At 39.2% G+C, this 288,358-nt stretch overlaps 1 protein-coding gene and 1 pseudogene across 2 annotated transcripts; one reads left to right on the top strand and one right to left on the bottom strand.

Moving 5' to 3' along the window:
• Positions 1 to 35,774: 35,774 nt before the first annotated feature.
• On the top strand, positions 35,775 to 35,892 carry LOC126207436 (5S ribosomal RNA; annotated as a pseudogene).
• Positions 35,893 to 76,280: 40,388 nt separating this feature from the next.
• Positions 76,281 to 279,033, bottom strand: LOC126253385 (transcription initiation factor TFIID subunit 4). Of its 2 annotated transcripts, XM_049954690.1 has the most exons (13): positions 277,770 to 279,033; positions 269,084 to 269,278; positions 232,216 to 232,305; positions 190,485 to 190,697; positions 184,248 to 184,373; positions 162,254 to 162,388; positions 158,100 to 158,452; positions 157,816 to 157,982; positions 157,567 to 157,700; positions 157,300 to 157,482; positions 149,082 to 149,204; positions 128,344 to 128,394; positions 76,281 to 80,066 (listed from the first exon to the last, which is right to left on the bottom strand). In XM_049954690.1, the coding sequence occupies exons 1-13, from the start codon at positions 278,832 to 278,834 to the stop codon at positions 79,953 to 79,955; spliced, it is 2,949 nt and encodes a 982-aa protein (XP_049810647.1). In that variant the 5' UTR covers positions 278,835 to 279,033; the 3' UTR covers positions 76,281 to 79,952. The 2 variants fall into 2 exon arrangements, with proteins under 2 accessions (XP_049810647.1, XP_049810639.1); XM_049954682.1 differs by lacking the exon at positions 190,485 to 190,697 and having other exon boundaries at positions 277,770 to 278,954.
• Positions 279,034 to 288,358: the final 9,325 nt, after the last annotated feature.

Here is a 288,358-nt window from a genome sequence, read left to right as displayed (position 1 = left end):
TCGCTCCCTCGTTATTTCGTGAGGTTCGGACCTTGTAAACTAATGTGTTGAGCAACGCCTATTTTGTTGTCCAAATTTTTCGCCTTCCTGCTATGATGTTCCGAAAGCTACAACGATTATCGGGCAAGATTATATAGTGAAACTCTCTTTTCTGGTGCGCTGTCAGATTATGGCGAGACCACTGCTGATGGGAGGTTTGGGCCTCCCTGATGTTTGGACGAAGGCTTCTCGTTTATTTCTTCGACGCACTGTTTTAAATTGTGTCTTCGCGTCCCCTAGTCACTTACAGCTCGCCATTTTGTCTGTCTCCGACCTGCGAGCTTAACCCCTCCAGCAGATGTTGATAGAGTAAATAATAAATTAAGGCATATTGGTGAATATTTTCTTGATGTCAGTTATTTGGGGTTTGATATTCTTCCCCAGTCGTATTTCTCTGTCAAAATGCTGTTACGTCGCTGGACGTTTCCAAATCGCGCTTCTTCTGTCGAGTCCCTATCGCTAGAGACAAACTGGAAGGTTGTTTGGTTCCATGTCAGCCTGCCTATTTTTCCGATGGAAGTGACTTCCTCGTGGTACGAAGTCGTTCATAACCTTGTCCCCACCAATGTTCGGCTTGTTCGCATTGGCCTTACTGAAACAGGTCGATGACATAATGTCATCGATTGGTCGCCTGTGGACAGAGACATTGGAGTTGGCTCCACCGACAATTGGTCTTACTTGTCAGGACGACGGAAGTAGCAATTTCCAGCGAGATTCTCCTGCGTCCCTATTCGACCTTCTTTCCCAGGACAGACAACAATATGGTTACGTGGCATGACGACCATTATCCTCATTACGTGGTGAGGAGCAGGTACGACCCGGACCCTTGTGCCTTGCCCCACTATATGGTTACTGCCCATTGGACATGACAAATGATACCACGATATCGTGAGCTTTTTGCGAATATGCTGTACCTGGCATTCAATCGTCAAGGAGTTGGATAAAGAGTGGAGTTCCTTTTCGGTTTGAATGTTTCATTCTTGTTACCTTGCCTTTGGTAAACTGGACAAACAAAAGAAGTTAGATGTTGAATTAACTGGTCCTCTTGGTATTTTCGTCATGGTCCCTTTCCAGGTGTATTGTTAGAGGGTTTATTTCATTTGTGTGGCCCTGTTTATCTTGTTTCTTTTGTTTCATTAATTTAAAAAACAAACAAAAATTGTTGTAGGCAAAACAGGAAGTGACTATTTTTTCTTTTTTCAATGGCAGAGACGATGTAGGATTCAGTCCCATTTTGTTTGCCGGCCGTTGTGGCCAAGAGGTTCTAGGCATTTAACTTCGGAACCGCGCTTCTGCTACGGTCGCAGGTTCGAATCCTGCCTCGGGCATGGATGTGTGTGGTGTCCTTAGGTTAGTTAGTTTAAGTAGTTCTAAGTCTAAGGGGCTGATGACCTCAGATATTAAGTCGCATAGTGCTTGGAGCCATTTGAACCATTTTGAACTGATTTTGTTTCTTTCCCTTTTGAGTACCAAGTTGTTAGATTTCAACACAAAAAAAAAAAAAATAAATGAAAATAAAATACAAGAAAAAAGGCCAGTACCATGCGACAGGCTTGGGGGAGGCATCGTGGCCAGGCCGCTGGATTCGACCCTTGCCCACCTAGTCTCCACCCAGCCTGAAGCTGACTGCGTCCGTCCTTTCCTGGCCCTTTTTAAATAATAAAAAAATAGGAGTCAAAGCAACCGCTCGCGTCAAGCGGAATATCTGGGTTCGAGTCCCGGCCCGGCACAAATTTTCATTGTGACCAGTGCTTAGAGCAGCCAAAGTTTTGCCACATTTGCAAATGCGAATATGGTTCTCGTATTTCACTGTATGCCATAGTGTTAATAACTGGTCGAGGTGCGCGTTGGTTGGGGGTCGTCCGCTGTGGAGATTGTAAGGTGCCTCTTACGCGAGGAAGACATTTTTACCAGTTTTAATAAATTATTGTCTCTGATTGATGTATTCACGATAGTTAGGAAGTGCTGTAGTCCGTAGCCGGCCATGAGACGGAGAGCATTTCCCACGCTGGCTGGCTAGGTGACGAAGCGACCATATGTCGCGCGTAGTGGGGGCTCGGCTCTGGACCTTAGCAACAAGCGTCAGCCTGGGAAATATACATGACGGGAAGTACAGCCATCTTGGCGCCAAAGTCACCGATTTTGTTTATTTATGTGTAATAATGAAAGTCATTTATGACAACATGAATACTAGGAGGGGCCTCTGGATGTTTAAAACTATTTATCATAATTTTGCATCGTTGAAATTCACACCCGTTCATCAACAAATGCATATCTTAGTAAGTACGAACTTGATCGGAAATCCACGAACTATGACGAAACTAGTAAGAGGTACGGACTGCGCGCCAAAGTCGGCAGTCGGCGTTAAGAGCTCTTCCTGTCTTGTTGGATGGTAGCCATGCTCTCGGTTACGAGTAGATTGTGACACGAGTGTTTCATTATTGATCTAATAGGAATAAAAGTAATATTAAGGCATTCTGAATGTTAGTTTCGAGTAAATAGATGCCCCAAAGTTGATCGACAGCAATTTCAGATAATTAGCTTCCTCCGACAGAGACATCCAATGCGCCAATGAAGAATCTGCACGGGGCGACATTTACGAGAGCTGCACCGCGCACAGGTCGGAGGAAATCCGACGGCACGACCCACCAAGGCGGATCAAGGAAGGTCCGACTTACACTCGCAAATTCCGGGTGGAAATGCTGACCAGTCATACTGTACGTCACATATACCACCTTTTTACGGACTCGCGGCTAAGCTGAGTAATAACAGTATCAGTTTAGAAGCGAGGGGATCTTGTAAGTTCGGCCGCCCATTGCAAGTTTTTTATCGACGCCACTTTGGCGCCTTGTGCGCCGATGATGAAATGACAAAGACAATACACACACCAAATCCCCAGCAGAGGAAATTCTCGACGTGTTCGAGAATCTAACCCGTCGAGAGTCAGGTACGTTAACCACAAGACCACAAGCTGCTGACATAGTTTCAGATAGCTACTTTAAAAACATTTCTGTTATTCGGATCTTGAACCACTCGGACTGAGACTACACCGAATTTGACCAAATTTGTGAGGTTTCGTTGTTTTTACTTATCTGCTCTACGCAATAGTTTTTCCTTGCTACGTGACGGAGCTAATGTTGAATAACGCTTATTGCGTTGGCCAAGTACTAGTCTAAAACCAAAGCGCAAAGAATCTGTTAGTGATTAAATTAGTGAAATAACATTTTCTTACACGTTACCTCGACACAGTATATGAAGAAAAGTAATTTGTTTAAAAATATGAATGCATATTGCTCAGTAGGTACCCCGCGCGAACTTCAACCGGCCCTGAGCTCGAGGTACGTAGAAATTTTGCACCTAGGCTGCGCAAGAAGGGCTGAATGTTATGGTTCTGTTCTCTCAGTACTAAACCCTTTGATAATGATGCGACTTCCACTTCCATTTACCATTGTTTCCCCAATTCTTACAAGGTGGACTCGCGGATTGTACGCCAAGTGCGTACATTCTAGCAGCGAGATTTCAAACAGCAGGCGAGTGTTATAGACAAGCAACGGAAATTCTGAGCGGGTATGTCAGAGCCACGAACGACTTTTCAGACAGAACTGGGAGGGAAAAAAGCATTGTTTTCGCGAGTTGTGGCGGCGCCCGTATGCTTGTGGCACTTTCCTAATTAAGGCACATGAGCGTACGTGACGAGCGCCGGAATTCAAGGGCAGCGCTGCCAGGAAACAACGCGAAACAGGCGGAATTGTACGCCGGCATCGTAACGCACGCCTAATGCGGCAGTCCGCTCATGCAGCCCGAATCCCGCGCGGTTAATTAAAAAAAAAAAAAAGGTTGAGCCAAGCACGGCGCAGGGGCTCTCTGTCCGCTTCTCTTCCCGCGTCGCTGCCACCTGCTGTTGCTCTGCACAGCGCGCGTCGAAACTTGGCGCCAAATTTCCGCAACACGCTCTCAGATCTGACTTGCAGCTCGTAACACACTGCCGCACTACCACCTGGGAAACTGAAATGTATCTCTCTTGCATAGGTGGAGTGCCGGATAGACGAAAAGCAGAAGGTCGCAAACTGAACCACAGGAATAAGGCTACACAAACTCACAGCTGGCGCGGATCCAAGTTTCACCCAGGGTAGTCCTGCCATTATTTAAATTGCCGATCCCTGACAAAGAATTCGAAGGTCCCGGGCATCAGGATCAAATCGGATTATTTTCACGGTCACATACAGTCTGTCGACGGTAGGGTGGCCACGTTCTTCTGCTTGGGCACCACAGCCTCAATAAATTTGGAGAACGACGTTTTTCCACCAGACTGTGTACAACTCTTTATTTTTCACACTAGCGGCACCTTGCATTGCCAATACCCAAGGATTCTGAAAACACAGCAAAACATCGAAGGAAAAAAAAACCAGCTAAACACAAGTCATGTAATTAACTGGTCGTACCATTACACAAAGATGATATTTACCTCTAGTAACAGATATGGCTACATCTACTGTTATTATTTTCTCAATTGTTCTGTGATTGGGCACAGTTATTTATGAGACCTAAGAAGTTTGTTTTGCCCACAACTGTATGCTAACGTCGTTTCTCCATGTTTCTCACATGCTATATTTGAACACTTTGGTTTACACAATTTTTTTTTCTTTGTTGTTATTCCATCCCCTACCCCCACCCCCACCCCCATATGTACAGGGTGTGGGCTGTCAGCGGATACAATTTGCCGCTATTGAGCTACATGGGAGGGAAAAAAACATAATATTAAAACTGGACATGGTGTCTGACAAAAATTAACGTTTTGTACAATGAAAAGACAGATCGCCAGCTTCATTAGTTAAAATATAAAACGTTGATTCGATGATTAATTAAAATATAGACACGGATGAATGGAAAATGAGTGTCGCACACAAAGATATTAAAACAGATAGTTGCATAAAGTAAAATGGAAAGGCCAATGCGTGACTTACTAAAAGCGATACAGGAATGAGTGAAGGGATGATTGGAAATATACTTCCAGAAAGAAGGGTATCTGGGGAACGTAGCATTTAAAGGTGGTGCGTAGGAGGAGGATTGTAGGTGGATGTTTGGAGAAGAAGCGGAGGGAAGAATGGAGAAGTATACGGTTCTGAACCAAGGCTTAGGAAGTGAGTGGAACAGGACTTAAGGGGACCCGAGCCCTGACGAGCTGTGGGTGGTAAGGGATCTCCAAGATCTGGTAGGACGGGTATATACGAGGGTGGTTTGAAATGTTCTCGGAACGAAATAGGAAAAAAAGTACATACATAACTGAAACTTTTTTTTTATTTTTCAATGTAACCTCCTTGTAGGTTAATGCACTTGGTACAACGGTGTTCCAGTACCTTCATCCCATCTCGAAAATAAGTTTTCTTCAGGCATACAAAATAGTTGTCAACTGCGACTATCAGTTCTTCGTTTGAAGTGAATCTTCGTCCACGAATAAAAATTTTCAGTTTTGAGAAGAGATGGAAGACTGACGGAGCCATTTCAAGTGAATAAGGCGGTGTGGCAACAATTCATGCCTTAGTTCGTGTAATTTTGCCGTGGCGACGGCATGCGTTTTTGATCCAGCGTCAAGAGTCGCGGCACTCATCTTGCAGATAATTTTTTCATTTCCAATTTTTCAGTTAAAATGTGTTACAGCCTTTCAGATGACATCTGGCAAGCATGAGCAGATGACATCTGGCAAGCATGAGCAATTTCACGCACTTTCAATCGGCGATCCTCCATGACCATTTTGTGCACTTTTGCAATGCTTTCTGGAGTAGTGACACATCTTGGCCGACCACTGCGCGGATCATCATCTAAGCTCTCCCGACCAAATTGAAATTCATTTGTCCACTTGGCAACAGTTGAATATGAAGGAACAGTCCCCCAGTGTATTCTGGAAGTCGGCATGAATGTCCTTTGCTTTCATACCCTTCTTTACGAAGTACCTAGTGACTGCTCGATCTCGAATTTTTCCATCTTCGCAAATCACTACGCGGGAACAACAACAGAACCACGTCACCGCCACAGCTCTCTTCGAAGACCACTGACGTGGCACGTGTCTACAGGCAACAATCCAATGAATATCACAACTCGTTGCTAGCGCTGACCTCTCATGGCGATTCCGAGAACGTTTCAAACCACCCTCGTATCAGCGTGGATTTCAAGATAGGGTAAGGGAAGGCGATTAAAGTTTCGTTGGGAGAGCATGTGGAGGGTATGAAGGTGTAGTGTTGGGGAATTTGTTTACACTAAACATGCGGACATATTTTCATACTTTACATGCTAATTCATTTGAGATTCGACATTATATTACATCGATTGACAAAATTATGCTCGATATACACAGAAACGCCTAAGAAACTGGTATAGGCATGCGTATTCAAATACAGAGATGTGCAGACTGGCAGAATACGGCGCTGCGGTCGACAACGGCTATATAAGACAACAAGTGCCTGGCGCAGTTGTTAGATACGTTACAGCTGTTACAGTACCATGTTCTCAAGTTTTAAGTGAGTTTGAATGTGGTGTTGTAGTCGACGCACAAGCGATGGGACACGGCATTTCCGAGGTATCGATGAAGTGGAAATTTTCCCGTACGACCATATCATGAGTGTACCGTGAATATCAGGAATCCGGTAAAACATCAAATCCCCAACATCGCCGCGGCCGGAAAAAGATCCTGCAAGAACGAGACCAACGACGACTGAAGAGAATCGTTCAACGTGACAGAAGTGCAACTCTCCCGCAAATTGCTGTAGATTTCAATGCTGGGCCATCAACAAGTGTCAGCATGAGAACCTTTAAACGAAACATCATCGATATGGGCTTTCGGAGCCGAAGGCTCAATCGTGTACCATTGATGACTGCACGACACGAATCTTTACGCCTAGGGTTGCCATAATCTCGGAATCCAAAACCAGGACAAAACTTACGGTCACCGTAGCCGATCGAAGGAAATAAGAGGAATAAGGAGTCCTCATGCCCATAAGCTAAGGGAAATGCGCATTTAATTAATGATCCAGAGTTTAGGAAGGACTGCTTCATTAAGAAAGCATTTATTACAAAAAGTAAGAATATGCATTACATTATTCAGTACACGAAGTTCTATTGTCATCATTTCAACTTTTCTTATACCAATCGTATTTCTCAGAACCTTGAATAGATGAAAGGAACTTAATCTGGTTCTCAATCAGTTTATGAAATTCACTGCAACTTACATTTTTCATATTGTACTGTATTTGCATCATTGCATGAACTGATTTTACTGTTAACCTATTCCTTTCTTCTGTCCACTCCTTCTTCCTTTCTTCTGTGCTTGACACAGTGAAATGCAAATGTAGCTTCTGCTGCAACTACTTTATTACCATCTGTCTGTGTTTTGAAAAAGCTGGTGAGCTGTTTGGAAGATGATGAACCCACTGCCATCTTATGCTTTTTCGATTGCACGTGGTCTTTAATATCACGTCTACCTCCATTACTGATTGAAATGTAGGAACTGTGAAGAGGAAAAACGTATAATAGAATAATTTTTCTAGGAAAACAACGATTTCAGTGGGTCTGTGTATAATCGTAATGTTATTCACCCGCAAATTTTGCAGAAAGCTTCGTATTCAGTTCTTCCTCGCTTTATACTTGGAAACTGTTCAGTATATTCCTCCCTGTACTTAACCTTCCGTCTAGCCGACATTATTAAACCACCAGGTAAATAATAACAACTATTTAATACAATATACCACAACGAAATCCCAAGTACAACAAACCATGCGAACATTCAACAAGCTAATCAAAGAGGATAATACTCTTCATTGCCAGAGATGACTGACCGCCCACTGTATCGACAACTCGCAATCTCGCAAATCAAAGAGGATGTACCGTACGCCTGAGCCTGACTGCCCATTGTTGCCATATCTCGAAAGCTGTTCGGTTCTGTTCTGTTTGGATTTTATATAATGTGAAGGCAAAGAGATAACATATTGATGCTTCTTTGACAGCAATTTTTGAAATTACCGGAAGTTGACTTCAAATCCAGCAAATATCGCGGACATTTGCCTTTTCGGCCCGGACGTTTTCATTTACCCTAAAATCGCGGACTGTCCGTGAAATCCGTGGCGTATGGCAACCCTATTTACGCCTCGCCTGGGCCCGTCAACACCGACATTGGACTGTTGATGACTGGAAACATGTTGCCTGGTCGGCGAGTCTCGTTCCAAATTGTATCGAGCGGATGGACGTGTACGAGTATGGAGAGACCACCTCATGAATCCATGGATCCGGCATATCATTTGCTGGAGGTGGGGCGTGTGCAGTTGGAGTGATATGGGACCCCTGATACACGACACTGACAGGTGACATGTATGGAAGCATCCTGTCTGATCACTTGCATCCGTTCATGTCCATTGTGCATTCAGAAGGACTTGGACAATTCTAGCAGGACAGTGCGACACCACACACGTCCAGAATTGTTACACATTGGCTCCAGAAACTGAGTTTAATGACTTCCGCTGGCCACCAAACTGCCCAGAAATTAACATTATTCAGCTTTTTTTGCCTTGCAACGTGCTGTTCAGAGGAAATCTCCACCCTTTCGTAGTCTTACGAATTTATGGACAGCCCTGCACGATTCATGGAGTCAATTCCCTCCAGCACTACGTCAGACATTAGTCGAGTCCATGCCACGTCGTGTTGCGGCACTTCTGAGTGCTCGCAGGGGCTTTGTACGATATTTTGCAGGTGTACCAGTTTCTTTGGCTTTTCAGTGTAAAAACAGATAGCTGCATAAAGTAACACGGGAAGGCCTATGTGTGACTTATTAAAAGAGATACAGGGACGAGTGAAAAGATCATTGGAAATAAGACTTCCAGAGAGAAGGGTATCAGGGGAACGTAACATTTAAAGGTAGTGCGTTAGAGGAGGATTGTAGGTGGATGTTTGGAGAAGAAATTGGGGGAAGAGTGGAGAGGGATACGGTTCTGAACCAAGGCTTAGGAAGTGAGTGGAACAGGACTTAAGGGGAATCGAGCCCTGACGAGCTGTGTGTGGTAGCGATCTCCTAGATCTGGTAGGACGGGTATATATTAGTGCGGATTTCAAGGTAGGGTAAGGGTAGGCGATTAAAGTTTTTTTGGGAGAGGATGTGGGCGGTATGAAGGTGTAGAGTTGGAGATTTGGTTTACACGAAATATGTGGACATATTTTCATATTTTACGTACTAAGATACTACTGCACATTTGAGATACAACATTATATTTCATCGATTAACAATATAATGCTTAATATATACGATGTAAATAGTTTTTGTTCATTCTCAACATACGCACTAAAGGTTTTGTAATTATCCTTATGTGAGAAACCGATTCATTTATATAATACGTTTTTCACATAACTATTACTAAGAGACAGAGATATTTTTGAAGTGATATCGATAATTGTAAGATTCTTGCATTTTTATTCTCTGACAGACGGTTCAACATTTACATCACACAAATCACACAGGTGACAGTTTGTTGAGTGAATGTATAAGGGTGTTTCGTAGGAAATATTGCAAGATATGTTTTCTTAGTGCTTCTAAGAGGACGTGAAATTTAAATAACGTGGTAATACTTTTGTTGTCATAAGAGGTTTCATGTCATGCACCTTTATATTTTAGATGAGGACCTTTGACCCGTGTGCATGGTCCACGGTTTATAATTAATGACAACGATGTAGTCGCATCTTTCCTTAGAGATAAATATCATCTTTGTGTGTTGGTACATCCAATTAATTACATGATTCGTGTTTAGCTGTGTTTTTGCTATGGCATGTTGGCATGGTTTCAGACGCACTTGAGAATGGGCAATGTCCGAAACCGGTAAGATGACGAAAAATTAAAATAAAAAATTTGTACATAGTCTGGTGAAAAAATGTCGTTCTTCACAGATAGGTTGGCCAACTCACATTTCTTCTGTAGTTCCATGACCCATTTCAGTGAAGTATGCTGCTCACCTCAGTCACGCCCTACCACAATCCTCATATGCTTGTTCCATTTCATATTACTCTGCAACATTCCACCAAGATATTTAAAAAACATGACTGTGACAAGCAGGGCACTACTAATGATGTATGCAAACATTATGGGTCTGCTTTTCCTACTCATCCACATAAACTTTCATTTTTCTTCATTTAGAACCAGCTGCCATTCATCACATCAACTAGAAATTTTGTCTAAGACATTTTGTATTATTATAATAGAGGGAAACATTCCACGTAGGAAAAATATATCCAAAAACAAAGATGATGTGACTTACCAAATGAAAGTGCTGGCAGGTCGACAGACACACAAACAAACACAAACATACACACAAAATTCAAGCTTTTGCAACAAACTGTTGCCTCATCAGGAAAGAGGGAAGGAGGGAAAGACGAAAGGATGTAGGTTTTAGGGAGAGGGTAAGGTGTCATTCCAATCCCGGGAGTGGAAAGACTTACCTTAGGGGAAAAAAGGACGGGTATACACTCGCACACACACACATATCCATCCACACATACACTCCTGGAAATTGAAATAAGAACACCGTGAATTCATTGTCCCAGGAAGGGGAAACTTTATTGACACATTCCTGGGGTCAGATACATCACATGATCACACTGACAGAACCACAGGCACATAGACACAGGCAACAGAGCATGCACAATGTCGGCACTAGTACAGTGTATATCCACCTTTCGCAGCAATGCAGGCTGCTATTCTCCCATGGAGACGATCGTAGAGATGCTGGATGTAGTCCTGTGGAACGGCTTGCCATGCCATTTCCACCTGGCGCCTCAGTTGGACCAGCGTTCGTGCTGGACGTGCAGACCGCGTGAGACGACGCTTCATCCAGTCCCAAACATGCTCAATGGGGGACAGATCCAGAGATCTTGCTGGCCAGGGTAGTTGACTTACACCTTCTAGAGCACGTTGGGTGGCACGGGATACATGCGGACGTGCATTGTCCTGTTGGAACAGCAAGTTCCCTTGCTGGTCTAGGAATGGTAGAACGATGGGTTCGATGACGGTTTGGATGTACCGTGCACTATTCAGTGTCCCCTCGACGATCACCAGTGGTGTACGGCCAGTGTAGGAGATCGCTCCCCACACCATGATGCCGGGTGTTGGCCCTGTGTGCCTCGGTCGTATGCAGTCCTGATTGTGGCGCTCACCTGCATGGCGCCAAACACGCATACGACCATCATTGGCACCAAGGCAGAAGCGACTCTCATCGCTGAAGACGACACGTCTCCATTCATCCCTCCATTCACGCCTGTCGCGACACCACTGGAGGCGGGCTGCACGATGTTGGGGCGTGAGTGGAAGACGGCCTAACGGTGTGCGGGACCGTAGCCCAGCTCCATGGAGACGGTTGCGAATGGTCCTCGCCGATACCCCAGGAGCAACAGTGCCCTAATTTGCTGGGAAGTGGCGGTGCGGTCCCCTACGGCACTGCTTAGCATCCTACGGTCTTGGCGTGCATCCGTGCGTCGCTGCGGTCCGGTCCCAGGTCGACGGGCACGTGCACCTTCCGCCGACCACTGGCGACAACATCGATGTACTGTGGAGACCTCACGCCCCACGTGTTGAGCAATTCGGCGGTACGTCCACCCGGCCTCCCGCATGCCCACTATACGCCCTCGCTCAAAGTCCGTCAACCGCACATACGGTTCACGTCCACGCTGTCGCGGCATGCTACCAGTGTTAAAGACTGCGATGGAGCTCCGTATGCCACGGCAAACTGGCTGACACTGACGGCGGCGGTGCACAAATGCTGCGCAGCTAGCGCCATTCGACGGCCAACACCGCGGTTCCTGGTGTGTCCGCTGTGCCGTGCGTGTGATCATTGCTTGTACAGCCCTCTCGCAGTGTCCGGAGCAAGTATGGTGGGTCTGACACACCGGTGTCAATGTGTTCTTTTTTCCATTTCCAGGAGTGTATACAGACACAAGCAGACATATTTAAAGACCAACATCCTTTCGTCTTTCCCTCTCCTTCCCTCTTTCCTGATGAGGCAACAGTTTGTTGCGAAAGCTTGAATTTTGTGTGTATGTTTGTGTTTGTTTGTGTGTCTGTCGACCTGCCAGCACTTTCATTTGGTAAGTCACATTTTGTATTATCCTACAGCAACTCATCTTCAACACTTTCCTGTGCCCCACCACATCATCGGCAAACAACAGCAGATTTCTGTACATACCATTATGTATATAGAAAATAAATACATAACAGCAGTCCTATCAAACTTCCCTGGGAGCATTCGTGATGATACCCTTGTCTCTAATGAATACTTGCCGTTGAGAACAACATTCTGGGTTGCATTACTTAAGAAGTCTTCAAGCCACTCACATGCCTGGAAACCTGTTCTGTGTGCTTGTACTTTCATTAACAGTCTACAGCTCTTTCCAGAAGTAACATTACTGAAATTTCACCATGATGCACAATGGGTCTCTTGTACCATCTGGTACTGGAGTTTTTTTTTTTAACAACTCTGTAATGCACTCATGATAACTAAATGAGCTGGTAATGAAATTCACCACTCTTTGTTCAATCTTCACTCTCTCTCTCTCTCTCTCTCTCTCTCTCTCTCTCTCTCTCTCCTGCCAATCAAGGCTTCCAGACTCATGAGCAATACTCAAGAATCACTCAAACAAGTATTTGTAAGCCACTTCTTTCATGAAAGAGTTACATTTTCTGAAGATTCTTCCAGTGAATCTCAGCCTGGTACCTGCTTTTTGTACAATTTGTTTTATGTAGTCACTCCACTTTAGGTCCACTGATTTGTTGCCAAGATTGCAATTGTTTAGTAGAGGAAGGCGAAAATTGAATTTATTTACATTCAGAACCAGCTGCCAGACCCTACACCAGCTACTGATCCTCTTCAGGTCTTTCTGAAATTTCTTGTCACATTGTTGACTTCCTATATACAACTGCATCATCTGTGACTAGACTGGGGATGAACTGCAGGAAAACATCTTTGACAGTGACCTTAGTATCAGCACTAGGCAGGTAGCAAGCCATCATAAGTTAAGACAGATGAGGATGTGGCACATTCTCCACAACAGCTGCCACTATCCACATCACTAACAACACATGCAGGACTTTTTGCCCTCAGATTTGCCTCTGCAGCAATGGTTTTGCCATTGGTTTATCACACAGACCACAAAGGTGTTGGAGTTTCTGTCATCCATCCCATTCACTAATGAGGCTATCTTCACAAGGGGCAATATCATCGATCTTTACAACGCCCATCTGTGGATTGCAATGAATCCCCAGAGAATGGTGGCAGGTTCAGCGTCAATGGCGATTATTGGCAGCCATCTCATGGGCCCAGTCATCCTTCTGCAGTCCCTCAAAGACAAGGAATATCTGCTCTTCCTGAAGGTGACCCTGCCTCCTCTGCTGGTAGACGTGGCTTTGATGGTATGAAGGACCGCTACATGATGGTGCCCCAGTTCATTGCCCTCTTAAATGTGGAGCTGAAATATAACTACAGACAGAACATTCCCACTTCCTGGTGTGTTCTCATGTTTTCAGTCATTAAAACCTACACTGCCAAAAATCTTTTATATCCACCTTCAAGTAGGTGTATTTTCCTTGGAACACATTTCAGACCATATGTCTATACTATCTTTTTAGCTACTTATCCTCTCAGGGATCATTTCCTGTAGTTTGCCCACTTAGCAAAATCACTCTGCATATAAAGCTGATAATAGACTGTGTAAAGTAAATGCTTAGATTGAAGTGTTAAATAAAAATGGCAGTTGAGTACCCAGAATAGAAAAAGCAATATTTTTTCCTTAAAATAGCTTTTCCTCTCTTATTGTTATATATACATATAAAAAGTAATCTAGAAGTAATTTCCACAATGGGTAGATTAGCGCTATTCGTAATTTGTTGTTAGTCAGTAGTCAGTGGTGGTTGCAGAAGCAGTGTGTAACTTAACTTGTTTCACATCACTGAAGGTGGGATTTGTGGAATATAATGTGTGAATGAATTAATGAACTTTCTCAGTATAGAATCTTCATGGAAACTAAAATGAGCAGTTGTTGAAAGGTTATTCCCACAAAAGGGCTTCAATATCCTGTTGTAAGCTACCTCCACAAAAAATTTGAGAATGTGAGAAGGAGGGAGATAGTTATATGATTAAAGGTCATTTGCTTACCAATACTTTTATAAATGAGATTTACTGCTGCATATTTCATTCTATCAAGAAATACAACTGTACTCATTGACTGTATCTTGAGATAAAAACTACAAAGCCAGCTTAAAATTTTAGCACTTTCACTGAAATTCCATCATAACCAGAAGAATTACTGCTTTTCATTGATCTAATGATTTTCATAATTGCTTTAACAGTTGACGTGGCAAAACTGATGTCTAGTGTGCAGTGTATAGTCAGTACAGTTAAGTCTAACAGAACTGCTTCCAACAGTGCATTTTCTAGCATGTTTTTTTTTACAGTTAACATTAGGAAGAATTCATTGAATTCAGTGTGTAATGGTTTGAATTTATTGTCATCTCTCCTGCCACTAATGTAATCTGGAAGTTGAACTTCATTTGCCTTACTGAGTTTGTTGATTTCCTCCCAAATAATGCTCCAAACTGCATTTGTCTGGTTCTTGGAAATTTTGTGTATAATACACAATTTTTGCCATGTTGATGACACAGTGAAAAATTTCACAATAATGCCTGTAGTGCCCCTTTAAGTCTTGATTTGATCCATTCCTTTGCATTGAATGAAGTTTTCTCTTCTTAGAACTAGATACTTCATTCCCAGGTGTTAGTCTTCCTTTTTCTCAGTTTCCACTGTAACTTTCCCTGAAAAATCGTAGAGCAAAACTGGCTTCGTGTTGTTGTAAGAATATTTTTAGGAAACATTTTTTATTTACTATGTGCCCTTGGTAATTTTTTTCTCATTGTCCATTCTATAAATTCTTCCTGGATAGTATAAATAAGTCAGCATTTATAGTTCTCTTAAAGTGAACTTGGCAACAAAGTAAAATTTTGGCAACAGAGTAAAATTTTAGAAATCTTCTCCTGGTAACACAAGAAGTGAGAAAAGCAGCTCAGTATGCAACAGCCAAGCAGAATAACAACAGGGAAAGACTGCTGATGTTGCATGTAATATGGCTACAACACAGAGTTCATTGTTACAAACAGTAACAGCTGGATGTCTAAAGTACCAGTGTAATATAATGAGATCATAGAGAGAGGAGGCTGCTATCATTGTGTTGACCATGCAGAATGGAGTAAGAAGGTGTCAGTTGGATTCAAGAGTAGCTATTTAGTACATGGACTCTGCGAAATACATCTGCCACTGCTCCTGAAAGGCAAATCAGAGACATCTCTCAGCTGCAACCAGGGTGACAAGACAAGAAAAGCAGGACAGGTGATGTCATGGCCACGTCACAGAGCAAAGCTCATTGGACAGCTCTGTATAAATATTACTCCTGTTGCAGTGAAAGTATACTAGTCTATAGCCATCCAGTTCAGAGGAGGGACCTATGTTATTCTAACCTTTGTTCATCAGTAGCATCGTCAGTTCTGATGGAACATCAAGTGCTGCCTGGAGGACATTGCCACTGCAAGCCACAATGCTGCCATTTGCGTCAAGACTGATGGGGAGCTGTGGGTGACATCAACCAACAGGCCTTCTGCTGGCCTAGCCAGTGGGTCCAGGAAGTGGTCAACAATTGTCATTTGTGTGTGTGTGTGTGTGTGTGTGTGTGTGTGTGTGTGTGTGTGTGTGTGGTTTTGTGTCATAGCAATCTCCTCCTTTCCATTCCTTCAATGCTGTGGATTTACTCCTGTCAGAGGCCACAGTGTGACTCAGCCCATTTGAACATTCTGTGCAGAGTCAGTGAGTGCTTCCTGGAGTGGTATCCAAGATGCAGGGGACAGTGCTCTGGTTACCCTTTTGCCTAAACTGTTAGCACCAGAGGCAGCATGCACGACACCAGCCGAGCTGCAGACAGAAACCCATGATGTCATTGGATGTTGAGTTCATGCCTCCACCACTGCAGCAACTGAGATGGTGCGGTGAACAGCAGAGGTTGCAACACTGACTACTACAGAACTTTTTGTATTTTACCTAAACTTGAGTGATGTGGATGCTTTATTGGTGCTATTTGACCAACATTGTCAGATAAACCTTTTACAGTGGGCTAATGGATGAAACACAACTGCATTTAGGAATAAATTATAAATCAGTGTTATGCTATACACTTTTATTCTTGCGAGAGCACTGCTGTGGGGAACTAACGCAAGCTGAACACCACTAACTGTAGGTGCCCTTGATTGGTACTACCCAACATGAAATCAGTATTGAAATCACTCTATGTAACATCCCACTCCTTTAACAGGACCTGATGCAACTCCATTTGAGTAAGACTAATATTTACTTCTTGTTGTTTCATTCTATTTGAACTCTCCAGCTACTGCACCAATATAGGTGGCTGTGTTGTGTAGTGAGCATACTGAGCAGCAAATGTTTTTAAAGGAGAGTGTAAACTTTACTGGAAAGCAAGTAAAAATTATTTAGCTGCACTTGACTGAAAATACTTACAAAGTAATTTAATGTTGAAATCATTTAATTTCAATTTCATTGATAGCACAAAATCCACAGATCCAATGTACTGCAGTGAGGGCTCTGTTAAACACAACTGTTGGTTGTCTAAACAACATAGTAATCAACAACTACATTACAACAAATTTCATGCAAATTTCTAACCAGATTTCCTAGCACCTCCCTCTTTTTAAAGGAAGATGAACCCACAAACGAATAAATAACTAATAAATGTAATGAAGTAATGTTGTAGATATAGCAATACATAATCAATGGAATTTTTTAGAATTTTATCAATCAGAACAAAGTATACTAACGCTGTATGACATAACACACTACACTATGCACTGCATCATAAGCCTGAGTACTGTAGGCAACTCCTACAAGGGCAGTTATAGAACTCAATATTTTAGATCTGATGTACCATCCATCTACTTTCCACAGTGTAAATGAGATGCTGGATCCAGGCTGGTAATGGCAACAGTCTTGTTGAAATACTCTGTCATTGTCTGGATGATGTCTCTAAATGTTGTTTTGTACATCCCTGCTTAAGTATGGGTGTTTTTTTCCCATCATTCTTCTGACTGGTTTGATGCAGCCCACCATGAATTCCTCTCCTGTGCTAACCTCTTCATCTCAGAGTAGCATTTGCAACTTACGTCCTCAATTATTTGCTGGACATATTCCAACCTCTGTCTTCCTTTGCTGTTTTTGCCCTCTACAGCTCCCTCTAGTACCATGGAAGACATTCCCTCATGTCGTAACAGATGTCCTATCATCCTGTCCCTTCTCCTTATCAGTGTTTTCCACATATTCCTTTCCTCTCCGATTCTGCGCAGAACCTCCTCATTCCTTACCTTATCAGTCCACCTAATTTTCAACATTCGTCTGTAGCACCATATCTCAAATGCTTCAATTCTCTGCTGTTCTGGTTTTCCCACAGTCCGTGTATTCCAGACGTACATTCTCAGAAATTTCTTCCACAAATTAAGGCCGATATTTGATATTAGTAGGCTTCTCTTGGCGAGGAATGTCCTTTTTGCCATTGCTAGTCTGCTTTTGATGTCCTCCTTGCTCCATCCATCATTGGTTATTTTACTGCCTAGGTAGCAGAATTCCTTAACTTCATCTACTTCATGACCTTCAATCCTGATAAGTTTCTTGCTGATCTTATATCTACTTCTTCTCATTACCTTTGTCTTTCTTTGATTTACTCTCAATCCATACTCTGTTCATTCTGTTCATCACATCATGTAATTTTTCTTCACTTTCACTCAGGATAGGAATGCCATCCGCAAATCGTTTCATTTCTTTCCTTTCACCTTGATTTTTAATTCTACTCCTGAACCTTTCTTTTATTTCCATCATTGCTTCCTTGATGTACAAATTGAAGAGTAGGGGTAACAGGCTACATCCTTGTCTTACACCTTTTTTAATACGAGCGCTTTGTTCTTGGTCATCCACTCTTATTATTCCCTCTTGGCTGTTGTACGTATTGTATATGACCCATCTCTCCCTATAGCTTGCCCCTATTTTTTTCAGAATTTCGAACATCTTGCACCATTTTACATAGTCAAAAGCTTTTTACAGGTTGACAAATCCTATGAATGTGTCTTGATTTTTCTTTAGTCTTGTTTCCATTATTAACCAGAATGTCAAAATTGCCTCTCTCGTGCCTTTACCTTTCCTAAAGCCAAACTGATCGTCATCTAGCATATCCTCAATTTTCTTTTCCATTCTTCTGTATATTATTCCTGTAAGCAACTTGGATGCACGAGCTGTTAAGCTGAATGTGCGATAATTCTCACATTTCTCAGCTCTTGCCATCTTCGGAATTGTGTGGATGATGCTTATCCGAAAGTCAGATGGTATGTCGCCAGACTTATACATTCTACACAACAATGTGAATAGTCATTTTATTGCCACTTCCCCCAATGATTTTAGAAATTCTGATGGAATATTATATATCCCTTCTGCCTTATTTGATCTTAAGTCCTCCAAAGCTCTTTTAAATTCTGATTCTAATACTGGGTCCCCTATCTCTTCTAAATAGACTCCTGTTTCTTCTTCTATCACTTCAGACAAATCTTCCCCCTCTATCTTCAATGTATTCTTTCTACCTATCCACTCTCTCCTCCGCATTTAACAGTGGGATTGCTGTTGCACTCTCAATGTTATAATCCTTGCTTTTAATGTATGCTGATCTGCCCTTCCAACAAGAATTTCTTTATTGATGTCTTCACATTTTTCCTGCAGCCATTTCGTCTTAGCTTCCCTGCAAGTCCTATTATTTCATTCCTCAGCAACTTGTATTTCTGTATTCCTGAGATTCCAGGAACATTTTTATACTTCCCCCTTTCATCGATCAATTGAAGTATTTCTTCTGTTACCCATGGTTTCTTCACAGTTACCTTCTTTGTACCCATTTTCTCCTTCCCAACTTCTGTGATGACCCTTTTTAGAGATGTCCATTTCTCTTTAACTGTACTGCCTACTGAGCTATTCTTTATTGCTGTATCTACAGCCTTAGAGAACTTCAAGTGTATCTCATCATTCCTTAGTACTTCCGTATCCCACTTCTTTGCATATTGATTCTTCCTGACTAATGTCTTAAACTTCAGCCTACTCTTCATCACTACTATATTGTGACCTGAGTCTATATCTGTTCCTGGGTACATCTTACAATCCAGTATCTGATTTCAGAATCTCTGCCTGACCATGACGTAATCTAACTGAAATCTTCCCATATTACCCAGCCTTTTCCAAGTATACTTCCTCCTCTTGTGATTCTTGAAGAGAGTATTCGCTATTACTAGCTGAAACTTGTTACAGAACTCAATTAGTCTCATTCCTTGTCTCAAGCCCATATTCCCCTGTAACCTTTCCTTCTATTCCTTCCCCTACAACTGCATTCCAGCCCCCATGACTAGTAGATTTTCATCCCCCTTTACATACTGTATCACCCTTTCAATATCCTCATACACTTTCTCTATCTCTTCATCTTCAGCTTGCAACATCGGAATGTATACCTGAACTATCATTGTTGGTGTTGATTTGCTGTCAATTCTGATAAGAAAAACCCTGTCTCTGGACTGTTCACAGTAACATACTCTCTGTCCTACCTTCCTATTCATAATGAATCCTACTCCTGTTATACCATTTTCTGCTGTCGTTGATATTACCCTACACTTATCACACCAGAAATCCTCGTTTTCTTTCCACTTCACTTCACTGACTCCTACTATATCTAGATTTAGCCTTTGCATTTCCCTTTTCAAATTTTCTAGTTTCCCTACCATGTTCAAGATTCTGACATTCCATGCCCCGACTCACAGAACATTATCCTCTTGTTGATTATTCAATCTTTTTCTCATGGTAACCTCCCTCTTGGCTGTCCCCTCCTGGAGATCCAAATGGGGGACTGTTCCGGAATCTTTTTCCAATGGAGATATCATCATGACACTTCTTCAATTATAGGCCACATGTCCTGTGGATAACATTACATGTCTTTAACGCAGTGGTTTCCATTGTCTTCTGCATCCTCATGCTGTTGATCATTGCTGATTCTTCAGCCTTTAGGAGCAGTTTCCTACCCCAAGGACAAGAGAGAGCTCTTTCTGCTCCTCCGCCCTCTTTGACAAGGTTGTTGGCAGAATGATGGTGACTTCTTATGCCAGAAGTCTTCAGCCACCAGTGCTAATTATTAATTAAAATTTAAGTAGCGGCGGGATTCGAACCCGGGGTCAAAGACATTTTGATTATGAATAAAAGATGCTACCCCTTTTTTTCCCCCTTCATTTTGTTTGTCGTTGATCGTTGTGTTTGGACGTTGTGGACTTCATATGACATCCGCTCAGGTTTTTTTGTTAATCCTTCTACTCAGTTTTTTTTTATTACAGAGGCCATCCAGCCCTCTGACCGAACACGCTGAGCTACTGTGCTGGCACCCCTAGGCCACGGGTACAGGTGTGGTTACAGCTGTTATACATAGCCTACTATATTTTCACAAACACATCTGATGGCTCCCCATTTTTGCTGAGCTGCTGGTACAATCGATTAGTCCAAGAACTGCCTAGACAGCCTCTTCTTGCAATCTTTAATAATTTGACAGGCTTTTGACCTCACGACTTACAGTTAAAATTTGAATCTTCACACCACAGGACTCTTGCTCCTGATATCTGAGCAGTACTTCTCACTTCCCCAGGAAATAATCTGTCTTTGTAAGCAACATGAAGACAGTGAAACGGATACATCAGCATCATGCTGACAGTGACTATCAACAGGAATAGATGTATCACATCACACCACATACTTGATCCACCCATCCCTGGTCATTGTTGTGGTGTATGGCATCAAATTAGTTCCTCTAAGCATCCAGTTTTGGGCCTTTCTTCCTGGTACTGACTGATTTCCTAGGTATATCCGGAGTAGATGTTGGTCACCAGATTGCATTTTGTTGACCACTTACCATTGAGAAGAGTGTGCTAAAGCAGCAGAGCATACAGAGAGATCTGCAGAGTAGAATGGATTCATATTAATGCTGAAGTTCATGCATTGTTCCATATTCTTAAGGCACTGAGCTTCTAAATATTCAAGGCTCTCAACCCTGAGGTTCCTGGGGCAGATGCTATGTTCTGTAGTATGTTTTGTGCATTAAAGCTGTCACAGAGGAAGAATGGGTGGAAGAGCTTTGTAGTGAGTTCAATAAGAGTCATTAGAGACTGAGTTTAAGCTTGGATGGGACAATGATCAGGGTGAATCAGCCATTTCAATTTCAAAGGAATTGTCACAGCATTTGCCATGACTGATTTAGAGAAATCATAGAAAACTGTAAGTGGGTTGCCAAGACAGAGATTTGAACTCCACTCCTCTCAAATAAAGTTCCATTGCCTTAACAAGTGTATCATTTTTCTCAGTCATTAGTCACTGTTGCAAAAGCATTGTTACAGAAACTACTTGCTAGCTAGTCAAAACATAGGTTTTGATCATACATTTTTGACTGTACTTTTTTGTCTGTTTGCATTTTAAATATCTTTTTCAGTGGATTTAGTGGTTCTTATGTTGAAGGTTTAACTTACACTGAATTTCTAATAGTTATTACCTGGGCCTGATTTTTCTTCTTCTGGGCCAACAGTTATAATGAACTGTGCACATTTTGTTGGGTATTTATACACACCTTTAGCCACACTAGTGTTTTTTTCTTGTCACACAAGGGAAGATTTGGCATCTCTGTATTACTTTTAGGAAATATCAATGTTGTTTTGAATTTCTGTTAAATGCAACTTCTGTCTAACATTTTGTTTACATTCATCTAACGTTACTGAACTCACACTCATTGAGTGCTTGACACATTATTGGAGTTTACACTCTTTATAGTCAAATCAGTGCAATACATCTCAGAATATTATTTAAGTTTCACATATTTAAAGTTTTTTCCTTTGCTGTATATATTTTGTTTAAGCAAGAGTGGAAACTGTGCGACTTGCCTATGGAAAGTAAGTAGAGAGATGCATTTTTTGGAGCTATAACAAATACATGATGACTAACTGAAACCCTCAGCTGCCGACAGGTGTTGTTGATATACCTCGATGTGGACAGCTGAAAATGTGTGCCCCGACCGGGACTCGAACCCGGGTTCTCCTGCTTACATGGCAGACGCTCTATCCATCTGAGCCACCGAGGACACAGACGAATAGCGCAACTGCAGGGACTTAACCCTTGCATGCTTCCCGTGAGACTCACATTCCCAACTGTCCACAATTCTACATATGTAATATACCTCATAGACATTTGCCCATCCACTCATTACTCGCGCACGCTTTGGCGGTTCCCGTAAGAGTGTGGGCAACCTGTGCGCATTCGCACAGGCGAAGTGGACAGTTGGGAATGTGAGTCTCACGGGAAGCGTGCAAGGGATAAGTCCCTGCAGTCGCGCTATTCGTCTGTGTCCTCGGTGGCTCAGATGGATAGAGCGTCTGCCATGTAAGCAGGAGATCCCGGGTTCGAGTCCCAGTCAGGGCACACATTTTCAGCTGTCCACATCGAGGTATATCAACAACACCTGTCGGCAGCTGAGGGTTTCAGTTAGTCATCATGTATTCCAGGGAATAGCTGTACGGTCATCAACAGTATTCTGTTCTTTCGAGAACAGGTACTGTCTTCATATCTATAACAAATAGTTTTACTGGGGGTGGGGGGGGGGGGTAGTGAGGAGAGCTCTGTGGACATCACAGAGACCCTGTCTTGGTACTGTAGAGTATGCAGCAGGATAAGATTAACAGAGGAGCAAGCAAGGAAGATCTCTTGCCTTCGGGCACATTTCAATAGAGCTAGTGAGAAAGTGAGGATTAAGGAAGGTAGTACTGGGGAGGGGGAGGGGGAGGGGAGGCAGGGTTGAGAAGTTGAATTTGGAAAGAAGGCTAAAAGGAGGAAATGGGCTGATACTTTCGTTGTGTCTACCAGCAACAGATCCCATTGCTGGACAGGAGGAGACAGGAGCCTTGAGAAGGTGTAGAAGTAGGAAATGAACAGCAGACTCAGCCCATCACTAGGAAGAATAGGAAAAACACAAATGTTAGGAATAAGAGAGTACTGCTGCTAGGCAGCACTCAGGGCAGAGGTGTAGGTCTTCAATTACAGGAGAAGTTAGGGAAGGTGTATCAGGTTACCAGCTTTTTCAAGACAAGTTCTGGGCTTAACAAGGTGATTAGGGGTTTAGGACCTTTGTGTAAGGATTTCACAAAAAATGATCAATTATTGATAGTGTGTAGGCCAGGGAACAGCTTGGATAGGGACAAACCATACAACATAGGCAGTGACCTGAGTAAGAGAGCTTCTCTAACTGGTAGCATCAATATGAGTGTGGTTGAGCTGTTCTGGTGGCACGATCAGCTGCATCTTGGCACTGCTGTATGGCGATTCAGTGTCGAACTGGAGATGGCACTGATGACTACTGACTGTGTGTGCATTGCACTGGCACCAGTGGGGACTACCAGGAGATGGAGTACACTAAGCATGGCCTGTACTTCAACAGAACTGGGAAAGGGAGGTTGGTGGAGATAATTAGTGAATGTATAGCAGTGGGGTGGGGGGGGGGGGGGGGGGCACACATGGTCAAACACATTTTGATGGGTCGACTAGGTGTTTTATTAGAATATATCATGACAACAGGTTCCCCTCTCTTCAAAATATCTCAGACAGTTTAGAGATTTTTTCAGTGTGTACACATAAGACAGAATGTACCACACTGGAGCACACAAACACCACAGAAATTTGCTCAGAATTATCCATTCTTCATCAAAATGTGCATCTATTAAAAATAAAGTGCATCAGCTTGAAGTTGAATTACAGTGTTTGAACAACAAGTTGGCGTTCATTACAATGTGTTGGTGTAGAGACAGTGAAGTACAGCATATAATGCTATCGTCATAATAACATGCAATTTGCTGCAGCAAAATTTCCTTAACAAAGGAAAATTTAAAGTCTTGCCTGTACCGCATATCAGCCCAGTGGTGACCAGATTAAAACTTTGCTCAAATGTGGCTTGGATCACCAGTGTCCCAATAGCCACTGTCACTTCATCCCAGAGATGTTTGCTGAGCTGCCTATAGCAAAGGGTACATTTTGCTGTGTATGCTGCTGCAGTAGTGAACAGCTAGAAATTACCCCAAAACTCCAGCCACCACTCTCTGCCCCTCTCCCTGTACATTTTTGCCGTTCTGCTTTATTTGGTACAGACACATTTTACAGGAAAAAAATACAAAACAATCTTTTACATAAACTTTACACTGGAATCTTAAAAAGTCATTCTTGGTTTTATTGTCTCTTGGTTTTTTTTTATTTTTGATGGGAATTTTACCTTACTACTTCATTTGCAAAGCACAGAAATGAATTACGCAAACAATATAAAAAATACTTATTAACATAACCTTTGCACTGTTTAAACAATGTAGTTTTAAAAAGTCATATCTGGATGTGTTTTTCATGGAAACAATTGATGCACATTTTAGGCTGTCCTGGGTAGTCATTCCATAAGGGTGTAATTTTCTTGTTTTTGTTGTGCTTTTTTGCCTTTCTGAAAAAACTCATACATGCAGTGTCGCTAAAATTTTCTTGCCGATCTCTCAATTTTTTTCTAACGTATAGACTTTCTTTCTTGATGGAGATTTGGCACAGGCAGCATACTAAAATAAATGCAAGACAATGAACACTTTGGAAATTCTTCTCCATAAGCTACTTTTTTTACAATTCAGAACCCAAGCATTTACTAAAGAGGTCCCTCATAGGAGTTCCATTGCAACTTTTCTCCACGATTTCACCTTGTTTCTCAATAGTGAATAATACAAAGATATTTGGTCACTGAGATCAATGCCTTTTTTATCTACTTGTACTCTGGCAACACCTTTGGTTTTATTGTAACTATTCCTTTTCTGTTCTTTTTCCCGGTATCCTTTAAACCAGAGTTTTTCAATCTTTTTGAATATGCAACCCCTTTCCAAGTAAAAATATTCTGGTGACCCCAGAACCATAATAAAAGTATGTCAGTGATTTCAAAGGCAACGTATTTAATTTTTTTTTCTATTGACATTATACTGATCAAGAAATCAAGTGCATGGTGAAAAGAGGTCACAGTGTTCTGTGGGCAGAGATATATTCTTTGTCATGACAGAGGTGTGGGGTGGGAAGCGGTCAGCTGGGTCATAGTTGTATGTTTTTGGTCACTACAATCAGTTGTCTGAATATGCCAGCAAGTACAGATGTGTAAATTGTTTTCGTGCTTCATGCTGAGCGAGCATAAAATGGACAAGTTTCTTAAAAGATCTGTGCAGTCCTCCACGTCTGGTACAAGTGGCAGGGGCGGAAGTGAAGCAAAATTGAAAGAAAAAAAAAATAGACTATATGACGACTGTTATCTGAAATATCGTTTTACTGTCATGAACGATAAACTTCAATGTGTAATGTGCGGCGAAGTATTGTCACGTGAGAGTATGAAACCATCAAAGTTTCCATCCTGGAAGTTGATGTGGTCCTTTTCCTCTCCCTGCAAACCTCTCAGAAGTAAATACTATCTGTACAAGACTTAGTGACTCTCGCCACCCTAGTTCCATTCTGCAGAAGTGGGAAGGGATTGAAAGATATCGTGTTGCTTCTCACTGCTGCAAATGTTTGCATATTTGTACTCTTCAACAGGTTTAAATTAAATTCATATTGATTAGATCTGAACGTTAGCGAATTTGCAAGGTGTTTCACAAAACCTTGTCACTTCTGTGTGACATTTATACCATAGCAGGTGATAGTCTTGAAACATATGTTACCAGCCATGCTGCAACTGCTTTCTCCTGTGATCATGAGCCTGTGAGCAAGGCTTTGCAACCCCCCAGGGGGTCATGACCCACAGGTTGAAAACCACTGCTCGAAACCATCAGTATGTCCATGAAGTGATGAAATGATTATTGTCCATTTACCCATCCAGTTATTGTTCTCTACTCCACCTGCTTCTCCCTTTTTAAGCTTTGTCTCCACTATATCCTTGGGAAGTCCTGCTCTATTTGGATGAATTGTTCCATAGAGAAGCATAATTTTATCTAATAACTTATCTGCTAGAGAAATGCTTGTATAAAAATTGTTGGCATAGAGAATGTGACCTTCGTCAAAAAGAGGCTCACACATTCTCATAGTGATAGCCTCTGCATGACCTCCACCTTGTATTTCATCATCTTTCCCTTGATAGACATCCAAGGCAAAAGTGTAGCCTTCCTCTGTACAAATTTTGTACAGTTTTACACCACACTTGTGAGACTTACTTAGGATATACTGCCTAAAAATCAATCTTCCTCTCCAAAGAATCATAGATTCATCAATTACCACATCTTTCCCAGGGATTCCTCTCCAGCTGTTCAACTAACACCTGTACTTTGTATGTTCTGTCATTTGTGTTTCTAGGGACATCATTATCATCAAAGTGCCAGTAAGACAAAAATGCTAGAAATCAGTCACAAGGTATAGTGACTTTTATAACTTAAATCATTTAACCTCATAACTATCATTATGCCAATAAACTACCCTATTTCCTTCTCAGAAGTGTCAACCAAAATGGCTAGATGAGATGTTTTTTTGTTTGGAATTTTGGACAGTTTCTCTGCTGCGTGTCTGTTTGTTTCCAATGCCTTATTGTTAAATGTGTCTTATGTAACCAATATTTTATAACCATGAGAAGTGACATCAAAATGAGTGGAAATATTTTTAAGTCCTGAATCCTACTGAAAATAACTCTTTATACACTCCTGGAAATGGAAAAAAGAACACATTGACACCGGTGTGTCAGACCCACCATACTTGCTCTGGACACTGCAAGAGGGCTGTACATGCAATGATCACACGCACGGCACAGCGGACACACCAGGAACCGCAGTGTTGGCCGTCGAATGGCGCTAGCTGCGCAGCATTTGTGCACCGCCGCCGTCAGTGTCAGCCAGTTTGCCGTGGCATACGGAGCTCCATCGCAGTCTTTAACACTGGTAGCATGCCGCGACAGCGTGGACGTGAACCGTATGTGCAGCTGACGGACTTTGAGCGAGGGCGTATAGTGGGCATGCGGGAGGCCTGGTGGACGTACCGCCGAATTGCTCAACACGTGGGGCGTGAGGTCTCCACAGTACATCGATGTTGTCGCCAGTGGTCGGCGGAAGGTGCACGTGCCCGTCGACCTGGGACCGGACCGCAGCGACGCACGGATGCACGCCAAGACCGTAGGATCCTACGCAGTGCCGTAGGGGACCGCACCGCCACTTCCCAGCAAATTAGGGACACTGTTGCTCCTGGGGTATCGGCGAGGACCATTCGCAACCGTCTCCATGGAGCTGGGCTACGGTCCCGCACACCGTTAGGCCGTCTTCTGCTCACGCCCCAACATCGTGCAGCCCGCCTCCAGTGGTGTCGCGACAGGCGTGAATGGAGGGACGAATGGAGACGTGTCGTCTTCAGCGATGAGAGTCGCTTCTACCTTGGTGCCAATGATGGTCGTATGCGTGTTTGGCGCCATGCAGGTGAACGCCACAATCAGGACTGCATACGACCGAGGCACACAGGGCCAACACCCGGCATCATGGTGTGGGGAGCGATCACCTACACTGGCCGTACACCACTGGTGATCATCGAGGGGACACTGAATAGTGCACGGTACATCCAAACCGTCATCAAACCCATCGTTCTACCATTCCTAGACCGGCAAGGGAACTTGCTGTTCCAACAGGACAACGCACGTCCGCATGTATCCCGTGCCACCCAACGTGCTCTAGAAGGTGTAAGTCAACTACCCTGGCCAGCAAGATCTCCGGATCTGTCGCCCATTGAGCATGTTTGGGACTGGATGAAGCGTCATCTCACGCGGTCTGCACGTCCAGCACGAACGCTGGTCCAACTGAGGCGCCAGGTGGAAATGGCATGGCAAGCCATTCCACAGGACTACATCCAGCATCTCTATGATCATCTCCATGGGAGAATAGCAGCCTGCATTGCTGCGAAAGGTGGATATACACTGTACTAGTGCCGACATTGTGCATGCTCTGTTGCCTGTGTCTATGTGCCTGTGGTTCTGTCAGTGTGATCATGTGATGTATCTGACCCCAGGAATGTGTCAATAAAGTTTCCCCTTCCTGGGACAATGAATTCACGGTGTTCTTATTTCAATTTCCAGGAGTGTATTTTGTTCAATTGGTTTCCAAATTGGCTTATAATTTTCATCAGTGCCATTACCATTATCAGAGTTACATATGCTATCATGAACCTCATCAGAACAGGAGGCATCACCACCCACATTTAAGCCCAAAGAGAATCTTTAATCTTGAGGATTGGAAGCTGGATAATTGTCAGATGCATGAGAGAAGTCATAGCCACTGGAGTCACTTGATTTAATAGTATGTTCAGAGAGTAGCATAGTCCCTCTTAATTTAATTGTGTACTACATTTTTGTTTGCTTTTTACATACACCTCAGAAGTAGATGGATCCATTCCTAGCTAGACATAAAGAAAAAGTGATTAGAACTGGTGCCCAACCATAATTATTACAGTAGATAAACTGTCATCTCATAACTGTAAACAAAATTTTGCTACGTATCTTAAAGCAGCTATTCTTGCCTACTAGCAGTAACAAATGACAGTGTGTGTATTTTAATGTCCAAAAATAGGTGATTTGTTTTCTGCAGCATTTCACACTAAAAGAGGGCAGCACCACAATCAGGACACAGTGTGACCCCGACAACTGAAAACCAATACAAAGAGGTGCAGAGCTAAACAGAAGCAATAACATATCTGAATTATTTATCTCCAAGCTGAATAAATGTATACCTTTGAGCCTCTTACAGATTATAATTTGATATAATAATCATTTCTGCAATTTTTGGAAGTCACCAAAATTCATGCCGATAGGGAGGAAAGAATTACGTTGGGACACATGGTGGGCTGAAGTACAGAGAACACTATAAAGAAGGAGTGCCCAACCTGCACCCAGTGGGCCATATGCAGCCCAAAGCAAGTATCAAAGCAGCCCTGGAGGTGATCATCTATCACAAAATAAGTAAAGGAAAAAAAATCCATAAAATTCCGTTTATGTACTTATCATAAAGCAAATATTTTCAATATGGAAGTCCCATCACATGGCAGAAACGTGAATGTTAACACAGGTGTTGCAGGTAAAATTAGTAATAGCTACCTAAATATGTTTAACACTTCTTGTGTGGCACAAATGGTAAACACCGTTACTAGCATACCTGGAAGTTTAGCATCAGTCTTGCTTACACATATCAAAAGGGAAATTTGCAAAGTATTTATAAGATTTCTTGGCTTTTCCGATCATTAATGTCATACAATAAAGATAAAGACAGGCCTGATAAAACCCACAAATCTGCAAATCTACAGAAGGATCTTCTTGGGACATAAAATAAATACCTTTTTCTAGGGGACTGGCAAATCAAATGTGGGATGAAGTGTATATGGAAAACAATGTAGATGTTAAGTTCTCCAAATTCTGAACCACACTGTTTAAATTAATTTCAGAGGAGACCTTTTCAAGAGTAGGCACTTCAGCAGCGGCAGCTAAGTGAAACATATAACTGCACAGCTTAGAAAGTCCTTCCAGACATTTAAATTTTTCAGTTGTTTACTAAAGCATTACACTAATCCTCAGCTGTTAGGTTACTATCACAGGTATTAGAAATATACAGGAGGGTACTGCCTGCTGCAAAACATTCATTCTGTGATAAAATAATATATAATACAGAAAACAAAACAAAAATACATAATGCAGAAAACAAGAGCAAAGTAGGGTGTGATATCATAAAACATGAAACCAGAAATAGCAGACATAAGTATAACAACATATAGATCAAGGTGAGAGTAAAGTGACAGAATATCCCCATGAACTTACAAATTTTGTAAAAGACTGTTTCACTGATACTTCAGCAGTGTTAAATTAAATCTCCCTAAAACGTGTTTTAGCACCCAGAATAACTTATGCAGCAAGCACATTGATGTTGTTTCCCACAATAGAACTTGAAGTCAGGAAAAAAGAAGTCAGCAGACATGGATGAGTTTCCAGTCTATGTTCTGAAAGCATGAATAGAGTGTATACAAGCCCCTTAAAAATATGTTATTGAATCCTTTAGTTCAAGTATTTCACAGAGTACCTAACATATGAACAAGCTGTGCTTTACTAAAGAAAGGTAATGCAGAGAGTATTGAAAACTATAGAGCATTTCCACTTCTGTTTGAATTCTCAAAAGTAATAGAATCAATCATGAAAGATAGACTGATGAATTAAAACAAACGAACACTGTCCAAACAGGCCTTGAAGGCCCAATGGTACCGACCAGCCGCCATATAATCCTCAGCCCTTAGGCATCACCGGATGTGGATACAGACGGAAATGTGGTCAGCACACCACTCTCCCAGCCGTTGTCAGTTTTCATGACTGGTGCCATTACTTCTCAGTCGAGTAGCTCCTCAACTGGCCTCACAAGGGCTGAGTGCACCCTGTTTGCCAACAGCTCTTGGCAGACCTGGAATTGACCCACCCAAGTGCTAGCCAATCTGACAGCACTTACCTTCAATGATCTGATGGGAAATGGTGTTACCACTGCAGCAAGGCTGTTACATGAATAAATACGATCATATAACAAAGCACAGTTTGGTTTCCAAAGTGGGAGACATACCATATCACCTGTTACAGTGTTCACAGAAGTGATACATGAACGTCTTGAAAAGGATGACTGTGTTACAGGCATATCCTTAGATTTGTCCAAGGCTTTTGGCACTGTTGACCACAAAATACTACTAAACAAGCTAGAAGCACTAGCTGTAAGAGGAATAGTAAACAAGTGATTCCAGACTTACCTGGAAAAAAAGGGTACAAGAGGTAGAAAAGGGTACAAGAGGCAGAGATAATTCATACATCTACTGATGATTAACGTTTGGTAAAACAAATGTCAGACAAGACACATATAAATACAGGTGTTCCTCAGAGTAGTGTATTGAGTCCTATTCTGTCCCTTTAACATGTCAGTGATATAAGGGGAATAGGTTTTCTTACGAATGGGAACGTAGGGTAGAGAGTAACCTACTGTGAACAGTTCTCCACAGATTCAATAGCAAACCAACATCGACAGTGATATTTCAAGAATACAAACCAACCTAATTGTTTGTTTGTTTACGAACGATTACATTTGATGAAATGAGAATATTATCCCATGCATCCACTTACTGGGATTTCGTCATCAAACAAGCCATTCAAATCAGAATGTATAACAACAAATTTAACTGGGATATGGGCTACTTGCTTAGTGGTGCCTGTAAATGGTTCCTTGATACTGGAAGGTAACAGAGAAATGATGTGAGTCTTTCATCATCTGACAAAATCAGTATTGCCAGCAATGCTCTTCAGTCATAGACTTCAATATGAACTCTGGTAGCACATGGAAGTTCCATGACTTTGTGTCACCCCCATGACATAATTTGGCCAACTAAAGTATTTAACAGCCTCCTAAAATCTAATCTCCTGATGATGACAATGGAGGCAGTTGGCAAAAGCTCAACATTGACAAATCTAACGTGGCAGGAACTCAGTGAAGCATTTATTCAAGAATTTTACTGCAAAAAACTATGATCTCATGCCAGAACTGCTATTATAGAATGCAAATGAAACCCTCAGGGATGTTTTCTATTGGTACGTGCTGTGCAGATTGTCATTCAACCATTAGAACCTGTGTGTACTTAATATGATGGAAGCAGACTACACAAAAACTCCCTCAAACAATTAACATTAGCTTTATTTGTCAAGCCACAGGCTTGTTCGATCATCCTGAGCTTGCAATTAAAAATTACTTAACATGCAGGGAACAAACATCAGAATTATTCCGTAACTATGCATGAACTAACTACATACATGGGAGATACAAAAATATAAAAAGCTTAATCAAAGAATAACAAAAGAAATACACAGCAGCCTTGGTGGTTGGCCTGAAATGTTTGATGGTGTGATTGTTTTTAAACATATACACACAGCATGTGTGATACAACACTATGTAACAGTACAATGTTGCTACATTAGCCCCCATGATGAAAGTAGTATGGTATTCCAAATAGCAAGCTGGAAAGTGGATGCGACTACCGGATCTTGAGGTATGTGTTGGCAGGTCTGCTGATGGTGTAGTCTGTGCTGGTGGCTGTGAAGGCATTGATGAGCCAGTTGGTGGGTCAGTCCATAGACTTGTAAGTTCTGACATTGTTGCTTCTTGGAACATATAAGCCGGTTTAACACCATCTATAGAAACAGTGGTCAATTATTGTTAGTTGGAATGTCAATTGTCTTGTCTCCCCTCGTGACTACATGGTAGTGTCTTCAATATGGTGGCTGCAATGACAGTTTGGTGCCTTCTGTGCATAACATGACATGTGAACAAATTTTCAATTATTGACACATGAAGGTGGTAGCTCTACCGTATCTATGAGGCTGGTGTGGGTGGATTCAGATCATGTGTTCTTGCAGTTGTTGAAGAATTCTGTTTGATCACCCATTGGTTGTGACAGAGTGTTTGTTTTTATGAACTCTCCCGGAAGCCTCAACATCTCGCCATAGACCAGTTCTGTGGAAGAAGTGCCTAGATCTGATTTGAACGTGTTTCTGAGGCCTAGTAGTACAATGGGAAGGGCCTTAGTCCACTCAGTGTTGTGGCAGACTAGTGCTGCCTTAAGTGAGCAGTGCCATCTCTCAATCACCCTGTTACTGGCCGGGTGATGGTTGGTCATCTTGTGGAGAGCTGTGCCACAAACTCTGCAATTTGTCTAAATAGGTGGTATTCAAATTTCCATCCTCCATCTGTTGTGACATGCAATGGAAGCCAAAGAATGACGCCCAATAAAATACGAAAGTGAAAGCTAGAGTTTCTACTGTAACGTTGCCCACCGGTGCAGTTTCCAGCCAGTGGGTGTAATGATCTATCATTGTAAGTATGCAACATTGACCGTCAGACGATGACAATGGACTGACAAAGTCAATGTGGACAAGACTGAAATGAGCCGACATAATTGGAAAGTTACCTATTGGTGCTTGCATGTGGCAGTATGTCTTCCTGCATTGACATTTAAGACAATACCTCACCAATTCATGGTAGTCTTTCTGTAGTCCCAGCCACACATAACCATTCATCATTAGGCAGTTTGTTGATCAAATTCTAGGGTGACTCAATTCGTGTAGCATAATAAAGATGTTCCTTCTGATGGCAATAGGTATGAATGGCTTGACATACTCCCCGTGATTTGGATAAGTTGGATATCCAATGCCAATGTTCCTGCTGATAAAAGTCCTTGTAGTTCTTGATGTGATAGTTGAGTGGCAGCGAGTTTGGCATAATCGATCGTACTAGTAATGCTTCCAACCAGAGACAAACAATCGGCCACCACATTGTCAATGCCGGAGATGTGTTGGACAACTATGCTGAATTGCAAGATGAACATTAGCTGACTGTGTTGCCTAGGTGAACAGTTCATATTGTTCTGATGAAAGGTGTTAGTTAGCGGTTTGTGGTCAGTGTAGATAACAAAGTCTCTGCTTGCACGTGAGGCCTGAAGTACTTGACAGACTCATAAACAACCTGAAGTTCTCTGTCATATGCACTCCATAGCTTTTGTGGGGGTGGTAGTTTGCTGCTGTTATCCTATGCCCTAGGAAATCCACTTGGAGCTGGCCAAAGAAACATCTAGCATTGTTTAGGATGATGCCAACCGCTTAAACACGTCTGTTATATGCTGCCAATGTTGCTCTGCTGATGATAAAAAACTAAAATTTCGTCCAGGTAAGCAAAAGAAAAAGTTAGGCCCTGTAGCACTGAGTCAATGAAGCACTTCCATGTTTGAGTGTCATTCCTGAGTCCAAAAGTCATAAATTTGCTCTCAAAAAAATCAAAAGCAGTGTTGACTGCTATCTGCGATTGTCTCGTTCAGCTATCAGGATATGTGTGTGTGCTTTCATGCAGTCCAGGATGCTAAAAATAACACCACCACTCAACACATATTTGTAGTCATGTAACAACTGCACTAGACATCTGACAGGCATTGTTCTGGCATTCAGGGCTCTGTAATCATCAGAAGCCTACCATGCACCATCCTGTTTCGGTACCAGATGTAGTGTTGAGGACTATGGGCTGTTGGAAGGTCACATTACACCTTCACAAACCATACTGTCAAACTCTGCTTTCACAGTTGCAAGAGAAGCTGGTGCCAAACGTTATGGACTGCAAGACGTGGTGGGACCATCGGTCATCTATGTATAGTGGACAGTGTCATGCCTTGCCTCCTCAGGCGCCCAAAGGGGTCATGTCAAAGACAGAAATCCATGCAGCAACTCCATGACTCACTGTCAGCCACCTGTATTATAGTGGAACCTGCCAAAATCTGGACACTGCTAAGCCTGTGGTCTAGTTCCAAGTGCAGAGTGCTGCACATTGTTATGAGCAAATTGTTCACAGTGGTCAGACACAATATATGCATGGTCGCTTCCTGTGCAACATATCTGTGGGTAAATGGACAAATTGGATCCAGTTTCTATAACATATTTCCAGCTGGATTGCCTATAACTAACAAACAGGCATGGAGACACTGATCGGCAATCAGACGAGGCACCTACTTCTGACTGTCGCTGCCATTTGGGTATGTGCAGGAGGTTGTGTATCTGCATTTTTGCTCCCTGAATTTTTGGTGATACCAGAAGGCACATTTCTGCTCAGGCTCAGTTGCAGAAGAGGTCATCAATGTTCTGCTGCACAAGTGTCGGCAGTATTGATTCCAGCTTCTGTCATTGCTCAGGTCACATTGAGATAACAATTCGCCAATCTTTTGCATTAATAGATCTACCTTGAGTGCTAAGGTATCATAATCTGCATGTGAGACAGTTGGCATCACGCTATGACACTGTGCAGTAATTGTGCTCACTGCAGCTGTTGTCATCACATCCTTGATTTTATTTACCAACTCTGCTACTACATCCAATGGCGTGTCAGACTGGAACACTATAACTGCTTTGACAGGAAGTGGCAAACAACAGCTCCATGTTGTGGGCAGCAAGCCATCTGGAATGGCTTCTATGTCTACTCTGCTCATTAGGTCCCACAAGTACTGTGAAGGTTTTCTGTTGCCAATAGCTTACTGAGTGAGAACCTCTTGGAATCGCTCTTCCTGCAATGCTAACACTTGCCAAATGAATTCTGCTTTAAGACAGTCATAATAGTTAGCCTCTGGTTGTGAGGTAATTATATCTTGCACTTCTGCAGCATACTGGTGATCTAATTGGCATTCACTAAAATTTCAGAATAGAAAAAACTGGCCTCCACCTGTGCAAACCACAAAGCTGGATTATGTGGCCTGAAAGGTGGTAGTCTTACAGCCAATCATGACACGGTGGGATTCACATAAGCCATTTTGCAAATCTCTTCCATAAGTTCTCGGTAATCCAATGAGACTGCACAAATAAATCACGTCCGGGTCATTACTTTGTCAGTACAAATTGTGCAGACTATTGTTCGACCAGTAGAACCTGTGTGTACTTAATACAGCAGAGCTAGACTACACAAAAACTCCCTCAAACAATTAATGTTAGCTTTATTTAACACAGTCAATGGCCTTGCTGCAGTGGTAACACCGGTTCCCGTCAGATCACCAAAGTTAAACGCTGTCGGGCTGGGCTAGCACTTGGATGGGTGACCATCCGTTCTGCCAAGCGCTGTTGGCAAGCGGGGTGCGCCCAGCCCTTGTAAGGCAAACTGAGGAGCTACTTGATTGAGAAGTAGTGGCTCTGGTCTCGGAAACTGACATACAGCTGGGAGAGCGGTGTGCTGACCACATACCCCTCCATATCCTCATCCAGTGACGCCTATGGGCTGAGGATGACACGGCGGCCAGTCGATACCGTTGGGCCTTCATGGCCTGTTTAGGAGGAGGAGTTGTTGTTGTTGTTGTTGTTGTTTGTTTTTTTAAACACAGTCACAGGAGATGGCCAAAAAATACACAGCTTGTTCGATCGTTCCGAGCTTGCGATTGTAAATAACTTAAGATGCAGGCAACAAACATCAGATGTGTCTCATTACTATGCATGGACTAACTACATGTATGGAAGATAGAAAAATATAAAAAGTATAAGCAAAGAATAACAAAACCAAAACACACTTATATAAAACACAGCACCTCTGGTGGCTGGTGCGAAATGTTTAACGGTGCAGTTGTTTGTAAACACATGCGCACAGTATGTGCAACACAACTCTATGTAAAGCTAACTTATCAAAATAATGAGCAGCTCCTAACAACCAAATCAAACTTCAGGACACTCCAATATGGTGTGCCTCAAGGAAGCATACTAGGGCCTTTTCTGTTCCTTGTATATGTAAATAACTTATTTGAACCCCAAAATTGCATGGTTGTAAGCTATGCCAATGACATATCCTTCATCAGCTGTGGCAGTGACATGCAGTCTGCAGCTAACGCTACTGAGATCAGTTTCAATACTCTGTCTGCATACCTTACAGCAAACAAGCTTCTTGTAAATAAAGACAAAATGGTAATAATGAAGTTCATCCATAGTTATAATGCTGCCATAACTGATACTGTATTTACATCCCCATTGGGTCTTGCATATGCAAATTCACATAAATTTTTGGGCATTGTTGTTGATGGACATTATCATGGAAAGAACATGTAGATAATATTTGCAAGAAAATCAGTAGAAATGTGTATCTACTGAAATGGGTCTCAGCCTTCTTGGACCATGATACTTTAAGGCAAATATATTTTGGGTTAATTCATCTGCACCTTCAGTATGGTATTGAGATATGGGGTGGGGCATCAGCAGTTCATATAGATAGACTTTTTAGATTACAAAAAAAGGCAGTAAGAATGGTAGCCAAGGTAAAGAAGAGAGAGCCTTGTAGAGACATCTTTAGAAAATATAAAATTCTTACGGTGTACTCCATGTATATACTGCAGACAGTCATGTTCGTGAAACAAAATCCTGAATTTAATATGAGAAACAGTAATGTACACAACTATGATACATGGGGAAGGGAAAATTTTCATAGAATTGTGACCAATAAAAAGGCAACGGACCACAGCCCACACAGAATGGGAGCAATTTTCTACAATGCACTACCCTGTGAACTCAAGAAAGTAAATCTAAATATGCTAAAGAGCAGACTGAAGCAATTATTAATAGAGAAGTGTTGTTACTCTATAGATGACTTTAAATTGTAGTGTCATCTTGGAAAACAGAGTATATAGACAATGTCTCCGATCTATCAATGGTATGAAAGAATGTAATTATACACTGTATTATGTGTACTGTACTATTATAAATATAAGCTAAATTGTGTTACACTATAGAGGAATCTACTTGTAGTGCCCTTTTGAAAAATAATGTGTACAGACATGTGTCTGATCCATATGTTGTTATGAAAGAATGTAAATATTTTACTGTATATGTGTAATGTAATCTAAATTTTCCTGACAATGTCTGAAAACTTTTTGTTATATGGACAGAAAATAAATAAATAAATAAATAAATGTAACTGCATGGTGTCACCACATTTACAATTGGTCCGTATGTAATAGATTAACATTGAACATAAATTAAAAAAAAAAAAAAAAACAGTAAGTACTTCAGCATAAAGAGGGAAAATAATTTTGTTGCTTTAAGCAGAGATGATAAATGTATAGTTTTTGTAACAAACTTGAAGTTTTAGGGATGAATATTAATTGTCAATTAACATGGAACGAACACATAAAGATGTTGCCAAAAAGAATGCCATTTTTTGTAGCAGCCAATATCGTCTGGCGGCATACTGTTCCTACATACACGCAGTTCTTAGCTACAGGATTATTTTCTGGGGATCGAAGATGCAAAACATGGACACAATTTTTAAGCTGCAGAAAAATGCTGTGAGAAGAATAATTAGAAGTAGTTGTACGTTCATTCCTATGAACTGTTTAAAAAACTGGGCAACCTTACTGCACCAAGTGAGTGCATTTACTAATGTACTTCACCAATAGTTCCACACATAATCTTGGAACAAGAGCCAGTTTCAAATTGTATTTACCAAGAAAAAATAAACAAAAACTCAAAACAACATTTTTTATCAGGGAATAAAATTTTATAATAAATTGCCTAAGCAGATGGCAAAAGATTACTAAAATACATCTGTTTAAAAAGGCAGGCCAACTATTCTTCATAAGTAATGCATACTACACTATCAAATATTACTTATAGAACTCAGAGTATTGGTTAATAATGTTAGGGGATAACATAATACTTTTTCACATTTCAATGCTTTTGCAATAAAATCATGTGGCAAGATATCTGGTGCTTGATACAAATGCCTTGTCATTCTCACTCATCACTGGAGATGGAGGAGGGGGATACTGACTCAGTTTTTCAGGTGGACTGAGGGGAAGACATAAGGCATGTACAGGACATAGCGTTATGTTTACAGGCTTGTAGTCATTTTTCCAAATGAAATGGAGTTAGCTCAAGAGTTATAGCACTCGTCTGTGATTCAGGAGTCACCAGTGGGCATCATTGATGCGTGCAGCATGAAGAGCAAAACTGTAAGTTACCTGGAGCAAATTGTGTGTATAACAAAGTATACATGTGCGTGTGTGCGAGTGTATACCTGTCCTTTTTTCCCCCTAAGGTAAGTCTTTCCGCTCCCGGGATTGGAATGACTCCTTACCCTCTCCCTTAAATCCCACATCCTTTCGTCTTTCCCTCTCCTTCCCTCTTTCCTGATGAGACAACAGTTTGTTGCGAAAGCTTGAATTTTGTGTGTATGTTTGTGTTCGTTTGTGTCTCTGTCGACCTGCCAGCACTTTCATTTGGTAAGTCACATCATCTTTGTTTTTAGATATATAACAAAGTACTTTGTATGACAGGTTCCAACTGAATGAGGTTGTGCTGTTGTTAAGACACTGACCTCATATTTGAAAGGATAAAGTTTCTATCCGGTCATCCTGATTTACATTTTCTGTGTTTTAGTAAATAATTTCAGGCAAATACCAGGATTGTCCCTTCATCAGTGCAATGGTGAACTACCTGTCCAATCCTCATAAAAGTATACTCATATATTCTTTGTGTGTATATATTTCTGAGCTATTTATTTCCATTGATAAATCCTATATCATTGTCAGATGATCTCTGAATGAATGAATAAATAAATAAAATTAATAAAGCTGGGAATGTCAGGAATAGATGACGTGTGATGTATTTCAGAAATGGAAATGAGAACATCACCTCTGGTCTCCTCCCTCCTCCTCCCCTACATACTTAATTTCCTTTGGTGGCAGGAGCAGGTAAAAAAAAAAAAAAATTACTGCAGAGAAAAGTGAAAGACACTATGAACATATCATATGCATAGCTAGTGCCAATGATTCAAAAAAATGAGGCACAAAATTACTTTAAAAGTCTGAAAAAATTCTTAGAAGGTAATAAATATTGAAACACAATCGAAACAGCTCAACTTCATAGGTACAACCAAATGTACAATTTGTGTCAGTAAGGAGATACGAAAAACAAACATTAAAATGAAACTGATGTGTGCTTCATTTTAAAAATGTAGAATAGTAGATATACGCAAAATGGACAGATGTTTATATACTAAACATAGAATGCAACAAAATTACAAAGGAAAAAAAATCTTCTGTGTGACAGGATAAACAAAATTCTTCATGAAAAAGGCAATAGATATATATTTTTAGAGTAAAGGGTAGAAAATTAACCACTACAAGTGATTGTGTTACTTTAGGAAACAAATTTAAAATAACTTACCAGAATGTTCAGTGTACAGGGTGGTCAGAAAATGTGTGAAACGCTTGTAGTGATGTTGTAGGGAAAGTTGTACTGAGACATAAATGTTACGAAAAAAATTTGATACGTTGCGCCGTTTCTGAATTATTTAGCATTGAAGTTAGCCAATCAGATCGTCGCACGCGTAAATTCAAGTTTCAGGTAATGAGTCAAAGCACTCATTGGTCGAACATCGCCCCTGGCAGGCCGCTTGAATGTGAGCGCGCGACGCCCCGATTGGCTAAATTCTATGCTAAATAACTCGGAAATGGAGCAACATATCGAATTTCTTTCTTAACATTTATGTCTCAGTACAATCTGCCCTACAACATCATGACAACTGTTTCAGACATTTTCTGACCACCCTGTATAATAAATAAAGCAGAGCATTAGGGCAATACCTAAATGAACCTTAACCACATTTCTTCATAATGAGTGGATTCGGCTGCAAAGAAGATGAATCATACGGACATATAAATAACTACAAACTGATAAACTCATTCTATAGAAAGATACAGAAATCTACATATGTACTCTGCAAATCACTGTGAAGTATATGGCAGTATTGTACCAGTTATTAGGGCTTTCTCCTGTTCCACTCACATATGGATCACAGGAAGAATGATTGCTTAAATCTTTCTGATTTGTCTTGTCTTTCACAATTCCTATCGAAGCAATAGGCAACTGTAATATATTCATAGTTTCATCACTTATAGTTGGGTCAAGAAACTTACCAAATAGGTTTTCACAGGATAGTTTATGCCTATCTTCAAGTACCGTCATTGCAGTTCTTTCAGCGTCTTAGTGTCAATATCCCGTGGGTCAAACAAGCCTGTGATCAGTCATGCTGCCCTTTTCTGTATCCATTCAGTATCCCGTGCTAGTCCTATTTGGTATAGGTCCCACACTTGAGCAGTATTCTGGGATGGGTCACATAAGTGTCTTGTATGTATTGTGAAACTGGGTGATTTTGGACACTGGGGAGATTTTGAACAGTCTGTTTTATTTGCTCTTTCCTGCTGCATAGCAACAAATTGCCCCTAATTTTCACTCCTACATGCCACTTATCAGAACCAAAATACATTAATATAGGGGTTCTGCAAGGTAGCATATTAAGAACAATACTAATCCTGATATACATCAATGACTTTCCCAGTAGTGTTGCTCATGGTGAAAAAACTCTATTCGCTGATGACAGCAACATTATAGTCACTGAGGAAACAAGAGAACTACTTGCAGAGAAAGCAAATGAAGCTCTCAAGGAAGTTTACAGTTGGTCAATAAGTTATAAAGTGACATTGAACATAAAGAAAACTAATGCCATGAATTTCAGTTTGAAAAGGGAAAATTACAATGTTAAATTAAATGTAGATGGCATCTCTATAGACTGTGTAACAAATGCAAAATTTCTAGGAATGAATATTGATTCTCAATTGAAGTGGTGTGAACACACAAAGGTACCGGTACTTGCAAACAGAATGTCATCAGCATGTTATGCCCTTAGAATCCTATCATCATTATGTAACATGCAGTGTCTTTTTGTTACATACTATACACTCAATTCTTAGCTATGGCATTCTTTTTTGGGGATCAAATGCACAAAATATGAACACAATTTTCAAACTCCAGAAAAGAGCCGAGAGAACCATAACCAAAAATGGCAGCTGAGCTCATTGAAAAGATCTGTTCAAAACACTGGGGATTTTAACTGCTCTGTGTGAATACATTTACCAGTCAGTTGTACACATCAAAAATAACATTGGTAATTACTACACAAACAGTTCTGTCCATGACTATCTAACAAGAGCTAGAGCCAACTTACATTTGCCAAGAAAAAATAGACATAAAATTCAAAACAACATTTTATACCAAGGAATAAAACTGTACAATAAATTACCAAAATAGATAAAAGAAATTGCAAAAGTAAACTTATTTAAAAAGGCAGCTAAAAAGTACCTGTTATGCAATACATTTTATACATTGAAGGATTACTTACATAAAATAGAGTAGGGGTTTGGTAAAAAAATGTTATACGAATAAATAATAACAATGATTATAAAACATCCAACATTCCACGTAACTTCCACATAACACTTTCACATTATGTTTTTTCCTTCTTTTTTTCCTTTTCTAGGAAAACTTACCACCAAGCTATGTATTGCAGTATTGCACAATACTAACACCTCTTCCTCTTTCTGAGCTCAACATCTCGCTCATTATAGAGGGATGCTGACTCAGTTTTTGAGGATAGCAAATGGGAAGTTGTGGTACAGAAAATGGCCCAGAGGTCACCGGTGTGTGGTGTGTGTGTGTGTGTGTGTGTGTGTGTGTGTGTGTGTGTGTGTGAAGTGAGTGAAGTGTTATGGAACAATGTGTGTATAGTGTGTGCAGTGACTGATAGTGAGATATGAGTGAACAGTGTGGCATTACATTATGTAATAAGTTATTTGTAAAAAAAGTATTCTATACCAGGAGTAACTCTAATGATTGTCTCTAACTAGAAGTCTGTAAATCTGCTTGTGTCTGTGTATGTGCGGATGGATATGTGTGTGTGTGCGAGTGTATACCTGTCCTTTTTTCCCCCTAAGGTAAGTCTTTCCACTCCTGGGATTGGAATGACTCCTTACCCTCCACCTTAAAACCCACATCCTTTCGTCTTTCCCTCTCCTTCCCTCTTTCCTGATGAGGCAACAGTTTGTTGCGAAAGCTTGAATTTTGTGTGTATGTTTGTGTTTGTTTGTGTGTCTATCGACCTGCCAGCACTTTTCGTTCGGTAAGTCACTTCATCTGTGTTTTTAGATATATTTTTCCCACGTGGAATGTTTCCCTCTATTATATTCAATCATTAATTTGTATATGAATTAGCTTATTTTAAAATTGGTCTAAAATTGTAAATACTTTGACATGTCCTATATCCTTGTAAAAAGAGATCTCTACTACTACTACTACTACTACTACCACTACCACTACTAGAATTATTTTAAGTGTGAGACTATATTTCCTGTGTTCCATAACTTTTATTTTGTATCAAATGAGTCTCATTGCTGAAAGTTCACTCAGTATCATCAAGGGGAAAATTTCTATTGTTGAGACCAGCAAAAAAATATTATAACTGCAGTTGTCAACGAGATCAGTAGACTATGAGATTGAGACAATTGCTGTCCAAGCTTGTCAAGTTTTTCGTGTAAAATTATAAAATACCAATAGTTTTTACAAAATTTTGTACTGCCTAGGGTGATTTTGGACAATGTCAAAAATGTATAAAAGCAAGAAAGGTGCTAAAATACAGTGTGATTATGATCCGGAACTAATAGATAAAGCAGCCATGATATTTAGTACAGAAAATTATCATATAGAAAAATGAGTGACTTGTGTGGCATACCTAGATTGACTCTACAAAATAAAGTATGGGAAATACATCCGAAAAAATTGGGAAAACAGCCAGTACTAAATGGGGATAAAGAAGAAATTTAGAACCAAAATATCTTGAGGGGTGTACATTGAGGATTTCCTTTCACTATACTTGATATTAGATATTTAGCAAAAGACTACCTTCATAACTGTGGCTGAAAAGAGAAGAAATTTTCTAGCAGTTTACCAGAAGAAGAAGGGTGCATTTATTCCTTGAGCAACCTTCAGAAGATATCTCCATTCACCTAAGTGAAAATATTAAAAGAGCTCACAGCAAAGAGAGCAAAGTTACAGTTAAAATGTGTTTCTCCAATATAAAGCCAACTCTGGGTGGCAAGAAGATGGTTCATAGGAAACCTATTTCAATAGGAGTAAGAGTGGATGGTTTGATCTACTGATATTTGAAGACTAGTTCTTTACACAGTCAGTTTGCCCTATTTGAAGAAGCAAAATGGGCCAACAATGATGATTAGAGACAACTTATCCAGTCACATGTCTTTAAGTGTTATTGAAGAGTGTGAGTGGAATGATATTTCATACCTTCTTCTTCCCTGTAATAATACCCACCTTCTCCAGTTGTTGGATGTAGGCTTCTTGAGACCAATGAAAACTGCATGGCAAGCTGTATTAATTAGAAAAAATACTCTCATGGGATCATTTCCAAGGATGGTTTCCCATCTCTTCTGAAGCACACACTAAGATTTCAGTAAACTCTACTGAAAACATAAAAAGTGTGTGTCGCACCATTTGATAAAGGTCTTGTCTTACAGAAACTGCCTAATGATAAGGAGGGCTGGCAAAGTAATGCAGAGGCATGAACTTCCAGGTTTGAAGAAGTACTCAAAGAAATTTGATATCCTCCAAATATGCTTGCTAGTTCTCATGGCTGCAAATTAGACATTCCTCCTGGGAAAACAGTTAGGGGCCATGACTTCCAGGAATATGAAAACAGTGTGAAAACAAGTGATAGTGCTTCTAGCAGCAGTGAAAGTGAAAATGGCCCATCAGACAATGAAGTTTCATTGATGAAAGAAGAGGCTTGTCTTGTTGCAGACTATAAATACACATACGTGAACAAGGAGTGTACGAAGCAGTATGTTGGAGTGGCCACAAATGTTGGTTCATGGGAAGTATGTATGAAATTCTTGTACACACACAACAACAGAAATGTTTTTGTGTTTCCCAGTGTCCCTGATTAGGACACAATACCAAAAGAACAAGTTTTGTGAGTATTTCCTGCAACAGCTGAGAAGAGAATGATGTTTATTTTTAGAGAAGATATGTTTTAGACTTATAGGTCATCCTAACTTTATGGCCAATGATTGAAGTGTTTGAAAATTAATTTTGAATGTTGAGTAAGAAAACTGACTTTGATCTTTTAGTAGAATTTCTTTGCTTTGTTTCTATTCTTAATATTTCAATTTAGAACTTTAAAAGTTTGCAATTTAACTTGTTAGAAAATAATAATTGACCTTTAATATATAAAATTCGTTACCACAATCCTTGTCACTTATTTGTAGTGATGGACATTCTTAAAATGTGTTAAAAGTCACTAAACTCAAATGGAAGAATGCAGATTTTTTTTTCTTAGGAAACCTCAAATTACATCTGATTTCCATCCCATATACATTGTAACTTTGGATAAAGATTCAAGAAATGCATGTACATACAATCATCCCAATCCATGGGATGATTTTGGCCACTGTATTTGTCTGTCTCAGGCAAATGTAGGTACACACAGTAGTTACAGCAGCTGCCAGGATAATAGCTCACCCTCTTTGCTCAATAATTAATAAATCACTCAAAGAAGGCCACTTTCTAGATGTCCTAAGGTATACAGAGATAAACCTTTGTTTAAAAAAAGCTCAAGAGAAGATATGGGGAACTACAGCACAATCTCTATTCTCCCAATTCTTTCCAAAATATTTGAAAAAGAGGTGTCACACAAATTAAAAAAAATATAGAGAAATAAAACATAATTTCAGTTAATCAATATGGCTTTCAAAAACACAAGTGTACAATAGAGGCCATAAATGATTTTGTGAAAAAAATCACTTCTGCCTTAAACAAGTCAGGAAAAGTTGGAGGATTATTCTGTGACCTTATGGAAACATTTGACTGTGTCAGCCATCATTTGCTCATGTATATAGAAAGATCTAAAATTGAATATTGGGAAAACACATTTGATGCTGTTTAAAACTAAAAATTCTATGGTAAAAGAATTCCACATTAGTCGTAGAAACCAAGAACTGAAAGAAGCGGACTGTGTTAAATTTTTAGGCATGCATTTGGACCAAAATCTATCCTGGTCTTCACACATAAAGTATTTAGCAAGTAAATTAAACAGCCTGACATTTGCAATGAAGATTCTGTCATATTCAACTAGCATGGAGACAAGAAAAATAGTTTGCCACAGCTACTTTGAATCAGTTATAAGGTTTTTTGGGGCAGGCACAAGCAAAATTACTAGAATCATAAAATTACAAAAATCAATTTGCTACAAATATAGCTAATGCAAAACTGAAAGTATCCTGTCAGCCACTGTTAAGAAATTTAAAAGTATTAAATGCTCCATGTTTATACATTTATGATCTGATTATTTTTGTATACAGTAACACCAAGTTATTCATAGACAATAGCTTTAAACATCAATACAGTACTAGGAACAAGGAGAATTTCATGCTTCCCACTCAAAGATTAAAGCTGTTTGCACAAACACCAGAATACATGGGCATTAAAATTTACAACATTCTAAAAAAGAAAAAAATCCTCAGCATGGAGATGGGGCAAATAAAGCAAAAACTATGACAATTGTTAGTACACAAATGTTATTATTCCTTAGAAGAAATTCTTAATGATAATCAGACAATCTGAGCAAGAAAGCTAGTGTTTTGTCAATTACTAATTATTCTCTCTTTTTCCAGTAATACTGTTGTTAGGCTACACACAGTCTCTATAAATTATAAATTAATAATTATTGTTTCTGTAATACACATATATTGTAATTGCATTATTGACGAGTCCCTTGTACATTACATCTTGTGATTTAACTCTGTATGTAATAGGACAATAAAAATTCTGATTCTGATTCTGACTTTCTGTTTTTAGCATATTTTATTCACTACACAAATGCCTCACCCCTTCTTTAACAAACAATGCTATATAACATAATCTATGCATGTTATGGTGAAAATAACCTCAAAATTATGTGAAATCACCCCATTTGATGGTAGTCTCCTTTATAACTGATGAAATTTCCCTAGCATTTCACCACTGAACCACATCTGTCACCTGCTTTACATACGACTGAGACAATGTGATCATTCCATTTCATATCCCTACAAATTGCTACATCCAAGTTTTTGCATGAGTTGACTAATTTCAATTGTGTCTTATTTATGTTATAGTCACAGGAAACTAAGTTGTCAATATTCGCACCACTTTGAAATCTTATCAAGATCTGACTGAATATTTGTGCAGCTTCTTTCAGAGGGTACCTCTTTACAGATAACTGCATCATCTGTGAAAAGTTTGAGGTAACTGTTAATATCGTCTGCAAAGTTATTAAAATACAACATGGTGGGGCAGACAGCTATAGCAGAAGTAACACAGAATGTGAAAAAGTGAAATTAATTGATGACCTGAGTACCAAAATGGCACTTGCAGTTGTAGCAATAAACTTAAAACTAGGGAAAAACAGCCTTGTTATAGCAACCCTTTATAGGTTTCCTGAAAGCAGTACTGAAGGATTTTTAATTGACTAGAGAACTTACTGGAGAAGGCATTAGCAAACAAAAAATGCACGTTGTTTGCTGAAAACATCAATACAGACACATAAATAATAATGTTAATTATCTGTGTTATGATGATTTATTATAGTGTTATAATTATAATCACATAAACTTAGCTTCCATAAGAATTACTATAGGTATGGTACAAAAAAATGCACTGATTAAGTTCTCATGGACATGGGAGGTTAGATTAGATTAGATTAGTACTTGTTCCATAGATAATGAATACGACACTTTGTAATGATGTGGAACGTGTTAGAGAAAGTACATTTAACCTTAAAAAACTACAAATCTGACTACTGATACCTTACCAAGGAAATTGATGTAGGGAATGCAGACATCATAAAAACTGACATGTTTATATACAAAATAAAATTCAATTATAATTGATCAAAGAGAGTATTAGAGAATGAAAAATGGAACCAGTATACAATGCAACTAATATTAATGAGAAATGTGAAAGTCCTATAACCTATTCAATAAAACTTTAAACTAAATGTGTGCTGCAGTAAAAGAACTAAATAAAGTTATAAATCATGAAACTGAGAAGTTCCCTCCTGAAATCATTGAACTGAAAGAGGACATGAAAGATTGTTTTGTATGATTAAGAAATACTAACACGTTTTAACAAAATGCAAACTATTCAGGAAAAAATAGACACACTCATTGACTAACCTGAAAGCAAAGTGTTAGTAAAACAGCCTGGGAAATAATCTATTAATAGTGTGGAAGAAGGCATATCATGAACACAAATGCATTAAGTTAAAAGAAAACAATGATGTAACAAATTACCCAAAAGAAGTGTGTGAGTAATTCATACCAAAGCTCAGTACAATTGAAATGTGTGACTGGGCTTCCAGTTTTAATATTAAAAACACTTGCCAATCATTTTTTCATCCATTGTATTACACAGATGGATCTCCAAGCTGTCATTTCAAAACTTTGAGTTAAAATGTCTTGCAGATGGGATGATATTTAATCTAAGTTAGTAAAGTACTGCGCGAAGAAAATTAGTTAAGTTGTGACACACCTAAAAAATACCTCCCTCTACCACACAGAATTCCATGGGGGACAGTTACTGAGATGATAGGAAATCTCACTGCACCATCTTTGATGGCCAAGCTATGCGTGCGCTTGTCAACAATTGCCTTCTTTTTCTGTAATTTCAAACACTTATTGTCACCACCTAAAGAAGAAATTCCATGACACAAAAGCAATTTTGCTGAAGGAACTGACAGGAATATATATCACAAGAATAACTGTCAACGACAGAACACAGTCCTTCAAATTTTTTTGTTTAACAGAATGTAGTACTGATGTTATTCTCAGATGGAACTTCTTGCAGGCATCACAAGCAATCATAGACTGTGGAAGATCAGAGCCCCAGACTGACAAAGCTGGTCTAATAACATACATAACAAAGATTGCTCTGAGCAGTTGTTGGCCATTGAAGTTGTTGTTATCTCACCATCATCAGTGAGATGAGTCCCAGTTGTCACACAAAATGCTTATTTAAACTGTGAAGCTTCAGTCAGTTGTGTGAAGCAACTCAGCCTCGCAAAATAAATCTGTATGCCAGAGACAATCATAAGCACTGAAGCTGATCAAGAACAATATTTTGCCCCACTAATTGTCATGAGCAGCCACACCCCACTCCTAAAAATGTGTGCATAGGGACAGCCAAATTAGTACAGAAAGTACAGTTTAGTTTCATTTCTGAAGAATCGTGCTCTGCTGTCACTAAAGACAATGCAGGGGAGCAAGTTACAATTGAACTGCCAACAGGATCTGTCATGCCTGAAGAATAATGCTGGCAAGTGTTAGCATCCAGCACTAATTTTTGGATGGTTTCAGATCTGCAGTGGAGAGGAAACAGACAAAGCAGCCTATGGTAAAACATCTTATCAACACTGGGGATCATCCACCAATTCACCAGTGCTCATGTCGGCTGTGCCAAAACTACTGCATGTAGATGCCAAATTTTTCTGGAACAAGGTGCAAGAAAGATCTTTCCATGTCCTTAAGGAGATGCTGATATCTTCTCTAGTCCTAGCATCACATGATGAGAATGCTGAGATTGTACGTCACATCAGTTATAGCAGTTATGGGATAGGTGCAATTCTAGTGCAAATTCAGGAAGGTGCTTAAAGTGTGATAGCTTATGGTTCCAGGATGCTCCCCTAGTCTGTGAGGAACTACTCTAAAGCTGAGAAGGACTGCCTGGCAATAGTTTGGGCCATCAACAAGTTCCGGCCATATTTATTTGGCAAATTATTCACTGTTGACTCAAGGATGCTGACTGCCTTCCAAAGAATCCTCTAACAGAACACAGCAGTGTGGGTGATATTTCAGTAATCACAGCATTAAATGACAATGTTGATTAACAGAGGGAAGGTCCAGCATGGCTGAAAACCGCAGAAGCCTTGAAGGAGGAGGAACTAACACAGGAGAATTTCAATTAATAAATGGGATGTTGTATAAGAGAACATATGATACAATGAGGTGGAAGTGGTTGCTCATCATCCCAGTTCATCTATGAGTAGCTATCCTGAAGTGTGTCCATGGCTCCAACATATTGTCACCAGAGATTCATGAAGACTCTATACAGAACCAGATGCAGGTGTCATTGGCCAGGTCTTCACTGATCCATTAGACACTATGTGAGCCCTGTAAGAAATGCCACCAAGAGATGCATCACCTGTGGAATGTCCAGTATCAATTCCACCTGCTGCAGAAACATTCCACAAAACTGGAATAAACTTCTTGGGGAAGTTCCTGAATTCGGCAAATGGGTTATGGATGGATAATAGTTTATACTGACTACCTTGCCCACTATGCTGTCACAGAAGCTATGCCAAATGCTGAAGCTCCAGAAGTTGCAAATTCCTTGTAGAATGTGTCAGTTCAGAGAGATGAACCTGTTATGTAATTATTTCTGATCACAGAATCATTTTCATCATCATTGACACACAAATCGCCGAAGTGGCATCAACTAAAGAGACTTGCAATACAGTGGCTAAACCCTGAAGGAGATATCCCGGCCAATGAAAGCCATATGATCATTTCATTTCCCTTTTGATCAAGGAAAAGTTTTTCTGTTGAGGCTAGTATCAAAGGTAATTTCATGTTGTGATGTCAGCCACAGGATGACAACTACCTATCACCCATAGACAAGTGGCCTCACAAAATGCTTTAATAAGAGATTGGCAGATATGCTCTCATTGTACAATGATGTCAAACAGAGATATTAAGATACAATACTGCCTGTAGTGACATTCGTATAGAACTTTTTGCAGATAAGTGGTGCGGCCTTCTCATTCAGGAAACTGAACACCTCCTCAATGATCATGAAGCTTTGTTCAGAGGGAGTAACCTTTGATGCTCATCATGGTGAAGAGGATGTGATAAGATGACCATAACAGAATTCACGGAATTTTTCTCCAGTCAGAAGATCAAAACAACAATAGATACACTATTTCCATTTCAACTGGATGATGTTACTCATCACCAGGACCAAAGAAGCAAGACAGCTGGCTCACATATGGACCCTGGCTGCCCTTGAGGAAGATCGTGTGTGCTATAACGCCAATCACTGGCCCGTGAGATACAGCCTGGGAGATCTGGTATCTATTTTTATGCCTATGCAGAACGTGGGCCTATTGGAAAAGTTACTACACCACTGCTTTGGGTTGTCTCAAATCCTTCACTGCTTATCATACATCATGTATTAAGCTGAGGATTATGACTCTTCATCAAGAAAACAAAATCACAAAGACACCGTCCATGCTCTCTGTGTGAAGCCCTACCATAAACATGAGATGCAGATAAGTGGTGCGGATGAATTATGACTCTTCATCAAGAAAACAAAATCACAAAGACATCATCCATGCTCTCTGTATGAAGCCCTACCATAATCATGAGATGCAGATAAGTGGTGCGGCCTTCTCATTCAGGAAACTGAACACCTCCTCAATGATCATGAAGCTTTGTTCAGAGGGAGTAACCTTTGATGCTCATCATGGTGAAGAGGATGTGACAAGATGACCATAACATGATGATCTGCCAACACAGCCATTCAAAGGATTATTTACAAGGTCTAGGTCCAGGTTGCTATAGTCAGTTTCAATAATAACTTCTAGAACAGCAGGTTGCCGTTTCACCAAGAAAGAGAGAAATGTCAAGAGCTGTGGTTTGTGCAGCATGGCATAGTGGTTAGCTGCAGATTGTGAATTTGAACTGCCCCACCAGTATTATTTATTATTTAGTATTTATAATTTCTCAAATATTCTCAAAATACATTTGCTATCTATACTTATATATAAAAGGGCAATATTATTAGAAAAATATCAAAAATTTCTTGACTAATTTACTTTGAATTTTTACATGATACTTTAATATATGTTTGGATGGACATAGGGTATATATTTTTTTAACAACAATGTACAGGCTTTCACTTAAAACTGACTTTAAGTAAATATTGCATACACAACAATGCACAGTTTTATTTTCTTCCTCACAATTTGTTTTCACAGAGAACTGGAATATTAGGAAAGTTGTATTTACAGCTTATCAACTTATGATTAGAATGCTACTATGCAATCTGAATCATCCAAAACTTTGTAATACTACTCATTCACTGATTAAAACTATGTGAAATAATATCATTGAAGCTACTATCCTCACAGATCCAGCAGTTGGAAATGTTTTCTCATAGCACACGTACCAATAATCCCAGCTGATTTACCCATTCAGTTTAAGTGACTCAAGGTTTTATTTGTAGTAACAGTAAAGAAGACTCAAGGTCAGACATTCAAATACACTGTAACTGATTTATGATCAGAATGTTTCTCATGTTGTCAGTTGTGTGTGTCCTTTCACGAACTGGTAGTTCAGAAAACCTGTTCGTACTCTTACCACACAGAAGGCAAAAAACAAAAAGTTGTGTATTCTGAGATTTTGTAATTGTATTACATATAAAAAATTAAAAACCTTAAAAACAAAAAACAAAAACAAACACATCTTTTTCATTTGTATTCTTTACTATTAATTATAGTATCAAATTCCATTCCTTCAAAGTGGGCAAAGCTGCAGTGAGGAGCTGAAATTTGCATTCTGACACAATTCCCAGGGATACCCCAGATTAGAAAATATATCCAATTCCAATACATATTTAGCAACTGCAAAGCATAACTGGGTTCACTAGTGCTTGTATATTTTGGAATACTCAATGTTTGTATAAATAGCAGTCCTCTCTGTAAAGGAGTTCATTTCGTCAAATATAATCTAGTCAACAAGCTACATATTGTTTCAGGAAAGTTATGTCCACTACAAAAGGAACAGAAAACTTTATACATGAAATACAAGACTACCCAAATAGCGAAAATGTTAACATAATTTAAAACAATAAAAAGTGCATACCTGGGTTATGTCTCAAGAAACATCAATATATTATTCTGCAACTGATAATAGAAGGGAAGATCCAGGATCAAAGAAGAAAAGGGTGAAGGAGAATAACTTGGTTGGATAACATAAACCAGTAGACAGGATTACAAAGTGCAGACCAACTACTACATAATACAGTTTTTAGAATAAACATGTGTCATGTGGGCACCAATGTCCACTATGGATAGACAGAAGAAGATACAAGAAATAACACACAAACTGGATAAAGGAGAAAAAAATAACAGGTATTTTCTTGGATATGAGTAAAGCTTTTGATGCTGTGAATAATGTCATTTTATTGCATAAATTACAAAGCTATAGGATGAGAGGAGTAGCCCTAAAACTATTTACCTTCTATTTAAAACACAGGAGACAGTATGTTGAGACATCTTATAATAGGACTAAACAAATTAAATCAGCCTATGTGATATTTCAATGTGAAATCCCTCAGGGAAGTCTATTAAGGCCTTTTCTGTTTCTTGTGAATGTTAATAATTAATTCAACCCGAAAACTGCAAGATCATAAGCCATGTGGGTGGACATCCTTTGTCAGCTGGAGCAGTGACACGAAAACTGCTGTCAACAATAATGAAATCAGCTACAATATTCTGTCAACTTACCTTGCTGTAGATAAGCTACTAGTAAATAAAGTGAAGGCAGTGACAATACAGTTTCTGCTTCACCATAATCTAAATGTAAACGGTATTCCATTTACACCTTCACTGGCACTCAGATATAGAAATAAACATTACATTTTATGAATAACTGTCAACGAACAGCTGTTGTAGTAGGAACATATAGATCATGTCTGCAAGAAAGTCTCTACAAATATGTATTTAGTATAATGGGTCTCAGCCTTCTTGAACCATGATATTTTAAGGTAAATATATTCCAAACTGGTAGATCACATTTGCAATATGGTATCAACACCTAAGGTGTGACACCTGCAATCTAATCAGCTGGGCTTTTTAGACTACAAAGAAAGGCAATACAAGTGGTAGATAAGGTAAACAAGGGAGAGCCTTATAGAGCAATTTTCAGGAGATATAAAATACTTGCCATATACTCTATGTAAATCCTGCAAGAATCATGTCTGTGAAAATCCAGAACTTAATGCAATGAATAATGATGTACAGAACTACAACACATGGAGAAGGGAAAACTTTTGCAGATTTACAAGTTATAAAAAGGCTTCAGACAGACATTATTTTTAATAGGTTACCATATGATTTTAAGACCGATAAATATTTAAGAATAAACTGAAGCACTTGTAAATAGAGAAGGGCTGATATTCAACAGAGGATTTTAAATTGCAACTTCTCTTTGTTAAAACTGTTAGTGAATATAGCAGTGCCACATTTTTGTAACAGAAAACTGATAATTCCTGCTTCTCACTTTTTTATATCAATGTATTACAGCTGAACCCTGGGTTAGTGGGGTGGTTTCAGTGCAGTATGACTGGCAGCAGATGACTGTGGAGGGGTTGCTGGCTGGAGGTGGGAGAAACATGGCTATCAAAGTAAACACTTTATTTCATGCAGACATTTGCACTCTCCCAACACAGAGCAGTGAACATGCTCCTCTCAGCAAGTGGTGAGGATTGCATGGCCGGCAAGGTGACAGTGCTCAGACGGCTCGCTGACGTACGCGTGCCCAGGACTGCTGACGCCAGTGTCCAGTATGTGGCATGCAACCCGGTTACATGAGGTGTGCTACAAGCAAACAGCATCAGTGGTGCTTGAAGGCACCCAGAATTCTTGCAATGGTTGCTGGCTCCCAGGTGGGGGGCTGTGTCCCATTGGGTGATGTTGTGGCGTGGCAGTGCCTGCACCGGTGGCAGTGGATGCTGGTTGCCTTGCCTGGGAGTCAACCCAGTGCTCCCTGAACAGGAGTACAGCTCACTAATGGAATGGGGCTGGGATAGCCTTGCCACACTGTGGCACCAAGTCTGGAAGATAGACTTAGGACAGGAAGCTGATAACATGACAGAAGCCCGAACTCATGACTGCTAATGGTAGCGACATGTCATCCATTCATCAGGCACAGCCTCCCCATCCTAAGGGTACTGCTTGGCTGCGAATGAATCTGCTACAAAATGGCCGCTATTTATATCCAGATAGCATCACACTTCTTATGCCAGTGCACAGCTTCTAGTCATTTTTGATAATACCACAAAAGCCTGTCAATAGAGAAATACCCTTGCCTGTATTGTAAGAATTGTGTCTTACCACTGTGCTGGCAGGTTTTGCAGAGCGAAGCCTGGCTCATCTCACAATGAATAAATGGCCCTTTTACTATTAATGTAATGCCAATACCCCACACTTGCCAGTTGCCAGCATCTGCTGCCATGATTTACCACTATACTCCCACAGACTTGCTCACAAAGTAGGAGTGGCAGTACACAACCTCCTTCTACTGGAAGATTCCCCCCCCCCCCCCCCCCCCCGTTTTTTTCTCCACTTAAAACCAGTCTACACAGGTTCCCAAGCAGACTGAACATCATATCATATTGGCTCAAATGGCTCTGAGCACTATGGGACTCAACTGCTGTGGTCATCAGTCCCCTAGAACTTAGAACTACTTAAACCTAACTAACCTAAGGACATCACACACATCCATGCCCGAGGCAGGGTTCGAACCTGCGACCGTAGCAGTCTACATCTACATCTACATCTACATTCATACTCCGCAAGCCACCCAACGGTGTGTGGCGGAGGGCACTTTAGGTGCCACTGTCATTACCTCCCTTTCCTGTTCCAGTTGCGTATGGTTCGCGGGAAGAACGACTGTCTGAAAGCCTCCGTGCGCGCTCTAATCTCTCTAATTTTACATTCGTGATCTCCTCGGGAGGTATAAGTAGGGGGAAGCAATATACTCGATACCTCATCCAGAAACGCACCCTCTCGAAACCTGGACAGCAAGCTACACCGCGATGCAGAGCGCCTCTCTTCCAGAGTCTGCCACTTGAGTTTGCTAAACATCTCCGTAACGCTATCACGGTTACCAAATAACCCTGTGACGAAACGCGCAGCTCTTCTTTGGATCTTCTCTATCTCCTCCGTCAACCCGATCTGGTACGGATCCCACACTGATGAGCAATACTCAAGTATAGGTCGAACGAGTGTTTTGTAAGCCACCTCCTTTGTTGATGGACTACATTTTCTAAGCACTCTCCCAATGAATCTCAATCTGGCACCCGCCTTACCAACAATTAATTTTATATGATCATTCCACTTCAAATCGTTCCGCACGCATACTCCCAGATATTTTACAGAAGTAACTGCTACCAGTGTTTGTTCCGCTATCATATAATCATACAATAAAGGATCCTTCTTTCTATGTATTCGCAATACATTACATTTGTCTATGTTAAGGGACAGTTGCCACTCCCTGCACCAAGTGCCTATCCGCTGCAGATCTTCCTGCATTTCGCTACAATTTTCTAATGCTGCAACTTCTCTGTATACTACAGCATCATCCGTGAAAAGCCGCATGGAACTTCCGACACTATCTACTAGGTCATTTATATATATTGTGAAAAGCAATGGTCCCATAACACTCCCCTGTGGCACGCCAGAGGTTATTTTAACGTCTGTAGATGTCGCACGGTTCCGGACTGCGTGCCTAGAACCGTGAGACCACCGCGGCCGGCATCGTATCATATTTATGGAACCAGTTTCCACTAATGGAGTGTTCAGTGACCAGTGACTTAAATCACACAGTTGAGAGGCTGCATTTAACCTACGAAGCTTACTCACTAGACCTCCTCTTAAGCTACTTATTTACTACTCCACCCAGTAGTCCATAATTTTGTTATCAGCTGTTGTGAGTTGAGAACTTATTTGAATATAGAAGATCTACGAAAACCATGTTTTGTGATTTCATAGTGAGTTGTTTAAATGTAGAACCTCTCTTATACCCCTCGCCTCTCTGGAATTGGAAAATAAGTCAACAATTAAATACATGGCACTGCATAACAGGAGCACATCACCAAGAGAAAACAAGATGGTGACTGGGAAATTTGGAAAAGAAGGTAACTGTTATTACAGGGAATGAGTAAAGTCTTGGCATTTCACAATATATCAATCACTTAAAATCAACTCACAACAAGAAAAACACCTCAAGGGAGGAGTCAAATCATCTGGGTTATGAAGTAGTTATTGAAATCAAGCATTTTATGGTGAGCTATATGTTGTGCCACTGGGTGGTCCACTTTGCTCTTGGCCACAGTTTGGTGGTGGCCCTTTATCCTGGTAGACAAATGGTTGGTAGTCATACCAATATAAAAAGCTGTGCAATGATTGCAGCAGAGCTGGATAACACATGGGTTCTTTTACAGGTGATACGGCCTCTGATGGGACAGGATAAGCCTGTGACACTTTCTATTCCAGTCCTGCCACAGGTATATTGTATCCTAGCAGAGACCTGAATACCTGTGCTGTGTCATATACCAGTTCTGCTGCAGTCATTGCATGGCTTTTTATATTGGTGTGATTACCAACCAGCCGTCCACTAGGATGAATGGCCACCATCAAACTGTGGCCAAGAGCAAAGTGAACCACCCTGTGGCACAACATGCAACTGAACATAACATGCTCGATTGCAACAGCTGCTTCACAACCCAGACCATCTGGGCCCTCTTCTCCACCACCAGCTTTTCAGAACTGCGTAGATGGGAATTATCCTTGCGACACACTCTGCTCCAGAAATCATCCCGGCCTTAACCTATGGTCAGCTTCTGTCCCCATACACTCCACCCAACATTTTTTGCCCGTCTGTGCTATCACCTTCTCCCAATTAACATCCGTTTGCCCTCATTGTGCACTGCTCTCTCCCAACCCACTTACTGGTCTTTTCTGCATCTCTGCTCCTCTCCTTTTCTGCTTCCCATTCCCTCCCCCTCCCTCCCCCACACCATCATGATGTTGCACCTGGCAGCCTTGTCTTGTCATCATCCAGTCCCTGTACATTCAGCCAGGCAGCATTCACTTCTCTCCCTCCCAAACACACCCCTATTTCAAGAAGGTAAAGTAAGGATTTCTGAAGTTACTACATGTGTTACAGAGTTCTTTGTGACATGCGCAGAGTTAAGATAGAAAGTTCAAATTTGGTAAAAACATTTAATTTGGCATATAAAATACTTTCACTGTGAGTATTCTTTTTTGTTTGCATTTCGGAATGAGTAAAGTCACAAGGATCAAGTGATATGTAGAGATCTGTGTAGATTAATTTCCTTTTGATACAGACTTACAATTTTGAAATTCTAATATGACAAAGAGTCATGAAATTAGCAATATGGTGTGTCTTCTGACTGTTGGAGGTGAAATATTTTAGTCACAATCCACCTCTGAAGAGTTCTCTCAGAGGAATCAGATTTTTCCATCAGGTCTTTAAAAATTTGTATTTGTTTTATCTTGCTGTATAAGGTGATACTGGGGTTCACTATGGGAGGGATCCTCTATCAGTAAAAAATTATTTGATCTGCAGTTATAATGATTACAAGATGTGCAGTTTACTAGCGGCAACTGTGGGCATGAGTTATTCAGAGCAGGAATAGGGTGGTTGAACATCTCCTGTATGAACTGCAGTGACTGATTGTGTGTGATGTAGGGTGTATGGGGCTGTGCTTTATAATGGAAAAGCACAATGCCTTCACTCAGCAGTCCATATATCTTGTTTCAAAAGCACTTTGTGGATTACACAATGTTTTATAGCACCAATCAGCATGAAACCTTGATCTGGCTGATCCCATTGCAGTCTTATAACATAATGCATGTGACTTTTTAACAGAGATTATTTGCTTCAACATACTTGGTGAAAATCAAGCCATCAGATGATAACAGCATATAGCAATGAGGATGAGGTTTGGGGGAATTGACCAGTGTGTTCCAAAAGTATGAACTGCTGATTCTGGGAAATTGGTTGCCACAATCTTTCCATCAGCTCTGGCAACATCAGGTGTGGTTGGCCACTACAGTCTTCTCATCAGGCATATTAGTTAGGATTTCAATGAATTGTCTGCACCATCATCTGACTGTTGCTCATAATGCTGGATCCATCTTTAGGGTGCACATGGCAATGGGTATCTGCTAGAGTTTGCTTCTGAAAGTGCAGAAATGTGACAAGTGCAAGCAGCTCACAATTGCAGGAGACAACATTAGTGCTGCCATTTTCTCCTAATACTGGAAATTATTCCTACCACAACACTGAAATAACACCACATTATTGCCTCAGAAGTCACCTCAACTAAAATGGGTGTGCAGTCTGGTGTGACAATTCATGTCATCTCTGAATGTGATCAGAACTTACTTTCTAGATAATCCTTGCACATGTATGTCATGATGTGTTTTCGTTGGATAGACAGATAAACAAATCCATAGGTGCAGCAAATTTGTACATTCTAAAAATGCAAGACTAAATCAAATTATTTACTGCTGAGTCATTTGTTCTAGTATGATTCAAAGCATGGAAAAACAAAGAGTGTTTAATTTCATTCAATACAACTGTTTTTGAATCAGTATTTTTTTTTCTTTTTGGACTTACAGCAAAACTGAATGTAATAAGTGTTTGTTAATAGCACTAATATCAGAGAGATGATAAAATAATGTAAAGTGAATTGAATTACAATATGATGAGTATGGTGTGATAACATAACGTGGTGACGGAGTGCCAGCAACAGTTCCATCAGACAGACACAGAAGTTACGGCAGGAAAGTAAGGGTGAATCTCAAAATTTCTACAGCAATCAAGTACACCCATTACATGTCTGCATATGACTGATTTTTCAACCACATCTAGTTCATGTTGTGCTTTGAATGTTCACTGCAGTCAGAGGGTTAAAAACAGCATGTTCAACAAATTTATTCTGAGGTGAATGATGCACATCAATGCATTTATACATGACTTTAAAGGTACACGGTCAGAGCAGAGACTGAGACAAAGAAAAATGCTCATGCTATTAATCAGGTGGAAGGAAAAGCATAAAATTGAGGAACATGATTAAAAAAGGAGTGGATGTGATATTCTGAATTCAAAACTGCTTTCTTGGTGAAATACAGGACAAAAATTAATGGGATGGAATTCCACACTTTGTTTGCTGCCATCTGTGTAACTTAAATTTTAGTAGAGTATTTACCAAATTCCTAGGAAATCAAAAGGAAAGGAACCACTATAAAGAAATTGTATATAAAGAGTGGAATGCTGTACAATGGGAAGTACATGGACAGACATCTGATTAAAAGGCAAATTAATAAGCACAACAACTGAGGCTACAAATCAAGTGAAGCAAGTATTTTCACACAGATAAAATGTGAAGAGAAATGACTGTTCTCATCATGAAGAAGAGCAGAACAATGATATAAAGGCATTGCTACCCTGTCCAATAGTATACAGAATAGAACATAATACATGAGTACTAGTAAGAGCATGGCATAATGAATACAGAAAAGTGATATGTATTTTGGTCAGTTACACTGGAATGCCTTTTGAATGACTAACACTACAACAAATATTAGCAATTCAAACCAACAATTTAGAGAAAAACAACAAGAACTGATAAGGGCAGAAGAAGTCAATAAGCATCAGGTGGTCACTATAGTCATAGAAAGAAAAATAAAGAAGTAAAGGGCAAAATATGGTAGATTCCAGCAGTGAGCTATGCACAGTCAAAATGGAAGCCAATTATCATGTGCTGTGCGAGGCAGATATTGAAGATAATGTGCGGTAGTGACTGACTTTGTTGGAAGAAGTTACAATGGACACAACATACGGCACAGACGTATTTTGCAAATGTAAAGTTAACTTTTGTGAAACAAAAGTTGTGTACAGAATTTTGTATGTAGCTCATTCACAACACATTGCACTCAACCATAATGCACTTGTACCACTTTTAATGCTTCCCTTTATTTTATTTATTTATTTTATTTACACATCAAATTCCATAGGACCAAATTCAGGAGCAAACCTCCAAGGTCATGGAAAGTGTCAATACATGAAATTACAACATGAAAGTAACAACAGATAAAAATAAATGTTCATGAACCAGAAAAAAGTCAGTCCATAAGTTTAAGTAAACACTATCAGCAATACAATAAGAATCAGCTTAATTTTTCAAGGAACTCCTCGACAGAATAGAAGGAGTGATCCGTGAGGAAATTCTTCAGTTTCAATTTGAAAGTGCATGGATTATTGCTAAGATTTTTGAATTCGAGTGGCAGCTTATTGAAAATGGATGCAGCAGTATACTGCACATCTTTTTGCACTATAGTTAAGGAAGCCCAATCCAAATGCAGGTTTGATTTCTGCCAAGTATTAACTGATTGCCTGAACCGCCCATTTCTGGGCCAAAAATATTCTTCTAGAATGGGAACAGTTACCCCAAAATACACTGCTGGTCATTAAAATTGCTACACCAAGAAGAAATGCAGATGATAAACGGGTATTGGTTGGACAGATATATTATACTAGAACTGACATGTGATAATTACATTTTCATGCAGTTTGGGTGCATAGATCCTGAGAAATCAGTACCCAGAACAACCAACTGCGGCTGTAATAATGGCCTTGATACGCCTGGGCATTGAGTCAAACAGAGCTTGGATGACGTGTACAGGTACAGCTGCCCATGCAGCTTCAACACGATACCACAGTTCATCAAGAGTAGTGACTGGTGTTTTGTGATGAGACAGTTGCTCGGCCACCATTGACCAGACATTTTTAATTGGTGAGAGGTCTGGAGAATGTGCTGGCCAGGGCAGCAGTCGAACATTTTCTACATCCAGAAAGGCCCATACAGGACCTGCAACATGTAGTCATGCATTATCCTGCTGAAATGCACCGTTTTGCAGGGATCGAATGAAAGGTAGAGCCAAGGGTCATAACACATCTGAAATGTAATGTCCACTTTTCAAAGTGCCGTCAATGCGAACAAGAGATGACCGAGACGTGTAACCAATGGCACCCCATACCATCACGCTGGGTGATATGCCAGTATGGCGATGACGAATACATGCTTCCAATGTGCGTTCACCGCGATGTCGCCAAACATGGATGCGACCAACATGATGCTGAAAACAGAACCTAGATTCATCCAAAAAAATGACGTTTTGCCATTCATGCACCCAGGTTCATCACTGAATTTACACTGAATAGTACAACTTAAATGTGCTCTCATGACCTATCGAAGTTGATTGCTGTATCTTGATTGATTGCTGTATCTTGATACTCATGTGTGTGAGTGTGCTCTCACCGTGCACGTGTGTTTGAATTGGTCGCCAATTTATCAGCATGGGCTGCCTCTCTCCTGATGGGTGAGCTTTATAAATACACTTGTGTACCACCCATCTGAACTCAGATGAGGAAATGACATAATTTGTACAGAAATTTGAGTAAGAAAATAACATGTTAGACGATTTGCACAGAAACTTGATGAAGGAACTATTTTCCAAGATACCGTGGTCCTCTTGAAGCATTTACAGTCATCCATTAAGAGAAGAAAAAGGGCATATCAAGTTGCTAAATATTTGGAGCAGTACATTACATGAAGAATATGAATGGCCAATAACATTCACAGATCTCAATCTAATAAGCATGCATGAGACATCCAGCTAACCCACTGCCTGCCTTACAGATACCCTGCAGGACTTTTAAAAACTTGATAGAAAATGAATGTACAGTATGCACTCAAGTTCTGAGAGTGAACTTATTACTGGCATACATGCAACATCAGTGTAGTAACTGTGGTGGCAGCTGGAACTAACCACATATCTGCAATTAACCAGTCAATTGTGAGCAGGCAATGGTAAGCAGTGGAGGTGCGACCAAAGCATGTCAAGTTGTGCCTCACAAACTGCAATGGAGCAACAGCTCTAATTCAGGCGTTCAAGAATTTTTGAACAAGAGGAAAGGGTGTGCAAAGTCTGTCCCACACATCACGACTCCCGAACAAACGTGAGTATATGTAAATGCCTGTCGCGTTATAACGATACAGTCTCCCACAAGATTAATATGAAGTGTCTGATACCACCTTTTTATATGCATCCGGGTTGTTATCGGATGATTAAGTGCTTCCTAAGGCCTTGTATGTGTACCTTTATTGGTATGAATTAATCTAATTTGCTAAAGCGCTGAATATTTTTGTGAAAACATATAGAATATTCTGGAAGGACGCATACTGTTGTAATTGTCAATAGATTGTTGTCATTATGTACAAATGCTAAATCAAATATCTAATTGAGAAACTGAAGTAATAAAAATATAGTGACAAATGTTAAGAGGCTGTGGAAATGTTGTCATAAATAACTAACACCTCTAATTACCATGAAATGTAATGATCATATGGAATTACCATAATTGCACTTGATTAATGAGTTAACACAGAAAACATCATTATCTTGAGAAACAGCTTAAAAGTTATTACCAAGCAATGTATTTCCATTTGTTATCTATTTTTATGTCCTTCTTAGTAATTAATGTTCTTTGTAATTACATTTCTAATTAACTCTCCAGTTGTTTGCATCAAAAAACTTTTCAATTTCCAGAATTTGAGGCCTTATTTGTGAATTCTACATATGTAATTGGATAGAGCACGAGTTCTGTACTGTCACTGAATGTTAGTAACCAAATCCAAACTGTAATTAATTACATAACTAAAATAATATAAGAGATATTATTGTAATTAAAGTTCAGATTGATTTTCTTATGGAAAACTACAGATAATACTACAAAAATTATGTCATTCGATATTGCATTTTATACCTCATTCGGCTGTAACACCAGTTTCCTTACATTTTGTAAATTTTAATTGTAACATCAAATTTTCACAAAATTAATAATGTGTTATTTTGAAATTTATTGTTAAAATTCTGTATAAAGGGACGCAGTGATGCTGCAAAAGGTCGGTCAGAGTCAGTCAGTGTTTTGTTTACGTGTGGAGTGTGTAGTTCGTTTGTCAACTAATGTAAATAAATTTTGTGAAGCTTGGAACTTTTGTTTTCAATCATTAATGAATCCCAGGCAAATGAAATCTAAGTTAAGTGTTAACAATCCAAGGAGAATGTTACATTTGGTGGAGTTGAGCTGGGATTGATGTTTGAAACATGGAACTATGTTAAACAAGTGACTGTTTCAGGTGAACGTAAGACGACTGCCAAGCAAAACTCATTTTGAAAAATGTATATTATGGATGTACAGAACGAATGAATGGTACCACATTGGTGTGGATAAAAAGGACCAAATTCTTGGACAGCACCGTCAACCATCAAATGAGTAACAGTTTATTTTTTTAAATAGTTTTGTGACAGTGACAAACATTTGTGTGGGAAGTTTTTATATTTTGTAATTTACTATGGGTGATGACGAAAATATAAAAATTAGTGAGGAAAAACGTGTAGGCTGTGAATTTGTAGAAAACACTTCGGACCTAGGATCAAGTATCAGTGAACTATCGTCCAGCAGTAATCCAACAGTAGATTGAAGTTCTCGTGGAGATGGTTCCAGTGAAAATGTCGCCACGAGTACTCCAATCACAAAAGGAAGAGTAGGCGGAGATGATTTGTTAATGTTATTAATGCAGCATATGAAAGAAGCGAAGGAACAGATGGGGCAAATTAGGCAGGATACTAGACAGATAAGGGAAATCCAGGAGGGTTTGGCAGCACTAAAAATTACTGTTGAGACAGAGCAGGGTGAACTCAATACTCATGTAGAAGCACTGGAAGAACGTGTTGATGTATTAAAAATTAATTTCACACAAGAGTTGTCAAAAAACGAGGAGAGATTCGAAAAACTAGACAAATGTGTAGAAGCAGAAAATTCAAACTTAAAGTAGAGGTAGTTCAGACTAGGAGAATTTTAGAAGGAAAAGTAGAAGCTACAAAAGGAACTCTGAGCTAAAACTTACAGACATTTCCAATCAAATACTGTAAGTAATGTAGAACTGAAGTGTAATGAAAAAATAGATTTGTGTAAAAATAATGTTGTAGATTTAAGTAAGAAAGTTTTAGAATTACAAGAGGGTGTAGCTCAAAGAAATTTTGTTAGCAATATTAATTGTGTATGGGGTGGCATACCTTTAAAATGCTTTCCAGGAGATGGGAAACTGCATCATGTTGATTTTTACAGCACTGTCGGGATAATTTTAGTAATGACACGACAGACAATGTTAAAATTAAATTTGTTAAGCGATTTTTGGATGGAGAAGCAATCACATGGGCCAATCAGAATGTAAATTGTCATTACAAGATGGTGTGATGAGGAACAGTCTGTGAGTTTGTTTGATATGATAAATAGTTAAATGAGATCTGGGGGACAAATATAGTGTATAGAGGAATAAACTGAAATATTAATCAAAAAGAAAGGATACATATATAATTTATTTTTGTTCTTTAACTTTAATCTGTACATGGCTAAATCTTTACAGTTTAGTGTGTTTATCTTTGTGTGATTCTGTTTATAAGTATGCTAATAGTATAGGATAATACGTGAATGATTTTGACATATTTATACCTGAAGAAACTGCAAAAAGGTGGGACTTTAAGGAGATGGGACCTGGATAAACTGAAAGAACCAGAGGTTGTACAGAGTTTCAGGGAGAGCATAAGGGAACAATTCACAGGAATGGGGGAAAGAAATACAGTAGAAGAAGAATGGGTAGCTTTGAGGGATGAAATAGTGAAGGCAGCAGAGGATCAAATAGGTAAAAAGACGAGGGCTAGTAGAAACCCTTGGGTAACACAAGAAATAATGAATTTAATTGATGAAAGGAGAAAATATAAAAATGCAGTAAATGAAGCAGGCAAAAAGGAATACAAACATCTCAAAAATGGTATCGACAGGAAGTGCAAAATGGCTAAGCAGGGATGGATAGAGGACAAATGTAAGGATGTAGAGGCTTATCTCACTAGGGGTCAGATAGATACTGCCTACAGGAAAATTAAAAAGACCTTTGGAGAAAGGAGAACCACTTGCATGAATATCAAGAGCTTTGATGGAAACCCAGTTCTAAGCAAAGAAGGGAAAGCAGAAAAGTGGAAGGAGTATATAGAGGGTCTATACAAGGGCAATGTACTTGAGGACAATACTATGGAAATGAAAGAGGATGTAGATGAAGATGAAATGGGAGATATGATACTGCGTGAAGAGTCTGACAGAGCACTGAAAGATCTGAGTCGAAACAAGGCCCCCGGAGTAGACAACATTCCATTAGAACTACTGACAGCCTTGGGAAGGCCAGTCCTGACAAAACTCTACCATCTGGTGAGCAAGATGTATGAGACAGGCGAAATACCCTCAGACTTCAAGAAGAATATGATAATTCCGATCCCAAAGAAAGCAGGTGCTGACAGATGTGGAAATTACCGAACAATCAGTTTAATAAGTCGCGGATGCAAAATACTAATGCGTATTCTCTACAGACGAATGGAAAAACTGGCAGAAGCTGACCTCGGGGAAGATCAGTTTGGATTCCATAGAAATATAGGAACACGTGAGGCAATACTGACCCTACGACTTATCTTAGAAGCTAGATTAAGGAAAGGCAAACCTACGTTTCTAGCATTTGCAGACATAGAGAAAGCTTTTGACAATGTTGAGTGGAATACTCTCTTTCAAATTCTGAAGGTGGCAGGGGTAAAATACAGGGAGCGAAAGTCTATTTACAATTTGTACAGAAACCAGATGGCAGTTATAAGAGTCGAGGGACATGAAAGGGAAGCAGTGGCTGGGAAGGGAGTGAGACAGGGTTGTAGCCTCTCCCCGATGTTATTCAATCTGTATATTGAGCAAGCAGTAAAAGAAACAAAAGAAAAATTCGGAGTAGGTATTAAAATCCAGGGAGAAGAAATAGAAACTTTGAGGTTCGCCGATGACATTGTAATTCTGTCAGAGACAGCAAAGGACTTGGAAGAGCAGTTGAACGGAATGTACAGTGTCTTGAAAGGAGGGTATAAGATGAACATCAACAAAAGCAAAACGAGGATAATGAATGTAGTCGAATTATGTCGGATGATACTGAGGGAATTAGATTAGGAAATGAGACACTTAAAGTAGTAAAGGAGTTTTGCTATTTGGGGAGCAAAATAACTGATGATGTTCGAAGTAGAGAGGATATAAAATGTAGACTGGCAATGGCAAGGAAACCGTTTCTGAAGAAGAAAAATTTGTTAACATCGAGTATAGATTTAAATGTCAGGAAGTCGTTTCTGAAAGTATTTGTATGGAGTGTAGCCATGTATGGAAGTGAAACGTGGACGATAAATATTTTAGACAAGAAGAGAATATGTGGTGCTACAGAAGAATGCTGAAGATTAGATGGGTAGATCACATAACTAATGAGGAGGTATTGAATAGAATTGGGGAGAAGAGGAGCTTGTGGCACAACTTAACTAGAAGAAGGGATCGGTTGGTAGGACATGTTCTGAGACATCGAGAGATGACCAATTTAGTATTTGGGGGCAGCGTGGTGGGTAAAAATCATAGAGGGAGACCAAGAGATGAATACACTAAGCAGATTCAGAAGGATGTAGGCTGCAGTAAGTACTGGGAGATGAAGAATCTTGCACAGGATAGAGTAGCATGGAGAGCTGCATCAAACGTCTCAGGACTGAAGACCACAACAACAACAACAACATACCTGATGTGACCTTAATTATAACCTACACGAGTACCTTGAGTAATGAGTTCATCCCTGTTCCTACCTAGAGAACCATATACAAGATTCTTACCTGACCTGGAAGTAAATAAATTAAAAAATTGTAAAACTAATAGTGGACTTTGCTATTGCAGCATAGGGACTGCCAGAAAAAGAGGGGTTGCAGACACAACATGGACAGCACAAAAGGACTGATGATCGTGAGCTGCCAATTCCTTAAGATATGCATTTTGAACCAGTGACTGGAGTGACAGCTAAGAAAAAAAATTCCATTTTTTTCTATAAAAATATAAATGTACCGGATGGTATATATGTATTTAGTAGCCATTCATACAAGTAATACTTGAAAGAGTGGCTGGGGGAGTGGGGGTGTATAACGATACAGCCTCCCCCAAGATTAATATGAAGTGTCTGATACCACTTTTTTATATGCATCTGGGGTGTTATCGCACGATTAAGTGCTTCCTAAGGCCTTGTATGTGTACCTTTATAAGTATGAATTAATCCAATTTGCTAAAATACTGAATATTTTTGTGGAAACACATAGAATATTCTGGAAGAATGCATATTGTCGTAATTGTCAATAGATTGTTATCATTAGCAAAATTATGTACAAATGCTAAATCAGATATCTAATAGAGAAATTGAAGTAATAATATATAGCAACAAATATTAAGAGGCTGTGGAAATGTTGGCATAAATAACTAACACCTCTAATTACCTTAATTGCACTTGATTAATGAGTTAACACAGAAAACATCATTATCTTGAGAAACAGCTTAAAAGTTATTACCAGGTGATGTATTTTCATTTGTTATCTATTTTTATGTCCTTCTTAGTAATTAATATTCTTTGTAATTACATTTCTAATTAACCCTCCAGTTGTTTGCATCAAAAAACTTTTCAATTTCCAGAATTTGAGGCCTTATTTGTGAATTCTACATATGTAATTGAATAGAGCACGAGTTCTGTACTGTCACTGAATGTTAGTAACCAAACCCAAACTGTAATTAATTACATAACTAAAATAATATAAGAGATATTGTAATTAAAGTTCAGATTGATTTTCTTATGGAAAACTACAGATAATACTACAAAAATTATGTCATTCGATATTGCATTTTATACCTTATTCACCTGTAACATCAGTTTCCTTATGTTTTGTAAATTTTAATTGTAACATAAAATTTGCACAAAATTAATAATGTGTTATTTTGAAATTTATTGTTAAAATTCTATGTAAAGCGACGCAGTGATACTTCGAGAGGCTGGTTGGTTAGTCAGTGTTTTGCTTACTTGTGGAGTGTGTAGTTCAGTTATCAACTAATGTAAATAAATTTTGTGAAGCTTGAAACTTTTGTTTTCAATCATTAATGAATCCCAGGCAAACGGAATTTAAGTTAAGTGTTAACGATCCAAGGAGATCGTTACTGCGTGATGATTGATGTGCAAAATCAGATAATTCTTTTCTGTAAACAGCTATCGTGGGGACAAGACCTGGTGTTATCAGTACGGACCACTACAAAACTATCAAGTGCAGAAATTTGAATGAAGGATCTACGCTCTGACCACAAATCCGACATCCAAGCCAATATGAAGTGGGTGCGTAACAACATACCAAAGAAGGACTTATCTGCCAGTTTCAGATGGTAGTATGAACAATCTGTGTGTTGTACTCAAGCGAAGGGTGACTACATAGAACACCTGGAGCATTAAAATCACCACGTTAATGTTTCTCTAGTTTTTTGTTAATCCACTTACAAAACTATTTGGACTGATGGGATAGGTGATGTTAAGCCTTGAATTATTGTTTGATGTGATAGGATACATTACCAGAACAAGGCTGCAGCCTTGTACTTCTCTCTTTGTACCGGCATCCCACATCGGTGCCATGCTCAGATCTTATAATTCAAGGTAGTTGCATAAGTTTTAGGACATCATACTCAGAACTCCAGCCATCTTCACACAGTGGTCGAAGCCTTGACCTGCAAAGCCTTTTACAGCACTGAAGAGATTAAATTAGAGCTCTTAAGTGATATACAGCCACGGCCTGAAGCCATGTCTGATGGTCCCCAGCAACATAGGCATGGAGTAACACCGCTGTTCCTCTCCAAAACATTGGAAAACTGAGACCTCTCCTCAGGTAACTGCTATACTCACTGGTTATAGTGCACAACCACAATTAATCACTGAAAACAATGTGACGCCTTTCATCAGCAGTCCATGCTTCCTGGTCATGACAACAATCCAAACACAGCAGTTTTTGTAGTGGTGTTAATGGCAGGCTACACGTGAGTCAGTAATTCCAAGACCAGCTGCTGCTAGTGGGGCGTGATGACACAGAATATTGCAGAATGTCCACTACTTGTTAGTAGATGATATGTACAGATATGAAGGGGTTACAATGTGCTTACCGCAAAGTACAGCAATCTTCCCTCAAAGTGGTCCGAAGTGGTCAAACGGAACCTTGATAATGAGTATGCCTGCCATCCCATTCCCATGCAGTCCAATACTGGGTCACTACTGCATCCAAATGCCCCACAAATCTGGATACAGCACAATTCAACCAGCCAGTCAAATGAAGACTCACAATAAGGCTCCTTTAAGTCTTGGTCAAGTGCTGAAAATGGTGTCTCACAAGAGTACAAGGCATCCCCCATCCTTCACAGTGATCGGTCAATGACTGACACTGTTTATGTCTCTTATACCCAGATCAGCCAGAACATTATGACCACCTGCCTAATAGCTAGTATGTCCACCATCAGGATTATAACTGCGGCGATGTGTCATGGCATGCAAGGCCTTGGTAAGTCCGTGGAGGGAGCTGGCACCACATCTGCACACACAAGTCACCTAGTTCCCATAAAGTCAAGGGAGGGGGCAATGAGCTCCAACAGCATGTTCAATCACATCCCAGATGTGTTTGATTGCATCAAGATCTGGTGAGTTGGCAGAACAGCATAACTGGAACTCGCCATAGTGTTCCTTGAACCACACCATCACACTCCTGGCCATTTGATACAGCACGTTATCTTGTTGAATAATGCCACTATCATCGGGAAACTGATCGTCATGAGGGGGTGTACATGGTCTGCAACCAGTTTACAATACTCCTTGGCATAATGGTGCCTTCTGCGAGCTCCACTGGACCTCTGGATGCCCACGTGAATATTCCTCAGAGCATAATGGAGCCGCAGCCAGCTTGTCTCCACCCTGCAGTGCAAGTGTCAAGGAGCTGTCCCCTGGAAGAAAACGGATTCACACTCTCCCAGTGGCACGATGAGGAAGGTATCTGGATTTATCAGACCATTCAAAACCCTGCCATTGCACAACGTCCAGTGCCAATGGTCACATGCCCATCTCAATAGTAGTTGTCGGATAATGTGGTATTAACATTGGCACATGCATAGGTCGTCAGTTGCAGAGGCTCTTGGAGTGTTCGGTGTACTGCTTGTTCGGACACACTTGTACTCTGCCCAGCATTTAAGTCCAATATTACTTCCGCCACAGTTCACCACCTGTCCTGTTTCACCAGTCTGCCCAGCCTATGATATCTGACATCTGTAATGAGGGGTGGTCACCCAAGCCCACATCATCTGGACATGGTTTCACCACCTGCTGAAGACACTCATAACAGTGTTCATCAAATGCCCGACAAGTTGTGCAGTTTCTGTAAAGCTTGTGCCAAGCCTTCAGGCCAAAGGTCAGACTCAGATAGATTGAGCACCTCCCCCATTCTACACACGGACAGCACGCTCACCGATACTACATGCACTATGCATGTGTCTGACTAGCTTTCATTCCTTGCCAGGTGACAATGTTATCAGTTGGATGGGTTTGTACTGTTAGTAGGTCAGTGGTCATTATGTTTTTGCTGATTGGTGTAAAGCCTTTAATGGTCATTAATACTTAATACAGTGCTAAGAACCAGTTTCTGACAACTATTTCTCTCTATTACTGTACATCGTGTGTAGTTCCACACCCCTGGCAGTTTTGCTTCACGTCTATCAAACGTAATGAACGAATGGCATGTGGAAAGGCGCTGACATATTTTTCACAGCGAGGACCATCCTCATTTGTATCAATGAGCAGCATGATGCATTTCATAAAACATGGACTGGTCTTCGGAATGCACGTGTGCAAGTAAAATAAAAGTAAAAATTCTACAAGAGGGAGGGGTGCGAGGTGGGGCATTTTCTTCAGTTGAGATGGCTCAGTAGAGTGCCAGTCTTAATTTGTGAAAATACTAGGTTTTGGGAGGCCAAAACAGACTCCATTTTGATCACAGCTTTGGCCCTTCTGAATATTGTGGGCCACCCTGAGTGGTATATCTTTTCCTACTTTTCAAATTTCTCATGTCATCTACTTATTCATAATTTTAATAAAATATTGTCTGTCACCAAACTGCTGCAACCAAAATATTTGTTTTCTTAGTTTCCCATTTAACCTGTTCAAAACTTATTGCTTATTTTGGAATATTCCAGGTGGCAGAGGCAGTGGTGGCAGTAGTAGTAATGATGAGATAATTGCATAACACACTGCAAAATAACAGTACTATCACACACACACTTTATCTTCTAGGACTTATACACAGTGACGGGTCAGGGATTTCGTTATGAATTATAATGTATATAGCCCTACGACTCATTTTGAATTCTGCAGCACATTCATGGACAAAGATGATTCTGTTGTCCTGGATTCACTAGTTGGTGTCTTTTGTTTGCACATTCACTTCTCTTCCACTCTGCTGATAGTGTCTTCTATTTCATAATCTTCCCAACTCTATTCTGTTACGGAACAATTGTCTTCACACTGAACAATCGTTATCCTGCCAATTTTGGACAAGATTACCCATTCTGGTAACAATAATTAATACTTCTTCCTCTTGAGTGCTGTACAGAAGTATACTTCCCAATTACTTGGACACCTTTTAATCGATTTTTATGAAACAATTGTTGGTTCCATAACACTGTATTTAGTTTTGTGTGAAAATCCTTTCAATTTATAATGAAGTTCCTGTTGTTTAATGGTGTATTTTCTTAAAAACAGATGTCTTGTAGGAGGCATACTTGTTGTAGATGATAGATTTACTGAGGCATTTCATCATCAGTGACTTGGTCTCTCTTTATACCTCCATCTCCTTTGCAATACTGCTCCACTCATATTTCTCCTTTCTCACGTCTATCTCTCTGCATTTCAACAAAAGCTTATTTTATGATGAAGACTTTTTTCTCTTCTAGCCTTGTGATGTGAAATGCCGTGTCATTCTTTCTCCCGTAACTTACTTTTACCACTTCCCTGTTGGAATCAAAACTGTGCACTTTATGGGAAGAATGTCTGTTTTAATGACACTGATGACAGATATATCACATGACATCAGTTTCCGGGTATTGATGGAATTTTTGTAAGTAACTATGAGAGAAGTTGGGTAATATGAAATATGTTTATAAAAATTGATGTTTTGTACAATAATAATTGACCTTGATAGGAAATGTTAATTATACAATGCTTTATACCTAGCATTAAAAATAATATAAATATTGGTGTTTAAGATAAATTAAAATGATGTGTACACACTTTTAAATGATCAGAACAAATAAGCATGATAAATCTATTAATTGATCAACATGGTAACAATGAATACTAGCATTTTACTAACGTACATAACAAATAATGGTCTTTAGATGACCTTATCGAATGTTTGCACCAATTAACATTATTTTAATTTACATTTCAAAGGGAACAAAAAAAAAAAAGTACTGCCACTGAAAAGTGCAGAATAGCCTTCAATAAAGCAATAAACTGGCATCAGTAGGGCCAATAGCTTTAAATAACAGCTCAAAGATCACAGTTGCAAGTTAACTTTTTCTTGGGCAAAAGTATAAAATCTCAGTAACAGACATATTTACATTTGGACATTGACAGTAGTTCTGTGACTCAATTTCCACAACCATTGTTGCAACTAAGCCCCCAAAAATATACACGTGAAACCTGAATTGCTTCATAACCGTGAAAGCAGTAGACAGACACATGCATTATAAGAGAGTAAAGCAATAACTGGGAGAACAAGAAACCACCAAATATAAATGTCTGTCGGCCTCAGATATTAGTGTAATGTACCTGAGGACAGTAACAAGAAGTGTTTCCTTTGCAACATGTAGGAGTAGGTTTAAAGTAGGAAGTACTATTAAGGTTACTGAGAGTAAAAACAGTAAGAAAGTGCACTTAGTCAAAAACATGCGAACCCCATATCCACAAATGTGAAAAACTGCAGATGATTTTGCATCACATTTGTCTTTTCTCCAGCCAATCAATGGCACTAAATTTCACATTAATAATGGTTTCTTATATTCTTTTCAGAGGTATTTTACCACCGATAGCTACTTACCTTCTGTGTTAACAAAGTAATTCATTACTCTTTCACGATAGAAAGAAAGAAATGTAGCATGGTCATTTGGAAGGAGGTATTCTGCACCTTACATGCAATAGTTTCATCTAATTTCCTCTCTATGATAGCTGTTTCAGCATTTCACATACAATGTGTATCATTCTTTCATGGTAGATTCATAACAACTGGTTAGCCTGTCACACATTTCAAATAAGTTGTTTACCATTTTATTTATGTTATGTCATGCAAATGCCACCCAATTATACTAGCCTTCTATTCTTCTTCTTCTTTTATTCTGTTAATGTGTAAGAACAGATGATGTCATGAATTTCACTTACACAATGCCTGGAAAGTACAGAGCCTATTATAGCTTGAATTCGTTTGATATGCCAACTTACTGAGATAATTTGTTTCCTTGATCCACAGAGAAAACTGAGTTCTTCAGTTTCATATTATCCAAAGCTACATAAATGTACATTATTTGAACTCTTCTTCAGTACTTTCACAATTTCTCTTGTTTATTCAAATCTTGTATATTTGCTACTAACCTTCCCCTGTAGGTTTCCTGTACCCAGCACTGCTACACTATTGCATAAAACACTGTGAAATCACAGAAATGCTTGAATATTGCATTGATTTCTCCCAGTCTTTACATCATAATATAATGACTATAATCATAGCGTACTTAATGACAAAGTTCCAGGAAGAGTACAACAGGATAGCAAACACAATTAATTAAAATGAAAGTCTTGCTATGTGAGACATGTACACTACAAGAGACAGGAATAATATGTAAGGAACCTCAAAATGACAACTGTAAATGGAAAAATTCACGTGGCAATGAAATACAGGATCAATTTTTCACTGTTAATTGTGTATGTGTGTGATACAGCATAAAAGAACTATATAGCCATAAAGACAGGCAAAAGTACCATTGAAGGTAAAGTATTACATCACACTATGCACCACATGTCGGAGTCCTATAGACATGGACATCTCTAAACAGTTGCTCAGTGGGAAGTTATGCCGGACTTTTTAAACAAAAAATTATTTTTTAACTGATGACCAAAAGTACAAGATGGATATAGCCCATTATTATAAATAAGAAACTGTATTACACCTATACAGAATGAAGGGCACCTGTATCAGAAAGAAATATAAAATTTAAGAACAATCCAGAGCATTACAAAAGAAAAAGTTACATTTTTGGATCTTCCCCTTTACACTCTTTCTGGCTTTAGATTAACTGAAAGGCTCAAGCATTTATCTCATAGTATTTCATAAGGTATAAGGTCTTATATACCCTGTGTAAAGTAGAGATTCCTGCAGTAGTTATTTTGTTTCTGTTTCATAATAGCAAGACTACCATTCCCAATCTTCCCCACTGCACATTTAAAACACAATACATTTTTAATTGTACATCACGATAGGCAAAGAGCGGTTGAGCATTTTAACATATCAACATTTCATGTTGAAACTGAACTCCAAGAAATGCTGTGTTTGTTTAGATTCCTTGAATGGCAAGGGAATAAAACAATGTTAAATGATTGTCTTGTGTATACAGTCAATACATGGAAAAAGACATTTCACACAATTAAATCTGTCATCAATCCAAACGTTAGTTTGGATTCAAGATTGCCACATGACTCACAGTTCTGTTGGAATTGGAGTGCCCTCACTTTCCTCTGACCTGAGAACCAGTGCACCCAACCAGTTACTTTGGGATCTACTATCGAGAAATCTCAACCAGAATGTGACTTCTTGTATCCATATACACCAAGAATTTTCAGTGATAAAAAAAAGCATGTTAACAGGCAGAAAACATACTAGGGTAAAGCATGAACCTTTGTCTTCATATGCTTATCTGCATACCAGCCATACCAACAGCAAAATATTCCACAATTTCTCCTTTAGAAGAACGAACATACGGAAGAAACACAGCATGAGTCTATACATTCAAAATGTTGCCGAAAAATGATGGTTCACTTATAACATAAATCAATCTACCTACTGATTATCAATCTGCAGCTTTGGAATTCTTTATCCAGTTGTCATTTTACAAACTGCAAGATGATACAAAATTTTGATCTATGACAGGTAATTAGTTTGAGTTTCAATACACACTCTTGTTTCATATCACGGAAAACTTCTGTTATGAATAATGTGCAGCCCCTCTCTTTCATTTTTTTTTCCAGGCAACAACATAAAGACATACAGAAAACGAAGTACAAATTTTTCTGTTGTTCACTCCTTCCCACCAAGAACCAGCAGTTGTTATCCCTGTGTTTCCAGTGCAATGATAATCCACCTTCTTGGAACTATGTATGCACAGAGAACCACTATATTAGTGGAGATTCATCATTTCTCTGAAAACTAACTTCTTTACTGTGTGCTTAACAGTATCTGTTCAACAATGATCTATAAAAATATTCTTTTATCAACACCAACAACGTATAAACTTTTCTTGAGATGAATGACAATGTGCACTGTTAAACTTGAAATATTAACGGGGAAAAAAATAGGAAACATGTAACACATGTAAAGGAAAAATATTTAGTATGCAATAAGGACATCTTTTAAAACTTTCATTACGAAATTTACTTTTTTCCTTTGTAACTCTGTTAGATATATATATATATGTATATATTTATATAAATTTACTATATATAAACTCAATATGAGCCCTAATAGTTGCCATGATTATGAGCTTCACTGAAGTAGGAAACAACAAATGTTCTAAACATATGCACTTATTACATATGTCTTAGGCATAACAAACAAAGTAGCAACTTCATCCCTTGACAAAATTATATGTTCACATTTAATTACATCATTTAAAATGAACAAATCACTAAAACTATCTAGCACTGTCACTGTACTGGGATGTAAAAATGTTAAATAGTATGTACATATATCCTCAGATCCTCTCTAGATTAAAAACTCAGAAAAACAAATCAACATTAATACTGACAATGAGATGTGTTGCACAAGTGCAAACATTCGTAAGGTGTCTCAGTCGTTTGGTACCGGATAAATTACATACGACATAAGCAAATAATGTAACTTCACACAAAGAAGCAATTTTACAAAGAAAAGTATTTTGCCGTTATTAAAACAACCTATTCTCACAAAATGGCCCCATGAAATATAGAAAATAACAACTGTTCTATTGTTAATTAATTACTAATACGCAGTTCAATTATTTACATGTTTATGTACAACATACTAGACTTCTATTTATTTACATGAAAACTGCTGAACTGAACGTGCAATCTGTTCTTTATATCCACAGAGTTAGAAACTGTGAACAGTCACTGCAGATGCACCACATATTCAGTTTATGAAAACTATAAATATAGTTCTAGCATACCTTCATTACAAACTTTTTGGACTTGATAAACAACAAAACAGAGTTCACTTATTTCATAACATTTTTTTTCTCTCTGTTCAGTTCACAAAGCACCACAGTGGCACTATCAAGCCATGAAAGATGACAACTGTGAGCCAAATCCATAGGCACTTACAGGTAACAATCAAAATTCACACACACACACACACACACACACACACACACACAAATATATATATTTACACTACGTAGCACAGCACAAAGTTCTCCTTGAAATTTTACAGGCTGAAACAGCCTAGGCACAATTGCACTTAGGAGGCATTACCAGTGATACAGCTCTTGTACAGCTGACATTTAAGTGTCTCAAGCAAGTGATGAACATTGCATATTTCTGAGAGGAACAATATCTGTAAATAGCATAAGCAAATGTCTACCACAATTTCAGAACAGAGTCAGCATCTGAAAGAGTGGCTAGTGGGTCAGCGGCTGTTATTTTCAGTATGCGCTGTTATAGAAGTATACAGAAACAGCACTTTTATTTTATCATTTGTGTGCTTTATGGTGTCCAGTGCAAGGATATTTCTTGTTCTACTAATCAACTTATTAGAGGAAGAAACCAACTGTGGAACAGGCTGATGCTACACTTATTCTGACACTACTCAGTTCAAATATAAAAATATAACTGACAATGAAAGAAACAACTGCTTCTTTTGTATAAAAACATTGTTACAAACTTTTCATAATTACATGAGGGAATAACAATCCTAAGCGTGTGTGATAAAGCCTCCATCATCAAAAATATATTGTGAGTTACATAAGACTGGAATTTATTTTAGGGTTTAAGAATTCCGGCGGAGATCTTATTCAGCAAAAAAACACGTATTCACACCAAATAAATAAGATGATTGAGTAATAGAGTAAGATACGAAAAACTTTTTCATTCAATTAATTTCCTTATGTGATGACTACTGAGACTGTAGACTCTTCAGTAACTGTGCTGACACAAGAACATAAACACTAATAATCGGAACACATGAGAATAGCAGATTGTTTGGAAATAATTTGCAAGATAGGGTTTCTTGAATTTAAAGGCTTCCGCAAATCACAAAAACCACTTGCATCGAAGTTTCTTATTCCTGCAGCACACAGAACCTCTTGGGTGGACAGTGAAAGTAATTCAGCAAAGTATTACTGTTATTGCAGCAGCACTCTCTCTCTTGAACCTCTATGTCATGATACAAGCAAAATTATATGAAGAAAGTTAATTGAAGTATTGTTTCTGTTATGTCAGAGAGGATACTATTCTGGCTAAGGCTCATCTGCACTGAAAGGAAACTTCTGACTACCTCAAAGAAATAATAACATTCTGAAATTCCAAAAAATAGCTAGTAAATAACTGCAAATTTGCATAATAAGTGTTGTTATATCACTGACAATTATTATTCATTCAGTAATATAAAATGCATGGTTATAAGGAAGATGTCCATTACTTGCATAAAAGCCTTAAATGTCAAATGTACAGTAACTCACGTTAAAGAAAATTACAACAGTGCCAATCTGAACACAATTTTGTCAAATAATCTCTCTTAGCAAATAGGATTTACAATTTTTCTATACTCCCAGGCGTGTTTCTGTATACGTGCATCAGCAATAACACACATGAATTAAGCAAAGAGCCAGATCTATAAAAAACAGTAACAAATAACATTTTAAATGCTTCAGGTACAGTGAAATTATCTGGCTCTTAAATTTAATCACAATAAACACTGCACATTTTTGTAAGACAGATGAGTCATCGGCACAAGATTAAAAAATCTGTATAAATCTAATTACTGATCAATCCATGGAAATTTAAAACAAAAAATTAAAAATATTTAACACATACGAGTGTTAAGCCAGTTTTGATGCAATATTAAAAGTAGGGTAGCCATATTGAACTGATTAGCTTAATTTGGGCAATCAGTTAAAGTTAACATACCACATATAATTTCACTATCAATTTACAGTAATCTCAACAACAAATAAAAAATAATAATAATACATGGTAACTTAAGGGTAAGACTTAGATTCCTCTGTAGAACAGACTATCCTATACTTTACAGAAACAACACATACATATGACTCATTTTCCCCTATTTCGTTTTTTTTCTTTTTCATTTTTTTTGTTTCAATAAGACACTGGACTTACTACACTAGTCTCAAGTCATTTAAAATTGTACATCAATTATAAAACAGGCAAATCAGTAAGATACAAGACTGTAAAAGAAACAGGAGCTTCAATCTATTGTGCACTATTGTTTGAGGCAATGTCTTTAACAATATAAAAATACAAAATTTAATGTATTAGCAATATTCTGCTACAAATCTGGAAGATTTTCAGTATCTTAAATGACAGTATAGTACACCAAGTTTCACATTAGCACATTACTAAAGAGCAGTGCACTAGTCAATTTAAAGCAATAAATTTAACAAGAAAAGTATTTTTTTCTGAACACAGAAAAAAAGATATGAAAATTTTGGTGTTTAAGGCTGCCTTTGTACTGAAAGTAACAATTAGACTTCATGTAAAAGTTAGTACATTCATTCATCAGTTTAAAGGAAGATTTCATTACACATTAAGTTCGCCTGGGAGTGGGATGCCGTGCACTTTGTCACTTTTATCATAAGATACTCAACAAATAACCCATCCATGACTCTTCTTACGTTTATTTACACAAAGTATAAGTTCAGCATTTCACGCTTAGTAAGAAAGACTTGCCTGTTTTAAATCAAGACATTTGATTTCACCCAACATTGCACACTTTTTTCACAGTGTCATTATCTCATAAAAGCTCTGAGAAGAATAGGGATCAGGACACCAGTAGAAGTTTTAGATTCACAGCACTTACGCCAATGACAATCATGGCTATCGCAACACTCAAGAAGTGAGAACAACAATCACTTGAGGAAAGATTTATACAGAAGAGTACTTCGGCAAGTCTCCTTCTCCTGTTCCAGCAGGAAAAGCAGGTCTCTGAGGTTCACCCGTTTCAACCTTGGCCTCATTGGTAGCTGAAACATTAGCATCAATATACATATATTACACACTCAAAAAATTTGAAGTAAATGATTTCATATTAATGTACATGAGTACAATGAGACACGAGGTAAAATGAGAATAACTATGATTCACAAGTACTACAAAGCTCTCTCACAGGAAAATATGAGACAGTTAATAATGACATCACGATTGTCACAATTGTTACCTCCACATTTCCCTCAATTAACAAACTGTTCCTTCACATCTCAGAATGTGTATATCAAACAATCCCTCCTTCTAGTCAAGTTACATCTTTGAAATAGTCTCCATTCACAGTGATACCACGTGAAACACCAATATTTGAGAACCACTTCTGAATAATTAAACAAACTGATAAACAAGTTCTTCATAGAAAACTTTTCAAAAGCAGGTTATGTTGGTTTGTGGCAGGTTACAAAGAAACAAATCAACTTACATTTCTAAAGCAAAATTATAGGTGGAAAACAGGGTGGGTCAGTTGAGGAGGAGGATAAGGGACTATTATCTGTGAATATAGATGCATCCATAATTTTTGTATGACACTGTACATCAATGTAATCAGGGTTAAATGCGAAGTCACTTTTCTCTTACACAATTCTTTAATATGAAGCATAAAATTCTGTAGTCATATTTATGCACATTATCACTGTATGATGTATGATGTATGTGTGGTGAGCAGTTTTATTGAGAGGAGAGAACAGGTTTTCAAAATTTCTGTTTTAGTTATTTTTCATGTGACAAACGGTACTGCCTCTTTGGTAAGACAGTGGCTGAGCCTAGGTCGGCACAGTACTGGATGTTTGCGCAATGAGCATTGTCCCATGGTAATACTACTGAATAAGAATGCTATGTTGAGTACCGCTGATGGAGGGATACCCACTGAAGCACCCTCTGCCCACCAATAAGAGTAATGGGTGGCAGCCACGTGGGGTACGCTGGACAGGTTGGTGAGAGTGCATCTGTACTCAGAATGCTCTCTTGCCTGCCAGCCCAGTCTGCGGCTGGACATGTCTGCTAGTTCTTCCCTTTAGGGGTGCAATATCTCTCAATTTAACTGTGCCAGCCTCCTGTTACTGTAGCAAGTTTGAGTAGTGTATCCCTTAGGCATAGACTTCTGGAGAAATAAAATGTCCACTTGTGAATGGAAACATCTTTTCTTCCAAAGGTTTTCTCCTGACACCATTCATTTTCACATCCTGACCAAGTTCAGCAGATACAGTAAAACACTTGTACAGGGGAGGAAAATAAAACTGTATTATGAAAACACACATATAAACTCCTATGTTGAGGATGCTTTTTGAAGCATGCTTTCCTGTAATATTTTGTGGGCTAAGATTTTTACTCTGTACTTAGGTGGCTATCTAATAAACATCTTTCATATACTCTTTGTCTTTGCAATAATCTCCTAATACTATAAACTAGTAATCAGCAAGGTACTTCATATTTTTGTTGTTTTACAAAGTTTATAATAGTGATCCAGCTGTCTTTTCTCATTTTCATTATTGTTAATATCCACAGTTAGTTCAAAGTTACAATAAATTTAGGCATAAAGTTTTCTGCAATTACTTCTGTAACTACACTCTTGACATATACTGCTACAACAAAGGAGAAAAAAACCGAAAGTCAAATTGGTTTCAATGGTAATTTCAGCAGATACTCCATTTTTTTGTGTATAAAGCCTCTGCAGTCAAAAAGTGTGATACATTAGCCCGCATGAATGGATATTTAGCTTATTTCCTATGCCTCTTTACACAAATACCACGGAAGTCAGATTTTGGTAATAAAAAATCAAAATTTTTAATTAACGGCAATGAAAGCAAGCTTTCAACAATCAATCTGTTACTAACTGACTTCTAAAACAGCTTCTGCAGCTACATATACATACACCATAAGGCACTGTACAGTGTATAGCAGATGGTACTTTGTACCAGTGTTAGCCATTCACATACTATTCCATTTTCAAATGAATCAAGGTGGGAAAATGACTGTGTGTATCTCTTTATGTATTAATCTCTCTTTTTCCATTTAAGTACTCTGGAGATATCTTCACAATTTCCAATGTGCTATAGAAACCTGTTATGATCCTAGCAGTGGTCTTCAAACTGCTTCAATGTCTGTTGTTAGATCTACTTTACAAGACTTAAAAACTGGAGAAGTACTCAGGTATAGTGTGTACTAGCATCTTGTATGCACTTTCCCTGAATCCTCCCAAAAATCCTGTCTTCCATGCACCTGGTCCATTAATTAGTGGTTTCACTTTTCCACTCAATTTCATACTTTAGTTTCGTTATTTACATGTTCCATGGATCATAACAGTGACCTTGCGCTATGATGTGACCCCCCTCCTCCATCTCTCTCTCTCTGTAGTATTACTCCAAGGTATTTAAACAATGTGAGGCTGTAAGTCAATTACGTTTCCCTGTAGCTATACAGCAACAATACTCTATTGCAAGGAACAACATTCTGTATTCCACCTTTGTGCCTGCTGTAAACACCAGACTGATTAACAAGAGACAGGATGGAAGGTTTGGGTCTGTTCATTAATTATACATAGGATGAGCACTTCCTATGATGTTCTGATATATCTACTGACATGATATAAATTAAAATGGTTACATGTTTTGTATTGTAGTGCTTCGAGAATTTTCACATAAATTCTGGAACCACTCGACCTTCTGACGCCTCGAACACGTGTATTTTAAAGATAAGTATTAGAGAAAGACTATTTACTGCGCAACACGTCGGTGTGTGCAAGATTGACGTTTATCATGGGAAGACAGGAGCTGCATCAGACGAGCGGAACTGACAAGTGTTTGCCACAAGTGCCACAGGCGCTGTAGGAGTGGACACGGAGTAATTAAATGCTACTCTTTGCTGTGTTAGTGAATGAGATTGTTGAAAAAAAAAACATAAAAGAAAAATGAACATTTGAATATAGAGTTTTAACTTACTTCATATCTTAGCTCTGAACGATGCGAGATGCAGGGGACGTCTATAAATTATTTGGTTGTTAAAACCAAGCAATTGTGATTTAAGTTTAATTGTATCTAATGGGTGTCGTCGTAGTTGACTTACAAGAATTTGTATGTTTATGTGAAACTTGTGGAGATGAAAATACACCTGAACTGAAGTGAAAGTATGAGGTTACCGAGTTATTTCTAGTGAGAGAGTGAGTGAGTGAGAGAGAGAGAGAGAGAGAGAGAGAGAGAGAGAATTTGTTAGTTCCTCTAACCAGCATTATTTCTTCGGAGAACAAGTTTTGGAGATCGACGTATAGCCAGAGAAGAGGGTCAGCTAAAAGTTTCATGTAAGTCAAGTGTAGTAAGAGAAGTGTGAAGTTCGCAATCCATCTTTGCACCATTTCTCTTGTTGCCGATACCGTTAAGAGTATGTAGCCCTTTTTTATGGATGTGAGCACTACTTGTTGAGTCCATGCCACACTGAGTTTCTGCACTACACTGGGCAAAATGAGCTCCAACACAATACTAGGAGGTATCCCATGACTTTATGAGTACATGCCACATTGCGTTGCATTACGCCAGGCAAAATGAGCTCTGATATAATGCTAGGAGGTATCCCATGACTTTTGTCATCTTAGTGTATGTGCAATTAATTTAAAATTAATTGCTTAGTGTTCAGATAAAAATGCATCAGTCAGAATGCAGCTCCACAGACAATGCTCTACTTGGGCACAGAATGATTTAATTATTTAATTGCTCTTCATAACCAGCTGGAAATCCCTGACTGCTGTCAGGTGACTGGAAGCTTCTTCAAATGGGTGTGTTGGGCAAAATACAGAGAGAGAGAGAGAGAGAGAGAGAGAGAGAGAGAGAGAGAGAAATACCAGTGTGCCTCAAGTACCATCCTCTCCTACAGACACTTCTCATCTGTATAAAGTACATAATCTACCACCACTTGGCCATTTGACTGTGAACACTGCGCCAGTAGTAGGACTAGGGAAACTGTGAAGGGAGGCAGGGATCAGGGAAAGCAGAGGATATTACATCCAGCCCCCTCACCAACAAGTTTGATGTGCTGTCTTCCATTGAACCTGAGCCAGTGAGGCTTATTTCACCTGTTGGAAACTTTGCTGTGACATGTGTCAAGAGAAAGCAAATGTAAAAGGGCAGGGGCCTGCTAATCATTGGTAGTTCAAAGATTTGGTAATCGAAGGCTGACTAAACAAATTTAAGAGGCTGTTCTCGTTGCCATTAAGTGAATAAGAAGCATCCAAGTGCAGATTGTGGTGTACACTGGAATAAATGATGAAACTGGTCCAAGTTCACATTTGGAAAATTCCAGCAACTGGAAAAAAGGGTTGATATAACCAGATTTGCACATGGAGTTTCACAGAAGCTCATCATCTGCAGCAATGCCTCTAGATTGGGGCTCCCCTGGTTCTGGGACAAGTAGAAGGCTTGAAAAAAAGAATCTGAAGGTTCCACGAAAAGCTAGGCTGTGACTTCCTAAATGTATGCTATAGGGTTATGATTTGTTGAGTACCCTTACGTGGGTCAGGGTTGCACTAAAAATCAGAGGATGTTAGTCAGGTGGCCGATTGTGTGTGGCATGTGCAAAAGACTTTTAAAGATTAAAATTGTAAGGAGTACTTGGCAAGCGAAAGCTCAGAGTTTGAAGCAATCCTAAAAGGCAGTGGAGCTTACATAAATACTGGGCACCGAAAGCAAGCTAAAACCTGATATTGAAAGCAGTGATATTTTGTGATAAATTAAAGTGTATATTAAAAGGATAGGGTAATGGGAAATGGATGCGGAGTATCTATTGCAGTAGTAGACAAGACACTCGAATCTACCAAGATAAAAATTGAAGCTACATGTGAGATTGCTCGCATAACACACAGTATCAACATCAAGCATAAAAGTGTAATTGGATCAGTACACTGATCACCAGACTTAACACAAATGTAACGGTAAACAGTAGAGAAAACCAAGGTTTGTCAGTAGGTATGTGCTCCAGTCACACTGTAACACTGCAAAAGACTTTACTCATTCAATAACTGATTGGGTTAATTACAGTTTTGCAAGTTGTGGACATGACAATACATCATGTGAAACATCCCTCAGTGCCTTTTTAGCTCACTCATAAGAGAGATATATTAGACTTACTGTCAACAAATAGACCTGACTTATTTGAGGATGACCATCCTGAAACTGGTACCGGTGACTATGATGTAATTTATCAACAATGATTACTAAAGTACAAAGGGTAGTTAGAACACATTGGCAGATTTACATGTTCAATATGCTAGGTAAAGAGGCAAATCTGGAAGAATAGTTGACTGTGCACTGATAGACATGTATCTAAAAGAACAGTTCACGATGGAAGGGAACATCCATGGAAAGCAGCTAGCGTAAAGAAATGTCTAAAGCATACGGCTACAGAGAGAGATGTTGAATGGAATGATTCTGACTTTCGAGACGGCAACAACTGAAGACTTTGATTACTCTTGCAGTAGAATCTTATCGAAAGATTTCTCTCAAAAACTCAAAAAAATTCCAATCATATATAAAGGTGGCACCAAAGTTAGTTTTGGTACATTCATGGATGACAGGAACTGAATTTTCAAGCAGCAAAACAAAAGTAGGTATGCTGAATTTCATTTAAAAATGTTCATCTACAAAGGAAGATATAGAAGTACCGCCTATATTACTACTCGCACTACTTTGAAAATGAACGATATAGGAAAAAATAAAAATCATTTAATTAAACAAGGCTCCAGTGCCCCATGAAATCCCTGTCACACTCTACAGGATGCTCCAAGAGGAATGGTCAATATTCAGGTACACAAAAGGAACGCTCATTTGAAGCACAAAAGGAACGCTCATTTGAAGCACAAAAGGAACACTCATTTGAAACAATTAACTTCATATGGACATATGCTCTATTCTGAATGGTTTCCAAGATAGAACACAGCTGCTTCTAGACTAGTGGCACACACATACGTCTTTTACCCACCCAACCTCTTTGACATATTATTGTAGCACCTCCTACCTCATTGCTTTCAACCTCTTTGCTCAGGATGTATTTCTGCCATTAAATTACCCCATTCAATGTGCAGTTGCCCATGGCAGATTATGAGTGTAGTACTGCTGGGATTGAGAGTGTATCAGAAGCATCACTTAACTGTGTCTGTGCAAGTGCTGGCTGAAATGCCACACGCATGTACACTAATGAAGAATATGCATATGTGGGGGATGTTTACACCTTAAGTGAAGGTAGTGCTCCTGCCGCTGTTGAAGAATAATGTTGGGCTTTCCGACATGTCGAACTACTGATTGTTGAGGTTTTCCAGTTTTCAGCACATGTCTGAAATAGGTATTCTTCCAATTTCCCATTTTTCTTCTGAAAGATAATCCAACAACCTGTGCAGGAAAAGCACCACATTGCTGAAATGTGTGCAGCGTAGTCCCACTACCAGCATACAGCTACTTTCTGCACATATCAATGTCCCACAAATATGTGTATGGTGAACATTACACTTGGAAAACTTGTACCCATTACACATGTGTGTCCACGATCTCCATGTTGGCGACAATGCCATGTGACTTGAATTTTGTCACTGGTTAAAACTATTGTCATTTGCTTCCATTAACACTATTCATGGATGAAGCCACATTTACATGGAATGGAATCAACAAGATACATAATAATCATTTGTGAGTACAGAAAAATTCATGACTGGTAAGGTTGATAGGTCCAGTCATTTTAGAAGAGCACATAAAGGGACAGAATTACTTAAATTTTTTGGCAAATTCGTTTGTTGAATTCTTCAAGGACATTCCTTTGGCCATGCAGGCTGCAATGTACTTCCAGCTGCTCCACATTTTATCAGACATTTGAAGGAATATCTCGACCGCTCTTCGCCTAATCACTGGATTGGTCATGGTAGTATCTAACACCACTGGATTTTTTTGAATGAAGTCTGACGGGTACAAATGAAAGTTGAATATGTGAAATGAACTGCTTGGTCACATTACTGACATTGCTGCCCTCATTACGGACTGTGCAGAGCCTCTCAGACAAGCAACACAATATATTCTCCCACGAGTGCCCAAGTGCACTGAAGTTGATTGTGGGATATTCGAATTTGTATGTGAAATGTTCAACAGCTGTAATGTGACGTGGATGATACTGCTTACTGAATATGTTACAAATGTGAATTTTTCAATTGATATTTTCTAAACTGCATACGGTAATACTGACTAACTGTTGTACCTGTGTAAAACTGACACTGTACTGAATAATAAAGAAAATAAACAACAACAACAATGTACATTATGTTGTTCTATCTTGGAAACCATTTGGAATAGGCCACATGCCCATATGAAATTTTTTGCTTCAAATGAATGTTCCCATCATATCCCTGAATGGTGACCATTCCCCTTGAGACATCCTGTATACATTCTCAGCATGTGTTGGATCCCATTTTAATAACAATATACTGCAGATTCCTTTAACAAGAAAACCGTCTCCAGTGGTTGGAAAGCACAGGCCACACCCTAGTAAAGAAGGGTATAAAAACATGTTCCATCTGTTGTAGAATCCTAGACCATATTCTGAACTTGTACATAATTACATCTTTCATGCCATCCAGCATGAATTCTGAAAATACTGATCAAGTGAAACTCAATTTGTGCTTTTCTCATGTTGCATCCTGAAAGAATATGGTGGATGCTGTACTTCTTGACTTCTGAAAAGCATTAACAAAGCTGTTAACAAAAGGACAATTGTATGAGACATCAAACACAATTTGTGACTGGATTGAGGGTTTCTTGGTGTAGAGGATGCAGCAGTTACTTTGGATGGAGAGTCACTGATAGAAATTAGTTGGGACCCTTGTGGTTCATATTGTACATTAATGATGTGACAGACAATAGCAACCTCAGATTTTTACAGATGTGTCATGAATTACTATCTGACAAAGCTGCATCACCATCCAGCCAAAACTTTATAAGCATAGATAAAGAAGGTGGCAGACTTCATTTCATTGGCAGGACACTGGGAAAATGTAGTTGTCTACAATGAACACTGTTTAAAAATCACTTGTTTGTCCATCTTAGAATATTACTCAACATAAAATAGAGTTAATGAGGAAGACATTCAGATAGATGGACAGCAAAAATGGTCACAGGTCTGTTTGACTTGCAGGAGTGCCATGGAAATACTGAAAAACGTGAATTGGTATATGCTTTAAGACAGACACCAATTACCATGCAAATGGTTACTTGCATAGTTTCAAGCATCAATATTAAGTAAAAAATCTAATGATATTCTTCATCGCTCTACACATCAGTCCTGTAGGGATCATGAAGATGACATCAGACTAATTACAGAACACACAGAGCAATTTAAGCAGTTATTTTTCCCACACTCCATTCATTATTAATACAGGAAGAAACCCTAACATGTGATGCCATGCACTTCACAATAGTTTAGGTATGTCTGTGGATGTAGATGTAGTAGCTCCTCACAGGGCTGAGTGCATTCTATCTCAAGCATCCTACCACTCTTCTTCTAAACTCTGCAAGCCTCCTTTCGGTGTTCATGGGAAGAACAACTGTCAGCAAACCTCCATAGGAGCTGTAATTTCTCTGATTTTCTCACTGTCACTTCATGAGGCATATATGGGAGGAAGTAATATGTTTCTTGTCTCTTCTACCAACAAACATTCCAGAGATGTAGTAGTAAACTTAACACAATGCCTCCCTACTACTGTTGACACTTGCAGTTTCCTGGGCATCTCCATATGCTCTCACAGTTATTGAATTATTGCATGATAAAAAGTTTCTCTTTGTTGGCTCTTATCTATTAACACAATCTGGTAGGGGTCCCAGATTGATAAATAATACAAAAGAACCAGTATAACAAGTGTTTTGTGAGCCACTTCTTTTGTGGATGATGTCCATTTCCTTCACACTTTTCCAAAGATCTCAGGTAGGTACCTGCTCTTTATAATGGGATTTTATCCAGGCAATCATGGAGCATTGTAGTTGGTGACACAGCCACAAATCAATTGCATATTGCGATACAACATCTATTCCTGTTATATTTCGCAACTTTGAGAACGCATATTTTTTCTATGTGAAATCATTGGATAAAATTCATGTCTGGGGACCTATACTTTTTATGTCATGTTATTTTCTATCTTCTATTTTGAAAAAAAAATTCAAATACTGATTACTCAAACCAAAGAAAATGTAAATATATTTCAATGCACTTATTGGTGTGAATCATACTCCGTGAGCTGTCATCTGTGGTTTATGTTTACACTGCTGCAGGCAGTAACAGTGGAGAGTCAGTGTTATGCTGTGGAAGACTGTAATCGAAACGTAACCTGTCTCCACTGTAGCAAAGTGGGATATATTGCTAATGTACCAAGAAATGCCGAAAAGTTATTTTTTGACTAGTTGAAAGAGAAGAATACTTATTTTAACCAGGTGTTTCATTTTGAAGAAATAACATTTAATACTTTTTTACGTTATTTTGGGAGCACAGCAACTTTGTGTATAGAAGAAGAGTAATATACTATCATTAAACACTTACAATACCCAGGTAACCTTTTGGCAAGATTATAACCCAATTAAATAAAAGAACAATGAGCTACAATAACAACAACAGTAACTGCAGCATCACACAAAAAGGTGAATATTGTTTTAATTATGAACACTTTGTGATGAATGGTGTTAACAAAATTTGTTCTAAGTTCCTCGTTCAGCAACCAACTGAAACAATTCAATGTCAAGTAAACTCTCCCAGACATAATTGTAACTGAACTTTATTTTGTCAGTTATTTAACAATACATGGATTACAGGTGGACAGGGTCCCATTAGATCTTCCAACTTTTATGAAGTCATTGCACTTTAGGTCACTCTGGGCAGTTACTTTTAGCAATTTTACAGTTGTTACCCAAATAATTGGGGTGAAAGGAAAGGAAACAGGATGGGAAAGAGGTGGGAAGGAAATAATGACTTCCAGTTGCACAATGTATCACAGCAATGCGATGGCAAGAATTGAAAATTTGTGCTGGACCAGAACTACAACCTGAATGCTCCTGTTCTCTGGAACAGTTTGACCTTGGCCATCCAGACACATTTTCCAGCAGACCAAAAATTCCAGCTCCTTTCTCGACATACTGCAAAGACCCCTGCCCATTAACCCACCTCTCGCAGGTTTCTTATTCCCGTCGGGGTTTGGACATTGGTTGTGCATCCACAACGAAACTTTTTCATGAAACAGCTACTGTGCCCAGTGACTTTTCATCAGCAATGTAATCAAACTGAAATGGATCCAGCCCCCCCCCCATCCAAAACACACACACACACACACACACACACACACACACACACACACACTACTCAGCTAGGGAGGCTAACCTTGATACGCAAAAATAAGAAACTTTCACTTAGGACAGGTCCCATTTGCCCCCTCACAATATTTCCCCAATTCTGGTGGTTATTAGCCCTTTCTCCAACACTTATGGTGATGAATGCTAGAACATGGACTCAATACTGCCAATACACACACACACACAAATGTACATACAGTATATTTGCTTTCAGAACTTTTAGTTCCAAAAGCTAGGAAAGCGTACATATTGACATTCTCCTGAAAGTAAGTGCTGGCCAATAAGTTTAAGATTATGTTTATCCCTTGTTATGCCTACGATTCATACAGATTATATGTACCTTTACTGTCTGGTATCTATGTCTAAACTGTATAAAACTATCACAGATTGAATGAAACCTGTATAAATAGTAATAGTTACCTTCATGCCAAATTTGATAGGCTGGATAGTTTCACACAATGGAGCAGGGCATACCCCTCTCTCTCTCTCTCTCTCTCTCTCTCTCTCTCACACACACAAAACATGCATCACACAGGATTTATCCAAATGGGACAGAACCCAGGGAGTGGGTACATGATACAGTGACCAGCGGAAGACAATTAATCACTGGCATTGCGTGAAGATGGCAAAAAGTTAGCTTGCCAAAACATTGCACCATTTGGATGATGCCATCCTTCTGAATACCTGAGTATATTTCACAACCATCACACACCAGGAAAGCCTAAAGTCACAATTTTCTCAATCTCTTCATCACCTGTGGAGTTAGTGGGCATATATACCTGTACTTCTTTGGTGACCCATGGTTTTCTATCGACCTTGGCTGTAATAATCTACTCACAATACTTCAACCACACTCCTATTCCTTGTCAACTGATTTCATATTGCTAATGCTGCACTCACCTGACCAGAAATCTTATTCTCCCTCCCACTGCATTTCACCTTTCTTGTATATATGTATTAATATGCAGTTTTATAGAACATGGTCAACATATGAGAAGCCAGGTTCCAAAAATAGTCTTATACGCTTTTGGTCAAAACTCAGCTAGTAGTGCTTTGTGAATCTACTCCATCTTGTCCATTATTGTGTTAATATACGGTGTTTGGAACACCACGTATTAACAAAATGCTAAGTGCCTGTGACTTTTATGAACATCATATCTACTAGCCTACTGGTTCCAAAATCCCTGTTGTTTCTTCCAAAAACTACCTCACTATCCATCAGCATCAAGTTTATAATAAGAATTAGAGTGCTACTTGAAAGTAAACATGTGCCACATTCATACGGAATGCATAATATTTCATTTATAGAGTTAATACAAATGAAGGATTGTAATGCTGAGAAATTGTCCTTCGACTACCAGACTACCAAAACGTCCTGATCACGCAGCATATTATGCTAGGCTGCTGTATGATAAAATTTTAGTGTCTAACGGCCCCTCAGGACAAGGAAACTATGACAGTCTTTACTTGGCTTGTGGCAGATCACCGAAAAGGATCAACAAAATTTCATCTGCCTGACAACTTTTCAATTTGAGGGTATCATCAATTACATTAAATTGTTCTGCCATGGTTGTCCAGGAAAAAACAAAAATTTTGCAATAATTGGAATGCTTTGCTATTAGTTGTGCAATGAAGCTCCACCAAACATCAAAGAAGTGTGAATAGTCTACCCAATTGTTCGGCCCTCCTTTCTTTCACTGGATCACGTATTCAGATGTGCTGAAAATGCTGTAGACAAGAAAGAAGTCATTTTTTGTACAGAAGAATACTTCTGACTTTTTTTGGAATGAAGGCATCATCAAAAAGTTAGGAAGCGATGCATGTAAAGTAATACACTGGAAAGGACTAGGTAATGCAACACTAAAACCTCTATCACTTTAGCACTTCTAAGTCTCTGATGCAAATGTGTCTACATTTAAAAAAAGGAGGGCAAGACACCTGTTGTAGTAAGAGGAAAATTGTTGTACATGTCTGACATTTCAGTGTATCTATTGATCATCAAAAAGAGACAAGGATTCTTTGGTGGACCCCCAGATGTACTGCTAAATGCAGTGCATGTCAAATCAGAAAAGTTACAGGATGTACACCAACTGCTACCTAAATATTATGCTGCTCAATGGATATATAATGAAAATCTGTCATATTATACAGACATAGTGTATAAAAGGAGCAATTCTGCTTTTGGATCTTCTGAAAGTGAGGAACACCTTCATGAACTAGAAGAAGATGAAGTGAGGATTTAAAGAACAAATGGATTCATTCCTGCAACCTATTAATGTAACACACTCTGATCATTATGTTCAACTCAAAGATTCATTTCTTGTAGTTATTTTCTCATTTCGTCCTCCCCAATCAGCAGTTAATAACTTATTATTTTACATTCTGATGGACCCACAGTATCGTATATGTCAGTATAAGACATTATGAAAATGAATGCTCCAAACCATTTGCAGTAAGGTAATATGTTTTTTAGTAGTTTACACAACAGGCCTGTTTTGGCTTACTGTCATTATACAGTGAGCTGCGAAATAACATTGGTAAGGTTATCTGCACATAAATTGAGGCTGTTTTACTTTTACATCTGCACTGGTATGGAAGTGATGACGATATTGCATCAACAGTAAAGTCTTTCTGTCATGCCTCGATATTTGTAATAGTTCTTGTTATTGCGAAACATAAAAAGATGTTTTTGTCAGATATTTTGGTAGTTCAGTTTTGACAGTTCTTTACTATGATGCTATACATTTTCAAAGTATATATACCTTACACAGATGATGTTACCTATCGTCTTTCTTATTTTCCTTTAATATTTATCTATGGTCCATGTAAGTTTTGTTTATCATCAGACTCTGTCTTTTTGTGTTCTATTATATCAGTAAAATTTTGTAGATAGTATTTACGTTTAAATTCTGTGTATTCATTTAGAATTTTGTTTTGATATTTCCTTGTACGAATATAAATTTCCAGTTCTCTGAGAATGTTCATAATAAGTCCTTTTGGTTGTTTGTGTATTTCTAGCACAGATTCAATTTTCTCCTGTCTGTGGTGTTTCGTTTTCAGGTGTAAATAAAAGGTTGATGGGTTACAATCACTGTTTCTAGTATGTTCTTTAAATTTGGTGTTAAAATTTCATAGAGTTTGACCAATATAGAAATTTTTGCACTCATCACAGCTGATTTTGTATATTGCAGAAGTGGCATATTCTGAGATTTTGGTTGTGCCTGAATATAATTTTGTTGTATGATTGCTGTTTGTATGGAAACCCAGTTGTTTGTGTGTGGATTCAAATAGTGCAGTTATCTTATTTGATGTTCATCCAGGTAAACTGTAGGTAATAAGGTTGTTTTATGTTTTGTTAAGGTTTCTCTGGTAAGATGTATGTCATTATGTATCATGATGAGTTTCACTCTTGTGCGTTTTTTATGTAACTTTGTTACTATATCTGGATCAAAATATTTTTTGTAGGCTATGTAACAGATTGTTTTCAGTTCTTTTTGTATGGCTTGTTGTTCTAGAGATAAATTGATTATTCTACTAATCATGGAGTTTGAAGAAGGCATGTTTTTGTGTTTTAGGTTGGCAAGAGGTGGCATTTAGGATATTATCGGTGGTGGTTGGCTTTCTATACATATCAAATGTGTGGTGGTTGTTGCTAATTGTTAGGTCAAGGTAGTTAATTGAATTGTCCACTATCAATTCCATAGTAAATTTGATATTGGGATGCAGGTTGTTCATTGCTTGATGGATATTATTGATGTCTGTATTGTTTCCATCAATCTATATATAACAGTAGACAATCTTATTTATTAAGTATTGCAAATATTTTTCTCAACACATTAGAAAAAAAATTACCCATTCACAGTGGCCAATACTTTAAAAAGATCATTTAAAATTATAGATTTATTGTTGATAAGTTGATACTGATTGAATAATGTTGATTATAACCATGCTATGAAAACTTTGACAATAATTAAGTAGGTTGTCATGAACATAAAAGGTCCATTATTATTTGGCACCAAATATCCTGCAATCCTTGAGTTGCAGCTCCAAAACCTGCCTTGTTGAGTGTGCAGTTCCAAATATCATCATCTCAAAAATATTATGCCATATTGTCATACTGTTTGAGGTATCAAACATTTTTTTGGTATTGTTAGCTATTTTTTGTCCCAATGGTTATAGCAGATTACTTAAGACAACCTTGCACAAACATTTTTCATTGTTTGTGGGAAACCATAAAAAAATGGATAAGAAGCTTTATGGAACCTGACGCCTTATATGAGTGTAATACTTATAATGTTCATTTAGGGGCCGGTAAATATTTGAATGCCATAAAAAAGAAATGATGGTTCAATTTATGTGTAGTGTATGTTTTTAAGAAGCAAATCGCTGGCAAAAGGTCTCTCTCTCTCTCTCTCTCTCTCTCTCTCTCTCTCTCTCACTCTCACACACACACACACACACACACACACACACACACACACACACCCTATGTGAGTAACTAACTATTGACATAGTTCTATATCAGTTAGTTTTAGTGACACAAAAATGTTGAACCAGAATGAGTTAAGTTTTAAATCAGTTGGTATGTATTTGTGATTTAAATTTGTTAACAATTATGATCCAAATACATAACAAGTCAACTACCTATATCACATCCACTAACCACCATGATTATCTTCAATAAGACAACAGCTGGCCTTTACGGAGCAAAATATTCCTTCCCTGTATGCACTGCCCTTGGTGATGTAACATATGCTGTGATAAGTAGTCACAATACTGCCTCATTAAGACAGATGGATTCCTCTTTATCAAGTTCATACCAAATTTTTCATACCATGTTACTGTAAGTCAGAGTCAAATGTTCTTGGTCTGAACAGAGATAGTGTCAATACCAATGAAATATTGTTTTTGTTATGAGGGTACTTGGTTGTGCAGTGAGTCAACCGTATCTCTGGAAAATTTTACAGACAAGGGTTTTTTAAAGTTGTCGTGCTGTGTGCATTTCATTCAAATGGATACATGGTGACGAATGGACATCAAAAAGCAAATTACAAATTATTATGACAGGCTATGTAACTTTTACTGAATGGTGCACTATACTTCAAAGTGATACAGATACCTGACACTATTTTTTAAAAATAGTCATCAAGTCTCTGTAAACATCGGTCTGAATGTTCTACCAATCATTCAGTTCTGCAATTACAGAAATCTGTTCCTTGGTAATGGAGCCATTGAAGAACCAACCTCTGAACATTCTCACTGTTGGAAAATCTCTTTTCCCCCAGATGTTCTTTCAGCTATCCAAAAGGATGGAAACTGCACGGTGCAAAATCTGGGTCGTTTGGTGGACATTTCCACCAAAATGTTGAAGCAAAGATTGTGCCTTGCGTACCATGTCAAGTGTTGTACAGGAGAACAATGCCTTTGCTTAATTTTCCATGCTTCTTGTTCTTTATTTTGTTGCTCAGCAACGTCAGTGTTGCAAGTAGAAACAGGCATTAATGGTTGTGCCATTGCTATAAAATCTATGTACATAACTCATTCAAAATTGAAGAAAACGGTTGCCATAATCTCTCCTGCTGATGAAGCAACTTTGCAGTTCTTCTGTGGAGGCAAGGAAGTGTGCCTTCATTCCATAATCACTATCTTTGTAGCAGGTGTCAAATGATGGGCTTATGTTTTGTACCCCATAATAATGTGGCTTAGGAAATCATTGCCTTCCATAGAGAATTCCAGAGATGCCATAAACCTTGTGCCTTTGTGTGCACGTAACAGTGACAGTTGGACCCAACTTGAGCATAATTTCCAATACTGCACTTGATCTGGCAGATGGAATGAGCACTGCCTACTGAGATGTGCACTTGCTGAGTAATGTCCGTGATAGTCACACTGTGAAACAGTTCTTTGATTGTCTGGACATTTTTGTCTGTGTTCGACATTGATGGCCTTCCTTCCCCATAAGCATCATCCAGTTCTGTGCAGCTTTGGTCAAACTGCTGGCAAAATCTCACTACTGCCAAACGTGGCACTGCATACAAGTGCGGTTTGGTAAGTCTGGTAAGTTTCCCACAAAGAACGGGACACTTTTCTTGCGTCTTCATGGTTTGTAAGCTTGATTATTACACGGATCACATAACAAATATTTACAGTTCACTGTTCATTATTGATAGCCATCTGAATTGGCCAGTGTGCTGACAATGACTAAAAATGTAGAAAACAGTTTCGTGTTGTTACTGAAACATTTCCATTTGAAGCCTTGTATTGCCACACAAATCGAAACATGTTTGGACAAGCACTGAAGACAAAGCATGCTCCGGCCGTCCAACTGAGGTCATAACAAAGGAAACCACTGACAAAAGGCACAATATGGTAATGCAAGACTGCCAAATAAACATTAGGGAGATTGCTGAGATTGTAGGCATCTCAACTGAGAGTGCAAAATATCCTGCATGAAAAATTGTATATGGAGAAGCTGTGTGCGAGGTGGATGCCACTACTACTCACAGCTGAACAAAGCACATTTGGCATAACATTTCAAAATAATATCTAACGATGTTTATTGCAATCCGCAAGAATTTCTGTGTCGATTTGTGACTGCTGTTGAAACCTGGAGCTATTATTACACACCAGAGTCAAAAATGCAGTCAAAACAAATGACAAAGGCTGGTGAAAGTGCACCGAAGAAGACAATGACCATTTTGTCACCTGGTAAGGTGATGGCCATTGGTTTTTGGAATTCCCAAGGAATAATCCTCGTAAATTACTTGGAAAAAGCACAACCATAACTGGTCCCTATTATGTTTCATTATTGGACTATTTTAAACTAGTGTTGGCTGAAAAAATAACCCTCAAAGGAGACTGTGTCAGTAAAGAAAGTGAGTTGTTTACGAAACAAACATTTTCTCTTGCTTCTTTAACAGACTTATCAAATCACCATTGTATGGTCCATATGCCACCAGAATACCATGGTGAATCTGTGTGCAATTTAGATGTTTTGCGGAACTGTCCCATGTACTTCAACTTTGGAGTACATTTATGGTTGCTGTGTCAATTCATGCACACACTGTCGTGCACCTGTTATCAGTACTGCAGCAGAACTGTGTCTGCAGGAAATCCAGAACATGTACTCTGTTTGAAAAGTGTCACTCTTGGTGCACAATGGTCTTAACATGAGACAACATATGCTATTTACTTTCCGAAGTCCCAATGCACACAGTAGTCACATACATATTTTGTTTTGGACAGTCACTGTCTACAAAAATTCACACAATGCTTCTGCACATTCACTTGCAATAGTTAGAAAACTAGAAGTGGAAATAAAATATGCCACACTTCTCTTGAAAGTGATCCATATGAAGAATGGCTCATTAAATTTGTGGGATGCAGCCACACAAATTCTGCTTCTTCTAATATTTCAGTCACAGATCATTCAGCCATCTTCGGAGTGTGCCAAAAGACTGACACTCAAGCCATTGCTCAGTCCTTTTAAACATGCAGACTGCAATACTGTGCATGCGTCCACAGATACAAAGGTACCAGAGATGTCAATCGGTGGCACAGGAGTGCACGAATTACATTTGTGGCTGCACAGTCGAACCTTGCTGGGATGTCGAGTGTCTCTATGAGCTGCACTGTGGCAATGTCTTTGTGAGTTTATGACAGAACATGTTATATAACCCACTAAAATGCTGGATTTTTTGTGACACAAGTGACGAGTATGAACACTGTGCTCTGCCACAGCCAGTTTCTAAGGTTGTAGGAGCCAGGTGTACCTGCAGTGTTCCGTGCATGTTTCATGGACTGTAAAAGTCTTCTGTCTGATGTGTGGAAAGCCACACTTGAAGGATCTTGTCAACCTCAGCCTTCTGGAGCATCAAATAATGTTTTACGTAACCCAAGAGTACTTTGTGCTTGCTAAGGATCCAACCATTTTTGACGATAGGCTTCCCACATGTCAGAAAATCCATGGATTTTAATCTTTCTGTGTGTTGTTCTGCAATCTTTATGCAAACTTTCGCCTTCATTCATAGTGCCTGAAGTATCTGCTGTGGAGAATACCCGTTGGCTTCAAAAAGGGTGTCCCAAAACAACAACTACAGATGGAAACATCAATAGTCTATAATTATACTGTTGGATGATTGGGGATTGAATACGTTTGAAACAGATAATGTCAGTGGCACGTAAAAGACAGAAAATTTTATGCAAAAAAGTAGCAATAATAAATCTTCATGCAAGATAGGTGCAACAAGTGTTAAAGCTGATCAAAATAAAATGGGGAAAATATCTTAATGATATTTCAATTTGTGATTAAATAAGTGTTTTGTCAGAGCTACAAATAATATTTTTATAAGTGCCCAGTTTCAAACATTTTCATTCATTTTCAAATCATCTCCATTAGAAGGTATCATTTGTACATAATTACTTTCTGTGTCAACCATGGGTTATTCTGAAACACCACTGTGTGTATGTTATTGATAAATATCTCCACACACAAACCAGAGGGGCAATTGCCCATCACCAAACCATGACTGCTGGTGCACTTTCTCACCAAATTCAAAGCAATTGAAATCCACACTAAATTCCAATAGTTCAAGAAATTCTATTACTTCACCCTTTCCCATGATGACATTGCGTATTAAATGTCTTCTAATTATTTTTTAAAGTTTCATCTAGTAGTACATTATTATGCTGTTTTTCTGTGTCAAATGACCCTAATAAAAATTCTGCCACTGGAGCCTATCTTTCACCACAAACAACAACAACAACAACAGTAATAAGCATGCTTTTGCTCTGTTTGTGGAGTTTTATTAAGGCACTGACTGGTGGGAGTTTGGCGATGAGCATTTGCCGCTCTGGGTTATTAGTGGACATATTTACCAATAATTTAGAGACAGTGGTGTTTCAGAGTCCGCTGCTTGTGGTCTCGCGGTAGCGTTCTCGCTTCCCGAGCATGAGGTCCCGGGTTCGATTCCCGGCGGGGTCAGGGATTTTTCCTGCCTCGAGATGACTGGGTGTTGTTGTGTCGTCTTCATCATCATCATTCATCACCATTACGGTCGGAGGAAGGCAATGGCAAACCACCTCCACTAGGACCTTGCCTAGTACGGCGGTGCGGGTCTGCCGCATCGTTCCCCTACGCTCCGTCACGGAGTATGGGACTTCATCATCATCATCATCATCATCATCATCGGTGTTTCAGAACGACACACGATTGATGCAGAAGATAGTTACGTACAAACGCTTCTTGGATATACATTTACTGTAATAAAATAAGAGGAGGATCTTGCGTACAAATGCTACTTAGGTGATATATTTATTGTAATAAAGGGAGAGGAGGGTCTGCTTGTTCTGCAAATGACTTAACTGGCAGTTTCACAGTATTAAATACAATTTAGAGAAATAGTCTGAAAGGGAAATTTACTTCTTAGATGTAACAGGAACAAGGGCACAAAACAAGTTGAAATTTTACATTTACCGTAAACCAACACACTAGGATGTATTAAGGATGTATTAAAAAGGGATGATGCCAACTACCTGCCAAAATATAAAAAGATGTATTTGTTTGCTTTGGTAGCTCGTTATGTAAATTTCCACTAGATGTAACGGAAATACAACAGGAATCACACATAGTCAAACAAGTAGCAGTAGCTAAAGGTTTTAAGAGAAGCTTAGTTACACAGATTAATAAACAAATAAATAATTAATTTATTGATTATAGTAGATGGAATTTCACGACTAGGTATGAGGAACTTATCAGTACATCATTTGTGAAGCACAAAAAATACTACAGGTGGTATTGGGCATACTATGAAAATCTTCCATGTCGCGCCTAAAGGAATGAAGTTAGAAGTATTCAAAGAATGGGAAAAATATAAACAGATTGTGAAGAAGCTGGACAAATTGATGAACGAACAGTCTGAATTTAAATACAATAACTTTTTTACTCTTTTTAAAAATAAGTCGCAACTCAGTAAAGCAGTTAGCTTAACACATTTCAAGAATTTATAAAATGGTGTGATAATATCTGAGATCTTTCCCAATAAAGTATCTACACACTTCATTGTAATATCATGATCTATGAGAGACAGAGGGTATGGACCCATAACAAACAACTGAAGGTGCCAATCAAATTTTTTATGTACAAACAACTAAAGACACCTATCAACTTTTGAATTTATCAAGACAACCATAATACAGCCCAAAAACATTTCTTACATTAAATGAAGTAAAAACAAAAGTATTTATGTACAGTGAAACATTACACATGCAGGCATGCCGTAACAGATTTATGACAATGCTGTAATCTGTGCACACAAAATGTTTGAAAATGTTGTATATCTTGTTTTATCAATAATACTGGTACCTTCTAATATAGGTAAAGGTTTAAGAATAAACAGAAATGTTTGAAACTAGTCACTGATAAAAACATTATTTGCAACTCTGACTGAGACTTTACTTAATAAATTACAGATATATTGAGTTGCTGATCCTGATACCAACAAAATGTTAGAATTATGTAACTCTTTGAATTATTTTAGAAAGAATCTGCCATATTTTGTGCACTAATCTAGTTCTGTTAATGACACATTGGTCATTTCCCAACAAAAATGAAACATGAACCAAAGGGTCTTGTGCAACAATGAAGGCAAAATATGTTTTATCAGCCAGAAATATCATTGTCTCTATTTTCTGGGATGAAAGAGGGATCCCTACTTGTTATTCTGCAAAGAGTATCATAATAACTGATACATATGGGTACACAATTTTTGCTGATGATATTCTTGGATAAAATTATCTTTGACTTCTTTTTGCATTAGGTTTTAATGATATCTATCCATTTACTTAAATAAAAAAGGGCTAGAAATCATTCTGAATCTGGCGAAGAGTTTATGGCAGCTATATATTGTTATACTTCAAATCTTCCGGAATTGTAATGATACAAAACCTTGTGCGACTTAAGTTCAGTTCAACTTTTCCCAAGTAAAAACCCTCAGTTTATGCCATTCCATCTTGTTTAATTTTCATGTTCAGAACAAAGAAACAATTTCTTTTTCTGATTAACTTGTGTTATTAAATGTCCCTTCTTCATGAAAGACAGAGTTGTTTGGGGAAGGTTGGTGAAAGAGGGGGCAATCAAAATCCATGTTTAAAGGAGGATGGTGACCTAACTGTTCTGCCCCTTCCCTTTTTGCTGCTCAATATCTCTTACTTCTCTGAATATGGAGTATTTATTTCCAAATGCTAATATTATAATTTTCTATGTTAAATGTTTCCAACGGTACTACTAAGAATGCCATCTCTTGTGCAGGTAATGGCCAGCAATTCAGTCTCCTTGTAATTTTCACAGTTATATCAATTGTATTTTCTGTTTGATACGCAAATTGTATGGACCCTATGTCAAAGACTTAAATAAGACCGACAAAAATAACTCCCACAATGGCTCAGAGAATAAGCACCCTCCACAAGTGGGAAGCTCAATAGATGTAGATATCGTGTACTACTTCGAAGAACCTACTGATTAAAAACATTTAGTAATTGTAGGAGATTTGAACAGCCAGTTTGATTTACACGGATTGGGAGATAAGCCCACTTCGAGTTGTCAGGGATATGACAGAAGAAATCCAGAAGTTGATCATCTTTGCTTTAGAATAGAAGTTCACACAAAATCATTTCAAAGCAAATGAAGTGTGACTACAAAGGCAATCACACAGCAGAAACGGACTCTTGTACACTGAAAACTATTAAAAAGAAATTAAAGGCACATGATGCAAAAGGTACAGTTGGTGACAGAATTCGCGAGACCCCGCATCATACAGTTACATGTGTACCTAGCTAATATTACATGAAATGAATGCTGAGAGGAAAACATTAGTTTTATTTTTAATGTTAACTGTTCTGTTTTCTAGATTTTGTTTGTATTGTTGTTTCGCATTTGAAGTAGTTGTATTACTCTCTAGTCATTTCTTTCTACAATCTGAAGAGGAAATTGAATTTTTAAAGTACTTTCTTGATTTCTGCACTGAAATTGTTCCCATTACCTTGTTTTAGCTTAGTTAGATTGTTCTTTCCAAAAAAATTGTAAACTCAGTTTTTATACTTAGTTTGAAGTATAACTAATGTGTCGCCTTTGTCAGCTTTAGTACAACCGGTGACAGAATTTGTGAGATCCTCGTTATGCTCACATGCAAAGCTTTGCTGTCTGGTTCAGAGCATTACAGACTAGGGAACAACATTAGGCTACTAACATTGTCAATTACATGTATGCCTCGTGTATTTTTCACAAAACGAAAGCCATGAGGAAAACAGTTATCTTCAAGCACCACAGCCAATAGTAACAATATGCACACTTTTTTTCTGCGATATGAGGTATGTCTCGCAGACAGATTTTTAAGAATGGCATTGCTTTTTCTCCCAAAATGTTTTCATTTATTTGCGACTGACACATTCTTTTCTCCATTGCTTTTATCATAGCTTCAGTGAATAAAGGCAGCAATAAGAATTGAGGTGTTGCAGTTTGTGACCCATTATTCAGGAATATCTTATTCATTCGAATGGAAAAGGTACTTGCATAACATGGTGCTTACATAATATGGATGACAGGCAGCAAATTATTGACAATGGCTAGTACTTAAAGTAACCTTGATCACAAAGCTGGGAGTCAACAGATGTTCAGTGGGTGCTTCACCAGCACACTTGCTGGACCCACGGTAACAACACTTATTCATTGGAGGCACATATACTATGTGATCAGAAGTATCCGGACACCTGGTTGAAAATGACTTAAAAGTTCATGGCGCTCTCCATAATTAATTCTGAAATTCAGTATGGTGTTGACCCACCCTTAGCCAAGATGACAGCTTCCACTATCGCAGGCATACGTTCAATCAGGTGCTGGAAGGTTTCTTGGGGAATGGCAACCCATTCTTCACAGAGTGCTGCACCGAGAGGTATCGATGTCGGCTGGTGAGGCCTGGCACGAAGTCGGTGTTCCAAGGTGTTCTATAGGATTCAGGTCAGAACTCTGTGCAGGCCAGTCCATTACAGGAATGTTATTGTCATGTAACCAATCTGCCACAGGCCGTGCATTACGAACACGTGCTTGATCGTGCTGAAAGATGCAATTGCCGTCCCTGAATTGCTCTTCAATAGTGAGAAGCAAGAAGGTGCTTAAAACATCAATGTAGGCCTGTACTGTGATAGTGCCATGCAAAACAACAAGGGGTGCAAACACCCTACATGAAAAACACAACCACACCATAACACCACTGCCTCCAAATTTTACTGTTGCCACTACACACGCTGGCAGGTGACATTCAACGGGCATTCACCATACCCACACCCTGCCATCAGATCGCCAAATTGTGTACCGTGATTCGTCACTCCATACAACGTTTTTCCACTGTTCAACCGTCCAATGTTTACACTCCTTACACCAAGTGAGGTGTTGTCTGGCATTTACTGGCATGATTTGTGGCTTATGAGCAGCCACTCAACCATGAAATCCAAGTTTTCTCACCTCCCACTAACTGTCATTGTACTTGCAGTGGATCCTGATGCAGTCTGGAATTCCTGTGTGATGGTCTGGACAGATGTCTGCCTATTACACATGATGACCCTCTTCTGTCACTCAGCATATGAGGTCAGCCCGTACGCTTTTGTGCTGTATGTGTCCCTTCATGTTTCCACTTCACTATCACATCGGAAACAGTGGACCTAGGGATGTTTAGGAGTATGGAAATCTCGCATACAGATGTATGACACAAGTAACACCCAATCACCTGACCACGTTCAAAGTCCATCAGTTCTGCGAAGTGCCCCTTTCTGCTCTCTCATGATGTCTAATGACTACTGGCATCGAGTACCTGGCAGTAGGTGGCAGCACAGTGCACCTAATATGAAAAACGTATGTTTTTGAGGGTGTCCAGATACTTTTGATCACATAGTGAACAAGATTGCTCCTGTTCTACAGCCTTTGTTACGAATTGCTAGAGGCCATGGTTCACCACAATGTTTGGTTTCCGCCCATCCATTCTGTCAGGCACTAGAATGGCAACAACTGTTTGGCACGGTGGATCGCTGGTAGATTTCATGAGAGTAAATATTTCATTCTAATTGTTACCTCCACTGATTTTGACACTTTTCTTTGATGTTGTAATGAAAATATTAACGTAAATTTCAACACTTTTCTTGGCTGTTGTAATGAAAATATTAATGTAAACTTTAACACACATTAACTAACAGAGGTTGAAAATACTGCTTCAGTTGTAAGGTTCTTTTTATTTAAAACATGCTCAGTTTCAGGTTCTTACATGCCCATTATCAGGTGTTATACTGAAAATAAACAAGAGACCAGGGCTAATAATAGTTGTTACATGCTGTAGTACACATAAAAAAGCAAAAACGTCCCATATAACGTTTTAGGAAACAGCAGTCAGGCTAGGTGTGGTAAAACCCAAGTCCATGGCAGAGTGACACCAGACAATACTACAGCCAACTTCCTGGTTAAAGAAATACTCAATGAACACCAGGACACTTACACTTCATGCTGTGACCCCAAGCGCTGCAGTGGACAAGTACAGGACATAGGACATGGTGTATCACCAGAGTGTCTAAACTACTGCTATCTGTTGGTGGGAATAAGAACGCGGGGCCAACTGGCCTGGTCGTTTAAAATTTGAATTAGTGATGACTGGAGATATGATGTCATAAACATTTAGATGTATAAAAAAAACTGCTGCAACAAGCAAGACATACTGTGTTATTACTTCTTTGCTACTAAAGCTATTTGAAAGGGCATCGCCAACTTCCTTTCCCATCCTTCTCGAATCCGATAGGACCAATGACTTCATTGTTGGGGTCCTCTCCCCTAAATCAATCAACCAACCTCTCAGTGTCAGCAGTGAGAAGGAAAATAAAGAAACTATTAATAGGTTCCTGATCCGTATACTGTGGATTAAAATTCTGTGCTTCTACGTAAATTGTACTGGATGTTATATTCTGCACATACAACAAGGTATCAGTTTTCAGAAAAACTCAGAATAGGAAAAAGTGGCATATAACTCTGGCTTCTCACCATCAACGAAAGTTCTTACCAATAGTTTTTTAACAGACCAGCCTGTTTTTTTTTTTACAACGTCTTTTTTGACTTTCTTCTTCATCTGCATTGTAAGTACATATTTATTCAACAAATAAACTGTTAAATAGTGCATTTCCTAAATTAAAAACTTCCATTTAATTCTTATATCTTGAAACTTAATACTGTCCTTTCTCATTGAAATAACACATAACAACAACATTTTAGTTCAGAATGTCAAAGCACAATGCAAGTTCTTTAACTGAAATGAACTAAAAATCTTGTCATTTTCTTTTGGAAAGCATGTTACTCTTCCAGAGAACCTTGGTACATATCAAAAGGTTTGACACAGTTGCTGCATTGCCTATGGTAAACATTGGGTCTTATGAAGCAGCACTTTTTAGCTGTCGCAAACTAAAGCCTTGTAAATAAATGTATACAACTCTTGTTCTAATGCTACTTATAATTGCATATAGCCACTGCTTTCACAGTGACTCAAAATATATTGCACATTTTTCTTTCTTTTTTTTCTGGGCTTCCTTAGCACCCCTTCTAGCCCAACCTTCATTCTCCAATTATGCCTTCATCCGCAAGCTTCTCCGCTATTTTTTTAAGTTATTGCTGATTTTTATTCTTATCCACATATTTTTGGATGGATACAGAAAATGAGCACTTCTTTTTGACAAATTAAATATTAGATACCCTGTCAAAAATTAATTTGGTCATCCGGTGTAAACTTGCAGCTTTTTTTGGAAATGACATGAAATTATACCTCTTCACAAAAAAGTTAGAGACTATCTTCTGAATATTATTGGTTAACAAAAAGTAACACATCTGCTAGTGCTGCTCAGTATTGTGTATAGCCGCCGTCTGCTTCCACAAGAGCTCAAAGTCTGTTGGGCACTGAGCCCAAAACTCCAGCCAGATAACTTCAAGTAATTCGTTCCAAGTGTCATGAAACACATCAGCAAGCTGGAGGTAAGTGGATAGTGAATTTATTCAGAATTCTAACCATTTCTGTCCAACTATTGTCAACTGGATTCATGTCAGCTCCTTTAGGTGGCCATTCCAAAACAGTAATATTTCTGCAGTCGTCAAACTACTACCGTATTTACTCGAATCTAAGCCGCACTTTTTTTCCGGTTTTTGTGATCCAAAAAACCGCCTGCGGCTTAGAATCGAGTGCAAAGCAAGCGGAAGTTCAGAAAAATGTTGGTGGGTGCCGCCACAACTAACTTCTGCCGTCGAATATATGTAGCGCTACACAGGCATGCTTTGTAGGCACAAAGGTAAACACTGGCGCCAAAACCTCTGCCTCAGTAAATAAATTAAAAAAAAAAAGGGTGGAAGACGAGCTTTTTTTCTCCGCCCGAGTTTCGACCACTGCATTTTCATACATTATCCAACAAAGTAAGTACAAATTCCGTATTGTTCATCTTCGAATGTAGCAGCATATCAATGTACTACGAAAATCCGAATGGCAAGACTGTTTGGGATGTTTGTCAATATGGCCAACTCTACATTCTGAATTTTTTCCTACCTGTGAGAAGAGATGGTTGCTAATAGGAACTTTTATGAATTGTGAATCACATGCAGTATTCTCTTCACCATAAGAATAACACAAATATAAACATTTTGCCATGTATTGTTTCGTGTTTGCTGCTATCTCATTTAAATCCTGTCTACCTAATAAACTACAAAACTAGAGTGAGACAACAGCAAATGTGGACGAATATACATATCATGTCATGTTTATATTCGTATTATTCTTATGCCTAATAGTGATACAATCAGAAACAAAGCACGGCAATTGAATAGATTTTTAAATCTAAGATGACTAATTTCTGTGCAGAATGTAATGTACTAAAGATTTTCAAACGGAGAAAAATTTTCGCTAAATTCTCGTTCAGAACATCATCTATCATACGCAGTCGATTATTTGGTTCTTGTTGATCATTATCGAAGAAAGCAGCAGTGTAAGTAACAACAAATAACAGTCTCTTGCCATTGTTTCGCTAATGATACGATTCCTCTTTTTTTTTTTTTTTTTTTTTTAATTGTAAGCGGCGGTAGCGCGCACAAAAGCAAGCCATACCGCAAGCGGTGACAGGCCGTAAACACGCACTATCAGAATGCGACAAACAATGCATGACACAGTGCAGTAACGCATTTTCAGCTTTGAGTGACGTAAACACCTATAACAAAGAAAACGGCACTTATCAGATCAAAGAAAAATAAGCAATCAATTCAAACCAGACGAAGCACGTGAAAAAGGAAGGGTATCCGTATAAATATGGACGGCCTGACGCATAGCAATGGCTACCTGGTAAAGCTTAATTGCTAAGCTTACCACTCGAACCAAACTACTGTAGCTGTATCGTCATTCATTCGACCTAAATTGTGTCTCATATTACAATGGACCAACTTTGTTTCGATTTGGAGATGTGGCCTAAAACATTTCTCTCCCCTTGAATTTCGAGTCTCAAATTTCAGGTGTGGCTTAGATTCGGAAAAATTTTTCTTCCTTGATTTCGAGTCACATTTTTCAGGTGCGGCTTAGATTCGAGTAAATACGGTACTTAACGACATGTGACATGTGAATGGGTGATCAATCATGTTGGAACACAATTTGAGAGTTGCGAAATCAGTCAGTCACTGAAGCCAACATGACATTCTTCAGAATGGAAATACAGTTGCGCGCATCCAGTTTTCCTCTCAGTTCTCACAGGAACCCACATCATTTGGCTGATATCCATGCCTGTATCGTTACTGACTTCCTATCACTTCTTTGGGAACTGTAAATGTTGTTGTTGTTGTGGTCTTCAGTCCTGAGACTGGTTTGATGCAGCTCTCCATGCTAATCTATACTGTGCAAGCTCCATCATCTCCCAGTACCTACTGCAACCTACATCCTTCTGAATCTGCTTAGTGTATTCATCTCTTGGTCTCCCTCTACGATTTTTACCCTCCACGCTGCCCTCCAACGCTAAATTTGTGATTCCTTGATGCCTCAAAACATGTCCTACCAACCGATCCCTTCTTCTGGTCAAGTTGTGCCACAAACTTCTCTTCTCCCCAATCCTATTCAATACCTCCTCATTAGTTACGTGATCTACCCACCTTATCTTCAGCATTCTTCTGTAGCACCACATTTCAAAAGCTTCTATTCTCTTCTTGTCCAAACTGGTTATCGTCCATGTTTCACTTCCATACATGGCTACACTCCATACAAATACTTTCAGAAACGACTTCCTGATACTTAAATCTATACTCAATGTTAACAAATTTCTCTTCTTCAGAAACGATTTCCTTGCCATTGCCAGTCTACATTTTATATCCTCTCTACTTCGACCATCATCAGTTATTTTACTCCCTAAATAGCAAAACTCCTTTACTACTTTAAGTGTCTCATTTCCTAATCTAATCCCCTCAGCATCACCCGATTTAATTTGACTACATTCCATTATCCTCGTTTTGCTTTTGTTGATGTTCATCTTATATCCTCCTTTCAAGACACTGTCCATTCCGTTCAACTGCTCTTCCAAGTCCTTTGCTGTCTCTGACAGAATTACAATGTCATCGGCGAACCTCAAAGTTTTTACTTCTTCTCCATGAATTTTAATACCTACTCCGAATTTTTCTTTTGTTTCCTTTACTGCTTGCTCAATATACAGATTGAATAACATCGGGGAGAGGCTACAACCCTGTCTCACTCCTTTCCCAACCACTGCTTCCCTTTCATGCCCCTCGACTCTTATAACTGCCATCTGGTTTCTGTACAAATTGTAAATAGCCTTTCGCTCCCTGTATTTTACCCCTGCCACCTTCAGAATTTGAAAGAGAGTAGTCCAGTTAACATTGTCAAAAGCTTTCTCTAAGTCTACAAATGCTAGAAACGTAGGTTTGCCTTTTCTTAATCTTTCTTCTAAGATAAGTCGTAAGGTTAGTATTGCCTCACGTGTTCCAACATTTCTACGGAATCCAAACTGATCTTCCCCGAGGTCCGCTTCTACTAGTTTTTCCATTCGTCTGTAAAGAATTTGTGTTAGTATTTTGCAGCTGTGACTTATTAAACTGATAGTTCGGTAATTTTCACATCTGTCAACACCTGCTTTCTTTGGGATTGGAATTATTATATTCTTCTTGAAGTCTGTGGGTATTTTGCCTGTCTCATACATCTTGCTCACCAGATGGTAGAGTTTTGTCATGACTGGCTCTCCCAAGGCCATCAGTAGTTCTAATGGAATATTGTCTACTCCCGGGACCTTGTTTCGACTCAGGTCTTTCAGTGCTCTGTCAAACTCTTCACGCAGTATCTTATCTCCCATTTCATCTTCATCTACCTCCTCTTCCATTTCCATAATATTGTCCTCAAGTACATCGCCCTTGTATAAACCCTCTATATACTCCTTCCACCTTTCTGCCTTCCCTTCTTTGCTTAGAACTGGGTTGCCATCTGAGCTCTTGATATTCATACAAGTGGTTCTCTTCTCTCCAAAGGTCTCTTTAATTTTCCTGTAGGCAGTATCTATCTTACCCCTAGTGAGACAAGCCTCTACATCCTTACATTTGTCCTCTAGCCATCCCTGCTTAGCCATTTTACACTTCCTGTCGATCTCATTTTTGAGACGTTTGTATTCCCTTTTGCCTGCTTCATTTACTGCATTTTTATATTTTCTCCTTTCATCAATTAAATTCAATATTTCTTCTGTTACCCAAGGATTTCTATTAGCCCTCATCTTTTTACCTACTTGATCCTCTGCTGCCTTCACTACTTCATTCCTCAGAGCTACCCATTCTTCTTCTACTGTATTTCTTTCCCCCATTCCCGTCAATTGTTCCCTTATGCTCTCCCTGAAACTCTCTACAACCTCTGGTTCTTTCAGTTTATCCAGGTCCCATCTCCTTAAATTCCCACCTTTTTGCAGTTTCTTCAGTTTCAATCTGCAGTTCATAACCAATAGATTGTGGTCAGAATCCACATCTGCCCCTGGAAATGTCTTACAATTTAAAACCTGGTTCCTAAATCTCTGTCTTACCATTATATAACCTATCTGATACCTTTTAGTATCTCCAGGATTCTTCCAGGTATACATCCTTCTTTTATGATTCTTGAAACAAGTGTTAGCTATGATTAAGTTATGCTCTGTGCAAAATTCTACAAGGCGGCTTCCTCTTTCATTTCTTCCCCCCCAATCCATATTCACCTACTATGTTTCCTTCTCTCCCTTTTCCTACTGACGAATTCCAGTCACCCATGACTATTAAATTTTCCTCTCCCTTCACTACCTGAGTAATTTCTTTTATCTCGTCATACATTTAATCAATTTCTTCATCATCTGCAGAGCTAGTTGGCATATAAACTTGTATTACTGTAGTAGGCATGGGCTTTGGGTCTATCTTGGCCACAATAATGCGTTCACTATGCTGTTTGTAGTAGCTAACCCGCACTCCTATTTTTTTTATTCATTATTAAACCTACTCCTGCATTACCCCTATTTGATTTTGTATTTATAACCCTGTAATCACCTGACCAAAAGTCTTGTTCCTCCTGCCACCGAACTTCACTAATTCCCACTATATCTAACTTTAACGTATCCATTTCCCTTTTTAAATTTTCTAACCTACCTGCCCGATTAAGGGATCTGACATTCCATGCTCCGATCCGTAGAACGCCAGTTTTCTTTCTCCTGATAACGACGTCCTCTTGAGTAGTCCCCGCCCGGAGATCCGAATGGGGGACTATTTTACCTCCGGAATATTTTACCCAAGAGGATGCTATCATCATTTAATCATACAGTAAAGCTGCTGTAAATGTATCTTGGATCATACTTAGTGCCTTTTGGCCGGTAAACAAGTACTCTTCCTGTTGAGATCGCACAGAAAACCTTTTCATCTGTAAAAACCACCCGCCTCAAAAAGTGGACATTTCTATTGACATTTGCAGCAGCAAAAGCAAGGCAGGCTATGGGAAATAATGTCCCTTTCTGAGCAGCATTCCCTGCTTGAGGTCCGCCTTCCCATAGACAACGAATGATGGTTTTGCTGCTAATAGGGAGTCTCAAAGCTTGCGGAATTTGTCATGCATAGACAAACGGATAGCTTTCACTGAAAAGGCATATCTGCCGATCCTGAGTTGCTGCTGTTTTGCAGCGAGCACCAGTATGAGGCTATTTGTTCAGGTTACCATCTTCTACCTTTCGTGTGATCCATCTCAGAACTAAACGAAAACTTTTATAAAACATATTGAAACTTCATCTACAGTGATTTGTAGAATGTACATTGGTCAAGGAGCATGTGGTACATCATACATTGGATCAAATGAACCAGATGTAACAGCAATTTTGGCAACGAAAGATTCTTTATAGTTTTTAAATATCTACATTAGAATTTGTCACCTGTTACCTTAGTATCTCTTTCTACTTACATTTATCACCACCAACCTGCTGTTGTGGCAATGGGTCATCACATCTCCTCGCTGTGCTGCTAATTTGGGGAGGAAAGAACTGACTGGGTTTGATCCAAGGGCGTACTGAGACAGTTCGGTAAACTAGTCAGTGTATGATTTATACGTGGTTTTCTACACTCATCTGGGCAAATGGTGGCGAAAATGATTATCAAGTCTGATGTAATACTAAAATGAAGAGACATTTCAATACACATCCATAGACTATTAAAAATAACCATATGTTACATTTACTGTATAAATCATGGGCATTTACAGCAATAAAACCAAATTTTACTACCACCAAAACTAATTATTGGTTCGCAGAAGGCATGAAACAGATAACTGCATTTATGATAATTACTTGTAGTAAACATATCTTCATGTTTTTGTTGTTGTTGTTGTTGTTGTTGTTATCTTCAGTCCGAAGACTGGTTTGATGCAGCTATCCATCCTATTCTTTCCTGTGCAAGCCTCTTCATCTCTGAGTCAATACTGAAACCTACATCCTTCTGAATCTGCTTAGCGTATTTATATCTTGGTCTCCCTCTACGATTTTTACTGTCCATGCTTCCCTCCGGTACTAAATTGGTGATCCTGTGATGCCTCAGAATATGTCCTACCAATTGATCCCTTCTTCTAGTCAAGGTTGTGCTACCAAATTCCTCTTTTCCCTAATTCTATTCAGTACCTCCTCATTAGTTATGTGATTTACTCATCTAACCAGCAGCATTCTTCTTTAGCACCACATTTCAAAAGCTTCTATTCTCTTCCTGTCTAAACTGTTTATCATCCATTGTCACATCTATACGTGGCTACAGTCCATACAAATAGTTTTAGAAAAGACTTCTTGACACTTAAATCTATGCTCGATGTTAACAAATTTCTCTTCTTCAGAGAAACGCTTTCCTTGCGATAACTTGTCTACATTTTATATACTCTCTACTTCAATCATCCTCAGTTATTTTGTGGCCCAAATAGCAAAACTCATCTACTGCTTTAAGTGTCTCATTTCCTAATCTGATTCTCTCAGTGCTGCCTGATTTAATTCGACTACATTCCATTATCCTTGTTTTGGTTTTGTTGATGTTCACGTTATATCCTCCTTTCAAGACCATGCCCATTCCATTAATCTGCCCTTCCAAGTCCTTTGCTGTCTGACAGAATTACAATGTAATCAGCAAACCTCAAGGATTTATTTCTTCTCCCTGGATTTTAATTCCTACTCCAAATTTTTCTTTTGTTTCCATTACTGCTTGTTCAATGTACAGATTGAGTAACATTGGGAATAGGCTACAACCCTGATTCACGCCTTTCTCAGCCAGTTTCCCTTACGTGCCCCTTGACACACTATAACTGCCTTCTGGTTTCTGTACACATTGTAAATAGCCTTTCGCTCCCTGTATTTTACCTTTAGAATTTGAAGGAGAGAATTCCAGTCACGTTGTTGGGTTTTCTCTAAGTCTACAAATGCTAGAGATGTAGGTTTACCTCTCCTAAATCTATTTTCTACGATAAGTCATAGGGTCAGTATTGCCTCGGGTGTTCCAAAATTTCTACAGAATCCAAACTGATCTTCTCCAAGGTTGGTTCTAGCAGTTCTTCCACTCATCTGTAAAGAGTTCGTGTTATTGTTTTGCATCTGTGACATATTAAACTGATATTTTGGTAGCTTTCACTTGCCCACCAGATGTAAGAGTTTTGTCAATGCTGGCTCCCTAGGCTACCAGTAGTTCTAATGGAATAATGTCTACTCCTCGGATCTTGTTTCTACTTAGGTATTTCAGTGTGCTTTCAAAAAGCAAATTTTTCACGCAGTATCTTATCTCCCATCTCATATTCATCTACGTCCGCTTCCATTTCCATAATATTGCCCTCAAGTACATCACCCTTGTATAGACCCTCTGTATACTCCTTCCCCCTTTAGGTTTTCCCTTCTTTGCTTAGGACTGGTTTAACCATCAACAGAACGGGCTCTGCTAACAGTATACTACGCCTTCCAAATGGCTCTGAGCACTATGCGACTTAACTTCTGAGGTCATCAGTCGCCTAGAACTTAGAACTAATTAAACCTAACTAACCTAAGGACATCACACACATCCATGCCCGAGGCAGGATTCGAACCTGCGACCTTAGCGGTTGCTCGGCTCCAGACTGTAGCGCCTAGAACCGCACGGCCACTCTGGCCGGCCTACGCCTTCCACATTGCTGGTAACGGGTTCTACACAACGCTGGTAACTACTTTGAAGGACAGTAAAAGGTGTAAACATGTAACTCTTTTGTAGCGGTTGTGAATAAATAGTTGCCATTATTTAAGTTCCAACCCTTGCATTATGTCATATGCGATCATATTCTGGGGTAGCTCATCAAACCGAGCAAAAGTTTTTAGCTAGCAAGGTATATTTTCCCAAAGCTGACAGTGAAACTTTTTGTACCTCATACATCGACATAATATTTCCGATCTGTAGCAGTAAACTATAATCGCCAGGAACTCTGATATTTAGATCACGGAACTTTTACATGACAACATTCCTTTTCTGTTCAAAGTCTTCTGCAACAGCCTGTTCTCAACACACTAAATGAATCATCTGCAACACCCACTTCTGAAGATGCTGGCAGATATAATGACACTATAACAAATAATGCCAGTCTAATGGTGGTTCTTGTTTATATGTCACACTTTGTTTCACTGCTTTTTAGGCACTTAAGTAGATAAAAATAATGATCAAGAAGTAGTAAAACCAGCAAGCAACCTCGATGTTCAAAAAATATGTAACTGACGTGACTTAATTAACATAAGGTGTCAGGTTTAATGTATTCCACATTCAACGAAATAGAATTTTAATGCACCATACACAACATTTTTAAAGCAAAATGACTTGTTGCTTATGTTACCAAGTTAAAGAAGTTATTCACACCATACCATGAAGCAACAAAAGAATTATCGCAAAATACGGCAACTAATAAGCAGGCTATCCAAAAGTAACCAAACATACAATTTTGGTTTCATTCATTGCAGTAGGTTCATTACATAATAATATAAAGTAGGAGCAGAGTCCATCAGTAAATTGTTATCGTGGAAACCAGGCCTATTAAAGCAAACTTTCTGTAAAAGAAAGGAAATTTCAAACACGTCAGTGAACAATCGAGGAAAGACGATGCATTCTCTATTCTACTTAGTCACAGTGCATGTTGCATTGACGAGTTGGTGCTTAAGACCAGTGAGAGCTCTGAATAACCAGCGACATTAGACAACATGGTAAATGGGGATAAACAAAATTGGCTTCTTACAGGAATAAACTTCAGTTTGTGTCAGACGTGTTAGAAATGCTTCTTACATTAGGTGTACCAGTAATATAAAACTGTTAAATCATAGCTCCGAGTTTCTGTGGTAAAGTAACACATACAGGGCTATTACAAATGATTGAAGCGATTTCATAAATTCACTGTAGCTCCATTCATTGACATATGGTCACGACACACTACAGATACGTAGAAAAACTCATAAAGTTTTGTTCGGCTGAAGCCGCACTTCAGGTTTCTGCCGCCAGAGCGCTCGAGAGCGCAGTGAGACAAAATGGCGACAGGAGCCGAGAAAGCGTATGTCGTGCTTGAAATGCACTCACATCAGTCAGTCATAACAGTGCAACGACACTTCAGGACGAAGTTCAACAAAGATCCACCAACTGCTAACTCCATTCGGCGATGGTATGCGCAGTGTAAAGCTTCTGGATGCCTCTGTAAGGGGAAATCAACGGGTCGGCCTGCAGTGAGCGAAGAAACGGTTGAACGCGTGCGCGCAAGTTTCACGCGTAGCCCGCGGAAGTCGACGAATAAAGCAAGCAGGGAGCTAAACATACCACAGCCGACGGTTTGGAAAATCTTACGGAAAAGGCTAAAGCAGAAGCCTTACCGTTTACAATTGCTACAAGCCCTGACACACGATGACAAAGTCAAACGCTTTGAATTTTCGGCGCGGTTGCAACAGCACATGGAAGAGGACGCGTTCATTGCGAAACTTGTTTTCAGTGATGAAGCAACATTTTTTCTTAATGGTGAAGTGAACAGACACAATGTGCAAATCTGGGCGGTAGAGAATCCTTACGCATTCGTGCAGCAAATTCGCAATTCACCAAAAGTTAATGTCTTTTGTGCAATCCCACGGTTTAAAGTTTACGGCCCCTTTTTCTTCTGCGAAGAAAACGTTACAGGACACGTGTATCTGGAGATGCTGGAAAATTGGCTCATGCCACATCTAGAGACCGACAGCGCCGACTTCATCTTTCAACAGGATGGTGCTCCACCGCACTTCCATCATGATGTTCGGCATTTCTTAAACAGGAGATTGGAAAACCGATGGATCGGTCGTGGTGGAGATCATGATCAGCAATTCATGTCATGGCCTCCACGCTCTCCCGACTTAGCTCCACGCGATTTCTTGCTATGGGGTTATGTGAAAGATTCAGTGTTTAAACCTCCTCTACCAAGAAACGTGTCAGAACTGCCAGCTCGCATCAACGATGCTTTCGAACTCATTGATGGGGACATGCTGCGCAGAGTGTTGGCGGAACTTGATTATCGGCTTGATGTCTGCCGGATCACTAAAGGGGCACATATCGAACATTTGTGAATGCCTAAAAAAACTTTTTGAGTTTTTGTATGTGTGTGCAAAGCATTGTGAAAATATCTCAAATAATAAAGTTATTGTAGAGCTGTGAAATCGCTTCAATCATTTGTAATAACCCTGTACTATTTATAAATAAATAGATCTCCGGTTGTCACTGCAGTCATAGAAACTACAACACCTGGTGTTAGTACACTGAACATCTCGATGTACTAAGATCTTACTTGTTGGTTTTGGAAACTCTACTGCTCTATAGGATATATAACTTCTTTTCCTATGTTTTCCACAAAATTACTCTCCCTTTAATGCTAGTGCCTTTTGACTATAGATAAATTTTCAGTCATAGGACAGAGTACCTTGAAAACATGCCAATATTAAAAATTTAGATTCATAACTGTTTTGTAGATTTGGCATTGGTAAATACAGCAGAGTAATTCATCTTTATGAATTTAAAGAGATAAATGTCTTTGTTCCCACAATTATTTCGCTGAAGCTACAAATGTAAGGTGACATTAGATTTCGCTATCCCGACACGTCTGTCAGCAGCATACCCCGCACTGAGGAGAGTCTCATTCATTGAATTTTCACTAATAAGGAGGGATACAAAATTTCCCATAAAGGATCTACCCTCATTCATCATATGTAAAGTTCATGACAGAGAATTCAAATAAGCAAAAACATAGGGGGCAATTCTCAGTCACTGCCGAGAAAAAAATAAAATGTCCAAAAATTGATGAAGCAGGTCTTTTACGATTGGTATCTGCTTGTCACTCTGGGCCAACAGAGGCTCAGCAGTAAGCACTCTGCTCTTGTGTGTGTGTAATCAAAATTACGAGTTCATATACATGCTAATCTTTTTATCAGGTTACCTTCCATTAGGAAAGTGGGTGCACTCAGCGACTGTTATTTAATTTATAAATGACAGAGCGCAGCAATCAGTCCTCCCCCCCCCCCCCCCCCTCCAGGTTTTAATACGCAAATCCAGATTTTGGCTAGTTCCTAGCCATTATCAATGCATTATTTTTTTTTAAATCTCGATGCATGTTAGTTCCCTGTTGTTCAGGCTTCACGCACTAGCTGAAATCTGGATTTGCATAATAAAACCTGCAGAAAAGAGAGAGAGAGAGAGAGAGAGAGAGAGAGGAAGGGGGGGGGGGGGGGGGAGGGAGAAGAAGAAGAAGAAGAAAAAAAGAAAAGATTTGATATTTATAAATGCACATGACATGTTATGCGTCCTGAAACTTCTTTTTAAGGAAATCAAGTACGTAGATATATGATTTACCCATGGAACGCATTCCTACTATGATTCATAGCATCTCTGTTCTATTCTGTGATTCATAGCATCTCTGTTCCATTTCCTCAGTGACAGAGATGCTCTACTCTGAACATCTACACACAGACAGATTGGAAAAGATCATTGCCATCCAGCAATAGGAAAGTATAGTCTACATGAATACACCAATGATAGCGAATACAGAGTTGTTCAGTTTGTACTATCATATAATATGTCTGTAGGTAACACTATGTTCCCACACAAAAGGATCCATAAAGTAATATAGTGTAGCGCTGTTCAGCACACCTTCAGCCAAAACGATCATGTAATTATTGATGGCAGGCACTTTTCAAACAACCAAAAAATTCCTGGTTTGAAGAACATTGCAAGAGAGTAAGTTATGAGTAAAACCTGGCTTATAGGAAAATGCTTGAGAAATCATGCACATGTTTAATGGTAAGAAATTACCAAGATAAAAAGAAAGAAAAGAAGAAGCTGCATCGGATGAAAGAAAGGGAATGGGAAAGAAAGCAGACTGAAGAATTGGAGACAATTGGAAAAACAAATTAGTCAGAAAATTTTATCATTATTTAATAGTGAAAGAAGAACATTTAAGCCATGTATTAATATATGTAAAAGTATTAATGGGGAATTACTAACTTATGACCAAGAGATATAATGTTAGGTAAAGTATTTTAGTGAACTGTTGGCTGCCCCAGAGCCCCCTATTGAAGAGATTCTGATCCACCCAGAAGAATATGAGGCGGCCATAGTCCCTCCCCCCTCTCAGGGAGAGGTAGACAAAGCAATTGCCTGACTGAAGAACAATAAAGCACCAAGGATTGATAATATAACAGCAGAAGTATTGAGAGCCGGAGGAGAATCATTAAATCACAGGGTATACAAGATTTTGTTCCTCATGTGGGAAAACTAAAAGATGCCAGAAGAATGGAATGTAAGGATGGTGTGACAACAGACTGGGATCTCACAAAATAATATTAAGGAGAATCTTTGGACCTGTGTATGAAAATGAGAGTCAGAGAAGGCGAAGAAATGTTGAGCTTTATGACTGCTATGAGGAGGATGATGTGGTCAAGTTCATAAAGTTGTGTAGAGTGGGATGGGCGGGACATATAATATGACTCTATGAATAGATCCTGCAAGGAAAGCCAGCTGCAGTGAACCTGGAGGAAGAAGAGCAAGAGGACGATTGAGGTTGAGATGGAATGACGAGGTTGTAAAAGATGCTGCTCGAGTTGGTTGCTGTAACTGAAGGTCTTCAGCGAAGTCCAGAGAGGAATGGCGGAAAATTATTGAGGACGCACAAGTCCTATCCTGGGATGTAGTGCCAATGAGTGTGTAGTGCTCATGTGAGTTAGTATATTAGCTTAATGCTGTATTTGATATTTATATCTGCTTACAGCATGTTATGCATCCTGAAACCTCTGTTTATGGAAAGCCTTTACGTAGAAATATGATCTGTCCGTGGAAGACATTCATATTATGATTCATAGCATCTTTGTTCCATTATCTCAGTGGCAGTGATGATCTACTTAGAACATATGCACAAAAAACAAACAGGTTTCCCGTTTATAGTGGGGAATGAACTAAGGTCTCAGATTCATCCAATGACTGGGAAATACATTTTGGTTAGTCATCCAACAGTTCTCAAAGTAATTATGCAAATATGAATCATCATATGAGCATGTTACGTAAACAGTTTAACAGTTTACATACAATATTCCCTTAAAAAAGTAATACGAACAGCTCGAATGGAGAGTTAAAATTTTTAGATCTGTCTTCCCTAACAAGTGGTTACTGTGCACATAACTTATGCATTTTTGAATATCAAATATATAGAGAGATAGTTTTATATTCATACAAATGGATGCAAATAAATATGTAAATAAATAAGTAAATAAACCTCCTAGGAGGTGGGCTTCATCCTAAGACCTCGTTTTACACATCAATGCCCTACCAATCTCCAAATACACTATGAACATATTATGTGTTCTGGTCAGCATCGATAATTTTTGAATCTGTTTTTCTTGAGACTGATCCAAAATTTCAGGAACTTCAGTTATGTTTAAAATGAGCTGAATGGGTGAGCGAACTTCCATCATCTCTCCAGTAAGAAGAGAGCTGGATACCTTAACATAACCAATTTTCAAACTTCTGCAAGAACATACTCTTTATACAGAAGTGACAGATGCCATCTGGAAATCATGGACTCTTTGATTGCTGATGAGAAACCATGGTTTTCAGTTCTAAATACTAAATGAGGCTAACTCCACATTATATTACTGTCCTTCTACATCACCGTTCTTAGCAGAATAAGAGTCAATTTCTAAGTCAAAGAGATCACCATACGAACCATTTAACCCACTATCGCTGGTTTGTGTTTGAGTCTTGGTCATGGCTCTTTTATTCGATATTTTGTTTTGGCCCATCTGATAATATTCTAATGATTGGAATACCTTTCTTCACCCATCTGCATTGGGCAGTGCATTTAGCAACCTGAATTAAATATGTTTTTCATGAGCAATTCTGCAATATTTTGCGTATGGTGCAAGAACTATTTACGTTTTGCCAGTCTCCGTGATAAGTTAAACCACATTCATTGTGAAGACACACACAAATAGACAATCAGCTGGGATTATGAAATAATTTATTTATGGTGTATTTTTGTTCCTCATATATAATGGAAAGAGCTCCCCCCCCCCCAACCTGCAGTTGGTTGGGGTGGACGTCACATGACACCTGCTCTAGTTGGCCATTGAATATTTCATTCAAGGTTGTTTTTTTTTTTTTTTTTTTTTTTTTTTTTTTTTTTTTTTTTTTTTTTTTTTTGTACGCAGAGCAGCCAGCCCTCTGCCTGAACACACTGAGCTATGATGCCAGTATCACTCAACCGCCAGCCTAGCATTCCTGCGTGCAAAGAATTATGGATAACCAAGCTGCAGCATGAAAACAAGACTTTCCATCATTAACTTTGATGAGTTGCAGATAGGCACAACAAAAAGACTGTTCCAAATAAAGATTTCAGCCCGTAAAGAATTTGTCAAAAATACACACACACACACACACACACACACACACACACGCACGCACGACTGCAGTCTAAGGCAACTGTAGCCACATTGCGAGCAGACACACCAGTGCATGATGGGAGTGGCAACTGAGTGGGCATAAGAAGGAGGCTGGGGCCGGGAGGGGGAGGGGGATGGATAGTAGGGTAGGGGTGGCGGACAGTGCAGTGCTGCTAAAGAGTGCGCAGGGATGAGGTGGAGAGGGTAGGGCAGCTTTGTGCATTCGGGAGGTTAGCCAGAGGGCAAGGGAGAGGTGGGGAGAGGGGGAAGCAGGAAAGGAGAGAAGTAAAAAGACTGGGTGCAATTGTGGAATGAGTGCCGTATAGTGCTGGGATGGGAACAGGGAGGCTGGATGGGTGAGGACAATGAATAATGAAGGTTGGGGCTAGGAGGGTTACGCAAACATAGGATATATTGCGGGGAAAGTTCCCACCTGCGCAATTCAGAAAATCTGGTGGTGGTGGGAAGGATCCATATGGCAAAGGCTATGAAGCAGTCATTGAAATGAAGGATATCATGTTTGGCAGCGTGCTCAGCAACTGGGTGGTCCACTTGTTTCTTGGGCACAGTTTGATGGTGGCCATTCACGTGAACAGACAGCTTGTTGGTTGTCATCCCACATACAATGCAGCACAGTGGTTGCAGCTGAGCTTTTAGATCACATGACTGGTTTCACAGGTAGAACTGCCTTTGATGAGATAAGTGATGTTTGTGATCGGACTGGAGTAGATGGTGGTGGGAGGATGTATGGGACAGGTCTTGCATCCTTCGTGTTTTACAGGGGTATGAACCATGGTCGGGAGCAGGGGTTGTGTAGGGATGGATCAGTATAATGTGTAGGTTCGGTGGACAGCGGAATACCACTGTGGAAGGAGTGGGAAGGATAGTAGGCAGGGCATTTCTCATTTCAGGGGATAACGAGAGGTATTCAAAACCCTGGCAAAGAATCTAATGCAGTTGCTACAGTCCTGAGTGGTATTTAGTTATGAGGGGAGTGCCCCTCTGTGGCCAGACGGTGAGACTTTTGGGAGGTGGTGGGAGCCTGGAAAGATAAGGCATGGGAGATTTGTTTTTGTACAAGCCTGGGAGGATAATTAAGGTCTGCGACGGCTTCAGTGAAAACCTTGGTATATTTTGAAAGAGACCACTCATCACTGCAGATGCAATGACCATGGGTGGCTAGGCTGTATGGAAGGAACTTCTTGGTATGGAATGGGTGGCAGCTGTCAAAGTGAAGGTATTGCTGATGGTTAGTAGGTCTGATATGGATGGAGGTACTGTTGGAGCCATCTTTGAGTTGGAGGTCAACATCTAGGAAGGTGGCTTGTTGGGTTGAGTAGGACCAGATGAAGCAAATAGGGGAGGAGTTGCTGAGGTTCTGGAGGAATGTGGATAAGGTGTCCTCACCCCCAATCCAGATCGCAAAGATGTAATCGATGAATCTGAACCAGGTGAGAGGTTCAGGATTCTGGATGTATATGATGGATTCCTCTAGATGGCCCATGAATAGGTTGGCACAGGATGGTGCCATGCAGGTGCCAATAGCCGTACCTCGGATTTGTTTGTAGGTAATATCTCCAAAGAAGAAGTAATTGTGAGTGAGGATATAGTTGGTCATGGCGGTTTGGAATCCGTCGGGCGTTGGGAAAGGTACAGTTGTGTTCAAATTATTTGACTAAACTATTATTTTTGATACTCTTAAGTTTTCTGGTGTAAAAATAGGAGAGCAAAGTGTAATAATTGATTTGTTTTAAAGGTTTGATCGATGCCATGAAATTTCCCTTCCAAGCAACTCACAGAATTTTTCACAGTTGATAAAATTTGTGATTTTCCCTCAAAAATTGTGTTGATGTAAGCTGTCTAAGTACATGCTTTGAAACTGTGTTTACAGTAATATTTTATGTTTCTGTGGTGTACTTCAGCTTGTTATTTATTCTATAAGTTCCTTGCTACATTAACAAGACATTATATAGCTTGTGAACCAGCATGTTTTAAGCAATAGGAATAAATGTGAGGTCCAAAGAAAGTGAGGACAAAAGGAAAGACAAAAAGATGTTTCACTTCGGAAAGTTTCGGCTGTGGTAGCACTTCTTGCTGAAAATCGTTATACACAGCAAGAAATTGCTGACAGAATGAGAAAATCACAGAAAACTGTCAGCAGAACCAAACTTTCAGTGCAGAAAGCTGGTGAATACAAGCGAAACAGGAAAGGAAAATGTGGACATAAAAGAAAAATAAATCCCAGAACAATGAGAAGACTCACAAAAATGACAACAATGAACCATAAATTTACTTCTATAGACATGAGCCAACAGCTGAAAGGTATGGGTGTTGAAGTTTTACCTATGAAAGTGAGGAGGACGCTGTCTGAATGTGGTTTAAGGGCATGCTGACCGACGAAAAAACAGAAGATCATACCTGCCATGAAAACCAAAAGATTACAGTGGGCTAAACAACTTCAGGAGTGGACACGTGAGGACTGGGCTAAGGTATGTGCAATGATTTGGTAATTTAAGTGGGTCTGATCTTTACAGTTAGGAGTCTTGGTTTGAAATTGTGATGTTTCATTGATACTGACGAAATGCACATTTGAATTTTGGGACTGTTGAGGTCTCCTATGCTACTATTCCCAACTTTTCTAACTTGCAATTTTATACACATGCTTCAGTGATGAATCTGAATTCACTGTGTTGGAAGAAAGCAGCCAGTATGTTCGTTGCAAACCTGGAGAACAGTTCAAAGCTGAGTGTCTGCAGCAATATGTGAAGCATCCAACTTTTGTTATGACCTGGAGTGTGATGTCCGAAAAAGGTCCTAGCAGGAAATTTACAATGAACACCAAACAAGATCTCATAGAGAAACTAGACGAAATCCGGTACCATGATGATGATATTAAAGTATCATGTGAAAAGTTAACAAAACCATGCCAAACAGGATTAAAGTATCGATTAAGAACAAAGGCATGCATAAAAGTACTGAATGTACAAATAATTCATACGTGGATGTAAATGTGTAAATGTAAAGTTTTGGAAAAAATCTTTGGTCTAATAATTTGAACACGTCTGCAGCGTTCAACAGCGGTAATGCGATGGGCATTAAGGATGTAAATGCAAAGGTAGGTGGCATCAATAGTGACAAGCAGGGCACCGTGTGGTAAAGGGACAGGAGTTGTGGAGAGTCAGTGGAGGAAATGGTTGGTATCTTTTATATAGGAAGGTATGTTCTGTGTAATAGGTTGACGGTGTTGGTCCACGAGAGCAGAAATTCTCTCCGTGGCGGCAAAGTAAACAGCCACAATGGGGTGTCCTGGGTGGTTGATTTTATGGACTTTAGGAAGCATGTAGAAGTTAGGAGTGCGGGGAGTGGTAGGGGTGAGCAGAGAGACAGACTCCAGGGAGAGGATCTGGGATGGGCCTAAGGATTTGAGGAGTGTCTGGAGATCCTGCTGGATTTCTGGAATGGGGTCGCTGTGGCAAGGTTTATAGGTGGATGTATCTGACAGCTGGCAGACTCCTGCTGCCAGGTATTCCTTGCGGTTCAAAACAACAGTGGCGGAGCCTTTGTCTGCAAGCAGGATTATAAGGTCGGGATCAGTTTTTGGATGGTGGACTGCGATTCTTTCTGTAGATGTAAGGTTAGTTTGCATGTTGAGAGACTTGGGGAATTATGGTGAGGCAAGGTTAGAGCTTAAGAAATCCTATAAAGTTAACAGCGGGTGGTTTGGGGGCAGTAGGGTGGATAACGACTGGGTGGAGGAGTGAACTGAGTTAGGCACAGCTAAACAATGGTCTTTGGTTGAGTCTCATTGGTAGGGTTGATGGTCGAAAAAATGTTTCCCCTGAAAGATAATGCTGATGATGTGTGTGACTGTTGATCCAAATATATTTAAAAATGTTTCTTATGTTACAATAAAGCATGTATATTTTTCACGGATCAGCATAAGAAGAGGAAAGTGGAGGCATAAGATACTTCCCTGAATGTTGCCTGTACCCTAGCTGTTTTTTATACGTTGTGCAATCAGTGATACTAAAGAAATTGATACTTCAGCAAAACAATGTTCAGTTTTCTATACTTTTATCAGTATTGTTGCCAACATCACAAAATAATAAATGTCTAAATAACTTTCTGAGAAATGCTTTGACTAATAACCCTAAATAATTGTACAACTTCTGAGACACCTGTGATTTATAAATCAGTAATACTGTGAGAAGGGGAAGAGACTGATAAAAATGCAGCTTGTTGAAGGATGGATCCTGTCAAATAAATGCATAAGAACTCAACATGTGTGACTGAACTCAATGACTGTAAAGATACAAATAATAACCACACTTACAAAGGATAAACATCACCATCAAAAAAACTTAACTTCCTCCTACACCCTTTTGATCCCCATGCAACACATGATTTCAATAAATACAGGTATTTTATTTCATTCCTATCCAACTGACTAGGGGAGGCCGCCAATTATGAAATTCAGATTCGATTCATACTGCGCATAATAAAAGCTCATGGCCAGAGGTGTAATGTGGCAAAGCACCAAGATGCACTTCTCAGCCGTTGTCGAGAAAATCAACAGTTAAAAGAAACCTTTGTGGTGAAATACTCTCTACGAATAATAATTTCCTACAGCGTCGTGGTGCAGCGGTAAGCACTCGGGTTCGTAATCCGAAGGTCGCTGGATCGAATCCCGCGCCATGCAATTTTTTTCTATTATTAGTTTTTTGTAATATATATATATATATATATATATATATATATATATATATATATATATATATATATATATATATATATATATATATATACTATTAATGAATTGCTTATGCATGTTGGTGAAGGCGGATCGCTCTCCAATTGTACTGCCTCCATTTTTCCGTTTTTTTAACAGGGTGTATCAAAGCTCTCCCGTCCGCACTGATTTTCGACGATGTTATAAGTTGCGCTAAGGACCGCATCTACCTTATTTCGAAGTTAGCAGGCAACTACGCTGTTATGCGGCGGCTCGTTTCGGCCCATTCAACATCTGTCCTTCAAGTGTAACGAGCGAGTAACGGAGTTTATATTTCATACCTGCCACAGCAAATTTGTGTTCGTGGGGTCTCTATTCTAATTCGAACGTTTGACTTACGCTATACGTATTCGTTTCGGAATACCGTTTCTACGTCTTCCGTTAACTATACGTGGTTAACATTATGAAGACAATTAATAACATTTGTGAAATACAACTTTGTTTGCGGAAAACATAATGATGTTCGAAGTCGCCAGTTTTTCCACGACAAACGACTTTCAACAACTTACTATATGCATAATTGTTGCAACTGATTGCCGGGAATTACAAAAAACAAATACTAAAAAAAGGGTTGCATGGCGCGAGATTCGATCCAGCGACCTTCGGATTACGAACCCGAGTGCTTACCACTGCGCCACGACGCTGTAGAAAATTATTAATCGTAGATAGTATTTCACTGCAACGGTTTCTTTTAACTGTCGATTTTCTCGACAACGGCTGAGAAGTGCATCTTGGTGTTTTGCCACATTACACCTCTGGCCATGAGCTTTTATTATGCGCAGTATGAATCGAATCTGAATTTCACAATTGGCGGCCTCCCCTTGTGAGTGTTGTGCCATTTTTCCTGGTTTGCATATTTTTTATATAAATACTGTGGTTATATGCAACGCCTCTTCACATTTCAACTTTAGGACCTCTAGTAGATTTCATCACGGCTGTTAACACAAGTGTGATAAGTAGACAAATGGCAACAAGGTTGCTTTTGTAGTGTCTTCCATAGCCCCGTATCAAGGTATCGTATAGGCTGAAAAGGTGATGCATAAAAAAAAAACTGTTAGTTAAATTATGCTTGTTTCAGACGACATTCATGCCAAACAGCCTTTTACTTTGAAATACGAGGGAGAAAAACTTAATAGAGCTATTAATTCTGTTCGGAGACGACATTTCTGTCATGAGACACCAAGGTTTTGAGTATTCAAACAAATAATGCGGCCTTAATTAAATAGTTTAGTATTCATCTAAGGAAAAGGTACTATATGACAATTCTGCTACAAAGTAGGAAGGGTACCTGGTGACAGAGATTAGTTGATATGAAAGTATAACAACTATCTATTTCCATATTACGGGGACTGCCCCTAAAAGACAGTGATCAGATAATGGTACATAAAATGAAGTACATATAATTACAGACTAATTAACGGCACATTGAGAGCACTGTCTATTCCTCATAGTAAAGCATTGGGGTGTGTCAAGATACAAGTTTGCTTGGACCGATAGACTCCATAGCTGAGTGGTTTGTGGGACTTGGGTTTGATTCCCAAGACCACCTTGGATTTTTCTGAGTTAGGAATGTCTTGAACAGAATCCACTTAGCCTCATGAGGCCAAATGAGCAGCTGCCTGAAAAAAGAAGGTGCAGCACCATCAGGATTCATATACTGGCAATAATGGATGGAGGGTTTGGCAACACGCTGATTACATGTATTACCATAGAATAGTATACAGCAGTTGACTGGACAGAACATACCTACAGTTCAATGTGTGAGTGGTGATTACATTATGTATGGACTGACTTGATTCATATACACACTAACGAAACATGGGAACAGCTGAAACAAGTTCTTGTGCCGCATTCCACCTCACCCGTTAGTTTTAAATGATCTTTGTTGTCATGAAGATGGCACAGACTGAAGACATCCACAACTGTCAAATGGTATCTTATTCTCTTCTTCTAACAATCCTGATATTCAATAAATGATTGTTTTGCAATATGCCAGGAGACTGTCCCATATTTAGTGCTTCCTTTCGCAGTAAAACAGTGCACTGAAAGTTACAGAAATAAAATGCTATAAACTATTGCACCTCCCACAAAGATCAGTTTTGCTATCTTTATGAGGCTCCTGACAATTTTCTACATAAAAAAAGAGTGATGCACAACTTTTATCAATTTAGCATCAGTCAGTTACAAAGAAATCATATCCTGTGGCCAGATGAGGTCTTTCTTTTCAATAGCTTACTCATCCATTATTACCAACAATTTTTCATTTTATGCATCAAATAACGATTTGCAGTGGCATTAGTTGCATTACTGTTTACATAAATTTTATGAAGAGCATACCATTGACATGAGAACCATATGTTCAGAATCACTTGAAGCTAGCCATCATAATGGAATACCAACAAATATATCCATGCACAAACTGTTGCTAAAAGTCTGTGCAAATTCTGGCTTAAATTTAAATGGATGCTCGTAATTTCCACGCTATTATGGATGAACTAATTTCCTTGTGGAGTTTTATTTATTGATTTCTTTGCAATGCAGAAGTCACATACAAATATTCTAGCAAAACAAAGCTTTCTTTATACAGTTAAATTTAATATAGTACAATACCTGTGTCCTGTTAAGGCTACTGCCTGCACCATTTGAACTGCCAGCACCTCCCTGTTTGGAGAAAAATTAAGAAAAAATAACAAAAATGACAATCCCAATGCGGAAGAAACAGAATCATCCAGCTAATAACGTTACCCAAAAATCACAGTGTGTCACACAAAATTTTACATACAAACACAACATCTGGCACCACATCTTCCAATTTTCTTTGAGATTGATATACCATAACAAATTTATCTCTCTCTCTCTCTCTCTCTCTCTCTCTCTCTCTCACACACACACACACACACACAAACACACACACACACACACAGAGAGAGAGAGAGAGTAGGATATTCTTAGCTCGGGTTAACACAAGATTATGGAAACAATAATGGGCACATTTTTTACTAAGCTAATCAAAAGCCAACAGATCAAACAGCAAAAATATCATAGATTCTTCACAAAACAATGTTATGACACAAAGAAAATCCTTAGTAAACTGCAAGGCACTTACAAGATGTGCGTGACAAGTGATGGTACCTCTTGTTCTCTACTGATGAGAATTCAACAAATAGCAACAATAAATGTCAAGTGGAATGTGGTAGTTAATGGCATTCCTCTTTCTGAAACTACAGAATGACAAACAGATAGTAGAGTAGGAGACACAACATATGCTATGATTTCATTTCTGTACAGTGGAAGCATATTTCCCTCAGGACAATATTTGCATATTTGTACATAAGCATATGTTGATTGAATGTTACATTATTTGAACAACAAAAACCCTCCCCAAACAGTCACTAAAATTCATAAATACAGGGCTATTACAAATGATTGAAGCGATTTCATAAATTCACTGTAGCTCCATTCATTGACATATGGTCACGACACACTACAGATACGTAGAAAAATTCAAAGTTTTGTTCGGCTGAAACCGCACTTCAGGTTTCTGCTGCCAGAGCGCTCGAGAGCGCAGTGAGACAAAATGGCGACAGGAGCCGAGAAAGCGTATGTCATGCTTGAAATGCACTCACATCAGTCAGTCATAACAGTGCAACGACACTTCAGGACGAAGTTCAACAAAGATCCACCAACTGCTAACTCCATTCGGCGATGGTATGCGCAGTTTAAAGCTTCTGGATGCCTCTATAAGGGAAAATCAACGGGTCGGCCTGCAGTGAGCGAAGAAACGGTTGAACGCGTGCGGGCAAGTTTCACGCGTAGCCAGCGGAAGTCGATGAATAAAGCAAGCAGGGAGCTAAACGTACCACAGCCGACGGTTTGGAAAAATCTTACGGAAAAGGCTAAAGCAGAAGCCTTACCGTTTACAATTGCTACAAGCCCTGACACACGATGACAAAGTCAAACGTTTTGAATTGTCGATGCGGTTGCAACAGCTCATGGAAGAGGATGCGTTCAGTGCGAAACTTGTTTTCAGTGATGAAGCAACATTTTTTCTTAATGGTGAAGTGAACAGACACAATGTGCGAATCTGGGCGGTAGAGAATCCTCACGCATTCGTGCAGCAAATTCGCAATTCACCAAAAGTTAACATGTTTTGTGCAATCTCACGGTTTAAAGTTTACGGCCCCTTTTTCTTCTGCGAAAAAAACGTTACAGGACACGTGTATCTGGACATGCTGGAAAATTGGCTCATGTCACAACTGGAGACCGACAGCGCCGACTTCATCTTTCAACAGGATGGTGCTCCACCGCACTTCCATCATGATGTTCGGCATTTCTTAAACAGGAGATTGGAAAACCGATGGATCGGTCGTGGTGGAGATCATGACCAGCAATTCATGTCATAGCCTCTTCGCTCTCCCGACTTAACCCCATGCGATTTCTTTCTGTGGGGTTATGTGAAAGATTCAGTGTTTAAACCTCCTCCACCAAGAAACGTGCCAGAACTGCGAGCTCGCATCAACGATGTTTTCGAACTCATTGATGGGGACATGCTGCGCCGAGTGTGGAGGAACTTGATTATCGGCTTGATGTCTGCCGAATCACTAAAGGGGCACATATCGAACATTTGTGAATGCCTAAAAAAACTTTTTGAGTTTTTGTATGTGTGTGCAAAGCATTGTGAAAATATCTCAAATAATAAAGTTATTGTAGAGCTGTGAAATCGCTTCAATCATTTGTAATAACCCTGTATTAGTCACAATGTGTTTCAGAGAATTAGTTTCACCTTCAAGAGACTGTCTTGGACTTCGGTTCACACACTGTTGAGTTCTATCTTAAGCTATTTGAGTAATCAATCTCCTATCAGCGGAACATTTCCAGCCGGGCTAAAATATGCCAAAGTTAAACCACTTTACAAGAAGGGGGATAGAGAGATACCATCAAACTATCGACCAATTTCACTTTTGCTGGCTTTCTCTAAAATATTAGAAAAGGTTGTGTTCAAACGTCTGCTTAAGCATCTGACTGCAAACAATATATTGTCCAAGGGTTCTGATACATAGAAAGCTATTTAAACTTAAAGTGAGAATGTACTTACTTCATTAGATAATGAATTAGAGGCTACTGTCATTTTCTGTGACCTGTCAAAAGTCTCTGACTGTGTGAACCACAGTATTCTCTTCAGTCACTGGCAATGGTACAAAATGGTTTGACTCTTATCTAACTAACAAGAAACAAAGAGTGTCGTTGCAAAATACCTGTGAAGTAAGCAGTCAGTCTTCATCTGATTGGGAATTAATTACATGAGGTGTTCCTCAAGGTTACATCTTGGGTACATTGCTTTTTCTTATGTACAGTAATGGCCTCTCATCTGTTACTTCGCCAAATGTTAAGTTTGTTTTGTTTTCAGATGATACAAACATTCCGGTAAATAGCATGTTAAATACAAATTTATAAATAGCTGCTAATCAAATTTTCACTGTCATTAATAAATGGTTTAAAGTTAATTCACTGTTATTAAACTTTGAAAAGGCCCCCTATATGCAGTTCAGAACCCGCAAGAGTTTCCTTCCAGCATGTGTACAACATATGACGACTTGCAGATCAAAGAGGTTGACAGTGTTAAATTTCTGGGACTACAATTCGATAATAAATTTAGTTGTGAAGGGCATACCACAGAATTGCTTAAGCGCCTAAACAAGTCTGTATTTGCAGTGATAATGATGTCAGATGTAGGAGATATAAACATTTAAAAAAACCTTGCATACTTTGCTTACTTTCATTCTGCGAGGATTGGAACTTAAATACTGGCAACTATTTATTCACAACTGATACAAAAGAGTTACATGTTTGCAACTGTTACTGTCCTTCAAAGTAGCCACCAAGGTTGTATAGAACCTGTTGCCAGCGATGTGGAAGGTTTAGTACACCGTTAGCAGAGCCTGTTCTGTTGATCGTGCGAATGGAGCGGTCTACTGTCAGTCGAATCTCGGGAACAGTTCTGAAGCGAATGCCTAGAACTGGTTCCTTCTGCTTCAGAATCAAATCAAAGTAACAAGGATGTAAGTCCGGGGAGTATGGTGGATAGTACAGTACTTCCCAATCCCATCGATGGAACAGAGCAGCCACAGCTTGCGCTGTATGCGCCCGCGCATTGTCGTGCAAAATGATGGGTGGGTTGCGCAGAAAGTGTCACTACTTCTTTCGCAAAGCTGGTCGCAGGTGATGCATTAAAAAAAAAAACAAAAAAACAAAAAAAAAACCACCTTTGTGAAAGAAGCAGCGGCACTTTCTGCGCAACCCACCCATAATTTTGCACGACAATGAGCAGGCGCATACAGAGCAAGCTGTGGCTGATCTGTTCAGTCGATGGGATTGGGAAGTACTGTACTATCCGCCATACTCCCCAGACTTAAGTCCTTGTGACTTTTATTTGATTCTGAAGATGAAGGAACCACTTCTAGGCATTCACTTCAGAACTGTTCCAGAGATTCGACAGGCAGTAGACCGCTCCATTCGCACCATCAACAGAACAGGCTCTGCTAACGGTATACTACGCCTTCCACGCTGCTAGCGACGGATTCTACACAATGCTGGTGACTACTTTAAAGGACAGTAACAGGTGCAAACCTGTATCTCTCTTGAATCGGTTGTGAATAAATAGTTGCCACCATTTAAGTTCCAACCCTTGTATTATGTCATATGGGATCATATTCTGGGGTAGCTCACCAAACCGAGCAAAAGTTTTTAGCATGCAAAAGCGTGCAATAAGAATCATTTGTAGTGTAAATTCAAGAACATCATGTAGAAACCTGTTCAAAGAACTTTGTATTCTGACCACTACTTCTCAGTACATTTAGTCCTTAATGAAATTTGTTGCAAGGTAATATATCTCTATTTCCAACCAATAGCTTAATACATAGTATCAATACTATGAATAAGAACAATCTACATATCTTGGTCCAAAAAACGGTTCCACTATTCAGGAACACTCATTTTCAATAAATTACCAGCAACCATTAAAAATGTGGTTTCAGATAAGGCACTGTTTAAAGAGAGGTAGAAAGACTTTTTGATAGGCAATTCCTCCTACTCTATAGATGAATACATTAACAGAGACTGTTAGACCAGCATAAGTAAAAATGTCTGTTAGATTTCAGTTTTGACAGCACTTTGTCACAACAGGCAAACAGACTTCGCCAGAAGATGATGGGTACGAAACTCATTGAAATATCGAAATATTGCGACAAGACAACACCTCCACTCGACTGATAATCCAAGAAGAATTCATCAATTCTGTAAATATTAGTAGTTCCAGTTCACTGTAATGTATCCACCTAATTTGGCAATCTCCTGACAAATGACCAGCATAGTACACATTATATCCAGATGTTTTATGTTACTTTTCTGACATGTCCCACACCCATGAGAATCATATCTCTCTCTCTCTCTCTCTCTCTCTCTCTCTCTCTCTCTCCCCCCCCCCCTTTTTTTTGGGGCGGGGGGTGTGTCTATGGAACGAGCTGAATCTAATCTAATCATGCATAGCTCTCACAAACACAATGCACTCAGATGTTATAAACTAATCAAATTTCTTATTCAAACAGAATAAATTTAAATTTATAACAAAAACAGGCTCATTTTGTGGATATGTTGCATAGATATCTGAAGTTTTGTTACATTATATGGCAAGCTCTATATCTGAACTTCATATCTGTTCATTGTACCATGGTTAGAGCCAAAGGCTCCCTTCATGATGGTATTTAAGGTACACTATGTATGTATGTTTGTATGAATGATGTAACACAATATGTGGGTGTCCACTCATAAGATATGCTGAGAAGCCAACTGGCCCACCTGCCTAATATCGTGTATTTCTCCCCCCAGTATCGCAACCATAAAGCCGGCTACCGCAGGCAGTGTGAGACATTGGTCCCCCACCCCGTAACTGCAAGTAGTGTGCACCTACATTGTTTCAATCAGGAGTAGCAGGTTGAAGAGTGAAGTCCTGTGTTTGCTCCTTGATGCTACAATGGAATCTTGATATACTGCTCACCGGCTTGCAGTCCTTTCTGTGTGAAACTTGGTAAGAATGCCGCAGTAACATATGGGAAGCTACAGCAGAATTTTTGAAATGACGTTTTATCAAGGACACAAGTTTTTCATTGGCACAAAATGTTTGCTGAATGCAGAACAAGTGTTAAAGATGAACACTGCAGTAGGTGACCATCAACAGATGACAACACTGTAACTGCAAGTGAACTTGAGTGAGCTGACTGAAGATTAACTGTGAAACTGATTGCAAATGAATTGAACATTAATTGGAAAACTCTTACCCTGACACTGTCATAAAATCTGGGAATGAGAAAATTTTGGACCAAAATGATTCCCTAAAATCTCACACAGCAACAAAAAGATCAGCAGAGGACTGTTGCTGCTGATCTGTTGGAACAAGTGGAAGTGAACCCGTAATTACTGAAATGACTTATCACTGGTGAATAAATTTTGTTTTTCGAGAATGATGATGAGCTGAAACATCAAAGTTGCAATTGTGTTCGAAGGTATCACCAAGACCAAAGAAAGTTCACCAAGGGGAAATGCATGCTTGTGTGAGTACTGTGCACATACGGAGGTTACACCCAGGCCAGATACTAAACCAAGACCACAACCAAGAAATTCTTGAGCCCTTGAAAATGTGTCTTTCATGTTTGTCCACACATCGCTAACAACTGGATCTTGCATCACGATAACACATCATCCCATACTGCAGTGCATATTGGACAGTTTTTGATGTCAAAGACCATTGCAATGCTTCCACAATCTCATTGTTCACCAATATGGCCCTTTGTGATTTTCCCAAAAAATAAGTTTTTCATTACAGGACACCATTTTGCAAATGTACAGACATAAAAACAGCTTTATGACGATTTTTCTGACGTTTCACCAGCACAAGTAGCTACATTGCCAAAACTTCATCCTCCCGACAGAGGCGAGCTTGGAACCACAGATCACATGTACCTGTAGCACCAATGTTTAATGGCTTTTCCCTGATCAATGCCACAGTGGCTCTCCCCTTGCTACCTGCAACAGTTGTTCTTGGCAGCATGGGAATCCAGTGTCCATTCACCTTGAGACTTCCATCTTTCTTGTTGACAATATTACTATGTTTTTGTAGTTCTATGGCTTCTTCAACAACCAGGTGTGGTAGCTCTTCTCCACAACAAGACCCTCCATGCCAGGCAACTTTATTATGTGATCGGCCTCACATCAGCTGTGTACTCTGCCATGGACAATTTCACCACCTGTCCCAAATCATTTATGTTCAGTAATCTTGCGCGCGCGCGCGCCCACTGAATAACATTTACTGACTTTCACAGTGGCCAGGGCTTGACATCATCTGAATAGATATTGTATTGAAGAGTGATAGGTTTATAAATCTTCTGTATCTGTAAATAGTTCTACATTCAAATCTAATTTTAGCAACTGATGCTCCAAATATAGCAACAAAGTTATGTATTACTTTTGTTACTTGATATTATTTGTAGAATAAATTAATATCTGAATTCTCTGTTCTTGAACACTTGAACAGCATCTGTTCCTTGCTCCTGTATCCATTAAAGAAACACACAGTATGAAAAGGAAGACGTAACAGCCTGCAGATGAGCAAAAGGAAAGTGGAAGAGCATGAGCTTTCAACACCAGAGCAGGGCAATTTTTTCTTTCAATTGAATTCTTTGTGTGTGTGTGTGTGTGTGTGTGTGTGTGTGTGTGTGAAGTTGAAATGCATAAGCTGAAATGTTTAAGATATTTATGAAATCATGACAAACCAGTGAGAGTAACATATAAGTGCTGAGCAGCATCTAACATCTGTTGTTCAGTTTCAGAGTCAACAAATAACAGAACTGCTGTCTGCGGTTTCTTGGCTCATGCAAGTGCAAGCAGCCCCGCAGCAAAAGGTGCCAGAAGCTAAAGAAGGAATTCAGCTGCTCCCTCCACCCTTCCAACAGTTCAATGAGATGAAGGAAACAGGGAAAGAATACGTAACACAGCTGCATCAACACTTTGACGCTTACAAAATCACAGGTGAACCGCATCGTGCATTTTTCTTTTCATGTGTAGAAGCGTACACCTACCTCCTCCTAGTGCAATTGTTTCCCCTCAGTGAGTTCCAAACCCAGCCCTACGAGGTCATAAATGCAAGATTAGATGAATTCTTTGAAAGTAAAATATACATTGCTCCTGCACAGTATGAATTTTTCTGCATACAACGTTGTAATGATCAGTTATATTTAAGGATGGACTGCAGAACTGCACGCCATGAGACATAACTAAAAACTGTAAATTCAATTGTGTCTATGGCACAGATTATCAGGATAACATGCTTCACCATGCTATTATTCAGAATCTATCAGATCAGGGACTAAGGGCCGAAATTCTTAAGTATTGTAACCCTAGCCTCAGGGAAGTGCTTAAAGTGATCGATGCATGATATTCAAGTTTACCTGAGCAAGATTTCTGTCAACCAGTTATCACTTTATTTGAGACAAACAACCTGTGTTCTAGCTACAACCCCGGCTCCATCACTCGCAAGTCAACATCATGTAAACAAGGCCAGACACACTACACACAGCATTTGCCACATTGGTGCAATGCTAATTACACTGCTCCAGCTCCGCGCAAAGCAAAATCATGTGTGAAATCGTATGTCACCCATGACTGAAATAACTGCTTCTTCAGACAAGCTGAATGCAATTATTGTCATCACCTGGTACATACAAAACTGGTCTGCCTGCAGAAGACTAGGACGCCCTCCTCTGTTTCACGTGAGAATAATGAAAACCAGAAACAAATGGAAATCCACATAATTTCATGTTCAGGTTCTGCATCTCTTACTGCTCAAAAGTCAGGAAAGTGAAGACACAGAAAATACGCACACACTGGTGTTTAATGCGAATACTACAAATTTCAAAAAGGTTCTCCCAATCTTGAAATTCACAAAAGTGCTCTATTACACAGGTGGAAACAGAACAGTTTTTTATAACACAGAATGGACAACTGTATTAACAGAACACACCACAAACTGTGGATTACATTGCCAATTTGTAACCAGTAAGGGCCTTTTAAACTAAAATATATTGGAGCTTCTGTCACGTTGCTTAACATAGATTCACATGAAAAAATTGGCCAACCACCTTTGCAAACATCAGGTCTGCATCTGACTGCCCATAATGGCCTTCAAATGCTTGGAATGTGCCACTTAACTGCAAGAAACAAAAACATGACTAAGGAAGTCTCTTTCACTGTAGTCCTCACACGGGCAAGCTCAAATATTTCTGAGGTGGATGTGTTTGGTTGCTTCACATTACACATACAAGACAATGTGCATGCCACTGACACAAACGTTTCATGCCATTGACACAAAAGCTTCCCGTGCCACAATTCAGCAACTCCATAACGAGTATCAACAATTGTTCGACAATACTCTAGGATGTGCAAAAAGATTTCATGCTCACCTTATGATGAAAGCTAATGTGCACACTGAGTTTTGCCATACACGCCCTGTGCCGCATGCATTACGCAATGACATCGCTTCAGAAATTCAGAGACTGGAATCTGCTGGTGCCTTAAAACCTATTTAAGTGAGTCATTGGGCATCACACTCAGTCATCATTCGCAAGCCAAATGGGAAAAGTGATCATTCATAAGCCAAATGGGAAGATTCATCTTTGTGCAGATTTAAAACACATGATAAATTCACAGACAGTCATTGATAGAGGAAATTTTAGATCGTCTAGAGGGAAGACAGTTCTTCTTAAAAATTGATCTTGCAGAAGCCTACCTGCAATGATCAATGGACGAAGAGATTAAAAAGTAATTGTTATGAATATTCATGTTGGCTCGTTTGAATATCAACACCTACCTATCAGAAGTGTTTCTGCATCTGCGTTGTTTCAAAACTTTCTTGAACAAGTAACGCTGAAGGTGCCTTCTTGTTTCAATCATTCTGACGACATAATTGTCTATAGACAAACACTGGAACAACACCTTAAAAATTTGGACTATATTATGTAACTTGCAGAAATGTTCTTTCTTTTCCCAGCACAATGGTTGAATACTTAGGACATATCACCGACACCAGTGATGCTCGTCCTTCGAGGAAACATTTTTAAGCAACTGCCATGTCCTAAGAATTTAGGTTAACTGCAAGCTGTTCTTAAAGTTCATTCCTAATGTGGCACAAACTGCCACATCTCTGAACCAACTGAGACAAAAATGTTCCGTTCCACTGGACAAAAGACCATGACCAAGCTTTTCAAAGACTGAAAAATGCATTGCTTCGCCAACCGTGCCTTATGCATCACGTTCCAGTCAAACCACTTGTGCTTGCAGACGATGATTCTTCCCATGGCATTGGGGCAGTTTTATCCCACAAATTTGACAAAACAGAACACCTCATCACATTTGCTTCCAAAACTTTGAACAGTACTCTGATGAATTATAGTCACCTGGAGAAAGAAGCCCTGGATATAATATATATTTTGTCACCAAATTTCATGATCACCTGTAAGGCAGAAAACCTTTCCTTGGTCATGGACCATAAGCCTTTGATTGCACTGTTCCACCTGTTGAAACAAGTTCCTAACCACATGGTGTAAAAGCTTCAACGTTCGTCACTATTATTGTCAAATTACCAGTACAAAATTCTGTTTTGCCCAACAGCTCAACACACAAACACCGACACATTGCCTCATTTATCTGTCTGCACAGATGCAGCACTTTTACTTTCATTGCTAAAAAGTTACATTCGCAAAGTTTGGCTTCACTCTTAGAAATGAATTCCCGATCACTTACTGTGAAGATACTTAGTGCACCACAATGGTTTTCTATACTGAGTGATGTGATTCTGCTTCACAGGGCTAACGAACACACAACAGTGTCAATCCCAGCTTCGTTGTAACAGCAGGTGTTAAGTTTTCTACATAGAAGTCATTGGGGAACAGTTTGCACTATACATCTGACACACCAACATTGTATATGGCTTGGTTTAGATAGCCAAATGAACATGTGACGACACAATGTCGCACTTGCATGGACAATTAGGCTGCTCTGTGTCAGGAACATTTCTCCTGGCCACAATCTGATATTCCATGGCAATGCCTCCATATAGATTCTGAAGGCCCCTTTTGGCAAACACGTTAGTCGATTATCATCAATACCTACACAAATACCCCTCGGTTATTCCAAAGCATTCTACAAATGCTGTCGGCACTATCAAGGCACTAGCTTCTGTATTTTCTCTTGAAGTCTTGCCACAAACAATTGTTTCTGATACTGGACCTTATTTTTCTTCCAAGAAATTTGCACACTTTTGCAAACACAACGGAATACAGTGTGTCAGGACAACACCACAATCTCGCCACAGTCTAACGGCGAGGCCAAACACATCGTTCAAACGTTCAGAATGAAGATGTACCAACTTCACGCCTAACATCCACGAGACGGTGCCTTACTGATGTTTCTGAGTTCACATTTTACTTTGTCTGCTCCTAACATTTCGCCAGCAGAGTGTTTGCATGGGCAACGCCATCGGACCTTGCTGCATTTGCTTCATCCTCTCTCTCTGCGACAGCTTCAGACTTCACCACAAAGTTTCACCTGTATGCATCACCGCCACCAAAGTCACCTACGGTCCATGAATTCAATGATCCTACTGTAGATCAAACTGTTCTAGATTTCTTCACTGAATGACATCCGGTCACATGAAGCAGCCACATCCGTCCGCCGCAATGCAACCCTCTCTGCACCTTACCAAATTAGGTACGTCCATATGCAACCGCCCCACTGATGGTAGTCTCCACCTGCCCACCTGTGGTGCCAATGTCGCCAACACTTCAGGTCACCTCTCCCATAAACAATGACACTGTCGACTAGTAACCAGAAGCCTTCAGCCTCCTATCTGTGCTGTCAGAGTTGTCCTGCACCTGGTTTTCCAGAACAGTTTCCCTGGCACCCACACGTTGGGATGCCGGTTGGTCTACTCTGCCTCCAGCTACGCAATCTGCCTCATCAATATCTACAGCACAGGCCTCTCCCCTCTACCTCCTAATATGGGCAGGGAGAGGTGTGGTATAGGCCACTATCCAGTTGGCCACACCTCCAAATACGCGCACCATCAGTTACACCGCCACGTTTCCTAGAGCTGCAACCGTGACATGGGGATGCTGCCACAAACAATTATGCTGCTGCCAATTAGATGTGAGCATCCTCTGCCTGGAGCTCCCGCAGAGAGTGAACTACTAATTTGTGCGTTTGTTCATCAAATAACATTTACAGACTTTCATAGTGGTCAGGGCTTTACATCTTCTGAATAGACATTGTACTGAAAAGTGACAGGTTCATAAATCCTTTGTATCTGTATATACAGGGTGTATCAAAAAGAATCACCCTATATAAAAAAATCATAACTATTATGTTATTTGAGATATGTGTGTGAACAATGTACTGTTGCGTAGTGTGGGTCTGTAATAACTGTTCAGTGTGACTTTCATGCTAGGTATGGTGTGGATCCTCCTACAGCACAGATTGTTAGATGATGGCATGAACAATTCCAAGAACCTGGTTGTTTGTATAAAGTCAAATCACCAAGTGTCTAACAAAGACGTCAAATGCATCCGCCATAGTTTCACAAGGAGTCTGCAGAAATCCATTTGCCATGCAGCTCAACAGCTCAACATGCCCCTGATGTCCGTCTGGCATGTGTTGAATAGATGTTTACACATGAAACCATACAAAATTCTGCTACAGCAAGCTCTTCGTGAAGGTGACAAACAACAATGTGTGGTGTTCTGTAATTTTGTTCTTGGCAAGATGGTGGATGATAGTTTTTTTTTCCACACTTAGTATTTAGTGACAAGGCAACATTCCATTTAAATGGAAAGGTGAGCTGTCACAAAGAGAATATGGGGTACGGAACAACCATATGAAGTTGTACGAAATGAGAGGGACTTCACAGTTGGAGTCTGATTCGAAAGACTTCATTTACGAGTAGGATGGGCCACCGCCACACTGGCATCTGGAAGTGCGAGAATTTTTAACTCAAAGGATTACTGAATGATAGAGCAGCTGCATTGGACCAAATTATCCAGCCATACATTACTGGCCTCCAAGTTCACTGGACCTCACTGTATGTGATTATTTCTTGTGGGGCTGTGTAAAAGACTCAGTTTATGTGCCTCTGTTACCAACAACAATGAATGAATAGACATCACATAACAGCAGCTGTGGAACCTGCAACTCAAGACATGAAACTTCCTGGCAGATTAAAACTGTGTGCCGGACCAAGACTCGAACTCGGGACCTTTGCCTTTCACGGGCAAGTGCTCTACAAACTGAGCTACCCCAGCATGACTCATGCCCCATCCTCACAGCTTTACTTCTGCCAGTACCTTGTCTCCTACCTTCCAAACTTTACAGAAGCTCTCCTGCGAACCTTGCAAAACTAGCACTCCTGAAAGAAAGGATATTGTGCGGATACATGGCTTAGCCACAGCCTAGGGGATGTTTCCAGAATGAGATTTTCACTCTGCAGCGGAATGTGCGCTGATATGAAACTTCCTGGCAGATTACAGTTCATTACATGCATTAGAGTTCATGAGGAACAAGGCACATCACCAACAAACCTCTACCATCGTTGTGTCCAAGAGGGTCAAAGCAACTGCAGAGCTGGTTAATGAAAATATTAATGATTATTTCATAGTAAATGAGGAAGATATAGTGTTATACACCTAACCCAGTGAGCAAAATCTTTATGAAACGGTATGTGGATTCTCATATTCTCTCTCTCTCTCTCTCTCTCTCTCTCTCTCTGGTGTCCTTGGCCAATAAGAAGAAACTCACAGATTATGCTGATGCTCATCCAAAATGTAACTTCCCATCATTAAAATCACAATTCCAAACCCTGAAGAAAAAAAATCTTGAAATGTGGAAAAGAGAAACAGAACAAGATGGCACTGGAAATATTTCAGGGTACATGAAGCTGGTGAATCAGCAAAATTGTCTACCGTATTTAGTCGAATCTAAGCTGCACTCGAATCTAAGCCGCACCTGAAAAATGAGAATCGAAATCAAGGAAAAAAAAATTTCCTGAATCTAAGCCGCACCTGAAATTTGATACTCGAAATTCAAGGTAGAGAAAAGTTTTAGGCCGCACCGCCAAATCGAAACAAAGTTGGTCCATTATAATGTGAGACACAATTTAGGTCGAATGAATGACGATACAGCTACAGTAATTTGGTTCGAGTCGTAAGATTAGCAGTTAAGCTTTACCAGGTAGCTGTTGCTATGCGTCAGGCGCTCCGTCCGTACTTATATGGGAGCCCTTCCTTTTTCACGTGCTTCGTCTGGTTTGAATCGATTGCTTATTTTTCTTTGATCTGATAAGTGCCGTTCTCTTTGTTACAGGTGTTTACGTCACTCTAAGCTGAAAATCCATTATTGTACTGTGTCATGCATTGTCTGTCGCATTCTGATAATGTGCGTTTACAATCTCGCCGCACGCGGCATGGCTTGCTTTTGTGTGTGCTACCGCCGCTTACGATAAAAAAAAAGAGAGGAATTGTTGCATTAGCGAAACAATGGCAAGAGACTGCTATTTGTTGTTACTTACACTGCTGCTTTCTTTGATAATGATCAAAAAGAACCAAATAATAGACTGCGTATGATAGAAGATGTTCTGAACGCGAGTTTATCTAAAATTTTTCGATGTTTGAAAATCTTTGCAGAGGCCTCTTTTGTTCATTACATTCTGCACAGAAATTATAGTCATCTTAGATTTAAAAATCTAGTCAATTGCCGTGCTTCATTTCTGACTGTATCGCTATTAGGCATAAGAATAATATGAATATAAACATGACAGGATATGTATATTCTTCCGCGTTTGCTCACACTAGTTTCGTAGTTTATTAGGCAGACAGGATTTAAATGAGATAGCAGCAAATACGAAAGAATACATGGCAAAATGTTTATATTCGTATTATTCTTATGGTGAAGAGAATACTGCATGTGATTCACATTTCATCAGGTCCCTATGTAAGAAAAATTCAGAATGTAGAGTTGGCCATATTGACAAACATCCCAAACAGTCTTGCCAGTCGGATTTTCATAGTACATCAAAATGCTGCTACATTCGAAGATGAACAATACGGAATTTGTATTTACTTCGTTGGATAATGTATGAAAATGCAGTGGTCGAAACTCGGGGCAGAGAAAAAAGCTCGTCTTCCACCTTTTTTTAAATTTATTTACTGACTCAGAGGTTTTGGCGCCAGTATTTATCTTTGTGCCTGCAAAGCATGCCTGTGTAGCGCTACATATATTCGACGGCAGAAGTTAGTTGTGGCGGCACCTACCAACATTTTTCAGAATTTCCGCTTACTTTGCACTCTATTCTAAGCCGCAGGCGGTTTTTTGGATTACAAAAACCGGAAAAAAAGTGTGGCTTAGATTCGAGTAAATACGGTACACACTATTGATCCTGTGTCCTGTCATACACTGATTCATACTGGCATCCAGTCCGATCAATGTTAATTCTACTGAGTGATTCTAAAAGAATACCACAACATCGAAAACTCTGCAAAGAAGAAAAGGAAAGCTACGCTCTGTCTGTTGTTGACTGAAGGAAACTCTGAAGTTTCATTTGGTCACTAGGAGTGTTGGCCACGTGACCTTCATTTCTGCTGTCAGTGCAAAGATGACAACTACGCAACAGAAACTTAACATACTATCAAGCACGACAGAAGTGAATTGAAGACAGTTGTTCAGCGCGGATTTCAAACCAAGTACGCTGTTCAAGTTCCTGATAAGTGGTGTATGGTATGCTGGTATTAACAATTCACAAATAAAGAATGTTTGCGCAAAGGGAAAAGTTCCGGACGGCACCCCATGAGCTAAGATAATATTGGCCATTCTGGATAGTGAACAGCCTTCTCAAGGAGAAATGTTTTAACTTCTGCTATAAAGAAGGGAAACATTTCAAAACTTTTCCCCTTGATAACCAAAGTACCTACTTCCAGCAGAAAATCTTCATGCAGATTTTCACAACAATTCTAGACTTTCTTGCATGTACCATGAAGTTCCAATAACATTGTACGAGGGGCGTTTGAAAAGTCTGTGCAAAAATAAAAACTACTTACGTGTTTGGGGTAAACCTTTTTTATTTTTTGACATAGTCTCCTTTCAGACTTATACACTTCATCCAACACTGCTCTAATTTCTTTATCCCTTCAGAATAATAGGAATTGTCCAAGTCTGCAAAATAGCTATTAGTTCTTGCAATCACCTCCTTGTTTGAATACAATATTTGTCCCGCCAGCCATTTCTTCAAATTGGGGAACAAATAGTAGTCCGAGAGACCAAGTCTAGAGAATAGGGGGTGGGGGAGGGGGGATGTGAAACGATTTGGAATCCTATTTCCATTAATTTTGCAACCACAACTGCTGAGGTGTGTGCCGGTACATTGTCGTGATGGAAAAGGACTTTTTTGCGGTCCAATCTCTGGCATTTTTCTTGCAGCTTGGTTTTCAAACAGTCCAATAACAATGAATACTATGCACCTGTAATAGTTTAACCCTTTTCCAGAGTGTCGATGAGGATTATACCTTGCGAATCCCAAAAGACAGTCGCCATAACCTTTCCAGCTGAAGGAATGGTCTTTGCCTTTTTTGGGGCAGATTTTCCCTTGGTAACCCATTGTTTAAATTGTTGTTTGGTCTCAGGAGTATAGTAATGTATCCATAATTCATCCACAGTGATGAAATGACACTTAAAGTCTGCAGATTCTTCCTGAACAGCTGCAGCACTTCACTTCACACGATTCAGTTTTTGGTCAAGCGGGAGCAATCATGGAACCCACCTTGCGGATAGCTTTCTCGTGTCCACATGTTTATGCAAAATATTATGTACCCATTCATTCAAGATGCCTACAGCACTAGCAATCTCACACACCTTAACTCTTATGTCATCCATCACCATATCATGGATTTTATCAATGATTTCTGCAGTCTTAACCTCCAGAGGGTGTCCAGAACGTTCAGCATCCATTGTGCCCATATGGCCACTCCAAAAATTTTGAAACCACTTATAAACTGTTCTAATCGAAGGTGCAGAGTCACCGTAATGTTTATCAAGTTTCTCTTTAGTCTTCTGAGGCGTTTGGCCTTTCATAAAGAAATGTTTAATCACCACACAAAAATTTTTTTCGTCCATTTTTTGACAAGCACTCGACTTCCTTGATTCATACAAATCCCAAACCCACAGAAATAGACCAATATGGCTGAAGCTAGGTGTGCGTTCTTTCCAAAGATGCTACTAACTAAACATGACCTCAACATGCGGCGGTGGTGCCATGTCTCGGACTTAGTACGGACTTTTCAAACATCCCTCGCATGTGCAAGGGCACACATGGTATGTTCTGAAGAGCCACACTCAAGGGGCCAAAAAGTCACATGTGGCTCACAAGCCATGATTTGCCGACCACTGTTCTAGGAAATTAAAAAGGTCATCTACCTGCTTAGAATTGGGCAGGTTGCGTATATGATGCATGCTGTTAAAACAATAAATTTCAATAACTGCAGGGTGTAAATTTTCCAATTTATACCTGACCACTGTTTATTTCTTGGTATTCATCAACTGAAAGAGGATGGGCACCTCCTCGAACTAGTGAATTGTATGTGTCGAGTTTCACCCATATGATTATAGATAAATATGTGCCTTTGATAACAGTATTACTACTAATACTACCCTATATTTTATCATCCAGAAATAAACAAAGAATTTGAAAGTAGTGGTATTTCAAGCACAAGATTATTAATATTTGTTTGAACCAACAAGGAACACGAGATACAATCTGAGGAATATCAAGCCTATACTTTCTTAAAATAAATTTACGACTGACACTTGAACTTCAAGGCAAGAGAATTTGGACAGGAGAGTTGCCATATATCACACACAACTCAAGTGTTCACTCAACTCTCACAAACTAATCAACATACAAAGATAGAACTGGCATCAGTGTGTTCTGGATGGGCTCCTCTAGATTTTCATTTTATACATAGATTTTTTTGTAGGAACAAATTTTTAAGGTGATATACAGAAAGTTTACACAAATGTGTTTCCTTATTACACTATGGAGGTTTTGACAAGTGAGTTTTATTATTATTATTATTATTATTATTATTGAAGTTAGGCTAGCAGACACACTGCGGCAATGAAATATTAAGAATTTTTTTTTTCATCTCTTCCAAACAAGAACACTGTAAAATATATTTAACACAAGATAATTGGAGTTAAAACTGACTCATAATTCTCCACTTGTATGTCAGAGCTAAGCTGTTGACAGCTGAGTTTCATTATGTGAAACAGGTTGCTAGGTTTATAATTAACCTGTTATTGAATTTTCTGATCAGCAACCATAGAATGTCGACATTCCCTGGCAGCAGCTTGTGGTCAAGGTTTTGCCCATAGCAAAAGCAGAGGTTGTGTATGATTGTAAATGATGATGTGCAACTATCTCGAGTTTTCCTCTCTGCAGTAGTAACCATAAACAAAAAGACATAATGTGCATATCATAGAATGTTTTCCCCTCAGTTTCCAGCTTTGAGGATTTTCCAGCATATCTTTATTTCTTGGACATTTCTTTGACTATTTTCGTAAGTGTTTTTGTTTGTATTCATAGATGCAGTAGCTCTTTCAATCACATTCTTAATGGAGAGAAATGAGCCATTACAAAAAACTTGCCTTTCTTGAAGTAGGCACATAATGTGCAAAATCATTTCTCTCAACTGAGCTCATATAGCAATCCATAAGCCACAAGAGTGATGTGAAATTTTTCCACTCTTAACATTTCACAAACTTATTTCTGATACAGTTCAGTATTGCACAACAAATAACAGTAAGAACACATAAAATAAGGATTCCTGCTATCACACAATAGGGGAAAAAACATAGCATGCAACAAATGACCACACAGGATCCTAAGTTACATGAAACTGATGCCTAGACCAAGCAGGAAGTGTTGTAATGCTGGGGATATAGGTTTTGCAACTGTGGGTTAGGGCTGCAGCTGCAGCTCAGTTGGAGTTAGCTGAGTGTGTGCTGTGTCTCCATTGTGTGTCTCGACCCACTACATCCTTCACAGCTCCAGTAATTTTGAACAGAGTATTATTGCTTCAAATTCAGAATGTCTATGTCCATATGACAGCACGAAAATGTAAATGTCGTGTGACTAGAGCCTCCCATCGAGGTAGACCATTTACCAGGTGCAAGTCTTTCGATTTGATGTCACTTCGGTGACTTGCGCATCAGTGGCGATGAAATGATGATGATGATGATGAGGACAACACAAACACCCCCCCACCACCACTCCCCCCCTCCCGTCGCACTGACCACCCAGCTACCGGGGGTAGACAGCAGCATGGTGTTGATACACAATGCTTACTATCACACAAATAAGATTAGTGACATGATTTGAATGGAATAAGGCAACTGTGAAATTCCACAAACTGAATGCAATTGAAGGAAATCGATAATTGGAAATTCAATTGAACTTTTGCTTTATCCTGTTGTGTGTATAGTGAAATTGCACTTCACCATCTTCTAATATTGGTTTGGTGAGTAGTACATCATCATCATCATTATTATTATTAAATACGGAAAAAGTCTCATGAGACCTATGAAAAGATTTGTGTATGAGTAGAAATAAATATATACCAGAGGTCTTATATTAAAAACAACTTTCACAGTTTCATTATACGGAGTTCAAAGTCCTATGTCTTGGGTATGACTACGAATGGCTGAAATGGTGTATAGAATGTCATGAACAAAGTTCTAAATAATCAATATAGAATACAGTAACAGAACTTATTTTTTCTATGCTCTGCCAAGATATATAACTCGTAACAGCAGGTATCCATATTTCATGTCAATGTTTGGTTGCTGATGAACATAATACAACAAGTTTGGTACTACGTCACAAATCTACCAGCAGCTTTAGAAAAAGACCAAGAAAACAGCTCATACCTAAAAATTATACTTAAAAATTCTGCACTGGAGATAAATTCATTACTGAGGACATTACTAAGCTGAAAAGGTTTTTCATCAGGAAGTCTCAGATATTTTATGTATTCAGTACAACATTGCGTAAAAGAGTGTTCATAAAGTACAATTGTCAAGCTGTAACTGATTAGAGTTTATTTTATATGAACAATTATATAACTATGCTTTCTTTTGCATGCGGCATTCCCTCTTGCATACTCTTGTCTCCGAAGTGCATACTATTTCCTTGCTGTTGGTCCATCTCTGTTTAACTGCTGGTTACTTTTTCTTGTGAAGGAGGACTATGAAATCCATATTCAGCTTTGATTCCTAGTGTTTGGCACTTATAAACCAGAGCATCTTTAATCACACAATACAATCTGTTCAGTTGATGATATCCCCAGCATTGGAAGACGAACCATTACAGAGAGAAATGTGTCTTAGACCACAGCCTAACACCCATAAAACAAAAAATGCAAAGCATCTTAGCTTTGGATTTTGTTTAAAACCATTTGATAGTTTTGGTCAACATGCTGCATATTCATTTTATGTTTGTATTTTATTTATTTATTTTATGTCCTGGTCTTTCCACTCTCTTCACTATATTGATGATATCTTCTTTTCATTTCCATGTCCTATTTGTATCCACTAATATATCTTTCAGTTTTCAATAACCACTGTTCTGACATGGTGACTGCCATCCTTTCATCATTACAATCAATTTTAGCCCAACAACAACTCAGCAATCCAGTGTAGTATTTTTGGCATTGGACTTTCTCTTCAAAGCTGAAGGGTTCATGTTTTGTTTTCCCACTCAGATTTAGGTTGTCTGTGATTACTCTAAATGATTATGGCAAATACAGACATGATCTTTTGAAAAGTACTCGACTGATTTTCTATCTTATCCTTAGCCAGTCCGAATTTAGGCTTCATTTTTGAAGTCATCATCCTCGATTGCACACTAAATTCTAATCTTCTCCCTTTTCCTAGCACCACATCTTCTGGTCTTTCCTTTGGATTTTCTTTCAGGTGGTGTTCATTTCTTTACTTCCACATAATATAAACTGAGTTTTAAAAGAGAGAGACTCTAGCAACCGGTTTGGTAGAAAGATAAATGCCTTTCTCTTCCTAAATTACTTAAGATTTCTCAATTGTTCACATACCATGTTCTACATGAGCAAAAAAGGAAAAAAATTACACAAATCAACAAATAAGATTATTAAAAAAACTAATTTTAATAACAGATCATAAATAAGAAATACCTGGCTTGAATTTCCAACACCAGTGCCAAGTTCCAACCTGGGCTTCTTCCTTGGTCCAATTGCCTGTAGCGCTGTGAGATTTGCTTCCCTCTGTCGCAGTTCTTCCATCTCCGCTCTTTGCATCTAAATAAAAATAAACAAATAAATACAAAACTTGCCAACGGAAGATCTACAAACTGAAAATTATCTGTATATTGCAATTACTTCGTTAAAGTGAAAACGTACCACTCCCATTCACAAGATTTTAGGCCTAGGAAGCTCAGCTGCTGCTGTGAGTTGCAGTCAAGAATGAAACAGTGGTAATAAATGTCTTGCTGCTGCAGTATTCAGTGCCATAGTTGTCAACAATAGAGGAACCATGTGCTGGTAGTGTACTGTTCTAATACTACTTGCGTTAATTTTTTGTGTTATTGTGTTAATTTGTACAAATCATGAAGTCAGCAGACCAAGCACTTCAAAATTCTTAATTAAATCTTCTGGCCCTCAAGAGGGCAAAGCTAGTGCAACAGGATGTGAGAATTGGTGGATACTATTGCTAGTGTTAGAAAATTTTGACAGATATGGTAAAATAGTAGCATGCCAATTACTAATGCAATACAAAGATATGGTAAAGTAGTGGCATGTCAATTACTAATGCAATACAAAGAATGAGAAATGTTAAAAGTTTAAAAAATGCCTTTAAGAACAAAATTTGTTTGAAAATTCAATGAATTCAGGGTGCTTACATGGACAAGAAAAAAAAATTCCCCACATTTTTCCAGGATTTTCTGGTTAAAAGCAGACTTTTTCCTGGGTGAAAATACACCTTCTCCCTGTAAAGTGACAGTATACTTTCCCTTGGAACAGTAAAAGTTATCAATCCTATGAATGGTTAAGGTTTTGTACATCAGCATAGGACAATCCGGGAAAAAAAAATCATTTTGGAAAGATCTAAGACATGCAGCAACATGTAAGCTGCATATTTTCATATCAGGAAACTGATGTTAAGCTTTTTAGTGTGGTTTTTGGAGTGCAAATTTTCTTGGAGTACCAGTACTGTATTGTCTCATGTTTGGTTTTTATTATGGCATACCACCATACGTGTCCGAAGATGAAAATGTGCACCTGAAATGGCAAACTAGCCAACTGTGTGGAATGAAGCACTTTGTTTCAAATAAACTGACTGCCTCTGCAGAAAACATTAATAAACACCAAATTTCTTTAGCAAATCGACAAAAATAACTTTATTGTTTTGCAGGGTGGTCAATGCTTAACTGCCAAAAATACGGAAATAAAATAGAATCCGAAAAATGAAACTAATAACATAATTTCAACTTCCATAATTATGTGAATGTATTTTAATTCACTTGATAGCTCCATCCCACAGAAATCTGTTTTGTTTTCATTTGATGTGGGAACTGTAAATGATGAGGAAACAGCCAAATTACTATGCGTAAACATGGATCACGTGCAGCCAACCCAACTCCCCACTACAGCTCAGACTGTTCTCCGCATGCACAAATTTGGCAGCTTGCGCATGCCAGAAAAATTTTGCCGGGTAGCCTCTGGCTGCTTGTTGCTACTGCTCATGCAGCTAACAGCCACATTTCAAGTACCCAGAAGCTCATACATGACTCAACTGTGAATGTGCAAGAGCCCGCTGGAAGTGCTGAAACGAACCTAATGCAAACAGTTGTGACATCACGTTCATCGGAATCAGTTTGTTGTTATGAAGTAATGCACTCTTTGTCCTAAAGCCTTTCACAAATTTTGCTGTTGGCAGACATTTGTGTGTGCACTGCGTTTTGTTGTTGTAAATGGTGCATTTCCTTTGTAACTAAGTTTTATTCTGGTTTTTTCTCTCGTTTATGTTTTATTGGTGGAGTCTTATTCAGGAGTTGTGGGGTGCAGTAAAATTCTTTGGTAGGGTATCAGTTCTTAGTGGCCAAAATAGCAAAAATTTAACTGAAAACTATAACAATGAAAAATGCCCAGTTTTTTCCTGGTGGAAAAAATTCATGGGTTTTTCCTGGATTTCTCAGTTGCCCCAGGGCGTATACATCCTGGAATTACTCATTTATCAACATTGGTGTATAGAGGCAACATTTCCAGGGCTATTGTAAAAATGAGTAAATTTGGTGATGAGAATAAATACATCAAGAAATACAATCAACAAATTATTTATCCAATATTATGTCGCAATCAGTTAAACTCCACATTCAAAAAATCAAAATGAATACGATGCAAGATGATGCATTGTGAAAAAAATGTCGAATTCCACACTTTCAACATAGCATATTCTTAACTAGACAGACCACTCTGTGGAAGTTTACAATAAAGTTAACACAATGACATAAGCATATCATTTTCTGACACCCTACACATCTGCAAGTATTACGCTACAGCATTGTGATTCCACCTATTAATTGGAACAGAAAGCATGTAAGTCAACAATTTACAGTTTCTGCTGTCATCACAGTTTTCCAAGGATTTATATTTTCAAGTGAGACACCAGATGAGCATGATTTCTACAGACACTGTGCACTGATCTCAGAGAAGTCCCTTCATGGCATAAAACATCTTACGAAAAATTCTAATTATGTGGTTTCTGATATTACACATTCCACTGCATCATGTCATCCATTTTTACAACAGTGCAAATATAATTCGCAGATTTGTCCTACATTTCACTGTAAGTAGATATTGCCTAAGCAAATTGAGTAACTCCTCGAAGAAACATGATATCACTTGAAGGCAATCAAGTAAATTCTCAATATGATCACAAGCTGTTTTGCCTTGCATATCTACACGTTTTTTCAAAGGCAGCTTTTTTAAGTACCAACACTTCCCCCAATCGGCTCAATTTTTCCTACTTTCTACTCTCTGAAGGTACACATTCACTATGCACTCTTCAATGATGTCCAATCTCACATCCAGTCAAAAATGGGGAAATTCAAGCAAATACAAGCAGGTTAAGAGTTACATTTACCACCCATACAACAGTTCAGCAACACCAAAAGAGTAGGAAAAAGCTTCTATTTCTAAGCATCCATGGTCGCAAACAAGAAACATGGAAAAAGGGTTACCAATGTCAAAAATATTAGACAAAGGGAAAATTTTATCAGATACTAAGCTAAGAGTGAAATCTCAGTTACATGGGATAGGAAGACAAACGATACACAGTAACAGATGAGATACCCAACCCTATGGAGTTATGAAATACAGCTATCTCACAGTTACATTCAATTACTTGACTTCCTTTAGTGCCTAATCTAAATGCCATTCTCAATGTTAATTTTCAGTGATCTTTCCATGCATATCCCCTTTCCCTCTTTTTCAGTCATTATTGTTCTAAATTGGTTAATCTCATCCTCCAGCACTTACTACACTGCTTTCTCCAAATACTTCTAACATCCAGTGTCATCAACAATATGCTTCATATAATCTTATCTTAGATTGTGTCTCCATTTGCTCCCTCTAATGCTCCTCTGAATGCAAAGTAGAGTATCCATGAATGTCTTTGCAAATGCATTAATTAAGTTCCCTTTTCTTCTGGCAAGGGTATTCAGTATATCTTTCTTCTAATCTTCACTTCATTTTTCATATTTGCCCCCATAATTTTTAACATTCTTCAACAGTGTCATCCTCAATTTCACTGTTTGGGAATTTAGTATTGTCCTATCTACTATTCATCATTTTGTATTTGTTTCATGAATATTTAACCAAAATTTGGAGATAAATAGGCTGACCATGCCAGCCAACAGCTCCATCAGATCTTTGCCAATAAGTGCTATGTTGTCTGAGATTCTTATCATTGACGTATGTACCTCCTGTAATTTTATTTCTATTCCGAAATATTCTTTTATTTACTGGTACACCAACTTGGTTTTGATGATTATTCAATTCTTTCTGAAATTACCACCTGCTAAGCTATCAAGATGTCTAAGGCTTTTATACATGTACACAACATTAAATACACTATGTGATCATAAGTATCCAGACACCTGGCTGCAAATGACTTACAAGTTCGTGGCACCCTCCATTGGTAATGCTGGAATTCAATACGGTGTTGGGCCACCCTTAGCCTTGATGACAGCTTCCACTTTTGCAGGCATACGTTCAATCAGGTGCTGGAAGGTTTCTTGGGGAATGGCAGCCCGGCAGCCCATTCCGCACAGAGTGGTGCACTAAGGAGAGGTATTGGTGTCGGTCAGTGAGGCCTGGCACGAAGTCGGCGTTCCAAAACATCCTAAAGGTGTTCTATAGGATTCACGTCAGGACTCTCTGCAGGCCAGACCATTACAGGGATGTTATTGTCGTGTAATCACAGGCCATGCTTTATGAACAGGTGCTCAATCGTGTTGAAAGATGCAATCGCCGTCACCAAATTGCTCTTCAACAGTGAGAACAAAGAAGGTGCTTAAAACATCAACGTAGGCCTCTGCAGTGATGTGCCACACAAAACAACATGAAAACCACGACCACAACATAGCACCACTGCCTCCGAATTTTACTGTTGGCACTACACATGCTGGGAGATGCCAGGCGTTTGCCATACCCACACTCTGCCTTCGGATCGCCACATTGTGTACCGTGATTCGTCACTCTACACATTTTTCCACTGTTCAATCGTCCAATGTTTATGCTCCTTACACCAAGCGAGGCGTCATTTGGCATTTACCAGTGTGATGTGTGGCTTATGGGCAGCCGCTCGACCATGAAATCCAAATTTTCTCACCTTCTGCCTTGCTGTCATAGTACTTGCAGTGGATCCTGATGCAGTTTGGAATTCCTGTGTGATGGTCTGGATAGATGTCTGCCTATTATACATTACAACCCTCTTCAACTGTCGACAGTCTCTGTCAGTCAACAGAGAAGGTCGGCCTGTACGCTTTTGTGTTGTGCGTGTCCCTTCACATTTCCACTTCACTCTCACATTGGCAACAGTGGACCTAGAGATGTTTAGAAGTGTTGAAATCTCGCATACAGACATATGACCCAAGTGACACCCAATCAACTGACCACGTTCGAAGCTCATGAGTTCCGCGACACAGTGTGTGTGTGTGTGTGTGTGTGTGTGTGTGTGCGCGCGCGCGCGCGCGTGTGTATACCTGTCCTTTTTTCCCCCTAAGGTAAGTCTTTCCGCTCCCGGGATTGGAATGACTCCTTACCCTCTCCCTTAAAACCCACATCCTTTCGTCTTTCCCTCTCCTTCCCTCTTTCCTGATGAAGCAACCGTTGGTTGCGAAAGCCTGAATTTTGTGTGTATGTTTGTGTTTGTTTGTGTGTCTATCGACCTGCCAGTGCTTTCGTTTGGTAAGTCACATCATCTTTGTTTTTAGATGAATTCAATTTTATATTGATACACCTTATGTCCATATGCCTTTTGAGCCCTAGTGGTTTCTGTCTCAAACTACAATTTTATTCATTTTGTTTTGAAATTCCAGCGCCTTTAGCATGAACCACTGATGCTACGAAAGAGCTTTTGTAACATCAGTGGTTCTTCTTAACGGCAGTTGAAAAAACATGTGCTGAAATGTGTGTTACTTTGAAAACATTAGTGATAAAGAAACAAATACTGGAAGTCCAGGATGCAATAAGGGCAACATTATGAAAAGGATAGCCATATAGAGGAGACATTGAGTCACAGACAGACACAACAAAGAGACTGCTGCAAATTTAAGCTTTCAGCCAAAAGCCATTCTCCATTCTTCTAAAGTAAGAAATGCGATTCTTGTGGGAAGTAGGAAGGGCGAGGGGGGGGGGGGGGGGCTGCTGTGTGAAGTCAGGAGTTCGATGGGTGGGTGCAGGGACTAATGAAGGTTGAAGCCAGGGAGGCCAAGGGGGGTTACAGAAGTGTTTGCACCTGTGCAATTCAGAAAATGTCATGTTGGTAGGAAGGACTGAGATGATGCAGGCTGTGAAGCAGTTACTGAAATGAAGCACATCATGTTCGGCACCATGTTCGGCAATTGGGAGATCAGGTTGGCTCTTGGCCACATTTTGTCACTGGCCAAACACGCAACACAGACTGCTTGTTAGGTGTCATGCCCACATAGAAAGCAGCTCTGTGTTTGCACCTTAGCTTGCAGGTAACATGACTGCTTTCACAGGGAGCCTTGCCTCAGATGGAGTATGTGATGCTTGTGACCGGACTGGAATAGGCGGTGGTGAGGGGATGTATGTGACAGGTCTTGACTCTAAGTCTCTTCCTGGGAGAAGAGCCATGACACAAGGGGCTGGGAGCAGGAGTGGAGTAGGGATGGACAAGGGTATTGCTTAGGTTCAGTGGGCAGTGGAATACCACAGTGGGAGGGGTGGGGAGGATAGTGGGTATGATAGTCCTCATTCTAGGACGCAATGGATGGTAGTCGAAACCCTGTCAGAGATTGTGATTCAGTTGCTCCAGTCCTGAGTGATACTGCATCATGTGCATGTGGCGAGTGGTCCTGGACCCTGGGCATGTGGGCGGGGTGGTGGGTGACTGGAGAGACAAGGGACAAGGGACAGGAGATCTGTTTCTTCACAGGGTTGGGAGGGTAATTTCGGTGTGTGAAGGCCTCTGGGGGACCATTAGTATATTTGCAAAAGGTCTGACTGAGGTTGATCAGGTGAAGCGAATGGTGGAGAAGGTGGGGAGGTTTGAGAGGAATGTGAGTAGGTGGTCATCACCTTTTGACCAGATCACAAACATGTCATCAACTAATCTGAATCAGGTGAGAGGTTTGGGATTCTGGGTGGTCAGGAAGTATGCCTCTAGATGGTACACGAGTAGTTTGGGATAGGATGGTGCCATCCAGATGCCCATAACTGAACAATGGATTTGTTTGTAGACGATGCCTTCAAAGGAGAGGTAATTATGCATGAGGATATAGTCGGCCATGCTGGACTAGAGTGTGAGGCATTGGGAATGGTACGGTTCAACAGTGGCAAGGCCATGGGCATTTGGGCTGTTAATATAGGAACAGTGTTGGTGGTGGTTTGTGTCTTTTATAGGAGGGTAGGTTACAGCTAACAGGCTGACTGTGTTGCTCATCGAGAGCAGTGTGTCTCTCACTAGCTGGTCACAAAGGGGCATGAATCAGTATTTCACCAAAGTGGAAAAGTGAACACACATAATGTGCAAATCTGGGGGGCGAGGGGGGGGGGTCAAAAAATATCCGTGAGATGGTACAGCTGCAATGAGACTCCCCTAAATTGAATGTTCCCCTAGGTCAAGCAACTGTAACTGGTGTTTCTTAACTTGATGCACTAGAACTATGGCTCTTTCCTCAATTGGAAGAAACGGAACCACATAACTTTATTTGGCAGCAAGATGGTGCTGGTATACCTCAGCACTTGACTGGTTAAACAATGTATCCCACTGCAGGATTGGCTGCAAGGGATCAGATGACAGCTTGTTTTGCATGGTGTCTACATTCACCTTATATGACATCACGTGATTTTTACCTTTGGGTGATGCCTTTGGATGATGTGTATGTGCCTCTACTACCAGTTGATCTACCACACTTAAAAAAATGAGATTTAAGCAGTTGTTGCAACAATTACTCCAGAAACGCTGATCAAGGTTTGGAGAGAACTTGTCTATCGACTAGATGTGTGACATGTAACAAATGGTGATCAAAATGAACACTTGGAAGATAAACTGTTTGAGTTACTCTTTCATCTGATGTATTATTTACAACTGTAAGTTGAAAGTAATAAATCCTTAAAATGCTGATAATAATTTTGAAACATCTGGTATTTATGAACTAGAAAATCGGCAAGAAGAAATTCACCAGAAAAAATTGAAACAAACTATAATTCTGGTTTCTTTTTTTTTTTTTGTATGAAGAGCAAACATTTTCACAAAATGTAAAATATAAAAGGTTTCATTTAAGGGTCAGAACAATTAATAAAATTGCTTTTTAACATATCATAAAGTACATGCTTAAAAAGTTATTTTCCACCACTTACATTTTCAGTAATTTACATCACTTTTCAAAAAATCCCTTTAAAAGTGTAAAAGGGAGGTTTCGCTGTACTTAACAATTCAAGCACCAACTGTAGAGCACTGTTGCAGGTAGCTCAACAAAAAGGAACCAACTGCATGACAATTAATATGTTCTTTTAGTATCCTCAAAACAATAGCAGTAGTATTAGTAGTAGTGGTAAATAATAACAATTATTATTATTATTGTTATTATTATAGTATCAGACTGTGAAAGAAATATAAAAAGCTAAAATAGCAATTACATACTTCTTTGGCTTTTGCTTTTAATTTAGCTTGCTCTGGATCTTCAGATTTTGATCTACTCTTTGCAGCTCTTAAAAGTAGCTCCCGTTCATGCTCTTCATGTCTCTTCCTTTCTACACGATCTAATTCTTCCAGAAACTTAAGCTGTCCTTTAACATCCTGTGTGACCTCGTACCTCGGATCCATCTTTAAACAAAAGAAAAAGTAGTGTTTAATGAACTGAGTAGATAAAAACGATTTTGTTACAAAAGAAAGTGAATATATATTTACCTTAATAACATCTATTCTATGCTCTGCAATAATGGACAATTTTTCTATCAAGTTTTTCAACCTCTCCTGAGTTGCATGTGATATCAGTGCTGCAACTTCTGGTGATGGCTCTTCCGTTAAGCCATGACGAGCAACTTTCATAAAAACAAATCAAAACATTTGATATGTTGTTATCACAAAACAGCACTTGCAGTGATTGCTTCAATATAGTTAGTTACATCTGATCAGAAAATAATAAATGGGTCTCACCAATTTGTCTGATTCTTTGCTGAAGAGGAGCTGCATGTAAAAATATTTCATCTTTACATGAACGAATCTGTGTCCCAACAAATTCAGTTGAACCCAGAATCCTCTGAGTTTCTTCTGCCAGATTGACACCACCCATTGCCGCTACATCATTGATATCATCGTCTCCTCTGCAGAAAAAGACGTTTCACGACACTCTTAGCAACTATTTGACTGTATAATGTGAAAGAAAATATGGCAACAAAAACTGTCAATAGAGAAAATTGCAAGCATCAGCATATACTTACGTGTACCCTGCAGATGAGAATGATTTTTTCTCCTTTTCTTTTGCTACAGGTTTTGGCAAGAGAGAAGGTGTAGGAGGTTTGACAAAGGCATTTGTCTGAGGTTTAATGTGGGGTATTGCAGCTTTTATCTGCACAGGAGGTGGAGGTCTCAGTTGGATAGCAGTTGGGGTTTTTGTCTGCACCTGCACGGGTTGCCTAATGTGAAGTGGGGGAGTAGGGAGTGTTGGAGTAGGTACCCTTATTTGCGTTGTAATCGTTGAAGGGAGTGTCGTCGTGGCAGTCGTAACAGGCGACTGAGGCCTCAAAGCCGTTGTTGTTATCATCCGAGTCACAGGAGTTTGTGGCCGCACAGGCTGGAAATAAATTGAACAATGAAAATTAAATTATTATTCTGAATGGTTCCTCTGAATGAGATTAATTGTAAATATTAAAAGTGTACTACATTCAAATGTATAGAAATTACTAGGGCTGAATAATACTAGGCAGATTCCAAGCCGAATGGTGAAAAGGTAAATTATTTCATTTATTTAGTATGAAGATTCATGTTACCATTTAATTCAAGCAAGCACACAGCAGGTAAAGAAGAAATCATATTTATGTCTATTTTTGCGCTGAAAGAAGGAAAGTCACAGTTTAAATTTTTATAATACCAAAATGATAAGAGACAGCAACAGCAGTGACAGCAAAAGGAGAAAGGAAACTTGCTGTAGCCTTAAAAAAGGAAACTCATCGCAATTTGGTGGAAATGATTTACAGAAACTGTGGAAAACCTAAATATGGATAGCCAGACAGAGATTTTAATCCCGCTCTTCCAGAATGCAGCTTCTTAACTACAGCTTCACCTGGCTCAGTAGGATAATATCTATCACCCTGAACATGCAGTCAGATGTAAAGTCAGTACAGACTTTTGAACAAGAAAGATCATAAAAGTGTACAAAAGATTCGAAAGTAACAAAGGAAAAACACTGAAGATTCATTTTCCTAAGTATTAATCACATTAAATTGTTGGGAATGAAAAGGATTCAATAGTACAAATTTGATAGAAATCACAGTGAGAATGCAAACGAAAAACTAATTAATGCCAAAACAAGAGAACAAGAGGGTGTAAAGACCGAAGAATTAGGGAGTATAAGAGGTGGGCGGAAAAACCTTTTTCATGTTGACTGGAATAACCTAAATGAACAAAGTAACAGAAGTAGTATTTTGATGGTATTCTCTAAATTCCACAGCATGCATATAACGTGGGGTGTTACAGGAGTGTGTTAGTCATCATCTCATTACCAAAGTACTGGAAAAAAATTTCGTAGCTGACTGATAGGACAGATGTGTGCTTTCACAGGTCATCGCTCTTTCCGTAAATAACCAGTTAAACAGCAGGGGCAAGGCTGCAATTTACCAATTTCTGAGTTGCTTGGAATCGTCCTTTCAAGCCCCAATGCAAAATGGTTATTAATATATACTAGGTGCTGTTCAGTCACCTTGACTTTATTGTTATTGCTACTGTTAGTATAATGACTGATTTGATGCAGCTCTCCACAGGTCTAGCCTGTTCAAGCCTCTTCATCTTTACATAACTACAGCAATTTACATCCATTTGAACCTGTTCACTGTGTCTGAGCCTTGGTCTCTCTCAGCCTCCACACTTCCCTCCTTTTCCAAATAATGATTGTTCAACTGATGCTGATTTAAAACTATAAACCATTCCAGAGGAAGAGCTGGAACAAGTACCACAGTGCTTGCATTTGTCACTGCGTACGTTTTGAGAGATAATCTACTTACCTTCTACTATCATGGCTAATTCCCCTAAAACAATGGGAACTACAGGTTGGAATATCAACAATGTAAGGAAAAGACAAGATTGCTACTTGCTATAAAGATGACACATCGTGTTAATGAATGTGCATGTGTATCTGTATGTGCTTCTGCGCTATGGCTGAAAGCTAATGCGTGTCTTTTCACTGTGACTGTTTGCAACTCAACATGTCATCTTTACAGTGAACAGCAACTTACCATTTCCATATATTGTTAATTCCATTAAAATATAGACTGAATCTATACTTACAGCTGATAAATTTCATTAACATGAAACTTAACATTATACTATAACATAATAGTCTACAACGACATCTACGTGATTACTCTGCTATTCACAATAAAGTGCCTGGCAGAGGGGTCAATGAACCACCTTCAAGCTGTCTCTCTACTGTTCCACTCTCGAACGGTGCGTCGGAAAAACGACCATTTAAATTTTTCTGTGTGAGCCAATTTTATTGTGATGATCATTTCTCCCTATGTAGGTGGGTGTCAAAAGAATGTTTCCACAATCGGAGGAGAAAACTGATGATTGAAATTTCAGGATAAGATCCTGTCGCAACGAAAAACGCCTCTGTTTTAATGATTGCCACTCCAATTCACGTATCATATCTGTGTCACTATCTCGCCTACTTCACGATAGTACAAAGCGAGCCACCCTTCATTGAACTTTTTTGATGACATCCATCAGTCCCACCTGATGCGGATCCCACACCGTACAGCAATACTCCAGAATAGGATGGGCAAGAGTGGTGTAAGAAGTCTCTTTAGCAGCCCTGTTGCACCTTCTAAGTGTTCTGCCAATGAATCGTAGTCTTTGGTTTGCTCTACCCACAATATTATCTATGTTATCTAGGTTATTTGCAATTGTAATTCCTAAGTATTTAGTTGAATTTACAGCCTTCGGATTTGTGTGATTTATCGCATAATCAAAATTTAGCAGATTTCTTTTAGTACTCATGTGAATAACTTCACACTTTTCTCTATTCAGGGTCAACTATCACTTTATGCACCATACAGATATCTTATCTAAATCATTTTGCTATTTGTTTTGGTCATCTGATGACTACAAGATGGTAAATGACAGCATCATCTGCAAACAATCTAAGATGGCAACTAAGATTGTCTCCTGTATTGTTAATATAGATATAACACTTCTCTGGGGAACACCGGATATTACTTCTGTTTTACTCAATCACTTTCCATCTATTACTATGAGCTATGACCTTTCTGACAGGAAATCACAAATCCAGTCGCACAACTAAGGCGATATTCCACAGGCACGCACTTTGGTTCGAAGACACTTGTGAGGAATGGTGTCAAAAGCCTTCTGGAAATCTAAAAATATGGAATCAATTTGACACCCCCTGTCAATAGCACTCATTACTTCGTGTGTATAAAGAGCTAGTTGTGTTTCACAAGAACCATGTTTTCTGAATGTGTGCTGACTGTGTGTCAATAAATCGTTTTCTTTGAGGTAATTCATAATGTTTGAACACAGTGTATGTTCCAAAACCCTACTGCAAATTGATGTTAGTGATATGGGCCTGTAATTCAGCAGATTACTCATATTTCCCTTTTTGGGTATTGGTGTGACTTGAGTAATTTTCCAGTCTTATGTAAGGAACTTCCTGTGAGCGATCAGTTGTATATAAGTGCTAAATATGGAGCTATTGTATCAGCATACTCTGAAAGGAACCTGACTGGTATACAATCTGGACCAGAGGCCTTGCCTTTATAAAGTGATTCAAGCTGCTTTGCTACACCGAGCATATCTACTTCTATGTTTCTCATCTTGGCAGTTGTTCTTGATTGGAATTCACGAATATTTACTTCATCTTCTTTGGGAAGGAGTTTCGGAAAACGATGTTTAATAGCTCTGATTTAGTGGCACTGTCATCAGTGACTTCACTGTTGTTATCTCGCAATGAAGGTATTGACTGCATCTTGCCACTGCTGTGCTTTATGTATGACCAGAATCTCTTTGGGTTTTATACCAGATTCCAAGACAGAGTTTCGTTGTGGAAATTATTAAAAGCAGCTCGCACTGAAGTACGCGCTTTATTTTGAAATTATGCAAAACTTTGCCAATCTTGGGAATTTTGCATTCTTTTAAATTTGGCATGCTTTTTTCGTTGATTCTGCAACAGCAATCTGACCCGTTTCATGTACCATGGGGGGAGCAGTACCATCACTTATTAATTTATGTGGTATATATCTCTCAATTACTGTCAATACTATCTCTCTGAAATCATTCCACATCTTTTCTACGCTTGTGTGATCAGATCGGAAGGAGTAGTACACATCATGGTATTTTTCAGAAAACATACAATGATACTTACCGCAACAATTCTGTGAGTTTGTACTGGCTGCCCAGGTCGAGGCACAGTGGTCACTCCTACACTCTGTGTTGCTGCATTGACAGGTGCCATTAGCCGCACCTGCGCCGTTGCAACTTGAGGCCTTATCTGCTGTGTCTGAAATCAATGAATGAACAAACAGTTAAATAAAACAAGATTTTCATTCACTTTGCTGAGTGAACACAGCTGCAGTAACAGAATTGAAACAGTGAATTAGTAATATAGAGTGTTTCAAAAAGATAGGCCTGATTTTGGGTGGCAATAAATGCAAAACATGGGATGTGCTGGCAAGGAAATGTGTGTTGTTTGAATGGGAGTGGCCTAGAGTTTAAGAAAATTGCCATTAGACGTCCATCAATGTGTCTTTGCAGTCAGTCAGAAGTAAGATGGCGTCTGCTCAGCAGAAGGTGTTTTGTGTGCTGCAGTTCGCAAAGACTGAGTCAGTGATTTAGGCCCATTGTGCTTTTCATTGGCGTTTGGACATTGATCCTCTTGCACCAAACAAACATTAATAATTGGTATCACCAACTTGAAGAGACAGGATGCTTGTGCAAAGGTAAGAGTCCACGCCGACTTCACACAGGAAAACACTTTGACTGAAACGGCTTTTTCTGCAACTTCAGGAGAATTATGACGACTTCATCTTTCTCCAGGGTGACATTCAACCACACTGGCACAACAATGTCCTTCAGTTCCTCAATGGCACTGCCTCAATGCTCGATAGGGCGCACAGGAGCCCAAGACACTGCCCTCCATTCTTGGTCTCCAAAACTGCCAGAAACGACACCATGAAATTTTTTCTTGTGGCGATATGTGAAGGAAAGTGTGTTTATCTCCCCTTTACCTCATGACTTACAACAAATGAAGAACAGAATAACAGTTGCCATAACTTCTCCAGAAGCAGGTAGATTGTGTAAAGTTTATACTGAATTTTAGCTAAAACTTTCAGATTTTGTGAGTATTTTGCAAGTTATCTCATCTCTGTACTATGTTTTATCAATAAATATGGAGTTTTGAAATCAGGTCATTCTTTCTGAAACATCCTGTACAGCGTAGTAACACGAGGAGTAATATTTCTTAACAGCTCAAAACTCATTTAGTCTCACTGAATAACATGCCAAATACAAATGATAACAATTACTTTGCAAGAAGCTTTTTTTCTGGTATATTTTATTATGTGAGGGTGCAATCATTAAGAAGCACAGGAATTTGTTGCATATAAGCATCCACTTCTTCTCCAAGTGTTATCTGATACTCTCTGAAGGGCCTGTCATACAACTGTGATGTTGAATTCGCAGCAAAACACACTTTGCTTTCTTTAAGGAGTTCACTTTAACTATTTTCTACAACAAGAATACTTTAAGTCTCCCTTTTGTCAACAAGATGAAATATCCTTCGGATGTACAAATTATGACCACTGCCCACAGCAACACTGGATGCCACCTGGTGCCACTGCAGGCACATGATGCATTAAAAAAAAGTATGTAAGCAAAGCAGACACAGATGGGGGATCACCCTACCAAATATATGGGCTGCAAATAGAGAATTCCACTGAGATAAGTGACTTTGACAAAGCGCAGATTATTATTACGCAGAGCCTGTGAATGAGTATCTCAAAGCAGCAAAGATAGTAGAATGTTCACATGCTACTGTTGTGAGAGTCTACAGAAAGAGATAGAATGACAGTGAAACTACCATTAGGGGCTAAATGGTTAGACGTCCATGACTCTACATAGACCATGGGTTCGGAGGCTTGTCTGCTCTGTAAGATATGATAGATTGTGATCTGTGGCATCTCTGCCAAAAGAACATGATGCTGGTGCGTGCACAAGTGTTCCAGAGCACACCGTTCATTGTACATTGTCGAATATGGAGTTCCGTAGCAGACCACCCCTACATGTTCACATGTTGACCTACAACATCGTCAATTATGACTGCATTGGGCACAGGATTATTAGGATTTGACCGCCGATCAATGAAAACATATCGGCTCTTTGGGTGAATCACATTTTTTCTACACAAAGTCAATGGTCTTTTCCACAGATGTCATCACTGAGATGAACGGCAGCTCGTAACGTTCAGCATGCCATGGATGCAAGCTCGTAGGAGCAGTATTACGTTATGGGAGACATTCTCCTATGCTTGTATGGGACCCATGGTAGTAATCAAAGACATTCTGACATCTGCAAACCACCTGCATCATTTCATACTGCTTAAGCAGTATAACTGTCCATGTCTCTGAGCCATAGCCGTGCTGCAGTGGTTTGAGGAGCATTACAGTGGACTCACACTGATGTCTTCGTGACCAGATTCGCTTGACATTATTCCCGTAGAACCCATCTGGATCACTATTGGGCACAATCATTGCATACACAATATGCGGCTTGTTATTCACGCGAATTAAATGACCTGTGCATAGACAGCTAATGCCACATACCTTCACAAACCTACCAACAAACTGTTGGAACCCTCATAAGAAAGAATCAGTGATGTACTACATTCCAAAAATGGACAAACATGCTATTAAGCAGGTGGTCATAATGTTTTGGCTCATCAATGTAAATTTAGGCTGCAATAGGTGCTTTTGTATGAAGAGGTCACACTACAAAAACCGAACAGGATCTACACAGCTAAACTGCTCAGAGGGTAGTACAGATGTTAAACTGTGAGCTAATGCTACCAAACACAAGTGTACAGCAACAGCAAAACAGAGAACACACAAAATTATGCTTTATGGAAAGACCAGCAAGTAACTTCTGAAGTTTAAAAATCACATAACCTAACATAAATATTTGTTGCATTTTTCTCTTTGTCAAATTTTGACAGCTAACTGGATTAAATGAGAAATGGCTAAGCTGCTGACATATATGGTAAGTACTAATTGATTTAAATAGTGGTTCTTGCTACTAGAAGCTAATCAACAGAACCAAATTACAGGGAAAACCAAAACTAGATGTCTTACGCAAACATAAGATAGATTTTGATAAGAAGAATAGTTACTGACCTAAACCTCTCCTTTGCACAGCTGAAAGTTAATACATGAAAGAAGTCATGCTCATACAGGCAGCTGCAGAGTTGGAAAGTGCTAATAAAAGCTAGCTTTTTTTTAAGTGTGTAACTTAAAACCTTTATGCACACAATTTTTCTCTTGCCAAACAAGACTGAACCTCTGAGCTTGACAATGAGAATCAAGACAAACTCATGCATAAGTTCCATCTGTTATTCTCAGTACCACAGAAAGAAAATTCAGAGTAAGCACCTGTTGTCTGCACTCAAAATCAAAAAGATAAAACTTAATGTTTAGTCATGCCACGTTTGCAACACTGGACATATTTAGCATACTTCATTCAATTATGTCAAGGAGTGACTTCATTTCATGTTTTAATACCGAACCTCTGAGCAGGTAACCACTTTCACTTTCAGTGAATGAACCAACCACAATTAAGTTTAACTGGAAGGTATGGAGAATGCTTTCACTAACAGGGAACATGTATGATATAACACCCTAAAAGGTGGAGCCTTGCATAAATAGGATTACCCATCTTGCAGAAATGCAGCCTGTTCAAGCCACGTGAGTTGCCCTCTTGTGATGAGTAAGTAAATTTGTTACTGATGTGGTCTGATATCAAATAACCATCTTTTGATCATTGACCAATAAAAACAAGAAAAAGTAGGTATCTCATAATATTTTTTCCCTGAGAGAGGGTACTTTCTCCAGAAATATATTTCCTGCTGCATATCTGGATATCAGCTCCTTAACTTAAAATTGAATTCTATTGTTTCTTCCAGAACTGTCTTATAGTCCTGCTTCTCTCGTAGGACTGTTTTCCTTAACACTGACAGCCATGTTAAATATCATCAATATATAAACCAGTACAGCAAATGCTAGCAAAACATTGTTCTTTTAATAACCAGTCAATTTTATGCTACACGTTGTAAGGTGCACACTTGCATTTTTTCCACACACTTCACAATGTCCGATTCTATGTGCCCCCCCCCCCCAAACTGATTACGTATGTCACATTACAGTACATGTGAAACAGAAAAAAAGGGCCTACTTCTTTTCCTTGAATTCATTTCTGATTCTTCAAAATACAGCTTCACACAAATAACACAGCAATGATTCTGAAGTACTGCTTGAACAGTTTTTGGACAAATCATTTGTTTTTGCCATTATGCAGCAGTGTGTTGATTTAAAAGCAAGCTTCTGTATACACTGAGGTGACAAAGGGAACCTCCAGTCTGTTAATTCCCATCGTGCGGTCATTATCATGTCAGAAACCTTCTCACATGAAACATCTAAGTACAAATGACAGCTCTGCCAACACTCTGCTCTTTTATACCTTTTGTATGCAATATTAGCACCAGGTGTATATGAGCATATCGCTATCCCATGACTTTCGCCACCTCAGTGTATATGAGACACATATTAGAAGATCCAGAAACAGTGATTACTGAAAATATCATCCATATCACAGTTTTCTTTACTTCTGTTAACAGCTGATTAACATGGCTGCAGAAACAAACAATCCTGCACCATGAGAAATATAGTCAGTAATCTGATGCCCCTGGTGCGAAAGGACATAGACAACTGAAATTCATCATGAATCTGTCTGTCCATGGTAAACATTCAGCAATGATTGAAGGAAAAATAAGGCAATGGCATCATGCATTTACGAAAGGCTGTATGAACAGACACAAGGAGAGGGGTCCCAGGCCTAGCATTTACGATTAAAATATTGCTTGTGGATGGAAGCTTGACATTTCACAATTAGTTAATTTGCTACAAAATTTCCACAGTTGTCAAAAGCAACAATATACCAAAATTGATACAAATAACTTGAATTATCACAAACTGGGTGCAAATCTACACACTGCTGCCTGCATTGTCAAAAAAGCCGGAATTTCAAGTGAGAAGCTTTCAAAGAATCATGGCGAGTGATTATCACCCCTTCTTAAGCTTCAGGATACAGCTTGATTCTCAACATTCTGAAGATAAATGATGTGTTGAAAATTTCAGATTTAAGTTTGAAGAAATCACATTCGAACAAATTTTATGCAGTGGGGCATGTCAGGGGAGGGAGGTTTGCAAGACTAGAATTGTACCTACAGACAAGGTGACTGACTATACACAAAAAGTCACAAATCTCGAGTGAAAAATCTATTAATAACCTTTTTAACTACATTTCTCATGATCTCTTCTTGCCAGCTGGTCCCTAATTTTAAGAGAGATTTTATAAATGCACCGATGTGTAATTGAATTACATACTCATCTCCTTAACAGTGCGTAGGACCCCATTACACTTGCTGCAGGCCTCTCGCCTTCAGTATATTGTTTTCGATACAGTCTATAAAAGTCAGCGCCTGAGATGGCAGCCAACTTTTCTAATTTGAGTGATTGTAAAAACTTTGAATAGTAATTACCTTCCTTTACTCTTCACATGACAAAAGAAAGAACATGTTGGTCAGTGCAAACATGGCCTTAGTGGTTAGTGTTCAAATAATTTTATTTCTTATCCAGAAAAAAGAAAATAAATAAACTTTCTGCCAGTGCTAATCTACTTATAAATAATGTGAGCAAAAACTGTGGCTCTTTTCATCATTGCAACACAATTCTGTACATTATAAATACAGTGCTGAATATTTGCCATGTGAATACAATGTGATCATTATTTGTGTAAATGTCATTCCATGCACGTTTTGTCCAAACAGAATGACCAAGTCTATGGGTGCTTTATATTCTGCATGTCACTGTTCTATTAAAGTTGTGTGTCTCTTGTTTATGCAAAATACAGCCAAGACAGTAACACTTATTCAGTCCACCAGTGCATAGTTGAGGGGAGGTAACCCTCTGAAAGGCACATTAACAAGGCAACAGTCCAATCTGACATGTTGAAACCTGCCCTGAAATTCTTTTGTACGAAAACAAACAGCTAAAGAGATATACTGTCAAAATTTTAGCTGCAAGATGCACTATAAGTATTTTTAAAATATATTGAAAATTGTTAAATTCATAGTCTGCCAGACAGCTGGATAAATGTGCACCCCTAATGGAGCCGTGGCATATTGCACATGTGCAACATGGCAGGCACATGCACTTGACTAATGGAACATCAGTAAACAGATAACACGACACAATACAATCATAAATTAAAGTGAATTTTTATAAATGTTAACATGGAGATGAAACTAAATTAATATTCATTGTGTTTTCTCCATCCTGCTAACAGCATCCGTCTGTTTCTTGGACATTAATTCAAATTATGTCAACCTTTCACTGGAAACTGGAAACTTTAGGGAGAAAGGTAATAACTGAGGATTCCCTGAAATGTGGCTCAAATAAAGACTGTGGTTCCAATAATAGTCCAGAACAAGAACACCTTCCCAGCCCAAAGAAAACGTGTACAGTAAAAGCTTTCAGTGACAAAAAGTATGGTGTGAATTTATTATTAAACAAAGGATAGAGGAAACACCTGAAATGGAGCATTGTGTGAAGATGGTTTCATTTAATAAAGTTTGAATGTGAACTGTGTAAATGGAAAAAAAGCTGACATGAAGTAAGAAATGTGCACTAAAATTAAATTTGCAAAAGTGTGAAAGAAAAACTATTTGAAAGATTTAGAATTGCTCATGAGAGATGCTGCATCATTACCATACGAGATGTGGGAGACCGAACCTTATAACTGCAAGTGAAATAAAATGGTTGGTTTCCAAGGTTTTTCAATCTAATCAAGCAGATTCAAGAAACCCTACAGAATAGGAAGTCAAAAAATTATGCAGTTTATTTCAGATCAACATGTAGAGGATATGACTTTAATAGGCAATACTGTAGAGAAATAAGGGGCTGACATGAAGACGATGCTTACTTTTATCCCAGAATTTGCTGGATGTGAAGCCAGTCAGTCAAATTCCGCACGAGAACTGCATGCAAATTGGACTGTAACATTTCTGGGCGAAAAGAAGACAGTTGGTTGTGCAATCTATGAATGTTATGATACGTTCATATACAATAATGCCACAGGTAAGTATAAATGGATTATTACTGTTTCTGAAGCTTTATAGCTACCATTAGGAACCTAAAGGCAAATTACAACCCCCAATAAAAAGAAAGGAGTGTTTAAATGCAAAAATCTTGTAATGGATGTATCAAAATCGGGAAAATGCGGGAAAGAATAATTTCAAACATTTTATTCGAAACACCTTCTTACCAGTTGCACAAAATAATTCATCACTTTTATTGGATGTTTGGCCTAGATGCAATGATCTCTCTGTCCTTGAGGAGGAATACGAATAGACTGTTGACAGAATTCGGATTCCAACCGGAATAACTAATGTGACTGATCATCTCAATAAATAATTTTTCTGGCAATGGAAAACATTTTTCAGGTAACTATAAGGCAATATAATACCCGACAGCTCTTTATCATTTCAGATTCATCATCAGAACAGCATTCTTAAACTATTAGTCATTTGTGCATTATCAGTTTACATCACCACATTTTATGAATTTGATCAACTATGCCTGGTACACAACACAATTTGCAGAAAAAAGGTATCCATCCCCCATCTGTCTACAGCAATTACTGAGAAGTGCCTAAAGGCATAAATTTTTCTTTTATCAGATGTGCCTGATGTAATGAAAATGTTTGTTTTCATTATTCAATAGACATTTCGAATCTTTGTGACTATTACAGGGAATTATTCAAAAATTATAATAAGAACTGTGCAACAGGAATTGTTACAAAATGATGTATGTGAAACAAATCTTTCACTTCCACAAATTAAAATCTTTACTGATGGAAGTCATCTGCAATGTAATATCAAACTATACCTTGATTTTTTTTCTCTTCTGTTACTCAACTCTGACGCTATTACATCCTAAACAGTTTAGCTATCAACATGATCTGCAAATTATTCAAAAAATTTATGATACATGATATTTTTTGCATTGTTAACATGTTTAAAATGTGTAAGTGTGCACTCAGGATTTCTATGCTACGCTAAGCTCTCTCGTCAAGGGCTAGGCAGGATGGGCTATACAAACCACTCTTATGATCGATTCTTCATGTGGTAAAAATAAGTACCTCAACATTTTTTAGCAGATGATTTGCAGTGGATCCTAGCAGCTAAAATTCTGATACTGCATGTCTTTGGATGTAACCTTCCTGTATACAAAATTCCAAGGTAGATTTTGATATGTCAGACTGGATGATTCCCTTATGAAGCTGCCCACCAAAACTGATTTGGAATGTTTTATGGTAAAATCGAGACAGCACTACCTCCACAAGTTGTGAGTCTCCACCCATAACTACATAGCCACATCTGTTCTTTAACAATTTTTTTATTAGGATGGCATACAAAACAGAAGGTGACATTTAACTATTTACTTGCTTATACAAAAGTTTTCTTCTTGCTATGTGAATATAACGAATAAAAGTCCACCGTGACAGGTAGTTTTAATGTCTTGACTTAAATTTATTATGTCAGTCAGATAATGCTTCTAAAATCAAAGTGCACAGCATCTGTCATGACTTAAATTAGTGAAATAAAATACCTTCACATGCTGTATGGGAGTCCAATAGAAAGTTTAAGAAACATTTGAGTATGTATTGCTGAATGTGTGCCCAAAAGCTGATGTACACTACACATCCTAACTGGTCCTGTCTTGAACTGATAATGACAGCTACTCATTGCTGCATGGACTCTACTATGCAGTAACTTTGGAAGTTGTTATGATTCATGAGCAATCAACAGACGCTCGCGACTTTCAAGAGTTTGGTCAGAACTAGGATAAGACAGACGCATTTCTTTAGTCAGTATCCTGACACCTTGGACATATCATCTTAGAAATCATGCAAACTTTGTGAGTTTCATACATAAAACTGACATATGGTAGAACAAGTACACAGTTATCCTGAGCAAAGTACTATCTGCAAAAAAGTTGCACAAATATCCACTCAGATCTTCATAAGGTGCTGAGACCGGCAGCTTGTTTTAAATGTTCAGAATTTGTAAAATGTAGCTTTCACCAAACAGAAAAATAGTATCCTATGACTACTACATTAATGAGTCACAACCGGACTCAGTCAACTAATGCAAATACCTAAGTGAAAAATTTGTGGGAATATGAAATGGAATGAAATATACTTGAAAAAAGAGACAGCATTGGTCGTATATTTTTACTATTGCAAAATCGATTTTCTGTCACTGAGTGACCATCTTCAGTGCTATATTGTATAACTTAAATTGGGATGCACTGTTGACACTATGCTTACGGCGATCACATAGACTATGTGATCGCCGTAAGCATAGTGTCAACAGTGCATCCCAATTTAAGTTATACAATATAGCACTGAAGATGGTCACTCAGTGACAGAAAATCGATTTTGCAATAGTAAAAATATACGACCAATGCTGTCTCTTTTTTCAAGTATACCTGTTATCTGGTCGTTGTGCACAAGACAACATGGAGTCGCCAATCAATGAAATGGAATGATCACATAGGCTCAATCGTACGTGAAACAAATGACAGACTTTGTTATGTTGATAGGACACTGGAATAATACATTCAGTCTACAAAGGACACTGCCTACAAAATGCTTGGGCAATACATTCTAGAATAGTGTTCAAGTGTGTGTGTCCCTTACCAAATAGGATTAACTGGAGATACTGAATATAATCTTCTGTTTTTTTTTCTTTATTTCTTCCTCCTCCTGAGAATTTGTCCCGCAGTCTAATGGTATTTGCTCTCTTAGCTCTCTTTTTCCAGCTGACATGATCTTTTGCATCATCAGGGAGACACCAATCATTTGGAGGCCTATATACTAACACGAATTCTTTACAGACAAATGGAAAAACTGGTAGAAGCCGACCTCGGGAAAGATCAGTTTGGATTCTGTAGAAAAGTTTGAACATATGAGGCAATACTGACCCTACAACTTATCTTAGAAACTAGATTAAGGAAAGGCAAACCTACGTTTCTAGCATTTGTAGACTTAGAGAAAGCTTTTGACAATGTTGACTGGAATATTCTCTTTCAAATTCTGAAGGTGGCAGGGGTAAAATACAGGGAGCGAAAGGCTATTTACAATTTGTACAGAAACCAGATGGCAGTTATAAGAGTTGAGGGGCATAGAAGGAAAGCAGTGGTTGGGCAGGGAGAGAGACAGGGTTGTAGCCTATCCCCAATGTTATTCAACCTGTATATTGAGCAAGCAGTAAAGGAAACAAAAGAAAAGTTTGAAGTGGCTATTAAAATCCATGGAGAAGAAATAAAAACTTTGAGGTCTGCCGATGACATTGTAATTCTGTCAGAGACAGCAAAGGACCTGGAAGAGCAGCTGAATGGAATGGACAGTGTCTTGAAAGGAGGATATAAAGTGAACATCAACAAAAGCAAAATGAGGATAATGGAATGTAGTCGAATTAAATCGGGTGATGCTGAGGGAATTATATTAGGAAATGAGACACTTAAAGTAGTAAAGGAGTTTTGCTATTTGGGGAGAAAAATAACTGATGATGATCGAAGTGGAGAGGATATAAAATGTAGACTGGCAATGGCAAGGAAAGAATTTGTGAAGAAGAGAAATTTGTTAATAGCGAGTATAGATTTAAGTGTCTGGAAGTCGTTTCTGAAAGTATTTGTATGGAGTGTGGCCATGTATGGACATGAAACGTCGTAGAGGGGAGACCAAGAGATGAATACACTAAACAGATTCAGAAGGATGTAGGTTGCAGTAGGTGCTGGGAGATGAAGAAGCTTGCACACGATAGAGTAGCATGGAGAGTTGCATCAAACCAGTCTCTGGACTGAAGACCACAACAAGAACACATGGAGGATACATACCTCAAGATAGTGGAGATATTGAATTATATGAAGGACAGTAAAAATCATCACAAGTTTGTCACAAAAATACTGAAAAGCTTGACATGGTTGATGATTGAAGATAAACATTAACTATCCCATGAAAGCCTACTTACAAAGTTCCATGAATCAGTATTAAGTGACAGATAAAGGTGTATGCTACAGTCCCCACTTATCACTGCCATAGGGGCTGTGATGGCAAGGGGCATTTATGCAGTAATTCTTCACACATTTTATAAGTGAATGGAACACGAAGAAAGCCTAATGTGTTGTGCAACAGGAAGTACCCTTTGCCATGGTCTTCAAAATGGTATGCAGAGTATAGATGTAGATGTAAATGACCTGCTTGAAGGAATATTTTCTGGAACTGTAGACAGGGTGTACTTCTGCAGCTACATCTAAATATAAACTCCGCAAGCCACTGTAGAGAAAACTAGTCAACCATGTTCCACCTGGAGACACAGAGAGGGAAAAACGATGGTCTATATGCTTCCATGTGAGCCCTAATTTTTCATATCTTATCTTTGTTGTCCAAAATGTACGTTGGGAGCAGTAGGTTCATGCTGCAGTCAGTTTCAAATGCCAGTTCTCTAAAATTTTCTCGACAGCGTTCCTTGAAAAAAAATGTCACCTTCCCTCCAGAGATTCCTATTTGAGTTCCCGAAGCATCTCCGTAACACTTGCGTCTTGTTCAAAATTACCAGTAACATATCTAGCAGCCTGCCTCTGAATTGATTTGATGTCTTCCTTTAATCCGACCTCATGCAGATTCTAAACACTTGAGCAGTACTCAAACAAAGGTCACACTAGCATTCTAGAAGTGGTCTTCTTTACAGATGAACCGTACTTTCCTAAAATTTTAACAATACATCAAAGTTGACCATTAGCCTTCCCTCCCACAATCCTCAATGCTCATTCCATATCATACTGCTTTACAATATTACCCTCAGACACTTAAAAGACCTGACTGTATCAAGCAAGACACTACTAATTCTGTATCCAAACATTACGAGTTTGTTTTCCTGTTCATCTGCCTTACCTTATTTTTTCCCATTTAGGGCTAGCTATCATCCATCACACCAACTAGGAATTTTGTCTATGTAATCTTGAATCATCCCACAGACAGTCATTTTTGAGACCTTCTTGTACGCTACATCATCGTCAGCAAACAACTGCAGACTGCTGTTGCCCACCCTGTCCGTCAGATCATTTATATATAGAAAATAGTAGCAGTCTTATCACATTTCCCTGGGGCACTACTGACAATACCCTTGTCTCTGATAAATACTTGCCATCAAGGACAACATACTGGGTTCTATATACTTATATGGATAAGGTGTCCTTTCTTTCGGACATGTCTGAAAGAACAGACACCTTATCCATATAAGTATATAGTTCTGGCAATACTGGGACATGACCTTTTTCTTCTGTGCGGATGCACACATATTCCCTGAACATTTGTGGGACTTGGTAAGAATGTCTTCCATGAGTAATGAATGTGTTGGGGTGGGACACTGCGAATGTATTGTGTAGACATACAAGGTGAGAATGTGGGTCTCGCGGGAGGCATGCGCGAGATAGTCCCTGCAGTCATGCTATCGTCTGTGCCCTTGCTGGCTCGGATGGATGGAGCATCTGCCATGTAAGCAGGAGATCCCGGGTTCGAGTCCCGAACGGGGCATACATTTTCACCTGTCCCCGTTGATACATATCAACGCCCGTCAGCAGCTGGAGGTATTAATATAATTCTAATTTCAAACTGGGTTCTATTTCGTAAGAAGTCTTTGTGCCACTCACATATCTGGGAATCTATTCCGTATGCCTGTACCTTCATTAGAGGTCTGCAGTGATGTACCATGTCAAAAGCTTTTCAGAAAACTAGAAATATGCAACCTGCCTGTTGCCCTTCATCCACAGTTCACAGTATTTCATGTGAGGGAAGGGCAAGCCGAGTTTCACATGAGTGATGCCGTCTAAAACCAAGCTGAGTCATGGACATAGCTTTTTGCTCCCTAGGAAATTTATTATATTCAAATTCAGAACATGTTCTAGAATTCTGCAGCAAACTGAAGGTAAGGATATTGGTCTATAATTTTGCGGGTCTGTTCTTTTACTTTTATCCTTCTTACATACAGTGTCACATGCGTTATTTTCCAGTTGCTTGGGATTTTGCACTGGGGGAGAGGTTCATGATGGATACAAGCTAAGTAAGAGGTCAATGCCATAGAGTACTCTTTATAAAACCAAACTGGGATTCCATCTGGATCTGGCAACTTATTTATTTTTTTCTCAACACCAGAGATTCTTATTTCTATTGTCCTCCACACAAGAGTCTGTTGGACAGTACGTTTGTACAATTCTTCTGCTTGAATGATTTCTTCAATGTGGAATCTAAAACATAGGCTTTTGTTTTGCTATCTTCAATTGCCACAGGAAGAGATGGTCAACAAGTGACTGGATGGATTAGACCTGCTTAGTGTTTATAGCACCAGAATATTCTCAGGTTCTGAACCAGAGCTTTTGCTAAGGTATGATGGTGGTAACTGTATGCTTCACGCACAAATCTTTTCACACACACACACACACACACACACACACACACACACACACGAGTCTCTACTAACCTTTGCCTGTCATCATTTTCATGCTCTCTCGTGAACCGTGAGTGCAACAACCTTCGCTTCCTCAGCATTTTCCAAATTTTGTTGTTAAACGATGGTGGATCTTCATCCTTAGTCCTCTTATTAGGCACATACTCGTCTACAGCACGATTCACAATCTGTTTATAAACTTTGCCTTTAATTCCTATATGTTCATCATATTAGAACCAAATGAAGTCAATTCTTTGTCTGAGTGAGATGCTAACAACTACCTATCTGCTCTTTCTAACAGAAACTCTCTCCCAGTCTTCTTGACCGATTTATTACTTTCGTAATAACAGTCACTATGATGACATCGTGATCACTAATCCTCATCTCTATACTGATGCTGTCAATATGGTCCAGCCTGTTTTAGCTACAAGGTCTAAGATATTTCCATTGTGTGTGGGCTGCTGAAATAACTTCTCAAGACAGTTTTCAGATGAGTGTTCAAAACTACTTCGCAAGACTCTCTGTCTGTATCCCCTGCAATGAATTCATAAACATCCCAGTCTATACTCGGTAGATAAAGTCATCTCAAACTATTATTGTATGATCTGGGTGTTTACACAATAATGACTGTAGACTTTCTTTGAATGACTCTAGAACTGTCACACTGGAATATGGCAGCGAGCAAAAAGATCGAAAAGTTGACTTAGTTTCACCTACACATGTTATATGCTACCACATAACTTCACTGTCACACTCAATTTCAACTTCAATGGAGGTGATATTTTTATCAACTACATTGAACACTTTCCCTCCTACGACATCTAATCTGTCCTTCCGATAAATACTTCAAGAGCTTTAGCCAGCTCTCGGTCCTCTCTGTCCCAAGAAGACTTTGAGCATGAGAACTTTCCTGGAAGGCAGTAACTTTGCGAACTCTGTATTAATACTTCAACAATTTGCTGATAAAATTCAACAGTCAACATATCTTTACTCTGAACACGGTCTGATTTCCCTATCTGTGTATCGACTGGCGGATGTTGACCAGGGAACCTCAAACTACCACCTAGCCTAAAAACCTGTCATGTACACTCCACAAATATTCTGTTACCTGAGTAGCTACTTCCTTTGTGTAGTGCGCTCGAGACCTATAAGGGAAGCCCATAAATCCCCACCCTATAATGCAGGTCTAGAAATCTGCAGCCAAGACTGTCACAGGGTCAACAAAGTCTTTGGCTGAGACCCTCCACTAGGCTCAAAACCATGAACTCTGAGAACAATACTGAAAACTGCAAGTTGTGCTTGCACCATGTGCACAAGGCCAGCAGCCTTCACCACCTCCACCAGCCCCCTGTATGAACTGAGGAAGGTCTCGGAACCCATGCAACAGGCATCGCCGGTGTCGACATTAGCCACAACTTGCGGGCGAGTGCACCCTGCACCCTTAATAGCCACAGGCAAGGCCACCTCCACTTCTCGGATGAGACCTGCCAGCAGACATACCACTGGCTTTCTTTCCAGGCCTGAATGCTATCTTCCTAAGGCGCTACATAACACACCTGACAATGGAACTCCCAATAACTAGTAAATCTCTGTCCACATCTGCCCGCTCGAATCCTGCTGAAGGAACAGCCACCTGTTCACTCGCAGGGTGAATAGGTGGGGCCACATGCCCAGCCTTCACACTGGCCCTCCATCTCGAGTGAAGAGAATGCATCACCGCGTGTCACTCATCCTGCTGTGATGGCAGATCCACTGCCTTGGGTACACTAGGAGATGCCCTGGCAGCAGAGCCCGTGGGTGAAACAAGTGATACCTGCGGTGCCCCATGTGACGCACCAGATTCCTCAACCAATGCTACACCCCAAGACAGCAGCCTGAAGGCAGCGGATTGTAGCCAAAACTACAGTCAACTGTTTGCGAACTGCAACCAGCTCCTCCTGCATCCACACACAGCATGCACACATCGGACCCATCCTAGCAACACTAGCTGAAGCAAATAAAGGCTGACACACCCAGATATGCAACTTGTTACCCTCCCGACGTTTCACTAATGGGCACTGAACTGTGTATCTGGTTGTTCAAGAGAAATGACAACTGGACTACAGACTGCCTGAATTTATACTGACAAAACACGAGATTAAACGTCTTAAATATAAAAACGCAGACTAAGTTTGAGCAATATATACTACTAAGAAAACACTTACAAAACACGAGATTAAACGTTTTAAATACAAAAACACACACAAAATTTACGCAATATATACTACAAACGAAGGAAACTCCCCCACCCCACCACCACCAGATTTAGTAGAGCATTATGGTTAAGTGGTTACGGTGTTGGACTGCTAAGCGGGCGAGCCGTGTTCAAAACTCTTTCATGCCTATTTATTTATTTATTTTCTTTTTCTTTTTTTCACTGTTCGCTTTATTGAAATTTGTGTCTGTATTGTCATGTGATGTCCATTTGCAACAGCGTCGTGTGCTTCCCTTGTAAGAAAAGGCAGGAAAGACTAAAGACATAACTTGCTGCCCTGGAGACGTGCTACAGACAACAGCTGGAGCCGCACTTCAAGAAAGTGAAGTACACTGGTCCAAAGCACACTTGGCCAATTGGATGACAGTGGATACCACTAAACGACACAAAGAATACAAATAGGAGGGATGATATATTTAGGTTTAACATCTCATAATCCACAAACTCATTACAGGCTGGCAATACACTGAGAAGGAAGTTAACCTCTTGCTTTCCAAAGAAACCATCCTGGTACTCAACTTAAGAAATTCTGGGAACCATATTCGATGCTGAAGAGGATTTGAAACTACTCCCAAATGTAAGCCTGTATGTTGTCGTTGTGGTCTTCAGTCCTGAGACTGGTTTGATGCAGCTCTCCATGCTACTCTATCCTGTGCAAGCTTCTTCATCTCCCAGTAGCTACTGCAACCTACATCCTTCTGAATCTGCTTAGTGTATTCATCTCTTGGTCTCCCTCTACGATTTTTACCCTCCACGTTGCCCTCCAATGCTAAATTTGTGATCCCTTGATGCCTCAAAACATGTCCTACCAACCGATCCCTTCTTCTAGTCAAGTTGTGCCACAAACTTCTCTTCTCCCCAATCCTAGTCAATACCTCCTCATTAGTTACGTGATCTACCCACCTTATCTTCAGCATTCTTCTGTAGCACCACATTTCGAAAGCTTCTATTCTCTTCTTGTCCAAACTGGTTATCGTCCATGTTTCACTTCCATACATGGCTACACTCCATACAAATACTTTCAGAAACGACTTCCTGACACTTAAATCTATACTCAATGTTAACAAATTTCTCTTCTTCAGAAACGATTTCCTTGTCATTGCCAGTCTACATTTTATATCCTCTCTACTTCGACCATCATCAGTTATTTTACTCCCTAAATAGCAAAACTCCTTTACTACTTTAAGTGTCTCATTTCCTAATCTAATCCCCTCAGCATCACCCGATTTAATTTGACTACATTCCATTATCCTCGTTTTGCTTTTGTTGATGTTCATCTTATATCCTCCTTTCAAGACACTGTCCATTCCGTTCAACTGCTCTTCCAAGTCCTTTGCTGTCTCTGACAGAATTACAATGTCATCGGCGAACCTCAAAGTTTTTACTTCTTCTCCATGAATTTTAATACCTACTCCAAATTTTTCTTTTGTTTCCTTTACTGCTTGCTCAATATACAGATTGAATAACATCGGGGAGAGGCTACAACCCTGTCTCACTCCTTTCCCAACCACTGCTTCCCTTTCATGCCCCTCGACTCTTATAACTGCCATCTGGTTTCTGTACAAATTGTAAATAGCCTTTCGCTCCCTGTATTTTACCCCTGCCACCTTCAGAATTTGAAAGAGAGTAGTCCAGTTAACGTTGTCAAAAGCTTTCTCTAAGTCTACAAATGCTAGAAACGTAGGTTTGCCTTTTCTTAATCTTTCTTCTAAGATAACTCGTAAGGTTAGTATTGCCTACGTGTTCCAACATTTCTACGGAATCCAAACTGATCTTCCCCGAGGTCTGCTTCTACCAGTTTTTCCATTCGTCTGTAAAGAATTCGCGTTAATATTTTGCAGCTGTTACTTATTAAACTGATAGTTCGGTAATTTTCACATCTGTCAACACCTGCTTTCTTTGGGATTGGGATTATTATATTCTTCTTGAAGTCTGTGGGTATTTCGCCTGTCTCATACACCTTGCTCACCAGATGGTAGGGTTTTGTCATGACTGGCTCTCCAAAGGCCATCAGTAGTTCTAATGGAATGTTGTCTACTCCCGGGGCCTTGTTTCGACTCAGGTCTTTCAGTGCTCTGTCAAACTCTTCACGCAGTATCTTTTCTCCCATTTCATCTTCATCTACATCCTCTTCCATTTCTATAATACTGTCCTCAAGTACATCGCCCTTGTATAAACCCTCTATATACTCCTTCCACCTTTCTGCCTTCCCTTCTTTGCTTAGAACTGGGTTGCCATCTGAGCTCTTGATATTCATACAAGTGGTTCTATTCTCTCCAAAGGTCTCTTTAATTTTCCTGTAGGCAGTATCTATCTTACCCCTAGTGAGACAAGCCTCTACATCCTTACATTTGTCCTCTAGCCATCCCTGCTTAGCCATTTTGCACTTTCTGTCGATCTCATTTTTGAGACGTTTGTATTCCCTTTTGCCTGCTTCATTTACTGCATTTTTATATTTTCTCCTTTCATCAATTAAATTCAATATTTCTTCTGTTACCCAAGGATTTCTATTAGCCCTCGTCTTTTTACCTACTTGATCCTCTGCTGCCTTCACTACTTCATCCCTCAGAGCTACCCATTCTTCTTCTACTGTATTTCTTTCCCCCATTCCTGTCAATTGTTCCCCTATGCTCTCCCTGAAACTCTCTACAACATCTGGTTCTTTCAGTTTATCCAGGTCCCATCTCCTTAAATTCCCACCTTTTTGCAGTTTCTTCAGTTTCAATCTGCAGTTCATCACCAATAGATTATGGTCAGAATCCACATCTGCCCCTGGAAATGTCTTACAATTTAAAACCTGGTTCCTAAATCTCTGTCTTACCATTATATAATCTATCTGATACCTTTTAGTATCTCCAGGATTCTTCCAGGTATACAACCTTCTTTTCTGATTCTTGAAACAAGTGGTAGCTATGATTAAGTTATGCTCTGTGCAAAATTCTACAAGGCGGCTTCCTCTTTCATTTCTTCCCCCCCCCCCCCCCCCCCCAATTCATATTCACCTACTATGTTTCCTTCTCTCCCTTTTCCTACTGACGAATTCCAGTCACCCATGACTATTAAATTTTCCTCTCCCTTCACTACCTGAATAATTTCTTTTATCTCGTCATACATTTCATCAATTTCTTCATCATCTGCAGAGCTAGTTGGCATATAAACTTGTACTACTGTAGTAGGCATGGGCTTTGTGTCTATCCTCCCTAAAGTCCTTACCATTTCTATAACGATTTAAATCATTATTGATACAGTTGAAGGCTTTTCAAAACATCTATTATGATGGATGGTATTAACACTAATGTAATATTTTGTTCTTGTGGAAAATGTGATCTGTTGTTCCTTTCTCAGATTTATGCTTTCTTCATAATTTCTTAGCGCTTCAGTTGTATCAGAACTTGCAGTTCAAATAAAAGAATAAGCCTTTCTGGAAAGTAAAATTATTTAAAATGACTGCTGACTACCTATTATCACAAACACTTTAGGATTAAAGGAGACCACTCATCAAAAAGCACAAGCGTTGAGTTGTCAACAGGCACACTAAAAAAGTGTGTGCACCTATCACCAACTCAACACTACTGCTTTGTGGTAAGCGAACTCAACGCTTCAGCTTTGGAGTGAGTGGTCTCTTTTAATCCTGAAGCACTCACATTCTACAAGAACTTTCCCTCGGCATTTACCACAAACACATTTTTTTACATAATATCATGAAATGGCATTTTTACTGAAATCATTGTTACACCTGCTACATTTCCCAAAATTGTCTCAAATCACTTTACTTCCCTGCCACGTAAGTCCTGAATGTGAATAATGTATGCTAGGTGCACTTTTGTTGTAAAGCAAGTGGAATGAATTTGTAGAAAGTTCTGATAGAATTTAAATGCTTGGGGATTAAAAGAACCACACAACAAAAAGCAGAAGAGCTGAGTCGAGCACACACATAAAGGAAGAAAACCTGCTAACTTTTCGAGTAATCCTTTTCTGAGCTAGAGTATACACATACACACAGGAAAAAAGCACGTGCACATATACACACACCTATACTCCCACATGGCACAGCTGAAGGCACAATGTTGCATTTTGGCATGTGGTCAGGTTGTGTGAGGTTTGTGTCAGATGGGGTAGGTAGTGAGAGAGGCAGACAGCAGGGAGAGTGTTTGGGGGTGTGTGGTTCGCAGCTTGGTGAGAGGCAGTTGATTTACCAGCTAGGAATGAGGGAGGGAAAGGTCACAGAAGCACACACTAGACATGTGATGCAAAGTTTTTGCAGCCAGAGGGAAGCAGTATATGCAAATAGATGTCAGGTAGTGAATTTGGGAGGGGGTGACAGGGCAGAGGAAGGGGAACTTGTTGGGTGGAAAGTGTGGGGATATTGGTCAATTATACAAGTGAAGGATGTGTTGCAAGGATAACTCCCCTTTGTGTAGAGGGAAGGATATAAATGGCAAGGGTTGTGAAGCAGCCACTGATATTCGGCATTTTGTGCTCAGCTGCATTTTGTGCCATTGGTTGGTTAACACTGTTCTTGACAATGGTTTGGCAGTGGCCACTCATCCTTATGGGCAACTGGCTAGTAGCCATATTGACACAAGAAGCTGTGCACTGTTTGCAGGAGAGTTATTATATGGCATGGCTGCTTTCACAGGGGGCCCGGCCCTCGATGCCTTGGATAAGCCTTTGACAGGACTGGAGTAGGAAGTGCTGAGTGGGTGGTCGGGCAGGTTCTTGCCCCTTGGTCTTCCACAGAGGTATGATACCTGTGGCAAGGGGTTGGGAGTGAGGAGGCATAGGGGTAGACTAGGATGTTGTGAAGGGTGGGTGGGTAGTGGAGTCTGATTATCTGTCACCATGCCCTGAAATGAGGGAAATCCTACCAAAGATTCTTCCCACCCCTCCTAAAGTGGAGTTCTGTCACCCAAACAACCTACACAACATCTTAGTCCACCCGTATGCCACCCCACTCCCAACCTCTTTCCTCAGGAATCATATCACTGAGAAAGACCCAGGTGTAAGACCTGCCCAATCTACCCAACCAGCACTTTCTTTTCCAGTCTTGTCACAGGCTTATCCCATCAGAGGCTGGGCCACCAGTGAAAGCAGCCATGTCATACATCAGCTCTGCTGCGATCATTGCATGGCTTTTTTTACTGACATTACTACCAATCAGCTGTCCACCAGGACGAACAGCCACTGCCAAACTGTGGTCAGGAGCAAAGTAGACCACCCTGTGGCACAACATGCAGCTGAGCATAATATGCTCAATTTCAATGGCTGCTTCACAACCTGGGTCATCTGGACCCTTCCCTCAACAATCTATTTCTCTTAACTAAGCATGGGAGTTATCCTTGCAACACATCCTTTGCTCCTGCAATTGTCCTGATCTAAATCTCCAATCTCAATGGTTTTCCATTCATCTGTCCTGTCACTCCCTCCAAAATTCCTGTCACAATGTCACCTTCAGCCTGTGCCAGTATCCACTGGCTCTAACAACCTTGCATCACATGCCTAGCCCTTGCTCCTGCCACCCATTCCTCCCTCATTTCTAATTCCTAGCTGGCAAACAAGCTGCTTCCTGCCTAGCCACAAGCCACTCACCCCGACCCCTCTCCCCTTCCTACCTCCTGCCTCTTCCTCCATCAACCCACCCCACCTGACACAACCACCATCACAACCTAGACCACCTGCTCAAATGCAGAATTGTGCATCAACAAGTTTTTTCCTTTATATGTATGCCTGCCAAAGACTCAATGCATCTGCTAGTGGAATAAGCGTATGCTTAAAGAGTGTCATGCAGCCATCCTATCATTGCTGATCCTGAAATACTACAGGCAGATGTAAAGTCACTAAATGGAAAGAGCAGTGCAAGCCTTTAAGAATGCATTAGTTCTCCTATTATCAATTTCTTTTATTCCTCTTTAGCAGCTGAACTATTTTTTTTTTCCTTAACATGACAGCAAATGTACAATCACTGTTGTTTATACTATGACCATCTCAGTTTCTAAGAAACTGACTTCCATCTCATAAAAAACTTTTTTGGCCCCTGTTGATTACTCATATTTGTATTCATATCCATCATCTGTTGTTGGATACCAAACGTAACACACATTAACAAGAGAAATTTTTTAGACTTATGTTTTTTAAGAATATGAAAGTAATCAATCTACTTCTTGACCAGTAATTAAAATAACTTCTTCACATATAAATGAGTTCTGCTTACACATAGAAGGATTTATGAATTAAAGTAGAAAAATTATTTGGCATAGAAATGATTACCTGCACTTGAGGAACCATTGTAGAATTTGCCAGTGAGAAGACAACTGCACTTTGAGGTGGTGGCCGAATGCCATCAATGACAAGTTCTTTCGTAGCTAAAGACTGGCGGAGGAGTGGCAAGCTTTTCTGTAACAAAATACACTCATTGGAACAAAAATAAAGTTTAAGTGTATTTATCTGCCACAGGTGATATAGTTTTCAATATAAATCTATAAACTGACAAATTAGAAAACCATTTCAGCCTCATAAACACATATTTAACCACAGATATGATTGAACATTAGCCAGACTTGTTCTGGAAGATACCCAATTTGCACAGTTCCTACTCTGATTTAAAGGACATACCTGAAAAATCAAGGCCTGTGATTCAAAGCAGAAACTACAAATTAGCATGAAATTACATTTAACAGAATGTAGATGTGCAAATTCTAGGCCTTTGCTTTTCTTAATAATGAAAGCTAAACACATTTAGGAAGAATAGAAAACTTTTAAACAGATGGCAAAGAGGACAAATGAAAATGTCTATTGCTGAAGTTACCAACTCCAAAAAAGTCACAGTAGACAACAGAAACCTTAAGCATCTTCCGATCAGTGTAGGTTGAGGTAGTTATTCAGAGGTGAAGGGGCTTGCACAAGATGGACTAGTGTAGAGAGCTGCATCATACTAGACTTCAGACTAAAGACCACACCAATAACACACTTTACTGCTTTTCTCTACCGAAATTAATTTGTGCTGTGTATTTTCAGGAAGAGCCCTAATATTAATTAATGCAGCATTTCAATTCCCATAGTAACTAATATAAATATGAAAAAAAAACCTTTTAACTGCAAACCACACAAATTATCCTGTCACCTTTCCTGTATAAGGTAACTCTCATATATTTAAACAAGAATACAATACTAGATGAATATCAGTTTCTATTAGTTTCCCTACATTTTAACATCATGAGTTTCATATAATCTGCTTTCACAGCTCTATTCCTGGGCACAAAAATGCAAAACTGGTGTGTGTAATTCTACATTTCGCCATGAGGGGTGCTTTTTTAGGGGTTCCAGATTTACATAAATAAAAAATGTACTTATGCAAATCCAAATATGACAAGTTACTACTTGTTTTTCCTCCAACATTGCATATTCATCTCTCAATTTCAGCTATTAGGAATGTATGTGACAGGAAATTATTTATGATTATTATAGTGAGTTTCTAAGGTATTGTGGTAACTTTATTCTATTAAAATATTTCTTTGGAATATCCTAACTTTTCCAACTTGAAATTCCAAATTTCCCTGGACTAATTTGTCTCGCAGGCAAAAAACAGTTTTGCTTTACTGGTGTCCATGCAATCAAATTATGTAGTTTAAACAGCCACTAATAAGTGACATGGAATCAGAGTACAGCTAGGATGTAATGCATCACAAACTATGCCATTAAATTTTTCAATATCAGACAGTGTGTACAAACAGGACTAATGGAGCATCAAGCTGAAATATTCTGAGAAATGGATCCAGATTGAATGTCAATAAAATAAAATTTTAATTTTAGTCTACCACAAAGGATAGTTAACTATTACGTTCAACTTTGCCCTTTGGCCCCCTCAACGAAGTTCTTGATATGCAGTAATTGCCACTTCCCTCTGCATAACATTTCAGTTTTCAACCACATGACAGAACAAAACTTGGGAGGGAAAATATCGGAAATACTCAGAAGAAGAGAGCTCTTGATACCGTACTGACTTTGAATATATTATGGAGAGCTCTGAATTTACATTTGAAAACACGGAGCCAGCACTGGTAAACAACATTGTGCAAGAAACATTTCTCAGGCTAACATAACGACTACTCCTAAATCTCTGGAATCATTGTGATTGATGTTGCTGAAAGAGAGAGAGAGAGACTGCCAAACCATGGTAGGTGATTCAACAAAGTCTAACAGGGTGCCCTTAAAACTCAACTCCTCCTGAACAGACCACAAAGGCCCAACGGTACTGACCAGCCACCGTGTCATCCTCAGCCCACAAGTGTCTCTGAATACAGATATGGAGGGGCATGTCGTCAGCATACCGCTCTCCTGGCTGTATGTCAGTTTACAAGACTGGAGTCATTACTTCTCAGTCAAGCAGCTCCTCAGTTTGCATCACAAGGGCCGAGTGCAAACAGTGTGCCCTTGCAAGTATCAAGTCCCATTTAACAACTTTAGTGGCTTAAGAGGTCTTTTCATTGATATACATCACAATCAGAAACAACATTCATTTTCAAGTGATGTGTGGCAAACATAATGTGCACAATTATGTGGAGCCACACTAGTTATGTCATATGAATTGCACCTATGACCTTATGGTTACAATTCACCATGTAGCAACTTCAATGCTCTAGACACATTTAATAGTTTGGAAGTCTTAGGTACATTTGCTCCAATAAACTGTAAATTGTCCTCACAAAGTGAGAGTGCCATCCTACAGTCTCACTCTCTTCTGCCCAGCAACAAAAATGTATATAAAATGAACCACGAAACACACAACAATCTTTCGCAACTGCAGCCACAAACAACAGTTTTAAAATCTCATTAAGACACTTCGTCTCAAAATAAAGATATATCCTTTATTTTGACCATTAACTTTCTATAAGAGAAATGCAAAATGTACCACGTAAACCAAAACTGCGGTAAATGTAAAAAAAGGGTTTAGAACTAATACCTGTGATAAATATAAAAGAAGGGTTTACAACTAATACCAATAAAGATCATATTTGTGTTTTCTTTACATAGTGCTCTCTCATTATCCTGATATGTTATTCATACCTACTCCTTCTAAGGTCACAGTGATTTATCAATCAATCAATCAGCAAAAAACCCTCTTTCTAAAAAAACTCTGGAAATATTATAACACTATTTCTGAACCCAACAGTATGGCTAATTAGAGAAAATGTCAACAACTTTAAACTCTTTGACTTCTACAAACATGTTAACATGTGACACTGCACTTTGACCAAAATGCACTGGATGTGTCTAGGCAACTTGGGGTATGCTTTTCCTAATTTTCTCCAGACACATTTGCTTATGCCACTGGGCAGACCCCTGAGTGTCGCAGACATGCCCTAATGCATTGCCACTCAAGTACCAGTGTTTTGTAAGTGTGTTAACACATAAGAGTCATGTTTCTACTCTGACCTACAACATATGCATGAACTTTTAGAATGTTTACTACGAATCTTTATGTGCAATTGCTGTTGGAGTCATTTGTTGCAGTTTTAAACTTTGCTTTATATTTCCGACTATCTTTAAGGCTTGGCATCATAGTGTTATAAATGGTGTTCACTGTCGCACAAAGGAAGAAATCCTGGAGATAACCAGTAAAAGCCAAACTGAGAATGAATTATTCTGCATCGGTTATAGTGGCAACTACTCAAAACTCTGAGGTAGCTGATCCAGTTGCATATATCGGCAGGTATAACTCATAATTTATTTTTTGAACATGAGGTGCAATAGACAGACCTTCAAAATATGAAGAATTTGAAAGTCATACTGCAATTTGTTGGAAAAGACAGGCATTAGATGACTAAGGTTAACCCTAAGACAAATAGATTTTTGATGTACAAGAAATACTTTAAAACTCAAGAACACATACATAAGCTGCTCAATACGAAAAGTGCTATGCCAAAGTGACATTTCTGCATAGCGAATGTATTACAGATGGGCTAACAGGACTACACCTTTGACTAAGCACAGTTTGCTATAGTTTAAGGAACAAATCATGCCGGAAGCTTCCAAACGTGTTACAATATAAATTCAACAATACTGGTACAAACAAAAATTATTACTGTTGTTCACAACAAATTCAGATGTATTTGAGTGTATCACAATAGTCATTACATCTTATTTACTCATACACAATATAACAGAGCACTTTAAATAAACATCCCTCGCAGGCAGAGAAAACATTGTAACCTGTATCTCATCAAACAGTAGCCAGGGACTTGTGATCCAAGAATATCACCATAACTATTAACAGATTATTCACTTCTTGGGTAAGTACAACGAGAAATACATACAAAACAGCATGTAATACAAATAGATGGCTCAGAAGAAACAGTGAACTGCTAAAGTGAAAAAATACAGGCACATCACTTGCCTAATAGACTACTAAAATTGAAAAATGTTGGAAACGTGTAACGCTTTGTCACAAGAGTAATTTAACATCTCTGTGTGTGATTAATTCATCTGGAGATAGGCTTCAAACTTACAAATTTCACTCTGCTGGTGGTAAGTCAGCAGAAGGAAATCTGCAAGATTCACTTGACTAAAAAGACGCATAAACAGCAACAACAATAACTGAGGTTTATTCCTTTGTGCTGTGCTTCAGTACAGCTACATTGACAGCTGTCAAATGACACATGTTTAAAGAACCCAGCATCAACAAAGAAACAGGCAACTTGTCAGAAGAATTTCCATGAAAAATCTATGGTACAGCAAAGACTGTCTTTCCTTTTCTACCAATTTGCTTTCACAGTACAGAAAATGAAAGATGGGAAAAGTTTAATTAAAGCTTTTGAGAGACAGTATGACAATGACTTACCCTCTGAAGATATTGTAAGAATGAGAAAACTGTGATACCTTCATGGACTGTAAAGCCTCTTCTGGGCAAAATGTCAAAGTTCTGTCACGACTTGCCATTTAACTGCAACCCTCACCTAAAGTAGAAACAGTTGAGACAATGTACACTGACCATCAGTTTGCAGTACAGCATTGTGAACTGCCAATGGGAAAGTAACCTGAACCTTATTCTGAATAAAAAGAAGCAGCTATTGCACCATCTAAAATAAGAAATTGGTGATCTGGTAGACAATTTCATTTACACAGAACTGTTAAAACGATTATGACAACCTCCATATACGTTACAGTCTAGACATCTGCTATTAGGACATAAGAAGTGCAATAGGTTATCCATTCCATTTTTTTTTTCCTTGGAAAGTGTAAGTCATTGATTTTTTTTACACTTTTACCTGTCTTCAAAGTATCCATCATAAATGGATTCAGATTAATTATCCAACACTTGCCTGTCAACCAAGTCGATGCTACTTCTGTTGTAAGACATTCCAATAACATTCAATTTCTTGTAACTTATTCTTTTTACTTCAACTCTTTCTTTTTTGGGTGACCTCCTCTTCTTCTAAAACTTTTAGCTTAATAAAAAATAGTCAAAACAGAATAAGTCTGAATGTGATTTATTTTGGATCATAGATCATTGTTACTAGTTTTTTATATATAAATATTTTATCAAGAGAACAATGGTAACTTCCTTAACAGAAACCTATGTTAGATTTCGCGTACAGTTTATTCTTGTATTTACTGCATTACTTATCTCCTCTGACTGGATACAATGGGAGGATGTGCAGTTTTTGGCTGTTCATACCTTAGAAATTATGAGGTTCAACACCACTTTTCAGTAGCTGCAAGTTTGTGACTTCTGAGCATTTGCTTTAAGGAATTAGCAATTATGCATGTTTTACTAAAACGTAAATGCATTTATAGTATATGGACTACTTATGTCTTTGATATGTCCAGTTTTGTACATTAATGATATTAATATCAAAAACATTCACATAATCAATACATCAGTAAATCATGACATTTACCACTTTTTGAGTGTTCCATATGTTCAAGCTCTATACCTTCAACTATGTCCAAGTTAAAAAAAAGTCTTATGGAGACTTTTGTATAAGTTCCTAGAAATGCTTACAATGAGTATGACGCTGCAACATAATGGTGGAGAATTCTCTTAAATATTATGTACATTTTAACTAGACTCTCACATGTAAGAAGTGCAACATGCACAACCCAGTCTTACAAAGGATTCTAGTGTCCATTGCTACAGAAAACCGTTATGATTTACTCATACAAAGAAACAAAACATATGTGAGTCACAAAAATGTTGTACGCAAAATTTGTTATCAAAATAAATCAGCAAAGAATACAAGAGTCACGGTTATTTCAAATAATAATAAAATGCAGAAGCATGCATAAATAAAATGGTGTATCACATAAAACCAGTGAAACTGAAGAGGAAACAGAATATTCCATTGGAATAACAATAAGATAACTCAAAAGGTCCAGACCCACAAAGAATAAAGCTTGAAGAAACAAATTGTCATACCTACCTGCAGGAAAAAAGAGAAAAAAACATTATTACCAAATATATCATAAAAAGCTGCAAGCACATAAAATTTAATTTAAACAAAAGACCTTTAAAAATCCAATGAGGCAGGGTTGTGGAGATGCATTCAGTAATCGCTCAAGCCGATCGCAGAACTCCTCTGGTTCAACCTTGGTGTCAATCAACTCTTGGATTAGTGTACGCACATTCCTTTCCACAGATTTTGGTTCTCGACTTGAGAGCTCCAACAGATTTGCAAGAAATTTGCGACATTTTTCTTTGGTAGTGTCAACTGTGTGTCGCTGAAAAATTATTGACAGGAATTACATTTAGCCATCTAAATGCAATATGTGCAACTGAAGAATAAACTTCCTGTTAAGAAAAGCTAAGTGCAAGCTAAAAAAAAAAACACCTGTAACTAAAAATAAGCACAGGTAATAAACAATAAAAGCAGAACAGAAAGCCATCACTCCGTAAGTAAAAAGCTAGTGCATGCTTAAAGTTCATGAACTGTTCTTTCTGAATCAAACTGACTACACCTCAAAACAACACATTCAGTTTTAGATATCTGACAACGATTGAGTGCTATTATCAGATAGGTGGTATCAACGGTTTGGATGGCAAATGAGAGCATGCAACATCTGTGAATGTCAGTAAAACTATACTAACAATGAAAAAAAGAATGACACATCAATTATGAAAGAAGGGTGAAAGAATATACTCAACAGAAAAGCAAGTCAGAATATCAGCAACTGCATTAACAAAAGAATTGACTATGATAATGAAATGAGTGGGAGGGCTCTGAAGTTACTATTTCAATATGAAACTGCAGTCAGAACTTCGCTGAAAACTCTGATATTATTGTGCTTCAGTGTGAATGTTAAATGTTATTAATGTATGACAAAATCCACAAACTTCATTAACATTTGTAACTATTTCAACGTAACAAAATGGTCGAAATGAATCCAACCTCAGAATAAGTACACTCGACAAAAATTTAGTCACCCAAAAACCACATCTAGACACGATAATAGCCTCAATTCGGTGAGGAAGAGAGTCTCTAAGTTTTTTCATGTGAGCCACATCCATCTGAAGCCACTCCGATTAGATCCCATCGAACTACCAGATTACTGAGATGCTGATTGCTATGTTTTCCCCAGTGATCCAGGTAGTCTCAAATATCTGCTACAAGATTAAGAACAGATGATTTAGTGGGGTAGTCGAGATACGACAGGGAACCAGAGTGATCATCAAGCCAGGAATTTAAGTATGCATCCCTGAGAATATGGCTGTTGTCATCTAGGAAGACAGGAGTGTCCACAGCATAATCATCACTAACTTGTAGAAGAAACGACAACATTTTGTCACCGCAAATGTTAATAAACATCCTGGTTCACATTCACACTAATCTGAATTTAGTGGGCCCACCCCCAAAACACCACAAAATAACCTCTGTCCTGAATTACAGCCAACAAACACTGCAGGTTAAATGGCTCATAGCGTGTCTGGTGCACTTGGCGCCTTGCACTACTTAAAAGCAGCAATGTGGTTCTGCAACATACCTGACACAAAATGTTCGTCAAGATGGACCTGTATTTACAGACACCAGCAATTCCTGTCAGGTTTGAAACTGTCACTGACAAGGCAAGACACCCATCTCTGTAGCCTGTCATTTAAATATTTTTATGCCAACTGCACTTACACCGTTACATGACAGTTTGACACACTCATCATTGCAGGTATGTTGGGCGATCTGCACTGATACACTGCACACTATAGCTCCTTTCTGCCATTCTGCCACATTTACAAATGGACTGATATTTATACGCTCATTCTACACCATCCGCAGCTCTCCAAAACAATCAATGTGCACTTTCAAGGTGATGACTAATATTTTGTCAGTTAGCTACAGTGTATCAGCAAAGACAAATGGTGTCTGCGTAAGGCTGTGCAGTGCTCTCACGTGTATGCCCAAAAGATCAGTTTGCTGGCAAGTTGCTCAGTGAGGGATCACCAACTGTAGTGGAAGTATGGAAGCATGTGCCAGTACAAATAACACATGTCAAGGGGCACAAAAACAGCAAGGGAATAAATTCAAACAGAGCAGAATGACGAGATTCTGAGAAATGTGATCGTCATGCCATGGTATTTCAGCTCAAAAATGTCACACAGCTGTGACAATGATTCATGCATAGAACCTGTGAATAAATTTATTACAAAGGAATAGGCAGAAATTGGCCCAACCAATGTCACTCATGCCATTATATCAGCTTCCACTGACCAGAAACTACATGGTGTCTTAAAAGAAAGTTTCTATTTGATGTGTCAAAGTAAAATAGTGGATGAAGTCTACTGACAAAATCTTTATTTATAATTGAAATATATGGTTTAGGAAATTATTTCTTAAAAATAATGTCATTTAAACTCAATCCAGCCTGCCTATGGCACTCATTTAAACAAACAAATTTGCATGACAGCTTGGCATGTAAACACTGGGATGGCTACCACTCCACTATGGATATTTTCTTTTAATTGCTCCAGAGAAGTCAGATTATTGACATTCACTTTAGATTTGACATATCCTCACAAGACAAAATCCACGGGACTCAAATCTGGACTGAGTGGGGGCCAATTTATGTCACACCTACTGGAGATCAATTTGCCAGGGAAAATTTCATGAACTTCCAGTATAGACACACTGGATGTGTGTGCTGTGGCACCATCTTGTTGAAATCATGATCACTTACCAGGAAAAATGTCGTTTACCATCATCAGATGATATTCCAAATCCACTGTGACTGCAGGACCACTGTCATTCTCAAAAATGAATGGGCCAATCATTCCTGGAGCAACAAAGCCAATACTTTTTGGAAATGATGGGGTTTCTCACGCTTCTGTTTAGGATTCTTTGCACTCCAGTGGCAGCAATTTTGCTTATTGGCATGGGCATTCAGGTGAAAACTAGCATCTTGAGAAAACAAGATGATAATGATACATGGAAGTGCACTTAGTCATCACATCATTAATGAACTGCAGTCTGTCTGGCATCCTGAGGCTTTAACTCTTTCACCAACTGGATTTTGTACGGGTGCAGTTTCAAGTCTTTTTGCAGAATTCGATGCTGTGATGATCTATGCATCTTTAAAGAACTTGCATACTTACAAATGGAGATATTAGGATCTTCATGGACAGACAGATTTACACTCTTCATGGATTCGTCCATTCTTGATGACCTTGGTAGCCCAAATTTCGGTTTGGCCAGTGCTGAACTAGTCTCCTCAAAGTACTGATCCATATCTGGATAAGGGAAATACTTGGAGCATCATTTATATAATGTAATCCATGATCACTGCAAAATTTCTTCCTTGCTACACTCACCGAATCACCGTTTGTGTAAAATTCTTGCATACAGAACACATGGTCCACTCGGGAGAAGCGCTCCATATTGACTGAATTCTTACAGGCCAAGCAAGTGATGACCATACCCCCCATTCTCCACATATTTGTTGCACACAAGAAGAGAGCTCTTCAAATATGAACTTTCTTTTTAGTCACACTGTATTAACAACTTGGACTGTAACGAGCAGACGAACACTGCCACTGGTGTGATGAGTGGCAAAATATAGCATCTTCAAACAAGTCCCACTTTAATATGCCAACAGCAATAGCTGCATATTTTATATTCTAATGTGGTGACTGCAATTTTGCAGCCTGCACTGTTGAGTTGTGTAATAAACACACGCAAAGTGTGATGGTATGGAGCACCATTGGATATAACACATGACCTTGACTAGAACATGCTGACAATAATCTGCATGGCAAATGCTACTTCAGGGAGGTTGGCAGAGCTAGGGACATTGACCCTCCCTCCAGATGCCGTATTTCAAAAACCACATTTGGCCACGAATGTGCAGCTTCTTCAAAGAATTATGGGACCACAGCTTCTCTGGCATGCACATCTGCTCAATCCCCATTGTACATGTTTGCTTTATGGTTTGTCAGCAACTGCTTAGATATAGCCCTTTACCGACCACTGCTGACATTTTCTGGACTCTCATAAACCACATGGAGCAAAGTTTCCCAGGAATGTACCCAGGCCCTTTTTGATTCCATGCTATACTATTTAGAGACACTTGTTGCATCAAGTAGGAACTTTATGCTACACTGGAATTTTGAAGCAAAGACTATAGAAGATTCTGCAAATTGTGTATTGTTATTGACCTAATCTGACAAACAACTTTCATTTCAGCCACAGGTGCCTTCTGTGTTCCAATTTTCACAATGTTATTTTATATGGAATTCCATCCAAAATCAGTCTATTAACAATTAATGATGAGAATCAAACAACATTTAAACAAGAATGCTCTCACTATAGAATGGTCACTTCCCTCTACTTAATATATCACTGGAAAGCATTTCTAGAGGCACAAAAGGGTTATAGTACTTTCTTTAAATTCTACCTGATGTATTTCCATAAGCAATAAATGGAAATAAAAACAAGAATGTCAAAATAGTTAAAAAAATAGTGAAACGTGTAAATTTCAACATATAAATGGTGATTTGTGGCACAGGAGAAACAAAAGACTTACAAAATAGGAGAAAACGGTCAACAAAAACTGACATTAATTTTTCCACCTTGTAATGAAGCAAAGTGTGTATCTATTCCCTTTATTCCATAAATTTCTTTAAAATTATTGAGTCAGCCAGTCATATTCACCGATAACATCAATCACAAGAGCACGTTAATATGCACTCAATATGTGGGCAGTTTGAATTATTTTCATACGATGTCTGTTCAACAAATAACTGAACTTTATTAATGATCATTTATTATGTTTACCCTTCTCTCCTTCAAAGTATCCTTCCCTATCCACACATTTATCCTAGGGTGTGTGTATTTTGCCAAGTAGTTCTAAAAAGCTTTTTACGGAATGTCATTGAAAGACAGTTCTACTTGCTAGTGTATCACTGTGTAAAAACAGCATCCTTTCAGCAATAACTCTATCTTTGGAAACAGGAAAGAGTCACATGGAGCCTGGTCTTGGAAGTTGGAAGTTGGATGATCAGAAGAGAACAGTCATGCGATTTTTTACAAAGAAGTTGCAAACTGATGTAGCCAAGTGGGCAAGTGAATTACAATGGTGAAGACACCATTGAGTATGTTGCCATAAATGCAATATTTTATTGAAACTTTTTAAAATACTTGCATAGCAGTCAAGGTTGACTAACTGACTTTGAGGTTACAATCAGAATTGCACAATTCTACTGATATTGAAGTAGCTGTGAGCATCAGTGTGAAAATGGATCAAGGTTGTCTGGCTCTTTCGGACAGGGATATCCTTCATGACCTCACTGAGATGACTGCTTTTATGTCTCATTCTTGTAGCCACATAAAACCTGTCTCCTGTATGACTCTTTATATTAATCATCTCCAAGTTTTACATCAACATGGATAATCCGCAAGCCACCATACCACTACTCGTCATTTCCTTTCCTGTTCCACTCACAAATAGAGCTAGGGAAAAACAACTGTCTATATGTCTCAATACGAGCTCTAATTTCTCATATCTTACCTTCATGGTCCTTTTGTGCTATTTATGTTGGTGGCAGAAGAATCATTCGGCAATCGGCTTCAAATGCCGGTTCTCTAAATCTTTTTCAATAGTGTTCCTTGAAAGGAACATCACTTTCCCTCAAGGGATTTCCACTTCAGTTCCAGAAGCATCTCTGTAACACTTACTTGTTGTTCAAACCTACCTGTAACAAATCTGGTAGCCCACCTCTGAATTGTTTCAATGTCTTCCTTCTACCTGACTTTGTAGGGATCCCTAACACTCAAGAAGTACAAACCAGAGGCCTACATGCAGTCTCATTTACAGGTGAACCACTCTTTTCTAAAATTCTCCCAATAAACTGAAGTTGACCATTTGCCATCCCTACAACAGCCCAGATATTTAAATGACTTGACTGAGTCTAGCAGAACACTAATAATACTGTATCTGAACATTACAGCTTTGATCTTCCTACTTATCAGCATTAACTTACATTTTTCCACATTTAGTACTAGCTGCCATTCATCACACCAACTGGAAATTTTGTCTAAGTCCTCTTGTATCTTTCTACAGTCACTCAATTTTGACACCCTATTGTACACCATGGCTTCATCAGCAAACATTCACAGATGGTTGTCCAACCTGTCCACCAAATCATGGAGAATAACAGCGGTCCCATCACACTTCCCTGGGACATTCCTGATGATATCCTTGCCTCTGATGAACATTCGTCGTCAAGGACAACGTACTGGGTTCTATTATTTAGGAAGTCTTCGGGCCACTCACATATATATGAACTTATTCCATATGCTTGTACCTTCATTAACAGCCTGCAATGGTGCACCATGTCAAATGCTTTCCGAAAATCTAGAAATATGGAATCTGCTGTTGCCTTTCATTTATAGTTCTCAGTATATCTTGACAAAAGGGCAAGCTGAGTTTCACATGAGCGATGCTTTCTAAAACCATGCTGATTCGTGGACATACGGTTCTCAGTCTCAATAAAATTTCTTATATTCGAACTGAGAATATGTTCAGGGTTTCTGCAGCTACCAGAAGTTAGGAATATTGGTCTGTAATTTTGCAGGCAAGTTCCTTTACGCTTCTTATATACTGGGGTCACCTGTGCTTTTTTCCAGCCATCTGGAACTTTGTGTTGGGCGAGTGATTGACAATAAAAGCGTAAGGGGACCACGCTGTAGAGTACTCTTCGTAAAATCGAACTAGAATTCCATCCAGACATGGCGATTTATTTGCTTCCAAATCTTTCAGTTGTGTCTCTATGCCAGATACGCTTATTGCTACGTCGTCCATATGGGAGTCTGTCTATTGCTCAAATGATGGTAGGTTTGTATGGTTCTCCTGTGATCAATTTCTTGAATGTGAAATGTGAAACTTTGGCTTTTGTTTTGCTGTCTTCAAATGCCACGCCAGACTGGTCGACAAGGGACTGAATGGAAGCCTTAGACCCACTAGGTGCGACAGTGGTAGTAGTTGTGTGCTTCATGCATAGATCTTTCCACAGATGCATGAATCTCTGCTAACCTTTTCTTGTCATGATTACGCATTCCCTTTTGAAGCAAGAATGCATGCTTTGTCAGCATCCACCAAATTTTGTTATTAAACCATGGTGGGGTCTTTTCCATCTTTTATCCACTTACTAGACATATAACTCTCCAGACCATCTGCTTAAACTTTGCCCATAATTCCTCTACAACAATCTGACTGGAACTATGTGATACCAATTCACTGTCTACGCGAGATTTTTTGTTAACAACAGTCGCTATGATGACATCGTAATCACTAATCCTCATCTCTATACTGACACCTCAACAAGGCCCAAAAACTACTTTGCAAGACTGTTATTCTGTACCCCTCAATAAATTCATAGACATCGCAGTCCATACTTGGCAGGATAAAGTCATCTCAAACTGTTATTGTATGATCTGGGTATTTACGCAATAATGACCATAGACTTTCTTTGAATGACTCTAAAACTGTCACAGCAGAATTGGATGGCCGGTAAAAACAGTCAACAACTAACTTGGTTTCCCCTGTACCTATTATATGCGACCAGATGACTTCACCATCACACTCACCTTTGACCTCAATAGAGACAATATTTTTGTCAACTGCAAACAACACTCGCCCTCCTATGGCCTCAAATCTGTCTTTCCGATATACGTTCAATGACTCACTAAATGCCTCAGAGCTTTCCACTTCGGGTTGCAGCCAGCTCTCAGTCCCAAGAATAATCTGAGTGCGAAAACTTTCCTGGAGGGTAGTAAATTCACGAACTTTATTACAAATACTTCCCCAGTTTATTGATAAAATTGTGACAGTCTAAGCGTCTTTATTCTGAATGCCATTTGATTTCCTTTGCTGCATATCAATTGGTGATTGCTCATCGGGGCACCTCAAACTACAGCCTAGCCTAAAAAATCTTCATGTGCACTCCACAAGCACTCTGCTACGCAAGTAGCTGCTTCATTTGTGTAGTCCACCATTGAGGTATGAAGGGGAGTCCTACAAATCCCCACATGGTAACACAGGTCTAGAAATCTGCAACCAATACCATCACAGAGTTTATGAAGCATTTGGTTGAGACCTTCCACTCAGCTCCAAACCAAAGGACCCTGCTCAACTCTGGAAACGAACTGAGGAGATGTATTGATGTCAGTCACTGAGGCCTGGCACAAAGATGGCATTCCAAAACATCCCAAAGGTGTTCTATAGGATTCAGGTCAGGACTCTGTACAGGCCCGTCCATTACAGAGATAGTTACTGTCATGTAACCACTCTGTCACGAGCCGTACATTACAAAAAGGTGCTTGATCGTGTTGAAAGATGCAATCACCATCCCTGAATAGCTCTTCAATAGTGGGGAGCAAGAATGTGCTTCAAACATCAATGTAGGCCTGTGTTGTGATAGTGCCATGCAAAACAACAAGGGGTGCAAGCCCCCTCCATGAAAAACACAACCACACCACACCACACCACAACACAACACAACCACCTCCGAATTTTACTGTTGGCACTACACACGCTGGCAGATGATGTTCACCGGGCATTCGCCATACTCACACCCTGCCATTGATTGCCGCATTATGTACTGTGATTTGTCACTCCACACAACGTTTTTCCACTGTTCAATCACCCAACGTTTACGCCCCTTACACTAAGTGAGACATCGTTTGACATTTACTGGTGTGATATGTGGCTTATGAGCAGCTGCTCAACCTTGCGTGTGCACGCGTGCACATGGAGGTGGGGTGATGCATGTTGCAAACTCACCCCCACCCCCCTGCAGCCAGCATTATAAGTACCTCTCCGTGTGTGTTTCAACTGAGTCATAACATTTTAATCAGACAGATATTAAGTTATTTTTAAAGTATGACATCAACGTCAAATTCATAATTGTAAAATTTGTCCCAATTAAGTTAAAGAAACTGGAGAAATGGTGCCTCTTTGCCATGTAGTGTACTAGGCAACTTGAACTGATAATGCACTTATGAGGACGCCATCTTCGTGAGTCAGTTCATACGTCACATGACAGACACCAAGGTTGTTACAATACATGTAGATTTTCACACTTTCATAATCTACTTGTATCCAGGATTCTTACCTTAAATTATCGTTGTTATGTTGCCCCAACAGTGTGCACTGCCTTTTTATGAGACACGTCACACAAAATGTAAGGAACACTGCATCATCTAACACCAATAATTCTCCACTGAAAAGCCAAAGAAACTGGTACATCTGCCTAAGATCGTGAAGGGCCCTAGCGAGCACGCGGAAGTGCTGCAACACGATGTAGTATGGACTCGACTAATGTCAGAAGTACTACCGGAGGGAACTGACAACATGAATCCTGCAGGAGTACAAGGGGATGGAGATCTCTTCTGAATAGCATGTTACAAAGCATCCCAGATATGCTCAATAACGTTCATGCCTGGGGAGTTTAATGGGCATAAGAAGTGTTTAAACTCAGAAAAGTGTTCCTGGAGCCACTCTGTAACAATTCTGGATGTGTGGGGTGTTGCATTGTCCTGCTAGAATTGCCCAAGTCCGTCGGAAAGCAAAATGGATATGAATGGATGGAGGTGATCAGACAGAATGCTTACGTACGTGTCAGCTGCCAGAGTGTATCTAGACAAATCAGGGGTCCCATATCACACCAACTGCACATGCCCCACCATTACAGAGCTTCTACCAGCAGCTTGAACAGTCACCTACTGACATGCAGGGTCCGTGGATTCATGATGTTGTCTCCATACCTATACACATCCATCCACTTGATACGATTTGAAATGAGACTTGTCTGACCAGGCAACATGTTTCCAGTCATCAACAGACCAAAGCCGGTGCTGATGGGCCCAGACAAGGCGTAAAGTTTCGTGTCGTGCAGCCATCACAGGTACACAAGTGGGCCTTAGGCTCTGAAATCCCATATCAATGATGTTTCATTGAATGGTTCGAAAGCTGACAACTGTTGATGGCCCAGCATTGAAATCTGTAGGAATTTGTGGAAGGGTTGCACTTCTGTCACAATGAACGATTCTCCCCAGTTGACGTCACTCCCGTTCTTGCAGGATCTTTTTCCAGCTGCAGCGATGTCGGAGATTTGATGTTTTACCGGATTCCTGATATTCACAGTACACTTGTGAAATGGTCGTATAGGAAAATCCCCACTTCATCACTGCCTTGGAGATGCTGTGTCTCATTGCTTGTGCATCAACTATAACACCATGATAAAACTCACTTAAACCTCGATATCCTGCCATTATAGCTACAGTAACTGATTTAAGAAGTGCACCATACACTTTCTGTCTTACATAGGCTTTCCCGACCACAGTGCCATGTTCTGCTTATTTACAATATCTCTGTATCTGAATATGCAGGCTATATCAGTCTCTTTGGCACTTCTGTGTATAACTTCTCTCTTTTTTTTTTCCTTTAATATAGATGATGCATTGAACATTCTAAAACTATCAACGGTTTATCCTAAAATGAACTGAAACTTACACCATGTCATCAAAAGTATCCAGACACCCCCCTCCCAAAAAAACCATACATTTTTTCATATTAGGAGCATTGAGCTGCCACCTACTGCCAGGTACTCCATATCAGCGACCTCAGTAGTCATTAGACATCGTAAGAGAGCAGAATGGGGCACTCTGCGGAACTCACAGCCTTCGAACATGGTCCGGTGATCGGGTGTGACTTGTGTCATATGTCTGCACTCGAGATTTACACACTCCTAAACATCCCTAGGTCCACTGCTTCAAATGTGAGAGTGAAGTGGAAATGTGAAGGGACACGTACAGCACAAAAGTGTACAGGCCGACCTCGTCTGTTGATTGACAGAGACGGCCGACAGTTGAAGAGGGTTGTAATGTGTAAAAGGCGGACATCTATCCAAACCATCACACAAAAATTCCAGACTGCTTCAGGATCCACTACAAGTACTATGACAGTTAGGCAGGAGGTGAGAAAACTTGGATTTCAAGGTTGAGCAGCTGCTCATAAGCCACATATCACGCCAGTAAATGTCAAACGATGTCTCACTTAGTGTAAGGGGCATAAACATTGGGTGATTGAACAGTGGAAAAACGTTGTGTGGAGTGACAAATCACAGTACATAATGCGGCAATCAATGGCAGGGTGTGAGTATGGCGAATGCCCGGTGAACATCATCTGCCAGCGTGTGTAGTGCCAACAGTAAAATTCGGAGGTGGTTGTGTTGTGGTGTGGTTGTGTTTTTCATGGAGGGGGCCACCCCTTGTTGTTTTGCGTGGCACTATCTCAGCACAGGCCTACATTGATGTTTTAAGCCCATTCTTGCTTCCCACTATTGAAGAGCAATTCAGGGAATGGTGATTGCATCTTTCAACACGATTGAGCACCTGTTCGTGATGCACGGCCTGTGGTGGAGGGGTTACATGACAATAACATCCCTGTAATGGACTGGCCTGCACAGAGTCCTGACCTGAATCCTATGGAACACCTTTGGGATGTTTTGGAATGCCAACTTCGGGCCAGGCCTCACCGACCGACTTCAACACCTTTCCTCAGTGCAGCACTCTGGAAGAATGGGCTGCCATTCCCCAAGAAACCTTCCAGCACACGATAGAACGTATGCCTGCAAGATTGGGAGCTGTCATCAAGGCTAAGGGTGGGCCAACACCATATCGAATTCCAGCTTTACCAATGGAGGGTGCCATGAACTTGTAAGTTATTTTCAGCCAAGTGTCTGGATACTTTTGATCACATGGTGTATCTTTTCTGTGAATTAAAAGATAGCTTCTTGCTTGCTTTTCACCAATATTATGTGGTGTTTACTGAGCATTCATAAGATGTTAGTTATGTTTATTATGAATATAGCAAACTATACTCCATTTTTTTATTATCTGCCTGATACATGAAGCAAACACGATTAAAGAAACTAATAAAAAACTCAAACATTTTCTTATTGTTGAATTTAGTGTATTACAAAGAGAATGACAAATTCAAATTTGAAAGAGTGCAAAAGAAAGGGTAGACTGCTTAGATAAACTCATGGTAAGAAAAATATACTGTATATTAGGAACTACAAACACAATATGCAGGTTCTCTGTAGCTCCTGCTAACATGCAATGCATACGAACAAGGTATTTCTTTCCATAGTCTTTCACATTTGTCATATCTGTTTTTTTATCTTAATTAACTAACTTTAAAACTAAGTTCTCTACACACATTTTCAAATTTATGATGTACTTCATTTTCTTCTTATCTCAATAATGAAATAAGGAAAGAACTGTCACTGACATACAAATGCGTCACTTGCAGTCCTTTGATTTAAGTATTTCTCTCATAGTTTCAATGATGATCGTTGTAATGGAAGCCCACAACAATAGGTATTCATGAAAAAAATTGGAAGCCCACAATGATAGGTATTCATGAAAAAAATTGTAACTATGGTTTGATACAAATGATGATGCCTGTAATGGAAGCTTGGAACAGTAGGTATTATCAAAAATATTACAACAATGTTTTTATACTCGAATTAAATTTGAAATACAAAAAGCACTGATATGTGATAATACTTATTTGACCTCACTATATTTTTTAATGTAGTTGATTTGGGAGTGATACACAGTCAAAAACAGAAGTCTTCTTTAATGGTAAAAACAAAACTGGCAAATATATCAACATACATGTAAATTGAGTAAGACTAAACATTTGTAACGCACTTCCTGGTTACATAACAAAAAGCTCCATTTGTTGTTGGTAACATCGTTATCTCGTAAACCGATAGCCAAGAATAGAATTTCAGATTCAACTAACCACTATCTTTCTTCCCACTTCTTTCCTTCTGAAGCTTTATGGAGACACTCCTACTAAGAACAGAGAGTTGGCATCCATGGGAAAGAGGACAAAGCAAATGGAACATCTTTATGACAGCCAACTTCAATAATAGCACACACTGTATTATTTTTTCACTCAGATTGGTTAATTCTGGGGTGTGCCTATAGAGCTTCCGTGGTACTTGTTTGCAGACGGTGGAAGCAGTGGTAAGTTTTGAATCAGGGAATCCCATACTGAGGTATCTCACTGTGAGAGCACACCCAAGTGACAGTTATCCAAATTTGATTCCTGGTCTGGTACAGGCACTCTAACTTTCCAGTCAAATTTAAAACAACAAACTTACAGTTTTAATCTGCCATGGAGTTTCAACAAATTTACTGCTTGCAGCAAAAAGAAGTATGATCAGCACATATGAACAATGAAAAACTTCGCTCGGACATTCAAGATTTCTGTGTCATTTAACATAAAAACCAAAAATTTTTACCAGTACGGTCAATTTACAAGCACAAGCTCTGTGTAGGTAGTACCTAAAATGGCAGTTAGTGTACTACATTTAACAGATCCAACTTTAGTATGTAAGTAACAATATGTTTATTTCAACTATATATTTTAAAAAATAAAAAAATTTCACATTATGATTTTTAATTTGTCTTTTATTTCAGAGAAATATTTCAACCATTTTATCATATGGTAATTTCCATTGAGGTAGTTAGCTCTAACTTTCTCTTATTCCCGAACACATTGGTGAATTGTAAACCACTACATACTGAATTTAAAACCATATTTAAATGTGTTAGATAAAGTAAGACACAAATACGAAGTAGAAGTACATCTATTTATGAAATATTGTTAGAAAATATTCCACTTTCGTAACACATATTCATGTTAATAAAGAGTACTTTCATGAGACAATACATTCTGCAATACCCTTCTTATTTTCATGATCAAAAGCAGCACTACGGCTCAACTGTGTAACCTCAGTGAAATTTATTCCCAAATTTCATGTCTTGTAGTCCAGGTGTATTATAAAATTATACAAATTTAAATGTTCCACAGGCCACATAAAGCCTATTCTATGGATAAGCCCATACTTATACAGTTGTACATTTTATTTCCCAGAAACAGAGTATTAAGATCATGCCGTGTGAAAACTATATCTTTCACACTTTCATCAGTTAGGTTGGTGAACAGAAATGAGAAAATTTGAAATAATTTGAAAAAAAAAAATGAAGGAAACTTATAAAACTTTATTTGGTGCCGAAATGAATATTCTAAAAGAGCGGAAATTTCATTAGGCATCACTTTTTACAAATTACATCATTTACGTACTGTCCATTTTGCCATACATATTCAATACACCAATTCTGAGGATTCTGCAGAGTACTACATGTTCTCTGGGATGTTGGCAATGTTTTCTTCAATTTGAGTCTCTAGTTGGGCAAGGATCATTGGTCTAGCCTGGTAAACAATGCTCTTCAGTTGCCCCCATGCAAAGTAGTTACAGACTGATGTCTGAAATCTCTGAAATTATGTGATCCCCAAACAAGTGTTTCACTGCAGCCATAGACATTCAGGCAGTGTTTAAGTTGCATCCTGTTGAAATCAGTTATGTTGAAAGTCAAAACTGGGAGGAGAATGAAGTCTTGGAGTCAAAAATATCTCTACTGTGATAACATAACATTGAGTTGTCACACTGACAGTGTGCCTCCTCCATCTCCAAAGAAGTAAGGGCCTATTACCCCATGACATGATACTGCCATCATACAGTAAGTTTAGCACTGTGCTGTTGAAGCACAGCAGGATTTGTTTGTGCCTGTAGTTTGCACCTAGTAATGGATGTTCTACTGATTCACATGTCCACTTAGCAGAAAATAGGCTTCACTGACATCAATGAACTTAGCATCCTTACTGATTTCGGCCAAAAGATGATTATGCTTCAGTTCTTGAACAATCAGAAGTTTTTAAGGATGATATTGAAGACATGCATGCTTCAATGTCTGAGTCCCAATGATGAGTCAATTTTCTGCACCTCACCATTGCAGCTTACTCATGAATGTTGTCTGGGGTATGTACAGACAATATAGTCCAATAAGTTTTTTCTTCTCTCTCTCTTTCTTTTTTTTCAAAGCTGAACCAGTCTCTTTTAAGTTACGTACACACTTTCTGAATGTGTGTGAAGAAGGGATTGACTGCAGAGTAGGATCTCATATTGACACACGAAACGCCCTTTGTGAAGCTGTCACACTGTCACTATGTTGGTATTATGCATTCACAGTGACCACATGCTCCGCACTGTCCAGTGCTCCATTGCAACTAAATGTCCATTACTACTTGACGATTTGGCATTTGCACCACTTGCTGAACATCCACAAGGCTGCCAAGATCTACTTCAAAAGTTCCCATATACCCGTGCCCCACAAATTATGATAGTTCAACAAGTTTGAGATTTATTATTATTAGTATTATAATTATTATTATTATTATTCTTTACTTTCTCAGACGTTAAGTCTGGTTAAAAATGGAAAGTGACGCGGACCTTGATCAAGCGTCACTTCCTTTTAACTGTATGGTATGTGTTATATTGCATTTAGGAACTTTCGGGTAATTGAACATGTATCAATAATTACTGATTTCTGTAGTTGTATATATAAGTTTGGATGTAGCTGTATTGCATTGATGTACTGGTGGATATTGTGTGGTATGACTCCTGTAGTTGATAGTATAATTGGTATAATGTCAACTTTATCCTGATGCCACATATCCTTGACTTCCTCAGCCAGTTGGATGTATTTTTCAATTTTTTCTCCTGTTTTCTTCTGTATATTTGTTGTATTTGGTTTGGATATTTCGATTAGTTGTGTTAATTTCTTCTTTTTATTGGTGAGTATGATGTCAGGTTTGTTATGTGGTGTTGTTTTATCTGTTATAATGGTTCTGTTCCAGTATAATTTGAATTCATCATTCTCCAGTACACTTTGTGGTGCATACTTGTATGTGGGAACGTGTTGTTTTATAAGTTTATGTTGTAAGGCAAGCTGTTGATGTATTATTTTTGCTACATTGTCATGTCTTCTGGGGTATTCTGTATTTGCTAGTATTGTACATCCGCTTGTGATGTGATCTACTGTTTCTATTTGTTGTTTGCAAAGTCTGCATTTATCTGTTGTGGTATTGGGATCTTTAATAATATGCTTACTGTAATATCTGGTGTTTATTGTTTGATCATGTATTGCAATCATGAATCCTTCCGTCTCACTGTATATATTGCCTTTTCTTAGCCATGTGTTGGATGCGTCTTGATCGATGTGTGCCATGTAGTGTTTTCTTTTTCCAATTTATTTTCTTCGTGTCTGTTGATGTTATGTGATCTAAAGGGTTGTAGAAGCGGTTATGAAATTGCAATGGTGTAGCCGATGTATTTATATGAGTGATTGCTTTGTGTATTTTGCTAGTTTCTGCTCGTTCTAGAAAGAATTTTCTTAAATTGTCTACCTGTCCATAATGTAGGTTTTTTATATCGATAAATCCCCTTCCTCCTTCCTTTCTGCTTAATGTGAATCTTTCTGTTGCTGAATGTATGTGATGTATTCTATATTTGTGGCATTGTGATCATGTAAGTGTATTGAGCGCTTCTAGGTCTGTGTTATTCCATTTCACTACTCCAAATGAGTAGGTCAATATTGGTATAGCATAAGTATTTATAGCTTTTGTCTTGTTTCTTGCTGTCAATTCTGTTTTCAGTATTGTTGTTAGTCTTTGTCTATATTTTTCTTTTAGTTCCTCTTTAATATTTGTATTATCTATTCCTATTTTTTGTCTGTATCCTAGATATTTACAGGCATCTGTTTTTTCCATCGCTTCTATGCAGTCGCTGTGGTTATTCAGTATGTAATCTTCTTGTTTAGTGTGTTTTCCCTTGACTATGCTATTTTTCTTACATTTGTCTGCTCCAAAAGCCATATTTATATCATTGCTGAATACTTCTGTTATCTTTAGTAATTGGTTGAGTTGTTGATTTGTTGCTGCCAGTAGTTTTAGATCATCCATGTATAGCAAATGTGTGATTTTGTGTGGGTATGTTCCAGTAATATTGTATCCATAATTTGTATTATTTAGCATGTTGGATAGTGGGTTCAGGGCAAGGCAGAACCAGAAAGGACTTAATGAGTCTCCTTGGTATATTCCACGCTTAATCTGTATTGGCTGTGATGTGATATTATTTGAATTTGTTTGGATATTAAGTGTGGTTTTCCAATTTTTCATTACTATGTTTAGGAACTGTATCAATTTAGGATCTACTTTGTATATTTCCAATATTTGTAGTAACCATGAGTGGGGTACACTATCAAAAGCTTTTTGGTAATCAATGTATGCATAGTGTAGTGACCTTTGTTTAGTTTTAGCTTGATATGTCACCTCTGCATCTATTATCAGTTGCTCTTTACATCCTCATGCTCCTTTGCAGCAGCCTTTTTTGTTCTTCATTTATAATTTTGTTCTGTGTTGTATGCGTCATTAATTTCTGTGTAATGACTGAAGTTAATATTTTGTATATTGTTGGTAGGCATGTTATGGGGCGATATTTTGCTGGGTTTGCTGTGTCTGCTTGATCTTTAGGTTTCAGATAAGTTATTCCTTGTGTAAGTGTATCAGGGAATGTGTATGGGTCTGCAATGTAACTGTTAAATAATTTAGTTAGATGTGAATGTGTTGAGGTGAATTTCTTTAGCCAGAAATTTGCTATTTTATCTTTTCCAGGGGCTTTCCAATTGTGAGTAGAATTAATTGCTTGGGTGATTTCATGTTGCAAAATTATCACTTCAGGCATTTGTGGTATCATCTTGTATGTGTCTGTTTCTGCTTGTATCCACCGTGCATGCCTGTTATGTTGTACTGAGTTTGACCATATGTTGCTCCAGAAGTGTTCCATGTCTGTTATGTTTGGTGGATTGTCTATTTTAATGTGTGTGTTATCTATTGTCTGGTAAAATTTCTTTTGGTTTGTGTTGAATGTTTGGTTTTGTTTCCTTCTATTTTCACTTTTTTTGTATCTTCTAAGTCGTTTGGCCAATGCTTGTAATTTCTGTTTCTTTTCATCTAATTGCTCTATCGCTTCTTGTTGTGAGATTTTACCTAACCTTTTTCGTTTTTTTTTCTGACATTTCATTTCTTATAAATTGTGTTAGCTGTCCGATGTCCTTTCTCAGTTTTTCTATTCTGTAGCCTGTGTTGCCATGCTGGTTTTGTGGGTTTCTTCTGTGTGTTGGTTGGTTCTGATCTTTGCCTAGTGTGTATATTTAGTGTAGTGAGTGCTCCTATATAAACCAGTAGTTGTAACTCTTCCATAGTTGTGTTTTCATTTATTTTGTTGTGTATGATTGTGTTGATAGTTTTTATTGTTGTCTTGACTTGTGGGTTATTTGGCAGTCTTTGCAAGAATGGTCTAATGTCTGTATTTGTGTCTTTGTATTCTATATATGTCAGCTGAAATTTTTCTTCTATATCTAACATGTGTGTCACTTCGTGTTCTATTTGTGCTTGTTCTGGTGGCTGTCGTAAGATTTCGTTTTCCTCTGATTGTTTAATTGATGCGTGTTGTTCTTTGTTTGTTTGCTCTGGGATGTTTGAGTCCATTACTGTATTTTCTTCTTCTTCTTCTGATCGCACATTATTTTGTTCCAGTATTTGTTGTACTTGTTGTTTTATGTTTTCTAATTCTGACTGGGGTATCCTGTTATTTTTTATTATTACACGGATCTGATCAGCTAGTTGTTGTTCTGTTAAAAATTTTAATTCTGGGTATCTGGTAATAAATGTTGTGTATACTTGTGATCTGTATCCAGTTTTGTTGGTTCCTAGGTTTGTTGCTTGGTAATAACAGAACATGAGGTGTCGATTAACTTCATCTGACCATCTCATCCTCTGCCTTTGTTTTCCTTCTAGGGTGGTTGCAGGAAGCATATCCTGCAAAACACCTCTATTTGGATTTAAATCATTTTCCAGTTGGCTAGTAGTGTCGTTACCATTGTGGGCGGGCATAGGGTTCACGCGTCGTCCCCGACCATGACGGCGCTTGTCCGAAGCTTCTTTAGTTCTGTCCTGAACCAACTAATCACACTAAAAGGGGGGTTAGCCCTATTAGTGGTTTGTTCTTTTCGTCGCCTTTTACAACTGGCAGAACATACCGGAGGCCTATTCTTTTCCCGGGCCTCCACGGATTTATTTATTATTATTATTATTATTATTATTATTATTATTATTGTTATTATTATTGTTACTTTGATGATGGAATAAGAAGTGGTGGTGTTGTCATTTTTTAATCTGTCAATGATGGAATCAAAGCTGGGGCTGTTAAATGCTTTATTTACTTAGTATACCAAATACATCTGTATCTCATATACATTATATAGTCCAATATTCAAATTAAACTGCAACCGATTTTGCTACCATAGCATTTTCACAATGAGGCCTCAACATATGACATTCTAAACATATTATTTTATGCTTTCCTGATGATTTTGTAATGTTCTCAAGTATTCAGCCAGTTGGTGTCGTCCAACTGGTGCAATATTTCAGTAAGCTTACTTATACCCATTTTTAAGTGGTCCTGATGACAGATTTGTCTTTTGCTGCATGCTGTCTTATACTTGAATGCTTCCTGCTGTCATGCCCATTCTCAATGAGAAGGTGTTCTCAGTACATTAGTACACAAGGCTAACAAAATCTCTACCCAAACAAGCTTAGAAGTGGACTTGTAGCACTTGCACACAGTTTTCTGGAAGAACAGTTGCAATCCCAATTAGATTAAGTGTGTCATGCCCCCAAAACAGCTTAGGCCACAGCTTGCTGAGGAGAGAAACCACTTGTAATGACAATATTTATCCCTTATGTTAATAACCCATCTACAAAAATGCTATGGAAATATAATGTTAGATGTGTACTTAGCCCAGCAACCGAGATAAAAACACCACTGAGGTTCAGGATACATGTACTTAGCCCAGCAACCAAGATGAAAACACCACTGAGGTTCAGGATACAGACAACCTAGGACTCCAAAAATACACTGTCCCTTGGATCCTATGCCTCTGCGAGAAATTAAACGTAGCTCAGACCATCCAGACAATACAGGAAAGATGCAGAAGTCACAAACTTCACACAGGTAAGGAACAACCAACCAAGCTAGCTGTGACGTAACACTGTGTCTCCAATTGACATACTGTAGGGAAGCAGCCTACTCACGCTGTAGTAAATTCACATCAGTCTTTCCATTGTGTGCCAGCCAGTCTGCTGTAACTAGCTCTGACGTCATAAATGTTGCGCAATACTTTAAAGATCAAGCAAATAACCTAAAACTTTTCTAGCATGTCAGAAGTAATACTAAATTAATATGTGTTGAATATCAGTTCGATAACTTTAGCCATTTTTGAAATTTGGACGTTTTTCTGTAAAAATCATTGGCGCAACAGAAAAGAGCTAGAGACTTAAAAATTTATATTTAGATTCATCTTTCATAATGATTTAATAAAAACAGTACTTTGGATTTCACAAATCAAGATTTTAGTGGAAATTCATGATTTTGTGGTTTTCGTCTCAAAACTGAAGGAAGAAAGATAGATTAAGTAGGTTAATAAATAAGGCTAGGATGTTTAGATTTAAATAGGTTGGAGATCCGCAACTAGTTGTTGAATTTAGGAAAAATATGCTTGCTATTCAAATGTTTGAAGGTTGAATCAGTTTCTGGCTTTTAGAATGTTGTTAATGCTGTCTTTCGCCGTTCTCAACACAGGCTCTCTATTTACTTTTTAGCACCCAGAAAGTGATTTAACAAAACGTGAAGCCTGTAATTAGAGTTCCTAGTGCCCACTTCATCTGAGAATACAATTATAGCTGCAGCTTATAGCTCTGAGGAATTAGGAGATTGATCGGGATTTCTAACCAAAAACGATTTTCCAAAATAGTTGAGTATATTCTCAAAGTCACAGATAAAAAAAAAAAAAACACAAGTATCCCTACAACCTAACTAACAGAGCAGTTCAGAGTCTAATGCGCTGATGCAACTATAAATGTCCGAATTAAATGTTGAAAAGAATGCTCGCCATAATTTGATGAGAATATTTCATCAAATGCCACGCTAAATAATTGGTAGAATGTCTGTCCCGCGACGGCACGTGAAAATACGACAATACGCAAACTGAAGCTAGATAATGAAAATCATCCCAGAATTAACACTTCACTTGAAAATGATTTCCTGGTTACGCGCATCTCGAGTAACTGAATACGGCATCCGAGGCTGTTTGTAGCAGTTATACCGACGCGACGCGACTCCCGACACAGATGGCGTGTTATTCAGCGTCTGGAGAGAACTGGGGCCTTGCTTCCTCGCGCAGCGTTCTTATATATAAAGCCGCGGTGCGGACGGCTAAGGGAACGCCTGATCAAATCGGCTCTCCCGACTAGCCGCTGGGCTAGTAACGCACCACTTCAAGTTACATAATAAATTATAGCTTCTTTTGCTGATGGCCGATGAAGCTCTTAATTTAAATGTGCATTCAGCACGCAGGTAAGTATTGATAATGAAATTTTGACGTGGCTAAGTTAAATATTTTGGGCGAGAGAATTAATTAAATTACACTGCACGCAGTACATGAGCTCTGAACTGGCCTTTTGGAGATACGCTATCGCTATAATTTTATAGGTATTCAAATGAAACTTTTCACATCTTCATAGCTATAGCGGATCTCCAACCTATTTAAATCTAAACATCCTAGCCTTATTTATTAACCTACTTAATCTATCTTGCTTCCTTCAGTTTTGAGACGAAAACCACAAAATCATGAATTTCCACTAAAATCTTAATTTGTGAAATCCAAAGTACTGTTTTTATTAAATCATTATGAAAGATGAATCTAAATATAAATTTTTAAGTCTCTAGCTCTTTTCTGTTGCGCCAATGATTTTTACAGAAAAACGTCCAAATTTCAAAAATGGCTAAAGTATCGAACTGATATTCAACACATATTAATTTAGTATTACTTCTGACATGCTAGAAAAGTTTTAGGTTATTTGCTTGATTTTTAAAGTACTGCGCAACATTTATGACGTCAGAGCTAGTTAAAGCAGACTGGCTGGCACACAATGGAAAGACTGATGTGAATTTACTACAGCGTGAGTAGGCTGCTTCCCTACAATACCATGAATTAAATTTGTGGTAAGGTCTTATGGGACCAAACTGCTGAGGTCATCAGTCCCTAAGCCTACACACTGCTTAATCTAACTTAAACTATCTTACGCCATGGACAATACACACACCCACGCCCGAGGGAGGACTCAAACCTCCGACGAGGGGGAGCCGTACCATGAATTATAATGGCACAAAGTTCTTAAAAGAAACAACATATTCTGGTAAATGTTTTAAAAGAATCAGTAGGGATATAGCTATATGGTGGGTTGATAAATAAAGACTGCAATTGCTAGCCAAATAAGGCTTGGGACCCAGCCCTGAATGTGCTCAAAGCATGACGACAGCCTGTAGGAATACCCATTCAACCATACCAACTGAAGAGCTTACAAGGAAAGGTCTCAGGGGTGGGAACAACTTTTTGAAAGCATCTACACAGTAGTGTGAGTTATGGTTCCAGATATGACACCCTGCAGCCACTTGCCTTGATGGCCTCTCATTTGTGAGTAATCAAGGGGGGAGGAGGCGAGGGGGAGAATGCAAATTTCATGTGACATTCTAGACTCGTCTTCAAAATGATGACAGTAAAGACAGTGGCACTGTGGTGCAGTAGTTAAGGTACTTTCCCAACGTGCAGAAGGTTGTGTGTTCAAATCTCATCAGATGCTGTAAATTTTTAAGTATTGATCAAAATGGCTTTGATCATTATTTTTATTCGATTAATTGGTTTAAATAACATTGTTATGACAAGGAAAGTTGTCACTCATCATACAGTGGAGATGCAGAGTCGCGACTCAGCATCTCCGCTATATGGCGACAGGCAACTTTCCTTTTCGTAATATTGTTACATTCCATCCTGAATTTTTCATTGTTTGATAATTGCTTTAAATGAAATTTTTTAAATTTCTAATCTTTTCTCATGCCATTTTAAGTCATCCATGTTAACTACTTCATTCTCTTATTTTCTCTTCCAATCATTCTCATTTGATCTGAAATCTTTGACAACATGACCATAATTATTCTTATTTATCTACCATAATATTTAAACATTTGAAAATGTTGCCAGTGTACCAGAACAGAAAAAAAAGAAAAAGAAAAAAGGCTGTGCAATGATGTCGAGAATGTATTTTCCTTTATTAGTACACATTTCTGGATGGTAATCGTCACAAACATTTAAAACATAAATTCTTGTTGCACTACGGGAAAAATAATGCAGATGAAGATTTAAATGAAAGAAGGGATTACAAACACAGCTGAACCCGATTTACACGTAATTCTGTTCTGTGTAACTCTTATTTCTACATAAAGTTTTGTCAGTCCAGAAAAATGTATTTAAAATAGTGTTAATTAAACCTTATATAAACATAATCCCTTTTTACATAATTTGCAGTTAATGTAACAAATTCTGGTGAAATAATTTGAGTACTGTGTAACTGTAATGAGCATTGTTTGAAATGAAGCTTAGAAACATTTTCCTTAACTTTGTGGATGTATGCAAGTACAGCGAGTGGGCGGTGCCATGGAAACAAGGGAGCAAAGACTTGGTTAACCAGAGCTGACAGCATAGAAGCAAAGACACTCTGGCACTGTTATTTTCAACACAAGAATTTCTTTTGTGGTAACAACAGAGAAGTTAAAAGTGGCTGATATTACTGAACAGTGGTTCTGTCATTCAGTAACTTCTGATCAGCCATGGAGAATAAAAAAGGAAAAGTTACAGGCAAGATTAGAAAGTAAAATTCATACGGGAGGTGGATGCTAATTGACACAAAACAAAATCTGAAATTTCTTCAGACTCAGGAACTGCCTATACCACTATGTACAGCCATCAGCAAAGGAAATAGTATTTTGAATAAGGGAGATACACAGATTTGGAAAAGGCACTTTTCACATGGTTCCAGCAGATATAGGCTGAAGCTCTACCAGTCAATGGGAACATACTGAAAGCAAAGCAACAGATTTAGCTACAAATATGAACATCACCGCTGATTTCAAGCCTTCATCAGGATGGTTACAAGTATTTCAAGATTGCCACAGAATCACAGGGAGAACAAATTCCGGTGAATTGAAAGCTGTGGACAACATCTTGGTGGAACACTGGATTGACGAGGTTCTGCCAGGTATCTTAACGGATTATCAAACTCAAAACATCTACAACTGTGATGTCAAGTTATTATGCAGTATTGGGAAAATGCAAACTATTCACTGTCTTCAGAAGAATGACCATATGTTAAGTTTGCAAGCTCATATACTTAAACGATGCCACTGTTAAAGTGGAGAGTAGTAGTTTTAAAATCGATGAAAAGTAGCATTATGGATGTGTTGAGAACTTCAAAGTGAAGGTCAGACACACCAGTATTAATTTATAACACATCAGTACAGACACCTAGCTGCAGTTAGAACTTGTGACAGGCAGTTGAGTCATAAGTCTTCTATACTCAAATATAACAACCACATTTTACCAACACGGCAAGTGAGTGCCAGCACTAATATCTGGTTCTATTTATTTGTCCAATCAACTTTTTCCGCAATGAAGAGGATTAAATCCAAATACAGAAGTTCACCAACAGACTCCAAATTAAAGATTTATCTTTGAATTAACAGTGATACCAGACACTGATGCTTTAGTGAAAAGCACAATAAGTAGTATTGATTCAAAAGCAATTTCTTTATAGAAATTAACTACATATTGATGTCAATTTAAATTTCATCTGAAAACGACATACATCATAAGGTGGCATCAATTGCAGCTACAAACTTGTGAAGTTGTGGTTATTTATGACGGCGGCACAGTTACTGATGACAATAATTCGTGTCCCGGCAATGAACTTCCCCCTCCACCTCATCAGCAGAACCATCTGTGGATACTACAGATGCAAGCTTGACAGTGGGAGGGAAGAAGTGTATAAAAAGGCACCCAGTAGAAGACAAATCGGTCATTAAGGTTGCCTGAAGATGGCAACAAGTCAGCTTGCTGAAATATCATACCATTTGGATGATGCCACCCAGATGAATATCTGAGAACATTTCAAAAAGACATTCTAAATAATAAAAACTCCACAAGTTGAATTATCCAAAGAAACCAGAAAATATACATGGATTCATAGATTTTAGAATAAAAACCAGCACATATCAAGACCATCACCAGGTACACTCCAGTTAATATCCCAGAATCCATGGATATTTCACCTTTTCCAGATCCTTGAGGGATTCATAACATGAGCATCATGCCCCAAGATAGACTCTTACAATTCTGAAAATGATTGCAATATAATTTCAATATAGAAATAACCTACACAGAGCATAATATAGAAATTTAGGTTCATCTCAAATCTTAAGTTGCAAAATTCTGATCAACTATACTCTCTTCTCAATTAAAATGTCTTCCCATGATTAGCTCATGTTGTCATTACCCTAAAAAACTGCCACACACTATGTGCACGAAGGTAACTAATGTAGACTGCAGAAAATCAGATAGATTTCTATTTGCAGTCCACATAAAATATAGAACATATTTGTTCTCCTTGTACAGAAGATAAAAAAAAAAAAAAAACCCACACAACACACACACACACACACACACACACACACACACACACACACACATTAATAATGGAAAATCAATGAGAGATGGCAAGCTGAGGTAATCAATGTAAGAGCAGATGCACAATTATGGTGTTTTTTCAATAACTTCTAGAGTCTCCAGGCCCTAATTATTGATAATTCCAAAGACACAAGTTGCATAATCAACATAATACAGGACATTCTTTGGTTTTAATTGCAATGTGAAACCCTAGGGGAAGGTTTTCCACTAACCTCTGACAATTCTTATTGACACATGGAGAATAGTTATTGCTGTTTTTTTTTCCGGGAGAATTTATCTAGGACACAATTTACGTTTAAGTTCATTCCAAACACATTCAATGGCACTCAGTTTTTGGCAGAAAAGTCTTAGAAGGAGTTTCACATGTGACCTGCCAGTCTAAGCATATTGCCAGTCATGATTTTGTCAATTATATATTTGTTCCTGTATTGCATACAATAACCTTGAAAAACACACCACAGGTACTGGCCACCAATGTTTCCTATCAGTCTTGGATTAACTTCATTATTTTATTTGGAAATGGAAAAACCAATATTTGACTGTTTTATGAACTACTTCATAAATGAACTGTCTACTTCTCAGTACTGTATTTTTCAAAGATATAAATACCTGACTTTCGCAAGAGGAGATAACAGCTGTATGAGGAGTGATCCAAGAAACTCTAGCCAAATTGATGTAAAGTTTCCTCCTATGTTGCCACAGTAGTATGTGGACAAGCCATTTTTGTATCTTAACACTGTGCCGTCTGGCGACACCACAGTGGTGTAGTGCATTAAATAGCAGTCAATGGCTGGCGACACCGCAGTGGTGTCGTGAGCATAGTATCGCGCAGTGGCCGACGACAGCACTTTAGTATCTTTTGCATTCCGTTGGTGTTTTGTTTAGGTAACAATAAGTAACATGTGTCAACAATTTGTTTGTTTTTATAAGTACTTCTGCCCTTTCATCATGGCAGACTAAAGAGACAATACATTATTTGTGATGAATGTGCGGACGTCTTGTCTGACGTACCGGACAACTTGGCCAATTGGGAAGAAGACATTGGATATTAAAAAAATGAAAGTGAAGCAGAATTGTCGGTAGATAGTGAAATATTTCCACGAAGAATTCGGCGAACGCTACGGTTGCCAACTAATATTTTTGTCGATGTTACGGGACCGGAACTTATAAAATGGTTTGGGCTTGCTATCCTTATGGAATTGTAAAAAAAAAAAAAAAAAAAGGAGGGGGGGGGGGAGAGCAAGGAATGATGATTACTGGTCAACGAATCTGTCAATAAACACACCGATATTTCGCAAAACAATGTCTCGCAACCAATTCACACAAATATTATCATTTTTACATTTTTCCAACAACAACAATAAACCAGATAATGCTGGTTAATTGTGCATTATTTAATACATTCTGTACATTTCAATACAGAACACAACAGTCTCTGATTTCACGATTTTTTTATTGAAAGTGTCTGATTCGTGGATAAAAGACTATGTACCTGCTTCTGAGCAAAACTTGAAGGTTGCCACTACCACGCGTACATCTAACCATGATCCTGTTGACAGACTTACCTGTCACATAAAGCAACACCAACTAAAAATTATTTCCAAAACGTATAAAGGAAAACGAAGAAACTGCCATGTATTTTAAAAAAATAAAAAATAAAATATAAAAAACCACCTTAATGTGCAAGTCCTGTGGAGTTGCGTTACACCTTGGAGACTGTTTTGCTGCTTATCATATGAAAGAGAAGTACTAATTACCAAAGACAATGTAAATAAACAAGTATATGAAACAAACTAATTTTGTATTTATTTACGTATGTATATCTTCGAAATTTCATGAAAGTAGGGAAACAGGGTTGAGAACTTATGAGAACTAACGATTAGATTAGTAAAACTTAACAATTTATAATCTCCTCATAATGTCAAGATTGGCTGGCGACAAGCCAAGTAGTCTGAATTAGCGCTGCTGGCGACAAGCGACCAATTTGTACGAGACGTGCAGACAGCAAAGTGTTAATAGGAACTCTGTGAATGGTTGTCATAATGGTTTTTGTCTGAAGAAACATGGTAGAAGTCTGGAATACCTTTAGTTAGTCTTACAGATGCAGTTCATAATGGAATAGATACATACAACTTGCCAGATGGTTTTTCACGAGTTTTATGTCATCAATTATCGAGTTCAGCATTTTGTTTCATCATCAAAAATAGACAAAAAATTCTGTATTAAAACAGACCACAAACCACGAACAACCATATCCTTACTAGTGTGTGTATGTGTATGCATTAGATTAGCCAGGAGGTCTCTCTCTCTCGCTCTCTCTCTCTCTCTCTCTCTCTCTCTCTCTCTCTCTCTCTCTCTCTCTCAAACAGTTTGAACAATAATGTGGATATTTTTATCCCAGAAAATGGTTCACCAAGATTGTTTCCTTACATATATTAACAACTGCATGCTGTGAAAATCCAGTCTGGCTGCTGGGATCCATCATGGTTGGTTGCCTTAACTCTTACCGAGATTTAATCAAAGTTCTTAATACGGAGATTGACATTTAAGTTTTTACAAATGACTAGGGTGGGGCTGTTCATGTCTGATGTTATTATAGCGTCAAAATTTGTCATTTACTATTTTAAAACAATGACAGCTTGGAAACTCGGCAAGTAGTTCATTTACTATTGAGTGCTTAAAGAAAGGATGCTGTGAAAAATTGGAATTTCTGATGAAGGTTTGCACTTGATAATTTTTTACAATTTTCATAAAGGACTCATTCAACAATAAGACCTCAATTGATGTCAGTCAATTTCTGGTAATGAATCACCATCGGAAAGGACTGTTTACAATCAGTTTGCAGAATTCCATTTTTTTCATGAAGGACAATTAAAATTATTTGTTGCTTCAAAACGCATTTACATTGTGTTGTATGACTGTAAAAGATCATCATACAGCTTACTGTGATTTAGAGGTACCTTTCACCATATCGATCACTGTAGTATATTCAATATTTTAACATTTAGATTTCATTTAATTTATTAATTCATCCAGGGACGATCTTACAAAGATACTGGATTTGTCATCAAAATGCAATGAAAATAAGCAGTTCAAAACATATAAATTCACAAAGAATAAATGTGTTACGAGGATATGACTGGTGTTCGGCCATGGTCTTGATGAAGGAACCATTCTGGCTTTTGCCTGAAAAGATTTTGGGAAACCACCCCACACCTAAATCAGAATGACCAGATACATTTTTTGTAAAATCCTGAAAATCTGTCCTCTTAAATTCATCTTCTGCAGTTTTTGGGCCATATTATTATCTATGTGCTGGAAAGTTTCAGCATCGTTTGTGCCTGCTAATACACAGCTGATAGTCATCAGAGGTTTGGGCACTGGAATCTGAGAACAAATGTTGAGTCTGTACAGTTTGAAAGCTCTGAACCACAAGTAATTACTCATCATTCAATGCTTAAGTAAAAAGGGAATGCAAAGTTGCCGCTTTTTGTATTGTTGAACAGCATAATCCTCTGGTAAGAACGTAATGTTCCTTTGAAACAATTCTGCAGTACAAGAGTGTCCAGGCTGGTGCACCTGGTATCATTAATTGAACCAGAAAAATATGTTTATTGTATGCAAATTCTAATGGTCTACACAGAAAAAAATAAGTGTACTTGTCTCCTAGTAACCCTTTCCTGGAACTAAGTTGAGATTCTGTCAGACAAAGGTCCCGAGTTCGAGCCTCGGTCCAGCACACAGCTTTAAGCTGCCAGGAATTTGCAGTCTCCCTGTTGTTCCAAAACCTGATTTTTGAGCATTCTAAATGTTTGCCAAATCTACTAACATTTTGTTTCCAGATCACTCAAAATCTGTATTGTCTATGTAACACAACCCTTACTTACTACTACTCCATCAACATTCCAATTAAGTGAACCGTCATCAACTCTTCTCTTGAAAAACAATTCTTTGTTTCCACAAGTACCACAGAATCTATACCACAACTTGTTTTAGAAGTGGCAGTCATAAGATTTTATCAATTAAAGGTCTCTCCATAGCATACTGCAGTACGTCCATCCAGCATTCTACACTTTACTTTGTGGACGATCTAATTACCTTCATGCCACTATGCATAAGTTGTTTTACCAGCTTTTCACAACTACGAGAGACATAAATGCCATTAAGGTAAGTTTAGACCAGAAATGCTCCCCATGCACAGTATCAAACTTGATACTTTTTAGAGCAAACAACACAGATATTGCAAACATTAGCCTACAATACAAGCCCTGAGAGGGGATGCATTATTCATTGATTAGATCTCAACTACATCTGTGTGATTACTCTGCTATTCATAATAAAGTGCCTGGCAGAGGGTTCAATGAACCACCTTCAAGCTATCTATCTCTCTACCGTTCCACTCTCAAAAGGCGCGTGGGGGAAAAAAAACACACACACGAGCACTTAAATTTTTCTGTGCGAGCCTTGATTTCTCTTATTTTATCGTGATGATGATGTCTCCCTATGTAGGTGGGTGCCAACAGAATGTTTTTGCAATCAGAGGAGAAAACTGATGATTGAAATTTCATGAGAAGATCCCATTGCAACAAAACATGTCTGTGGCACTATTTCCCATACTTCACAATAATACAAAACGAGCTGCCTTTCTTTGAACTTTTTCGATGTCATCTGTTAATTCCACCTGATGCAGATCCCAACACTGCACAGGAATACTGGGGAATAGGGCGGACAAGTGTGGTGTAAGATGTCTCTTTAGTAGACCTGTTGCACCTTCTAAGTGTTCTGCCAATAAATTGCAGTCTTTTGTTCGCTCTACCTACAACATTATCTAAGTGATCATTCCAGTTTAGGTTATAAGTAATTGTAATCCCTAAGTAGTTTGTTGAATTTACAGCATTCAGATTTGTGTGACTTATCGATTAATTGAAATTTAGCAGATTTCCTTTAGTACTCATGTGAATAACTTCACACTTTTCCTTATTCAGGGTCACTTTTTTCGCCATACAGATATCTTATCTAAATCATTTTGCAATTTGTTTCGGTCATCTGATGACTTTACAAGGCGGTAAATGACAGCATCATCTGCAAACAATCTAAGAGTGCTACTCAGATTGTCTCCTATGTTGTTAATATAGATCAGGAACAATAGAGGGCATATAACACCTCCTTGGGGAATGCCGGATATTACTTGTGTTTTACTCTATGACTCTGTTAATTACTACGGACTCTGACCTTCTTGACAGAAAACCATGAATCCAGTCAAACAACTGAGGCGATATTCCATAGGCACACAGTTTGGTTAGAAGACACTTGTGAGGAACAGTGTCGAAAGCCTTCTGGAAGTCTAAAAATATGGACTCAATTTGACACCCCTGGTGATAGCACTCATTACTTCACGAGCATAAAGAGCTGGTAAGAGATTAACTAAATTTTATTAACAAATGGAAAAGAAAACAATTATATGAATCTCTAAAAATGACAAAATTATTTCGAACTTTCATTGTAAGATTAAGGCGAGGAATATGCGTAGAAACAGTAATCATACTCATCCACTCTTCAAATTGTTCTCTCTATTAAGACATGTACTTTCAGATTTAAGATATTGTTTACAGAAGAATGCACAGCGTAAACCACTGATTTGGAGGAAATATTTTTTGAATGGCACGGGCAACCACTGTGAAAAGATTTTTCAAAGTGCAACACATAATGGGATGAAATGAGTGTAAATGTTTTGGGGATGGAACATGCTACATGCTACAATCAATACCTAACTTCAGTCAGTGACTCTAGAAACACAAAATTTGGAAGAAAACTTCTTTGTCTGATACATGCATCAGCTATGAAAGGATTTTTTGAAATTCATTTCCTAAGAGAGTGTAAAGAGGATTTGAAGATTTTTTGATGAACTGATCACAGTCTAACCCATTGATCCTATGTGCTTGAAATTTAGACAAGACACTCCTTATGCGACGTAGAAGTCTGCTAAGAAAAGATTTTTTTATTTTTTTATTCAACTCATGATGGAGCTTAACGGATGTTGAAAGCTTTTTGGCATATCAATGTCTGGTGTTGAATTGTTGATCCTAGAAACATGAAATTTTGAAGGAACATTTATTGTATAAGGTAGATACCTACTGAGAAAGGATTTAGCAAACTCTCAATAACAAAGGGGGTAAATTGGATACAGAATATACATTAAAAACTTGATCAAGAGCTAGTACCATGAAGAATTAACGGACAATGTGAGTTGCATTGTGGCTAATAAGACCAAAATGATTTACATAGTAATGAGCATGAACAAAAGATAGTAACAGAGCAAGGAAAAAGTCTTACAAGGCAAAGAACATTGTTTACAAAGAAGTTTTGCAGAAACTCTAACATACAAAGTGATACATATTCTAACGAAGTATTGAAGTATATGATTATTCTGTGAGTGTTTGTGTCCAATTAACATTAAGTATCCACTACTAAGTCGTATTATTTACTGTCAAAAGACCTTAATTATCAGATACAGAAAAAGATAGGCAGTAACACATTAGAAGTGAAGTATTAACAACGTTTACAAACTTGTTAATTATGGCTACAAGTTCTCAAATTGCCGATACACCGCTAACAAAAAATTAAAATTTACTTAAGAAGCCGAGAACACTGGAAACCATGCAGTGGAAAGAATGTAAAACTTGAGCAAGAGTTGTATTCGCGACTTCAAGAAACTAACAGTAATTGCTAGGCTTTTCGCGGCCAAAAAGTAAAGCATCCCGACCTCGAAGAAAGGCTTTGCGATTATGTAGGTGAGAAGCGGCAATATGGATGCACATTGAGGTGAAGTATGTCAACAAGCACTGGCTTTAGCCAAAGTATTAGGCATTACCAGTTTCAAGATTTTTCAACAGAAGTGGATTAAGATTCCGGAGGAAAACTCCCATCGCTCAACAGCTTCCAGGTGATTAAGAGGAAATGATAAATCTGCGATGCAAACGGTCCTATATATCATCGCAAATTGGAATGCAGATCAAATGCCTATCTATTTTGAAATGCTGCTCGACAACACCGTGAACAGGAAAGGAGAATCCCGCATCATTATATGAACTGGTGGCAGTGAGAAGCAAAGGTGTACGGTGATGATGTGTGTAACCCGTGATGGACAAAAGTTACCACCTTACGTGATATTTAAAAGGAAAACTATTCTGAAAATATCAGTGAAAAGCATATTAGTGAGGGCAAATCTGAAAGGGTGGACGGACAATAGATCATGATTGACTGGGTGATGCATGTTTCACAACGTTGTCCTGGTGCGTTACTGAATTTACATAACATGGTGGTCCTGGACAGCTTCCGCGGACGTACAACTATGGAAGTGTGAGAAATTACAAAAAGGGAAAACTGACTTGGTCATTATCCCTGGAGGCCTAACATCCATCCTACAACCACTAGATGTGTGTCCATATTGGCCATTCAAAGCTACACTTAAACAGTGATATATGCAATAGGTAGCTGATGAAAACCACAAGTTCACTTCGAGTGGAAAAATCAAATGGCCAGATTTGTCCCAGATTTGTGAGTTGGTGGAAATTGCATGGGACTCCATTCCTCAACTACTGGTGGAAAAATCCCTCAAAGAATGTGGTATCACAAATTCACTGGATGGAACAGAGGACGACACTCTAAGGGAAGACGGTGACAACAACAATTATTCTCCCGCAAGTGATGATGATGATGAAAGTGATGATGAATAGAGAGGTAAGGGAGCAAAGGTATTGACTAAAATATTTTATTACACATACTGTATTAACACTAAATTCTTAAAAATGGTAATTCACATTTTTCCCCCCTTCTATTGTAGGTAGGCCTAGAGTACCAGCTGGTGGTGATATATTCCCCAGCTGGCTGCCCGGCTAATGGGCCAGCCCGCAGGCACACCGGCCAGCCAGCTGCACGCTGCTGAATCGGTTGTGTTTTAATGATTTATCAACCTGTACAACAGCAAGTGAAGATTATGATGTGTTTCTTCAAACCAATTGTTGTTATACATAATTTTAAACATATCATTACATTAGAACAATTTTTTTAAAATAAAACAAATTGAAGAAAAAAAATCCCTCCCTCAAAATTAGGGTGCGTGGATTATTCGAGGGCGTGGATTATTTGAGTGTACACAGTATTTACTGAATGATAGTGTACATCCAATTAATACAACAGCACACTATGCTAATGGATGTAGGCCACACTCGCAATGGAGCCCAAAGTCGTCAAAGCATCCTGTTACCCAAGAAATTCTTGTCATTATAGATGAGGAACTCATTAATTTTAGAGTGATATGAAATTACGTGAAATAAATGTTACAAGTTCTGTGGAAATCAACAAAAATGAACCTTCATAACCATGTTTTATGAGAAAAACAGCACTCACAAAGATGAAGTCTTGGGTAACTGTATCTCTAGAAAAGTTTCATAATGTTCAATGAAGCTGGGAAATTAACTGAAAAGTATTATGATAAGGCAAATTCCAGTATGGGGAAAAAAAATCAATGTATATGACACTCATCAATTGTCTGTATTGCTTACTCTAATTTTTGTTTCCAGAGAGGAAGCAACAATAGCTTCTTAATTTTACACTATTGGCTGCACATGGTTTCAGAAGATAGTTTGAGATTTTCTCTTATTCCAATAATTCTAATACAGCTTCCACTTCTTATTATAGGATATTTACTTATTATCCAAAATTATCCAAACTGCATGTTTGCTAGTTTTTATATTTCTTTGGGAGGATCCGTAAAAGTAGCTCCTACGTGTCTGCATTTCATTTGTGAAGTACATCATTTTTCACCAAAACTGCACAAATCTAAGTGTTTCAGCATGATAGTACAAAATCCTGAATTGAAAAGAAATTACTACAAAAGACAATCTCCTTACTGTTCTCCTCAGAGAGCTTCACATACATCATCTTGTTAAAATATGTAGGATTATCAGCATGGGAAGAGGAGAGTTAGGAGATCAGTGTTTAACGTCCCGTCGACAACGAGGTCATTAGAGACGGAGCGCAAGCTCGGGTGAGGGAAGGATGGGGGAGGAAATCGGCCGTGCCCTTGCAAAGAAACCATCCCGGCATTTGCCTGAAACGATTTAGGGAAATCACGGAAAACCTAAATCAGGATGGCCGGAGACGGGATTGAACCGTCGTCCTCCCGAATGCGAGTCCAGTGTGCTAACCACTGCGCCACCTCGCTCGGTCAGCATGGGCAAGAAAGGAAAGTCCAAGTGTAATAGTATTCAGCAAACAATTTGCTGCTGATACCAACTGACACATTTTGTACTGTTCAGTAGTTCTCAGATGTCTTTGACAATAATTTAATACATTCAGTCGTATGTATCAAGCCGTTTCCTAAGTGACTTAACAAAATGGTGCACCAACTTCACCATACACAGCAAAGGTCTTAAATTCTGACTGACTTTCATGTTTCACAATTACTTTGAGTGTGGCTTTCATTTCTGAGAACTCTCACTACATGTATGTTCAGCATCTCAGCTCACGATGCTGCTTACCACTTTTTTTTTTTTTTTTTTTTTTTTTTCAGAAGCTCGATTACAAGAAAATTTAAACTTCTCACTTGCCATACAAATTAACCACAATTTACAGCACAACCTCAATGTAACCAAACAAAAATAAAAATTGGGAAGGGGAGGGTGGGAAGGGAAGACAATAACACCAACTGTTTCAAATAAATTCCAAGTCGCGGTGCAGCTAGGCATTTTTCTCATTTGCAATTATTGCTGCAGGTAAAAGTAACACAGTATGTCAACAACAATAAGGGAATTGCGTTCACAATATTCAGATTAGAAACCCGAAACTTAAATAAATGAGACACGAATCCACACCACTGGCCTTACTCAGAAACGTATTTTGAAGTTCTAGCAAAGCCAAGGCTGCTTCATAAAATGACAAGTTTTAATGCCCAATAGCTAAGCCCTTTTTAGTTATAAGTTGGCTTCCCTCCTCGCAATATTACTCGTAGTTGTAAGACTCTTTAGTCCACAAAAAGACTATAGCAAAACTGCATTTTACTATTTTATTCTGAACAAACATACTTACTAAGTTAATGTTTTAGCCGTCAGTTGCAACACAGTAGACACTCATTATTAAACATATTTCATCACCAATAACAAAAAGATTTTCCTATTTCCATTTTTCCGTATCTCAACCACATCAGCCAAAAACAAAACATTTCCACAGAGGATAGTTATTTTTGTTATCTTGCAATCAATATTATCATACAGTCATAAAGCTGAATAAGAATCAGAGTTCATACAAAAAATTTTACAAATATCTATAAAAGGAGGAGCTACTGCATGAAACTACAAATCCATAAAAAGGACACAAAAACAGTTTGGTGTTAGATAACAAACCAATATACACAACCAAAAGTTGGAAACACCGATTTTTGGCACGTGCAAAGGAGGGGGCCACTAATTTCCCTCAATTTGCCCTACCATATTTAGCTTGACCTAAAATCATAGATGACCTTCCTCATATTCAGCAGATGAAGCAGCCACAGTTCTGCTACATTCTGTCCATGTCTGTCTGCTGCTCCTAGTGAACATGAGTGTGTCATGTCTTTATTTTATTGTAGTTTAACAAGTACATCTAGAGCAAGTGTCAAGATAAAAAAGAAGCTAAATATTACAGCAGTCAAAGTTCTAGAATAAGCATCACAACAGGCAAAACTGATGATGTAAACCAAAATATAAAAAAATGAAGGAAGTAAGATTACAATTTATACCCTGTCAACAACGAGGTGAATAGGGACAGAGCCCATGCTTGGATTACGAAAGAATGGTGAAGGAAATCAGCCATGCCCTTTTCAAAGGTTGGATTTGCCTGGAGCCATTTAGGGAAATCACGGAAAACCTAAATCTGGAAGGTCTGATAGGGATTTGAACCATCATCATCCAAGATGCAAGACCAGTGTATCATTAATGTGCAACCTCCCTCAGTTATAAAAACTGAAGTCTGGAAAAGTTGAGTAGCTGGAGGAATGAAAAAGGAATACTAAATGAGTTATGCAAGGTGCCCCAGAAAGGGGAAAGTAAAAGAGAGCAAACTCTCCCAAATAACAGGAACTAATCAAGTTGGAACAGAGGAGTAAATAGAATTTATGAGAATTACCGTAAAAAGTGGTTTCAATTACAGTGTACAGTCAGTCTGGTGTTTACAATTTCAATTTCTGAAAACTGACAATTTATTTTCACTGCCTCAAAAGTATTGAATGCTATCTCATTAAATCACTGAAAGTGAGAAAATCCTATATCGGAGGTTTTGCAAAAGGGTTGGGCATTCTGTAAGAGGTGCAAAGAAATTAATTTTGGTACTAACTCACCCTTTACCTGCTGATACTGTTTTTCCATACTGTTTAAGGTATAAAGTGAACACATATCTTTCAAATGTTTTTTTAGTCAATGCCTAATTTTTATAACATCTGTGTACTGAATGATGAAGTCTCAAAGTAAGAAGTATTCAATGAATTGAATATATATACTGCCTACTACCCTTGAAAAAAATTCAATGAAGTTGTAATTCTAAGTAAAGTCAATAAACATATCAAAATCATCAATACAGTCACTCAGTGAAAACATCCATACAGAAACAGAGGCTAACCAAGATGAGTTCAATATTCTGAATTTGGTCAATTGAAACTGTTTCACTGCTGAATACAATAATACGGTTCCTCCATATAACCATCACATGAATATCAAAATGATGTATCTTATCCCAGAATAAAAAATTATGAAAACTGCTTAACAAAAGTAAGGGAACTGGACAGCATGAGATAAATGCATAATTTTATATAGATTATGCAAAGGAAGCCACTCCTCAAGCAGTAGCAGTTAATGTTAGCTTGATGGAGCAACGAGACATTCCATGGAATTCAAAAAAGTACAGACCTGTATCTTTGACATCAATCTGTTGTATAATTATGAAATACATTTTACACCTCCACATTATGACCTAAAATAATCAAAATCTCTGCAGGAATCAACAGATTCTGCAAACAACAATATTGTGAAATTCAGCTTCCGCTGTTTGTCCATGAGATCCAGATGCCAATAGATAGGAGAACCTACAACAACACAGTGTTTCTTGACTTGTGGAAAGCATCCACATTGTTGTCAATTGAACAAAATATGAGCATATGGAATAGTGGACCAGCTTTGATGGCTGCATTCAAGATTTGCTAACAGACAGACCTCAAAATTTTAATTCTTAATGAGGTGAAATTTTTAAGCATAAAAGTGACTCCAGGCGTTCCCCCAGTGTGTTTTATAATGCTGTTACTTTTAGCGGTGTATATAAATTATGTGGTGGACAGTATCAAAACTGCCGGTGTGCTTTTTGTGGGTGATGCTGTTGTATAAATGTAAGTCACAGTGCCAGAAAATTGTAATCAAACGTAGGAAGATACACAATGAGTGACAACTGGTGCTCAGACTGACAGCTGACCCGAAACATACAGAAACTAAAAGGTAAAAAGTCCCACTGCTGTTTAATCAATCAACTGGCAACCAATCACTGGAAACAGTAAGACATTGGCAGACACTACAAAAGAGCTGTGGATATGGAGAGCTAAAGTGGAATGACCACATAAAACAACCAGTCAGAAAAGCAGATACCAGACTGAGATTTGTTGAAAGAAACCAGAGAAAACTTACTTCAGCTACAGAAAGAAGTTTACAAAACCCCCATTCAACTGATGTTCATATATTATTCACTGGTCTGGTGCCCTTGCTTACAAGGTAGTATTAATGGAGGAGAGAAAGGAGAAACCATATGGTGAATGAACCTCATTGAATTCCTGTAGCATGCTTTTAGTGTTGTTGGGCATCACAGTGATCCGTTGTTACAGCTCTGGAAGTGTGCATGCCAAGGAGAGCCATGTAACATATTAACCCTTTCGCTGCTGTGGGCACTTACACACTCTGCTATGCTGTTCTCCAGGTGTTGTGGACTTGTGTACCCATGCCGCTTGGATTTTACTTCAGTGCTATGGACATCTGAATGCGTTCTGAGCTGTTGACCTCTCTATGCAGTAGATGAGTTACTTCCATTGAATAAAAACTTTTCGAGTATTTATCATACAACATACGAGGTGTGGCTGGAAAAAAACCGGACTAGTACTGGTGAAACAATAAAACGAATGCAATAAGGCTGAAAGTCGCGTGGCCTGTCACGTGACTCTCGCTCCGCCTACTGCTTGAGTTTCATCTGCCTCCTGCACTCAGTCTGCCCGTGGCGTCTGTTTCAAGTAGTTGACGTTTTGTCTGTGCGTCGGCAAATGTTGAGTGTACAGAAAGAACAGCGTGTTAACATCAAATTTTGTTTCAAACTAGGAAAATCTGCAAGTGAAACGTTTGTAATGTTACAACAAGTGTACGGCGATGATTGTTTATCGCGAACACAAGTGTTTGAGTGGTTTAAACGATTTAAAGATGGCCGCGAAGACACCAGTGATGACACTCGCACTGGCAGACCACCGTCATCAAAAACTGATGCAAACATTGAAAAAATCGGTAAACTTGTTCGACACTTTCCTTGTCAACTCCTGTTAACTCAGACACTGCTCTGATTGATAAACGGCGATCTTCTCGAAGAAGTTTACCGATTTTTTCAATGTTTGCATCAGTTTTTGCTGACAATGGTCTGCCAGTGCGAGTGTCATCACTGGTGTCTTCGCGGCCATCTTTAAATCGTTTAAACCACTCAAACACTTGTGTTCGCGATAAACAATCATTGCCGTACACTTGTTGTAACATTACAAACGTTTCACTTGCAGATTTTCCTAGTTTGAAACAAAATTTGATGTTAACACGCTGTTCCTTCTGTACACTCAACATTTTCCGACGCACAGACAAAACGTCAACTACTTAAAACAGACGCCACGGGCAGACTGAGTGCAGGAGGCAGATGAAACTCGAGCAGTAGGCGGAGCGAGAGTCACGTGACAGGCCACGCGACTTTCAGCCTTATTGCATTCGTTTTATTGTTTCACCAGTACTAGTCCGGTTTTTTTCTAGCCACACCTCGTATGTGCTTCATCGTGTGCTATCATTTGCGGAAAACCTCATTTCAAGACCTTGATCGTTTATGAGATATGATGACTGGTTAGGACCACAATTCACGATGCACAAAGACGTGAATATATCAGCCAGAATGCCATTTCTCAGCATAGGCACCATCATTTGGCGAGTAGTACAGCCATGACAAAAGTAGCCACAGCACAGAATGCAAAGATCTCGTCTGCAGCATTACAAGGGTTACTTACTTTCTCCCACATGTATTTTGCAAAATGACAATAAAGATAAAATCAAAGAAACTTAAGCTTTTACAGAACCTTACCAACTGCTGTTCTTCCCACACACCACTCACGAATGGAGCAGGAAAGGGGGTGACCAACGTAGCCCCCCCCCCCCACGACATAAAAATATTAGTGGATCAAAGAAACAAATATGAAATTTATTTTATGAAAATTGACTATGAATCTCAGGTAAACAAATTTCTTACATTCTTGACGGGAAATTGATCCAATTGTTTGCATTCATTGCCATACAGCTGCAGCAAAATGTACAGCAGCAATTATTCTGGCATAGAATGATTTCCTGATGAGAAGTAGATCATATTTAATTCCGCTGCCTTCACAGTGCGTTTACTGAAGAGATCTTATCCACAGTTGTTCCTACAGTTAGCTGAATAAATTTCAATGCTTCACTATTATAAATTCTGAATACAAGAAAAACATAAAGCAGCACTGACTTGTAGTCTCAAAAATCCAGTATCAAATATAAATATCTCAGGAAAATTTTCGAATAAGAACTCCATCTGTTCCACCAGAAAACCAAGACATAAAATCAACGAACATAGGATTATTTGACTGCAAGGTTCTAAACTGCTAAACAAATGGTTGCAAAAAAATTGACCCAACCTATGATTCTAAAGCAAGATACTTCTTAGTGCACAAACAACAACTGTACTGTAGTGCCTTGATCCTAACACCACTCATCTTTGACCCCGAATTTATTCATTCACAAACAGAGATAGAGACTTGCCCAAAAAAGGAAATCTGTTCTTCAAGATTGCATTACTCCCAACCTCAAGCAAAACTGTGCTGATGCTGATCACATACAATCTATTCTTTTTCTCATATGATTTTCAATTTAATTTAAATGCACTGGATAAATGAGAACAATATGGTGGAATCCATCAAATTTCATATTCCCGAAACTACCTCACTTTTTCTTCAGAATTTCTGAAAGAGATAATCTACTATAGCATGAATATATTTTGGAGTACCTGAAATCATCCACACTGAGCTTGAATGCTCCACTATTCTCATGGCAACCTTCCATCAAGTGATGTCAATTTCAAATGGAGATTATGGTAGATTGTTGATGTTTCAATAAACAGCTATGAATATTTTATATTGTGTTTTCAGCATGGAATTACTATTATCATTATATTGCATTACATATTCCATTATATATTACATTTCTAAATAATTTGGAAAGATTTTCACTATCTTTTAATTCATGTTTACACTAGCTTTGAAACCTATGAAGAACATTTTGAACCAAACTGAAAATATGTGCCCAGGCTCTAGGATCATGAGGTGCACTCACAACTGAAGAGCATTTTTTTTATTTTTTTGTACTACTGTAGCAAAGAAATCACATAGTAATAGAGTCACTGAAAAAAATTACATTTTGTTAAACATTATACAGAAAATGTGTTAAACACTGATTATGTGAGTATTCACTAAAATTTTCTGCACAAAGTGCTGTTATTTCTAGTAGTTATTCATAAGCTTATTTCTTAGTTTACCTGTCATTCTTAGTATTACTTAAACTGAAGACCACAGGAATCACACTGGGTTTTCAATCACATTGGGCTTTCTACAATTCCACAAGCTGAACAGAATGATATGTGACAAAATAAAAAAATAAAAAATAAAACAATTTTCCTTACATGAAATATCTGACAATGTAATTGGAACAAAGCCTTCCCACACCCATGCACAGTCAACAACCAAATATTTTTCCCTCCCATTTAAATACTTATGATGTGCATATTGGTGAACGATGTATGTTATTTACCTGTACAGTTGCTGTCTGAGTTGTTAAAGCTGGAGGAGGTGTTGCTTGAATAGCAGCTGCTGTTGTTGTCGCAACAGCTACTGTTCCATGCTGAAATTTGAGAAGATAATTGGTGAATTTAGAAAAAATAGAAACATTTACTCCACAACAATTGAGTATATTTGTTCAGATGAACCATGTTAATTGTTCACTTACTTAACATGCAACATGAAAATCCTATACAAAAACAATTAATATGGAAATTAGCACTGGGTGAAACCAACAAAAATGAGTAACCCTAACAAAATTAGTATTTCTGTACAGTGTACTACAATCCTAAATTGATTTTTTTCTTGATTATTTCAGCTGAGATAGCTAACAAAGATGGTTCACATGACTCTAAGCACTATGGGACTTAACATCCGAGGTTACCAGTCCCCTAGACTTACAAATACTTAAACCTACAACAAAGATACTTGAGGTAATTAATTGTAAATGCAATTCAGTACTTTTATTATAACAATGACTTTGGTTACAGACAGAGTGTTCCCCAATGCTGTTATCAGCTGTCATTCTAAACTACTTAAAGAAGGTAAAAGTTCTAAAAAACTATTACCAAAAGTCATACTCCAGCCCTCATTTATCTTCAGTCACCGATTAACATCCAAGGGCTCAAAATTTACAATTATGAGACATATGTCTAAATTGCACTTAAACTGCTAAAAAACTAGAACACAAAAATATGAACAACAAATCATCTACACATATTACTAAATTATTAAAGCCCACTGCCAGGGTCAGGACAGATTGGTACAACTCAGAAAAATACAACAGCGATTCTTGATCTCTGGAAGAAAGGAAACATTGTTCTCACGAAACCCTGTTGGATTAATTTAGAGAACTGGCGTACAAGGAAGACTGTGCAGTAATCCTGCTGCCACTGTCATGTTTCACATGTACGAGTCACCATAATAAGATAAGAGAAATGACATAATGTCTCTCACAACATACGCATGGTACAGTGCACGTAACTGCTAACATTGATATGAACTTCACCACACAGTACAGAGCACTTGCACAGTTTACATGTAGATGAACATATACTAGACTTGTTGGCAACTGCTGTATCCTAGGGGTTACGCCCTCAGCCAGGTCTGCCAGGTTGCTTACTCGGCAGACATGGTACAGCATAACAAAATGTTCACTGTCAAGCTTGCAGAAGGCATCACTCCAACAGGCAGCACCAAAATCACTAAACTATTTCCTTAAACCTGTCATTTATGAAAACAGAATGGGACGAGTAACCTTCTACTCAGCTGGTATTTACGAGGCCACATTGCTCCACGTCAGCCAATTCAATTAAGACTCCCGTAAGGTGATCAGCAGATACCTCCGATTATGCACGAGCCACCTAGCAATGATTGTCGTATAATCTTCAAGCAACCTTGCAGATTTCTGCTCTGATACACCAGTATTTACAGACTGGATTATGCCCAGCATGCTGGCTAGCCTGAATTGGACACTGAATCAGGAACTTGTAATTTATCCAGTTTGGACTTAGCTTCTGCTTTTAAGTGATCTTCAGTGAACTCGTGCTTTTCACTCAAGTCTCCTCACGCAACTCAAACTGTATATATTGTACCATAAATAAAAGCCGTAACTTTTATTAATGCTGACATTTGTTGTTATACAGGCACCTTGGAGAAACTGACGTTTATTTGGCATACAATATACCACTCTGTGTCTTTCATCATAATAGCAACCAACTGACCTGATCTCTTTGAAAATGTGTAAATAGAGACTGGAAACAGTGATGACAATGCAGTTGTAGCAACAATGGAAACAAAGGTAAAATTGACTAGAAAGGCAAGCAGAAATGTCTACATGTTCAGTAAAATAAATAAGGAGGGGTTGTCTCATGTAGCAGCTACTCTCATTTGATTCACACAAGTAAAGAAATTGTTGCTGAAATTCAAGTGAATAATTGATCAAGCTCTAAAAAAAATATGTACATAGCTTACATCCACGAATCAGCATGGTTTTAGAAAGCTTCGCTTGTGTGCAACTCAGCTTGCCCTTCTCACATGTGATGTACTGTGAACTACGGATGAAGGGCAACAGGCAGATTCCATATTTCTGGATTTCCGGAAAGTACTTGACATGGTACTGCATTGCAGGCTGTTAACGAAGGTAAGAGCATATGGAGTAGGCTCACAGATATGTAAGTGGTTCGAAGACTTCTTAAGTAATATAAACAAGTATTTTGTCCTCAACGGCGAGTGTTCGTCAGACTAGGGAATCATCAGGAGTGCCACAGGGAAGTGTGATAGGGCCACTGTTGTTCTTTATACACATAAATGATTAGGTGGACGGGATGAGCAGCAATCTGCTGTTGTTTGATGATGATGATGATGTGTACAGTAAGGTGCCGAAGTTGAAGACAAAATTTGTAGTTGGTGTGACATATGGCAGCTAGCTCTAAATTTGGGAAAATGTAAATTAATGTGGATGAGTAGAAAAAACAAACCTGTAATGTTTGGAGACAGCATTAGTAGTGCACTGCTTGACACATTCACGTCGTTTAATTATTTGGGTGTAAAGTTGCAAAACAATATGTAACGAAATGAGCATGTGACGACTCTGGTAGAGAAGGCGAGCAGTCGACTTCAGTTTATTGGAAGAATTTTAGGAAAGTATAGTTCACCTGCAAAGTAGACCACATATAGGATGCTGGGGCAACCTATTCCTGAGTACTGCCCAAGTGTTTTGAGACCTGTACCAGGTTGGATTGAAGGAGAGGAAAGCTGCTAGATTTGTAACCGGTTATTTTGAACAACATGTAAGTGTTACGGAGATGCTTCGGGAATTCAAATGGAAATCCCTGAAGGGAAGGTGATTTTCTTTTCAAGGAACACTATTGAAAAAAATTTAGAGAGGCTGACTGCCGAATGACACAACTGCAGCCAACATATACTACGCATAAGCGCCACGAAGATAAGATACAAGAAATTTGGGCTCAGGTGGTGGTGGGAGGGGGGCATCACAGGCAGGAGCTGAAGAAGGGGGTCACTTCTCCGGCTAAGGAGGGAAAGCAGCACCCAGAGGGGAGGTTGTGGGAACTGAAGGGGAAGGGGAGGGGGAGGGGGAGGGGGAGGGAGAAGGGGAGAGGGAGGGAGAGGGTGATGGGGCTGGGTAAGGACACCGTGTGGAGTGTCTCATTTTTTTGGCAAGGCTCAGCATAAGACAGACGATCAAGAAACTTGTACTCTTGGATCTTCTTATCTCTCTTGTAAACTGGGCAATCTGGTGAGTAATGGGAGTGGCTGTCATGACAACTGACACACAAAGGGGGTGGAACACAGGGGTTTCCCGCATGGAGTGGATGTCCACAGTCACCACAAAGATGGACCGGCATACAATGGGAAGCCATATGCCCAAAATGCAAGCACCAAAAGCACCTCTTGGATGGTGTGGCGTACGGCTTCACATCACGTCTGTAGCACATAACCTTGACCTTCTCTGGGCGGGGGGTTGTTTATGCCCCTCGAAAGCCGGAATGAAGGTGCAAGTGTCAGTGTGGTTGTCTTTGCTACCCTTCTGCACATGTCAAACAAAATGAAAGCGGGGGGTTGTTTATGCCCCTCGAAAGCCGGAATGAAGGTGCAAGTGTCAGTGTGGTTGTCTTTGCTACCCTTCTGCACATGTCAAACAAAATGAAAGCTGTGTCACTCCATATCAGCCTAGACTTCCTCAACAATTTCCAGAATGAGGTCCCTGTGAAAAATTAATCCCAAGACCATATTCAGGGATTTGTGATAGGTAATAGGCACTGGGACATTGCCAAGATGATCACAAGCATGAAGAGCTGCATACTGGATTGGAGAAGAAGCTGTGATCAGCAGGAAGCCCAACCGCATCTTACAGAGAGGCTCAACTCCCCAAACTTGTCCTTAATATTGTCCCCAAAAAACAATGGCTTTGTGGCAGTGAATGTGTGTGAGGTACTGGGGAAAGTGTTTCATTCCAAGATGGTGTACCTGGCCCTCCTCCCATGGTGGAGCCATGGAAGGAAAGGCTACCAGGTCACATAAAGCAGCATTCAATAATCCTTCAACATTATAAGAGAAGGCCATTTGAGAACGGCCAGGTTTTTGCAGCTTGATGTTCTTCATGAAAACCCACACTCCCCCCATGGGTGCCACCAAGCCACAGCAAAGGCCACTTGGCACAACAACCTTTGCCAGGAGTTCCAATGCTCCATGAAGACAAGCAACCACTCCTCTGCATATATGGGGAGGGAAAAGCTCAGGTATCAATAGTATGATCCCTGTGTTACCAGGGGACTCAGCAAGATGGGTACATAACAGACACCCCCCCCCCCTCTCCCACATGGACTGGTCACATGTGCTAGTGGAGGGGGCCACGGTAGGGTAGGAAGAGCGGAAGGAAGGAGGGGAGAGGAATCCCAAGCCATACACTCTAGGCAGGGATTTCTTCCCCAAATGGTGCACACTAAAAACATAAAATTTAGAAGTTAAATCCTCAAGTGGGGACCTGCATGCCAAAACGCAGGAGGAACAAAATTGCAAGCAGTACAGGGAACCAGGTGGACATAAATCAAAACACTGAGAGAGGGGAAGGAGGGGACAGTGCAGAAGGAGCAAGGATAAGGAGGGAGGGGCTCGGTCAAGGAAATGCAGCCAGGGAAGAAACAATGGGCTGCAATAGATCTGGGCCCCATGTGCGCCACACACAAACTCAGGAATGAACCATTAGCAAATGGGGGAGGGGGGGTTAGCATGTTTGGTTGACAGTTGTCAACTATATGGCTGTATTCATAACAAGTAAAATGTCAAAATGCACAAGACAAGAACCAACAAAAGATATCAATGTTGTTCTGCAATGGCTTGAGGAGGAAGAAGAGGTATGTTCTGATGAAAGTGAACAAGAAACTGATCAAGTGATTGCAAGTGACCACAATACTGAATCGGTACACGAGGCATAATCCGTATCACTTCAGGGGAGGGGGGGGGTTACCTTCATAGCCTCGGATGTTATTGAATTTAGCATGTATTTTTTGTTTTCTCCAAAAAATTCCTGTTCCAAAATACAGACCTCCACAGATGACAATGCGAACACCATTCTGAAGATGCGAATTTCGCAAAAATTTCTAAAATGCTGTATCTCTGTAACAGTTCTAGATATGTTGTTATAGTTTTATTCATTTGAAAGATAATTGCTATATGATTACAATAGTATCCTCCACTTGGACATATCTGGCAAAGTTCTTTTACTGTCGCCTTTTGAATTTTTTTTTATAATTTACAGAAAAAATTTGTTTTTCAAAAATTCCAATCCAGAAAAGTTAGATTATTTTTCTGTTAATTAGTACATGTAGTAGTATATTCTCTATAAAGAAAAGCTTCCACTTTTAAGTTGGACAGGTTTCATTTTTAAAAATTATTTTTTTTAAATCACAAAAAATCACAACAAACACCCAAAGTACCTTGGGGTTACCCTAGATAGGACACTAACATTCAAAGAACACCTGACGAAAACTGCAGCGAAACTTAAAACACGCAACAACATATTGCAGAAGCTCTGTGGCACCACTTGGGGCTCCACAGTATCTACCTTAAGAATATCCGCACTTGGCTTGGTGTATCCAGTGGCAGAATACTGTGCCCCAGTGTGGCTCAACAGCAAACACACACACACACACACACACATGGTAGATAGCCAACTTAATGCAACAATGCGTATTATATCAGGCACAATCAGGCCAACTCCTACAGTGTGGCTGCCCGTTCTCAGTAACATAGCCCCTCCTAACCTGCGCCGTGAACACGCTCTGGTTAGAGAATTTCAAAAAATCATGGCCAACCCTCAATTACAAATCCATGAAGATACTCACGACATCCAAGGAAACCGACTCCGGTCTAGGCATCCTCCACTAAAGACCGCACAGGCTCTGCACCAAACCAACTTTAAAATAAATGACCGATGGAAAGAGGAATGGGAGAGCAGAACAGCAGTAAACTGCCACAGTATGCCATGCATCTTTAGTAAACCAAAAGGATTTGATTGCCCTCGCAAAGTTTGGTAAACTCTTAATCGCATCAGAACCAACTGTGGGAGATGTGCCGACTCCTTACACAGATGGGGTAAACTTCCTTCGGCCGCTTGCGACTGTGGCGCTGAGAGACAGACGGTCAAACACATCATGCAGGAATGCCCACTAAGGGCATACGAGGGTAACCCACAGGATTTCCTAATGGCGACCCAAGAGGCAATCGACTATTTATTATCTAAGCTGGACGTCTGCATGTGATTGCTCTTCTGTGAGTGTAAATTTACAATTGGCGGTGTCCTTATATACAAACTGTTATTTATTGCTCTGTTTATACATATGTGATTTTTTTTTAAATTGTGCTGTTTCTGTAATTTTTACTGTGATGTTATGAGCCATACACTAAATAAATAAATAAATCATTTTTTTAACTTTCAAGGGTAATGTATGTCTTCACTGAAGTTGTTTCTTTCTAATTTCTTTGTTACAATGTTTATTTCTGTTGTCTTTGTTGCAGTTATTTCTTTTCTCTTTCATTGTTGCACATATTTCTTACACTTTGATGTAGCGTCTTGTCAGTTTCTTTGCCGTGGTTGTTCATTGCAGAGTTCTGTATTGTAGTTCTTCAGTGCTAATTTCTTTACTGAAGAGGATTCTAAGAAACCTGAGAGCATACAGTGAGTTCTGTGTTTTCATGAGGAATCTGCCAGTTGACACAGTTGCAGTGTGTTTTGTGAAAAGGACTGTTTGAAATGTCTTCCGACTGGGGCCACAGGGGAGTGAAGTATGCTGACTATTTGCATATCCATAAAAAGAGTGATATGTAATACAAACAAAAAAACAGACTTTGTTCAGGTTGGGAATAAATGTTCTCATTTGAAGACTATTTCAAAGTGAAGATGTTTCCTTTGATGACTTTTTGTGTTCTAAATGTTTAGACAGAACAACAACAACGATAGTATCTCTAGGTGAAGACTCCCATGCTGCAGATGATGCAGGTTTTGCATCAATAGAGGAAGAATTAAATGCCCCGAGTCAGTCAACTACAGAGGTAGGTGTTAGCCCTGTTAAGAAACCATGATCAGTGAAGTCGAGTCATAACCTCTATGCATCAAGAAATCGCAGGCAAATTACTAAAGCTATGGATGAAAACACTACAGCAAAACTAACCACACTCTTGAAAGTAGAAATTCCATCTTCAGAAGAAAATGAACCAAAGCCCTCTTGCACCTCTTGCCAGGAATTTTTCACAAATATCAATTCAGCTGTTGAACACTGTGCATCCTACAGTGCAAGTTTTAACTATTATTCCATAGACATTTTCAAAGAAAACAGTTTTGAACCACATTCCATCAGTATCAAAGTACATGGTAGACAAATCAAGAAATGGGATGTCTGTAAAAGGAGTCTCAAAAAGTTGTGAAAGTGAAGAGGTACATGACTTGCAGCATTAAAGAAACTTTTACAATTTATGAGAGCAACCATAAAACTTCACATATTGGAACATCAAAATTTTATGCACTACGACCTAAGTGGGTAGTTCCACACCCCCTAGAGATGTCTGTCTGTGTGTACTGCATGAATTTTGAACTTTGTGTGGTAACTTCGAAGAACTTACTGGAGCATTTGACACCTTGGTTGGGCGTGTGAAGTCATTAGTAATCTGTGATGTAAAGTGAAAGACTTGTTTGTTTCAAGAATGTGGTGATTACCCTGGAAAGGAAGGACTGTCTTTACAAACACTTGGTCTGAAAGATGTAGCAGATAATGCCGCAGAAATTACATATACGACATGGGGGGAAAATAAACTAATTAAGAAAACTGTTGCCTTTGACAGTTTCATTGATGAACTCGGTAAATGGTCACTGAAAGCAGTAACGCACCAGCATCTGAAGAAATTGCAACAACACATTGCAGAAGTGAGAGGAAGTGTACAGGCTGAAGAACTACGTTTAGTGCTTCACTGTGGTTTTTCTGAGAACAGGTCTGTAATCCTCCCACAAAAAGTACACGGATATCTTTAGAGCAATGACCAGGTTTCAATTTTTACAGAAGTGACATATTTTCAAAACAAGACCACAAGGGTTGCAGTTATAAGTGATGACACAGGACATGAGTCAGCACATGCTTTGCTAGCAATGCGCAAAATTCTTCTACTGCAAACAGGGGCAGGGATGATCATCATCATTTCTGAGGGTGCTCCTAGTCATTTTAAAAATTGTTACCAGCTGTTTGAAGTGAGTAAATCACTTGTGCCAAGTAACTGGGTATTCGTTGCTACTGGTCATGGGAAGGGGCCTTGTGATGGTGTAGGATGCCTGCTGAAGCACCATGTTATAAGACATAATATTCCCAGACCAAATACAGCTGTGATTCAGAATGCTGAGTATTTTACGAGAGTCGTGAAAATTTTACACATCCATGGCCCTCATTCTTTCATCCAAAGAGGAAATCGAAGAATTCCGTGAGCAGAAAAAAGAAGAATGGTCCAAACAAACTTCTCCTGTGAAAGGAATTCAGAAGACACATTTTTGTACTCAAAGTGATGGGCAAACTCATATTTCACACACTTTAAAAAGTGAGAAAGAAGAAATTTCGTTCATTCGGCCAACACCTCAGAAACAGCAGGATAGTCTTCAGATTCACAACCTGAGAAGGGGGATGTTTGTGGTGTGTGTGTATGACTGTGACTGGCAGATTGCAAAGATTATAGACACCAGTTAGGAGTTAAATGAAATTGTAGTGAACTTTATGCTACCACATGGACCAGCTCCTGGATATAGGTTTCCAGCTGAAGGACAGCAACAACAACATCGGTGCTCACAATGTTTTGAAGATTGTAAGTGCTCCAGTTCCTATTGGTTCAACAGGAAGGCATCACTTCATATCAAAGGAAGATACTGAAGCAGTGGAACACATTTTTAGTCCACTGACTGGCTAATTTCAGTACAAAACAGAGCACATAGAAGTTGTATAAACTGAAATATTGAAGTCTATTGACCTTTAACATACATTTTGGAACCATTTAAAATGCTTGAAAAATGAGTCTCTTACTCATCTTTCAAAACTAAAATTATGTTAAATAAGACTAGGTTTCGATTTTTTATGAGCCTGTTGCATGATAATGTGGTAATAAGGTTTTATGTATGGCAAAAATTTTGATTGTTTATAAAACCTGTTCAACCTAAAAGTGGAAGCTCTTCTTTTCAGGGAATGTAGAACTATATGGTACTAATAAAAAAAATCAAATTTAATGGATTGGCATTTTTGAAATTTTTTTTTCCATAAATTATTTTAAAAAGTTCAGACAACTATAGTAAAAGAACTTTGACAGTTAAGTCCAAATGGAGGATTTCTTTGTAATCATAAAGCAATTATCTTTCTAATACAAAAAAAACAACAAAAAATCTAGAGCTGTTCAGAGATACAGCGTTTTAAAACTTTTTCCAAAATTCCCACCTTCAAAATGGTATGCGCAGTGTCATCTTTGGAGGGCAGTATCCCTGAGCAGAAATTTTTTTGGAGAAAACAAAAGAAATGTGTGTTCCTTACTTAGTCCTTCATTTTAACACATGCTAAATTCAATAACATCCAAGACTATGAAGGCAAGATTTTTTCCTAGCCTGCCTGAATTGATATGGACTATGCCATGAAGTGTGTGATGCGGAAAATAGATATAGTTTGTCTGAATTGAATAATACGAGTGCATCCACTTCATATGAATTTTATTGTGACAATGATCGATAAACAACATGGAACACAAAAATTCCTGGAAAAAATTTGCACAGTCCAGCAAAAAACATAATTATTCATCTTCTTGGAAGCAAAGGTAGGGCTTGCTGGGTCAAGACTTCAAAAGAAACATTGAATTCTTAACATGACAATGAAATAATGCAACTTACTGTTTCCTGCACTAATGCATACATTGAAAACATTTGTTTATGATTTGCCAGAGAAAGAGGCAAAAGACTGACAGATAGCACAGACATAAGATCTTTTGTCATCATCCTTTATGTGACTGGTATGATGTTTTTTGAGAAAGAATATGAAGCAGCACTGGCACAACTCTAAAGGCAGTGGATTAAAATAACTTGCTCTTTTTGATGCTAAGACTGGCTACACAATTAATTTAGAAACTGTATGTCGGACAACAGCCTGAAGGAAAGTTTCATGCCACCAATGCTGCTAGCTAAAAAGGTTATGTTAGAAGTTACTGGAACCTAATACTGGAACAAATTGGAATGTACAGGTGATAACTGATTCAACAGCTGAAAGTGGTTCAAACACTGTTAGAAGAAACAAAACTCATGTATGTAGTACAATGAGAAAAACAAAAAGAGATTTGAAAAGAAATGCTCTCAAATATCAACACAGACACATACTTGTCAGTGTTTGCTTTCATTAACAAATGCATTCTGTGTCATATTGCCCAAAGAAAAATAAAATTGTGCTAGCTATACCAACCATGATGATGAAATTGATGAAAGTACTAGTGACCAGCACTTTATAATTGTACAAAAACTGAAGTTAATCTGATGGATCAGTTGTGTCAAAAAATGATGTTGCTATATAGGACCACAAGGAGAAGGGCCACAGTAGTGATATTTGATCTCTTAAATGTAAGCACATTTTAAAGGTCAATAACAGTTAATCCCGATTGTTGCGAAGCAGTTTTATGGAGTATGTTGCCTAGGAAACTTCAGATACCACACCAATGTTCTAGTGCCTAAGTTCCACTTGAAAGAAGGAGGGACAAATGTTACTTGGTGTTGAGGAGGAGAGAAAAGTCAATCTTGAGAAGCCATTAGGCTCCAGATGATGTTGTCATTCCTCCGAAAGAGGAAAAGACAAAACTACACAGAAGTGGTGCTTGAAAAGCAAAGAGCAAAAGAGATGGATGCGTGGAGAATTTCTCAAAGAAATTTGTGTAATATACTTTGAAACGGTCTAGTGGTCCTGGAGGCAGGGGGGGGGGAGGGGGGGGGGAAGGAAAAAAAAAGAGTTATGTTTTAAGATTTCGTCAAATAAATGAAAGAGTCATAATTTACAATGATTTTCCTTATACCAGATACATTTTAACAGGTGGGTAAGATCTGTCACCAAGGTACCTAATTGTGCAACAAAACTTATGTGCCTAACATGATTAAAATAAACAAATAATTAAAAATACTTCCGTATTATAGCAGTGAATTATTTTCAAATCACTATGGCTTAATTTAACCCAACCCAACCCAATCAACTCCACCCATTTTTATCCATCCAGTATGTAATCTACTGTGTCCCCAATCTCTAGCTCCTAACATTATTTTTCATCCAGAATTTTTTTTTTCTTCACCTCCAGAAGCTTTTTACTCAGCTATTTTCCCCTTCTTCACCCCTATTAAACTGTCTCCCTTCTTTCCATCATTATTCCCCCCTCTACAATGCCCTATCCATTCTGGTCCAACATTTTGCCTTCCATTAATTTATCACATAGCATTAGAAATCACATTTCAGTCCTTGTCCACTCGCAGTTCAGAGCCACAGAGGAGTAACTCTGTCCTATTGCTTTCAGAAAGTTTAAAGAAGAATCTAATGTGAATTTGAAGCAAATAAAAATTTCACTTAGAGAGAGAATTATAGTAGGGCAGTTCTGGTATAAAGTAAGTACTTCAGGAGTAAAGGTGACCACCTATTGAAAAGCAGAAGTTTAGAGTTGTCAACCAGCGCACACAATTTTTTATTCCTTTTCGTGTGTGCCTGTTGATGACTCAGCACTTCTTCTTGGTAGTCTCCTTTACTCCTAAAGTATATATACATTCCACGTAGTTCTTTTCGGCTTCTCTCTATTAGTTTCATGTATAAGCTCATTTACCATGGCTCATTATCACTAAAAGATTACGACCTCTTCAGCCAAGTCTTCACTTCATGTTTCTAACAAATTAGATAGAATACTGTCATAGTAAAATAATCAGGTATTGAATGTGTGTGTTAAGTGATTCTGAAATGAGAGAAATATTATCTTGCACATCACCTTTTTGTAAGATAAGCATCATACGTTCCACCATGCTCTGTCTTTAAGAGAACATTCTATTCTTGACAGGTTGGTATTTTTATATTGCAACATATACACTCTCATCATAACCAGCTCTCTTTTAGTAATTCAGTGGCAAGATCATAACCACATCAGTTACATCAGCAGTAATGAGCTGCAACACTTTCAAATTTTTGGAGCATTTCTCTACACAATGAGATTCGTTGTGCTATGCATTACTCTGTCAAGGAGTTTTCCAAATTTCCATATATAATATGGTATGGTAGATCAACGTTAACTGCATACACAGAGAGGCCAAATAACTCTTCTACCACGTGGCGTGATACACACTGCATCTCTCAAAATTCGAATTTTCATACTGCAATAATATTCACATCAGCTACTGATTAGGATAGTCAACTTTATAGAGAAACATTAGCAATAAAGTTAATTCTGAAAAGCCTATGCTAGGGACACACAGAATCTTTTCCAAACCTTTGACAGATTTCCTCGAAGCAAGACCCTCAGTTCCCTCTCAATGGAAACTGTAGAATGTAACTGCTTCTGACTTCATGATTTCTACAGTGACATATCTAGATTCTACTCATTAACAGCTTAGCTAAGTTAATGGAAGGTTTTCAAAACTGAGCTCTCAGGGTGTTAATGTCGAGTATCTATAGTATTAACATGAAAACCTTGTAAAAGAACTTTTTATTAAACAAAAAATAAGCACTACAATGACTAAAATTTACAAACACATAACCACCACAGAGTAACAGAAAAAACAAGGAGTAAATTGAAAAATTTGCTTATTAAACAACAGAAGCTCCAGTTGGAATACCAACAATGTAAGGAAGAGAATAGGCTGCTACTCATTGTAAAGATGACACGCTGAGTTGCAGACAGGCATCATATAGCTTTCGGCCAAAGCCTTCTTCAGAGAAGGAAACACACATACACACATTCATTCTCACAAGCATGACTGCCATCTCCAGCAGCTCAGACCAGATACAACTGTCATGTTGAATGAAATCAGAGGAGGGTACAGAGAGAGGGACGCTATCTGGCAGAGTGTGCACGGACTAGGTGGAGGCACAACAACACCGTCACCAGGTGCACCATTGGGAAGCTATGTGGCAGGAAGGTGGAGGGGAGTGGGTGAAGGAGAGCAGAAAAGGAGAGGAGCAGGGAAGGGGAATGACAGGTGGTGCATTGGCGGTGGATGCAGTATCTACAGTGACAAGAACTCCCTTGCCCAGAACCATATTTACTTGATAATAAGATGAGGTTTTTTTCCAAAATTCATCACTCAAAAACCTACGGGGGTCATCTTATACTGATCTGCTTAATAGTTAGTTTGTTTGTCTGTCTTTGGAACAAAATACATGACTGACTTTGTGTAACAGTATCTGACAGTTTGTTGGTAGGTTTGTGGAGGTACGTGGCATTGGATGTCTTGTAATTTGTGTAAATACAGAGCCGCTGATTTGCGTACAGAGTGATGGCATCCGACAGCAACCCAGATGGGTTCCAAAGGTTTTAGATCAGGAGAATTTGATCACCAAGACGTAAATGTGAGTTCACTATAAAGCTCCTCAAACCACAGTAGCATTGTTCTGGCTCAGAAACATCAACAATTAAACTGCTCGAAGACCACATCGCCGTCAGGGAAGACATCAAGCATGAAGGAATGTAGGTGATTCGCAACTGTCACCATGTCTTTGATTACTACCAGTGGTCCCATGCAAGTGCAGAAGAAGATCTCCCATAGCATAATACTGCTCTCACCAGCCTGTGTCCTCAGTGTGCCGCACGTTTCGAGCAGCCATTCACCTCGACGACGAAGTTTGTGGACACAACCATTGATCTAGCGTAGCAAAACTGTGATTCACTTGAAGAGCTGCTACGTTTCTACTGATTGAACATCGAATTCCGATGTCCTGTGCCCACTGCAATTTTTATCTACAATGTCATTGGGTCAACATGTGAATATATAGGAGTGGTGTGCTGTGGAGCTTCATGTTCAACAATGTACGATGAACAGTGCGGTCCGAAACACTTTTGTGTGCACCAGCATGTGCTCTTTTGTCAGAGATGCCACAGATCACTATCTGTCCTACTTTACAGAGCATACAAACCTCTGAACCTCATATTCTGTGAATAGTTTCACTATCCTTCTACCTCTTTCCGTAGATGCTCATGACAGAAGCACATGAACATTCCAACAGCTTTGCCGTTTTTGAGATACTCGTTCACAGGCTCTGCATAATATTAGTCTGTCCTTTGCCAAAGTCCTTTTTTTATCAATGTATTTGCTCATTTGCAGTCCTCATCTTCGCTCGGGTGAACCCCCCTCTGTGTCTGCTCCACTTACATACTGTGTCTGCTCCACTTACATACTTTTGTCACCGTACCATGTGCCCATAATGCATCCACACATCATCCAACTATGCGGTGGGCAGTGGTCATAATGTTTTGGCTCATCAGTGTATATTCGCATATTAAACTATATCTGCTGGGGTCAATATTTTTACATAGTTCAATAGATCAATATAGGGATTGTCTTACATTTCCAGATGAGGCCTGGGCTACTGAGGTGACATGCAGATTTATTTTGAAGAATCTGGAAGCATAGACAGTGCAAACGATACTCGCACTTTAACAGGTTTGAGATTTCCTGACACACCGAAGTGCTACATACAGTATCGAACTTGCTCAAATATGCGACATTTGTCTCGTGCGGCTCTAGTGCAAGGGATATGCAAGAAACTACGAACTAGCCACCACAACAATGGATTGCTCTGCTTAACATTTGACAAGTTTGTGAAATACAGGAGTATATACAATTTAATGCTATCAAGCTACAAACTTATTTTATTTGAACAGGTTTGCCATAAAAGTTCTCATACAAGTGATGATACCATGTACGAACATTTATGGTGCTTTTTAAGTAAAGTTAACAGTGAAAGGCAAACATGCTGTCTTTCAAATAACATTACTTGATAGTGAACACAAGTCAATTTCTTATCTGATTATGAGATACTGTAATGATTTACCTAATGGGTTGCTAATGAGAAATTCAGCTGTTGTTCACATATTAGAATACCAGGTAATAACATTACCACCTTTTAATCAGCTTTAGAACAGGATGGTGACATTCAGATGAATAGTATTAAATATCCAACAAACAAAATAAATCATATTAAACTGACTGTAATTGTTGTTGTGAGAATAAATTACAGTGGCACAACTCGTCTTGGAGATGGTACCAACAGCCATCACTAGATTGTGGGTGGAATTTCGAGAATTTCACTGAATCGTGATTGCACTCTTTTATTTATGTATTAGTTGGTGTTGTTACAATATGACCCGCACCCTAGAAGATTTTGCAGTCCATGTTTGACAGCTGCTTAAGCACAGCACTATGGAATGGTTGGAGGGGGAACAGTGATACTGGATAGCTGGGAACTGGGACGAGTGAGGGAAGCGGAGGGTTTAGCAGGCTGCAAATTACACTGTGCTGCCAACCATGGGAACCTACACCGCTTACTTTGGCTTTAAATGAACATCTACCAATTTGCCTGAATCCATCTGAATCAACTTTAAAATTGTGTGAATACATGGCAATGATATATATTTCTGCAGGAGACAGTAAAAGTTTAGACAGGAGCCAGTGGCATACTGACATATTTCCTGCAACAATGTTGTCGATGCTAACCATGAGGTATGACGGGAATGAAAAGTGTATATCAGCTGCTGGTTCCACACAGCCAATGAGAGAGCAGCAGGCATACGATATGCTTGAAAGCAAAATCTTACACGTATTCAGCAAAAATCAGCGTCTTCTCGGGTTTCACACTAAGTACAACCTCACATACCACAATCTATTCAGAAGAAACAGTGAAAATATTTGTGGCAATGAAGTTACACATTTTCACAACTGTGCTTTTAAAACGATGGCGATGTTAAAAACAGTGATACCACAGACAACATGCTTGGTAAGCAAAAAATGTAGTGAAGATAAAAATTAGTGTAAACGATTTCTTTTTGTTTATTTGATTTCTTCTTGTAGTAATTTCCAAGAATGAATGCCTATCAAACACATGGGCCCCTAGCAATATATATCGATCATGTGACTCTGTTATTAATAAACATTGATCACCTACCTTCTCCCACGATTTAATTAAAAAACATTGATCCACATACTCAGTGTGCTATGCAGATCGATTGTGGAGCAACACAGGATTGCACACTGATTGACCCGTGCAAGCATGCAGATTGATTGTGTAGCAACGCAAGAGCTGCGCACTGATTGATTTGTGCAAGCACACTGAGTAAGTGGACCAACGTTTTTTAATTAAATAATGAGAAAAGGTAGGGGGATCAATGTTTATTAATAACAGAGTTGCAAGTTTCATACATCTTTGAAATTACCCTTCTTGTGTTATCAAAATACAGACAATCAATAAATTGTTTAAGTTTAAAATAGGTATAAAGCTAACAATTTAGGCAGATACTCAACATCAATAAAACAATTCATAATTTTGATTTGTCAGACTGTGTTAAAAGTAAATTTTTATCAAGGAGCCTCTTAAAAAGTGGGGGAACGTCTTATATTCAGCACCATCTTATACTCGGGTAAATATGGTACGCTGGAGGTCTCACCAACGCCTTTACAGACAGGCACTGTCCCAAAGACCTAGTTCACAAACAGATCTCCTGTGCCATTTTCCCCACACACCTCCAATCCTCCCTCCACCCCCCAAAGGACAAGCTAAAAAGGAGTACCCCCTCATCACCCAGTACTACTCTGGACTGGAACAAATGAACCACATCGTTCGTCAGTGCTTTGATTATCTATTATCATGCCCTGAAATGAGGGGCAGCCTACTAAATATCCTTTCCATCCCTTCTAAAGTGGTGTTTCATTACCCACCCGACCTCCACAGCATCGTAGTCCACTCTTCTGCCATTACCAATCCTAACCCCTTGCCACATGGATCATATCCCAGGCACAATACCTGCCCGATCCACTCACCCAGCACTTCCTACTCCAGACCTGCCACAGGCTTGTCCTACCCCATCAGAGGCTGGGCCACCTGTGAAAGCAGCCATATCATATATCAGCTCTGCTGCAATCATTACACAGCTTTTTATATTGGTATTAATACCAACCAGCTGTGCACCAGGATGAACAGCCACTGATAAACTGCAGTCAAGAGCAAAGTAGACCATCCTGTGACACAACATGCAGCTGAAAATAACACCCTTGATTTCCACGGCCACTTCACAACCCAGGCCCTGTATATCCTCCCCTCCACCACCAGTTTTCTGAACTGCACAACACATTCTCTGCTCCTGAAATTATTCCAGCCTCAATCTACAGTACCTCACAGTCTCCACACTCTCCAACCAACAGTTTCCACCCCCTCTGTTCTGTCACCTCCTCCCTATACATATCCCCTCACCCTCGCCATGTTCTGCCATCTGCCAACACATCCACCCATCTTTTCCCTTCAACAATCCTCTCCTTTTTCTACCCTCCCCCCCCCCCCCCACCTCCCTGCTCCATAGCCTCCTGCCACTGCGCATGATGGCAGTCTTGTCATGCCTCCATACAGTACCTGCACACTGTGTCAGACAGCGCTCTTCTCTCTCTCCCATCTGTACCCTACTATCGCTAACGCTACCTTTCCTCACCACCTCCAGACTGCTGTTTTTGTTCGATGTGACAGTAGCAGCCCCACCAAGCTGCCGGAAATGGCGATTGTGTGTGTGTGTGTGTGTGTGTGTGTGTGTGTGTGTGTGTGTGCTTGCTTCTGTGAATGACTATGTGTGTGGTGGCTTTCTCTGAAGAAATCTTTGGCCAAAAGCTCAATGTGCAACAGACTTTTTGCTGTGCCTGTCTGCAACTAAACGTATCATCTCTACAGTGAGTAGCAGTCTATATCATTATCTTATTAAATTTACATATTCCAAGATGTCCCCTTAAATTAACATCAACACACAATGTGAAGGTCAATGAAGTCACTCACTAACTTATTTAACAAGGCTACAGTTTCTCACACATGTATTATGGTTATCATTACATAGGAGGTTTGTGAAAGTATCAGCTGACATTTCTTCAGAAGGCAGGCATTCAATATTAACAATGCCTGACCCAATATGGCTTGGCTCTGAGCACTATGGGACTCAACTGCTGTGGTCATAAGTCCCCCTAGAACTTAGAACTACTTAAACCTAACTAACCTAAGGACAGCACACAACACCCAGCCATCACGAGGCAGAGAAAATCCCTGACCCCTCCGGGAATCGAACCCGGGAACCCGGGTGTGGGAAGCGAGAACGCTACCGCACGACCACGAGATGCGGGCGCTGACCCAATATGTCTTCCTACAAAATGATATTTTATATCTGCTTCGATCTAGAATTTGTCACTAGGTTCTTTGCTTTGCTAACTGTATGGCTCTTTTTTATCACAATATACAAGTATTTTAAGTCATTTTCTGACATCACTTAGATCTACCTCAGACGTAAGTTGTCTTAAAAACAGTAAATCTTCAACAGTTGATGCCAAAGCCATACATCTAGTTCCATAAGCAGAATATGAAATAGTCTTTTGTTTTTCACTAGACCACAAAATTTGAAAATTTTGCATTTTTGTGCGTGAACCAGTTAGACAGTACATGCCACTGATTTTATTTCCTCAGTCTCCATCGCCAAACACCATTATTTATTTATCCAGCATACAGGCCACTACAGCAAACAGGCCACCAATTCCTTTAAATAATTAAACACTTTTTTTTACTGACAACTAATGAACCTTTTTAATCTATTGGCTTATAAAGCCAGCTCACAGCCGGCCACAGGTTTCAAGTCTGTTATTACATTGCCAGTAGTGAGACACACTATAGCTGCTTCTTAGTGTTTCTTCTTTTCGGTCAATAGATAGCACGACATGTTATATACCACTGGAAAACTGAGACATCTATCTATTTAGTGGTATATAACACATTCAATTTCTTTCAATATTTGGCGAGTTATAAGCAATCATTTTCAGGGTTTTTCGCCAGCTGTATAGCACCAAGCAATGCCAGAAGAGGAAATCTAATGTCTATTGAATAAAAGTGACAGCAATGTTCTGAAAGCAATATTTCTAGTAGTTCTGATAATGAAGACAGATAGTGAGGACAGTGAGGCAAATGAAACAGATAGTGACTCTGATGCCACAGTAACAGGTGCTAGTGTCGCTAAAAGAAACAGAAAGTAGAAAAAAAGGAATCAGGAATAATTCTGAATAAATCTTCCAAAATTTGATTTTCTGATTATTGCAGCATCAATCCCAGGGTTTAAAGACAACTCCCTCACCACTAACCTCTTTAGACATGTACAGAACAATGGTTCCAGCTTTGCCACAAGTGAAATTCCCTGTTATTTGTCTGATTTCCAAAACAAGCCTTAGCATTTTTCCCTGACAAATTTTGAGATCTCAAGGATGAGTTAAGATGTAAGTTGACAATCTGTCTTTGCAGCTACGGAACAAGAAACAACAGAGTAAATGAGGAAATCTCTATACATAAATAAAAAAAATTAAATTAAATTAAAAAAAGACAAACAAACTTGTAAGCATGTTTCCTGATGTCAGTAAAAATCTTTTGTAATGAACTGTTTTTAGGTGGAGAAAGCAAGCCAATGATATATGGGTTTCATTAAAACCACTGATGTTATTTTATTTCAATAAAACGAAACACATTTGATGACAAAAATATGCATTTCCTTGGAGTTGCAAGACAGATTTGAAATACCTTTACTGATTTCAGAAATAACCTCAGAAAAAAGTAGGCCTCTTGAAAGAAGTTTATAAGATTGGGAAAGACCATCAATAAAATGTTGGTTCTACTATGTCCGTTATTTTCGGTTATTACCCACTGCGTTATATCTATTATTTTACAGGTATTTTGATTTTTCTTTTGACAAATATATAAGTACATAGCATACAAACTGTCAGCGACTGACACTATTTTCTTCTTCTTATCGTCCATACTTTCTAACATATAAACTACTTTTTAAGTGCCAAAATGTACTAGATCAAATAAAATGTCTATGAAATGCAACACTGTACAACATACTTGCGGTGACACAGTTGCAATTACTGAAATCCATCGCCCATGGCCTCTGGCCTACTGAGGAACACCACAGTCCTGGAAACATGGATAAACCATGAAAATATGCAGCATTCCGCCACACACAAACAGACCCAGCCTGCGGGCAGATTGGTGAGACTAGATCCGACAGGCAGGACCTGAACATTAGTGGGAACCAAATGACCTCAGATCGGCAGGCCCGATCAATTACAGATACCCACAGAAACAGCCAGCTGTTTTGGCCTGTCATGGAAATCCACTCGTGTGGCCAACTATTCACGAGCTATAGACACCACGTTGATGAAATGAGACAACAGTGATCAATCCACGCAACAGATAACTTTAAATACTCTGGGAATCTCTAATAATGAGGATAGGTAGCAACTCATCATAAAGATGATTGCTGAGCCGCAGACAGGCTCGTAGCAAAGACAATCATACTCTCAAAATTAAATTTTCAGCCATAGCTTTTGTCAGAAAATGAGAGCACACACACATTCACATAATCACTCAGACACAACTCATACACACATGACCGCCATCTCTGACTGCTGCGTCTACAGTCTCTCAGAATCAGATCCAAACAAACCACTCCTCATGCCTTCCTGCCTCTCGTCAGGAGCTACTAGGCTAGTGGCAAGAAGTGGTTTCAGCACTGACTGCATGCTGAGGGGAGTGCTAGGAAGGGGAGAAGTAGTAGTAATGAGGGAGTGGGGAAGCAGCGCACATACTCAGCTGCACGCAGCCAGTGACGATGCATGAAACGTCAATAAACATACAATTTCATCTACTGAGACAAAAACCGAGATTTTTCCAGTGTTTTTTTTTTCCAATTTTCCTTCATATTTCACTGATGTGTCTGAAATTCCCTGATATTTCCCAATTTCCAGAACCTGTGGCAACCCTGGGTTCATGTATCTTTCTCGAAGGATGCAGCAGTAGAAACAAATAGATAAGCAACTGATTGTCCTACTTCAAACTCAAACAATGCTTCATTTCCTACGTCACCTGATGAAATAATAATAATAATAAAATTTTGAAAATGCTGACCCTGCAAACCATCTAGACAAGTTCCAACCTGTTACTGAGCATCTCAAACAATATTTATTGTTTTGAATATAATAGAGGAAAAACATTCCACATGGGAAAAATATATCTAAAATTTTTTTGAAATATTTATTGTTTATTATCCTGAAGATGATGCTCAAATTCATGAAAGCTTCATGGAATTCATAGGAAGACTCTGCTACATCCAATTACATCCCCAAAAACGGGCTCTTTTCAGAATATAAAAGTCTTCAAAATTTGTGAGTTCAATAGTGGCTACTGTTCAGGATTTTATATTTATACTGGAAAAAAATCTGAGCCAAGCAATAAAGGAATCACAATTACTGAAGCAGTCATTACAGACCTCATGTAACTGTATTTAGACAATGATCATACAGGACATACTGTTTTAGAAGTGTTTGTTGGTGTGGTATACCGGACGACAGGGACAGTCAGATCCACAAGGCAAAATATGCGAGCCCAGTTACAAAAATCTAAATTAAAAAAGGAAAGATTCTCATGTTATTTTCACAAAAGCTCATGCCTTTGAAGCAGATGGATAAAAAAGAAGTAAATATTTTATCCACTATCCATACAGATGTCAATATGACAGCAACAGGAAAAACTGATGAGTAAAATCAAAATAACAATTCAATGAATGCAGTTGGCAGACAGGATGAACAGTTGTCATCTTTCCCTCTCATGAGAAGATATCCAATGGATATATGAAAATTTTCTTTTACCTGATGGACTTTGGATTTTCAATTGAAATGTCCCACTAAAAATAGGGATAGGAAAAAAATCTTGTTTCAATAAGTTTAGAATTCACATGGCTGAGGACATAACAGAACAGGTCACTCTACCAGATTTCCCTAGAGGTGTGGCCTCGATCTGGAATTTCCCCTGGTACACTGCAAGCAGCAAGTTGGGCCCATTTTGCTAGGTTTATCTCCCGCCCCCGCCCCCCCCCCCCCCCCCAAATCCTTCATGAAAGCATGCTCCAAAAATTATGCAGTGTGCAAAGCAAGGAAGAAGAAAAGTGATACACAGTATGAGTGTGAGAAACACCTAATGGTGTTGCACATGCCTGAATGTTGTCCAGTATACCACACCAACAAACACTTCTAAAACAGTATTATCTCCAGGTGTGTTTGGAGCTTACGGGCAGACAGAGACAAGGTTACCAGCACCCTTACACATATTAAAACAAACAAATGTAGATAAAATGGCGAAAATGTTAACATACATGCTAAGACAATGAAGAGGCACAGGAAAATGTGACTGGCTGAACGCTTACAAAAATCATGGGTGAGCCAGTCACACAGTTAACACATTAAAATCATCTCCCTAAAATCCTGGGAAAAATGTTGGACAATTCATAACACTTTAAAAACTCACAAGTTGCCAAATGCGCTGGGGCCGGCTGGTCAGAAAATAAAACAGACTCCAACAAAATGTAGTGCATAGTGATCTGTACACCGCAAGCACCATTCATGCATCATAGGGCTTTGGCCTATGCAAATATAAGTAAGGAGGACCTTGTCCTGTCAACATGGCTGGAAGGAGGTATACCACGGCCGTGTTGTAGGCTTTACTAGACGAATCTTATTGTCTGTCACTTCCAACCACTCATCCTCCCTCCGATGCAAGACTCTGGAGCTCAACAGCAAGGTTACTGCTTGCATGAGGATGGCACACTGAAATGGTCAAGTGTTACATGTTCCCTTGGCTGATAGATCCACCCTTTCATTCCCTGCAATACTTATGTGCCCTGGTACCCATCAGAAAGACACCTCCTTCCTCATTTGTTGTAATTGGAGGAGGGATTCCTGGATATTCTGGACTACTTTATCTGCCGGGTACAGACATTTTAGAGAGTGAAGGCACTAAAAGAATCAGGACAGGCAACAAATTTAGCACTGGATGAACGACTCATCTGCCCCAGTACCCACAAGATCTCGTATAATTCTGCAACGAAGATAGTCAACTCTTTAAGCAGTCGGACTTTGAGGACATGATCTGTGAAAACAGAAACAACCAACTAAAGCCCTCTGTTTATGCCCATCCATAAAGACAGCTAAAAAGTTGTGGTGCTCATATAAAATGTCAGAAAATACCACATTAGAAACAGGAGGAGAAGTGTAATCTCTGCTGTTCTGCACCAAATCTAAAATTACTCTCGGCCTCTGTGGTAACCAGGGCAGTACACAGTAACTATGATGGATTTAGGGTTGTGCTCCCTCCACATTGAGTGACTCCAGCACACGCCGCACATGGATCCCAAATGGCATTGTGGCTCATGGATAGTTGGAGAAAAGGAGTTCCAGACATGGACTAGTAACAGTATGGTATGTGGGTGAAGTCAGAGCTGTGAGGAAATTACATGCCTGACACACCACGAGGAGCTGCTGCTGGATGGTCAGTGGAGGTTACCTGGCCTCAGTGCAGAGACTGGATATGGGACTGGTCTGTAAGCTCTTGTGGCTGGCCAAATCCCCTCGTGGTGGACAGCATCAATGATCTTCAAATAAGAAGGCCTACCAATCCATACACTTTCCACCCATAGTCCAGCCACAAATGCACAAAAAGTCTTATAAAACTGGAGCAGACACACCCTGTCTGCTCCCGAAGACCTGTAGCTACAGTGCTTCAGGTGTGGCAACCACAACAATTTGGAGTCAAAATGTGGCCCAGAAACTTCTCGAGTCTCTAAAATGTAGGATGGTGTCCCTCATATGCAAGTCAAATAAATTAAAAATATGACGAGAATAATTAAAAATACACACACACACACACACACACACACACACACGCACGCACGCACGCACGCTCGTGCGCGCGCACACACGCACGCTTATCCACAGAAAATTGAAAATCTGTCTTTGCACTCCACTCCTCTAACCTCCGCAATGTAAGCTGCAATTGGTGGCTCGCTGCTGCAACACTGGAGGAGCAACAGAAAACAGTATAATCATCCACAAATAAGGATCAAGGTACAGGACTCCTGACTGTAGGCACGATACTGTTTGTGGCTATGGCAAAAAGGGTAACATTTACCTGATGGACACCATTATCCCGTTCAAACAATCTGACAGTGTGTCACCAACTGGAGTCCTAAAAACCGCTGAGACAGGAAAGACTGTAAGAAGATGAGAAAGGGGGCCACGAAAGCCCCACTGATGCAGCTGCACGATACTAATATGTATCCAAGTAGTGTCATATGCATTATTGATATCAAGGAAGATGTCAAAACAGTGATGTTTACATAGAAGAGACGGCTGAATAGCCGTCCCAACCTGCTGTCAATAGTGGACCGATATCTCCCGAATCCACACTAAGAGGAGCTTGTCTCTAACAACCAGATCAAATGATGGTTAACATTCACGCCAGGGTCTTCCTACACAGTTCGTTAAAGTGATATAATGGTAACTACAGGAATATGTGAGGTCCTTTCCTGGTCTGAGGAGAGGTATCAGAATTGGCTCCCTCCACGAGTAGGGCAAGATGCCTGTCTGCCACATAAGATTAAAACATTTGAGGAGAATTTCCTTTGACGCCACTGACAAATGTCTAAGCATGCAGTACCAAATTTGGTCACGACCGGGTGCACTGTAATGAGTCTCAGACAGTGCCAATTCCAGCTCTTACATGGAGAAAGCGGAGCTGTAGGACTCAGAACTGTTGGATCTTAAGTCCAACTTGCCTCTCTCTACAGTCACACGGCACCTATGAAACGCTGCATCCTGGCTTGCATTGACAGTAGTTTTTGCAAAATATTCTCCAGCGTCTGAGCGATGTCGCCAGGTGTTGTTTGGAGACACATCTGTTTCAGCACTGCTGCTATTGGTAAACGACTGTGTTTATCGGAAATCCACCAGATGGCTTCCCGTACTTTTGTAGAACAAGTACAACAATTGATAAGAGTCCTAGAATGCTTGCCATGATCTTTTCTTGCTCTCCTTAATTACATGTCGAGCCTTGGTTCTTGCGACTCATAAGTCTATGAGGTTGTCTTCTGTAGGACAGTATTTAATCATCAAACAGCCGCACGCCCGGCCCTAATTGCTGAATGGCACTTATCTGTCAACCAAGGTACAGGTTGCCTCCAAAGATGACCTGAGTATTTTGGGGAGGATAAGTCAGTGACATGATAGATTACCTGTGGTCCACCCAATGCTCGATGTTGTTGCGATGTTCAAATACAGCCAGCTGGATGAACAGTGTCCAGTTAGCCCTGCTGACCATCCATTTCGGTGGGTTCTGTTGAAGCAATTCTCCATCCAGTAGGTTAATGCGGAGTGGAAAGTGTTCATTGTAAAGAAGGTCATCAATGACTTCCTACTGAACAGTCTGCAAAGCCTGGAGAGCAGAGAGAGAGGTCGTTGGCTGAGAATTACCCAGTAGTAGCACAAAAATGAGTGGAAGTACCGCTGTTTAGGATGCACAGCTCGTGGGATGCCATGAGGCCCTTAAAAACCTGACCACGAGGGCAAGTGGAGGTTGAGTCCCACAAGACATTATGGGCATTGAAGTCTCCCAAGAGCAGAATGGGTGGGGGGGGGGGGGGGGAGGGGGGGTTGTTCCACGAGATCTGTGAGAGCCTCAGAGTCTACTGCATCAGAGGTAAATACAAAGAGCAAATTGCGGTCCTCCAACACATGTGAATTTCAACTGCAACTGCTTGCAGGTCAGTAGCCAGGAGGAGAGCAGAGGAGTGGTCTGTGTTATTTACAAACACAGTAACCACTCCCTTGGTCTGCTCAGGCCATCCTTGCAATAGACTGTGTAGCACCTTAGGACAGGGACATTGGACACTTCAAAATGCATTTCCTGCTACCACATGCACAGTGGGTGTTTCTGTGCTAGGATCTTCAGTTCCTCCACATTCAGCCTGAACCCATTAACATTCCACTGGAGGATGGGAGGCATTTACCACGGGGGTTGCACTTTCACCTTGTCTTTCCACCTGGGAGGGCAAGCTACCATATTAGAAGGTTCAGTTTCGAGGTGAGATGATTGTCACAGCCAACAAGGTTCATTAGCTCTTATGTACAATCAAAAGATACGTCACAGAGGATTAGTTCACCATCATCGGACAGTTGACTTCCTGGCTCAGTCAGTGATTGACACTTTGTCTCAGATTGTTCGTCCTGTAGGCTTTTGGGCCACTACCGTGGCTATGGTAATAACAGCACCAGATGGTGGACCAGCCTGAACCTTTGGAGGGGCAGGGAGCTACATAACAGCAGCAACCATAGCCTTGTCCAAAGTCCTGGATGAAAGTATGGACTTCTACAGAACTGTAGCAGAACAAGTGCATTGGCAGACACAGGTACTAGTGCTGACACTGGCAACCTCCATTTTTGTTGCAGCATCAGTTTCAGGGACTGGCTGTTGAAGAACAGACACAAAGGAGGCAGCGAGCTTTGGGGGCTGCATGGCCTTTTAGATCTTTTTGCCCTCTCCATAAGAGTTGTGTTTAGTGGTTTTTATTTTCTGTATCTTCTCTTCTTCAAGAAAGACACTGCAGACCCCATTCCATATAGGGTGATCTCCAGAGCAGTTGACACACTTCACAGGAGGTGAACAATCAACTTCTTCCTGGGCAGCCCTCTCTCATTTGGCACAAGTGGCTTCTCCCTTATGTCTGACAGTAATGTGCCAAAAGCACTGGCACTTAAAACAGCACATTTGGTTCGGGAATAAGGCCATGCACTGAGGCAAAGGAAACCTCCCCTGACACGCTCTGAAAGTTTTGTGCTGTTGAGTCCAATTTTGCTAGATCACCATCCACCATTTCTGTTATATTTTGTGAATCAACAATGCCTTCATGGGCCCATTCATCTTTCAGTTCTTCTCTGGGGATGACAAAGAGATCCCTGGAAGTCACAACAACTTTGCTGTAATTCAAGGTGTTGCACAATTCTGTCTCTATTGCAAACTCCCCAATACTTCTAGCTTTTTGGAGGTTAAATGCTTGCTAGGAATTAGAAGTTTCCACTGACGATGTCCCATTTCACAAGTGCTTGACTGACTTTAAAGAGCACAGATTCCATTTAGGCCCTTTTGAATACAGAAGGGCAAAACCTTTTCAAAATTACCTTCTTTCAACTTGACTACGAAAAACACATTCTGGCTAGCAGCATATGTTCTGTTACTACAAATACCACCACTCTGCAGAAGTCCAGAATCAGGAAGACTGGCTATCCAAATCATCTTCATTGACTGGATGTTGGCACCTACCAGCGGCCCACCCTTTCCGCTGGGAAGAGAAAGAGAAACCTCCGAAGGATCCATAAAAGTCACCTAGACAGAACCCCATATGCCTAGGTAAGCCTTATACAACTGAGGTGAGGTAGGTTCCCCAGAAGTTGCCCACTAATGACTGTTTCACCTCAACAGCCAAGCATCCCACCAGCATGTAGCAAACCTTAAGACTGAGAGGTTTTATAAATAGATGTTTCTACCATCGCCATGAACCAGATGGTCAAGCCAAGATCCCCATTCCCTATGACACACAATGTCCCACTGTCACACCACCTAATGGTCGCTGAAGCAAGTCCAGAGCTTACAGTGACAGGGGACTGGTGGCACTTACCAGTTCCCAGCTCAAGAATACTGGAGTCATCAAGCCTGTACTCAACAAACGAATGCTGAGCCCCTGAGGGCAGTATCATCTTCACTCCTCATCACTTCAGTAAATACTAAGGTAAGACTTATACAGAATTCCTCTCAAAAAAATTATATAAAACTGAGAAAATTGTGTAAGACAAAATATGCTGCTTTTTCGTAAATTTAAGTGGTAAATATAGGGTTGACTATTGGAAAAAATATTAGTAAGTCAAAGAATTAAAATAGTGATTACATCAGCTAAGGAGATTAATAGCAAAACATGTCCGGTATGGAGGTATCAGATAGATGTGGATAACTTCCTATTGCCTTGTGCTAAGGTGCACTGATGTGAATTGGTTTGACTACCTCAAGTTCAAACAGAGTTCGAGTGGTGTTGAAACCGGCTTGGTTTCACTCATTTCACATTTCTTCGGAATGCAGAACATTTCTTACACAATATTCCTGGAAGATTTCAAATTTTTCCTTTTTCATGATTTTGTGTAATTTCCATGCCGAGGCACTGGCTCACTGGTTGTATTATCTCAAAAAATCTGTTCAAAGAATTTTTTTGAGATTCAAAATACTTCTTCTCAAATGTGTCATATGACCAGGCCACTCCTCGGATTTTGTTCCTCTGCTTGACCCTGGAGGTGTTATCTCCTTTAAAATATGTTCCTCAGCTTGAGCTTCAGTGTTCCAGCCTCAAAGCTATAAAAGGGCTCAAACTCACAGTCTAATGACTTAACTACTCCTTCACTATGAAAGTACTGATGTTAGAAAAAAACTGCTTCTTGTCCCAATCCTAATCATTGGTAAGATTAGATTGTTTTATCTTTGAGCTTGGAAAATTCTCATCCTCCAGGAAATTCACATTTCTGCTGACAGTTACTTGGTAAGTATCCTTAGCCTTCAGTTGCCCAGCAGTAGTGCTTGAATGTCAACTTCTGTGACTTCTTATCCCGCTTCTTGTGATGTGGTTTTGCAATGCAAACCTGAGCAGCCAGAGGTAAAGGTCATGTGAGTCAGCTGTGCTTGTTTATGTGAATACATGTCTTTCTTTCCTGATGAGAACTTTGGTCAAAAGTCTTCCCACTGTGCCTGTTATTCCCCCCCCCCCCCCCCACACACACACACACACCACGTTCCGTAGGACCAAACTGAGGAGCAAATCTCCAATATCATGGAATGTCAGTACATGAAATTACAACATAAAAGTAATAACAGATAAAAATAAAATGTTTATGACCCAAAAAAATGTCAATCCATAAGTTTAAGTAAATGCAATCAACAATACAACAAGAATCAGCTTAATTTTTCAAGGAATTCCTCGAAAGAATAGAAGGAGTGACCCGTGAGGAAACTTTTTAGTTTCGATTTGAAAGTGCGTGAATAACTGCTGAGATTTTTTAACTGAGTGGTATCTTATTGGAAATGGATGCAGCAGTATACTGTACACTTTCCTGCACAAGAGTTAAGGAAGTCCAATCCAAATGCAGATTTGATGTCTGCCGAGTATTAGCTGAGTGAAAACTGCTTATTCTTGGGAATAGCTACTGTTGTAACTAAGAAATGACAGTAAGGAATGTACAGGGTGTCATATTTATCTTGACCACCCTAAACAACTGTTTGTCCAGATGCAAATTACAAAATGTTTCAAGCAATGTTCTTCAGCCATCAGGGGGACATCAATCAGCATGATTGCCTTTGTTGTAACTTTGTTTTTCACAAAGATATGAACAGTGGTATGACTTTTTTAAATGGCACCCTGTATTTTTTATTCAGTAATTCATTTCCTCTCCTAAAGACCTATTCAAAAATTTATCACAGTGTACTATTCACTGAAACACAACATTACTAATTACATAGCACAACACTGACTTTGAGCCCGGGATCACAAACTCGTCCACTTGCTGGAGTTGTCAGTAAATACGTAACACAAAATTGACTTCTCTCCTGTACCATTGCCCAGCAGTAGAATATTCAAAGGTGCTCAAAGTGGTGACCCTGGACACAGATACACTGGTGCACTTGTTGAATGAAATAATTTTTCACTGCTTCCAGTGTTGCCTGCTGAAGAGAATTACAAGCAAGCACGATATGTCCCTGCATGTCCTCTGGAGTTGTTAGAATATCACAATAGACAATGTCTTTAATGCATTCCCAAAGAAAAAAGTCCTGAGGATCTAAATCACAAGACCTAGCAGGCCAAGTAACTGTTCCTCCTCGACCAATCCATCTGGCAGGATACCTTCGGTTCAGAACACGACGTGCAAGCAAGGCATTACGTGCTGGACATCCATCCTGTTGATACCACATAAGCATTCTGGTTCTTAACGGCACTTCATCCAGAAGAGGAGGAAGAATTCCTGTGAGGAAGTTCGCATATACTGTGCCGTTTAGACTATCATTGATGAAATAAGGGCCAATAATTGTAGTACCAAGCATCCCACACCAAACGTTAACTCTTCATTGTCACTGACATTCCACCTGTCTAAGCCATCGTGGGTTGTCGCTGGACCAATAATGCATGTTCCTTGTATTTACCTGTCCTTTGTTTGAGAAGGGACATTCATCGGTAAATAGAACACTGGAGAAGAAGTTCGGGTTGGTGAGGATTTGCTGCTGTGGCCACTGACAGAACTGTATACGATTCTGGAAATCATTCCCATCCAATTCTCGATGCAGATGCACATGGTAAGGATGGAACCAGTAACGTGTAAGAATACTATGTACACCGGTTTTAAGAATGCCAATCTCGTGTTCAAGCTGTTGTGTGCTCACATGTGGATTCATAGCAAAGGAAGCAAGAACAGTAACTTCGGCAGCTTTGTCTGTGCAAGTGCAACGATGATTGCGTTGCGTGGGTTGAAACTTCCCGTTTCCTGAAACATTGCAACAAGACGAGAAAACATCCGATGGGAAGTTAGCATTTCGCCTACCTTCAACAACAAAATAAAAGAAACATTATGTCGATGCAGATTGTAGGAAGGACAGTATTTACTGTAAGCCTACACTACACAACAGTATTTTAAAGGACTGAACTACTGTACTAAATATACCTGTACATAAGAAAACAGTAATGCAATTACTGTTCTGCTGACTTACATTCCCCATAGATGAGTAGCATTTCTACCTCTCTTCGTTGATGTACATTCTACTCACACAACTCTTCAACTGATGATGGTTGACGGAATGACGTGTGTGCATTCTACCAATGTTTACATTTGTTCTCTGTCAACATCAGCATTTGTATATGTTCCATTACTCCGAGTACCTGCACTAAGCGCTGGGAGCATCAACGTCAATGTTGTGTTATGTAATTAATAATGTTGTGTTTCAGTGAATGTTACACTGTGACACATTTTTGAACAGGCCTTTAGGAGAGGAAATGAATTACCGAATAAAAAATAAAGGGTGCCATTTAAAAAAGTCATACTGTTGTTCATATCTTTTTAAAACCAAAGCTACAATGAAGGCAATCATGCTGATTGATGTCCCCCTGACGGCTAAAGAACATTTGCTTGAAACATTTTGTAATTTGCATCTGGACAAACTGTTATTTAGGGTGGTCAAGATAAATGGGACACCCTGTATACATATTGAGAGGCCAATGTCAAAAGACCCAGACTAGTGAACAGGAGTCGACAAGAGGTTCGTGAACTTACACCACTTATTGCCCGAACCGCCCATTTCTGAGCCAAAAATAGCCTTTTAGAATGGGAAGAGTTAGTCCAAAATATAATACCATACAACATAAGCGAATGAAAATAAGCAAAGTAGACTAATTTTCAGATCGAACGATCACTCACTTCAGATACCGTAGGAATATAAAAATGGCAGCATTAAGTCTTTGAACAAGGTCCTGAATGTGGGCTTTCCACGACAGTTTACAATCTATCTGTACACCTAGAAATTTGAATTGTTCAGTTTCACTGGTCATATGCCCATTCTGTGAAATTAAAACATCAGTTTTTGTTGAATTGTGTGTTAGAAACTATAAAAACTGAGTCTTACTGTGATTTAGCATTTGCTTTATTTTCTACAAGCCATGAAGTTAGGTCATGAACTGCACTATTTGAAACCGAGCCAATGTTGCACACATTATCCCTTACTATCAAGCTAGTGTTATCAGCAAACATAAATATTTTAGAGTTACGCATAATACTAGAGGGCATATCATTTATATAAATAAGGAACAGGAGTGGCCCCTACACTGATCCCTGGGGCACTGCCCACTTGACTGTACCCCACTCAGACCCCACATCTCAGCCATTCTCAACATTGTTTATAATGACCTTTTGCTGTCTGTTGCTAAAGTAAGAGGTGAACCAATTGTGAGCTACTCCTTGTATTCCATAATGGTCCAACTTCTGGAGCAATATTTTGTGATCAACACAATCAAACGCCTTAGTTAAATCAAAAAATATGCCTAGTGTTTGAAACCTTTTGTTTAACCCATCCAATACCTCACAGAGAAAAAGAGAATATAGCATTTTCAGTTGTTAAACGATTTCTAAAGCCGAACTGTATATTTGATACCAAATCATGTGATATAAAATGATCAATTATCCTTACATACACAGCCTTTTCAATAACTGTAGCAAACACTGATGGCGTAGAAATAGGTCTAAAATTGTCTTCATTATCCCTCTCTCCCTTTTTACGAAGCTGCTTTACTACTGAGTACTTTAATCATTCAGTCACAGCCATTATCTCTCACACTGACCACGGCTGTTGCATGGCTTGGCATTATGAATCTTCCCTCCATTGTTTGTGATGTGAGTCAAGGCACAAGAATCTATGTACCACATCACCCTTTTATGAGAATGTTATAGTTACGTTACCTTTATGATTATTTCTGAGGATTTTTCTCCTTTTTAGTTCTTGCTCAATCAATATTTAGCGATTGATTAGGTTCATTACATTTGCAGCATTTAATAATACTTTTGTATGAAATTTTCATTTAGATGTAAAAATCATTCTTTATCGCCACTTGCTTCTTCAGGTTTGACATCTCGTTGTAGTTTTACTTTAAGACAATCTCTGGTAACACCTGCATCACTGTTTTCAAGTGTCATAATCATAGGTTGATAATGATTAGTTTCCTATCCGCTCTTCACTCACTGAAAACTTTATTTCATTTAACTAAAATGCATTCATTATGACTTTATCACTATAGTTGTCTATGAACTTGCATTTATCTCATTTGGTTGTGATTAATGTTCTACACAATCCCACTCTACATAAGGATACCGAGTCTTCACATGCTTTTTCTAGAATCATACCAGTTTCTTTTGCTGTGTCCATGTTCCTTATATATGAACAATTTGTCTTGTCCACAAAGAGCATAATCTGGGAATGTGTTTTTCTGTCTCTTTTTTTTCTGAGAATCACCTGATTTCGTCAGATCCAAAGAGGGGCTGTAACACTCAATTTTTGGTCGAATGTACAAAATAAATACTAGTCAATCAACACATTTACAAATGCACAACACTCATGGGGAAAAAACAAGGAGTAAACTGTTGATAGCAATTTATGTATTCCATTAGTTATATTAGATTAACAATATTACAAAACATGATTTTTGGTGTTTGTGTAACTTCCGCTGTTCTTGAAGTACTTTATTGTGCTGATTTCAGATCTTAATCGTTTGGAGACATGGATCTACATCACATAAATAGAACACGTGCAGCATATAATTAATGAATATAACTCTATTTGTTCCAATCTTGCCAAAATTACTTAATGCTAAGAAGAATCAACAAACACTCAGAAATTACTTAACACGACAGAAAAGATAAAAAACAGCGTCCATCAAAGAAACACCTTGCACACTCCGACATCATTTCACACAGCTGCATGGAAAAAATACTGCCACACAGGCACCCCCTCCCCCCTCTTAAAATGTGGAGCCCCTGGGATGTATTGATACTTTAATTCAATGGCCAGTTCTTGTGTGCGTCTGATGTCTTGGGAGCGGTGACGGGATTGTTTGTGGTGGTGACGCATCTGTCAGTTGTGGCGCTGTCTCGGATGATGCACTAGACGTCCTTTCAGTTTGTTCTGCGTTCGCTGTGTCTTGACGCACAGGTAAAGCACCTGAGATTGGTGTGAGTAAAACCCACGCTGGCTTAAAATGTTCAATCGAGACTTTCGTTGAAAGGTCATTGTATAATATGGCAATGTTGTACTTTTCTCTACCCAGCACCTCAAAATAGCCAGTATAAGGCGGCTGTAAGGACAACTTGGTCAAGTCTGTTCTTAACATTACATGAGAGCAACCATGCAAATCTTAGTGTATGGGTGCCATGGCGTGAAGGCAGTATGCAACATACATTCATGCAGTCACATTTTAGCTGCTGCACACACTGCATGAGGTTCTCTGACTTTGGCAGTGAGACAGATACTAAATGGTCTTCCAGAATCAGTAGCAGATCACAGTAAACCATCTCAGTCACTGACGTACCAACGTCAGGTTTGTGATCTGTTTGCAGGCCTATCAATACTAATGGTAACGCTTCCATCCATCTCTCTTGATGACACATCGATGCTGCTTTCAGCATTCTGTGCTGCCGTTCCACCATACCATTACTGGCAGGGTGATAGGTAAACATGTGGAGGCATTGGAAACCGCAAATTTTGGCCAGCTCTAGGAACAGTGTGGACACAAAGTAACGTCCTTGATCAGTCATATAACTTGACAGTAGCATGCGAAACGTGCAACCCCTCGCTTACACAGAAATATCTTCACTATAGTTTCAGCTGTTATATAGTGTATTGGAATTGCCTCTGCCCACCTTGTACACCTTCCTATGGCTGTAGATAAATACCTTAACTTTCTGACTGTGGTAGAGATCTAACGAGGTGCATATTAACATGTGTGAATCTAGCAGAGGTACCTTCAAAATTTCCAATATCAGCATGTACATGTTGGTCTACATTACTTTGCTGACAAGGAATACAGGAATGTACCTAAAGGCATGTTTCTCTTTTCAAAGTAGGCCACACAAAAGTCTGATATTAACACCGAGGTCTGGTTGTTCAGGTTAGTTATCACCGAAGCGAACTTCTCAAGACCGTTGTCTACTCTCCGTTGTTGAAATATTTTTTCCATTATTGCAAAATATGTATGGATGAATGAGAGTGCTCATAACTGCAATAATTGAGTGGGTGAATTGCTGAAACCAGCAGGTAGATCCATTACTGTTTCCCGCTGTGGTTGTGCTGTAGCAATCATCACTGTTTCTGAAGATGCTACCTTACTGGGCTGTGGTGGCATTGTTGCCCCAATATCATTTCTTTGTACAGCATATGCTTCAAGTTCATAGCTTCCAAAAGATGTAGCTGCATTTGAACCTAAGTTTCACAGCAAGAAATTTTATTGCAAGTAGGAGAGAGAGACTGAGACAGTGGAAAAATGGAAAGAGGAAATCAATGCTTTTTGCAATGCCCATGGTTTGGAGGGAAACATGACTTGCTATTTTTGTATTGTTAAGGTTGAGGGTCATAATACAAAAAGTAAGAATATAAAATATTCCATCATTTCTTCAACCTTACAACCAGTTACGCATGGTGAATCTCTTCCCATTCCAATTCCACCACCCATTCTTGGGCGACATGAAAGCAAGTACAGAAACAGAGAAAAGGAATTAATAAAACTCTTTAAAGGAGAAGACCATATGTTTTTTGTTGTTGTGTTATTGAAGGGTTTATTGAACTTCTGTAACATCACTTAGATCCTTAAGTCAATGGAGGTTGTTTATAGACTTGTCAAAATGTAGACTGAAAGGTGTATGTTTAGGTATTGGAAATTTGTTGGGGTCAATACCTATTACCACGAAGAGGCACACAAAATATGAGAACTATGAAAAACATTCATGGACATTATCTGCAAATTTAAAATTGATGGCATATTACTTGGTCAACAATCGTGTACCATTCATGATTGGGACAGCCGAGTCAAAGAGAAGCACTGGAAGGTAACTAAATACCTTGAAAGAAAAACCCTCCAACCTACGGCAATACTGACAGATATCTGTTTCAGGCAAATATTTTTCAATTTAAGTAAAATCAATATTTTACATATGATGGCCCTGTTGTGAAGCAGCCACTGAAATTCAGAATGTTGTCCTCACGTGCATGTTGTGCCACCAGATGGTCAAGTTTCTTCTTGGCCACAATTTGGAAGTGGCCATTCATTCTGGCAGGCAACTAGTTGATTGTCACACCAACATAAAAGGCTTTGTAGTGACTGAAGCAGAGTTGGTATATGAAGTGACTGCTTTCACAGGTGGCCCTGACTCTCACGTTGTATGTTAAGTTTATGAAAGGACTGGAGTAGAAAGTGCTGGGTGGATGGCTTTTGCAGGCCTTACACATGGGTCAGTTCACTACACAGTGGCACAACTTTCAGCTGAGCAGATCATGCTGGATTCCAATGGCTGCTTCACAACCCGGGCCACCTGAATTCCTCCCTCCACCTCTTCTGAACTGTGTAGATGGGAGTTATCCTTGCAACACATCCTCAGCTCCTGTAACCTTCCTTGCATCAACCTCCATTAACCCACTATCCCCACATAATTTCCCTTTCCTCTGTCCTATGACCCCCTCTCAAGTGACGTCTTCACATCACCGTCATCGTGCACCGCTCCTCACCGGCTCCAGCATCCACGCATCACATACCTAGTCCGTGTACTAGCCACCCTTCCCTCCACATTCCTTGCCAACCAACTGGCTGGCTGGCTGCCTACGTTACGCTGCTTGAAGACTCAATGCTCCTTTTATTCGCCGAGTGGCCTCCTTTACTCCTAAATTATTTACATTCTACCAGAACCTTCCAACTATACTTCTGGTACATAGTAAAATCAAAAAATAAAATTAACAGTGGAATGACAATCATACTTGTTCAGCTGTCTGCACATTAATAATCTGAAGCTGAATTACAAAACCAATTTCGCTAACAATAAAATATTAAGACGACAGTAAATATAATATGAAACTTACCGCTGGAACTGACTGAATCCTGAAGGTACTGCCACTTGGTATTGTAGCAGTGCCACTGTTTGGAGTAACAGTCGAACTATGCGTTGTCGGTACAGGCCCCATCCGCAGTAATTGATACTGGCCATTTTCAGTCTTCAGCAATAGATGACCTTGCGTACCAGGTTGCAAGCCTTGTAGTGTTTGTAGTGTAATCTGCTACAAGTTTTCAAGTGAAAACAAACACAAAAAAGAATAAGAGATTAGATTATGTAAAGTGGAAATCAGATGTGATAGAGACGCCACAAAATGTTCATACATAATTTTAAATTCTGACACACAGGGTCATACCCCAATTTGCTGCTGTCAATGTAATGAAATGCCAAAGACTGAGAACTCTGTATTCTTTATCTGTATGTCTTCCACAAATACTTTGCACCATCAGGGTCATTCCATGTAAACGAGGAATTATGATCAAAAAATTAATTTTTCTGTGGGAATATTTTCCCCCATTACATATGTAGGCTGGGCATCGAATTTTGTTGGCAAGATTGATTTTTCCCTCCAAAACCTATTGTTTACTTGTGGGAACCATTGTTTTGAAGACTATATTGTTGAGTCTGTTCACGCAGAAGATCTGATCAATTTCAAGGTAAGTAAAAAATCATGAAATTTATAATAATTCTTTATGGTTTATAATCACTTTAAAGTGCATAACTTCTTCTTCTTTTTGATATATTTTTAGAAGCAAACAATTTAAGCATGTAAATACAAAAACATTTATATAACCTAATCCAAAATGTGTAACATGTGTTACCAAATGCCAACTTTTTTAAGATTTTCACAAAATCCATATAAGTATAGAAACTTATATGCCATGATGTCCTTCACATAAGTGTACCTGGTGGTGTCTCAAATTCCTCCTGAAAGCCTTTCCTGGAATAGGATATTTAAATCACATAGCCTAATGTGAGTTACCAATATTTATATAACATGTGTTACCATAATTTTTGTAGGATTAGTTATAATTTTGAGCAGTCAGATTGGGTCTGAATTACATACAACACAACTAACAACATATTTAATGTATATTTATCTCCATATGCGACATAAAATCCCATAGGGTACAGCTATTTCTACTTTACAAAAATTTGCAATTTTGCAGAATGCCTTTAAGTGCAGCTGAAAAGATGAGAAGAAGAAGGCAGAAATTGAAAGATGAAGGCGGATATAAAGAGTATAAAATCAAACACAAGGAAACTATGAAAAAATTCAGGAAAAAGAAGCAGGAACTGGAAAAATGTTTGAGTAAAAGAGAACAAGAAAGGATTGCTGCAGACAGGAAACAGAATGTTAGAGAAAGAGTTGCCAAGTACAGGAAGTGGCTAAAGGAATTATCTTCAGCTACACCAAATAGTTCTGCCTCTCCACCATATAAAAATAGGTCTTCATTGGGAAAAGATATATCAAAAGTGAAATCTGTACTTCCAGCATCACCCAGAAAACAAAAATTTGTTATTAGAAGGTTGTATCACACATCTGTTGAACTTTTAGAAGTAGAAAGAATCTCTAAACAAAAAATAAGCGATGAAATATTAAGTGTGAGCAAATTCTATGAAAGGGATGACATTAGCAGACAGGCCCCTGGACGCAAAGATGTTGTGACTGTGAAACGTGAGAAAGGTAAGAGTAAGTTGCAAGTACGACACGTGATGTTCTCTTCGAAAGAAGCCCATGCAATGTTTTGTGAAGAAAATTGCAAAGTGATTGGTAAAAGTAAATTCGCAGAATTAAGACCTAAACATGTCATGCTCGCCAATAAACTTCCACACAATGTGTGTGTCTGCAGATATCATGAGAATTTCATTTGTGCTATTAACTCTCTTCATAGCATAGTACCTCAAATACCTTACACCAGTAACCGGCCAGAATTTTTTCTATGTGCAGAGCCTACAGCCGATTGTTGGTTGGGAAAGTGCATGAAATATAAAGATTTATTGGCAGTTAAACTTCTTGATTTATGTACTTGTGTACAAGAGTACGGCATGAAATGGTATGTGTGGCAGGAGGGTGATGGCAGAATTTTGAAAGTAGAAGAAGAAGGTACATTATAGAATCTTATTTGATCACATTCTTACCATAGGACTGAAATTTTTAGAGCACTGCTACTTTAAGAGAGAACAACCAAAGAAATATGAGTGATAAGGAATCACTGGCTTCTGCGATGCTAACTGCCATGATGCAAATCGATTTTTATGAAAATTTTACATGTGTAAGTCAAGATGAAATTCAAAGTACACAATGGCAGCAGAATCAAATTAGTATTTTTACTGCCATGATTTGGCATTCAGGTACTTCTCACCCCTATGTCTTGCTATCTGGTAAGATAGAGAAGTTACAATCTGGTCAGATGGTCCTGCTTCCCAGTTTAAAAACAGATATATTGGAGAGGCTACAAAAGTTTTAAGTAAGAGTCATGCCAAAAGAATTACATGGAAGTACTTTGCAACTTCTCGTGGGAAGGGACCAGTGGATGAAATTGGTGAGGCTGTCAAACACCAAGTTTGGTCTCGTGTGAAAAGCAGGAAATGTGTTGTAAACAATGCAACAGATTTGATAAAAGCATTGTTGAATTCTTCTTCTAATGTGACATAAGTTCTTATGGGCGAAGAAGACTTTAGTCAGAGGCAAAAAAACTACATCTCTCGGCCTTAATCAAGAACTGCAATCCTTTCTTGAACATTTCTAAAATTCATCACTTGGAACTCTACAATAATGAAGTTGTAAGACACACCACTTCATCAGCTGCAGAGGAAGACACATATAGAACAGAAAAATCACTTGATATACAAGTAGATGACTGGGTGGTGGTAAAATACGACAATTCATATTTTCCTGGTAATGTTTCTAAAATTGAAAATGGTGAGTTTAAAGTTGATGTTATTATGAAAGATGGGAAGTTTTTGGAAGTGGCCTGAAATTAAAGATGAGTTATACTACACTAAAGACAAGCTTGTCAGAAAAGTGAACCCTCCAAGTGTAGTAAATTCCCGTGGTTATTTCAAGCTTGACTGTGATCTGTGACAATGTGACGTGAGTTACCATATGTCGTAACGCGAGTTACCTGTTCATTATGTTTTAATATTTATTTTATTGGAGATTAAATGTTTGGAACTTTGTTAAAATACTTATAAGATCTTCTGGTATTATGTGTAAAACTTACAAGAAATGTTCACATAAAACAGAGCAGACTTTTGTATTTTCTTTATCATATACAAAAGCCATTTCTTGGAAATGTAACGTGAGTTACCAAGAATAATTATAAGATTTGGTTTTATAAATATAGTACTGTAACAATTATTGTAATACAGATTTATAGAGCATTCTGTATAAAGTATGTTTTGAAGTACAGAAGTGTCCGATTCCGCCGTCTACTTTGACCCACGACGTCACCAATATGGTGGAAACTACCATTCACTATGACTGCAATATGGCACCTATTACGTCATTATGTAAACATGACAACAAACACGAAAATAGATCGAAACACCAACACACACATCTTGCACCAAAATTATAATCAAACTAACCGGACAAGCATGGGAAATGGGGGTTTTTGGGTGTGGGCAAACTAAATATAAACACATACAAACACACACCACCATACCAAACCACACAAAATGATGAAATAAATCGACAACACAAAATTCCCAAATTCCAATACACACAATATCCTCTGGAATCTGTCACTTCCCTTCACCTATATGGCTCAACTGTAACAGTCAATACCACATTATAAAACTCCAAAAATTACACCAACGCTGTAACTATTGGTACCACAAAACCAACACCTTGACAAACAAAATTGGAATTGAACACTTCCCTTGACCATATAGCTCAACAGCAGCTCACAATACCAAAACACCGATACCACCAACCAAACAACACAGAAGTACATCACCAACCATCACAAAAAAAGAGAGAGAGAGAGAGAGAGACCACTTACCACAAAATAATTCCGGCGCTGCACTCTAACACACACACACACACACACACACACACACACACACACACACACACACACACACACCAACAAAAAAACACAACCAAAAGAAACTCCCAACCTACCCACAACCTACCACTCCTCTCCCCCCCCCCCCAAAAAATCAAAGATTCATCAATAAATAAAAACCATAAAATAAACAAATCTCAATCACACACAACAACTCAAAAACAACTGCAAAAAAATAGATCCTCCACAACATAATCACAAAACAACCACCACTCCCCACCCACCTGCCTCCACAAACATTACCAAAAACTACACCCCCTCCCCGAGCCACCCACCTTCACACCACCTCCTTAACCAACCACCTTCAGCCTATACATTTTACTAATTGCCCTTTAGAAAAAAATACACGAAAAATGCAATAGTCGCCAGGGACGCACTTCCGTCAACAATACTCATCTAAATGAGACTGAAGGTTAGAAGAGCGCCTGTTTCCCCTCCCAATAACTGACTTAACCACCCCACAAAATCCTTTATTTGCATTTGTACATTCCCCAGTCTCATAATTCTTGCATTCTAAACTATGGTTAAAAACTAAATGATGATACCCCCCCTTGCCCAACCACCTATAAGGTGAAAAAGCATTAGAAACTATTGTGCTGCCCTCCTCTATACACTCCTAAATTAATCCCACCAATTCCCTTTTCATGCACCCCTCCAAAACCATAAAAACACTCTCCAAAAAACCACCCCCAGATGCAATGCACCCCCCCCCAACCCATAAACCAACCAGACTTACCCCTCCCATACTTCCTCTTCCCAAACTGCAACCCGTCAACCTCCAACATCATCCCAGGCCCACTGAACTTACCCCTGTACTTAACATATTCCGAGAGAGAGAGAGAGAGAGAGAGAGAGAGAGAGAGAGAGAGAGAGAGAGAGAGGGGGGGGGGGGGGGAAGAAAAAAAACACCTTCCCTACAAAACGAAAACCAGTCAAAAACTGTCCTCCCACCCACAACAGTCTCATGTGAAAAAAAAAAAAAGGTCATCAACACAATCTCTTGCATGCCCAACCTAGACCTCTCGAACCAGGTACCACGCCTTATGGTGGACCGTAAGTTGTCCCTACGACACCGCAACATGTAGCAGTCCCTGGTCCGAGACGGCGGAACTTTTGCCAAGCGCATTTCCTGACGACACAAGTCCCACTTTACCACTTCGGCCAGCAGCCCAAATAGTTGTAAAAATTTTATGAGGGACAACGTATTGTCCCCCATTTCTGCATGCAAACAAGCACTATTAAATTTATCCATCATATCCATAACTAACAAAAGCAGCCACAAATTAAATTAAACAAATTAACATGTGACATACAGCAAACAGCACTACAATAACTTAAACACAACAAAAACTTGACTGTTAACTCACTGAAACCAATTTCTGTAAGCACAGTCAAAACCAATACCTTAACAGATTGAGCAGAAAAATCAAAATGAACCCAATACACCACATAACACACAAACCATAAACACAACACCAGAGGGCACCACCAACTGCAACAAAACAACACCTATAAACACAACACACTCAACAAAACTCCGCGCCATTGTGACGTCACACACCACAACCCTTACATCACGGATCAAAGCCGACGGGTGGGATCGGACGCCTCCGTTAAGCCAAAAAAATTTAATAGAAACATTTTATTCTGTTAATTGTCCAAAACTTATAATATAAACATCACTTTGTAACGTGAGTTGCCATGGAATGACCCATCACAGTTTTTATCTGATTAACTAACTACTACACACGATGAAACTTTTCAAATTGTTTGAATCAACTAATGTAGGCAACAACAGCTGCAGAACTAATTGTTATTTACTCCAAAAGAACTACATGCTGCAGTTATGAAAAGACTCTCCAATACTGTTAATTGCGTAACTGCAGCATTTTATAAGTCACTGGTCACTGATGTTTGTTTCAACCTACAAAATTTGGAAAAATAAGGACATGTAAATACTGAACCTGTCAATGCCACACTCATGCGCTTTGACCCATGACATAATCAAAATGGAGGGCATGAAATAAACATAAGAAGAAGAACTGTGTCATTTTCACGACATTAAATTCAGTAGCTTCACTGCCTCTGAAGCAAACTGTCACTTTGCAACCTAAACTAGTTCTTGGACTATGCTACAGGTCAGTATCTCACCATAACAAAGATTTCATTTGCTCACTCACTGGCTCTATCAACTCACATCCAAATTGCCATCTTCCAACTCAACCTAGATCTTTAACATCAATACAAATCAGCCCCTTACCACCAAAAATACGCAAGAAAAATAAATTTGGTCAGTGTTATGTTCTGTCACTGTATGTGCACATCACCACCAAATTCATTATCTCACAAGACAAACCCAATGACCGGCATCAGCACGTTCAACCAACCTAGGCCATTTTACAGTATAATATTACGAAAAGTTCCATAGCAAGTGTAAATGGCATTTAACTTAAGCTAAAAAATTCTTACAATCCAACACATGGGATCTAGTTTCACTAGAAAATTGGATTACCACAGCTCATCCTAGTGACAAGGCAGGAGCCATTCTCAAGTACATCAAACGCACAACACAAACAAACCTCAATTCTTACACAATGATAGCTATGAAAAAAATACAGTTCATTACACACATTAATGAAAACACAGACCTAATTTCTGATCACTACATCATGCAACTGGTTCTGAATCGAATTAAATATATGTTAATTATTTACAATATTAATATAAGTAATACAATAAATCAGCAAAGTGATCCTGTAGTCAGATTACCAAAACAGATTAAATAAAACAATTCAGATATGTAGCCTATAGATTTCTATTATTTCTCACACTCCAAAATAATTAAAAAGAAATTGTTGAAGTGGGAAGCCCTACAGGAAGGAAATACAGTAGCTAGACACAGATGACAGAACATGCTGAAGGAAATGGCAATGACCAACTGTTTAGTAACTGTTTTACAGTAAGTTAATGATTACTGTTAATCACACTTTGCAAAGCTACAATCATTTCTTTGACCTAATATTTTCAAAGGTTAACTTGTCTTTCCATGGGTTTGCAGAAGTACATCATTTACATGATACAACGGCAAAATAATATAAAAATGAAGAACTCTGACAATAGGATAGAATCACAGCTAAAACACGATAGTACCATTCCTCACCCCCAAAAAACAAAATCTTAGTTGCGGTGAGACACTGATCTGTAACATAGTTTGATGTATACTTCTGTGCCATATTCAATGCATTTTTTGTTATAAAATAGAAAATAGCATGGCAAATCCAGAAAAGCTGTATTAAATGACAGACAAATAACCAACAAATATATTGGTGCACATTACATATATTAACTACATAAAACACAATGGGGTGGAGGGTGGGAGGAGAGCCACTAACGTAAGCCAATCTCTTACCTTTAATCACTATATAAGCATTTGTGTCGTAAGTGTAAGAATTATTCAGGATCCATAGTATGACAATAATCTAAGACAAAGCTACCAGTGGACACAAGTAAGTCACCCACCTATCCCCTACCTTGATTATGGTTACATCAACAGACCCTGCATAAATGAATAATTGCTTCACTTTATACATATAATTCTATTTGATTGTAGAATACTCTAATAAAATGAGAACTCATTACTTAGACAATAATTTTACTGTATTTTAAGTAATATAAACATCCACTGATGCGTATAAACAAAGGCAAATATGACAAGGACACCACCAACTGACAGCACCTCTGACCATTTTTTGTCAACTGCAGTCAAGTTACATGTTATACATCTCTTAAGTCATAACATACGAAATAGATAAAAATACAATGACTCCAATAACACAAATATACACTACATTATTTTGCCACATTTCAAAAGCCCATAAAAGCAAGCCATAATTTAACATTCTGAAAGAAAAAATGACCCACTTTTGCAATGTTATTTAAATAAACCATTATTTACCACAATCTCAATATGATGCAGATATTGTGTAATTCACACCTTTGCTGCAATGCTGCTTGAGAAAAATAAACACACTCCACTCCACAATGTATAGCACTGATGTGGCTAAACTTATTTTTACAGATAGAGCTACTGATGTGAAACAATCTAATAACTGAAAAAAACACTGCAACTATCCTAACATTAAAAGCAAAGCAAATAGTAAGAATCATTTCATCAAATGTTGAAAATGTGTGAATGCAAACATAAACAAATCATTGCCTATTTGGTACCTTGGGTGGATGGCTAACAGGCAACAATTAATGTACCACAACTGATTGTTTCAGCTTCTTATCACAGATTTCACTATGCAATGTATTTGTAAAATAAAAACTAGCTTCATTCTCTAGAATTTAATTCACCCAAGCAACAAAATGAGTGCTGTATACAAACAAAACTTGACAACAGAAGTGATTTTTCAGGAAATCTCAATAAAATCACCAATCTTGGTAATATGACTGTAATGATAACACCATTAAATAACTCAAGCTTTTTACTGCCAGATATGATCAGTACTGTGCAAAATATATCTTTCATTTTGACAATGTAAATAACTAATAAACAACTCTAGTAGCACAACATTCCAGCACTCCTATAATTCCACAATTAAAGCAGACAGTATCAAATTTATTTGAAATACTTACTCCTGGCTGCCCTGGTCTAGCACCAACCATATGTGGTGCACCTATAACAACTCTTGGTGGTATGCTCTTCTGTCCTTGCTGACCAGGTGTGCCTAATCGAACTGCATTTACATTCAAAATTTGAACATTTGCTGGTAAAATAGTAGGCGAATTCCCTACCAACGTCTGTGAAGTCCCCACCGAATGTGTAACTGGTTTTGTTAATGTCACCACACCTGACATTCCTGTTGTAGTGCCAGTAGTAGTTCCAACAGCTGTGTTTACATATGACCCTGTCAGGGCCATGGTAGTATTTACAGTCATTGGGACTGTCACTAAATTAGCACTTATTGGTGTCCCTTGAGTTGCATTATTATTTCCACTAGCCTTTATCACTAAAGCAGTTCCAGGTTTCCCGTCAACACTAACTACACCACTAATTTTACCAGTAACACTTGCTCCAGACTGTGAATGAGACTGTGACACTGCACTCTGGACTGTTGATGTGACTGCATTTAACACTGTATGAGACGGAATAGGAGACAATCCAAGATTACCATTTGGAAGGGCTGTTGTTGGGAAATTCACTCTGTTGTTTATGTTAATACCGACAGTACTAGTGTTCGTTTGACTTCCAGGAGGATAAACTACTTTAACAGGTTCGTGAGATTTGCTAATATTTGTTATATTTCCTTGATTAGCACTTGAAGTTACTTGGTTTAAGTATCCACTTGTAGGTACTCCTCCATGAAGAGAAGCCACGACAGTATTTACAACACTTGAATGAACAACATTACTACTCTGTATCGTACTAGAAGAAATAGTTTTATTTGCATCTGCATTCAAAATATTCATAGATGGAGGACCACCGTTTGTAACACCGTGTTTCTGTGTTGAGACAGTGCCCCCATTAGCAATAGTATTGTTCATATGATTCTGATTCACTGACGCAGATGTTCCTTGCTGACTGGAAACTGCAGGCTGCGTAGTCACTAACTGTGTCTCCAACGTTCCCACAATAGCACTGACTGCTGATTCATCGACGTCTGTACTGAGTGCTTCCTCCAAGAACTTAGCCGACGCCATTTTCTGACGAGCTCCAACTGTAAACTGAACTGCGCATGCGCACCACACAACTCGTACCCACAGTGCATTGCCCTTCAGGTAACTCAAAAAGTGAATGCTAGTTCGCGTACTGTTTACATCTACAGACTTGCTTATTTTGTTTAAATCCACTTGCCTGGCGATAAGAATTGGTTCTAAATTTACTCTGTTGAAATCGAACACTATCAAACAACAACTGTGCGACTTTCGACGCATATCAAACAGATATAGACAAACAAAATCTGTGTAGCATTATTGACATCTTTGTCCACGTCAGCGTAATGAGAAGCTATAGCTCGAATTGGGTGAGAATCGACGAATACACGTAAGATGGTGTTAGAACTTTCGGTCGAGATTATCAGCACGCACTCCTTCTTTTCTAGAAACTGATCAGTAATCTTGTTTAAAATACAGAATAAAAATAATGCTTTCCTTTCCTGTACATTGACAAGTTCACTGAAGAAAGATGTGCATTTCTGAATTTGTCGATGTAGAATACACGAAACAGCAACAGATAATACTGCACAATAACTGCAACACTCATCCGCATGCGACGGGTATGTAAAGGAGGCCAATATCTCCAAGCAAGTGTAAGTGTAAAAATTATTTGGACAACGAGACTGTGTAACTTGTTTATGATGTAGATCACTGAGCTAATAAAGTCGTTCATGTCAGGTGTTACGTGAAACACTTCTTACGGTAGAAGATTAATGAGTTACCTAAATAAAAGAAAGCTTTAACAATGTTTCGTTTCAATACACACAATATATTAGGATACAAAATAAAAATAATTTAGACACCTAGGGATTTTTCATAATCTCGTTGGACCAGTTCTTGAACTGATATGAATACAATTTGTTAAGGAACTTAATAGAAATGTTGTGATGCAGAAGTTATCCGAAGTTGAAAGTCAAGAGGAGATAAATTAGCGACAACGAGAGCGCTGAAAATTGTAATGGATTTCACGTTTCTTTATAAAACTAAGAAAAAATTTAAAAAAAATCAGAGCTTAACGAATTCTCGCATATTTTAAGCTCAAGTACTTGTGATTTAAGTTGATTGTTTTATTTTATTGAGAGTTCATGTAGCCAGCGCTATATTAACAAATAGACGCTCTGAAATTAAAACAAATATGTTAGTACACACAGTTCATAGAGCAGCTGATAACAGATCGTAAAACATTAATTTTTGGTGAGACATTATGTGTGTAGATGGCACTCCATTAAAAATGTTCGTGATTATTTTGCATTTTTTGTATTTTCTGATGCTAGGATAATGGAGTTTCAGTTTGATTAGTCTCTTTCACAAAGTTACATGATAATCATAATACCATTAACATGAAAATAATAAACGATTTAAATCACCTTCTAACTTCGAGTTGCAAATAATATTTGGGAAGGGTCAACATCTATACCATGGAAATACAGGGAAAATTTCCATAACAGAAACGTGTCCTTATTACTGATGTTAGATATCCTCCACTAAATGTCCAATCTGTAAGCCACGATATTCTGAAAGAAACAGATGGCCACTATTTTACTTGCTGACTCTCTTCCATCACTTTTGTACCCATCCTTCTGTCCAGGCCTTACATGCCCTCACTTTAAGTTAATGGACATGGACTGTGCACTGAAATCAGGGATTATTAACTGCTTTTTTGTGACTAAGGCCACATACCTGTTTAATTGGAAGCCTTGATATGATGGGACTCAGAAGAAGTTTGCGTAAGTTCCGAACCCCTCCAACTCTACCAGTTGTCTGTCTGTATCACTTGAGGTAGTGATAACTGATATGACAAAATACTTCTCCAGTCCAAGCAGCTTGACGATCTGGGAAGCTTTTATGATAGTCAGTCACTGCCACTGTCCTGAGCTTTGAAGCGATTTAAGGGATGGTGTATGACTTCTTCATGGAGGTCAGGAGAGTGAACGGTTAATCAGTTCTTCTCAATCATTCAGCGAATACTTTCTTCACATGGGGTCACTGACTTTGCATAGCTGTCTACAATAGGTTGTCATCATTGGACGTTTCACTTCTCTGGAGCTGATACATTGCATAAACTTAAAAGCTAAAAAAGGGAATTCCAAAGTGATATTTAGTCCAGCGCAGTGGGCAGTAAGGAAGTGTTCCCATTAAGTAATGATTAGTTTTCAGCACTGTGACTTTGGTTTGAAGAGATACTTACCATAATATACCTTTTATTTGATGTAAGAAATTGAAATTTATGAAAATGAAACGAGACATCTCCTAGTAAGCACCTTGCACTGTCTCTGCAAACATCTCTTTCTGATCATAGCGAGTACCTATCAAAGTTTTATTAGAGTTAATATGTGTAGACAGTTGTTATGACATTTTAATCAGCAGTATGTGGAACTACAGTCAGCATTACGCAGGAAGGTACTTTCATGCAGAGAGGTGGAGCAAACGTGGAGGGGGTGAGGTTTGCTCATGAGATTTGTGAGAGACTGGGTAAACAAAGTCTGTTGCTAAACTGCGTATCTGTGGACAACAATCAGGTTCATTTGCCCATGGTACATCACATTATACGTTCACATCTGCGAGGAGAGTAATAAATTATATAACTAATTTCGATCAGTCATGTGTGGGTGAGAGACATGTTGATGACACTGCATCCAGTGCTCCACGACTATAGACTGCATCATGTTGAAGGTGAAAACAATTGATGCAGAGTTGTGAAGACGTCAAGTACAATGTTTCTCAAAAATATGATTGTCTAACGACAAGGTCATGAAAACTGGTTACAATGTTGGCCATTTTAGTGATACTTCTCATTTTAGTGTGATTTGGATGGCATTCTAAGTACAAACGTAATATATAGCACAATTATCCTCAGACACAAAGTGAAATCATTGTATTCAGGGTGGTCCATTGATCGTGACCTGGCCAAATATCTCACGAAATAAGCATCAAACGAAAACACTACAAAGAACAAAACTTGTCTAGCTTGATAAGTTCACAAAAGTACATGTATCACATTGGAACAACCGACATAAAATGTTCAAACGTACCTACGTTCTGTATTTTAATTTAAAAAACGTACCTGTTACCAGCTGCTCGTCTAAAATTGTGAGCCATATGTTTGTGACTATTACAGCGCCATCTATCACAAAGCGAAAAAATGGTCCAACTAAAACATTCATATTTCTTTACATACTACACGAATATGTAATAAAAAATGGGGGTTCCTATTTAAAAAACACGCAGTTGATATCCGTTTGACCTATGGCAGCGCCGGCCGCGGTAGTCTAGCGGTTCTAGGCGCTCAGTCCGGAGCCGCGCGACTGCTACGGTCGCAGGTTCTAATCCTGCCTCGGGCATGGATGTGTGTTATGTCCTTAGGTTAGTTAGGTTTAAGTAGTTCTAAGTTCTAGGGGACTGATGACCACAGCAGTTAAGTCCCATAGTGCTCAGAGCCATTTGAACCATTTTGAACCATTTTTTTGAACCTATGGCAGCGCCATCTAGCAGGCCACCATAGCGCCATCTGGTTTGTCCCTTCAAGCAAGACGAGTTTCGTTCTTCGTAGTTTTTTAGTATCTACATCTACATGCATACTCTGCAAGCCACCTGACGTTGTGTGGCGGAGGCTACTTTGAGTACCTCTATCGGTTCTCCCTTCTATTCCAGTCTCGTATTGTTCGTGGAAAGAAAAATTGTCGGTATGCCTCTATGTGGGCTCTAATCTCTCTGATTTTATCGTCATGGTCTCTTCGCGAGATATATGTAGGAGGGAGCAATATACTGCTTGACTCCTTGGTGAAGGTATGTTCTCTAACTTCAACAAAAGCCTGTACTGAGCTACTGAGCGTCTCTCCTGCAGAGTCTTCCACTGGAGTTTATCTGTCATCTCCGTCTTGATGCTTATTTCATGAGATATTTGGCCTGGTCACTATCAATGGACCACCCTGTACACATGACAGTTCCTCCTACTCCATAGAACTTTTTGGACATGTGTAATTTTATTAGTGTGTGTATGTGTGTGTGTGTGTGTGTGTGTGTGTGTGTGTGTGTTCAAAAATGGTTCAAATGGCTCTGAGCACTATGGGACTCAACTGCTGAGGTCATTAGTCCCCTAGAACTTAGAACTAGTTAAACCTAACTAACCTAAGGACATCACACACATCCATGCCCGAGGCAGGATTCGAACCTGCGACCGTAGCGGTCTCGCGGTTCCAGACTGCAGCGCCTTTAACCGCACGGCCACTTCGGCCGGCGTGTGTGTGTGTGTGTGTGAGTGTGTTTGATTGCTATTAAGTGTAAGTCACTATGCATAAAAAAGAGTTGCTGGTGGCAAACACTAATGCAAAACGTTACTGTGAAAATTATCAGTATGTTGTCAGATTTTTTATTGTCAAAGAGTATTATAAGTTTAAACTAACTTGTTCGACATTGCAGTAAGACACCACATTTATGATCCATGGAACAAGGAAGCAACTAGACATACTCTTAGAATAGCGAAAGGGAATCCTGCCCAATTACGTCGAAAAACACCGATATCTCGACAGGTAACACTCTCGGTTACTTCAGGACATTTTCCATTTCCTGCCTTGAAAACGACACTGTTAAATGTCGAAATATCAGAGTTTTTGTCGAATTTATCTGGTCGGATTCTCGAGAGCTACTAGAGCATAGTACACGCTAGGAAAGCTTAGATGTCAGAACTAATCAACTAGTTAGTTGCTTCTCCTCGGAATTATGCTGCAAATTATAAGAACAGAATGTTTGCATATTTCTTAGGATACAAATTCTCAAACATTAAAGCGTAGGAAATTCATGTAACCTATTTAAGCAATTCATATGTTCACAAAAAAAACCTTTTTTTCAAACTACAAGTCTTTTGAACCAGAAACTATTATTATCTAGCTTTGTTCTGGAGTCTACATCGTTATAGTCATCATCACTACTGTCTGAGTCTCTGTCCAAACCATCTGATTGTAAATTTACGACGTAAGGTTCAAGGCCTATATCCATCTTTGCCTCCCTATCAAAGTCTTTCTTTCCACTGTGCTGCATACAGTCTTCCAAAGGTCAAGGGATGATACTGGATGTTTCTCTATCCACAAGTGATTCACTTACTGCTATGTTGAATGTTTTGTTCTTTTCTGCCACATAGCCTTTAACCTGTGCCCAAATTGATACAATTGCATTATACTGACAGTGCTACGGGTGTGAACGCAAAACTGTGTGACCACATTCACATACATATAAGTCAAGTACAAACATTTTGTCATGTGACTTATATAAATTAACGAGCATAAGAGTTTCCACCGAGTATGATCTGTACTGTGCAGAGAAGGATTCGCCATACAGTTCTCTTGTCGACATCACATACTTCTGGAGACTATTCTTGTGGCTTCAAAATGTCAAGAATAGGAGTCCCACTTTTAGGTTCACATTTGAAGAACTTCGAAGTGTAGTAAATAATCCTTCTGGCCGGCTTGTGTACCACTTAACGACTATTCTTAAGCCAGAGCACAATATCCACTTTCCTGGTGTTTGTACTTTGTCTTTTCACTGTAACAGATGAATTATAACCAGCATTTTCCGCTACAATGACCAACTTTGGAGCAAGACATGTGGCAATAACTATTCAGTGAACTACTTCATGAAAATGACAGCATTCATTTCTGACTGGTAGCCACCGCTGTTTTTCTTAGACCTAATGACAAGTTTGCTCTTAGGAACAAAACCAGAATAAGAGCTAGCATTCAGAATAACTATCCAACAACCTTTTCCTATGGGAATTATAAAACTGCTAAATGAAACAGCATTGTGAGGTACAGCAAGAGGGCAGCCTGTAGGAGATATTTAGCGCCTAATCGCTCAGAAAGAGAATGAATCTTATTGGCTGCTTGCTATTAATTGAGGTGGATGTGAAGAACAGATGAAAATTTGACCACCTTGCTATATGATGCAGACTACAGTAACAGAATTCATTCAATACAGTAATCAAGAATTAACAAGTTGACATAGCATACTTGTTCTCACATAATGTCTTTTTTGTAAATGATTACTGAATTAGAGATGACATAAATAGTCTGTAGTCTGAAAAATTGAAACTGTAATAGTCTGGATGGTATATCTACTTGGATAATTAAAAATTGTTATTATTGAATGGTGACACCACTGACAGCTCATGTAAACACAATAATTAATGAGGCAATATTATTTCCTGTAGTTAGATTCATGAACAATGGCCCATTGCAGACGTCAAGACATGTGGCTGGCTTACCAACATCACCAGCCACGCCAATTTGCAATCAATATAATAAAAATTCACTAAATAATTCGCTAAGATCACGTTTAATGCTCACACTGGGTATGACGTTTACAGCTGAGTGCTCAGAACACTACTGAATTCCTGAGATTGAGTGACATCATATGCACAGAATGAGCCTAAACTTGACTACTGTCTTTCATAACTCCAATTATAAGAGCCTAAATAAAAGCAAGGCAGTGACAGGCAAGAGAACAGATATTATCACCCTGTTACTTTCACATCTGCCAAACCTCAAATAGTAGAAAATAGTAGAAACTGTTACATCAAAAAGAGTAGCAAATTCTATATAGAATGATAGTAAATTAAATGAATCTCAGCACAATTTTAAGAGAAGCAGGTCCACAAACACAGTAGTAGCAAAATGGAAGTATTATTAGAAGAACTAAAGAAAACTAACGAATTATTTCTATACATATCTAAGGCATTTGACTCTGAATACCACAGAAACATACTGCAAACAGTTAATATCTATTGCACAAAGGGTACACTTGCTGCTGTCATAAGACTGATTTTGGAAATTAGTGACATATGTACAGATAAAGCACAATACAGGGTATTAACAATACAGACAAATATCCATTTTGATCTTTTATAGTCTAAGTAACGAATGATTTTGCTTTGCAGTGTTAGACAAAAATTCTGAAATGGAAGAAGCTGAATTCGAAGGACAGGAGACTAATTAAGGAGCTATAAACAAGGCACGAAGCAACCATGAATCTAAGAAGTGATATGGCAGACTGATTAGAAATTGGAAATGAGTAAAAAAGGGTTGTTGTCTTTCCAAAAATGGTTCCATATATATTAAAGACTTGATAATGAAGATGTTAGAAGTAGAAAAGTAAGATGGAAGCATAGGAGGCTGGAAGATTAACTACATTGAATTTGCTGATGACACAGTATTTCCTGGAAACAAAACAAAACCTCTTGAGAGAACACTATCCAGACTTGAACAAGTAAACCAAAATCATGGGATGAAAAAAACACAAAGAAAACAAAGGTGATGAGAAGGCATGGCAAAGAAGCTATGAAAGTGGAAAAACCAGGAGGACAAATTCAACAGTTTCTACTACACAGATGTTGGGGAGTTTCCTAGATGATGACTGGATGTGAGGAAAAAAATAAGAACAAGAATTTCAATGGTAAAACAAGCAAACCAAAACAGAAATACACTCCTGGAAATGGAAAAAAGAACACATTGACACCGGTGTGTCAGACCCACCATACTTGCTCCGGACACTGTGAGAGGGCTGTACAAGCAATGATCACACGCACGGCACAGCGGACACACCAGGAACCGCGGTGTTGGCCGTCGAATGGCGCTAGCTGCGCAGCATTTGTGCACCGCCGCCGTCAGTGTCAGCCAGTTTGCCATGGCATACGGAGCTCCATCGCAGTCTTTAACACTGGTAGCATGCCGCGACAGCGTGGACGTGAACCGTATGTGCAGTTGACGGACTTTGAGCGAGGGCGTATAGTGGGCATGCGGGAGGCCGGGTGGACGTACTGCCGAATTGCTCAACACGTGGGGCGTGAGGTCTCCACAGTACATCGATGTTGTCGCCAGTGGTCGGCGGAAGGTGCACGTGCCCGTCGACCTGGGACCGGACCGCAGTGACGCACGGATGCACACCAAGACTGTAGGATCCTACGCAGTGCCGTAGGGGACCGCACCGCCACTTCCCAGCAAATTAGGGACACTGTTGCTCCTGGGGTATCGGCGAGGACCATTCGCAACCGTCTCCATGAAGCTGGGCTACGGTCCCGCACACTGTTAGGCCGTCTTCCGCTCACGCCCCAACATCGTGCAGCCCGCCTCCAGTGGTGTCGCGACAGGCGTGAATGGAGGGACGAATGGAGACGTGTCGTCTTCAGCGATGAGAGTCGCTTCTGCCTTGGTGCCAATGATGGTCGTATGCGTGTTTGGCGCCGTGCAGGTGAGCGCCACAATCAGGACTGCATACGACCGAGGCACACAGGGCCAACACCCGGCATCATGGTGTGGGGAGCGATCTCCTACACTGGCCGTACACCACTGGTGATCGTCGAGGGGACACTGAATAGTGCACGGTACATCCAAACCGTCATCGAACCCATCGTTCTACCATTCCTAGACCGGCAAGGGAACTTGCTGTTCCAACAGGGCAATGCACGTCCGCATGTATCCCGTGCCACCCAACGTGCTCTAGAAGGTGTAAGTCAACTACCCTGGCCAGCAAGATCTCCGGATCTGTCCCCCATTGAGCATGTTTGGGACTGGATGAAGCGTCGTCTCACGCGGTCTGCACGTCCAGCACGAACGCTGGTCCAACTGAGGCGCCAGGTGGAAATGTCATGGCAAGCCGTTCCACAGGACTACATCCAGCATCTCTACGATCGTCTCCATGGGAGAATAGCAGCCTGCATTGCTGCGAAAGGTGGATATACACTGTACTAGTGCCGACATTGTGCATGCTCTGTTGCCTGTGTCTATGTGCCTGTGGTTCTGTCAGTGTGATCATGTGATGTATCTGACCCCAGGAATGTGTCAATAAAGTTTCCCCTTCCTGGGACAATGAATTCACGGTGTTCTTATTTCAATTTCCAGGAGTGTACTTATTATGCAGCAAAATGAGAGGGTGGTCAAGATAAAGTTGGTTATATGCTCCATGTGGACTGTTATTTTGTATGGCTGTGAAAGCTAGACATTGTAGAAGACAAAAGAGACCAAACTGATGCATCTAAGGCGTAGATTTAGAGAAACAATGGAGAAAATAAGATGGGTGAATAAAGTGAAGAATAGTGAAGTAGTGGAAAGCGTAAAGGAGCAAAGAACTCTACTAATTATGGCTGAGAAAAGTATAGCAAATTAGGTGAGGAAAACGAATTCTAACAACAGCTATATAAGGTACATTGAAAGAACAATAAGAGGAAGACGAATGAAATTTTTATTCTGCAACAGAGTGTACACTGACATGAAACATCCTGTAGATTAAAATTGTGTGCCAGTCCAAGACTCAAACACAGGACCTTTGCCTTTTGTGGGTAAGTGCTGCACCAACTGAGCTACCGAAGCATGACTCAAGACCCATCCTCACAGCTTTGCTTCCACCATTACCTCATATACTACCTTCCAAACTTCACAGAAGCTCTCCTGCTAACCTTGCAACACTAGCGCTTCTGCAAGAAAGGATATTGCCGAGACATGACTTAGCCACAGACTGGTGGA

The sequence above is a fragment of the Schistocerca nitens genome, chromosome 1 (genome assembly GCF_023898315.1).
Source record: "Schistocerca nitens isolate TAMUIC-IGC-003100 chromosome 1, iqSchNite1.1, whole genome shotgun sequence".
In the NCBI taxonomy this organism is placed as follows: Eukaryota; Metazoa; Arthropoda; class Insecta; order Orthoptera; family Acrididae; genus Schistocerca; species Schistocerca nitens.
This window is presented reverse-complemented; position numbering and strand designations above follow the sequence as displayed.

Bases quoted from the DNA above. Each gene is read 5' to 3' on its own strand.
- LOC126253385 (XM_049954690.1), bottom strand. From the start codon at position 278,834: ATGGCGTCGGCTAAGTTCTTGGAGGAAGCACTCAGTACAGACGTCGAT. The intron at 269,279-277,769 runs GTAAGTATTTCA...GAAAACTTGTAG, and splicing joins CTAGACCAGGGCAGCCAGGA to CAGATTACACTACAAACACT. The intron at 184,374-190,484 runs GTCTTTTGTTTA...ATTTTGTTACAG, and splicing joins GCCTCATTGGATTTTTAAAG to AAAAGCTTGCCACTCCTCCG.